We start from the raw sequence: 288,358 nt of genomic DNA on the forward strand, positions 1-288,358 counted from the left end.
GACCTGCTTCCCGCCTCTCCAACGCGCAGCCCCGCGTTTTGGCTGCGCGCTTCCTACAGTCCTCCGAAGGCGAGTAAAACACAACAGTCCCGCACTCACCCTCGACTGTCACCGTCTAGCTTTTTCCCCTGTGGCTAAGGCTTTCGGTCATTTCTGCATAAATAAGAGAGCCCAGAGCCTGAGAAACCAGCCGCCGATCAGTCCCACTTGTGAAGAGCAATCTTATTCCGGCGCGTACGCTCTGTCTTGCAGTCCGATCTCGGCTGACACGCCGCGCCGCTGTCCCCTCTCCGGGGCCCGCGCGTCCTGTCACTTCGGGCCGCTAGCACCTCCCTCTCGGGCCTGGGCCTCTCCCCGCCTCCCGCCAGCAGACCTCGCCGCTCCGCCTCCGGCCCGCGTTGCCTCGGCCTCCACTGGTGCGGGCCCGCCCCAGAAGGGCGCCCATTGGCCGGGTGGGAAGTCACTCACCCGGCGCATTCCGCCGTCCGCAGGCTTGCGGGGAAACTTCCTTATTATTGTGACGCCGAAAACGGAGAAACCCCGAGCCGTACCAGAGGGGTTGTGACACTCGGAATCCCCAGCTGCGGTTCGGAGGCTGCTGAGGTGCGCGGGCTGGGGACCGGGGTTCCAGGGAAGGGGACTCCGCGGAGCTGCGGCTGCCGCGTTCCTTCCCGCTCGGCTGTCAGCGCGCGGCGCCCGGGGGTCGGCTGCAGGGCACCTCCCGCGACGACCTGGGGCCGCGGGGAGGTCGGGGCGCGGCGCCTGAGGGGCGGACGGCAGGGCTGCGCCGGGGCGCCCCTCCGGCCTCGCGTGCGCCTCCCTGGCGTTCGGGGGTTCGCCCTCTTCCCAAAGAGCCCCGCGCCGGGAAAGGCTAAAGAAGCCTTAAAAATGGGAGCGGCCCCCCACCCCGACTTGGCTGGCCGCAGCCTGGGAATAACTGCGACGCAGAAAGTCAAAAGGAGGAGCCTTCTCTTCCTCCTCCCCTGCCCCTTTTTAAATTCCGGGGCTCCGGTGACATTCTTGCGGTGAGCGGCGCAGACGCTTCCACGCGCAATGGGGGCCGGCGAGGCCTGGGCGGTGTGGAGGGGCTCGGCGGGCGCGAGGACTTGGCGCTGAGAACGCGGGGCACGGCGTCCGCGATGACAGCGCCGCCGGGGTCGCGGCGCCCGGCGCCACCCACCTCGCGGAGGCCGTGCCCGGCTCGCCTGGCCGGAGTCCGCCTCCTAGGCGGAGCCGGGGGCGAGGGTGTGTGCGGACACGTGTGTGCGCGCGTGTGTGTGTATGTGCGCGGACACGTAAGTGAGCGGACAGGCGCGGGGGACGTCAGGAGCTGGGACTGTCAGGGGCAGGTGAGACTTGAAAGCCATTTGTCAATGTGCGGGGTGGGCAAACCGGGACAAGTAGGCAGAGAAGAGCTTGTGCAGCCCGAAACAGATGAGCCTGAAGACACAGTACCTAATGCAACTGTGCGTTGATTGTGTGTATGCAGCGTGGACTCCGGGGAACAACTCTTTGAACTTTGCCGTGGGTCTGTCGCTGTTTTCTGATTACATTTCACTTCAGCTTTCAAATCAGCCACATTAGGAAGTACCTGAAATTCATAGCCATGTCTTCTAGGATTTTGCTTGCAGTCGTCATGATTCAAGAGCTCGCTTCCATTTTTGTGGGTCTTCTGGCTCTTTCTACAAATAGGAAGCTATTTTAGAACCTTTTATTTGATGATTTGATAACATCAGGTGAGCTGATTTTTGGCACTAGACTGGGGAGAAAGAAAAAGATAAATAAAACGAGGATTAACAGCCTTTTTAAATACAATGACTAGAGAGTGAAGGTATCAAGTTTTAGTAAACAGATTACTGTGAAGCTCTCTGCTTTTGTACTTTACCCGGGGGAGGAGGGAGTGACATTATAAATCAGAAAAGCAAAGCAGATGAATTACATATTCCGCATCATTGTGTGACCCCCATCGAAGCTGGGATCCTTCTGGAGAAAGTATAATGTAGGAATCCAGAAGACGGGTCAGGAACCTCTTTGGCAAAACTCCTCCTTTGGCATGAAAAAAGATCCTTCTGGAGAAAGTATAATGTAGGAATCCAGAAGACGGGTCAGGAACCTCTTTGGCAAAACTCCTCCTTTGGCATGAAAAAAGGAACACAGTTGACCAGCATCCAGCTCTACTTGTTCAGTGAGTAGTTAGGGTTCCATTTTTGAAAAAAGAAACAGAGAGTCCAAAATGTTCTAAGTGGTGTGGTTGAAGCCATTGGTTATAGCATTTCATTCTGAGGAACAAATTTAAATTTCTTAAGATTTGTATGACCAAAAATTAAAAACACTTTTTAATACATAATGAGGTAGCCCCCTATTTGAGACACTAGATAGCTTTGCTTCAGTTTCAGGAATAAAAGTAACAGTCTGCAAATTGAATGGAATTTTCTACAAATGGAATGGAATTTCTACCTTGTTCTACGTAAGAAGGTAGAAATAAAGTTATGATGAGCTTAAAATCATGCAGGACTTTTTCTTTTGAGAGACTTAAGGTGCCTTTCAGTGTCTCTTCTCGTTTTGCATGACAGAGGATGTGGTAATGAGGAGGAAAGAAAAGAGAAAGTCTTCATAACAGTTGTGGCCAAATAAGCTATAAATGTGTGTGATACATGGAAAAATAAAGGAAATAAATAAAATTGGATTATTTTCCAAAAATTTCTCTTTGTAACCTAAATGGGAGATTTTAAAAGAATTCTATTTTTACTTCTCCCTTTATCCTAATGCCAGGAATTTTATAAGGTGATATCTGTGTCTCTAGTTTAGTCTTACTGGTATTTAACTGAACTCCAGTCTTGAAATACATTGTTTGGGGAGTATTCAAACTTGGATAATTTGAAAGCATTCTCGTTTTCAGAAGTTTCCTCCTGTCTTTTTGTTTTCAGTGACATGAAAGCATTTTTCAGAGTTATGTACTAATGTTAATTATTCTTTCTTTAACTTGCAGATCTCTAAGGTGTGGTGGAACACTTCTGGCTTCTAGTCCAAATGCCAAGTGTGTGATCTGTGGTGAGTTACTTAATTTCTCTGAACCTCAGTTTTCTGATCTGGTAAATGGAGATAATATCACTCACACAACTGGTAAGAGTATTACATAAGATAATGTATGTAAAGGACTCCGTCTAGTATAGCTGCCTAGAGAGGGACCTAAACAAATCATAACGCCTTCCTTCTACCGTGAGGTAGTAAAGAGAACAAGGTGAGCCCGGAAGGTAGAGGACCTGGTTTTTGGTCTCTGCTTCAACCACTTCTTCGAGGACCAAAGTTACTTGGCCTATGAAGGCCTCAGCTGCCATTAAAATAAGGTTAGAAATGTATGTCTCTTACTTAGAGGTTGGATGAAATGGACTTTAAGGCCTCTTTAATAAGGTGATCCCTTTGATGACGTAATTCTGCCCCTTTTAGACATTTACTGCATTTAGAAATAGTACTTGTTGGTGGCAGAGGCATGTGTTTCTAAGTGAACTGGTTTTATTATAAGTCACGGTGGACTTGTAGGAAAGTCTGGTTAACTCTGTTGTGATTGCTTCACTTCCCCTCCGCCTTCTGGCTAACATAGATTCTAGTTGCCTATAAACATTGCCAGTGATTTAGCTAATATGAGCTCACCTATTACGTGCAATGTTTTCTTTAAACTTTTATTTTCAAAATTAGAGGAGTGTGGCTTAGCTTTGTTTTGTTTGAGAGATGGTATAATTTCATGTTTTAGAGCATGGACTTTGGAGTCTAGAAGAAGAGATTTGAATTCTGCCTTTGCTACTTAGTCAGTTTCCATTTCTGCTACTTATTTACATGTTCTTGGGCAAGTAATTTAACCTTGCTCACCCTTGGGGTTATCACAAACGGGAAATTAAATAATCTATGTAAAGTTTTTAGCATGGATTCAAGCAGACAGTAGGCTTGCATTAATAGTAACTATTACTTTTTCTTTGTTCAGCAACTATTTATTGAGGTCCTACTATGTAGGGACAGAGAAATGAACAAAAGAGGCTCAGTTCTTCCTTCATGGAGTTTCTGCTCCTCAATTCTAGCATGCTAGTGATATTGAGATATGCCATTTAATAACAGTTTCAATTGTAAAAGGCATTCTACTTTCAGATCTGCTGAAATGTGAGGGGAGAGTGCATTTTAGAATGGAGAATGTACATTATTATTTTTTCTTACTGCATCTATCTAACATTACCTGGAAAACAAAATTTTTAACAAATGGAGATTGTGGGAATTCTAGTTTTCTCAGATTGGGGTTCAGTTCCACTAGGCGTGTATCAAGCCTCTTCTGTGCTCCTGCACTCTGCTGAGAACCAGAGACATGAAGATGAGTCTGGTTCCTTCACAGAGAAGCTGCCAGTGTGCATGAACAGGGTGTTGGAGGAGACGCAGGAAGCAGTGATACTGCCTCAGTGGTGCTTTTTTTTTCTTTTTTTTTTAGATTGTGAAGTGTTTGTAGGCATAAAATAGTGTATACTGTATATGTTAAGAAACATAATAAAATGGCAGAAGCAGAACATCAGCCATGCTATTGACACTCCTCCCTTCGTGCTCCTTTCAGGTTGCTCCCTCCGTCCCTACTGCTTCCATAATTTTTACCCTATATTTTGTGCTTATGATTATTTTGCATTTTTTCATAGCTTCACCACCACTATGTTTTTATCCCTAAATAATATATTTGTTATACTTGTGTTTCAACTTTGTAAAAATGTATCATACTCTGAATTCTTCTGTTTTTAAGATTTAGCCACACTGGTACTTGTAGATGGAGTTCATTTATTTTTCACTGCTACACAGTATTCTATTTTACGCATGTGCCAGTTTATCCATTTTCTTACTGGTGGACATTGGGGTCGTTTTTTGTTTTTTCTATTTCAAATGATGATGAAATGAACATTCTTGTACATGTATCATAGTATATACGTTCATGAGTTTCTCCCTGTGTTGTATAGTAGGATAGCCACTAGCGATATGTGCTTACTTACATTAAAATTAAAATTAATTAAAATTAATATTAAAATTTCAGCTTTTCAGTTTTAATAGCCACATTTTAAGTGCTTAATAGCCACATATGGCTACTGGCTACCATAATGATCCGTGCAGATATGTAGCATTTCCATCATTGCCAAAAGTTCTGTTTCCAGCCTTCACTCATTTTTGTATCTCCAGTTCTCAGCACAGTGCAGGAGCACTGTAGGTGCTTAATAAGTTGGACAGTGCTGGTCATATGCCCAGGAAAGAAATTACTATGCTGTGAGGTATTCACATCTTCTCCTTCACTAGATAATGCCAACTTGTTTTCCCAAGTGGTTATGCCAGTTTATATTCCCACCAGTTATGACTGTCCTGTACCCTTGATTTGGTATTGTCAGACTTTTCAATTCTTGCCAGTCTGGTTGAGTGTCTTTTGAAGGCAGCCCAGGGCTTACACAGACAGCGGAGAGATTGTTCTAGCTTCACAAAGCCCAACACCAGGTAGTGAAGAAGGCCCGACCTGTAAAGGGATAATCAGGTGAGAGGTAGGAATGTTTTGTGTGTGGGCTGAAAGGCCAAAATCCAGCTAAAGTTGAGGAGAGAAAGAAAACAGCAAGGAGTGGATTCACATCGTGGAAAACTTCCCTTTGCCTACTGTGCCATTTCTGCCTATAGTAGTAAAAATTTTGACAATAAAGCATGTTATTAGAATGAATGTTCTTTGTTACCGGAGTTAATACTATATTTGAGTTTTGGCTCCAAATTTATTTAAAGCTTGGATTTGCGGAGTACCTGCAAACCACTGAAGGCTTGGACATTGCCTTTTTTTGCTGTTGAGAAAGATCCCTCCACACATATACACCATTCAGGTGATTGCTTCTAACTTTATTTTAAAGGAAGCTTATCCCTATTTTAAGTGAGTTTAGAACTCCTGCCTGAGAGTTATTTAGGTTTCAGTGACTTTCAAAGGAGTAAGAGTTGCTGTGTACATAGTCTGATTATAAGACAATTATGAATTGAAGGTTGTCTTTTAGCACTCAACTCACTAGGACTGGTTAAAAGAGATTTATCTACACCCGTGCCCTCTCCAGAATTCAAAAGGCAAGATACACAAAGTTTTTCTCCTAGAAACCTCAAATCTCCTTTATGAAAGTTATGGCACATGGTGGTAATGCTGCTTTGCTGTAGTGTAGATATGGCAGAACATAGTTAATGCTAATCACAGTGAGGAAGAAAGTCACACCCCCAGCCTCTTTGGGGAACTATCCATTCTGCTGAGGTCTCAAAGAAGAACACTAGGAATAGGAATAATAGTGACTACAGCAGCTGACATTTATTGGTCATTTACTACTGCATGACAGGCACCATGCTAAGTACTTTTTACATATAATTTTATCATTAACTCTCACAACGCCCCGTTACTCCCCATTTTAGAGACCAGAAACAGGCTCAGCGTGGTTAAACATCTCCCCCTGGGTTTCACAGATAGCATGTGGTTGTGGTTAATTCAGAGCTTGAACTGTAGTCCTTTTGACCCTTAAGCCCTGCTAAGATTATCCTGAATCTTTTACCAAGAATAGATGAGGAGAAGGACTAAGGAAAGTACCAGGTATGACATCTAGGGAAAGTTGCCCTTTGAAAGTCGTCCTTCCTTTTGTTTTCTGATGGGGTTATAGGAGGCAGGAAATGGAGGAGCTGGAACTGAGGTGGTGTGGGACAGTCAAGGTGGCTGGTATAGGTGCTGAGAGGAGTGTAGTCCTGTATTCTGCAGCAAATTTCATCATTGTGTGTTTTGACGAGAAATAAAAGATTCTACTTCCCTAGCAGCAAGGGAGAGACTGTGAGTGAGGAAAAATGGGTGGGAGGGCCCGGGAGATCAAAATGCCCAGTGCTGCAGACTGTTGCTGAAGCTAGGCCTTAAATTCACGGACACCAACAGCTACCAGATTTGGAGCTTCTACTAAAGTGTACTTTTAAGTGAGAGCTGTATCAATGGCTGGCTTCTCTTCAATGCACTGAACTTCTCTCCTGAAAGCTAGATGATGTTAGTGCCTCCTGCTGTAGATTTGGTTGAGCATTATGATGACCTAGACCATATTTCCAGGTAGCGTTGATAATCCATTCATAGGGGTACATCTCATTTGTAGTTGCTGTTTAATTTTCTTGGTAAGCAGTTTTTATTTGACTGCTCAAAGATGCCATTACTTTAACTCAGGTCGGAAGGATTATTTGAAGTTTTCTTGAACAATAGTCTTTTTTATTATCTTTTTTCATAAATTGTTTCTACTAGTCAATCGGAGATGAGGCCATACTTCAGGCTGTTTACCCAGGATTGTACTTGGCCAAAGCACCCTGAGATCAGCTGACTCTTAAGGACTGACTCATGCTAAACAAACTTCCAAAAAGCTGTTAGACTCAGGATGCCAAATTAATAATGAGAAGTAGAAATACCAAGAAAGCTGGGATGCTTTGGTCAGCTGGTCACAGTGTTCTATCCCTGTAGTAGGATCTTCCCTGGAAACCAAGTTATTTAAGGTTGCTTGCTAATCATGGAATCTAAGCAGAGCAAGTGGCTGGGTGAATTTAATGACTAGTTTTATAGAGTGTGATTCACCCACCTCCACTATTGGGAAATAATTACATAGCAGATCAGATAGGTGGACTGATCAAGGTACGTGTTCTCTCTGGAGAGTGCTGGAAACACATTGGGAAGTCTGACCTGTTGGCTGTTAATTTTCTAGGCTCCTTACTGTATAGCATAGCTGTCAAGAGCACAGAGTCTAGGTTTATTTATTTATTTATTTATTTATATTTTTTATTTTATTATATTATTTATTTATTTATTTTTAATTAATTCATTTATTACAAGTATTCGTGAGATACAAAGCTGATTGTTCCCCCTCCTGTCCATGATGTGGGGGCCAGATTCATACTGGGGGCATATCCTCTACCAGAAATTACTTTTGTACCCTTTGTCCCCTCCCAATTATCCCTCAACCTCCCTCCCCTTCCCCGTCTCCCCTCAGCTCCAATTTGTAGCCCTAGGAATGTTTCCTCCCTCTGTTGGATCATGGCACTACTGTGGTCTTTCTTTCTTGCCTTCCTGGTTTAAATCCTAGCTCTGCCACTACCTGGTTGTGTGATTTAGTCAAGTTGCTTCAACATTCTCTGTCTGCTTTCCTTTTCTTTATCCTTTTTTTGTTTGTTTGTTTCACTTTCTTCATCTGTGAATTAGAGATGATAATAGCAGTAGTACCTATTCATAGAAGACTAAATGGGTTCATATCTGTGAAGCAAATAGAAAAGTGCCAGACCCAGAGTAAGCTCAAATTAAGTCTTACCTGCTATTATGATTAATAATGTAATTATTAATATTATCAGTCAGGAGTTTTTTTATTGCAAGGAAATCCAATTCAAACAAGCTTAAACAAACAAAGAAGGGACTTATTAGACTGTATATATAATTGATTTCTATTATTTGCAGTAGTTATGTTCTATAAAGTCATTGTGAACACCAGATTAGTGAATACAGAGCCACTGCTTCTGGGGAAATACAGGGTTAGTTTCCAGCAAGCCTCTGGTCACATTTTTGTCAACCAATCGAAACAGAACATTATTTTATGTGTGTTTGTGTCTAGACACTTTATTTAGTATATATTTCTTACAAATAATTATATGCAACATTTCTTTGTAATAAAACACTAGTTGAGAAAGGTTTAACATTTTCATGACCCTGGGTAATGTGACAGTAAGTTTTTTTGGCTTTCAGCCTCACACGAATACTGTCTACTGTGCTTTTTGATTTTTATTGGTCGTCATCTCATGAATCCACAGATTTAACTGCTTTTTTTACCTTTTCTATAGCATGTATAGATGTTACTTTAGCACTTCCTGGGATGGCCTCACAGACTGGCAGATTTACTTTTTTTTTTTTTTTTTTTGATATATCCTGTTGTTGGTTCATTAACACTGGACTCACAGCCAACACTATAATTTATGCATGAGGGAAATGTATCTAACACACATATTTTCTCTGTAAGGCACATCACAGCCTTCTTGCACCTAGGAACTCTAGACAGCACTTTAGCTCTCTGCTTGGGGGCTATTTTAAATAGCAAAATCACCAAAAAAAGGGGGGGGCACAAAAAATGCAGCCTTAAGTAGACTGCAAAAAGGACACTTGTGTACAGTCTGAGAGTTGAGAAAAGAAGGCAGGTGTCATCTGTTCTAGGTTCTACAGGTCAAAGTATCAGGATTTCAAGGCAAGACTGCAGACATCAAAGGTGTCTTACTGAATCTTTTGCAGTGTTTTATGTTCCAGTGAAAAAAGGATGGATTCTAATGGAAATGATGAAGTCTTACTTTGAATTATGAGACAGAACACATCAAGGCTGAATATATCAACCAATCTACAAGAGAGAATTTTCATTGATTTCTAAGAATCTAAAGGTATGAAGGAGATAGCTAGTTGGCTATTCTGTGCAAGCTGAGCTTTTAAAATGACAAACTTCTTCCAGTGTAAAACCATGCCCAAATGGCTACCAATTAAAGATTGTAACACAGATGAAGTTAATTCTTTCATCTTTTCTTGACAGCAATTACAGTACTTTGTCCTTAATTCAATGACATTAATTTGTATGTACAACTTAATTTTACTGCCTTATGGTAATCCTGACTTACTCTTTGAACTCTTGAGGCTTTCCGGAAGGACATCAAAAAGCCCAAAATAAAACATAAAACTGAATTTCAATTTGCTGTCTTAACCAAGAAGTTCTGCTTCTTCCCCAAATTTTTATTCCTTGTCTAGACTCTAGGCGAAAAAAGTATTAAGCTTAAATGTTATTCTTTGAGTTGATTGTGAAAATTGGGGGGATGGGAAGAAGATAAAATATAAAACAAGTGGGGCTGGGTGGTGGTGGTAGTGGTGGGGGTGGTGTAAGGATGTGCTGTGCCTTTAAATAGACCAGCAATATCACATAATCTGTTCATAAACTAATTTCCCCAGCTTGCTTGATTGCTGATATCCACTTATTTCTTTCTTCATTTTTTTTTTTTTTTTTTGTCTTTTTCGTGACCAGTACTCAGCCAGTGAGTGCACCGGCCATTCCTATATAGGATCCGAACCCGCGCCGGGAGCGACGCTGCGCTCCCAGCACCACACTCTCCCGAGTGCGCCACGGGCTCGGCCCTCTTTCTTCATTTTTAATGTTTCTTGAGTTTGTCTTATTTCTCCTACCAGTAACTATATAAGCACTGTCATAGTCCTTATACCTTTGAGGTCTGCAATCTTGCCTTGAAATCCTGATACTTTGGCCTGTAGAACCTAGAACAGTAATTCTCAATGGGGGGAGAATAGCAGCTTTAAGAAATATAGTTTAAAAAGATATTCAATATTATAATTAAAACTTATATTTGGAAACCAAAATGTAATCTGAATGTCCTTAAGACCAATCATCTGCACTATTTCCTTTAGCATCCAAATAAAGTGATTCAAGCCCAAGACCATCCTGATTAGAGGTTTAGTGTCCTCCCCAAATTTCTAAGAATTCCTGAGGGGAAGAAGGATATTTACATTCTCCTATCAAGGCTCACCCAGAGTTCTTGCTCTCTGCCCTATCTTTAGTTTTCATGACAGGCTTCTTGAGCTTTTTTCCCAGATTCTTTTGATTTTATCTGTGCTTGGCAAAGTACAATTATTGTAAGGGTGTTGTGTCTTAACTTTGACAGGTTTGGGATTCTGACAAGGAATTACGGAACAGGCAACAACTTCAGACTGAGTGTTAGACATCACTGTTCTCAATTCATCTGCTGTTCTCTGCCACAGAGAATCTGCTACTTACTGGTCATGTTCCAAACTTACAGCTATGTTATAGGCTTCAATTGCTCCCTTTTAATTTGGTATCTTAAATAGAGATTCTACTTTTTAATAAGAAATGCTTGGGATTTTCCCCATCTCCCATTTTTCTCTAAATCCTGGGCATTTCTTTCAGAACCAAAGGGGCCCATTAGATGTTTTCATGAACAGAATGACCACCTACTTAAGATTTCCAACTTTAGCAATAGAAACAGTCAGCAGAACTTTTGAAGTTATAGTATTTTTTGTTTCTGATCAAAGCACTAGACAAGGTTTCCGTTCCTCTTAAGTCTTTATAAGCAGAAAGGGAAAATTGATGCCATTACCTTCTCCTCCCCTTTATCCACAGTAAACTCTAGGGGTCGTTCCCTCCTCCATTCTGTTCTAGGAAAAATGCTTTTATTAAGCATTTTGTCCCTATTATTTTTGTAATGACAATTTCAGTAATTAAACTCAGTAAAGTCTTATTGGCTGATGTGGACTCACAGAGACAGTGGACATATAGCAACAGAAAGGAGATTTAAAAACAATTTAAAAAAATTTCTATTGAGATATAATTCACATACCATAAAGTTCATCCATTTAAAGTATAAAATTTAGGGGCTGGCCTGTTAGCTCAGCTGGTTAGAGCTCAGTCTTATACCCTGAGGTCATGTATTCAGATTCCTATAATGGCCAGCCACCAAAAAAAAAAAAAAAAAAAAATCTCATAAAGCATGATATTCAGGGGTTTTTAATATATTCACCAAGTGGTACAGCCTTCACTACAATCTAAATTTACAGCATTTTCACTACCCCCTGGAAGAAACCAGTACGTATAGTCACTCTCCGTTTCCCCTCTTTCTCTCCAGCCCTAGCCAATGCTAGTCTACTTTCTGTCTCTATAGAATTGCCTATTCTGGACATTTCATTTAACTGGAATCATACAATATGTTGTCTTTTGTGACTGACTTCTTTCACTTAGTGGAAAGTTTTCATGATACATCTATGTCGTGGCCAAATAATATTCTGTTGTATGGATATACCACATTTTGTTTATCCTTTCATCAGCTGATGGACATTTGTTTTATTTTCACATTTTGATATCAATAATGCTGCTATGAACATTCATGTCCAAGTTGTGCGGATGTGTTATTACAATTCTCTTGGGTATATACCTAGGAGTGAAATTGCTGGATCATATGATAACTCTACGTTTAGCCTATTGAGGAACTGCCAGACTGTTTTCCATAGCTGCACCATTTTACATTCCCATCAGCAAAGTATGAGGGCTCCAGTTTTTCCACATTATCACCAACAGTTGTTATTATGTGGCTGTCCTAGTGGATGTGAACTGGTAGAGAGAGATGAGATTTTGTTTTTGTATGAAAGAGAAGCGTGAATTTTTAAAAGGTAGTAAAACTTGAGGCTAGTGTCAGCAGTAATCAATCAGCCAAAAGTCGACTGAGTACCTGTTAAATAGAAGAGGTCTATGTTATACTGTGGTGTCTGTGCTGGAGGAGTTAAAATCCGGCCAGGAAGTTAAGTTATGAAGACATAAAGAGAACGCTGCCAGTTGAGGCAATATAGTAAACACGTCAGAGGGATGCAGGCTGTTGCTGGAATGGTCCCAGAGGCTCTCAGGTAAGAAGTGAAGCTTGATCTGGAAAAATGGGTAAGAGGGAATGGCAGAGAAGATAACATTTTTTTCCTATTTCTCATTTTCAATTCAAGTGGTGAAATACTACTAATCAAGCTAACAACAGGGTACCTAAAGGAGTTAATTGGTTCAAATTTTTTTAAAAAGTAAGCAGAAAAAAAGGAAAGGTGCCTTGAGAAACGATAAGGTGAAGTCATGAGAGTAATTTCAAAACTGTTGCTCTCTTAATGGGTTGCAAAGATTGTTTCAGCCAGTCTTCTTATACTCAGGGTTCCTCATCAGTGACTTGAAAACCACATTGTCTGTGTTCACTCATTCATTTAAACAAAAGAACTTGTTTAAAAATTCTTTTAACGCATACTAAAACACAGAATAGCAACATTATAACTTATACCTACTTTCAACAATATTAATGTTTTATTTTGAGATGCAGGATATCTAAAGAATTTTAATGGGAGGGTTATTTTTAGAATTGGCCACATTAATTACTTAAATTGATTTTCTCTGACCTATTTATTTTATTAATTTTTATTTTTTTAACAAAACTCTCTTTTAGGCATGAGTCCCTGAAGGATAAGGACAATGTTATGTTGGGGATATTGGTCTCTGGGCCAGCCTGGTATCAGCACCAACCTGCAAGGAATTGTGGCTGAACCCCAGGTGTGTGGATTCATATCTGACAGAAGCGTCAAGGAAGTGGCCTGTGGAGGAAACCATTCTGTGTTCCTGCTGGAGGATGGGGAAGTTTACACGTGTGGTTTGAACACCAAGGGGCAGCTGGGCCATGAGAGGGAAGGAAACAAGCCAGGTGAGTGTACCTGGTCTGCCTTGATTATCAATGCAGAGGGTTGGTTGGCGCTTTCCTCTCCAAGTGTTTAACTTTCAGGGAGGCTCTTTTGAATGGTGCAGGATTCCCTACTGTTTGAAACCTTCGTGTCTAATTCAAGCCTTTTGATGGAAAAAGACTTTTTCATCTTATTAGATAATACTTGTAACATCAGTTACCAGGGGAGGGGATGTGACTAGTTAGTTCAGAGTTAGAGAAATAGATTTTCCCCAGTAATTGAATGTTAAGACATTATGACAGTTTTGTGAATCAGTAATCCTCATACAGTCTCAGAAGTTTTTTTCCCTAACTGTCTTGATTCATTTGTTTCTGTGACCTGCTTTTGTTAAGCATTTTGTGCTAAGCACTGGGCTTGGTGTTGTGAGTAGAAAGATGAGTGAGATACAGTGATGATGTGGTTCCAGCAATCTCCCATGGCAAGTGCTGTCATGGAAGTGTGTGTGAGGTAAGCTGAGAACATGCTGGGGGGCAGGGTGCAGAGGGGACGGGATATTTGTTCTGCCTTTGGGGGTTGAGTAGGAGGGAGGAATAGAACTTCAGCAAGTGTGTGTGCGCATGTATGAATGTGGCAGGAACACCAAGCTTACTGCACACCTGAGTGTACCCAGTGGTGTGGATGTGAAGGTACCATACTAGGTCAGGGCCTATGGAATAGTGTGGTGAGGCTGAGAACAGTGGGAGGGGTAAGCGGCAAAGTAGGGGGCTAATTAGTTTCTTCAATTTTAGTGCTTTTCATTTATTTGTAACAGGTGCTGTGCATATTTAAAGTTGTTGGTTTGAGTTATTTTCCTCCTACTTTTAAAGAATATAAGTTTGACTTTCAGCAAATGTGTACATGGATTTATGAGGTACTCTCAGTAGTGAAGTTTGAATGAGTCTCCTTTTGGTGATGGGTAATGTCTTGAATTGTGAACATGTATTTGTCACACTAGCATGGACGTGTGCTATTTTCATTGTATTTGCTGCTCTTTTCATTCAATTCAGATAAAACCTAGACACTGAAGTTCTTTAAAGGACCGCCTTGCTGTTTTTTCTACATGATTTTGCTCTTTTGAGTTCATTTAGGCAAGTAAATAAGTAAATTTGGCATCAGGATGAGATAACTTTCTTGTGACAACGTCTCCCTCTTCTCTCATGTTTATTTCCTCCCATAGTAAGTGGCTGTGCTCCACAGTTCCCTGTCCAAATGTCAGTATAAATTTATAGTCATTAATTTTTATGTTGACCATTGGAAAAAGGGCTGCAGGGCTGGTGTTAAGCAAAATTATGAAGTATGTGAAGTGTGCCTCAGAGGCTCCCACTTCTATATTCTTTGCCCCCACGTCTCTCACTGGAGCCCTCCCTGAGACAGCCTCCCAGGTCTGCTCACCTGGGAGCAGTATTCAGTGTTCTAGCCAGAGGTTTCCTCACCTGTGGGCCCTGAACTTTTGAGATTTCAAAGAAAGGGTTTGTAGAATCTATAGACCAACACTCTGCATCTGGTACAATGCATCTGATATTACAGGTTTTCAATGATCCTGTTGTTTATCAAAATAAAAATTCAGTTAAAAATGCCACTAATTCTATAAATTAGTAAATCCCATTCATTATATGTTTTACCAATTAATATAATATAAAAGTGTAATATACAGCTACCATGCGGTAGGTGGGAGGAAGATTTTTGAATTTTTACAAATGGTCTTCATATTGGAAGAAATTAAAAACCAAGGTCTCTCCTCATGTTAAAACTCACCGTGTCTCACATTAAGCTCATAAATGTGCTCTCAGTTTCCATAGGTTGGAGCCAGTGTCTGACAACTAATGCCTATAGAGGGATTAATGGCAGGTCACAGCCCAGCAGCGTGCTCTTTCCTGCGGGAATGTCTACTACATTTAGCCAAGACTTACAACACTTGAGACCCACTTCACTCCAGAAATCCTTGAAGGACTTGTACCCACCTTGGCCAGCCTTCAAAGAGAGTACTTTAGGAACTGGGGGGAAATCTCCAGTGCTGTTTTAGACACAGCAAGGTTAGGGTGAACTCTGGAGTCAGATAAACCTAATGGAGGCATTTTCCTTTCTGTCTTAAAATGGGGATTGTTATACTCTTTCATAGGTGGAGGTAATCTGTGTAAATATCTAACGTGGTGTCTGGCAGTTCTATACTATGCCTTACAAATCATGCTGCTGTGCAGTTTTCACTATACGGTGGAAAACCTGGCACTGTCTCTGGAGTTACAGGGAAAGATGCCTGGGCTGGGAGTTTGAAAACTGGGATCTAGTTCTTTATCCACCAGGAAATAATAGTATGGCCCCAGGCTAGTTTCTTCCTGTTTCTGAGCTTCATTTCCCTTTCCTGTAAAAGGAGGAGACTTCCTGTTCTAATACTGTAGTTCTTGATGAAGTAAATGCAAATGGGAAAGACGACTCTGCAAAGCTGCCTGCAGCCTGTGAAGGCAGCTCTCCTTCCACCCTCCTTGTCTGTCTTCTTGGTGGCTCAGCCTTCTGTCAGGCATGCCTCACTGCATATGTTTGTCTTAGAACCTCAGGTGAGAGTGTTCACCCTGGGATGGCAGGTGGAAAGGGAAACACAGACCTTGTGGTATAGCAATAGCAGAGATTTGTAGAAGGCACCACAGTGAATAATCTGAGTGCAATCTGATATTTTTGCAGTGGAGCCTCCTGACACAGCTTGGTGGAGCTTGTGGTGGGTGGCTGGTGGGCTTCTCTCTGGATGTCACCGAGCACTCTTGGAGTCGCTGCCCTGTGTCTGCCCACACACTGAGTCAGGCCAGTGCCTCAGCCATCCTGCAGCCGCTCCCAAGCTAGAGGTGTGCCAAGACAGCTTTCGGCTCCAACCACAGGATCCAGCCCATCTTGGTGATCTAAATTTGGAATAAGTCTGACTGTAGTGTAAGTTACAGGAGATTCTAGAAATTTCTGTTGTTGGTTAAGCTTGTCTGTTAATTATAAACTACATGGCAGCTGTGGAATAGTGCCTCTTTGAATGGAAAGTTTATGTGGGTGAGTGCCTCCCTCTCTCCATTGAACTTTTTCATTGGTAGGTATGTTCTAAATCTGGGTGCTGTTTGGGTTTATGTTTAATGAGTGGGAAAAGAGAAGGAGCTTGTTTTCTTTGTGTGCTTATTGAGAACCATGACCCGGAGAGTGGCTAGATGTGGCGGGGGGATGTCAGTGTCAGACAAACTCTGTAACAGGTAGTCTGTGCTGTCACTGGCCCCCAGGAATGCTGCCCCCAACTACCTCTGTGGTATTTGGGGAGGGAGCTTGATGGAAGACCCCTTCCCCAGAGAGGATGTTTCTGGGGACAGTGGGCAGGTCTGCAATTTCACCTCTACATCATTGCCCAGATCAACTGACGTAGAAATAATGAAAGATTAAAAGAAGTGAGTGTATGACTATTTTCTCTGAGGCTTTGAGAGTGTGAGGAAAAGAAGTGAGTTTAAGGAGTAAATCCTATGGTGGTCTACCTCCAAGGGGCTTGGACAAGTGGAAAATGTAAGATTTCTTTTTGTTGCTTCTCAGTACCAGCTGTGAATGGAATAATACCAGTCCATCAACACCTACTCTATTGTCTGGGCCTACAGTATTTCAGTTCCTATCAGGGCTTTCACCAACATGGGTGTGGTTATCTAGCACAAGTCTGGAAGATTCATTTCTTTGCCTTGAAACTTTGTTTCCTCTTAAAACGCAAATGACCCTGGGAGCCCCTTAGTCTGAGTTTGCTGAGTGGAAGGAATGTGGGAAGAAGGTGGTGGTGTAAGAGATGCACCAGGATGAAAGTCTTCTATTTAATCATGTGCCTTGGGTCTGCCCTGCCAATCATCAATATCAGTTTATACACTTTCTTTCTAATGGGTATAGCTGCAAGCCACATGAATTCATTTTTTTGGAAGCATTCTGTAGATGCGACAAAGTGGTGTTATAAAGCACTCCACAATGATTTTAGGGGTCAAGGAGACCCTTTTCTTTTTTCTTCCTTGAAAATATCTGACAGTTTCCTATTGCTGTTGCTGCCCCTGAGGTTACCTACTGTATTTTCTTTGTACTCTCATTTCTCTACTTGTCATATTAATATGACCAACTTCGTGTGTATTTCTATGTGTGGTGGGAAGGGGGTGTTTCAAGGACATGTTAAATACTGAAACTCCTGGTTATGTATGTCCCAAATATTTTCCCAGTGTGTCAGGCAGCATAGAGCTCTAGCCTAGGTGTGTCCATGACTCATTCATTCATGCGTTGGCCAAGGGCAAAGAGACCTGTGATTCCCAGAAGCATTTTTCATAGGCAGAATATTAAAGCCCTATCTAAACTCAATATTCAACTTTTAAAGAAAGTATTGGATTATAATTCTTGCATATTCCTGTCCCATGTGACTTTTCTTTCCTTTATTCTCACCCTCATATTCTGATATCAATCTCATCCTCCACCCCAGAGATAGTTTCAGGGATTAGAGGCATTATAGGATTATTACTGATTTCCTCGTGTTTTTGTTCATGGATTCATCTCATAATTGTATAAGACAGAGTTACAGAGCTGGCATCATAGGAAGACTTGTGTACCTTCCTCCCTGCTTTTTAAAAAAGTAATCAAACAAAATGTGAGTTTTTTCCTGATTTTTTAATAAATGATTAATTTATAAATGAACATTTAGTAAGTCTTGAACTTTTATTAAACTAAAATAAAAACTGGTTGCCCATAGAAAAAAATTCAAAATTTTTACCTCAATTTACTGTACCTGTCCTGTTCTTACCTAGCCACATTACAAATACTGCTCTTCAGTTAAATGGACAGTTTTCATTTCCCCATTCATACTCTGATCTCCAATATTGGGATTTTAGTTTAAGCTGATCCTTGCATTTTTCGGGATGTCTGAATTTATGTAAGTATCCTTTAGCCTTTCTATCTTGAGTAGGAAAGAACTGTGGTACGGTATAATTATTTAGTTTAATCTAATTTGACTGCCAAATTTTTAAAATTCTGCATAAATATCCCAGGAAAACTTTTCATAGCAAACCTCAAAAGTAACAATTTATAAGCAGGCTCTAACATTTCTGTGCAGCACTGTTTGATTCATATTGATTGGTTGCTTTTACTGCCTTATGAGTTATTTTCTCTCTTTCTTGCAGGTAGTTTAATCCAATTCACATTCACATTTTGTATTCAGTGTAAGCATTTCCATAATGCCTATCACCATATGTAACAGCACTCCTGCTGTTTGATAAATGAGGTTCATAAAGCAGAACCCACAGAAGCCTCAATTCCCAAAACTGCGGTTGCTGCTAACCCTGGTAGAAGTAACGCTTTCAAAGCCATTTTTATCGGGTTGCTTTTGTGCATCTTAAGGATGCAGTAACTGTCATGTTAATCAGCTCTTGCTGAACAGCAAACTAGCTGAGCTGAGAGGAAATAGAAAAAATCCTGTAATGACTTCCTGTTATTGAAGTGTATGTTTCAATGGGCATAACTGATATAAAAGGCAGAAGGTGCCATAGGAAATGTTAAGATCTCAACATTGCACTTGTTAGGCCCCCATCCCTTCCTCATTAACAATGGCAGATAGACCAGGAGGCCAGACAACCCTTTCTGATGATGGCGATAACCGGAGTAATCAGACCCAGTGGAATGTCTTGCCTGCCTTGATAGCTGGGTGGACAGCTTTCTAGTTCAGAGGTCTAAGATCAGGAGTAACTGTCATTTAATAATTTTGTTTTCTAGCGTTGTTAATTAAAAACAGTTTTTTTCCTGTTTATGGTACTCAGTCTACTTTTTTAAAAGATACATTATGCAGCCTACTTTCTGTAAAGATTTTTGAGTGTTTCATAAAATATGTACTTACTAATGAGCATACTTGTTAATGTAAGGTGTTATTTGTGACTTTTGAAAATATGCAGTATTACTTTTAAGTAATTAACATAGTAGCTTGCAGTGTGAAACAAGAAGCTCAGTTCATTTGTTAATTGTAAAAGTGGTTATCTATACATATTCTAAGCTCTCTTCACCTGTGCTGTGCTTAGCATCTTTAAGCTGACTCATCCTTATGATAGTCCTATAAAGTAGGTCAGTATTATTATCCAAGGTATAGTAAAGGAGAAAAGAAGAGAGAGTTGAGTTTGAATCTGGCTTGGGTACTGACAGTTTGGTTTTAATAATCCTAGAATTTTACCCACAGACATCTTTTTAATCTCAGATTGATCAGGAAGGCCTGATAGGATTTTATTCTCAGACTGTTTTTCTTGTTTACATTTAGTTTCCACTTAGTCCTTATGGTAGAAACAAAAAAGATATAAGCTTGGCCACTAAGAAGCTTGTATTCCTTAATCTACTGGCTAAATACCATATATGATCAAGGTACTTTGATAAAAAGGTGCTGAGAAACAATTCCTGTTTCATCTTTAAAATCATTGCACTACTGTTTGTCAGCCTGCTCCTTTATGCTCTTTTGAGTACCAGATAATATGGGGAAAAAGTACACATGATAATTCAAATTTCAGGCTGGTATATTTTGCCTCACAATTTAAGTATTTTTCTTTGTTCCTTTATTTCCTTGAATTATTTAGTACTTATTCAGTCATTGATTCAGCATATATCTACTGAGTGAATAGACTATGAGGTTCCTCATTTGTTTTAGATACTGTTAGAACAACAAATTTAGCACAGGTACTTCCCTTTGGGAATTTATAGGCTAAGGTGGGAGTATAACATACACCTGTAAAGTTTGTATAATGCAGTTCACCGTGTGTCAAGCAAGTGATAAAGGTCCTGTGTGTGTCAAAATAAGAGTTTTCCTGCGGTGAAGAGTTAGGTCTAAGACAGGTTTCCAACAGTGCTGAATTCTCATGTCTCACAAACGTCATCTTTTATACCCACACACACATAAAGTTCACATTTATCTTAGGTTTGTGAGCTTGTGGGAGGAGCAAGCACTAGCATTTCAGAAAAGGGGCAGCTTTGGGATGGTTCTGGGGTTCCAGGGATGTTCCATGATTTTAGTTAGTAAGTTTACCCTTTAATTCTGAATTTTTGTGTCGCAATAGGGATTTTTTAGTTTGGTGATTTTGGTTGTCTCTTGTCTAGGATGATGATCTGTGATCCCGATAGATCTAGAGTAGATAGAATGTTTCTTAATTTATCAGTCTGGATGGAGTATGTTTAGTCATCTGATATTTTACAGCTCTTTAAGAGCGATTGGAATTCTTTGTAAGCCTTTCTGAGTAAATGCCCTTTGAAAGCGTGTAATGTTGAAATCTTCGAAAACTCTCCAACAGATATATTGTCTCATATCCTTACAGACTTTAAATCATTTTTTACTCATTATTAAAATATGAATTAAAACTTCTATTGTAATTATTAAATGACTTGTAGCAACTGAAATCACTACTGTAGATAATTTTAATTTAGAGCATTAGCTAATTATGGAGGCAGTATAATGAATAAGAGCTTCAACTCTGGAGCCAGAATTCCAACTCAGTAATTTACTAGCTGTGTGACTCTGGGAAAGTTGCTTAACCTCTCTGTCTCAGTTTTCTTAGTTGTAAAATGTGTGTAATAATAATATCTACCTATTAGACTTGTGAAGATTAAATAAATTGCATGTCAGATATTTGGAATAATGCCTGGCTTGTAGTAACCTCTCAATTAGTGGTAGCTATTATTGTTTGTAATAGTAATTTGTGTTAACAACTTCCATTGCAATTTTTTTGATCCTCTTATTCCAGCATATTAACAAATTAATAAATACAGTACAAAGATATACATATAAATAGTTGTGTTGATTATTTTTATAGGTTCCCTTAATTATTTTTATAGATTCCCTTAACATTATAGGATCTGGTGAGTGGTATTGACATTTAGGGGAGGGAGATGTGTAAGCTAGGGTCCATTAAGAGAGTTCACACATGTTTATTTTTATTTTTAGTTTTAAAGGACAGTCTGTTTTCTCTATATTCAATTTGTTTTTGTTTTTTTACCTTATTATTCCTAAGAAAAGTACCTTGCATATGTTGGGTACTTTGTAAAAATTGATTATGTGCATATGGACACGCATACATAGATCTTATCTCTGTGCTATGGTTAACATCGCCTCCAGCATTCTGGTCCAGGATTGTAAAGACAGGGGAATCAAATTAGGCCACTGTGGACATTATGGCACACCAGGGACTACTTTGTGGTGCTCCTAGAAGTCTTGAAGTGGTTTGGCAACAGTTAGCCAGCTAGTGTGATCTTGCCATAGGTTCAGAAAATGGAGTGCAGCCTACTGACACTGAGCCCAGCTGAACTCTGTGGGCAGTTACTTTAGTCTTCCAGTTAGCTTTGATGTGGGTGAATCTCTGGACAGAGATAGAAATGACCTGAAAAAATGTAAACGGTTTTCCTTTCTGTATCCTTTCATTGCCTAAGAAGAGATCACGCTGGAGTTTGAACCTCTCTGATCTCTGCTTTTTGTTTTTTTTTTTAATGGGCATGTACCAGGATGTTTTCAAAAGCTTCATGTAGCAGAATACTAAGCTAACTGTGTCGTGAACAGTGAGTAAAATTTATCTCACATAAGGAAGGTATTTCCAGGATTGGTTAAAACAGTGGCACAATGACACGATCAAGCACCCAGGTATTGCCCATCTTTCTGTTCTGAGAGTAGAATTTTGTAGTGATATGGAGATTTGTTTTTCCTGTCAATTCTCTAGCCCATTGGTGTGGCTGTAAGATTTTCTGGGCTCCATTTAAAGCCTGCATTTATTCCCCAAGTGCTCTACCAGCAAGGGTCAACCCTGCCACTAGGCCATCTTTTTTTCGAATTCCAGAATTGACCTGTTCTGTTGAAAGTTTTATTATTTTCTCCCTTGTGATATTTTTCACCTTTGATACTCTGTTACCTGTTGAAATGGAAACTTTTGATAGACTCACTGACTCTCAAAAGGAAAGTGATTTACCTTATTAAAATTTGGGAGTGTCTGAGAACTTTCTTTGAGGTCTAGTCACAACAACATCTCAGCCTACTGACTCTTTTTAGGAGTTGTTCATGATGCTCTTTTCAAAATTATCCTAGTGAGAGCTTGAAGAGAGGCCTTAACAATTAAAAAGCTGGGTTTCCACTTTAAATAGATTTGTGGTAAATCAGTGTACTTTACCGTGTGAAAGGAATCTTCCATTTATTGGTTTGGAATTGGCCTAGTGCTGTATGAACTGATTATGGTGAAAGTAAGTAGATTGTACTGAGACAGCAAGTTCTCCTGAATGTCCGTCGATGGATAACTGGTTAAAGAAAATGTGGTATATATACACAATGGATACTGCTCAGCTGTAAAAAAGAATGAAATTCTGCCATTCACAGCAACATGGATGAACTTAGAGAAAATTATGTTAAGTGAAACAAGACAGGCACAGGAAGAGAAATACCACATGTTCTTACTTATAAGAGGGAGCTAAAAAAATAAATAAAAAAGAGATACAGCAGGTTCTTCATTTTGGCTATATACAGGCTGTTTGGGCACAAAATCAAAATAGGGAGCACTGTGGTGGGGACCATTAAGATCTTAGGCAGCAAGTTTCCTGGTTTCCCTCAAAGAGGTAGAGGCAGCAGGCAGGCAGTGAATGCTGCGTCTCTTCCAGGCCCAGCTGGAAGCAAGAATGTTGAGAACAAGTTGGAGAGAAAGGAGAGTTGGGAAAAATGGAGATAGCTGGGCTCACCAGGAGGCACAAGTTAGATTCTCTTTTGCCTTCAAATGATGGAAAGAAGGCTGAACTAAACCACAGACTTAAAAATGTATTAATCCTTTTCTGTTTTTAGTTTGTCTATTCTGTGTGCCTTCTTCTGGGCTGGCCATTGCGGCACAGACAGTGCCACAAATTGAGGAGAAGCCATGACAAGTTTCTTATGTAATGGTGAAATTCCATGTTTCTTAACATCAGAATCCCATGGGCAGCATTTTCAAAATATAGATTCCTGGTCTTCCTCTCTAAATTTTCTGATTCAAGTGTCTGGGATGAAGCCAGGTGTGTTTGTTTAGAAAAAATTTTCCAAGGGATTCTGATGCTCCTTTTTTGCTGTGAGTCTCTGCTTCAAAGCCTCCACTCTGGGCATTGACTACTCTAGGAAGCTGTCCTTACGCCTGCTTAGGCTGGTTTGGCTACTCATCCTCTGGCTACTCAGCTCATAATGGGCAACAATCAGTAGGATTCAACAATTTTAAGTGTACAATTTAATGAGTTTTGACAGTTATTGAGAATCCAGTAACTACTACCACAGTCATGATAGAGAACACCTCCATCACCCCAGAAATTTCTTTTATGCCCTCTTGTAGTCAATTCCATCTCTCCATCAATTGTTTTGTTTCCCCATCTGCTTTTTGTCACTATAGTTTTGACTTTTCTAGAATTTTATATAAATGGAAGTACATATTATGAAGTCTTTTGTATATGGCTTCTTAGAATAATGCTCTTGAGATTGATCCACATTGTTCCATGTGTCAGTAGTTTGTAGTGTTTTGTTGCTAAGTAGTATTCCCATTTTATCGATATATCACATTGTTTATCCATTTACCAGATGATGACATAGGATTTTCTTCCAGATTTGGGCTATTTTGAGTAAAATTGCTATAAACATTCAAGTTCAGGTTTTTGTGTAGATATACATTTTCATTTTTCTTGAATAAATTCCTAGGAGTGGGATTGCTGGTTCATATGGTGTGTCTTTAACTTTATAACTATCAGATTTCTGAAGTGACTGTGCCATTTTACTTTCCTACCAGCAGTTTTGAGTTCTAGTTGTTCCTCATCATCACCATCACTTGGTATTGTCAGTTTTTTAAATTTTAGCCATTCAAATTGGCATGTAGGAGAATCTAGTTTTAATATGTATTTCCCTAATGACTAATGATCTTTAGCAGCTTTTCATGTGCTTATTTTTAGCCATTTGTACATCTTATCTTTGGAAAAGTGTATGTTCAAATATTTTGCCCATTAAAAAAAAATTGCTTGTCTTGTTTCTAAGATGTAATAGTTCTGTATATATTCAGTATACAAATCTTTTATCAGAGATATGTATTGCATACATTTTCTCTAATCAATGATTTACTTTTCATTTTTTTAACAGTATCTTTTGAGAAGCAAAAGTTCAATTTTGATGAAGTTTAATTATCAATTTTTTCTTTCATGCTTTTTGTGTCCTAAGAATTTGACTTAACTCACAACCACACTGATTTTTCCCTTAAGTTTTCTTCTTGGAATTTTATAGTTTAACTTTTACATTTAGGTCTATGATCCATATCAAATTAATATTTTGTATGTGGGTGATATAATGCTCAAGGTTTATTTTTTGCATAGTAATATTCAATTTTCAGCACCATTGTTGAAAAGACTGTATTTTTCCCCCATTAAATTACCCTAGAACCTTTGAAAGTCATTTGCCTATGTGTGTGCCCGTCTGTGGACACACTTTTCTGTTCATCTTCATGCATCTATCCTTAGTCAGTACTACACTATGTTGGTAACTATAACTTTATAATAAATTTTGAAAGTAAGTAGTGCAGATAATGTAAATCTTCCACCTTTGTTTTTCTTCTTAAGAATATTTGGCTGTTCTAGGTCCTTTGCTCGTGCACATAAATTTAAGAATCAGCTTTTTAGGTGAGCTTTCTTAACTAATGTCTTTTGAGGAATTTGTACACTTCATCTTAAGTTGTCAAATTTATTGGCATAAAATTGCTCATAATATTCCCTTATTATCCTTTTAATGTCTGTAACATCTGTTTTTCTGATCCAGGTCATTTGTGTCTTCTCTCTTTGTTTCCTGCTTAGACTGACTAGAGGTTAATAAATTTTATTGATCTTTTTAAAGAACAAGGTTTTGGTTTTAGTTATTTTTCTTATTCTTTTTGTTTGCTCTGTTTTCTATTTCAGTGATTTCTGCTTTTATATTTATTATTTCCTTTTTTCTCTTTACTTTGTGTTTAATTTCTGATATTTTTTTCTGTGAAGAGGATTTAAGTAGTTAAAAAATGTGAATAGGAGAGGGAAGTGGTAAGAAGTCTTTTAAAAAAACGTTAGGGGGCGTTTCAAGATGGCGGTGGCTGCAGTGGCTGGCGCAGAGTAGCTGAGGTGGAAAAGGCGGCCACTGGGCCTCAGGCAGCCGGGAAACTTGTGGACCTTCCTCTTGCCATCTCTTAAGGGAGGTCCGCAGCTGCTGGCCGGTCGTGGGGGCTGAACGCCACTTTGCCCCCGGAAGGAGAGGCTGCCTCATTTATAGGCAACAGCTTTGAAGTGTGGAGCAGGAAAAGAACTGTTTCTTAGCTGCAAAAGCAAGTCTCAAAACAGGGAACACGGCGCCAGGGCTGCTGTGGATGCAGACAGGATCCCGGAGGCCGGGCCGCGCTGAAGGCGGCCAGCTGCCCTATTCAGGATTCGAGGTTTCAGGCCGGCATTAAAGAAGATTCCTGGGAGCGCCTGAGCTGCGCCGCGACTGAACAGCCCGAGGCGGCAGCGGCCGAGAACGGGAAAGGCGACAAACCAGAGGCAGAGAGTGAGCACCCGACCTGGCACAGCACTGTGAGTGACCCCTGGCCAAGCCCTGTTCGGGGGGCTGACGCCCACCCGGCTCCCGCCTGCATCACCGGTTCACTCACCACCCCGGGGCTGCCTCCATTTTGCCAGGTGCGGGCAGCTCCGCCTGGCTCGGCCGTCACTGAGCCTTCCCACTTGCTTGGCCCAGCGCGGGGCTTCCCGGGGCCTGTGGGCCGGCCTCCCCTCCCACTCCCTCCGCAGTTCTCTGGCGGGGCTGGTGCCGTGGGGCGTCTCCGGCCAATGTCGGGAGGGCAAGGAAGTACAGGCGGGCTGACTGTCACTCCACCACACCCTGGACTCTGGCCCCCGGTAAACTTCCTGTTACTGGGAGGCAGATACCATCTCTGCGGCCACCAGTTCAGAAAAAAGCCTAACCAATTTCTGGTTGGGAATAGTGTGGTAGGAGAGTTCCCAGGTCCGCTTGAACCTGCCGGAGAGCTGGCTGCAGGTGGGTGCTAGATTCGGTCTATGCCGGGGGGATACAAAGGTGAACAAGTCCCGAGAAAGATCTACACAGTGCTACAAAGGCACACAGAGCGACCGGTCGTCTGTGCCTACCAGGAACCTGGCAGACTTCCTGGGCGAGGCGGTGCCGAGCACGGTCTTGAAGGCCCAGCTGATAGACGAGGGTTGCAGAAGACACGCCCCAGCCCAGCGCAGTGCGCACAGAGTGGGGAGACGTGCGGCCAGGGAGGCGGAGACTCGACAGAAACTACACACCCAGTCGGGTCGCCACTGCATGATCCAACAGCCTGGGCCAGAGCACACGGAACAGGGAGAAGTCCTGCACAGGAAGTGAAAGCTCAACAGAGATCACACACCCTGTGGTACATGATCCACCAGCCCAGCAGAGTCCAAGCTGACCAGAAAGGTGGCTCCCCGGAGAAGCCCAAGACCCAAGGCTACCACACACACCAGGCACTAGAGGCCAACTGAGCAGTCACGGAGGGAGCCATATGAAATTGGCAACCACAGCAACATCCTAGTTAGTCATTAGTCTCAAACTGGTGGACTGTGAAACCCCCTGCCACAATGAATAAACACCAAAAAAAAGATTACAGAAATACAAAAAATCAAGAAAGTACACCACCAAAAGTTAATGAATCTCAAACTCTAGATCCTATAGAACAAGAAGCCCTTGAAATGACTGACAAGGAATTTCAAGTGATAATTCTAAGGAAACTGAATGAGATACAAGAAAACACAGCTAGACATCATGATGAAATGAGGAAAAGTATACAGGATCTGAAAGAGGAAATGTACAAGGAAATCAATGTCCTGAAAAAAAATGTAGCAGAACTTGCTGAACTGAAGAAGTTATTCAGCGAAATAAAAAACACAACGGAGAGTTTAACCAGCAGGCTTGTTGAAGTTGAAGAGAGAACCTCTGAACTTGAAGATGGGCTGTTTGAAATAACACAAGCAGACAAAAAGAAAGAAAAAAGAATCAAGGACATGGAAGAAAATCTGAGAGAGATATCAGACAACCTTCAGCGCTCAAATATCCGAGTCATGGGTATTCCAGAAGGGGAGGAAAATGGAGATTCCATTGAAAACATATTCAAAAAAACAGTGGCAGAAAACTTCCCAGGTATAGGAAAAGTCACAGATCTTCAGATCCAGGAAGCTCAATGATCTCCAAACATATTCAACCCAAAAAGGCCTTCTCCAAGACATGTCATAGTCAAATTGGCAAAAGTCAGAGACAAAGAGAAAATCTTAAAAGCTGCAAGAGAGAAGCGTCAAATCACCTATACGGGAGCCCCAATCAGGCTAACATCAGACATTTCATCACAAACCCTAAAAGCTAGAAAGGAAAGGGATGATATTTTCAAAATACTAAAAGACAAAGATTGCCAGCCAAGAATACTCTACCCTGCAAGGCTATCCTTCCGAAATGAAGGGCAAATAGTATATTTCTCAGACAAACAAAAACTGTGGGAGTTCACTACCACACGACCACCCTTACAAGAAATCCTCAAGGGAGTACTGGGTTTGGTTCCTGAAAAATAACTACTACTGCCATAAAAACCCAAGAAAAATCTAAACCCACTAGTATAATAAAAAAGGCATTCATGAAGAGAAAACATGCAAACCAAAACGCTATCTACAACCTAAGGAACCAACAAACACAGAAACCAAACAGTAAATCAGAAAGCAAGGAACAAAAGACACCTAAGACAACCAAACAACCAATAAAATGCTAGGAATAAATCAACACCTTTCAATAACAACTCTTAATGTAAAAGGCTTAAATTCCCCAATCAAAAGACACAGACTAGCTGACTGGATCAAAAAGGAGGACCCAACTATATGCTGCCTACAAGAGACCCACCTCACCCATAAAGATTCACATAGACTAAGAGTGAAAGAATGGAAAAAGATTTACCATGCAAACAGAAAAGAAAAACGAGCTGGAGTAGCTATTCTTATATCTGACAAAATAGACTTTAAACTAAAAACCATAAAAAGAGACAATGAGGGACACTACTTAATGATAAAAGGTCTGATCCATCAAGAAGACATAACAATCATAAATATGTATGCACGCAATGTTGGAGCAGCCAGATTTATAAAACAAGCTCTATTAGAGCTAAAGAAGGAAATAGACACTAATAGCATAATAGCAGGGGACCTGAACACCCCACTGTCAATATTAGACAGATCATCTAGGCAAAGAATCAGTAGAGAAACACAAGATCTAATCAAGACTCTAGACCAATTGGAATTGACAGATATCTACAGAACATTCCACCCAACAACCTCAGAATATTCATTCTTCTCATCAGTACATGGAACATTCTCCAGGATAGATCACATATTAGGTCACAAATCAAATCTCAATAAATTCAAAACAATTGGAATTATCCCATGTATCTTCTCAGACCACAATGGATTAAAACTAGAAATTAATAACAAATAAAACTCTGGAAACTTTACAAACACATGGAAATTAAACAGCATTCTACTTAATGACATATGGGTCCAAGAAGAAATCAAGCAGGAAATCAAAAAATTTATTGAAACTAATGAAAACAATGATACATCATACCAAAATCTGTGGGATACTGCAAAAGCAGTATTGAGGGGGAAATTTATCGCATTAAATGCTCACTTCAGAAGAATAGAAAGATGGCAAGTGAACAACCTAACACTTCACCTTAAAGAACTAGAAAAACAAGAACAATCTAAACCTAAAGTTAGCAGACAGAAAGAAATCATTAAGATCAGAGCAGAACTGAATGAAATTGAATACCAAAAAACAATTCAAAAGATCAACGAATCAAAAAGTTGGTTTCTTGAAAAGATAAATAAAATTGACAAACCATTAGCATGGCTAACAAAAAAAAGAAGAGAGAAGATTCAAATAACCAAAATTAGAAATGAAAAAGGCGATATTACAACTGAGTCATCTGAAATACAAGGAATCATTCGAGACTACTATAAACAACTGTACGCCAACAAATTTGAAAATCTGGAGGAAATGGATAAATTTCTGGACACACACAAGCTCCCAAAACTGAACCATGAAGACACAGAAAATTTGAACAGACCAATAACAATAAAGGAGATTGAAGCTGTTATCAGAAGGCTCCCAACAAAGAAAAGCCCAGGACCAGATGGATTCACAGCAGAATTTTACCAAACATTCAAAGAGGAATTGACACCGATTCTTTACAAACTATTCCAAAAGATTGAAACAGACGCAAATCTCCCAAACTCATTCTATGAAGCAAACATCATCCTGATACCAAAACCAGGTAAAGATATAACTAAAAAAGAAAACTACAGGCCGATATCCTTGATGAATATAGATGCAAAAATCCTCACTAAAATACTAGCAAACAGAATATAGCAACACATACGTAAAATTATTCATCACGATCAAGTGGGATTCTTCCAAGGGATTCAAGGTTGGTTCAATATACGCAAATCAATAAATGTGATACAACATATTAATAAACTTAAACACAAGGACCGTATGATCATCTCTATAGATGCTGAAAAAGCATTTGATAAAGTCCAGCACTCATTCATGACAAAGACCCTCTATAAGTTAGGTATGGAGGGAAAGTATCTCAACATAATTAAAGCCATATATGCCAAACCCACTGCCAATATCATCCTGAATGGGGAAAAGCTGAAAGCTTTTCCTTTAAGAACAGGAACTAGACAAGGATGCCCACTCTCACCACTCCTATTCAACATAGTGTTGGAAGTACTAGCCAGAGCAATCAGAGAAGAGAAGGAAAGAAAGGGCATCCAGATTGGAAAAGATGAAGTCAAAGTGTCCCTGTTTGCAGATGACATGATCCTATATATCGAACAGCCTAAAACCTCTACAAAAAAACTGTTGGAATTGATAAATGATTTCAGCACAGTAGCAGGATACAAAATCAACACACAAAAATCAGTAGCATTTCTTTTCTCCAATAGTGAACATGCAGAACGAGAAATCAAGAAAGCCTGCCCATTTACAATAGCCACCAAAAAAATAAAATACTTAGGAATTGAGTTAACCAAGGATGTGAAAAATCTCTGTAATGAGAACTACAAACCACTGCTGGGAGAAATTAGAGAGGATACAAGAAGATGGAAAGATATCCCATGCTTTTGGATTGGAAGAATCAACATAGTGAAAATGTCCATACTACCCAAAGTGATATACAAATTCAATGCAATCCCCACCAAAATTCCAAAGACATTTTTCTCAGAAATGGAAAAAACTATCCAGACATTTATATGGAACAATAAAAGACCATGCATAGCCAAAGCAATGCTGAGCAAAAAAAATAAAGCTGGAGGCATAACACTACCTGACTTTAAGCTATACTACAAAGCTATAATAACCAAAACAGTATGGTACTGGCATAAAAACAGACACACTGACCAATGGAATAGAGTAGAGAATCCAGAAATCAACCCACACACTTACTGCCATCTGATCTTTGACAAAGGCACCAAGCCTATTCACTGGGGAAGGGACTGCCTCTTCAGCAAGTGGTGCTGGTATAACTGGATATCCATATGCAGGAGAATGAAACTAGATCCATACCTCTCACCATATACTAAAATCAACTCAAAATGGATTAAGGATTTAAATATATACCCTGAAACAATAAAACTTCTTAAAGAAAACATAGGAGAAACACTTCAGGAAGTAAGACTGGACACAGACTTCGTGAATACGACCCCAAAAGCATGGGTAACCAAAGGAAAAATAAACAAATGGGATTATATCAAACTAAAAAGCTTCTGCACAGCAAAAGAAACAATTAACAGAGTTAAAAGACAACCAACAGAGTAGGAGAAAATATTTGCAAAATATACATCTGACAAAGGATTAATATCCAGAATATATAAGGAACTCAAACAACTTTACAAGAAGAAAACAAGCAACCCAATTAAAAAATGGGCAAAAGAGCTAAGTAGGCATTTCTCTAAGGAAGATATACAAATGGCCAACAGACATATGAAAAAATGCTCAACATCACTCAGCATCCGGGAAATGCAAATCAAAACCACTTTGAGATACCATCTAACCCCAGTTAGGATGGCTAAAATCCAAAATACTCTGAACGATAAATGCTGGCGAGGTTGCAGAGAAAAAGGAACTCTCATACACTGTTGGTGGGGCTGCAAAATGGTGCAGCCTCTATGGAAAATGGTATGGAGGTTCCTCAAACAATTGCAGATAGATCTCCCATACGACCCAGGTATCCCACTGTTGGGAATATATCCAGAGGAATGGAAATCATCAAGTCGAAGGTATACCTGTTCCCCAATGTTCATCGCAGCACTCTTTACAATAGCCAAGAGTTGGAACCAGCCCAAATGTCCATCATCAGATGAGTGGATACGGAAAATGTGGTACATCTACACAATGGAATACTACTCAGCTATAAAAACGAATGAAATACTGCCATTTGCAACAACATGGATGGACCTTGAGAGAATTATATTAAGTGAAACAAGTCAGGCACAGAAAGAGAAATACCACATGTTCTCACTTATTGGTGGTAGCTAAAAATTATTATATAAATACACACACACACACACACACAAAACCGGGGGGGGGGAGAAGATATAACAACCACAATTACTTGAAGTTGATATGACAAGCAAACAGAAAGGACATTGTTGGGCGGGATGGGGGGAGGGAGAAGGGAGGGAGGTTTTGGTGATGGGGAGCAATAATCAGCCACAATGTATATCGACAAAATAAAATTAAAAAAAAAAAAAAAAAACTTTAAAAATAATTTCACATTACAAAAGCAATACATGTTTATTGCTCACAATTTAAATACTTATAAGCAAAAAGAAACAAATATAAAATACTCTTTAATTCTACCACTCTGAACATAAAACATTGGTATTAGTTTGGTTTATATCCTTCCAGTATTTTTTAAACATCAATGTAATTTCTAAAATGAGGTCATATCAGAAATACCACTTGGTAACCTACTTTTCCACTTAATATTCCACAAATATTTTTCTATGGTGATCATGTTTATACCAATCTATACAAGTCTTTTTCATCCTGCATATTTCATTTTATAGTATATAATCCCAATATATTTCTAATTTTTTCCCAGTTTATAGCAATGTAATGCACATTATTTCTGTAGGAAACATTTGTAGAAATATAACTGTTAGATCAAAAGACATACAAAATTCTAAGGTTTATGGTATATTTTCAAAATGCCTGCCTTAAGGTTTGTACTGATGGGTAGTATACTAACATTAGGTATCAACTTCTTTACTTTTTTTCTGAGGTATAGATTGGATTTGCATCATAATTTTAATTTGCCAGTTCTTCCTTCATTTTTTTCTAAAAGCTAATTAACTTATCTCCATATCTTTTGATTTAATCAAGGATAATTTTTACATTTATCACACAGTTTGAATGCTAAGTCATAGATAGAGACTTTTTACATCATGTCTTTGAAAATAATTGCAGTGGTGAGTATTTTGTTGTGATTGCAGAGTTAAAATATGTGCTTCTCAGTGTGTATTTTGTGACTTAGTATAGAGGGTTTTTATTCTCTTTTGGGTCAGTCCATGGGTATTGGCTGTCTTCCAGGGAGGCCAAAGTTAAAATATTTGATCTGTAAGGAGACAGAATAGTACTAGGGGCTAAGTGTAGCATGTGGTGAAAATTGGGAAGAGTAGATCTTTATTCTGAATGAGAATAATGTTCTATTTATGTTTATTTATTTTAATTTCTAAGATTAATTTATTTTCCAAACATCTCTTTTGGTTCTGTCACTTTTCTGATTCATGTAACTTTTGAAAGTATTTCAGTTTCCCCATTACACTCTGTTTCCCCCATAAAGAATGAAGATATTTTGTAATGTCTGTGAGCTCCCCATTGATTTTGAAATAACCGGTTTATGTTTTTCCCTCCTTTATTATGAATAATGGCACTGCAGTTTGTCTGTGACTTCTTTAGCAGTCATTCAAGACATCTTAAAGCCTGACCTTTGTATTTTGATTATTAAGGACTTTATATAGTCAACAGGTGTTTCCTAGCATTTCTTTAACATATTGGTACTGCATAAAGATATGTGAGCCAGTCTTTCTGTAGCTTACACTCTAGTTCTTCTAGGTACCCAAGCAGGCCGTAGTTATATAGAAAAGGAAAGATCTGTGAAAGATAAAGCACTCATGGTAGCATGTAAGGTAAACATTGAGCGACTGTTAACATTTTGTACCTGAGGATTAATATTTCAGTCCTCTCATATGGGTCTTAAATTATCAACTGGAGGATTTATGCATTTAACTATACAAATTATATATGCCACTGTATCACAACTGCAGAGTTCTTTTCTGCTGTTAGGATTCTCTCTACCAGAGCTCACAGGTAGTTTTCTAATTCACAGTGTTTCTCTATTAAAATATTTTTAAAGCATTAGATTATGCCATGGTTGGCAGTTCTGAGTTCCTGAAAATAACTGAGTCACTCCAGCTGATCTTATTCTGACTGGTGAAGTGCTAGTGACTCAAAACTACAAGATCTTCTCCCTTTCCATTCCCCGTGATGGGGCTGCATATGTTGTAGTTGACTTAGTCAGTGTATCTAGCTTATTGCATCCAAAAGCATATGTGGTAAATTTAGATTTATGGCTTTAAGAATGAAGTACTCTCAGAAACATTTTTCATACTATATGTTTTGGGGTTTTGTGTGTGTACATTAAGGCCTAAAGTTAAAGTCACCTGTTACTGAACTGAGAAATACTTCTCTGAACTCTATTATAACTAACCTTTCTCTCTGATATTTTAGTTGATAAGATTTGGTTTAATGATTGTTTATAGTTGGGCAGTTATACTTGGGATTAAACAGGAAAGTGTTTGACATGCTCAGATAACTTAAATGAAGCATCAGCTGCTCAAAGATACTACCACCTCCAGGAATCCAGCCCTTCAACATATAGGAAGGTTAAACCCACTTTTAGTTTTGGAAGTGTTTGTGGGAGAGCTGTGCCTTTGATTTTTTCATTTAACCAAGTTGAACGAAGACAATTTGTGGACTTTGATATTTCAAAAGACATGAATCAGGGAGGAAAAATGTTATTTTAAAAATCTGGCTTTGAGTTTCCAGTTCTAGGAAAGATGGGCAAGTATACATTCCCATCTCTCCTACTGAATGCAACTATAAAACCTAGACAGAATACATGGAACAGCTGTTTGAGGACTCTGAAAAGGAAATAGTGGCAGGTGGATTGAGAAAGAAGACCAGAATTTAAAGTACCACTAAACTGGCAGTGAATTTACCATTTTCCCCCTCTCATAGTCCTGCCATTTGGCCACAGAAACAGATGCAGGTGCAGAAGTATGTAGACTAGAGGACTAAAAAGGAGCCGTAGGAAACGTGAAAGTATTGGGGAGATTGCAGCGAGGAGCTTGGGAGTTTGGGAGCTCCTGACATCACCTGTGAGCTGTACATGCGTGGATCTATCCTACTTAGCATATAAACGACTTTGAGAACTGAACTAATAGATAGACCACCACCCAGACTGGCTACTATGTGGTGCACAGAAGGCACACATCCAAATAGTACTTCAGAGGTTTTGAAAATGGAAACAAAATTGTCAACATTCTTTAGAGGATTTAAGTAAGACACAGAGTCTTACAACATATGTTCATGGTATAATCCAAAATTGCTCAGCATATGAAAAACCAGGAAAATCTCCATTCACACAGGAAGAGGCAATCAATGGATACCAATGTGGGATGACAAAAGTGTTGGAATTATCTGACAAAGACTTTAAAGCAGCTGTTGTACAAATCTTCCAGCAAGTTATCTCAAACACTTGTGCAACAAATAGAGAAATGAAGTTCTCAGCAAAGAAATAGATGATGATGTAAAGAAAAACCAAATACAGTAACTAAAATGAAGAACTCACTGAATGGCCTTGATAGCAGAAAGGAGATGACAGAGGAAAGAATCAGTGAAGTTGAAGGTAGATCAATAGAAATTATGCAATCTGAATAACAGAGATAACAAAGATTGGGGAAAAAAGCCTATCAGAGTCTCAGAGACCTGTGGGACAGGAACAAAACGTCTGATATTTATGTCGTTGTAGTCCCAGCAGGAGAAACCAATGGATGTGGTTCTGAAAATAATGACTGTGAAAAGTTTTAAAATCAGCAGAAGACATTAACCTACAAATTCTAAAGCCCAGTAAACCCAAGCAAGATAAACCCAAGAAACCTACACCTGGATACAGCATAGTCAAACTTCAGAAAACTAAAGACAAAGAAAATAAAGCAGCCAGAGAAAAACAATACATTACCTATAGGGAAATAATGATTCAAATGACTGTGGATTTCACAACAGAAACCATGGAGACATAAGAATGCAGCACAGCATTTTTAATGTACTGAAAGCAAAGAACTGTCAATCCGGAATTCTGTATTTAGCAAAGACAGCCTTTATAAGTGAAGGTGAAACAAAAGCATTTTCAGGTAAAGGAAAAGTGAGAGAATTCACAGCCAGCAGACCTGTGCTAAACAATAATTAAAGGAAATTCTTTGGACAGAAGGGAAATGATACCAGAAGGAATATTGGAACATCAGTAATGAAAAACGGCAACAGACATAGCAGATATCTGGGTAAATATCAAAGATGCTTCTCTTGAGTTCTTTGAAATATATTTTATGCTTGAAAGCAAAAGTTCTGACATTGTGATGGAGTTTTCAGTGTATGTAGATGTAATATTTAAGATTACTGTAACTTAAAGGGATAGAAGCTAAAGTGATCTATATGGTGGTAAGGTTTACATATTGTACTTGAACTTGAAAATATTGATTCTAAGTAGACTCAGAAAAGATAGATATTGATATCGTAATCCCTAGAGCAGTCCCTTATGCAAAAATTATGCAAAGAGATACAGTAAAAAAAACACAACAGATAAAATGGGATACTAAAAAATATTTAAATAATGCAAAAGATGGCAGAAAAGAAATAGAGCAATGAAAAACTTTGATCCGAACCTTTGACCTTGGTGTTATAACACTGTGCTGTAAGCAACTCAGCTAACCAGCCAGCTCTTTTTGTAGAAATAGACAAGCTGATTCTAAGGTTTACATGGAAAGGAAAAGGGAATAGAATAGCTAGAGCAATTTTGAAAAATAAGTATAAAGTTGAAGGAATTGCCAGATTTTAAGACTTGCTATAAAGGTACAGTAATCTAGGTAGTGTGTACACAGACTGGGAGACTGTAGATATGCAGGGGAGAGCAGAGTATCGCACCTGGGAAGGTATGAAGGAGGGTGAGAGTTTAGTGTGAACAGGAAATCAGAGTTGGGGATCAATGGGAGGATTTAGAATCTATAGAATACTAGGGCAAAGGGCTTGATTTCCCACAATATGTCTCTGTTGTTTGTCTTCAACTAGTAAAGAAAAGTGTGATTTTAGTGTACACAATTTGGGAAAACTCAGAAAGGAGACATCTAAGAGATGAAAATGTAGCCCCTCTTGTCATACCAACTGCTGATATTTATTTTAGTTTTATTAAAAATTTAGTGCCAAATTTTGATCACTAATTTTGTATGTTCTATATACATTCCACCCAACTGCTCATATTATTAAATGAAAGCCATTGGGTGTGTTTTTCATCTGAACAGACACTGAGGGAAAAGAGTTAATTTTCTGTTATCCACAAGTAGAGTATTCACTTGATACGTTACTTTTAAATTTAAAATCAGTCTGGTTCTTTTCCATGAGAGAAGATGATATAGCTTAGTAGGCTTTGAAGTAGGACAGACCTGGTATCCATCTTAGCTCCACCACTCATTAGCTGTGAACCTTGGCCAAGTTGCATACTCTTTCTGAGCTGAGGCTACTGACAGTGCCCTTGCCTCATGGGGTTTTTGCAAGGATTACGTATCAGCATCATCCATCTACCCACTAGGCTCCTATCATCCTTCTCTATTACCATCTTTTTTGGTTTAATGCCTTGTCTATTACAATCTTTGATGGTTTAATTCCAAATTTACCATTAACTTGAAAAATCATTAAAAATTTGTGATGGGCTCCAAAGCCCAAGTAGAAATCATCTTAATGCCGTTAAGTTGGGCTGAACTGCTGACTTGCTCTAAGCAGCATTCCACATTTGCCGCTGTGCGCTAGTGCCATCATTCGTTCAGAGTTGGTAACATTGCTAACAACTTGTAACGACTTTAAAGTGTTGCTTTGAGAGGATCAGAGAGAAAATATACTTTTATCCTCAAAAAATGCCAAATGTTTCTTCAGTGTGTTTAATTATTTTAATGCGTGGGTTGAGGTTCTGTCATGATCTGTGAAATGCAGCGAGTAGTCTTGACAGAATAAATCAGAAGAGACTGCATGTGAAAATGTGCACCACAGCCTGAACGTTCCCAACTGGGGCAGGGGTGTATTCAGGGAAAAGAGTGAATGAGTCATTTATCAGCATATTGGCCTGACTGAGGGAGTAGATTCTAGAAGAGGGTTATAGTTCCACTGTGACAGATCTCCAGCCTGAGTCAGATGAGTGCAGTTTTCTTGCTAGAAGAAATAGAATAACTTGGACTTGGGTGACCAATGATTTAATTATCCACCAGTCTTTGCATTACTGAACAGTACCTCTGCCTTAGGGTTGCAAGTTTTATTGCTGTGGTGAGGATGGTTTGATGTTTGTTTTAGTGGCTGATGTGTGATGGGACAGGGATTGGTTTGCCTAGAGCCTGGCCAGACTGGGAGTCAATAGTAATTGGAATCTAGATATGCCCTTTTGAAGCTACTCAGCTGTTATAAAAACGAGAACAAGAGGGATACCATTGACAGATTTGGGGGAAAGAAAATAGCTGACAGATCAGAGAGGCAGTGTCTTGTTAGGACAGCGGAGAAAATTAGTGTTATGTTAGGCTGTATGCTAACATCCAGGCAGGAAATACTACTGGTTGGCAGCAGGTAGGTCAGGTATTTAGAGCTGGGCATCAGTCATGGGTGAAGTATCAGGCTAGGTCCCCAGGCCCAGGAGGACAGAAGAGTTGCCCAAGTCCTGGAACTGGTACAAGGTGGAAATTTGGTCAGAGGAGTAGAGTCTGAGTCACCTGAGCTACTTTGGTAGAGGTTTCTTACATTTCTTGCAAAGTAAAGACAGGAGCTGTTCTTCATGCCTGGGGCAAGGCTAAACTGGGAAGTAATTAGCAATTAGAGGTTAAGGAAGATGGACAATGGGAACAACAAGAGTTACAGCGTCTTTCTATTCCAGGCAAAATTTCACTCAATCCCACTACTTTTAGGAATATGCCCCATTCCCATTCATGTTTGGGACTCTAATTCAACATCTCTAAAGAGGAAACCTTCAGGCTTCTCCCCAGATAGAGACGCACCAGGCACATAGCTGTACAGGTCCAGGGAACATCTGGGATGTGTGTGCTACCCGTTGTAGCTGGAATCTAAATTGATAGTGTTTAAAACATATAAAATTTATAATCTCTGTAAATATACAGATTTAGTGGTTCTCTTTAAAAGGCAAAACTGCCTAGGAGGACAATTCTGTTTCTCAGCTGTACATTTTCCTCCTTTGATTTGGTCTCTTTCAGAACAAATTGCAGCTTTGGCAGATCAGCACATCGTTCATGTGGCATGTGGTGAGTCCCACAATCTGGCCCTCAGTGACCGGGGCCAGCTGTTTTCTTGGGGTGCAGGGAGCGATGGTCAACTAGGACTCATGACTACTGAGGATTCTGTGGCAGTGCCCAGGTAAGAATGTCACAGAAGGGAAGCTGGGTTTCAAATGGCAGTTGTTTTAAATATTACTTCCTGCTGTTGCTTTGTTAGAGTCCTCGTTTTTGTTTTCTTCATTTATTGCTATTTCCTTTTTGCCACTGCTGTACCTTAAACTGTTATAGCACTTCTCACAAAAATTGTAATTATTTATAGAAGTGTCTGTCGCCAGTTCAAAAATGTGAGTTGGTCAGGAGCTATACTTTATTTGTGCTAGTAGCCTGATTGCTAGCTGAGTGCCTGGCACTCAATAAATGTTTGAATAAAAAGGGTATCTTTTCACATCTTAGACTTAGTAACCTTCAGCTTAAAATCGCAAGTCTCAATCAGTTACTCAATTAAGCACTTTAAAATAGAATCACAAGGCTGACCTGTTACTGTAAAAATAGGCCAAATTACCTTAAGCATTATAAACAGCTAAAAACCCAGATATATACAGATTTTTTAACGTGAAAATACTAATACAGTGTTTTTGAGACTCTTAAATATTGACTTAATTCTAAATCTTAAGTGATTTAGCTAAATATCTAACAGATGCTTCACCACTAAGAAAACATCCAAAACATTGAAGTTACTTTCAGATGAACTTTTTGGGAGTGGCATCTCAGTTTGTTGAGGATTCTTAATCATAAAGTGACCATCAGTTTGTTTTCTTCATTTAATTCCTGTTCCTTTATGCTGCAAATGTACCACATACTGCTATTGTAGTATTCCTCACATCCTTTGTAATTGTTTATTTAATGTCTATTTTTAGTACAAAACTGTGAGCTTTTGACCACAGCAGAACTGACTTATTCATTTTAGCATCACCATTGCTAAGGGTGCCCAGTACATACTTTGCTTAGTCCAAGTTTGTTAAATAAATGGCCTCTTCCTCTCCTGCCTAATTACAGTCCCCTTTAAAGGACAATATAGTCTTCTTCCTTTTCCTTTTTGCCCGTCTTGGATTTTGTCTCTTTAATCAAAAGCTCTTTTAAGAAAAAGAAGAACGTGGAAGTAAGGGTAATTTGATTCACTTCCTGATTTAGAACAGGTAATGTCTTAGAGTTATTTTTTCCAAAAATTAATTTAGTTTTGGGGGGAGAAGGAGAATGGCAGTAAGAAAAAAGGGGTGCTACATTTTAGTTAAATTGTGTGTATTATTAGGGAAAAGATTTATAACATTAATGACAAAAGTATTTATTTATGACCAAAGGCTCAATTAAGGTTTTTAATGGTGAAATAATCTGTTACAGTAGCAATCTAATTTTCATGAGTCATGTCTAAATTATGGATGACTTTCAAAGCTTTGATTTGTGAATAGTTTTACATTGTAACTTAATTGAAATAAATTTATTAATTCATATCTTGGTATTGTGGGAAATAACATAGCATTGAAGTCAAACAGCCTTGGATTCTAATACTGGCTCTGTTCCTTATAAGGTAAATGACCTTTATCACTAAGCCTCAGTTTCCTGATTTAAAAATGGAATTATATATGTGTACCTTACAGAGTTATGGGGAGGATAGAATGAGATGAGTAGGTAAAAACACAGTATGTATTTGTACTGTGTAGACCTGCTCCTCTTCACCTCAAGGGTACAACTTCTCTATTATTTATCTTTGGTCTTTTGACCTGCTTCCTTCCTATAAATGTGATAGTGAGCATTATAACAAGGGTACTAGTGACCATTAAGGGAGTGTTATGGGGAATTTGTGTGGAAACTGGAAAGGAAAAAGGGCTGTTGCTGCATAGCAGTTTCTGGAACATTGGTCCCTCAGGCAGTAATTCATTTTCCAACTTTAAAAAATAGTGGAGTTCTATAAACTATTGATACATGTAACAGTTTGGGTGAACATCCAGGGAATTATTCTGAGTGAAAAAAGTCAATCTCAAAAGGTAATCTACACTGTGAATCCATTTATGTAACTTTCTTAAAGCAACAGAATTATAGAAAGAGTGGGTAGATTTAGTGTTTGTTTGCCAGTGCCTAGGGATGGGGGAGGGAAGGAGTGGTTATAAAAGTGCAACACGAGGAATCCTTGTGTTGGGATCATTCAGTATCTTGACTATGGTGGTGGACACACGAACCTACACAGGTGATAAAATTAATATACACACAGAAATTAGTACAAGTAAAACTGGGGAAATATGCGTAAGATTGGTAGATTGTAACAATGTCAGTATCCTGGTTATGATATTACACTATTGTTTTGTAAAATGTTACCATTGAGGCTACCTGGACAAAGTGTACAAGGAATCTCTCTGTATTATTTCTTATAACTGCACACGAAACTACAGTTATCTCGATAAAAAAAGTCTGTCTCTATTTGGTAGTAAATGCATATGGGAATTATATTTTAACTTTTCATATCTGAGAAAATAAAACATTAAGAAAAGCAATGTCTACCTGTCACTCTAAGTGATCCCCTGCCCTCTCCCTCCCTGGCATCTGTCTTCTACACCTCTCTCCTGAGGGGTATCCATCTACCCTTTAGTCCCATGGCATCACACACTTACTGAAGATGAATACAGCAGCTGTCAGCTATTAAAATAGAGAGCAGGAGATATCCCCAGGCTGCCCAGCTCTGTTGGGCAGTGTCAAGCATTTTTCATGGAATTTTTCATTTAATTCTCACTACAACCCTGTGAAAAAGGTACTGTTCTTATCTTTCTCTTTCACATGAATAAGCAGGGGAATAAGATTTGAAGATAAAGTATATGATCCTCCTTTTTATCATCCTAGGGAATTAGGGTTTTGGAAGAATTGCCCTTATTTTCAAAATAATTGTGGTAAAACACAAACAACACAAATTTTGCCATCTAACCATTTTTAAGTGTATAGAACAGTAGCGTTAAATATGTTCACATTATTGTACAACCAATCTTCAGAACTTTATATTTTCAAAATCTATTTCTGTGAATTTGACTACTCTAGATACTTCATGTAAATGGAATCATAACAGTTTTTTGGTGACTCGTTTATTTCACTTAGCATAATGTCTTCCAGGTTCATCATGTTGAAGTGTGTGTCAGAATTTCCTTCCTTTTTAAGGCTAATTAATATTTCATTATATGTACATACCACATTTTGTTTAGCCATTCATCTGTCAATGTTCATTTGGGGTGGCTCCACCTTTTGGCTATTGTGAATAATGCTGCTATGAAAGTGGGTGTACAAATACCTCTTCGGGCCTCTGCTTTTAATTCTTTTCAGTATACACCCATAAGTGAAATTGCTAGATCATGGCCTTGCTCTTATTTTGAAAGCCATTTAGATACCAGTCATATTCTTAGAGATCTCTCTTCTGTAGCTTGTTCCATTTGCCCCTGAATTAGAGTTGACAAGGTAGGAAGTGAGAGAGGATTGTGGTAATGGGTCTAAGTGCAGAAGTGTTTTTGTTTTTTGTTTTAAACAGTAACTACATAAGAGGCAGGAGGCTAGTGAAAGACCTAATAGAATTATATCAAATAGGATTATTTATTTGATTTAAAAAGTCTTTTAGGCAAGATGATGTTATTTATTATAGATGTTTCATTTAGTTGGGGATACTTCTGATAATTGTATTTGTGTGAAAGCCCATCTTAAGAAAGCCTTTTCTGTTTTAGGTTAATACAAAAGCTCAACCAACAGACAATATTACAAGTTTCCTGTGGCAACTGGCATTGCTTGGCTCTTGCAGCTGGTAATGTAATACTAAATATATGCTAATTCTATGTTAATTTTGAAAACATTTTTCTTTTCATTTTTGTGTAATATCATCTAACTTGAAACCTTTAATTAGCTGCTTAGGGTCTATTTATTGCTGTTGGACAGTTGTCATTTCTCAGACAGCCTTGTAGCTCATCCTTTTCTCGGGGTGTGGATAATGAAGTAGGTGGTTGTCATTGCTGCTTTAGCTCTTGTGGGGGAAGATGAGCAGGAGGTAGGATCGTGTCTATGTGTTCTTGTGCATATAGAAGATTGTTTTTTCTTAGTGACAACCTACTATCAAGCTATAGTCCACTATCAAGTTCCCAAGCAAATGAAAGAGAAGAAGTTAGAACACCAAGGTGAATGGTTTGGATCCCCATACCAGGCAGCCACCAAAATAAAATAAAAGAAAAGAAACAAAAGGAACTAGAGAAACCTAAGCCAGCAAATAGGCCTGTACACTATGTTAGAATAAATGTGCACTTATGTGGCCTGCACGATCATCTGCAGAGTAAGTAGTCCAGGTAGTCATAGCTGGACCTCCTGAAGTCCTAGTTCAAGGGTTCGGATCCCCATACCAGCTAGCCACCAGAGAGAAAAAAGAAAACCAAGTCCGGGGTCTCATGGTCTTGGTGTGGTCAGAGCTAGTTTAGGTTGCTTACTGGATCTAAGCATGGCACTTGGCCTGTTCAAAACTGAATGTACTTAAATATTTAATTTTTTTTTTGCATAAATGTTAATTGCCATTGAAGGGTGGGCAGTAAGACTAAGCTTGTCTCTCTGTTGTCATGCCAAGTGCGAGTTTTGGTTTTGGCAATCCTACAGCATGAAGTATCTTTGGGCCTTTGCTCTGGGGTGGGTTTGAGGTGTGTGTGAAAGCTACTAACAAATGACTCTAATAACTAGATTATTTTTGTCTATGGAACTTGTATCATTTTATGTAATACCAATTATCCTGTTTTTATTTCAGATGGCCAGTTCTTCACATGGGGAAAGAACAGCCATGGGCAGCTGGGCCTGGGGAGGGAGTTCCCCTCCCAAGCCAGCCCGCAGAGAATGAGGTCCCTGGAGGGGATCCCACTGGCTCAGGTGGCTGCAGGAGGGGCTCACAGTTTTGCTCTGTCTCTGTCAGGAGCTGTTTTTGGCTGGGGGATGAATAATGCAGGGCAGCTAGGGCTCAGTGATGAAAAAGGTAGGTAAACTCTTCACACACACCTCCTTAGTTGAAAAGTTCATTAATCTGTTTAACACATGCTTCTTGAGGATCTACTCTGTGCTGGCCCCTTTTGAGCTACTAAGGGATCATCAGTGAACAAAACAGAAAAGAGCCTTACTTAGTGGAGACTGTTTTCTAGTGGGTGGAAGCAAACCACAAACCAGTAAATATATAGTATGTCAGAGGATTTGAGAGTAAGCGTCCCATTTTATGTTAGGTGGTCAGGAATGGCCTTTCTGATAAGAAAATGTTTGAACAGAGCCCTGTAAGAAATCAGGCGGCAAACGAGACATGTAGATATCTAGGTGAAGAATGTTCCAGTCAGAGGGAACAGGATGTGCAAAGGCTCTAGTGTGGAAAGAGCAAGGGGAAGGGTAGCAGAGCTGGAGATCAGAGAGGTAGTGTAGGCCCAGTTATGGAGGGCCTGTAGGGCAGGGGGAGGATTGTGGTTTCTTCTTTCCGTGTGAGGAGACAACACTGAAGGTTTTGAGGAGAGGTGTGATTCAATTTGACTTTGGCTGTAGTGGGTCAAGGGGAAGACCAATTTGGAGGCAGTGGGAGTAAAGTTGGATTTTGAAAGTATTTTGAAGATGAAGCCAGTTGGTTTTGCTCATTGTTGGATATGTGGTTTGAAATAAAGGCAAAACTTGAAGGATAAAATTACCATTTATGAAATAGGGAAAACCATACGTGTATGGTGGGGTGAGTTGTGGGGTGGGCAGAGTTGGAGCGTATGAGGAAACCGTGAGTTAGGTTTTAGATATGTTAAAATCGAGATGTCTGTTGGACACCCAAGTGCAGATGCAGGCAGAAAGCTGAATATGTGTCAGGAATCCAGGTGGACCCAAAATTCATGCTAAGATAGTTGTGTGTATTTCATTTCAAAGGCAAATGGTAGTGACATTCTGATATTTAATTTATCTTATTCTAGATCGAGAGTCTCCGTGCCATGTGAAACTCTTACGAACACAAAAAGTCGTCTATATTAGTTGTGGAGAAGAACACACAGCGGTCCTCACTAAGGTAAGGGGCTTGGAGTACTCTGATTTGGTGCTGGGTATGAGATGGCAGTTATAATTGCTTGATTATTTTGGAGTAGTGATGGTGTATAATTATAGTATTGCGACTTGAAGCTGAATGTTCTTTTTAGCTTTGGTTTGCTTGTTTTCCAAAGGAATAGAAAAAGACAGCTTTTTTATATGTCTTTGTTTTCATCTGTGGTAATGTGGAGATTCTCTTAGTAATATTTAAAAATAGTTCAATATAAAAAACTTAAAAATGTAGTATATATAAAACAATGTCCTAATGTCCTATGTTCCTTTAAACAAGCTATTTAAATATATTTAAAAAATAGCAATTTAATGTTTTAAAATTATCAGTCTGTTTCTTTTGCTTCTAAATACAGTTATATTCCAGAGAGAATGAAAACATATTTTCTTTTTTTTAATCAGTAATTTTTTTTTATTGAATCATGATTGATTATACATATTTTGAGGGTTCAATGTTGACATGTTGATCAAATCAATATTATTAGCATATATACTATTACACATCTTACTTATTCTTTATACCCCTTGTCCAATCTCTCCCCATCCTCCCCTCCCTCCCTCCCTCTTCCCACCTCTGATAACCCTAGATTTCTTCTCTCCTTCTGAAAGAGTAATGGTTACTCTGTTGATTTGTTGCCTAGATGATCTGTCCAATGCTGAGAGAGGTGTGTTCAGGTCCCTCACTATTATTGTGGAGTAGATGTTTCTTCTGTCACTCTGGAATGGGCTTTGTGGAGAGAGATATCCTCTTCTTTTCTTTGGTCTCCACTGATGACTCACCTTGTGTCAGTGCACTCGAGTAGCTGGTGAGCCATCTGCCCAGTGGTTGTGGCATCTAGCCGCTTTTGCAGCAGCTGTGGCTATTGTGGTGGCTGTGGTGGGCTACCCACATGGAAGTGTTTTTGATGTGCTCCTTGCCTGGTTGCAGGAGAAAGGGTTGGTCCCCGATCCATGCTTCAGGACCCTGGGTGGGCCCCGTGGAAGTGGTGGCATGCCTGGTTGCAGGAGGAAGGGTTGGTCCCCAGCTCCACCTGTTTTTACATTCTAAGATGCTGTTGTGGAGCAGCTGGGTGGGATGGAGAGAGGGGAAGGAGGAAGGAAATAGGGTGGGAGAAGGAGGAAGGAGAGGGGGCATGGTTGAGGCCTGTGGCACCTCCCTCATTCCTGCAGGGGAGACCAGGGGGCTTCCAGTGGTGGCTTGGTCATTGCTGGGCTGAATGCAGATGTCAGGGGGGTGTGGCTGAAGCCCTCGGCCCCCCAGTGTCCCAGCTTGGGAGCCTGGGGTGTTTCCTGTGGCAGCCCGGTGGTGGTTGTAGGGCTGGGTGTGGGTGTTAGTGGGGCATGGCCGAGGCCCTTGGGCCCCCACTGCATTAGTTCAGGAGCCCAGGGCGCTTCCTGCGGCAGCTTGGTGGTCATCGCTGGGCTTGTTGTGGGTGTTGGGCGGCATGGCTGAGGCCTCCGGCCCTCCCTCTTCCCTGGCTTAGTAGCCCAGGGGGCTTCCAGTCCTTCTAGGTTTTATAGGTGTTTTTGGTGAAGTGAGACCTTTACTAGTTAATATCAAACTTTGTCTCTGGTCTGTGGGTATTTTGTTTTTTCTTTCAGTTCTGTGTGGGATTATTCACTGTTCCCACCACTTAAACTCTGCACTGGAACTAATTTGTTGTCCTTTGCTTACTTCTAAAATGGGGGAACTTCCTGTGGGGACCAGCACTTGAGCCCTGTGGTTGAGCTAAATTACTGCTTTGCTGCTGATTCCCTGGGGAAGGTTTTTTGTGCAGCTCAGGTTTTAATTGTTGACTCTGTAGGTACTTCTGGGTCTCGTGAGATCTGGTTCACCTGGGTTGTGTAGAAACTCTGGTCTAGGCCTGAGTCTTTTCAGCAAACTGCTCCCTCTATAGTTTTATATTCCTGACCAGTCTACACAGAGTTGTCCTATGCTGATTGGGGGGCAGATCAGTTGTCCTTGCTGTGGCTCAACATTCCCCCAGTGGGCCCATTTCTCCCACTGCTTGCACTCCAAACACTTTGCATGGGATGGCCCATGCACTGGTCCCTTGCAATGACTCACTGGCCTCTGAGTGGCTCCTTTTTTCAGTTGTTGTGGCTCCTCGCTCCTATGTGGGTCCATGGGAGCCCTATTAGTGGTCTTGCTGGCCTGGGGGCTACCAAGTCCCTCTTCTCCCCTGCTGCCTCCAAACAACTTCATAGAAAGGACACAGCTGTGGCTTTTGCCAGCTCCTGCTCCATGTACTCACCAGCTCTAGCCTTGAAGTGGCCAGGGCTCGAAATGGTGGGAGTGGTTCTTTCTTTCTCTCATTGTGGCTTCTCCTGCCTTCATAAACACCACTGGTCTCTCCTCTTCCCCTAAGCTCTAGCGGCCCCAGCTTGGCTGTCATTGTTATTTAATTGTTGTAAATTGGTTGATTTGTGGGAGAGAGTGACGCTGGGGACCATCTATTCCTCCATCTTGACCAGAAGCCAAAAACATGTTTTCATACTGAGTGAATACTAGTCTAGATTCACTTTAATAAAATGCCTTGTGGACTGTGAGTTCTGTAAGGGGTGACATTTTTAAAAAATGCCTTAGCATTTGTTCAAATAAAGCTGTTAAAAAAAGCTTACTTATCAAGGAGTTTGTGGAATACTTAATTTCTTGTATGTGAATGATCATGCAAAATCATCTCCTTTCACCTCCTTGTTTCTCCTTTTTTTTTTTGCAGCTGGCTGGTAAGGGGATCCAAACCCTTGTCCTTGGTGTTATAACACTATACTCTAACCGAGCTAAGCGGCCAGCCTTTCTCTTGTTTTTTTTTTTTTTTTTATTTTGCCTCCTGACACATCATTGTATTTTTAAACAATTCTTAGAATTTATAGATGACACATATTCCCTTGAGCAATGCTGTCTTTTTTCCATAAAGATGTAGTCTTAATTTCCCTTTTTATTATTTTTATATTTAATGAATGTTCTCAAGAAATGATTTTGGCCAAGTATCAAGTGAGTATAATATTCTTGTACAGACCATTGTAATAGAAATTCTTTATACAGAGATACAGTTAACACACGTGGTGTTTGTTCTTTGTTAGAGTGGAGGTGTATTTACTTTTGGCGCTGGTTCTTGCGGGCAACTTGGACATGACTCCATGAATGATGAGGTTAATCCAAGAAGAGTTCTGGAGTTGATGGGCAGTGAAGTAACTCAGATTGCTTGTGGCAGGTGAGTGCTCCTGAGAGCTTTTTGATATATACTAAGACCCAGAAATGGATCTTGTCTTTGTAGTGATGAAGAATGTGATTCCTCCTAGCCACCATCATAATAAGAAATCTTAACTGTATGTACAACTATGGTGAAATTCGGAGAAAGTCAGATCTTAGTAAGGTGTGGCAAAGGAGTGTTGTAAATAGAGCAACCTGGGGACAGTAGGCTTCTTTTGGGATAAAGAGTAGCAGGATGTGGGCAAGAGATGAAGAAGTGAGTCCCAAAGAACTTCTTGGAACTTTGCCTGGGTCAACCTGCTTCTTCTCCTTTATCCCAAAGGCCAAATGCAGGTCATTCAGTTCTTTGCATGACCTGCCATCCTCCCTGTGATCTAGAGTGTCAGAGAAGGATGGTATTATGAAGAACTAGCCACTGCAAAGAGAGTCACATGCTCACATGGGGGAGGCTCTACAGGGACAACGTAGGAATTGCCGTGCTTGCGTGTGGAAATTAAAAGTCAGAGTTTGAGTGTAGATCCATATCAGTGGAAACCATGCTGATGAGTTCATTTAATTTATTTTCCGCAGACAACATACTCTAGCCTTCGTGCCTTCTTCTGGACTCATCTATGCATTTGGTTGTGGAGCAAGAGGTCAATTAGGAACTGGGCACACTTGTAATGTTAAGTGCCCATCCCCTGTGAAGGGTTACTGGGCCGCCCACCATGGCCAGCTTTCAGCTCGAGCTGGTAAGAGTGATTTTCACTGGAATTTAATGGCATTATAAATGATAAAAACAACTGTTTACAGAATACGTATGTTATTAACCTTGAGGTCTTTTGGAGGGAATGAATATGAGGGATTTTTTTTTTTAACATCAATCAACAAGTGTTTGAGTGCTTACTGTGCATGAAGCTCTGTAGTTGAGATTCTACAGAATAAATAAAGCAGAGAATATTATTTTGGACAAGTTATTCAAACTCCTTAAGACTCACTTCCTTCATCTCTAACATGGGGATAACAACCACTTAGAGAAGAGGGAACTGAGTCTTAAGGAGTTGAGATAACTTGCCCAAGATCACATAGGTTCTGGAGGCAGGTCTGCCTCTTTTTAAAGACTGTACTCTTAATGCTTGTACTATGTTATCTCCACTTTGCTATTGATGTTTTGGTCATAACATGATGTGATTTCTTTTCATGCCTCTTTTTTTTTCTTAAAAAATTTTTTAATAGCAGAGTGTTCATTTCATTGGAAATCAAAGTAACGCAGGCATTCATATGGATTGACTGCCTCATCTTGAAATAGTAAATCCAGAGGCTGAAAATGGAACTGGAGAGTCATTAAGAAGTGTAATTTAATAATTAATTTTGATTTTGAATTCTATAAAGTGATACACTTATGGCTTGAACAGGAATTTTGTGTTTGTTTGGCAGCTGGCTGGTATGGAGATAGGAACCCTTAACCTTGGTGTTATAACACTGCACTCTAACCAACTGAGCTAAGCAGCTAGCCCCTTGATCAGGAATTTTTTCACACAATAATAACCATAAGTTCCCTAGATTATAAGAAACTTAAGGATGAGGACTCTTTTCCTCTTTGTAGCTCTAGCATACAGCACAGGGCCTGGCATAAACTTGTCACTCAATACATTTATGGAATGAATATGTTAGCACATGAAAATGCAGTGGAAATTAAAATATGAAATAAATAAGATTATGTTTTCATGATGTTCCCAAAAGCAGAATAGCTTGGTGTCCTCTTGTCTGTCATTTGTAAATTTCCTTTTCTCCAAGGGATTGTACTCATATGTGAAATACATGTTTTTAAGACATATACCAATTTTAGAAGCTCAAGTATTTTTGTAGGTTAATCTGAAGGCATGAATTTTTGAAATTGAATTACAACTCAACTACATGGCCATAAATTTGTGCTTCAGTGTTTGCCAGAATGATTATATAACATAAGAAGATAAATTTCAATTTATTATGTAAATTCTGTGGTTTTAGGAACCTTCGTGGTAATGTGGGAGTATGGAGGAAGGCATCAAGGAGTATTCTGGTTAGACAAAGTTTGAGCTGTGTTTTACCAGGATGATTTGGAGTTAGCCAGGTAGAAGACTGTGTGGGATCGGGCAGTTGCTGAGTACCACAGAGCTGCATAGTTCTAGGAGCACCATTCAAATTAGGCTTTAGGAGGTGCCATTCATGGAGAATACAGTGTGTGCTGGGGGGTGGTAGAGGGAAAGGACATGGAGATATGGAATAGCATGATGTATTTGAAATAAAAGCAATTTGATGGTATTAGAGTGTCAGCATGGACACAGTGTGATAGGAGATAATGCAGGGAGCAGGAAATGGAGGTCTTCATATTACAAACTTCATCCTGAAGGGGCTAGGGACCATCACACTCAGGTACTGAATTATTTGTTAGGCATATGTTACTGTTTATAGTGGTGCCCACTTTAGAATTGAGGTTAGTGGCATGACAGAGTTAGAATAAAAAATAGAAACGAGGTCAGGATTAGCTGGCAGTTGGGGAGGGGGGCAGAGGTAGAGTTAGAGTGGAGGATACTATTTTATATGTTTATTTTTAATTGAAGCAAAAACAGTTCTGGGCAGAGAGCCACAGAGAAGCTTTCTTCTCTGGCATAATTAAAGTGGCTAGGAAACCACTCTAAAGCATATTCTGGAATATTAGAAAAGGGGATCAAGGAGAAACCTCAATTATTGAAAAATATGCTGTTGGAAATTTTTTTGACAGATCGCTTTAAATATCATATTGTTAAGCAGATCTTCTCTGGAGGAGACCAAACTTTTGTACTTTGCTCCAAGTATGAGGTAAAATTTTTTGACTATTACTTTGGGGGTGGAATAATGGTGAACCAATATTTATTTTAATAAACAATTGCATGAGATCAGTGTTACTCTTTGTTTTTACCAATTTTATCTTATTAAAATAAGCAAACTAAACCTTGAAGAAGTTATCTCCATTTGCTCCCTTGAAGTTCCAATAATTTTCCTGGTATTACAATCATGGAGTTCTAATTTGTAATTTAAAATTATTCATTTATATTCATATTTGTTCCAAGAGAAATTTAAGGAGGTTTAGAGAGTTTGTGCTTACTTTGGCATTAATTTGTCTTTCTGTTTCTTTCCTTGTGGAGTAGCAACAAATGCTTGGTATTTGAGAACTTAGTGATTTTCTTTGATGTGATTGAGTATAGACTATATATAAAAGAGATATCACAATTTTCAGATATCTTTTTTTATTTATAATCTACTCATGACCACACACTATAATTTCCCATCTGCTGTCTCCTGCATCACTGTAGTGGATAAACCAGGAAGAACAATCTTACAGTGTCTTTCCAGGTTTAAGGTAGAATGCGAATCCTGTTATCTGTGACAGCGTTTTAATTCATTCCACTCTTTCTCATCAGGGAACTCAGTCTGAAAAAGTTCTGCAGATAACTTCAGCCTCCACTCCTTCTCCTGTTTCTGTGCTTTCTCTTGTTTCTTCTTCCTCTTCCCCACCCTTCTTGCTTTCAGTCAACAAGCATTTCAAGAGCACCAACTATGTGTGGTGGGTGCATTGATCTTTACCTTCCCCTGAAGGAGCAGTGAAGGGGCTGTTAGTGATGATAATGGAATCAGAATTGGTTGGAAAGAAAAGGAGCAACTGTGGAAACAAGGGTCCTTTTCAGTCCTGGAAAATTATTCTGATGCTTTGCCATCTTTAGAATTTTTTTTTTTGGCAGCTGGCTGGCACAGGGATCTGAACCCTTGACCTTGGTGTTATCAGCACCACGTTCTAACCAAGTGAGCTAAGCAGCCATCCCCTACTTTGCCATCTTTAAATACATGAAGTTCTTGTCTTCTAGTCAGTATAATTCTATATTCTACTAGAAAAGGTACTGATGAAGCCTGAGGCTACAGGTTGGATAGCTAAAACTGATCCATAGCTGTTTTCCAGGTCAGGAGACTGAAGAAGGCTGTTTAGTGCTGCCATCTGGGTGATTTAGAACTGCTCTTTTAAACCTATTTTAAACCCAGCTTCAGAGCTTCACAGAGAAATCCTGAGGAAAGCTGAGGTTATTCTTTGTTTCAAGATGTCAGTAAAGCAAAATATGAAAAGCACTGGATCTCTGCAGGTTAATAACTTTTTGTTCACAAGTAGTAGAGTGTTAAGTATTAATTTCCCTAAGAAACTGACTTGAATAATATTGTCCAAATTTAATTTTTTGGTGAAATTCAACATAAAACTTAGTTTTATTACTTTTATATATAATGGTATCTGATATATGTAGCTGAATTTTAAATTTATTGTAATTAATACTGTTGGGCCTGGATAACAGCACATTGATGAGAAGCAAGTGAAGTGGCATAGTGTAAGAGAGACAGGGCAGGTTAAAGTTTAAATAACTGGTAAGAGAAGTATGTGTCAAAAATGTGAGATAGGGCCGAGCCCGTGGCGCACTTGGTAGAGTGCTGCGCTGGGAGCGCGGCGACCCTCCCGCCGCGGGTTCGGATCCTATATAGGACTGACCGGTGCACTCACTGGCTGAGTGCCAGTCACGAAAAAAACGACAAAAAAAAAAAAAAAAAGTGAGATAAAGAAAAGCTAAAAATAGAATATTACTTGGGAAGGTGTTGCTTTTTCTTTTTAACACCGAAACCTATATACTTTTACTTAACTATTAACCATAGATTGTATTTAGGTACAGAGTGATCAAATCATGTGCTTACCCTGTTACCATGTCACCTAAAAGAACGGAGAAAAAGCATCTGCATAGAGATAGTCTCCATGTTTACAAAATGTTGACTCATTCATTAATGCCAGGCCTTGAGGTGGAAGAAGAGAAGGGAGGAGTTATATTTAGGTACTCCATTGCTACCTTTGATTCTAGGTTTTGGAAATTTAGTGAATGTAAACCACAGCCTCTCCTTTTTCTTTCATTTTGTTCCTTGGATTGAAGAGGGAACGTGTTTGGGATTGTTAGGGGAGAGAGAGAGAGAGAGAGAGAGAGAGAGAGAGTGTGTGTGTGTGTGTGTGTGTGTGTGTCTGTCTGTCTGTCTGTCTGTCTGTCTGTCTGTCTGTGTCTTGTCTGTCTCAAAGACTACTAGGTGACATAATTCTCTTTTTCCTAGAACAATGATTCTTAACCTTGGCTGCCCATTAGAGTCATGTGGGAGTTTTAAAAAATACTGACGCCTCTAGAGAGTCTGATTTAACTGGTCTGGACTGTGACTTGGCCATCAGAATTTTTAAAAGCTTCCCTGGCAAGCCAAAGTCCAGCCAAAGTTGGGAAACACTGACCTAGAGCAAGTTTTCCTTTTTGGCCTATATGTTATTAGAAGGCATAGAAAAATGATGCTTTTTCTTGGTTCATTAAGTGATTCTGAGATTGTACTTCACCCAAGGCGTCTGTGGTTTATTGGACATGCAGTGAAGAATGAGAAAATAGTTCCAAGTCTATATTTTATTGTAAGTTTGTGTTAGAGTTGATGTTCAGCTGCCACTTTGAATGGGGGAAATAATTAAAATCTATATAACAACAATAGTTTTAAAACCAGGATGAAAAGAGAGGCAATCTTTGTGTGTGCCCAAGTGTCCACTTTTTCTTATGAGTTTCCTCTATGTATTTCAAGATAATTTTTATTCTCTCATTAGATGACTGTGGCCATTTTGGTAGATTAGTTATCAAGAACCATATGATCAAAAACTTTGTCATATATCTCTGATTTATTATATGCCTTCCTCCTTCCCCCTATAATGAATGGTATCTTAACTATGGAAAAGTAACCAAGAAAATATACTTTGAAAGTTGTGTTTTTATGTGAAGGTGCAAAGGAGAAAAAAATGATGATCTTATGAATTGATGGATGAATGCTTTAATGTTACTTTTTTCTTCTACACTAATAATAAGTGTAGGAGGTATAAAGCACTGTCAATTTTTTTCTTAGGTCTCAATCAAGAACAGGATTTGGGGAAAATAAGTTGAAAACAAGGAATTTAGAAAATGAAAGTGCTTATGTTGTTCTTTTAATCTCACCTAATAAAGGATGTATAGTGTTAGGCAGCATTTGGAATTTTCAAGGCTGTTATTGATGTATTTTTTGTCACTTTTCTTTTAAGTTTATAGATATATACTTGGAGCAAGAAATTCAGAGGCATTAAGTTTTAGTAAGTTATTTGCAATATAGATTATAACTAAAATCTTTTTTATAACACATTTTGTTGGAGTTTGGTGAACAATTAGGGCAAATGACTAATACCTTAAAAATTTTGATAGTGTGGTGACTCAAAGCAAAGCGGAAAGAAGTCTGGAAAAGTGGTGTTGAGTTGGTTTCTTTGGGAAACAAGACTCTGAGACTCAAAGATTTTGGGGGCGAGTGGTCTCCAGCAGAACATCTATTCAGGGATAAAGGAGGCAGAATTGGGCAGAGGGAGAAGCTGAAATGCAATTCACTTGTAATGGAGGCCTCAGCAATCCCATGGGGAGCTCTGAAGTTGGAGGGCCCTTCAGCCAGTCCTGAGTCGAGGCAAGGGTCTGGGCCTTTATACCATACCTTGACCTGCCATTGGTGTGATAGGGTGAAGCAATAGCTATGGCCAGTCCTTGAGAGCAGTCCAGCTGTGAGCTGTCAGGAGCCTGCACTCCCAGCAGCTCAGGGAATGAATGAGCTGTGTGGGAGAGGATCTGGGCAAGGCACTGCAGCATTCCCCTCATAAGTAGAACACAAAATGGAGAATATGTGGGGGGAAGGAGAGAGGAAAAGATCTATACTACGTAATTTCTCTTCTTTACTATTATATTTAATTCTCCAGAATTCTTCTCCTGCTGTTGACTTCAGGACTGTGAATCAAGCACATTATACCAGTTTAATAAATGATGAAACCATAGCAGTTTGGAGGCAAAAACTCTCAGAACACAACAATGCAAATACAATCAAGTATGTGGATGCATGTCTATATTTTATTTTTTTCCAAAGTATGTTGGAATTTTCTAGTTTAGTGATTTTCCCCTGCTTCCATATTGATGTTGTGAATGTAAATGAAGTTTAACATTTTAGGGAATCTTTTTTTTTTTTTTTTTTTTTGCAAGTTTTCAGTGTTTGGTCCTCTTAGCACCAAATAACAATGGATTGCTCCCAGATTCTCACACAGAGTATATTCCTCAACCTGCCTTGTTCAGTGTAAGATTTTAAAAATCCTGATGGATGAGGCCTGAGTTGGTCTTTCTGCTACAAGATCTCAGTGTTATTATATAACCCAAATGGGTTTCTTTTTTTAGCATTTTTCATTCAAAATGATTGAAATGTTAAAGAAAAAAATACAATAAATAGGATTGAGGCCTTTTATCAAGTTTATTTTAGTCTTAAAGGAGAATTTTTTTTCTGCACATTTTTACCCATTTCCATTGTCTTTCCTCAGCATTTCAATTTTTTTTCTTCAGAGAATCTAATTCTTGGGAATGAATAAATCAAATTCTGTGCACTAAGGGATGGTCATTCCCAGAAATGTGCGTAATAGATATTGCTTTATGACATAGATTGCGGGGGGATGGGGGGACCCTAAACCGAGGCACTGTAGGAAGTATCTTTGAGTGAGGGATCATTAGGAATGCCCTAGAGCAGTTCCACACAGCCTCAGAATTCCTCTGACCCTAGAGTGGCTCTGCCAAGGAGTTCAGGCTGGAAGGGTGATGGGAAAGGGGAAGAAGCTAGTTTGGGGGTGAGTGGGGGAGCTGTAGACACTTCACCATTAGTTCTTGGTTTTCTTATTTATAAAATGAAAGGATTGAAGAAATGATCTCTAAAGATCTCTCCTGAACCCAGTCCTGTGATTAACAGAAGTTACTGCAATCCCTTATGTAGCCATAGCCTGTATTTGTTTCAGTCCTTCCTTTTTCCTTATGCTAAATAAGATGATCCAGTGTTCCTGACATGCAATTTCACTCTGGGTCCTTGGAAACTAACTGTTTTCCCAGATCCTGTTTAATAGGTAATAGAAATAAGCACTCACTTCACTCATTTTTAGTTTCTTTCTCAGATGGGCAACAAAATAGAAGGTTGTTCATTTATTAATTTGCAAAGATAATTTCTGTGTTGGGAAATAACAAAAGCTCGGCTTCTCTTTTTTGAGTTTATTCTGTGTTTGTGTTTGGAGGTGAGGTAGGGAGTATCTTAGATGGTTGGTGTTAGAAGAATGTTCAAGATCATTATCAGGGATAAGAGTTTTTCTTGCAGGAGCTTTGATACTCTTTTTTTTTTTTTATCATGACTTAATGAAAAACTTAAGTTTTTGTTCATTTTGGGATGTGACACACTGTTTCTCTAAAGCAAATGTACATTTTTCAAGGCTTCATCTGGGTAAGAAAGAGCTGCTATTAATGAGAACCTAGAATAGATGACTAATCTATTGCTGATGCCTAAACAACCATTTATTTGTAATCATTAAAGCCTTCCCTTCCTCCTTCCTCCTGTTTTTTTTTTTTTTTTTCTTTCTTTCTGGACCAGTGGTGTTGTTCAGATATTATCTTCTGCAGCGTGTTGGAATGGAAGTTTTCTTGAAAAAAAGTAAGTGACTTAGAGTCTTAAAAAACCCACATATGATACAAATATTCAGCAAAGGCTGTGAAAGACTTCTGTTCTCTTTGATGGCAGTTTGCCTTAATTTAGTGGAAGCTGATGCTTTGCGTAAAAATTGGAATGCCTGATAATGATGAATGAGGGGACATCAGGAAGGGCAGTGCTGATTCACGCCTGGTTGGCAGAGAATCGGTTACCAAAGAAAGAGTCTATATCTCAGAAAAAATTGGTGTAATCAAATGTAAGATTTTCAGGGTATTCTAAAATGTTAACCCCGTCATGTGCACAGTATTTGTTCTTAAATTCTTAATTCTTTAAATAATCTCCTTGGTTTCTTTGGTTTGTTTTCCCATAGCTTTTTCTTTTCTCAAAAAGAGTGATCTTCGGGGTAAGTTCCAGGTCCAGGCCAGCTTACCAGGAAATTATGTTTGAGGCTAAACTTCCAGATAGTAAATAGAATCTTCTTTGCTTAGCCTCATCCCTTCTGCAAATATCCCCCTTAGGAACTCGATGCAGCAGAATGTCTTGTGATGGATTTGGATCTTTGGTGATCCTAAGTCCTGATCATCGTTCAGTCCTTTTCTGCTGGTAACCAGGCTAATGAGATCTCAAGATGAGTTAGACTTCAGTTCTGTGTGTGAGTCCCACCCCTCCCCATCTATCACTGTATGAGTCAGAGTTCTTCAGAGAAATGGGACAATTGTGTGTGTGTATGAGAGTAATACAAAAAGTTCATGGAAATGTTCATATAATATTTTAATTCTTCTGTGAAATTTTTGAAGTATCCTTGTGTGTGTGTGAGAGTGTGTGTGTGTGTGTGTGTGTGTAGGGGGAGAAATGAGAGGGGATTTACTATGGGAATTGGCTCATATGATCATGGAGGCTGAGAGGTCCCACAATAGGCTATCTGCAAGCTGTAGAACCAGGGAAGCCAGTAACATGGATCAGTCCTTATCTAAAGGCCTCATTACCAGGGAAGCCACGGTATAACTCTCAGTCTGAGGCCAAAGGCCTGAGAACCTGGGGGTGCCACTGTGCAAGTCTCAGAGTGCAAAGGCCAGAAAACATGGAGTTCTGATGTTCAGGGGCAGGAGAAGAAGGGTGTTCCAGCTCCAGGAAAGAGAGAGAGACAATTCACCTTTCCTTTGTCTTTTTTGTTCTATCTGGGCCCTCAGCTGATTGGATGATGCCCACCTGTATTGGATGAGGGTGGATCTTCCTTAGTCAGTCTACTGATGCAACTGCCAATCTCTTCCACAGACACCCTCACAGACATATCCAGAAACAATGCTTTACTAGCTATGTGGATATCCCTTAATTCAGTGAAGTTGACACCTAAAATTAAATGTCATCCTGCCCCCACCTCCCAAATATGTCCCTAACTGAGTTGCAAGAGCTCATTTTAGAAACTCTTTAGTTACAGTTAGAGATTACAAAGTTATTTACTTGTATCATTAGGGCAGCTGGAATGAGCTCATTTGGTTCTTTCATGTTTACTAATTAGCGTTTTATGCTGATGTTGGTCTTCTAGAGCAGTGGAGCTCAACCAGGGTGACTTTGCTCCCAGTGGACATTTGGCAATGTCTGATGAAATGTTTGGTTGTTACAATGAGGGAGGGCTGTACTATTGGCATCTAGTAATAGGGGTCAAGGATACTGCCAAACTCTACAGTCCCACCTGCCCAACAAATAATTATCTATTCCCAAAAGTTAGTACCAAGTTTGAGACACTCTGTAGTAGAAGAATAGCTTTTATGAAGGTTGGGAATGGCTCTTGGTCAGACTTGTTGGGTTATTCATTCTTAAAAGCATGGATTCAATAGAGCTGTGGGTGAAGCGTTTCCTTTTTTTTTTTTTTTAAATCGACATCTGTGCTATTTCAAGAAGCCTCCTCCTCCACCTTATACAAGATACATCACAGGAAACTAATCAAAATGAAGACCAGTATTACCAAGCAATAAATACATATAGACATTAGACATTTTAGGAAGCAGAAAACATAATTTCTATGGCCCACTTTTCCCCTGTGTGATAAGCAGCACATACATAGGTCACTAAATGCTTAGAGAAAAGGAGCTTTATTTGAGAGATGCTACCTTAGAGTAGCCCAAATCAGCTCGTGTCCTACATAGCTTGTTTCTACCCAGGTATGAAGTCAGTACCTCAGAAAATCTTTTTTCTTAACAACATCGCAGAAAGGACATCTAAGCATATGGAAGGTTACATATGGAAGACCAGAATTCATTTGTATGTCTTGGGTAGATTTATTTTTAGAACAGCAGCAACAACAGCAGCAAAAGATCCCACAAAGTCCAAGCAACTCCTCTTATTTTGACCACTTGGGTCCCAGTACATATAATTATGAATTGTTTTTTAATGTTAGAAACTCTACTTATGTTTTCATAAATTTTAACATTGCTGTCAGAGGGTGTTGTCTAAACATGTCCATTACTCATAAACAGAAGCCTGTTTTGCAAATAGATAGCTCTTTTGTAAATTAATAGATGTGGTAGGTTCAAGAATAAGAATTTAAAAGAGATGTTCTCTAAGTCTCTAAGAGGCTAAAACTTTAAGGTTAGAAAAATGATTTAGTTGCTAGGAAGTTAAAAACAGTAGCAGTGAAATTAGGCCTTGGGTGAATATAATTCTATCCCTTTTGTTAACTAAGAGAGACATTAACTTTGCATTTGTTGTAGATTTGATTTTTATTTTAAATACTTTGTTAAGAAAAGCATTTAACAAGGAGCTTTTACTGACCATTTGTTTATGAGTGGGCCAGTTTGCACAGGGGATGTTTTTTGCATCTACATCTAGTTCAATGTACTGCAATTGCAGAAAAAGGCAAAAAACATGAGTAAATCATAGAAATAATACTCTGCTTATAAACTTCAAGAGAGCCTCAACTTGAAATGATGATCTTTGAACTTTGACTTGAAGGGGAAAAGATTTGAAAATTTAAAATCATCTTGAGAAAGGGAGTCTGGTGAGGTTTTATTTTGTTGGGCTTCCCCAAAGGGGATTGTTTTTTGTGGATCTTGTCTGCCAGATCACATTTAAATATGATCCGTAAGGACAAACTATTTTGCTTACCTGTTTATAATTCCTATCAGAGTGTTTGCTTTGTTTTTCTTTATTATATACTCTTTTGATTTCATTTGTTTAGAATTGATGAACATTTTAAAACAAGTCCCAAAATCCCTGGGATTGACTTGAACTCAACTAGAGTGTTATTTGAGAAGTTAATGAACTCTCAGCACTCCATGATTCTCGAACAGGTATGTTTCTTGCATTTACAAAGTACATTCTTAAAAATGCATTTTTAAATTAAATAATTCAACTTTCAAGAGAAAAAGAGTAAGATGAAAAAATGAGAGACTTGTACAAATCTTAACTTTGTACAGTATTCACTTTCGGAATTTGACCTACCTTTTGCTTTCTTTTTGGCTTAAATCTTTTTGAAGAAATGTCCCTCTAGAATATAAGATCTGTATGGGCAGAGATCTTTGGCTTTTCTTATCACTGATGTGTCCTGAGAGCCTAGACCAGTGCCTGGCTCATATAGGTCCTGAGTACATAATGAATGAGAATTGAGAGTCTATCAGATAGCTAATGAATTTAGATATACATTAACTAGGTCTCATTTATGTTTGAATTTCTCATTACTTTTTTCTCTCGTACAGATTTTAAATAGCTTTGAAAGTTGCCTGATACCCCAGTTGTCGAGTTCACCACCAGATGTTGAAGCAATGAGAATCTATCTAATACTACCTGAGTTTCCCCTGCTCCAGGATTCCAAGTATTATGTAACGTTAACTATTCCCTTGGCTATGGCCATTCTGCGACTGGATACAAACCCCAGCAAAGTATTAGGTAAATTTGCCAAACTTAATACCACTGGTTTTGTGCTTATTTTTTTATTGGTGTGATCACTGGTTCTTAGTAGATTGAGAGCCAAGAATATGTTTATTACCTTAGCATTTAAATAGTTCTTTCCTTTCCATTAATTTCTAACTAACCCTTTTTGCAACTTGAGCAAATTAAACCATTATTTAGGTTATTTGAAGTAATTCATGCCAGATTAATGTTGATTTTGAAGTATTTACGACATTAGATTATTCAACATTAAACTGTTTTTTTCCTCCTACATTGTAATTAGTAGTGCCTGAAAAATTAGTGTCTATCTGTTTCTCTCCTATACCTAATTTAGGGGGTGGGAATTAAATGAATAGTTTTGGTGATACAGAGGTCTCCAAAAAAGGAGAGGAAGAAAATGACCTCGTAGGGACTTACCAAATGTTTGTTTTGTTTTTCTTTTTTAGGACAGTTGAGTCCACACTGATTTTTGCAGGCTCCGGACACTTTGCTGAGATAAGAACCTTCCGTTCCTCAGTGAATTGGAGAGTGTCTCTCATGGGAGTAGCGCCTAAGATGTTTTTATTAATCAAGTGCAGAAAGTCTGCCACCTGGCTTTTTCCTTTTTGTTCCCCCCCCCCCGGTAAATTTTTTTTTAGGTTTTTTTTTTTTTTTTTTTTTGGTCTTTTTGTGACCGGTAAGGGGATCACAACCCTTGGCTTGGTGTCGCCCGCACCGCGCTCAGCCAGTGAACGCACCCGCCGTTCCTATATAGGATCCGAACCCGTGGTGGGAACGCCGCTGCGCTCCCAAGTGCTGCACTCTCCTGAGTGCGCCATGGGGCCGGCCCTTTTTTAGGTGTTTGTTGCAACTCAGTAACTTCTGTTCCAGGTGGACTGGGATGTTGAGTATGGTCTCCCTATGAGTAAAGACCTGTGTTCCTGAGGGTGAAATACTGCCTTTTCCATATTGCTTTCACCTTTGTGGAAAAAAAAAAACCCCAACAGAAATAGTAATAAAAGCACTAGTAATGTGTTAGTACTCAAGTTTTTTTTTTTTAAAGATCAAAAGCTTTTTGGAGCACATTTTCTCAGGTGTTGTAATAGATGTGAGATAGATACATGGCAATCTCTGGAGAAATATTTCCTGATTTCTAAGTTTTGGGTTTTCTTAAAATTTTTATTTTTCTAGTTTGGATAACACAAAGAGATCAGAATTGTTTAATATTACACTTAATTTATTTTTAACTTCTAATTATCAAAATTTGAAAGTACACAAAGAAGAGAGAATACTACAGATACCCATCACACAAATTCAATAGCTGTCGATATTTTGCCCTTTTTATCTGATCTATCACAATCCCCCATCAACCTTTTTATTTTTTGCTGGAATATTTTAAAGGAAATCTCAGACATCATGTTATCTTGTTCTTTAAATATTTTAGTATGGCTGAGTTTATTTCTGACAAAGTAGAAGCCAATGGTATAATCTTCTTGTCTGGATATGAGAAAGCATTGTTTAATGAGAAACAAAAACAGTAGTTTTCAACTAATTATGCTTCTTGAAGGGAAGGGATTGGTTGCCATATTGGTGCTCCTTCTAGGGCATGTCATCGTTTGCATCCCTGGTGCAGGATTTAAGTGGTGGCTGATAACAGGGATGAAAGGACTAGGACACATGAATGCCTTTTGGACTAACACAGTAGACCTTCACTCCTGCCCAAAATGTGTGTATCTTGCCTTAGAATTGAATTTTTAGAGTAGTTTTCAGAATGAGTCTTTGAAAAAAATCCGATCAAGCTTTAAAAAAAAAAAAAAAAAAAAGCACCAGGGATTCTTGTACAGCTGCTACTCTTCAGAAATGTTTTAATGGATTCTTATTAAAGTCAATTTTCGGAAACTGTATTTTAGACTAATGTTTATCTTCTAGTCAGAAGACATTAATACTTGCTCAAGATTACATGTTGAAATATGTCTTTTCTTTTTTTCTAAAGATAACTGGTGGTCTCAGGTATGCCCGAAATATTTTATGAAGCTGGTAAACCTCTATAAAGGTGCAGTCCTTTATCTACTAAGGGGAAGAAAGACATTCTTAATTCCTGTACTGTTTAACAATTATATTACAGCAGCTCTCAAGCTCTTGGAGAAGTTATATAAGGTGAGCACAGGAGAAGCCAATGGGGTGAGGGGTGAATAGATGGTAGGATGAAATGCCCTACGGAGATGTTCTCTGGAAAGCTGTTTAGTTGTCCTTATTTTGCTCTTCATCAGGTAAATCTTAAAGTGAAGCATGTGGAATATGATACATTTTACATTCCTGAGATTTCCAGTCTCGTGGACATTCAGGAAGACTACCTCATGTGGTTCTTGCATCAAGCCGGGATGGTAAGAATTCATGTAAAGCATATCTTAAAGCTTTAATCTTTTTTCAGAGTCCAGATCAGGACAAGAAAAGTATATCTGAGGACATCTAATTTGTCTTTGACTTTGATGTTAGTGTCATATCTGTTTTTCATCCAGCTGGCTTTCGTATTCTGGAAACTTTGAAGCACTTTAAGTAATCACCAATGTCATAAGGAGTCATAAATGGGTAGTCATTAAGAATGTTATAAATTTTATTAGTTGCCAACATTAAAAAAATCAAGGTATTTAAAGTAGTCAAATTCATAGAAACAGAAAGCAGAATGGTGGTTGCCAGGGGTTGGAGGCAGGAAATGGGAAGTTGTTATTTAATGAGTATAGAATTTCAGTTTTGCAAGGTGAAAAAGTTCTGGAGATCTGTTGTACAACCATGTGAATATATTTATCACTACTGAACTGTATACTTAGAAATGGTGAAGATGGAAAATTTTATGTTATTTTTAAAATCACAAAAGAAATAAAGATACACAAAAATATGAATTTTTAGGTTTTCTTGAATTTTGGAAGATCTGGCAACATGACCTGTCTTCCCAGATGTCACCAGTTGGCTGGAGTTCAGTAGTGGCTCTTGAGATGAGGCTTATGTGTACCATGGTTCCCATTGCAGATTGATTTATCCTTGGCATTGAGGAAAGGATCATTTGCTAGTTCTTGTTTTCTGACAGCTGCTTCAGTCATATTATGTTAGCTGCCTGGACCCTGTAGGCCACCTATGACTTAGGAATATGTGTGTAGAAATGTCACACATCCCTGACCCAGCTCCCACCGTATGTTAGACATGCCATTCAAGGGACTGTGGATTCCTTCCTACCCACTCTGGCATGACAGGAAGTGCTCAGTTTGAGTGCAGACTGGCCTGGGATGTATACAAGGCTCTTTAGGATCCCCAGTCTGTGGAGTATGTGTAAATTTGAGTTATGTCAGAACACAGAATGAGAATTTGGTTATCGTGTTTAGTAAAGCCATGTACATCTGAGGTGATTCCTTGCCAGTTTAAGCAGATTCATAACCAGCATTAGGGTGATATTTTCCCTGTAGGGTTTTTGGAGGTCAGCAGTGGTCTCCAAAAACAAGGCATTTAAATAGGTTTATTTAACTAAACAAGATTATTTTCTTTGTCAAATAATAGATGATCAGTGCTAGACGCAATGTTGTATTTTTTCTCTAGAAATTTTAAAAAATTGATACAATGTTGTAATTTTTAATAATATTTTAACCTGAAAAAACAAAATAATTTTCAATAAAAATTAATTAGAGTGTTCTAAATGTGTTGACATGGGAAATTTAACATGGGGGCTAGCAATGAACTCTGCTTTCACCTTTGAATTTAGAAATTGTAAAAAGATAAGATTTTCTGTTTTATCAATTTGTGATAATTATTCATTGAATAATAAAATGTTAAGAGCTGAAATAAGCCTAATGAATAATTTAGGCTAAATGCTTTGTTTCCAGATGAGGAAATGGAGGCCCAGAGAAATTAATCAATTGTTTCATCAACTCAGTTAGCTATAAAAGCCAGCTCGTCTGACTTCTAATCTACCCATTCTGTGACTTGATGCTGAGTAAAATAATTCTCACAAACTCTAATTCTTTTTTGACCTTGAACAAGAAATTGCTCATGTTAAAATCTAGATTCAGAGACTGCAGTCTCTGCATGGAAGCAACTTTCACAATTTTTTATAGTTTTTCTCTTAACATTTGAGAATCAGGTCTTGAGTAATAGATGCTCATTTTCTCTTCAATAATTAAGGAAGTTATTACAGAAATTTAAAAAAATAGATGAAATGAGTGTGACCTTTTGTGATTTCTGTGGAATTTTTCTGTTGTATGAGAATAAGGTACAAAGCTATTAGAAATTGAAGTTTAAGTTTCTTGATATCTTGGATTTTAACTTAAAGTGCTTAAGCCAGTTCACATATGATTTTTTTCTTTATTTTAACCACTTTTAAATAATAATAATGAAAAATAAATGGACTTTTTTGTGTTGGTTTTTAGTTTGGCTAAGGCAGTACAGCATATAGTGAGAGCACAGTCTCCAGTCAAGAAGAACTGTGCTCAAGTCTCACTTCTGGAAGTTTAATTTCTGTAAGCTAGCATTCTCATTTGCAAATGAGAGTTACAACAGTATTATGAGATGTAAATGGGAGAAAGCATAGAAAGGCCTTACTTAGCTGAGTGCTTAACATATAATGAATCCTTAATAAAAATTTTCACTAAGCAGTTCTAGAGCACCGGATGTATGTCATCTACTGGCTAGTCACTAAAAATGGAGACATATATGGGATGTGCTGTCTACCTTTGCAAAGTGTTGAGTTCAGTGCACAGGCAGCAGGGAAAAAGAAATTACAAAGGGCTTATAACACCTTTGTGCAGAAGGAACATTCGTAAGTGGCTGATTTTGCTCATTTTAAAGAAGAGGCGGTAGTGGTTTGTTTATTTTAATTAATAACCTGCCATCATCTACACTTGAAAACCAGATGGCACATAGAGTGAGTTACTTTGTAGGCACCCGTAGAGGGCAGCACAAGTGAGGAAGTCAGTGACACAACATAAATCTTTGGAAAAAAAAAAAAAAAAAAGTCTGACATGTTGCTGCATGACAGACAAGGTGCAGGACACAGGGACAGTGTTTTGGCTCTGAGTACCAGTGTTATACTCGTGTGAGACAAGGCAGACCCTAAGGCAAGGGAGGCAGTATTTCCTCCCCAGCACTGCAGGGGGTTGTGCAATGCCTCCGACCCCAGTCCTAGCTGTGTGTAGGAAAGGTTGACTTGGTGTTTTAAAAAAAGGATGTTCCCACTTCTTCAGTTCTGTACCATTTGTTTATTCATTGCTTCTATTCCATATACTTCAAAAAAGGAACTTAGGCCACAGTGTAATCCCATTTCAGCCAGGGGCACTTGAAATATGGTCCACCGGTACTTTGCTAGTTTGAGGTTTGTGGGACTCATTTTTGGCGAATGGATAGCCCAGGACAAGCAGCCTCTCAGGAGGTGATCAGTTCATATGCATCCTTCTAGGTTAGGGATGGTTAAGGATAACATTAGAAGCCCCAAATCATTCAGATTTATTTCACATGATACTGAAATGCCAGTATGAATACAATTTCTAAATATTCAGCATTCAAAAGATAAAAAACAGTGAAATTAAATTATTATATTTCAAATACAAAAACTCAGACATTAAAAATTATGGACATATAAACAGAGCTTCATATAGATCTGCAGCATCTTTGATTGAATATTCATCCCTCCTTTGCCTACTTTAGAGCTGGCACCTTGATTCTATCAGGCTTCTTTATCTTCCTGCCTGCCTTGGTGGCTCCCCTGGGACCATTTCTAGATTACCCACTCTGGGCACCATCTCTTTGGCCTTGGATAACTAAGGCAATTTTGGATTTCTTTCCAGCCAGCCCACTGAACTGAGAGAATGGTGATCCTTCAATCAATTTAACTTCTTCCCTTCTCTAGTAGAAAGATCAGCTTGCTTGCAAAATAGGATTCTTTCACCTCTGGGGTGGGGGAGGGGTCAGCTGAGGGGGGATGACCAAGCTGTAAAGACCTAATTGAGTTTGGTTGCTCATTGCACCAAGAGCCTATCAGTAAGACAGAAGTAGTGCTGGAAAGAAGGATTTTATCATGGCTGGGAAAAAAGGAGAACAGTTATCAGCCTGCCTCCTCAGCTGACTAAAGTTTAGTGTTTTTAAAGGGAGGGAAGGAATGCAGGTGCATGCAAAGAGGTAGTGAGGGGTGGAGTCATGGGATTAGCATGTGAGTAGAGTCAGATGTTAGGGTTCCATGATGGGCAGGGTTTCTGGTGTCATGGAGTCTGTGGTCGATGGTCTGGTGAGCTCCAAACTCTTGATGTTATCAAGAGGATAGTGTTATTATTTTCTGGGGAAAAACTCAACAATAATCTCAACCAAGCATCACTGGAACATTAAAATACCTGACTTGGACCCCTGACTAATGTACATGTATAATGCAATCTTCTTTAAGCAAGAGCATAGGTTAATGATCAGCTTGGCCTCTCTTTGGAATGCCTTTGTTTTCAAAGGTTCACTAGGAAAGTAGGAGGAACAGGAGGAGACTAAGATCTTATTCTTTTATTTTTGTGGCTGGTTGGTATGGGGATCTGAACCCTTGACCTTGGTGTTATCAGCACCATGCTCTAACTAATGGAGCTAACAGGCCAGCCCTCAGCTCTGATTCTTAATCTATAAGTATACAGAAGATGTGTAAATGAGCACCAGAAAGAAAGAAAGCTTTTAAAAGAAATCTTTAATGGGAGGGAGAATGGGAGTTGGACTGGAGAGAAGTGAGAAATACAGACAAAACTGCTGTTTGATTAATGTCTTGTTACACTTCTCACTGTGTAACGGAGATGCAAAAACGGATTACTCAAAGCAACATGAATGCAATGAGAAGCCCAAAGGGACTGCACCTCAGCACCTCCTCTGTTAGAAGGAGAAAACTGGGTACAGCCCCAATTCAAAGTTAGCTTCTGTTTTTTATTGTCAAGACTAGGAAGTTTCACAAGAAAAATCAGTTGATTCAATCATTTCAAAAGGACACAAAGACCTGGGCAGTGTGACAAAAGTTATCTCTGGCTAAGTGTAGCTTAAACAATGGAAATTAGTAACATCAGTAAAATTGACATGACATTCCAAAGTACAATTTATGAAAAGCTAAGTTGGTCAGATTATGATCATTATCTAAAATATAACCTCTCCTCAAATGATATAAGCAAAGTTACATTCTTATGATTAAATCTAAGCATAATTATCGCTAAAGTTTCCACCAACAGACAGCTTGCCCCTAGCAAACATTTTTTCAAATCTTTCCCTTCAGCAATTCTTAAAAATCTCTTAACAGGATTGGTATGACAACCACCTGTTAGCTCTAAAATCATTAAAGTATACAATCCCATACCTAAGCAGTGATTAGAATTGATTAGATGGGCTGTTGCCACACTATCTGTAGACTGTTGTCTCCTAATCAAGGACTTTTGTCCTTTACATGAATTTACCTAAAAATCAAATGAGAATCAACATTATTTAGAATTGATTAAATGGGCTGTTGCCACGCTATCTGTAGACTTGTCTCCAAACCGAGAACTTTTGTCCCATACATGCATTTACCTAAAAACCCTATTCTAAAAATCAAATGAGAATCAAGATTTCTAACCCTCTTCAATGTCTGGAATAACCATAAGGCAAAAGTACCAGTACAGTACTTTAAAATACTAGGTATATATACTGGGACTCTGTAATACCACAACTGTTTTTGTAGTCACTGCTGTCTTCTTCCACAGTCACTTTTACATTTGAAGCATTACTTTATCTTGCTTTATATATCAACACATTCAAGATTTTTCTTTTCCATTGAGAATAAGCAAATAGTGCTTAGAGTAAACTGATCTAGAAATCCGAGAAGAAGATTAGGAAATTCTGAATATTGGCACCAGTTGTAAGCCCACTTCCCACAACGCTTGTATCTTTTGTGGTTTCCTAGACTAAGAGATAACTTTGCATAGTGCTGTTTTATTGTGGGTTTTGTTTGTTTGTTTCTTTTGTTTGCACTTCCACCTCTATCTGTCTGGGATGACTCAGCTTTCTTTTCTCCTTTCAACTGCTGTTAAACCATTTTTATGCAATTAGCCAGGTCTGCACTGGCCTCTTCCCTGTTGCAAGTGCAGCATTTATATGCAAAGACTGATTTGTTCTTTTCTTATGACCCTTGGACCATTAAGTAATTGTCCAATTAGTTAATTGGCATCAATGCAGTCATTAAAATAAATGTAAATTGTGTGGGAACACACTATTATAAGGGGTCATTCAGAATGTGTTTTCATTAATTTTGTTTAGGATATCATTTTTAAAAATTCAGGCTGGCCAGTTAGCTCAGTTGGTTAGAGGGTGGTGTTAATAATACCAAGGTCAAGGGTTCAGATCCCCTAACCGGCCAGCCAAAAAAAAAAAAAAAAAAAATTCATATAGCACTCTCAGGATCTCAGAGAATAAATTCTTGGTTTTCTGGTTGAGAAATATTGCTACAGACCAACATGATCTATATTGTTGGTTTTGGGGGGAGGGGCGTGGGTTTCTATTAAGTTAATTAATAATGTTATACAACCAAATAAAAACTTTTAGAGCAGATTTCCTTTTTTTCTTCTGCTAAATGAAACTCTAACATACCTCCTAGATATGCTTCATTGTGGTTGTATTTATTTCCCTTTACTACCTTCCTCCAAAAGTTTATCCACAGATTCATTCATATATTGATGGGGTGCCATCTATAGGCCAATCACTGGTCTGAGTGCTGAGCCAGGGACAGCTTACTAGATAAAGTACTTTATAGAAGCGCTTGAAATTATTTTTAAATGTTAGGTTTCTTCTGAGTAACAGTGTGTGTGTGTGTGTGTGTGTGTGTGTGTGTGTGTGTGTGTGTGTGTGTGTGTGTGTGTGTGTGTGTGTGTGTGTGTGTGTGTGTGTAGCATGCTAACAAATAAAATGTAATTTGTGTTACCCACTTTACCCAACAAAATTAACCTCTAAAGTCAAGGTTGTAAAGCTGTTTTGGAATTAGATTTCTCATAAAACAGAATTCTATTAATGTTGTAAACTATGAGAGTTAGTGAAATGGCCTTTAATGGTCCTTTAAAATTTTTTTTAAAAATTGTTTTTGCTCTTTTTCTCAGTCTATGCCCATCAAAACATCTATTTCATCGAAATCTAGTCAGCCATTCAAATGGTGTTAGTTCCATGGCCAAATAGTCAGATGGGCTTTATGTTTTGTTATTTATATAACATTACATTTTGGCGGGGTTAAAAACTCAGGTTTTGCAATCCAAGTAAGAGGATTTTTATTTTTCTTTACACAGAAGACTAGACCATCTATAATACAGGTAAATGATTTTTAAAAAATTTACTTATTATCTTTCCAGCAGTATTGTCTGTGGAATACTACAAGACTGCCAATAATACATTTTATTTTAGGATGCTGTAACACTTTGTTCCTACCCTTTCATCTTTGATGCCCAAGCCAAGACCAAAATGTTACAGACTGATGCTGAACTACAGATGCAGGTATCATATTTTAAAATATTATTTCCTTTTCTTTCTATGTTTCTCTCATCATTCAGTTGTAATTTTTCCTAATAGGAGAAAGTGTATTTGGGTGAAATTCCTTATAACTTTTAGAACTGCTCTAAATTTTTTTAGTAATTTTATGTTGAATAGGGGTATAACACACATGTGAATGCACATTTATATAGATCAGGGGTTGGCAAACATTTTCTGTAAAGGGCCGTATAGTAAATACTCTAGGCTTTGTGGGCCATATGTTTTCTGTTACACAACTATTCAATTCTTAGCACAAAAAAGTAACAATAGACAAAATGTAAATGAATGAGCATTGTGGTATTCCGATAAAACTTTATTTATGTTGAAATTTGAATTTATATAATTTTCACGTGGTGAAATGTTATTCATCCTTTGATTTTTTTTTTTCCAACCATTTGAAAATGTAAAAACCATTGTTAGCTCGAGCTGTGCAAAAACAGGCAGTAGGCTGGATTTTGTCTATGGGGGCCATAATTTGCTGACCCCGACATAGAGAAAGAGAATTAAATGGAGGTTGGTAATTCTTCACTGAATAAAAACTTAAGTTATAGAGATTTGTTTACTAATTTATTTAAATACACATTTTTATTATGACAAGTCTACAAAGACCTTTGTGAATTATTAATCCAAATCTACCAATTTCTACTTTTGGTGGGATATATAACTTCATTCCACTCTCTCTCTCCCCGCCATTTATCTAGACATATCCAAGTGTACTTCAAAAAGCTCATGAAAAGATTTGTATTATCTTTTAATTCTGATTTTTTCAGTCTTTATGAAGTATCCTCATATATCTGTTTTCATAGTGATAATATCCATGATGTTTCTTTCTTAAGGTTTCCCAGAGAAATGAACATCTGTCAAGGAACAAAAATCCTTAGTTATTAGGTTATTAGATTTCTTCTTCTGCCATTTTGAAAGTCATGGATTTTACCCACTCTCTATCATGTTTCTTCAAGTATGGTATTATTTTAGTCTTAATCAGCTAGGCTCAGTCACTTTTCTGGACCTGGTTATAGGTCATATGATTCATAAACTGTTTCAGTTAATCTCTTTGGGTCCAGATTAGAAAGACTTGTATGCTGTATAAACAGAAGTAACTTAGAAAATCTATGAAAGCTAAGAGGGAAGAAAAGGATCAAATGGAGATGCAGCCCAGCACCCCACCCCCAGGTGCCAGGGCACAGCTTGTTTCTCTCCCCACTCACAGGTGTTCTCTGAGTAATTGTGTTCTTGGGTGTGCTGATCCAGGTGGCGGTCAACGGAGCCAACCTGCAGAATGTCTTCATGCTTCTCACCCTGGAGCCTCTGCTGGCCAGAAGCCCCTTCCTGGTCCTTCACGTTCGCAGGAACAACCTCGTTGGTGATGCCCTAAGAGAGCTGAGCATTCATTCTGATATTGATTTGAAAAAGCCTCTCAAAGTGAGCTTCTTCAGTATATTCCTCAAAATACCTTCATAGGTTTTCTTTGAACAGTATTGATGAAGCAGCAAAGATCTTACTAAAATTGTGGAGTGGAGCCATTCATTATTTGTTTCATCATTTTATAAGAATTTAATCACCTTCTTCTGTCAAATCACCAAACAGAACATAACATTAACATCAGATAAAAATGCCAGTGGATTGTTTGGGGGATTATAGGGCTTTCTTTGTCTGCTTCTGCTGTCTTTGGTGTACCTGCTCCAGCCCTACCCAAAACAAGCAAACAGCAACAAAACTAAAGCTTGAACTAGGTAGAACTATTAAGCTTTCATATAGGAAGATTTTGGATGTCAAAATTGAAAAGAAATAAAGTAAAACAGGAAGATGGGAAGGTAGTGAAATCGCCTGGGAGGCTGTTGTATCATAATGCATAATTGTCAGTCCCCACAGACTATGAGTGTTTGTATTACTACTTACTGTATCACCAGGGCTTGACACAATGCTTGGTACACAGTAAGTGTTTTAGAAATATTTAGTGAATTATTTGAAATTGTCTAAAGTAATTCATCTTTTCCTTCATTTGACTTCTATATCTCTATTTCAATCATGTTATAAGGTCCAGTTTTAGAAATGTAATAGAAAGGAACTGAGCTAATTATCTCCATAATATTGTTACCTTTTCCAAAATTTCTACTAAGTAGCATCAGATCTGTTAATCTGCCAGGTTGTTCTCCCTAGAACTTCTATGTTATATTTTTGATATTTCATTTATTTTTGCCTCTTGTTTTCGATCAGTAATTCAGATGATGCAGTTCTTGCTTTGTAGCACGTCTGAGTTAAGTTTTCTGCTGGCATCTGTGTAATCAAAGTCCTAGTATCTGTTCCCACCTTTACTCTTGCCCTGCTCAGGGCAGCCTTGAACACAGCCACAAGTATACGCTTTATTAAATGCTGTTTTTAGCTCTGTGCCTGATCCATTCTCAGTAAAATGGGGATAATAATAGTAATCCCTATGCATAAGGCTGTTCTGAGGTTTAGGTTTATGGTGTTTAAGTGCTGGCATGTAATAACCTTGATGTCATTTGTTGGTTTGCTGTAGTTGTTACTCTTAATAACCATTATGGGTCCAACATGCCTATTTACAGCCCTTAGGGAGCCCATGTCTGTGTCTGCTTCGAATGTCCTCTTCCCTTACACATGCATCAGTAACTTCAAGAACCCTACTGAGAAGGATTTCTTCCAGAAAGTGTTTCTTTACTCAAGTTAATCATTGCTTATATCTGTGTCCCATAATGTTTACCTCTCATTATAAATTTGGCTCTGAAAATAAAATGTATTCTCTAATTGCTTCTTTTATGTTTGCCTTACTGCCCTGCAGTAGATGGTAGACTTTCTGTGAATATGTCATAAATTTCTGACTTCCTTTTGTATCCCTTGAAGCACCTACTAAAAATTGTGTGTATCTATGAGCACCTTGTTAAAAATGTATACTACCAGGAATAATCAGCAGATACACCTTGCAGCTTCGACTGCATTGGTTATATTCTCTGTTATGTCTTCCTGTCTTTGTCCTGACTTTAGAAAAGAATCTGCGGATAAAAGATGAAACTTGCCATAGGTTTCCCTGAAGTTTAAATTCTATTTCATTATTTTAAGGTAATCTTTGATGGTGAAGAAGCAGTGGATGCTGGTGGTGTTACAAAGGAGTTCTTTCTTTTGCTATTAAAAGAACTTTTGAATCCCATCTATGGAATGTTTACCTACTATCAGGATTCAAGCCTCTTGTGGTTTTCAGATACGGTGAGTTAATGATGTCACAAACAGATGGATTGAATTAAACTTTCTTTTTGTTGTCAGACCAATCTCCCGACTTCTAACTTTGCAAAGGGGAACATAACAAAGATAATAAATTTAAATGTCTCAGTCATGAATCTGGTCTTCATTTTTCACCTGTTGCTAAGATTTCATAGTGCATTTTGTCAGCCATCAGCCCTATTTCCATTTCTAGAAGGTCGGATCCAGGTATTGTTATCCATGATGGGTAAGAGAGGAGCACAGTGTTATACAGACATAGGTTTTATGACATGTGGGAAGTCAGTAGTCAAATATGTCTTAATTTAATAACAGTGATAATATATGTATGAATACAAACACATGCACATACACATACTATGTTTTTGAAAATTTAGTAGAAGAGCTATGCTTTAAAAGACATTCTGATTTCAACCAGGCTGTAATTTAGTTTTTTTCCTACCAGAATTTTCTCCCTAGATTTGCACTATCTCTAAAGATTCACACTAGCCACGTGTGGCTATTTATATTTAAATTTATTTGATTAAAGTTAGATGATATTTAAGATTTATTTACTTGGTTGTACTAGGCATCCAAGTGGTCAGTAGACAATTTAGCTAGTGGCTGCATATGGGACAGCATAGAATAGAATGTTTCCATCATGGTAGAAAGTTCTATTGGACAGCACGGCTCTGTATGACTAAGCTGTTCTCTGTATCACCAGATGAACAGCTGTAAATGCTTAATGTTGTCTACAGTGCATCCTTTGGGGATAATTGAGCTTTTGTCAGGGATGTTTCTCTGCTTCAGAAGATAACTAAATATTAATGAGATCTTTATTCTTTTATAATGAAGGTATTTTAAGGTAAATGGTAGAATGTTTTGACACTTGCAAAAACTGCATTTCTTTTTAACACATTTGTATATGTCCTAAAAAGTGTTTTGTAGAGCACAATTGGTTTCACTTGATTGGCATAACCTGTGGACTAGCTATCTACAACTCCACTGTGGTTGATCTCCACTTCCCGTTGGCTCTCTACAAGAAGTTACTGAACGTAAAGCCGGGCTTGGAAGACTTAAAGGAGCTGTCACCTACTGAAGGAAGGTACAAAGCTAAAAAGATAGGCAGATTGGTTTGGGAACAGTTCTGGCTACCTCTGGAACAGGGATTAAAAGTTGACAATACCATACATACAAATTTGGGCTTATTAAACCCAATGATTATACTCTGTTGTGTATGCTTTGTCTTAACGTAGCTACACAGCTACTTGCTTGAAACATTGCCTATGTCACTAAGGGCAGAGGAAAAAAAAAAGGAAAAGAGAGGTCATAGCTGTCCAGGAATACAAAATAATCTTTGCTTTCCTATCCTAAACAAAAAGTAGGACATTGAGACTTGTGTTGGTCCAGAGATAACAGAGGGAGAGAGTATCGATTGAAAAGGGAGACTTTTTAAAAACTGTATTGATATTAATACCATACAATTCACCCATTTAAAGCGTACAATTCAGTGACCTGTATGTAGTGTATTCACAGAGTTGTGTAACCATTACCACAATGAATTTTATTTTATTTTTTTTTATTTATTTATTTTTTTTTTCCTTTTTTTTTTTTTTTTTCCTTTCCCCCCCCTACCACAATGAATTTTATAATATTTTCTTCACCCCAAAAAACAACCTGGTGCTCCTTTGATTTTATCCCCATCTCTTCATCCAGCAGCCCTAGGCAACCACTAATCTACTTTCTGCCTCTATAGACTTGCATATTCTGGATATTCCATATAAATGGAATCATACAATATGTGATCCTTTGTGTCTGGCTTCTTTCACTCAGCATGTTTTCAAGGTTCATCTATCTTATAGCATGTATCAATATTTTATTTTTTTAATTGCCAAATAATATTCCATTGTATGAATATACCATTTTTTAAAATCCATTCATCAGTTGATGGACATTTGGGTTGTTTCCACTTTTTGGCTATTATGAATGTGCTGCTATGAACATTTGTGCACAAACTAGACATAGTTTTCATTTCTCTTGGGTATATACCTAGGAGTGGAATTGCTGGGTCATATGGTAACTCTATATTTAGCCTTTTGAGGAACTGCCAGACTGTTTTCCAAAGTAGTGGAGCCATGTTTTTATGTTATTCTCTTTATGGCTCTTAAAACCCCTTTTATTCTTGAATTTCTCTGATCAAGTATATAAAAAGCTTCAACAGGAGGAAACATCCCCCTTTTATGGAAAAAGGATACCAATTTTAAGGTGGAGCTAGAGGAAGTGTCTCTAAGGTACCCTCTGGAAATGAGACTATCACACGTCTGGTATAGGACACCAGTGCTATGGTGTCGATACTGTACTGATGGAACTGTTTGGGGCACAGAGAGTGGAAGAGAAAACTTAGAAGGAAAATTTTTAAATGGCAGAGGAGACCCGGGCCATGTTAATTTTTTGGCAACTGAAAGAGAAGGCTAGAGAATGACAGAAGTATGTGCTATTTACTTTGCCAGCTGGGCTGAGAATGATATATTTAAGGTAATGATTTTAGCTGGTTTACTAATAGCAGATTTAAATTGCACACTAGGAATTTTTTTTTCTGGGCAACTCTTGATGGAATTGCAAGTATGAAGCTCACTGAAGAAGAAATTGTTAATGAGGTCTCGTTAGGTCTCTCAAGAGACTGTATTCTCTTGTATGATATGATCATTGATATGATTGCTGTTGATGTAAACATATTCTTCTTTTAAAAGTACATTTTTTCAGTGTTTTTTAGTGTGACAAATAATAAAGTGTTTTTACCATACAGAGACCTTTGCATTAATAAGTGAGCCATTAAGATTCCTAAGTGGATGAGGTGATTTGTGCCTTTTTTAAAAAAATTATGGAAAGATTATTTTATTAATGCATATTGCTAAACCCAATCTGAAGGGCCTCTATAGTACCATCTCCTTGTATATATACTTGCAAGCAATACTAGAGTTAAGAGAACACAAGTATGTTAGATATCAATCTGTCTGAATTTCTTTGTAAATCCAGTAAGATTTGTCAGTTAGAAAAGGGAACAATTAGTGAATATCTTACAGGTTCACTGCCATAATTCCCTTCAAGGTGTAGGTACGTGGTTTTCTGTCAGTCTGGATTTAAGTTCATTCTATAATCATCTTTTATAGTTTTTCCTTGCAAATGATCTGGACATGTAACTGAAACACAGTTGAAATGTCTGATTTGCCTTTGTTTCTTTTCTGTCATTCTATGATTAGGAGTCTTCAACAGCTTTTAGATTACCCTGGGGAAGATGTTGAGGAGACTTTCTGCCTCAACTTCACGGTAAGAATTTTCACAGTATAGTTATGGTTGTGGCTGTCTCTCATGCTTACAAATCATGATTAACATTAGTTCTTCTCCAGATCAAAGAACAAAGTCAGGGACCTCTCTTAAAAATCAAATCATTTTAGTCAAAGTGTCTTGAGTATTATAGGAGTTTGTAAATGTGTTGAATAAATGAATGAATGATTAATCTATGCACTTAGGAAAATTACTGAAGCATTAATCCTCATTACTCCTGACATGTACTAGGTATTTTTTTTCCAGAGTTCATGTCATTTTCTCTTTGATCACATTTATTGGCAACTTCATGTCTTAAAACTTCTTAAGGTGCTGATGTTTTCTGATTCAGGTTCTCATCTTCTCCCAAGAATTTTCTGTAGTAATAAATAGTCATTAAGCTACATTTGTTCCTAAGCCTCCGTCAGTCATTTGGGTTCTAGAAAGATTAAGTGGTAAACAAATTTGAAACATTTATTTTTTTCACCTTAAATATAGATCTGCCGAGAAAGTTATGGGGTGATTGAACAGAAGAAGCTGATACCTGGGGGAGACAAAGTGACTGTATGCAAGGATAACAGGTTAGTCCTGACCTTGGGCTGTTCCAGACTTTGCTACTTTATTTCTCTGCAGTTCGACTTTTAATACCAAGATTGAAATTCCATTTTAATCCCTTGGATGATAGAGCAAGAATTTGCAGATTCTAAGGAGTTTTTAATAGTAGAGCAAGTACCAGACCTGGATTCAGAAGATAACTGTTTTAGTTCTAGATCTACATCTTATTGGCTTTGACCCTGAGCAAGTCATGTAAACTGTTTGATCTCTGTTTTCTCATCTGTAAAATGGCCATTATAATAACTGTCCTATCTACCTCATGGGATGGTTGAGAGAATAAAATGAGATAACTTATAGGAAAATATTTTGGAATGAATGAACTCCTATAATCCAGCACAGAGTTTCTAGTATCTAGCAGAGTACCTGGCACAAAAAGTGCTCAGAAGATATGTGTTGAATAAATGAATATTATGAAGGTGCTTACTATTACTGTTATTTTACTGCTGAGGAATTTTTAATATAGGTTTTGAATTAAGTTATTCTCTCTGCTTAATGAAAATTAATTCAAATACATCTGATTTTCCAGGACAACTTATAATCTCTGAGTTATCTTTTTAGAGAAGTGATATTCAATTTTGTTTACCTTTGTATTAAATTATGGTACTTTGTCTATAAATTAGTTCACTTTACAAACACTGAGTGCCTACTGTGTGCCAGGCATGTTGCTGGGTATAGGAGATGAATAACTTCTATTCTCAAGAAGCTCAAGGTTAGTTGAGAAGGGTCAGTATACAAGAATGATTGCAATGGATTATGGTATGTGTGACAGGAGTTATAGGCCAAGTGCCACAGAACTACAGTGAGAGGCTACAACACTTTCAGTGGACATTGAAGAATGCAGGTGGGGGGAAAGCATTTTAGGCACAGGTATGTGAGTGAGGACTCTCAAGTTTCATATGTGATAGAGAATGTTGAGTACTTGTGGGGTGAGAACTAGTATGTAGATGGAAGGTGGGTGCAGTAGCATGAGAGGAGGTTATCAAGGCCTTGAATAGATTGGGATGGGGTTGATCTCTGTGTTAGAAAGATAACTTTGGTAGCCATGTGGAAATAGACCCATTAGGAGGCTGTTGAGATCAAGGACGGTAAGGGCCAGAATGAAGGTAGTGGGAGTACCTGGTTGGTTATGTGTTGGTTATATAATCAACAGGAGCTAGCATCTGATTATATATGAATGGTATGAGAGAGGCATGTATTGATAACAATGCTGAGGTCTCTAATTTGGACAACTGCCAGTAGGAAATAGAGTCTATAAATTAGGTTTGAGGGAAGAAAGCTCTATTTTGGATATGTTGATTTTGACAAGTCTGTGTGATACTCGGGTGATTACGTTTAGAGTAGAAAATTTATGTGATCTCAAGAAAGAAGTCGTATAAATATTTTATTTTTTACTTATGCCACCCTCAATCACCAGTGAATTTGAGGTTATTTACAACAAGAACCACAAAGAAAGAAGTGGTAAAATAAAACAAAAAACAAGGGCAAGGAAAATGCACATTCTTAGAGGAGCTATGTAAGTTAGGATAAAATGCAGACTCTAGAGATAAGGACTTGAGCATTATTAGCACATAGGCTAGAGTTAAAGCTTCTTGGCTTCAAGAAAGAGTAGGTAGGGAGTGAGGAAATGAGAGAGTGGCAGTCTCCAAGTGGGAGGACTGTGAGTAAGGGAAACCTTTATAGAGGAAAGCCAGGTTTCGTTTAAGCTTCAGAAAATTACAGAGGTAGAGATATTAGGTGCTGTTTGTAAACATGCTGAAAAATTAAATAAAACTAACTCATCTGTGCTTTATTTTTGTCTTTTTACTCTAGTTGTAAAGATGCAATCAGAGATCCTATGAAATTCATTCTATCCAAATGATCTTCCATAACTCTTCCCTTTTGAAAATGGGAACAACAGAAAAATTGATAGACATTTTTTTCTATCCTTTGACATTTTTAAAAACAGCTAGAAGCTAGTATGAGCTAATGCAGCATTCAGTAACCATTTTTGTCGTGTAAACTTTCCAGACTATTCAGGAAGCCTCAGCTTTGGGGAAAGTGTGAGCTACAATACCATAGTTAAGTGAATGACACAGAAGCCACCAAACACCCAACAAAAGTAGCTTCAGATAATTATCTTGGCTCTAGAAATCCAATATGTAGGCTAATCTTGTTTCAAGTAGATGGTGCAATCAAAACCCTTTCTTGATAAGAATCTCTTGGTGTTAAAAGCAGTTCTTTATCTGTAAAACATTGATACTTTTGTTTACAGCAGATAATTTATTTTCAGGACTTTTTTGTTAATAAGAACAGGCTTATTATTCCATACAGTCTGATAATGTTTTTAGAACTGGGAAGTTTATGGCAGATCCTAAAGTGGATTTGTCGACCCAGATTATTTCTCTTCTCTCCTAGTTTTGGTGATCACTTCAGAACATGTATGTGTGTATGTACACATGTAGATACGTATGCAGTCTTTAGTCCTTCAAAGGACATGTTAGCTTTTGCATCAGATTTCAGACAAGATACTGCATGCGTCATTTGTTAGTTGCTAACAGTGGGATAGGTGAGCAGCCTGAGGAAGGGAACATTCATTGTCTTCATCCTCTGGTGAGTCATCGTAATGCTTTGTGTGTTTGGTACACTGCATGAGGAAATGAGCTGTCTAGTGCAGGCATAGGCAATTTATGATGCAGTCTGCAGTCAAGGCTTTTGTTGGGATTTATAACTCCTTTTCATATCCTTATCAAATTATTTCTCTTAGTATACATTTGGTCTGTCTTTTTTTGCTGTTTGTCTTTTTCTGAGTCTGAGTTTTTCTCTTTCTGCCTCTCTGCTTCTCTCTCCCTTTCACTCTCACTGTCTTTCTCCTTATTCAACAGACATTTCTTTCAACGAACAATTGAACTGACTCAGTAGTTGCTAGACAAACTGCAGGAATACTGAAATATAACACTGTTTAGGGTGTTAAGCTGTCCTCATATGCAACCATGAATGGGATCTGAAGACTAAATTGAGTGGTTGAATCTGAAGGCAATCAGAGAAATCAACTTGGACAGTTGCATTTGGGAGGACAGATGTGGAATAGAGCTAGGTTTGGAAGCCTACTAAGATTTGGACACTAGAAAGTAGGGAAAAGAATATAAAAATGAAAGGTGCTCTGTAAAGTGATGGATACATCTGGGTTGTTATTTTAGACAGAGAAGGGTGAGTGAGTGGGGGTTGAGTGTTGTATGGAATATTGCTGTGGAAACTTCATTTGGATGACCCACAGCTTAGATGGGGAATTAGATTATAGAAGACTGAAAATCAGAGTTTAGGCATCATTCAGCAGGTAGTAAGAAGCCATTGTTGGTTTGTAAACAAAGGAGTCGTGATAGAATTGGGTCTATGGCACACTTTTTTTCTTCATCTTTTTTTTCTTTCTCCACTATTTATATCTATTGCTAGCACATACGTACTCATGGACATTGCTTAACCCCACAAGTGGTTCTCAGAACCTGTGATCACTGGAACAGTGAGGAGAGCATGTGTTTGTTTAGAAGGCATACAGTTTCCTTTCCTCCTACTTTTGCTTTATTTGCCTTTCTATGACTTCAGTGCTGCTCTTACAAAACATTTACCATAAGTATGTTCTGAAGACACAAAGGTTCTTTGAAAGAAAGATAACATATAAATCCAAGAAAGTAATGAGAAGCGAACCCACATTATTATTTTACTTATTATAAAACTCCATTTTTTCTGTTACTGTGGATTTCTAAACAATAGCTTTAAAAGTTTTTCAACTCTTTTGTACAACGAAGAGTGCTGTCATTTTACATACTGCCAGGCAGAGGGAGGATTCCTATTTTGATTTTTAATATGCTATGTTCGAGATTAAAGTATGAAACACCTTCTGTTAGGTGGAAATTTAGGTTTTGGCTTTTCAGGGTCTCTAGCACTCACTGAGCACACAGTGAACTCATCCACGTTGCTTTAGGCACTGCTGTGCTTGTCTCTGTGACACTGGGTGGCAGGCGGGAGATACTGTTGCTGTCACAGTTACCTGTTTGTCTTCGTTCGGGTTATTATATAACCAAGTACAATAGACTGGGTAGCTTATAAACCACAGTAATGTATTTCTCACAGTTCTGGAGCCTGGAAGTCCAAGACCAGGGTGCCAGCATGGCTGGGTTCTGGTGAGGGCCCTCTCCCAGGTTGCAGACTGACTTCTTGTTGTATCTGTGAATGGTGGGGAGCAGTGAGGGGAAGAAAACTCTCTCATGACTCTTATAAAGGCCCTAATCCCATTCATGAGGTGACTTCATCTAATCCTAATTACCTACCCCAAATCCCACCTCTTAATACCATCACATTGGAGTATAGGGTTTCAACCCAGGAATTTGGGGGGGGGACACAAAAATTCACTACCTAACACTGTTGGACAGCTTCCAAGAAGCTAGTATGGTTACTGCAACACTGCTTCATATAGCTGTATGGTTAGGGACAACCGGAAAAAGACATGGGTGATTTTTTTTTTCCTTTTTATGCTGCACAAAATAGAAATCTCATCAACAAAGTATGTTGAGATCCTTGTAAGAAAGGTTAATCATTACAGTTGTTATTTCCTTTGTCTATTCCCTGCCGTAAGCTCATCACTGGGGGTCCTATATTATATGACTAAGAAAATGAAAGAACTACAGAGATAATGCCTGCTGGATTTATAACTTATGCAGTTGTGTACGTAGATACTGCTTGAATTGAACCTGTTTTTTGTTAACAGTAAGATATTTGTAGTCATTACTGTCCTGGAGGAAAATGCCAGAACAATACCAATTCTATATCCATAATTTATTCCATCCCATTTTGTCTTAAAATTGCTTTCTATGCTTAGACAAGAGCTGCATAGCCAAATGAGTAATAGGCATCCAGGTAAAAGAACATCTGGGGCTGAGTGCTGGTGGCCATAACACAGCCGAATCTTGCCACAGCTGGTAGTCACATCTGGATGATACTTTTTTATATAACTACTCATGTTTAAGTATTTCTCACATTCTATAACATGGTTATAACATTAATGAAAAGCCCACATATCACAGATTCTCCAAAATTAACCTCAATTTGATGCAATCAAATTAAATGCAATTGCTGTCTTCCTGTTTTCCCCATATGAAAAAAATAGAAAGAAAGAGAGAGGTTAGTAAAAGGACCGCAGAATGAGAAATGCCAGACTTTTAGGTAAGTGCTCCAAGGGGCACCTGGATTCCTTAAAGAGAACCTAAGAATAAAACTCATGCATGACAAAAGACTTCTAGCTCCTTAAGATCCTCTGAAGTTAGGACTGCTGACAATGTCGGCTGGTCTCTTAGGATAGTCTTTGAGAGTTATGGTCTTTAAGAACTGCATTGTATTGACACTGGATGTTATAGGAATGGCAGACAATTAAAATGCTAGTAGCACTTCTTGAGTGCTTACCATGTGTCAAGCACTGCCTTAAGTACTTTACATGTAAGCCTCCCCACTTTACAGATGAGGAAACTGAGGTATAGAGTGGCATAAGTCACTTGTTCAAGGTTGCACAGCTTAAAGAATTCAAAACCAGAGCCAGGATTTGAAGCCAAGTGGTTTGAGTATGAGCCTGTCCTCCACGAGCATCAACATTCTGCCCCTCAGAGGCTAAGACTGGGCTCCGGGATTCCTGGTCCCCTGCCCTGCAGGAAGAAGAATTACTTTGAAGAGTTTGTTGTTTTTCCTTTTAGGAAGACTATGCAATTTTTTAAAAATGAAAATTGGCATAGTTGAAAACGTACTACATATGAATGAAATTGAATGTTTGAATTTTTAAACTTAGGTGAAGACAGTGCTTATATTTACAGTGTTGTTACAAAGCCCTCATGTTGGACACCCTTCATAATGGCTGTATGTTCTTCTGTGTGTATGTGTGTTTTCTTTTCCTTCACTTTGGATATTTGGCTTGTCTGTATGTTCTTTTTTATTCCACTTTCTTTTTTATTTCTTTTCTTTTTGGGGAATCCCCAGCCATTTTAGTAAGACCATATCAAACATCTTCTGCACGTAAAGGTTTTTTTGCCTTTAAAATTGCTTTTTAATGATAGGGTCCCAAGGATGAAATTGAATTAAAGTGTAAAATGTTTTGAATCTGTTGATAGTTACTTTTGCTAAATTGATTTTTCTAATGAGTTGTACCAGTTTATTAGAATACTTCAAAAAATTTATGGAAAAATAGAATTAGAGGATAGTACAAGGGGCTGGCCAGTTAGCTCAGTTGGTAAGAGTACAATGTTGATAACACCAAGGTCAAGGGTTCGGATCTCTGGACTGGCTAGTGCCAAAGGAAAAAAAGAAAGAGAGAGAGAAAGAAAAAGATAATTTGAATCTTCTCATGAACTTTTTGAAGTACCCTCATACATCATTGTCAGTATAGGAGAAAACCCATTTCACTCAATCCTTACAAACTTTGCGTATTCTCTTTTAAAAAAATAAACGATAAGAAATTAAATCTCACTTAAAAAAAGTTTTTGCATTTCATTCACACATAGGCTACTTTACATATTCTACCTACACAGCATTAACCCATTTAACTGCTATTTACCTCTAAAATATTTTGTTTAAAAAAGGGGAATTAAATAGAGGCAGTGGTTGCACAGCATTGTGAATGTGCAAAATGCCACTGAATTGATCCCATTAAAATGGTTAATTTTGTTATGTGAATTTCACCTCAATAAAAAGTGTTTGTGTATGTGTGTGTACATGTACATGTGTGTCTTGTGTATGCAGTGAGTGTAAACTGTCAGGCAGGCAGAGCTGCAGTGCCATGTTTGCACAGTGAACATCAGCATGCTAGTTTTCTGCATAATATTCTTAGAGAGTTAGTTGAGTGTGTAATGCTTGCTGCCTTTCTTTTGCCAGTTATTTTGTGCCTTGTTGACCAGTCTTGGCTATAATGGGTTAAAAATGGTTTATAAACGACAGTGTTTCACCTGATTTGAAGTGAAGGTGTCCTGCTAGATGTTAACATGTAGGTTTTATAACTTCTTGAGGAACTATCCCATAAGCAGTCTAGGAAACCAGGGTAAAGATCAGCCCAGGTAGGAAGTGGTGGAAATTGCCTGATATTATGAAGGGTATAGTAAACATCTCTGTATTCTCAGAGGAGTGACCAACAGTGCTATGACCGGTAGCTAGAAAAACCCTCTAGCCAAAGTCTTATCATAAACAAGAGAAAGAATGCTGGCCAGAGCACATAGCTGGGAACACGTGTCTTCAGACCTTGCTTGAGCCCTGCTTCACCCAGTGCTGCAGTTTCAGGAATGTGTCCGTTTGCCTCAAACAGGATTTGCAGTATTTCCTCTTTTTAAAGTAGTTTGCTCATGTCCTTTGAGTATTTCTCTATGGATTAAGTGATTTTCATATGATTTATATGAATTGTTTATGAAATTGACTATTAACCCTTTGCCATCCATATTTATTGTAGGTTTTATTTCTACTTTGTTTGCTTTTGAAAATTGGGGTGTATATGTTTAAATCTTTATAATTTCTTAATTTTTGTGTTGTCATGTCTGTTGATTATTTCTTTTGGTCTTATATCACTCTAATCATGCCTTTTCCTGTTCAATAACTGATAAATATTTATATAGTTTCTTCAGTGAAAAAATTTTTTGAGTCTTAGTCTGAGGTAAAAGTAAATTGTTTCCGGATTGCTAAGTTTTCTTAACTATTCTTTACAGTTGAACATTAGGGTAATTATATTAGGTTCCAGATCCAGTTTGGGTTTTGATTTGAATTGTGATAAATTAAAAGTTAATTTGAGACAATTTACACTTTTGTGATATTCAGTCTTTCCATCCAATGGCTTATGTTACACTTCTTTGTGAAGTCTTTTTTTTTCTTCGCATGTATTATACTTTACTAGAGGTTTTAATAAATATTTTTATTTTATTTATACCATGAAAGAGAGACTTTCCCATATGTTTTGATCATTATTAGTGCCTGGAAATAGTTACTGGTTTTGTGTATTTATCTGATAACTAATCAATTCATCAAACTTATTAAATCTAACAGTTTTTCAGTTGATTCTCTTGGGTTTTCTAAATGTAAATAATATGCCTGCAAAAAAAAATTTCCAATAATTATATCCCTCATTTGTGTTTCAATTATTATTTTTTTTTACTGTACATGCAAAAATGTTAAATGATAGTCTCTCTCATTCCTGGAGATAAGGAATAAATATTGAATTTGTTAGATTTTTTTGCTTTGATTAAAATAATCATCTGATTAAGATAATCAGGACTTCTTATGTAATTTATTATTTTGAATTTCTCTTTTGGTTGGCCTGGCCATAGAGAAGATTAACCTTAAAGTTGCTTGTATTCAACTGGTGTCATTAGCAACAGGTCAGAGTTGCCTTCCATTCCCTCCATTAAAGCAGTGTGATTTTGCTTGTGTAATTTTAACCCTTAAGGGATATGGAAGAAAATGGCATCTGATTTTTACATTTATTTTTGGAGTCTAGTTTTTAAAATTACTTTTGTTTCACTCAAAATGCCCAAATGTAGAGTTGAAATGGTCTTTTTTGTATATTCATATCACATTAAAGTCTTTTATCCTTTCTAGGAGGAAATCCAAACCTGACTTTATAATTGAGGAAACGAAAACAAGCGTTCATTGAATTTCCTGCATTTTTGAATTAAAGGCCACATTCTTCTCTGATAATAAGGAATCATATCATAGGGATATAATGACATCCATTTTCTCACCTTTTGTATTCAGAGAGAAGGAGGATTGAATTTCCAATCAGTGTCTTTATCCTTCATGTAATAATAATAATAGCTGAAATTATTCAGCTCCTACTGTGTGTCAGACACTGTTCTATGAATTTTATGTGTATTAATTTATTTGTTCTTCATAATAACCTGTGAGAAAGAGACTGTTACTATCCCCTTTTATAGATGAGGAGAAACTGAGCACAGATAGTTTACCCAATTGCCCAAGGTGCTTTACAAATAGGAGGCAGAGCTGAGATTTGAATACAAGCAGGCAGAGTACCGAGTCTTTTTTTTTTGAAAATACTGATTTATTAACACCACAGTGGTAAACAACGTATGCTTATGTTTCTTTGTAGATCACTGACTCACACATAATCAAAACCCACAAGAAGCTGAGTTTTTACATTAAATGTGTTCTCCCTAAAAATCCTTACTGTATGCCAGTCTATCCTCAAGCAGTACAATTTGATTATGCACCATTTTATATTTAATATGTCACATTTAAATAGCAAAATAATGAAGGCACAGATAATACAAGCAAACAAACCCTTTCTACTTCTGAGCTGGGGGTGGGGGCACACACTTGGATTGGTTCTTCAAGTATATATTTTTTCCAAACATAGTAGCTTCAGTGAAGAGTTCTGATGATTTTCACAGCTACACCCTAAAAAGCTACATGACAAAAAGACTTCACAAGAATCAAACTACATAACACTGGATACACATGCTTTACAGAATTTGCTACATTCTACATCTCTTCAAGTAAATTAATACTTTTAAAATACTAGGAAAAGTGACTTAATACTTAAATGTCTTGGGTATTTTTTACTCTTTGCAAGTAGTACCAAGAAAACACATAAACATGAGACTGAAACTAATGAAGACATATATTGACAATATTATACAGGTTATACATCCTCTTTCTTGGAACCATGTTCTCTAAATTCACATATTCAGAACATTTTTCAGAACTTGAAATGGCAGTTTTCCTGGCCTCATTAACAGTAGTGTCACAGTCTCCACCTCGGGTTTCCTTGGTGCCATCACTCTTCTCTGAAGTGTTAATGCTGATGTCAGGGTTACAAAAGCAAAGTCTTAAAGATGACGTTTTTCTTGGGTTCTGCTTTCTCTGCACTGGGAAATGTCAAAACTAAAGAAACTGAAGAATCAAGCATTAAGAATGTGTTCAGTCTTGGCTCTTGTGTTCCATGTGTAGTGTTATGATCGTGTGATTGAATGGGTTTCGAAGTGACGTTCTTTCCTTCACATCTGTTGACACCCTTTATAAGCCTCAACTCCCATCCTCACAGAAGAGATCATGGAAAAATAATTCTCTTAAGTTTAATTCGGTTTTCTTCAGTACCTTTTGGTATATTTATTGTGTTCAAATGAAAGTCAAATTTGAAACAGGCTGGCCAGGATCTAATTGCTTTAATTTAATCTATTTTAGGAATGTCAGAAATGATTCATACTGTATTTTGGTCAAAAACCTGAGCCTTTTAAGTCCACCAATATTTGAAAGAAAAAAAAATAGGTTGTTGTCGTCGGCTTTCACCTCATCAATCCCTGCCCCCTCTTATTTCTTGGCGTCATCAGGCACCTCGTTGTGGGGATCGGCGTCTTGGGGACCCGCGGCTGCCCCTGCGGCAGCCTCCTCCTCGTCCTCCTCCTCCTCCCCCTCGTCGTCATCCTCCTCGTACTCCTCCTCGTCCTCCTCCTCCCCCTCCAAGGTCCATGCACATCCCTCCATTTCGCCGGTGAGCTCTTGGATCTTGGCGAGCAGGGGCTTATAGATATCGTTATACTTTTTCTCCAGAGCCTGAAATTCTTTATCAAATTTGGCTTCTATCTTATCACATCGCTTCTGCAGCTTTTTGAGGGCCAGGACTCGGCATTTCACCGAATTGGGCAGGCTCTCGATAAAGTCGTTTTTCGGCTTTGGTGCATTCTCTGCGGGGGTCTGGGGCTCCTCGGCCATCTGAGCAGCGGTGCTGTCAGACTCAGCAGCCGCGCTGTCAGTCTCTCCACCCTGCGCTCCGCCTTCCGCCATTACCTCCTCCGCCGCCTCCGCCTCCGCCGCCGCCTGGCTCGGCTCCGTGGGCCCCTGGTTCTCCGAGTCGGCCATGTCAGAGGAGAAGCCGCAGAGGTGTGGGTGGCTCCCGCAGAGGCCCTGCACCCGAGCTGCTCCGGAGAGATGTGGCAGATGCGGCAAGTGGCCGTGACGTCGGCCGCGACCCCGCCCTTTCCCTTCGCGGCACTTGACTGGCTCCCTGCGGTCAGCTGATGCTCATGCGTCTGTACTGCACCAGAGTCCTTCCGTTGCTACCCCCCCCCCCCCAGTCTCCGGGCCCCCCAGACACGCCTCCTAGACACCTGTTCCCGTTCCCCCGCGTATCCCCCATCCCACCCCATAAAGCTGGGCTGGGAATGCCTTTGGGTGCCTGAGGCTTTTTCAGGAACTGCTTGTATGGCCTCAGCCTGTTTTCGGTGTGTTCCTCACTCCCATCCAGGCTCCTCATACATCTGCCAACGCATTTGTCGTCTTAGTCTCTCCGTAGCTGACGTTGGTCTCCCTTAGTAGTGCGTCTCTGCCTTACTCTTGCGGAGTCTGCTTTGATCATTCTTAGATTCCTCCTAATTCCTCTCCAGGAAGTGGAAGCATGGAGAGCTGCCTCCATTCCATTTCTTTGGGGAACTGCGGTGCACGTGTTGGACAGGGCAGCTTGCATATCCAAGTTCTGTACCCATTTGTTCACCCTGTAGCCCCTGTTGGCGATCCCTCATGCCTAGTGGAATGTATCCTGGTGGCAAGGTCGCCTTTCAGCAAGACGGACCCTGGAAGCAGTTTTAGAGCCATTTGGGTGGAAATCTCAGAGCTCCAGATATCCTGGTATGTGTTCTAGAAGGTCCTACAGAATCCTTGAGCTGTGGGAAGGAATAAAGCTAGAGAAAGGCCAAAGAAGAGAAAGACCCTCTAAAGCATGGGACCCAGAGCAAAGGCCCCTCTTATCCCTGTTGATGCATGGTTTTTAGTACTTTTCTTCACTGGTGGCACACAGACACACGTGTATATGCAGCCTTTGTCCCCAAGGCACTCCACAGTTCAGTGTTTGCTCTGTGGGTCTTGCTTGTGACTCCTATCTGAAAACATTAAAGGTGTTAAACAGCAAACTCTGTTCTCTAATAGCAAATTTTATTTCCTTACGTTGCTTATTAAACCAAAAATGAGAGCTTCTTAAATGAAGATTAGGGCACAAATTTTAGGTATGGAAGACAAATGATCTGTCTAGGGAGGGATTCCTCAGGAATGCTTTCCAATTCAGGATTAGTGATTTAAATACCGTTCTTTCACTATGTTGGGACTTGGTGAAGCTTTAAGCATATGAATCTTAGAAAATAACTTCCTAAAGTACAGTTGATGCCGTCTTTTGGTTCTTGTGAATATTAAATTAGTTAATAATATGTAAAGCACTTAATGGTGACACAGCAAGGACAGGATAAGTGTTTTAATTTTTTTTTACAAAATGATTATATTTATTAATATGCAAAATAACCTACTGTAATATTTTCTTTTCTTAGAAAAGGGAATCTTTGTGCCCTTCCTCAAAGACATTAATGTTTTACAAAAGGACTAATATATTCCTATTAGGAAACATCCTAGTTTTTTAAGTACTTGTGATTCCTGTTGTCTGTTTTGCTTTTTTTTTTTTTTTTTTTTTGTGACCGGTAAGGGGATCGTAACCCTTGGCTTGGTGTTGCCCGCACCATGCTCAGCCAGTGAACTCACCAGCCATCCCTATATAGGATCCGAACCCGCGGCCTCGGGGCTCCCAGCGCTGCACTCTCCCGAGTGAGCCACGGGGCTGGCCCATTGTTTTGCTTTTTAATTCTGCTCCAGAGACTTTACTGTGCCCCTTCCCTGTTACCATTTGTAATAACCGAATTTTTTTAAGGCTGAAATTTCAGTCTTAGCCCTGACTGAGTTTGATGTAATAATATCTACATTTGGTTAGCTAACATTATATATTTTCCATCTTTCACCCATTGCTGTGGTTTGAATGTTTGTCCCCTCCAAAGCTCACGTCGAAACTTAATCCCCAGTCTGACAGTATTGAGAGGTGAGGCGTTTAAGAGGTAATTGGATCATGAGGGCCATGCTCTCAGGAACAGATACATCCGTTCATGGATTAACGGGTTAATGGATTATTATGAGAGTGGAACTGATGGCTTTGTTAGAGGAGGAAAAAAGACCAGAGCTAGCACACTCTTGCCATGTGAGGCCCTGCACCACCTCAGGACTCTACAGAGAGTTCTAGTCAGAAGGCCCTCACCAAATGCACCCCTTTGACCATGGATTTTCCAGCTTCAGAACTGTTAGAAATTATTGTTTTTTTTTTTTTTTAATTACCCAGTTTCAGATATTGTTATAAGAGACAGAAAACAGACTAAGACGCCCATATATTTCATGTTTCATCTTTTTTGATGGCTACAACCGCCTTGGGATTAGGAATAGTTTTTCTCGTTTTACAGATAATAAACTTAGAAGCAGAAAAATAAAGCAAAATATTCTGTTATTGCAGGTATCACTCAATTGGCAGAATTGAGGACAGAAACTAGGCCTCTGACTCCTTTAGTATAGATAGAAGTTGTGACAGACTTAAAAACAAGAAAAAATATCCAAATTTTAGTTAAATCCATTTGACTGATTTAACTTGCTTGAGAAAACCAGCATATGCACATCTTTTAAGATTGTATATTCTCATTTCAACAGATCTTAAAACTTAGTGTTAAACTAGAGTATTTTTTTAAAAAGTCTGTTTTATTAAGGTATATAACGTCACTGCAAAAAGTTCATGGAGAAATGGAATTAAAAGATAAGTATGAATCTTTCCAGAAATTTTTTGAAGTACCCTTGTGTTTTACATATAATAAAATTCACCCTTTCTTGGGTGCTTTCACAAACAAATATAATCATGTAAGCACTATAGTAATCAACGTGTAGAACAGTGCTATCACCCCCCAAAAATTCCCTTGTGGCCCTTCCCCCACTCCCACCCTTGGTGACCACCGATCTGTTTTCTGTCTCAATAATTCTGGTTTTTTTGTTTTTTTTCAGAATGTCATATAAATAGAATCATTTATTTATTTAATGTCATATAAATAGAATCATATGTATGTAGCCTTTTAAGTCTAGCTTTTTTCACTAGCATAGAGCATTTGAGATTCATCTGTGTTGTTGTATATATTAGTAACTTCTTCCTTTTTATTACTGAGTATGTTTGTGTTGTTTCTAGTTTTTCATGATTATGTGTAATGCTGCTATGAACATTCTACAGGTTTCTGTATAAACACATGTTTTTATTTCTCTTGGGTCATTACCTAGCAGTGTGGTTGCTAGGTCATATTGTAAATGTATGTTTAACTTTATAAGAAGCTGCCACACTGTTTTCCCAAGTGTAGCTATACCATTTTGCTTTCACACCAACAGTGTGTGAGAGTTTCTCCACATCTCCACTGGTATTTGGTATTTTCAGGTTTTTTTTTTTTTTCTTCTAATAGCTGTGTAGTGGTATCCTTAATAATTAATGATATTGAGTATTCCCCAGTGTGCTTAGTTGCCATTCTTATGTATTCTTTGATAAAATGTCTGTTCAGATCTTTTGCCAATTTTCTAAATTGGGATTAATGCTTTCTTACTGAGTTTTAAATATTCTTTATATATTGTTGATACAAGTCGTTTATGAGATATGTATTTTGCAAATATTTTCTACCAGTCTGTGGCTTGTCTTTTCATTTTTGTAATAGTTTCTTCAAAAAGCAGAATTTTAAAATTTTGATCAAGTAAATTTTATTAATTTTTTTTGTATAGATTGTGCTTTTGGTGTCATATCTCTGTCAAACTCAAGGCTATAAAGATTTTTTTCCCTATGTTCTCTTCTAGAAGTTTTATAATTTTAGGTTTCACATTCAGGGTATGATCCATATCGAATTTAATTTTGTATATTTTGTATAAGTATGAGGATTTGGGGTTTTTTTTTCCACGTTTGATGTCCCGTTGATCCAGCACCATTTACTGAAAACACTATCCTTTCTCTACTGAATTGCCTTTGCAAATTTGTAAAAGTAAATTGGCCTTATATGTGTGGGTCTATTTCTGGACTTTTTTTTCTGTTGCATTTATTTGTGTAGCTGTTCTTTTTCCAATACTGCGCTCAGTAACTGTAACTTTATAATTAATCTTGAAATCAGGTAATGTGAATCCTCTAGTTTTGTTCTTTTTCAAAATTGTTCTGGCTCTTCTAGTTCCATTGCCTTTGTGTAAATTTCAGAACCAGCTTGACAAGCTTTTTGAAAGACTTGCTATAGTTTGGATTCAGACTTTTAAAATCTATAGGCAATACATTTAGTACCCGTTTCTTTAAATTTATGTTTCGAATTTATGTCAGCTTGCTGAGAGTTGTCTCATGTTGTGGGCTTTATAGATTCTAGTGCATAATTGGGGCTGCAGTTACACATAGTTATGAATAGTATAGATGAGCTATTATGTTATGAAGTCTTTATCTTGGCATATTGTAACTTCTCATGCAGCTGTCAAATTGGAAATGAAAAGAAGCAGGGCAGGGGAAGGGAGAGCACTTTGATGAGGAGGTTGGGAGCACAGGTCTGCACTCAGACACCTGGCTTTGTGCTAATTGTCCTGGACTCAGTTCTGAAATTGGAATAATGATTATATCGACCTCAAAGGCTTATTTTTTCTCAATGGATTTTTAAAATATATTTATTTTTATTGAGACATAATTCTCATATTATAAAATTCACTCAAATGGTACTTTTGACTGTTCACTGGAATAATGCATATCCAAGAACTTACTGCAGTGACTAGCACCTAGTGAACACTTTGTAACTGTTAATGATCACTATTAGAGAAAAGAATATGTTGAGAGCAATGCTAATTGACATGTAGTGACTATACTCTGTGTGTTCATTTGCTGAGGGCTATCACAACCAAAGTAGCACAGACTAGGTGGCTTAAATGGCAGAAACTTATTGTTTCATACTTCTGGAGGTTAGAAGTCCAAAATCAGGGTTTTGGTAAGGTTAGTTTCTTCTGAGGGCTGTGAGGGAAGGATCTATTCCAGGCCTCTCTTCCCCGTTTGTCTCTTCGCATCATCTTTCTTCTATGCATGTCTCTATCTTCAAATTTCCCCTTTTTATAAGGACACCAGTCATATCAGATTAGGGCTCACCCTAATGACCTCATTTTAACTTGGTTATCTCTGTAAAGACCTTGTCTCTAAATAAGCTCACACATTCTGAAGTAGTGGGGGTTAGAACTTCAATGTATGAATTTGGTGGGGGCACAATTTAGCCTATAACACTACATATTCGGTCCTCCCAAAATTCATGTCCTTCTTACATGCAGAATACATTCACCACATTTCAGCATCCCCCAAAGTCTTAACCCTTTCCAACATCAACTGTAAGTACAAAATCTCATCTGTGATGATTAATTTTATATGTCAGCTTGACTAGTCCATTGTATGCCTAGATATTTGGCCAAAGTTTATTCTGGGTGTGTCTGTGAGGGTGCTTCTGGCTGATATTAACATTTGAATCGGGAAACTGTGTAAACTGGATTTCCCTCCCTACTGTGGGTGAGCTTCATCTACTCAGTTGAAGGTCAGAACAGAACCAAAAGGCTGAGTATGAGGGAACTCCTCCTGCCTAACTACCTTTGAGCTGTAACATTGGTTTTTTTCCTGCCTTCGGATTGGAACTACACTACCAGCTTAGCTCTCTTGGGTCTCCAGCTTGCCGACTGCAGATCTTGGGACTTGTCAGCTTCCATAACTGTGTAAGCCAATTCCTTATAATAAATTTCTTATGCACACACACACGTCCTTTTGGTTTTGTTTCTGTAGAGAACTCCAAATAATATGTCATCTAAATAACATTTAAATCAAGTATGGGTGAGACTCAGGTATGATTCATCCTGAAACAAAATTCAAAAGTTTCCAAAATACAGTGGTGGGACAGGTGAGATAGACATTCTTATTCTAAAAGGGAGAGCAGAAGTAGTAAAGGAGAAAAGGATCATGGGTCCTGAGCAAGGCTGAAACCTACTAGGGCTAATTCCATTAGAATTTAAGGCTTGAGAAGACTTAAGAAGCTGCTTTGGCTCTGTGTAATATTCTGTAACCAGCTGGCATGATGGCTCAGCTCACTGAGGTGGTACCCACTACCTGGACCTGTGCCTTTTGGGTCCATGGTGGCAGTGGCAGCCCCACCAGCCTCTGAATTGTCCTCAGGGTCATTCTTCCCTTTTTTTGAAAGATAATGCCTGTTTTCAGCCAGGTAGCTCTATCAGCTCATTTCCTTCCTATAGAATCCCAGAAGTCAGACAGCCTTCCTTCCTTTTGTCCCATCTCTGTTCCCTTTGATCCAAACTGGAAGTATTTTCACTAGTACGAAATTCTCAAAACCTTGTTGGCTTCTCAGGCAATTCGTGCGTGTTTAAGCCATCAGACAAGAGGGTCCTACACAGATCTTTCCTGCAAAACTGCATGTATATTCCTGACTTTTGCTGAGATGGTGATTGGATCTATGAGTCACCTGACTAATCTCTTTAGCAAACTATTTTTCTGCCACACCCTTGGCCGTGTTTTCAGAGCATGGTATGTGGATAGGCTGAGAATTTTCTAAACCTTCGAATTCGAGTTCCTTTTTGCTTAACAATTCCCTCTTCAATTTATTGAATTTATTGAAAATGCAATTCCTCTTGCATTTTGCTATAAGCAGCAAGGAGAAACCAAGCTGCACCTTTAACGCTTTGTTCAGAAATCTTCTCAGCTAAATATCCAACTTTTTTACTTTCCACCAAACACCAGAACACAATTTGACAAGGTTCTCTACCATGTTATGACAAGGATTACCTTTCCTCCAGTTTTCAATAACATGTTTTTCATTTCCATCTGAGACCTCACCAGAAGCACCTTTATATTCATATTTCTAGTAATATTCTGTTTATGAAAATATATGTTTTCTAAGACAATAGAAGCTTTCTCTGTAACTCTCCTTTTTTATTTTTTTTTATTTTTTTTATTTATTTATTTTTTTGTGATTTTATTTTATTTTTTTATTTATTTTTTTTTTTAATTTTATTTTGTTGATATACATTGTAGCTGATTAATGCTCCCCATCACCAAAACCTCCCTCCCTTCTCCCTCCCCCCCCTCCCCCCCAACAATGTCCTTTCTGTTTGCTTGTTGTATCAACTTCAAGTAATTGTGGTTGTTATATCTTCTTCCCTCCCCCCCCCGATTTGTGTGTGTGTGTGTGTATGTGTGTGTGTGAATTTATATCCTTTTTTATTTTTGAGCCCTCACAAGAATCTCCTTTGATGTTCATATTTCTACCAACAGTCTCTTCGAGATAATCTTGGCTTTTTCTATAAAACTCCTTAAAACTCTTCCAGGTTCTCCCTATTACTCAATTCCAAAGCCATTTCTACATTTTTAGGTATTTGCTATTGTAGCAGCCCACTTCCCGGTACCAAAATCTGTATGTCAGGGTTCTCCAGAGAAACAGAACTAATAAGATGTACATACACATACATGCATGTGTGTGTGTGTACAGTCATGTGGCACAGAACAACATTTCTGTCGATGACAGACTGCATATCCAACAGTGGTCCCACAGACTATAATGGAGCTGAAAAATCCTGTCACCTTGTGACACATTGCAGCTCCTGTAACATCTAGTGCAAAGCATTACTCACATATTTGTGGTGATGCTGGTGTAAACAAACCTACTGTGCTGCTAATCATATAAAAGTATAGCATATACAAATATGAATAGTTCTTGATAATGACAACAAACAGCTATTATCAGTTTATAGATTTACTATAGCATACTTTTTATTATTATCTTAGAGTGTACTCCTTCTACTTACATATTTTAAAAAGCTTGCTATAAAACACTATGCCATATTACACTGGTAGCAGCCTCATAATCTCGTGTTTACTGTGTCTCTTGATTGTGTCATTTTTTCTTATGCTTGATTTAATCTCAGGTTGTTTTGTTCATCATGGCCCCTAAGGGTACAAAATCCACTGATGATGTTGCTAGTAAGAGATCACAGTGAGTGATTGACCTGAAAACAATATTAAAAGTGCTGAAGGACTAGAAAGGTGGAAAATCAGCAATGGTTATTGCTTGCCAGGCAGACATGTCCCATTCCACTGTAGCTACCATCTTGAAGAAAAAAACAAAGTAATGGAAGCTGTTAAAGGATCTGCTTTTTTGAAGGTAACGAGACTAACAAAAATTTGAGAAGGGCCTACATCAGATTTGGAGAAACTTCTAATGACCTGGACTGAAGACCAGACGCAGATGCTTATCCCTCTCAGCACCATGATGATCACGACCAAAGAAGAGAGTTTGCAATATTGAAAGAAAAGGTTGGACCCGATAATTGAATTTACTGCTGGCTCTGGGTAATTCAAACAATTCAAGAATCGTTACTCATTACATAATGTGAAACTGAGTGGTGAGTCTGTGAGTGCTGATGTGAAGGCAGGTGAAGAATTTTTGTAAACTCTAGATAAGCTGATTGTGGAGGCAAATTACTTGCCAGAGCAAATCTTCAATGTGGATGAAACCTCCCTGTTCTGAAAACAGACGCCTGATAGGACCTTGTCCATAAGGAGGCTACGTCAATGCCAGGTTTCAAGGCTTTTAAGGATGGGATAACAGTCCTGTATGGAGGCAATGTTGCAGGCTACAAATTGAAACCCTTTGTGATCTGGCACAATGAGAACTCCAGGGCCTTCAACCGTTTTTAATAAGTGCATGCTGCCAGTGTACTATAGGAGCAGTAAGAAGCCATGGATCACCCAGCTCCTCCAAGATGCCGTTCTGAATTGCTATGCCAGTGACATGGAGAAGTGCTGTTTGGAGAATAACATACCTTTCAAGATTTCACTTATTGTTGATAACACTCCCAGACATCCTCCTTTTATTGATGATCTTCATCCCAATATCAAAGTGGTGTTTCTCCCTCCAAATGCCACTCTTTGATCCAACCAATGAATTAAGGAATTAGAGCAGCTTTTAAGGCCTACTGCCTTAGGAGGTCCTTTGCCAAGGCTATTACTGCAACTGAGGAGGACACTGAAAAGAACTGACATATTTCTGTGAGGATCAAAACATCTATGACTGCATCAAGAATCTTGCTTGGGCCTGTAGTGATGGCACAAAGTAGTGGACTGTATGAATGGCATCTGGAAGGAGACACTCAAGGGGTTCATCCATGACTTCAGAGAATTTGCCGACAGTAAGGAGGTTGCAAAAATCAACAAGGCTGTGGTTGAGATAGCAAACAGCTTTCACCTGGGTGTGGATAAGAATAATATTGAGGAGCTCCTAGATGTGGTTGCTGAGGAACTGACTAATGAGGAGTTGTTGTAATTGGAACAGGAAAGCGTAGCTAGAGAAGAGGCAAGAGAAAAGGAAACTGCAGGAGTAGAAAGAGAATCCCCAAGAAAGTTAACAGTGAATGGTTTAGCAAAAGCTTTTGTAGACCTCAACAAGCTTCTTAAAAAGTTTGAAAACATGGACCCCAACACCTAAAGGTTTTCTTTAACAAAGAGGAATGTTCTGGTGCATTATCTTCTTACAAGCAAATCTATGATGAAGAAAAGAAACAAACCAGGGAAACCACCATGGACATATTTCTGAAGAGTGACACCTCCTCAAGTAGAGCTTCAGGCAGGTCCTTCAGGAGGTATTCCAGAAGAAGGCATTGTTATTATAGGAGATGACAGCTCCATGCGTGCTCTTGTCCCTGCAGACCTTCCATCACTATCACTGTCGTCCACCTCCACATATTGTTTTCAGCTAAATGTTATTACAAGAAAGTCAAAAGTTTTAAAAAATAAAGAAGGTTATAAAATTAAAAACTTACAGTAAGCTAAGATTAATTTATTATTGAGGAAAGAAAAATATTTTTTTTTATAAATTTAGTGTAACCTAAGTGTACAGTGTTAATAAAGTTTACAGTAGTGTACAGTAATGTCCTAGGCCTTCATGTTCATTCACAACTCACTCACTGACTCAGCCAGAGCTACTTCCAGTCTTGCAAGCTCCATTTATGGTATGAGCCCTATACAGGGGTACCATTATTTATCTTTTATACCATATTTTTCCTGTACTTTTTCTATGTTTAGATATGTGTTGTTTTTTTTTTTAATTTTATTTTGTCGATATACATTGTGGCTGATTATTGCTCCCCATCACCAAAACCTCCCTCCCTTCTCCCTCCCCCCTCCCCCCCAACAGTGTCCTTTCTGTTTGCTTGTTGTATCAACTTCAAGTAATTGTGGTTGTTATATCTTCCTCCCCCCCCCAGTTTTGTGTGTGTGTGTGTGTGTGTGAATTAATATATTAATTTTTAGCTCCCACCAATAAGTGAGAACATGTGGTATTTCTCTTTCTGTGCCTGACTTGTTTCACTTAATATAATTCTCTCGAGGTCCATCCATGTTGTTGCAAATGGCAGTATTTCATTCATTTTTATAGCTGAGTAGTATTCCATTGTGTAGATGTACCACATTTTCCGTATCCACTCATCTGATGATGGACATTTGGGCTGGTTCCAACTCTTGGCTATTGTAAAGAGTGCTGCGATGAACATTGGGGAACAGGTATACCTTCGACTTGATGATTTCCATTCCTCTGGGTATATTCCCAACAGTGGGATAGCTGGGTCGTATGGTGGATCTATCTGCAATTGTTTGAGGAACCTCCATACCATTTTCCATAGAGGCCGCACCATTTTGCAGTCCCACCAACAGTGTATGAGAGTTCCTTTTTCTCCGCAACCTCGCCAGCATTTATCGTTCATAGTCTTGGATTTTAGCCATCCTAACTGGGGTTAGGTGGTATCTCAGTGTGGTTTTGATTTGCATTTCCCGGATGCTGAGTGATGTTGAGCATTTTTTCATATGTCTGTTGGCCATTTGTATATCTTCCTTAGAGAAATGCCTGCTTAGCTCTTTTGCCCATTTTTTAATTGGGTTGCTTGTTTTCTTCTTGTAAAGTTGTTTGAGTTCCTTGTATATTCTGGATTTTTTTTTTTTTACTTTTTTTTTTTTTTTTAATGTTTCCTAGTGGCAACTTTTATTTATTTATTTATTTATTTATTTATTTATTTATTTTTAATTTTATTTTGTCGATATACATTATGGCTGATTATTGCTCCCCATCACCAAAACCTCCCTCCCTTCTCCCTCCCCCCTCCCCCCCAACAATGTCCTTTCTGTTTGCTTGTCGTATCAACTTCAAATAATTGTGGTTGTTATATCTTCTTCCCCCCCCCCCCAGTTTTTGTGTGTGTGTGTGAATTTATATATTAATTTTTAGCTCCCACCAATAAGTGAGAACATGTGGTATTTCTCTTTCTGTGCCTGACTTGTTTCACTTAATATAATTCTCTCAAGGTCCATCCATGTTGTTGCAAATGGCAGTATTTCATTCGTTTTTATAGCTGAGTAGTATTCCATTGTGTAGATGTACCACATTTTCCGTATCCACTCATCTGATGATGGGCATTTGGGCTGGTTCCAACTCTTGGCTATTGTAAAAAGTGCTGCGATAAACATTGGGCAACAGGTATCCATTCGACTTGATGATTTCCATTCCTCTGGGTATATTCCCAACAGGGAGATAGCTGGGTCGTATGGTAGATTTATCTGCAATTGTTTGAGGAACCTCCATATCATTTTCCATAGAGGCTGCACCATTTTGCAGTCCCACCAACAATGTATGAGAGTTCCTTTTTCTCCGCAGCCTCGCCAGCATTTATCGTTCATAGTCTTTTGGATTTTAGCCATCCTAACTGGAGTTAGATGGTATCTCAATGTGGTTTTGATTTGCATTTCCCGGATGCTGAGTGATGTTGAGCATTTTTTCATATGTCTGTTGGCCATTTGGATATCTTCCTTAGAGAAATGCCTATTTAGCTCTTTTGCCCATTTTTTAATTGGGTTGCTTGTTTTCTTCTTGTACAGTTGTTTGAGTTCCTTATATATTCTGGATATTAATCCTTTGTCAGATGTATATTTTGCAAATATTTTCTCCCACTCTGTTGGTTGTCTTTTAACTCTTTTAATTGTTTCTTTTGCTGTGCAGAAGCTTTTAGTTTGATATAATCCCATTTGTTTTTATTTTTCCTTTGGTTGCCCGTGCTTTTGGGGTCGTGTTCATGAAGTCTGTGTCCAGTCCTATTTCCTGAAGTGTTTCTCCTATGTTTTCTTTAAGAAGTTTTATTGTTTCAGGGTGTATATTTAAATCCTTAATCCATTTGGAGTTGATTTTAGTATACGGTGAGAGGTATGGATCTAGTTTCATTCTCCTGCATATGGATATCCAGTTATCCCAGCACCATTTGCTGAAGAGGCAGTCCCTTCCCCAGTGAATAGGCTTGGTGCCTTTGTCAAAGATCAGATGGCAGTAAGTGTGTGGGTTGATTTCTGGATTCTCTATTCTATTCCATTGGTCAGTGTGTCTGTTTTTATGCCAGTACCATTACTGTTTTGGTTATTATAGCTTTGTAGTATAGCTTAAAGTCAGGTAGTGTTATGCCTCCAGCTTTATTGTTTTTGCTCAGCATTGCTTTGGCTATGCGTGGTCTTTTATTGTTCCATATAAATGACTGGATAGTTTTTTCCATTTCTGAGAAAAATGTCTTTGGAATTTTGATGGGGATTGCATTGAATTTGTATATCACTTTGGGTAGTATGGACATTTTCACTATGTTGATTCTTCCAATCCAAGAGCATGGGATATCTTTCCATCTTCTTGTATCCTCTCTAATTTCTCTCAGCAGTGGTTTGTAGTTCTCATTATAGAGATTTTTCACCTCCTTGGTTAACTCAATTCCTAAGTATTTTATTTTTTTGGTGGCTATTGTAAATGGGCAGGCTTTCTTGATTTCTCGTTCTGCATGTTCACTATTGGAGAAAAGAAATGCTACTGATTTTTGTGTGTTGATTTTGTATCCTGCTACTGTGCTGAAATCATTTATCAATTCCAGCAGTTTTTTTGAAGAGGTTTTAGGCTGTTCGATATATAGGATCATGTCATCTGCAAACAGGGACAGTTTGACTTCATCTTTTCCAATCTGGATGCCCTTTATTTCCTTCTCTTCTCTGATTGCTCTGGCTAGTACTTCCAACACTATGTTGAATAGGAGTGGTGAGAGTGGGCATCCTTGTCTAGTTCCTGTTCTTAAAGGAAAAGCTTTCAGCTTTTCCCCATTCAGGATGATATTGGCAGTGGGTTTGGCATATATGGCTTTAATTATGTTGAGATACTTTCCCTCTATACCTAACTTATAGAGGGTCTTTGTCATGAATGAGTGCTGTACTTTATCAAATGCTTTCTCAGCATCTATAGAGATGATCATATGGTCCTTGTGTTTGAGTTCATTAATATGGTGTATCACATTTATTGATTTGTGTATGTTGAACCAACCTTGCATCCCTGGGATGAATCCCACTTGATCGTGATGAATAATTTTTCGTATGTGTTGCTGTATTCTGTTTGCTAGTATTTTAGTGAGGATTTTTGCATCTATATTCATCAAGGATATCGGCCTGTAGTTTTCTTTTTTGGTTATATCTTTACCTGGTTTTGGTATCAGAATGATGTTTGCTTCATAGAATGAGTTTGGGAGATTTGCGTCCGTTTCAATCTTTTGGAATAGTCTGTAAAGAATCGGTGTCAATTCCTCTTTGAATGTTTGGTAAAATTCTGCTGTGAAGCCATCTGGTCCTGGGCTTTTCTTTGTTGGGAGCCTTCTGATAACAGCTTCAATCTCCTTTATTGTTATTGGTCTGTTCAAATTTTCTACGTCTTCATGGTTTAGTTTTGGGAGCTTGTGTGTGTCCAGAAATTTATCCATTTCCTCCAGATTTTCAAATTTGTTGGCGTATAGTTGTTTATAGTAGTCTCAAATGATTCCTTGTATTTCAGATGAATCAGTTGTAATATCGCCTTTTTCATTTCTAATTTTTGTTATTTGAGTCTTTTCTTTTTTTTGTTAGCCATGCTAATGGTTTGTCAATTTTATTTATCTTTTCAAAAAACCAACTTTTTGATTCGTTGATCTTTTGAATTGTTTTTTGGTTTTCAATTTCATTCAGTTCTGCTCTGATCTTAATGATTTTTTTCCGTCTGCTAACTTTAGGTTTGGATTGTTCTTGTTTTTCTAGTTCTTTAAGGTGAAGTGTTAGGTTGTTCACTTGCCATCTTTCCATTCTTCTGAAGTGAGCGTTTAATGCAATAAATTTCCCCCTCAATACTGCTTTTGCAGTATCCCACAGGTTTTGGTATGATGTATCATTGTTTTCATTGGTTTCAATAAATTTTTTGATTTCCTGCTTGATTTCTTCTTGGACCCATATGTCATTAAGTAGAATGCTGTTTAATTTCTATGTGTTTGTATAGTTTCCAGAGTTTCGTTTGTTATTAATTTCCAGTTTTAATCCATTGTGGTCTGAGGAGATACATGGGATAATTCCAATTTTTTTGAATTTATTGAGACTTGATTTGTGACCTAATATGTGATCTATCCTGGAGAATGATCCATGTGCTGATGAGAAGAATGAATATTCTGAGGTTGTTGGGTGGAATGTTCTGTAGATATCTGCCAATTCCAATTGGTCTAGAGTCTTGTTTAGATCTTGTGTTTCTCTACTGATTCTTTGCCTAGATGATCTGTCTAATATTGACAGTGGGGTGTTCAGGTCCCCTGCTATTATGGTATTAGTGTCTATTTCCTTCTTTAGGTCTAATAGAGTTTGTTTTATAAATCTGGCTGCTCCAACATTGGGTGCGTACATATTTATGATTGTTATGTCTTCTTGATGGATCAGTCCTTTTATCATTAAGTAGTGTCCCTCATTGTCTCTTTTTATGGTTTTTAGTTTAAAGTCTATTTTGTCAGATATAAGAATAGCTACTCCAGCTCGTTTTTCTTTTCTGTTTGCATGGTAAATCTTTTTCCATCCTTTCACTCTTAGTCTGTGTGAATCTTTATGGGTGAGGTGGGTCTCTTGTAGGCAGCATATAGTTGGGTCCTCCTTTTTGATCCAGTCAGCCAGTCTGTGTCTTTTTTTTTTTTTTTTTTTTTTAATTTTATTTTGTCGATATACATTGTAGCTGATTAATGCTCCCCATCACCAAAACCTCCCTCCCTTCTCCCTCCCCCCCTCCCCCCCAACCATGTCCTTTCTGTTTGTTTGTTGTATCAACTTCAAATAATTGTGGTTGTTATATCTTCTTCCCCCCCCCCCCCCGGTTTGTGAGTGTATGTGTGTATGTGTGTGTGTGAATTTATATATTAATTTTTAGCTCCCACCAATAAGTGAGAACATGTGGTATTTCTCTTTCTGTGCCTGACTTGTTTCACTTAATATAATTCTCTCGAGGTCCATCCATGTTGTTGCAAATGGCAGTATTTCATTCGTTTTTATAGCTGAGTAGTATTCCATTGTGTAGATGTACCACATTTTCCGTATCCACTCATCTGATGATGGGCATTTGGGCTGGTTCCAACTCTTGGCTATTGTAAAGAGTGCTGCGATGAACATTGGGGAACAGGTATACCTTCAACTTGATGATTTCCATTCCTCTGGGTATATTCCCAACAGTGGGATGGCTGGGTCGTATGGTAGATCTATCTGCAATTGTTTAAGGAACCTCCATACCATTTTCCATAGAGGCTGCACCATTTTGCAGTCCCACCAACAATGTATGAGAGTTCCTTTTTCTCCGCAGCCTCGCCAGCATTTATCGTTCATAGTCTTTTGGATTTTAGCCATCCTAACTGGGGTTAGATGGTATCTCAATGTGGTTTTGATTTGCATTTCCCGGATGCTGAGTGATGTTGAGCATTTTTTCATATGTCTGTTGGCCATTTGGATATCTTCCTTAGAGAAATGCCTACTTAGCTCTTTTGCCCATTTTTTAATTGGGTTGCTTGTTTTCTTCTTGTAAAGTTGTTTGAGTTCCTTATATATTCTGGATATTAATCCTTTGTCAGATGTATATTTTGCAAATATTTTCTCCCACTCTGTTGGTTGTCTTTTAACTCTTTTAATTGTTTCTTTTGCTGTGCAGAAGCTTTTTAGTTTGATATAATCCCATTTGTTTATTTTTCCTTTGGTTGCCCGTGCTTTTGGGGTCGTATTCATGAAGTCTGTGCCCAGTCCTATTTCCTGAAGTGTTTCCCCTATGTTTTCTTTAAGAAGTTTTATTGTCTCAGGGTGTATATTTAAATCCTTAATCCATTTTGAGTTGATTTTAGTATACGGTGAGAGGTATGGATCTAGTTTCATTCTCCTGTATATCGATATCCAGTTATCCCAGCACCACTTGCTGAAGAGGCAGTCCCTTCCCCAGTGAATAGGCTTGGTGCCTTTGTCAAAGATCAGATGGCAGTAAGTGTGTGGGTTGATTTCTGGATTCTCTATTCTATTCCATTGGTCAGTGTGTCTGTTTTTATGCCAGTACCATACTGTTTTGGTTATTATAGCTTTGTAGTATAGTTTAAAGTCAGGTAGTGTTATGCCTCCAGCTTTATTGTTTTTGCTCAGCATTGCTTTGGCTATGCATGGTCTTTTATTATTCCATATAAATGTCTGGATAGTTCATTCCATTTCTGAGAAAAATATCATTGGAATTTTGATGGGGGTTGCATTGAATTTGTATATCACTTTGGGTAGTATGGACATTTTCACTATGTTGATTCTTCCAATCCAAGAGCATGGAATATCTTTCCATCTTCTTGTATCCTCTCTAATTTCTCTCAGCAGTGGTTTGTAGTTCTCATTATAGAGATTTTTCACCTCCTTGGTTAACTCAATTCCTAAGTATTTTATTTTTTTGGTGGCTATTGTAAATGGGCAGGCTTTCTTGATTTCTCCTTCTGCATGTTCACTATTGGAGAAAAGAAATGCTACTGATTTTTGTGTGTTGATTTTGTATCCTGCTACTGTGCTGAAATCATTTATCAATTCCAAGAGTTTTTTTGTAGAGGTTTTAGGCTGTTCGATATATAGGATCATGTCATCTGCAAACAGGGACAGTTTGACTTCATCTTTTCCAATCTGGATGCCCTTTATTTCCTTCTCTTCTCTGATTGCTCTGGCTAGTACTTCCAACACTATGTTGAATAGGAGTGGTGAGAGTGGGCATCCTTGTCTAGTTCCTGTTCTTAAAGGAAAAGCTTTCAGCTTTTCCCCATTCAGGATGATATTGGCAGTGGGTTTGGCATATATGGCTTTAATTATGTTGAGATACTTTCCCTCTATACTTAACTTATAGAGGGTCTTTGTCGTGAATGAGTGCTGAACTTTATCAAATGCTTTTTCAGCATCTATAGAGATGATCATATGGTCCTTGTGTTTGAGTTTATTAATATGGTGTATCACATTTATTGATTTGCGTATGTTGAACCAACCTTGCATCCCTGGGATGAATCCCACTTGATCGTGATGAATAATTTTTCGTATGTGTTGCTGTATTCTGTTTGCTAGTATTTTAGTGAGGATTTTTGCATCTATATTCATCAAGGATATCGGCCTGTAGTTTTCTTTTTTGGTTATATCTTTACCTGGTTTTGGTATCAGGATGATGTTTGCTTCATAGAATGAGTTTGGGAGATTTGCGTCCGTTTCAATCTTTTGGAATAGTTTGTAAAGAATCGGTGTCAATTCCTCTTTGAATGTTTGGTAAAATTCTGCTGTGAATCCATCTGGTCCTGGGCTTTTCTTTGTTGGGAGCCTTCTGATAACAGCTTCAATCTCCTTTATTGTTATTGGTCTGCTCAAATTTTCTACGTCTTCACGGTTCAGTTTTGGGAGCTTGTGTGTGTCCAGAAATTTATCCATTTCCTCCAGATTTTCAAATTTGTTGGCGTATAGTTGTTTATAGTAGTCTCGAATGATTCCTTGTATTTCAGATGAATCAGTTGTAATATCGCCTTTTTCATTTCTAATTTTTGTTATTTGAGTCTTCTCTCTTCTTTTTTTTGTTAGCCATGCTAATGGTTTGTCAATTTTATTTATCTTTTCAAAAAACCAACTTTTTGATTCGTTGATCTTTTGAATTGTTTTTTGGTTTTCAATTTCATTCAGTTCTGCTCTGATCTTAATGATTTCTTTCCGTCTGCTAACTTTAGGATTGGATTGTTCTTGTTTTTCTAGTTCTTTAAGGTGAAGTGTTAGGTTGTTCACTTGCCATCTTTCCATTCTTCTGAAGTGAGCATTTAATGCAATAAATTTTCCCCTCAATACTGCTTTTGCAGTATCCCACAGGTTTTGGTATGATGTATCATTGTTTTCATTAGTTTCAATAAACTTTTTGATTTCCTGCTTGATTTCTTCTTGGACCCATATGTCATTAAGTAGAATGCTGTTTAATTTCCATGTGTTTGTATAGTTTCCAGAGTTTTGTTTGTTATTAATTTCTAGTTTTAATCCATTGTGGTCTGAGAAGATACATGGGATAATTCCAATTTTTTTGAATTTATTGAGACTTGATTTGTGACCTAATATGTGATCTATCTTGGAGAATGATCCATGTGCTGATGAGAAGAATGAATATTCTGAGGTTGTTGGGTGGAATGTTCTGTAGATATCTGCCAATTCCAATTGGTCTAGAGTCTTGTTTAGATCTTGTGTTTCTCTACTGATTCTTTGCCTAGATGATCTGTCTAATATTGACAGTGGAGTGTTCAGGTCCCCTGCTATTATGGTATTAGTGTCTATTTCCTTCTTTAGTTCTAATAGAGTTTGTTTTATAAATCTGGCTGCTCCAACATTGGGTGCGTACATATTTATGATTGTTATGTCTTCTTGATGGATCAGTCCTTTTATCATTAAGTAGTGTCCCTCATTGTCTCTTTTTATGGTTTTTAGTTTAAAGTCTATTTTGTCAGATATAAGAATAGCCACTCCAGCTCGTTTTTCTTTTCTGTTTGCATGGTAAATCTTTTTCCATCCTTTCACTCTTAGTCTGTGTGAATCTTTATGGGTGAGGTGGGTCTCTTGTAGGCAGCATATAGTTGGGTCCTGCTTTTTGATCCAGTCAGCCAGTCTGTGTCTTTTAATTGGGGAATTTAAGCCTTTAACATTAAGAGTTGTTATTGAAAGGTGTTGATTTATTCTTAGCATTTTATTGGTTGTTTGGTTGTCTTAGGTGTCTTTTGTTCCTTGCTTTCTGATTTACTGTTTGGTTTCTTTGTTTGTTGGTTCCTTAGGTTGTAGATAGTGTTTTTGTTAGCTTGTTTTCTCTTCATGAATGCCATTTTTATTGTACTAGCGGGTTTAGATTTTTCTTAGGTTTTTATGGCAGTGGTAGTTATTTTTCAGAAACCAAACCCAGTACTCCCTTGAGGATTTCTTGTAAGGGTGGTCGTGTGGTAGTGAACTCCCGCAGTTTTTGTTTGTCTGAGAAATATACTATTTGCCCTTCATTTCGGAAGGATAGCCTTGCAGGGTAGAGTATTCTTGGCTGGCAATCTTTGTCTTTTAGTATTTTGAAAATATCATCCCATTCCTTTCTAGCTTTTAGGGTTTGTGATGAAAAGTCTGATGTTAGCCTGACTGGGGCTCCCTTATAGGTGATTTGACGCTTCTCTCTTGCAGCTTTTAAGATTCTCTCTTTGTCTCTGAGTTTTGCCAATTTGACTATGACATGTCTTGGAGAAGGCCTTTTTGGGTTGAATACGTTTGGATATCGTTGAGCTTCCTGGATCTGAAGATCTGTGACTTTTCCTATACCTGGGAAGTTTTCTCCCACTATTTTTTTGAATATGTTTTCAATGGACTCTCCATTTTCCTCCCCTTCTGGAATACCCATGACTCGGATATTTGAGCGCTTAAGGTTGTCGGATATCTCTCTCAGATTTTCTTCCATGTCCTTGATTCTTTTTTCTTTTTTTTTGTCTGCTTGTGTTATTTCAAACAGCCCATCTTCAAGTTCAGAGGTTCTCTCTTCAACATCGACAAGCCTGCTGGTTAAACTCTCCGGTGTGTTTTTTATTTCGCTGAATAACTTCTTCAGTTCAGCAAGTTCTGCTACATTTTTTTTCAGGACATTGATTTCTTTGTACATTTCCTCTTTCAGATCCTGTATACTTTCCCTCATTTCATCATGATGTCTAGCTGTGTTTTCTTGTATCTCATTCAGTTTCCTTAGAATTATCACTCGAAATTCCTTGTCAGTCATTTCAAGGGCCTCTTGTTCTATAGGATCTAGAGTTTGAGATTTATTAACTTTTGGTGGTGTACTTTCTTGATTTTTTGTATTTCTGGTATCTCTTTTTTGGTGTTTATTCATTGTGGCAGGGGGTTTCACAGTCCACCGGTTTGAGACTAATGAGTAACTAGGATGTTGCTGTGGTTGCCAATTTTGTATGGCTACCTCCGTGGCTGCTCAGTTGGCCTCTAGTGTCTTGTGTGTGTGGTTGCCTCGGGTCTTGGGCTTCTCTGGGGAGCCACCTTTCTGGTCAGCTTGGACTCTGCTGGGCTGGTGGATCACGTACCACAGGGTGTGTGATCGCTGTTGAGCTTTCACTTCCTGTGCAGGACTTCTCCCTGTTCCGTGTGCTCTGGCCCAGGCTGTTGGATCGTGCAGTGGCGACCCCACAGGGTGTGTGGTTTCTGTCGAGTCTCCGCCTCCCTGGCCACACATCTCCCCACTCTGTGCGCACTGTGCTGGGCTGGGGCGTGTCTTCTGCAACCCTCGTCTATCAGCTGGGCCTTCAAGACCCTGCTCGGCACCGCCTCGCCCAGGAAGTCTACCAGGTTTCTGCTAGGCACAGACGACCGGTCGCTCTGGGTGCCTTTGTAGCACTGTGTAGATCTTTCTCGGGACTTGTTCACCTTTGTATCCCCCCGGTATAAACCGAGTCTAGCGCCCGCGTGCAGCCAGCTCTCCAGCAGGTTCAAGCGGACCTGGGAACTCTCCTACCACACTATTCCCAACCAGAAATTGGTTAGGCTTTTTTTCCGAACTGGTGGCCGCAGAGATGGTATCTGCCTCCCAGTAACAGGAAGTTTACTGGGGGCCGGAGTCCAGGGTGTGGTGTAGTGACAGTCGGGCCGCCCGTACTTCCTTGCCCTCCCAAGACTGGCCGGGGATGCCCCACGCCACCAACCCGCCAGAGAACCGCGGAGGGAGTAGGAGGGGAGGCCGGCCCGCAGGCTCTGAAAAGCCCTGTGCCGGGCCGAGCAAGTGGGAAGGCTCAGTGACGGACGAGCCGGGCGGAGCTGCCCGGACCTGGGAAAATGGAGGCAGCCCCGGGGCGGTGAGTGGCCTGGTGATGCAGGCAGGAGCCGGGTGGGCGTCTGCCGCCCACAGGACTGGTCCAGGGGTCACTCACAGGGTTGTGCCAGGTCGGGTGCTCACTCTCTGTCTCTGGTTTGTCGCCTTTCCCGTTCTCAGCCACTGCCGCCTTGGGCTGTTCAGTCGCGGCGTGGCTCGGTCGCTCCCAGGAATCTTCTTTAATGCCGGCTCGAATCCTGAATAGGGCAGCTGGCTGCCTTCAGCGCGGCCCTGGCCTCCGAGATCCTGGCTGCATCCACAGCAGCCCTGGCGCCGTGTTCCCTTTTTCGAGACTCGCTTTTGCAGCTAAGAAACAGTACTTTTCCTGCTCCACACTTCAAAGCTGTTGCCTGTAATTGAGGCAGCCTCTCCTGCCGAGGGCAAAGTGGCGGTCACCCCTCACGACCGGCCACCAGCAGCGGTCCTCCCTTAAGAGATGGCAAGAGGAAGGTCCACAAGTTTCCCGGCTGCCTGAGGCCCAGTGGCCGCCTTTTCCACCTCAGGTACTCCACGCCAACCGCCGCAGCCACCGCCATCTTGAAAGTCTGTTTAGATATGTTTAGATACACAAATACTTGCATTGTGTTATAATTGCTTACAGTGTTCAGTACAGTAACATGCTGTGCATGTTTGTAGCCTAGGATCAATAGACTATACAATATAGCCAAGGTGTGTAGTAGGCTATACTGCCTAGGTTTGTATAAGTTCATGCTATGATGTTTGCACAATGACAAAATAACCTAATGACACATTTCTAAGAACATATCCGCATTGTTAAGCAATGCATGACTCTGTGTGTATATGTATGTGTGTGTGTGTGTGTGTGTGTGTGTGTGTGTGTGTGTGTGTGTGTGTGTGTGTGTGTGTGTGTATAGACAGAGAGAGAGAGAGAGAGAAAGAGATTGATTTTAAGGAATTGGCTTACATAATTGTAGGGGCTGGTAAGTATGAAATCTGCAGGGCGGGCTGTCAGGTTGAAAATTTTGGCAGGAATTGGTATTGCAGTCTTGAATTCAAAGGCAGTCTGGAGGCAGAATTCCTTCCTCTCTGGAGGACCTCAGTCTTTTTCTCTTAAGGCCTTCAACTGATTGGATGAAGCCCACCCACACTCTAGAGGCTTTACTCAAAGTCTACTGATTTAAATATTAATTTCATTTAAAAAAATACCTTCATAGCAGTATCTAGACTGATGTTTCACCAAACAACTGGGTACCATAGCCTAGCCAAGTTGATACATAAAATTAACTGTCACAATTTGTAATAAAAAAATCATGTTGATGATGTTTCTCTTGGGCAGTTGTATCAGAAAAATATTATTAGCTTAATGTTATGGGTTTCAGGGAGCGGTGCATTGAATGCAGTGTGAGAAACCTTCAGCATCTGTGATTAAGATGTGCAATAATCTTTTTACATCAGTGGCTTTATTTTAAAAATTGAACACTTACCCCATTTTAAAAATGAGGAAAAAGAGGTATAGTAGTTAGATACAGAACATGGCAGAGACTGGATTTAAACCCCTGTCTGCCCCACTTATCTACTGTATTATTACACCATTTGTTGCTTAGTTTTTGGTGTAGGTGGTGATTGTGTAAAGTGTCTGCTTGGAGGAAAATCCAAGAGTTCAAGTATAGTTTTATGGAGTATTACAGTGATTGATACTCATCTTCATGATGTCAGAGTTTTAAAATTTTTTTAAAAAAATTAAAAATACAGAAAAGTACAGATAATATGTACTTATCATGTTTGTATCTGTGATCGAGAGTAAACAAATATTTGCTTCAGATTTTTTAATAAAAGAAAAAATTACTTATACCATTGATGTTCCTTAATCCCATCCTCCTCTTCCCACCCCTTTTCCTAACATAGACAAAATTTTATTATGGATTTGAAGTGTGTGGTTTTTTTTTTTTTAATGTTTTTATACTTTTATAATAAACATGTATGTTAAAACAAAGATCTTTTTACATTAGTGGTTCTTCTGTAGAAAATGAACATTTACACATCTCATTATACATCATAAATATAAATTCATACTCATAAAAACAAAATCTCATATCCATAAACAATATGGTAATAATAGCTAACATTTACAAAGCAACTGTCTGTCATATACCAGGCTCAGTTCTAAGCCCTTTCATATGTATTAACTCTTTTTATACTTAGAATGGTCCCATGAGTTATGTACTCTTATTTTCCCCATTTTACAGATGAGAAGACTGAGGCATAGATTAAATAACTTGCCCAAAGGTCACAAGTTGTAAGTGGCAAAGCTACCATCTTTTATAGGGTAGCATTGTTTTAAGTGTTAAAAAACAACATATATAAATGCTGCTATATTTTACAGCATTATGTTATATGTTAACATTCAAAAACTTGATTTTCAGCATTGTTCTTGAGATTCTATTCATTTTGCTAAATGCACATCTACTTAAGTCCATTAAAGTGCTCTGCTTTATGGTTTCCATCATATGACTATACCATCTTTTCTCTGTCCATTCTCGTATTAATGGATATTTAGTTTTGTTTCTTTAAATTCTCTATTACAAGAAAATGCTTCAGTGAACATCCCTTACTTGTTGTCTTGTGCACTCATGTGAAAGTCTCTCTGGGTTACCTGTCTGCTAGTAGAATAGCTGGGTGGAAGGGTATTTACATTTTCAGCTTTTCCAAATATTGACAAAATTTACCCTCAAATGTTTATGTCTCAGTTCACAGCTTATATTCCCACTAGTGAGAGACTAAATATACATACAGACAATGGCCAGGGCCATATATAAAAATAGAGCTCTGACCCAAAATATGCAGCAACCAGCCCAGGAAACCAACCTCTTATCTACAATAAGTAGCCCAGGAAGCCAGCCTGCTATAAGTCAGACTTGCAGGAAGCCTGATCGCTCTCTCTCTCAATATCTTCTGTAACAAACAGTTGGCCCCAAATAGCCAGGATTTGATTAGTGACTGACAGTTTTTAATCCTAGTTTTTGTCCCCATTTCTAACTTAGGACCAATCGGAGAAAGCCAAATATGCATCCCTAACCAATCACTTAGAATGCCCCACTTCTAGTTAGCCCACCTACAGCTTCCCTTTGCCGACAGTCTTCAATCAGGGCATACCTGAAGCCTTCCCTTTTTCCGCTATAAAGCTTTCCTATTCTTCTGCCTGCCTTTGAGTCTGCCAAAACACAAGTGACAGTGGCTGACTCCCTTGCCATAGAAAGCTCTGAATAAATAGCCTTTGCTTTTCTCATTTGGTTGATATTTATTTCCATGGTAGCTGTACTCGTATGTGGTTCCCATCATTTCACAGATCATCTTCCCACTAGCTGTGTCTGCGGTTCCCGTTTCCCACACCTTCACCATCATTGATAATATCTGATTTTTAACTTATGACAGTCCAATATGTACAAATGGAAATTAACTGCTGTCTTCATTTTCATTTGCTGATTATTAGTGAGATGGAGCCATTGTTTGAGACAGTTCTTTCCAGAAGTAGTTAAAGGATTTATAAGAAAGGAGTTATGAAATTACCTTTAAAAATAGATGAGGATACAAATATCAGGTGGGTTAGCTTTATTTCTGAAATGAGAAGTAGCCTAGAACCATTATCTTAGGCCTTTTCTTTTAACAAGGAAAAGTCTTATTTTTTGGCTAAATTAAATTTTAAGCAGGACCTTAAAAGAGATGAAAAGTGGAGTCCCTCAGATCAAATCAGTAGTGTGGTTCTACCTACCTGGCCTGTGCTGCCCCAGATCACCTGAGACACTTGGTGGAATCCTGGGGCTAGGGACAGAGGAGGAGTGGGGGGCCTTAGGATGCCTCTTGCTGTTTGAATTTGATGAAATTCCATTTTTCATCACTCTCAACCTCTGTGTAGAAGGGTAACTTCATAAACTTTACAAGACTTTGAGCTAAATGTATTCTGTTTCTTTGGTCTTCTGGCAGGCAGGAATTTGTGGAGGCTTATGTGAATTATATCTTCCAAATCTCAGTTCATGAATGGTACACAGCCTTCTCCAGTGGCTTCCTAAAGGTGTGTGGAGGCAAAGTGCTTGAGCTCTTCCAGCCTTCAGAACTGAGGGCCATGATGGTGGGGAACAGCAACTACAACTGGGAAGAACTAGAAGAGGTAAGCACAAGAGATGCTGTCTGCTAACTCTGGCAAAGCAGCAGCAACCTGGGTTGGTATGTCCAGAGTCTGGTCTCGTGTACTGTGTTCGAGTAGGATTTGGAGGTCTCCTGCATCTCAGTAGTTATTTCTTAGTCTCAAATGCAAATGTTGTCCACTATGATATTCTTCTTTTTCTATAAGATATGTATATTTTTTTCTTTTTGTCTTTTTTGGACAGACTGCCGTCTACAAGGGTGATTACTCAGCCACACATCCCACTGTGAAACTATTTTGGGAAACATTTCATGAGTTTCCATTGGAAAAGAAAAAGAAGTTTCTTTGTAAGTATCAGTAATCTCAATATGGCATTTGTCCACCTTTTAGTCTTACGTATAGTATAGGATGATATACTCCACAGGTAAGGTTTAACTCTTTTAAATGGTAGAGTATGTAATTAAATATATTTATGCTTTTTGTCTTAATGAGATCTCAGGCAAAACATAAGGTGTTAATCCATATCTGTTGCCTAACAGGAGGTATTGCATGAAAGGAAGAAAAGAAGCATTTCACTGATTTTTAATTGTTCTAAAAATACTAATTATTTTATATGTAAGTGACTCCTGTAAGTATTGTACTTATGAAATCAAATTATTTGGATTAACCTCTCTCATCTCTCCATCCTTTTAAAAACATTACAAGCTGTCTACTGCACGTGGAACTGGGGAGATGTAATTTATAGTAGCTTTATTGAGATATAACTCACATACCATACAATTTACCCATTTAAAGAGTACAATTCAGTGGCTTTTAGTATATACACAGAGTTATGAAACTATCACACAATTTTAGAACATGTTCATTACCTCAAAAAGAAACCCCGCACCCATTAGCAAACACTTTCTTTTTTTCTTCCCTGCCCCCATCAGCACACCAGTCTTTCTTCTGTATGGATTTACCTATTTTGGACACTTCACATAAATGGAATCATATAATATGTAGTCCTTTGTGACTGGCTGGATTACATTTGAGAAGGGTGATACCTTTGGAAAGGAGAATGAAGTCTAGTTTACATGAAAAAAATTCAGCCTTTAAAAAATAGTTAATTTTTCTCTGTTTGTGTGTGTAATCAGCTTCAGAAATTAGCTGTTGCATAGCATAGAAATTTTATCCATATAAAACCAAAAAGCAGGGTTTTAAAGACAGTCTCTTTTACTTTATAAGAATAAGCATACATTGGTATTAATGGAGGACTTAGCTGTAGAGTCTGCTGCTCACATGGAGCAAAGATGAGAGGAAGTAGATCTTACAACAAGAATCTTAAAAAGGGCCCCAGTTCTCCTATGCCCTGTACATTGGCTATTGAGAAATGGTGGCACATAAGTAGAATGGCAGGGGAAAGCTTGCCAAGTGAGCCTGTAGGGCTGTGACATTCAATAGAAGCCTGCTAATAGTCCTGGGGATTTCCTTAGAAAAATGCATTTTCTGTTCAGAGACCATTAGACTTGAGGAAATTTTTATTAACTCTGGAGATTTTGGCAAGAATGTTTATATACACAGACTCAAGTAATGGCAGGTTATTTGAAAGTGTTCCTAAACTAATGATTTAATTATAGTAATTTCCAGCAATTCAACTATAAGAAAGTTATTCAGCACTAGAAAACAGGGAAAGACAGTTTGGGTTGGTATCTCTCTCTTTTTTTTTATTTTGCCAAGTCACAGTGCATGTCACAAGAGTGAAATGTCTAATATAGTATCTGTGCCAACTCTTCTGATTTAAGAAAAATGGAGAGACAGGGAAGGGAGAGCAAGTAGATCCTAAATGGATATTGAATTGCCGAGGTGGTACAAGCATCAGGCACTCGAGGTGAGAGCTCCCGAGGTCATGGAGACTTTGGTCTTCTTCCTGGTTTCTCCCTTAGATCAGGTCCTTTTTTTCTGTGTCAGTAATTCTTTTCCTCTTTGATTTTGTGAAAGCTCATAAAATTTATGAGGGCATGCATTTGATTGAGGCCATTTTTTATTGGAGGGCATTTCTGAGTGTCATTCCATTTGGTACACACTGGCATGTAAACATAATTGTACTTCTCGCTCCAGCCACAGGGTGTCGTGCCTTCCTCTCTGTTGGGAGGAGGACCTCTGAGATCAGCTTTGCATTTGCTTGGCTGTTAATGCTGCATTTTTCCCTTTCTCCCCAGTGTTCCTGACAGGCAGCGATCGGATTCCCATCTATGGCATGGCCAGCCTGCAGATTGTCATCCAGTCCACAGCCAGTGGGGAGGAGTACTTGCCTGTGGCCCACACTTGCTACAACCTTCTTGACCTCCCCAAGTACAGCAGCAAAGAGATTCTGAATGCACGGCTGACCCAGGCCCTTGACAACTATGAGGGGTTTAGTTTGGCCTGAGCCTTCCCAACTTGTTCTGGATTTCCCTTCCTTCCTCAGTGTCTACATTGAGGCCTATACAGAAAATCATGGGGAGTGATTTCTATTTTTTTATTGTCTAAGTGGGTTGGGACTTTTGAATCCTAAACCTGGTCGATGTGTTTTCTGTGGTTGTAAGGAGTAAACAACCTGTTTGAAAAATCAGGAGTAGGGGTTGGGGATGGGTTGAAAAATTGGCTGTTGTGTGGGAAGTGTTTTAGTTTTAAACCAAACTATCCAGTGTTCCTTGCACTGTGAATATATTGCATTCTGCTGAATGAAATGACAGTGGATTTTTAAACTTTCATTTCCCAGATGTCTCTCTCAGCCCTGATCTTTCCTCACAGTGCTTCCTTGTCCTTGTCTCAACTTCTCATTCCTCTACAAGAATGATTTTGACTGCCCTGCCCTTTCTTACCTGTGCATGCAGAACATCTTCTTCTGCAGCCTTGGAAATGCCCTGGCTTGCTGCAGCCTTCCTCTAACCCACAGGAGGAAAGGACTACTTCAGAAACTCCCAATTCCAAAAAGCTCAGTCTGGGTCCATTACTTTGGTGGAACTCTTGAGAATTTATGGGAGCCTCCATGGACACATCTTGCTTTAAAAAAAAAAAAAAAAAAGTTCCTGAGGCAATAGCAACCTTCCCTGGCTGTGCCTGTTTCCTAGACCTCTTTAAAGATGTGCAGGGCAGCCTAGAATTACAGCTGAGCCTAATCTTGTTTTGTTGCTCAGCCATGTCCCTTTGGCAGTTAGGGGAATGATAGGCCCTCACCCCTTCTATCTTGCTTTTGGAGCATTAATTTTTTTAAGAGTCTCTATGTTGTCCAAGAAAAGTAGAAATAATAAATTTCTCACCCTTTTCTGTCACTTTATGTACGCTACCACTTTCTCTTTCTTCTCTTCCCTCCTTTTTCTACCATCCTTTCTTTCTTACGTTCCTTTCCTCTCTTCTTCCCTTCATCCCATTCTGTTACTTTTTTTTTTTTTTTGTCTTTTTCGTGACCGGCACTCAGCCAGTGAGTGCACTGGCCATTCCCAGATAGGATCCGAACCCGCGGCGGGAGCGTCGCCGCGCTCCCAGTGCTGCACTCTCTCGAGTGCGCCACGGGCTCGGCCCCCATTCTGTTACTTAATGTTCCCTTGCTCCCCTCTCTTTCTAGTGAATGCATGGAGTCTTTTTTTTTTTTTTTTTTTTTTAATTTAAATTGCAAAATTTCTACTCAGATTTTTTTTTTTTTTTTCTCTTGCCTAATTGCTAAGACTTAAGGTCATTCTTTATTATGGAACTTTTGTTTATCACATATGAAATATTTGTTTACAGTGGGATTTTGGGGGGATTGTGTTTAAATCAAATGTATGTATCTCAAAAATAATGACATGCTCAACCTTCCTCATCATGGGATAAGAAAATTCTATGTGATCAAAAAATCCATGTAAGCCTAATTTTAAATTCCTAGTAACTAGAGAAGAGTCTTATTTATATAAAATGAAGTATTTATGAACCGTGATACAGCATCAAATCTCAATGAAGGATTGTAGATTTTTGCTTTTTCTTTTTGTTTTTAAAACTTATTCCAATTGCTAAATTGGTAGTTTTTCAGCCTTTATAAATACAAGATTAAAAAATATACAGTTATATGAAATGTTTATTTTCTATGTGTGTGCATATAGTTCAGTATTATGCAATAAATTTGGTGTTTTAACTTAAAGATCTTTCTTGTTGTACTTGCAGAATGGATAGCTTGTTTTCAGTAGAAGCATTAGGTCATATGCCCAAATAATCTAATGGAAGGTTGAATTTGGTTTCTGCCTTAAGAAAGTAGAACAAGGTGCTGCAGAAAGAGAGAAGGAAGCAGGGGCGGGATAGATGGCACTGAGGAGGGAAGGGAAAGTTGTGATGGGCAAAGGCATTTCTCATAGAAGGGGAGGCCTTGGCAAAGGCTTGAACATGGGGGCATATTTAGGAAAGGGCCAGGAACAGTTTGAAGGGAGCATCAAAGGAAATAGGATAATAATGGTAAATGAGACTGGGGAGAAAGAGGGTAGATTTGGGGCCGAGGAGCCAGGCTATGCATTGGAACTTCGGTGGATAGCCAAGTAGGACTCATTCAAATGTTCAGAATTGGAATGATAACTGAGCCTGGGTTTAAAAAGGAAAACACGGATGGAGTAAATTTAGAGGAACTGGAGTGGGAAGGGCTGGAGTCTGCTCAGACAGCAGCACAGAGCAGTGAGGGCAGCAGCAGCAGGACTAGAAAAGCGTTAAGGAACAGGAGCGATGGGGAGAAGGAAGCAGAGGCGATAGGAGCCTGCAGGGAAAAGGAGAAATTAAAGGTGAATCAGAGACTTGTTAATCTAACGAGGAGGATCATTAGCCCACGTACACACACCAGAAGTGTGTGAAATGCAGCAAATAAGTATTTTTTAATAAATGTGTAAAACAAGCACAGTGTACTATTTTGCCATATTTAATAGATGGCTTAGTGGTGAAGTCAACAGTAGCTTTTTAATAAGCTGCATTCAACAGACATTTAATAACTGACACAAGTGCTACCGGGGGAAAAAAATCTGTTTTTTTTCCCAATAATTGTTTCTTTTATCATTACACAATGTAAACTTTTTTTGAGGCTCTTTACCAATTCATATTTAATTTTGAAGAGGAAATAGCCAAGTTATTTTAAATAACTTTGAGGTCTCAGAATTCTCATTCATGAAATAAAGGAGATTGGAGTAGATAATTTCTAAGTTTCCTTTGAGCTCTACAATTCTATAATTCCATCACAGAGACACCCAATAAATATTCTAAATATTTGTTGCTGCTTCTAAAACACTGTTTTTCCTGGGATATTTTCCTTTTTTCCCTTCATCACTTACTGCTTTAGAAGACTCCATTCTTCCGGACAGGCATTTCTGGATTTGCCTACCTACCTACCGACCCTCTCTCCCCTGTAAATCTTTGGACATTTCTTGCTGTTTCAGTCATTAATCAGTTTAATGAAATTCTTTGGCAACTTCCTCTTGGTGGGTGGGGTTCAATGAAAGTGTAACTAGGCAATTTAGCACTTTCTGGTAGTACCATCTACACGTGGAAGCCTTTTGATGATTTATTTGAAACTATTAAAAATACTGAAGAGCAGGGGGTGGCAAACTATGGCCCATGAGCTAAAATGGTTTTTACATTTTAAAAGGGTTGAAAATTTTAAAAGAAATGATATTTGACAGAAACTGTATGGCCCACAATGCCTAACATTAACATCTAGCCCTTTACAGAAAAAAAATTTGTCACACCCTGTGAGACCAGACTTGTAGGAATCACAGAGTGGATATCTTCCTGCAGCCTTAAGAGGAACTTCAGTCATAATTTCATGTTGAACCTGAGAAAATGTGTTTGGGCTTTTCTGCCAACAGAGGTTAGAAAATCAAGTTCTGTCTAAGATTAACCCATGGAAATGGATAGTAAGGTTTTGACCGTAATAACTAACCCCTATTGATTGTGTGCTTTATACCAAGACCCTGCACCAATATGAAGAAATTAGTTTAAAGAACTTGCTCATTATCACGAAGTGGTGGGATCTGGACTTGACCATTAACCTGTATTATGCCCAGCTGCTAGAGATGGGCCGCACATTCGACTAAGATTGCTCAGTGGCCAAATAAAAAGGAACATCATGATGTGGCAGAAAACTTCCTTGACCGCACATCTGCAAAGACATCCTACTGAGTTTTGTTTTGCTGCCAATGTGCAATTCCAATAGTGATCAGGTGTGTAGTTCTCACGTCATCTGTAGCTGGTATCAAGTGGAGCCAGGTGTCACTGACTGGGGTTCTCTGTTGGCATTTAGTGGTCGGGGGCCAGGTACACTTAATGCCTTGCATTGTATAGGACAGTCCCTCTTTATCCTGCCCAAGATGTCAGTGGGCCCTGCTATGTTTTGAATGTTCGTGTCCCTCTAAAATTCACATGCTGAAACCTAACTCCCAACGTGATGGTATTAGGAGGTGGGGCCTTTGAGAGGTGACTATATCATGAGGGTAGAGCCCTCATGAGTAGGATTAGCCCTTATGGAAGACATCCCAGAGAGGTCCGTTGCTGCTGCTGTTATGTGAGGACAAAGCAAGAAGGAGTATTGGCAGAAGCCATTAGTGGGCTCCACCTGAAGCCTGATGCTGGGCAGCAGGATATCACAGAGCACAACAGGAGCTGGTGATAAGGAAGGAGGTCCTTGTGTCTTCAGAAAAGGCGACAATTTTCTTGTTGATTGGATTATGTGAGTTCTCCACTTGGAAGTGACAACCTACCACCATGCCTTTCCAGTCCAGGTTTTTGGTAAAGAGGGATTAACCAACCTGAGAGCAAAAGCCCTGTGGAGGGTGTGGCAAATGGTGTCTGACTACAGTTGTTTGCTTTGGGATGCTAACCCAGACAGGCTCAGATGCAGGTAGGAGCCGCCTGCCCCTCCCTGAATTGGGTGTGGATTTAGGTTAACATTTGTAATTCTCTTTGCTTGTGCAGTGAGATACCAGGCTAACAGAATAGGTGCCAGAAGAGGTGTCCACCCCAGTGTGGGTAGACTCTTTGGATCTGTATTAAGAACAGCCTTTCCCACAGATTAGCCAGTCCAGGCTTGGGAGCTCTATTTCCTTCCCAAATAATCGAATAACTCCTTGGTTATGTGTAGCACCAAGAAAATCAGTTCAGATGTCAGTTTTTCTTTTTTTTTTTTCTTTCCCCAAGAGTGGCTGGATGCTTGGCAGGGTGCACAATCACATGGTATTTAGATCTTTTAAAAGCTCATTTTCCTGGGTCTAATCCCATGGGAGTTGGATACATTCTATGATAATTATTGATTCAGCTCCCACTGGTTTTGAACTTCCGAGAAAGTTTAATAAGAATTAAAATACACACACACCCCTCAGAGCCAAACGCTAAACCACTAGATTAGTCTTTCATGGTCACCTTTTCTTTAGGATTAGGAGGAAAAGAAAGCAAAAGCGCAGATTCAGAAATAACCCCATTCCCCACTGGGTCATAAGAGGCTGGAGCTCTTGAGGGCGAAGGTCAAGAGCAAGTGCCAACTAGGTGCTGGTGTGATCCTAGCAGGGCTGGCCTGCCACAGCCAGAGCTTGTTGTTGTTGTTCAAAATGGGTCTGGATCTTTACACTCCTGGGCATTCCCAGGAGCTCAAATGTCCTTGGACCAAGTTCAAGGCCTCTCAAGTTCAAGTGGCTGACAGATTGGAGAGGAGACCTGGAGTGTCTACATTTCAAAGACAGCATAAAATCATCTGCATCTGGAGGCTTGCCCTAGCGCTGGCCTGGGCAGTGGCACCTTCAGTCCATCCCGTCCCCGCGGGTTGATGAGGGAGTGGAGGAACCCAGATACTTCCCAGTCTCATCCTTGGCCACAGGTTTTGATGACATTGTATATGCTGATTAAGATCTTGCCAAAATTGGAGCAACTCCCCTCCTGAGGGTACATTTAGTTTTCAGTTGTTAAAAATACACCCTGAGACAGAAATTTTAGGAGACTTAAGTGACCTAGAAATCAGTGCAAAGGTTATTGTTTATTCACTCCATAAAATTCAGGCATTGGTCTCAGCTGCCATCTCAGACAGTTCATTACTTTTACATGTCCATGCAGATTTGGACCTCCCAAAATGCTTTGGGGAGAAGTAAACTTGGAGGGATTTGCCCTGTTCTGTGCAGGAAGTAATTTAGCAAGCCTTAATCTTTCTGAGAAAGTGGCACACAGGTTTTGATGTGATTTGCTTGAGAATAGTGATAGTCACGATTTATCTTATCTTTTCCCCATGAGAATGGTTGGTTAATGTTCTGATGACATCTTGTTTATCCTGTGTATTAATCCGTTATTATTGCTTACAATAAAATACTTGGAACTGGGTACTTTGCAAGAAAATGAAATTTCTTACAGTTTTGGTGGCTGGGAAGTCTAAAGTCCGGGGAACACATTTGGTGAGGGTCTTCTTTGGTGGTGGCTTCAGTGACACAAGGTGTCACACTGTGAGAAGGCAGAAGCAGAGAGAGGAGAACATCAGGCCCTCCCGGAGCTGCTGTACTGCAAGATCCCCAGATACCCGCATGCGTACTCAAGCCTGAGAGGCACTGCGCTGTGCTGCTATGGAGAACATATCCTTCACTGTCTGCCTTCCCTCCCCTTTGTCTTATCTTGTCCAGTAATTTTAAATTTTTTAAAAGTAACAGTTATAGAAAAATCAGTGTCTCAAAATATCTTACCAGGAAGTACTCAAAGCTGCAGAACCAGAAGCACGGCATAAGGATTTCTGTGCACCTCTGAATTGCTTTTGAGAAATTAAAGAAAAATTCAAAGATCTGAATGGTTATGAACTTCAGAATTCGTAGTAACATAACTTGTACACACATACGCCCAACTGAGACCTGGGGATTGGAGCAGTCAGCGACTTGCTTCTTGCTATGTTCTGCATTGGGCCATGTTCCCTGGGTGGCTGCAGCACAACACGGAGCCACCCTTGTGGTTGGTATAAGCCTTTGTCGCTGGAGAGGAAAAGTGAGAACCAAGCTGTCAACAACCCAGTTCCTGCCAAACCCCATTTGTCTGCCTGCCAGCCAGGATTCTAAAAACGCATTTAGGAATTTTGACTTTTGGCTCTTAGTGAATCTGAAATTCTGTGTATATATAGACTTGGTGAGCTGACCTAGCTTAGGGATAACATATGCTCTATGTTGTTTTACAAGCTTCGAAATCGATTTCTAGAAGAGGCCGTTGAGAGGAACCGCCTTTCCTCCTCAACCAGTGCCCCATCCCCTGGTGTGTAGGTCCCATTCTGAAGTTCCCACTCAGGTAGCCCGCAGTTCTGCAAACTATGATAGGACTGGAAGCACAAACATCAGGGGCAGGGGGCTGGAGGACAATCAGGCTTTGTAACAGGAGGTGGGACCTGGATGTGCCTGGGCTTGTGTAACTTTCTCATCCCTGAAAAGGGGCAACATCAAAATATTGAAGAAAATGGATCACTAAACGCTGCCTGCCACTTCTGTCCAAATTTTATTAGTTTGGACCCGGTGTTGCAAAATTCAACTATTCAGTGTGAACTTCAACGTTGGCAAGATGGCACTGCATCGCATCCGTTAGCCGTACTGCGTCACTGTACTCTGACGTCAGAGCTCAGTTTGAATGGTGTGTGTGTGTGTGTGTGTGTGTGTGTGTGTGTTGGTGGTTGGCCAGTACAGGGAAAGGTATAGTATATTTTTAACATTTACTTTTGTCACTTAGGGCACACGATAACACATACAGTTTAAAGGACACCTGCTTTGTGTACCTGCCCCCACAGGTGTTGTGTTCCTGTCAGGTGCGGGGAGGTCCACAAAGCTCCTGTGGCTGTTGATGGCATGAGGGAGGGAGCACCCGGCCTGTGACAGGAATGTAGAGAGGTAGGTGCTCACTTCACACAAGTGAAACATGCCTTTTCTCCAAAGTCTCAGTTTTTGGTGGCCTTATTAGTTTCAGAATAGTAAATGGCTAATGTATTTGTCTGTGATGGCTTCATAGATTTTGGAAATGTACTTAATAAAATTTTGCTTTAATGCCTTCATTTATGCACCTCTCCGGCCCCTCCTGTGAGTTATTTTAAAGGCAGCTGGGCAGAGAGAACCAGTCCCCTTTCCCAGCTACAACACAGACATGCCTGACACATGTGCACAGTTTGCTTCACCTTCCGGTGCCCTTCCTGGAGGCAGAACAACACAGCTTAATCCTCATGAAGCTTCTGAGGGGCTCCAGGGAACTGCTGGATTCCTTAAAGAAGGGAAAGGTCAGACCCGATCAGTTACGATCCTGACACTGTAAAAAATTTCAGAACTTCCACAGTTAAAAATATTTTATATTCTTTAGGTTTATACAAAATAGTCCTGTACAAAAATGTACATAATGCTTTTCACTCAATTTACATTTTATAAAGGGACAATGTTAATTTCAAATGCTTTCTGCTTACATGTCTTGTAAACATGGTTCTGGACCCATATTAACTAAAATTTTATCCATTCCCGGAGATTTTCATGACTGTATGGGTGCTTTCAGATGGAGAAGTAGATCTGCCCAGCTGCCTTCTCAAGCCACACACATGACCATGACTAGTCATATTCCAGGCAAAATGAGATTCTCTACAGAGATAACTGCAACTTGGTAGCAATATGAAGTTATAAATGTGCATAGACTGATTTATCTGTATAAGTCTGTGATCTCAACCTATAGACATACATCTATTATGAAGGATCGTGGTGGAATGCAGATGCTCGCAAGGACACAGTCTCTACCTGGGAAGTGGCCAGTGCCGTAGGGCAGTGCCCAGGGTGAATATATTACTATTGCTTGGAGCTGCCACGTCGGCTACCATTTGTTCAGTGTGCGACTTGATTATATAAAAATTTGAAAATATGTTTAGCCAGTCTTGACAAAATGTACTCTTTAATACATTCTGAGGGTCAAACGGGAAAAACAATAAAAGTGAATTAATGAGAGAAAGCACATTCTGGGTCCTGCCAAATGCAAAGGCTTCAGAGGAAACACTGTTCCAACATTTTAGTGCAGTTTGTCCCTCCCCACTGATTTAACCAAGTAGGTACTGAAAAAGATTATCACAGAGGCGCTGATCTTGGTGCAAAAACCACCTTTCCCACCTGGGGCAAGAATCCAGGAAGCAGTGAGTCAGGAAGAACCCCTGTTGAAAGCAAAACAAGTTAGACTACAACCAACTTTTCACAAAGCAGTTAAGAGTTTATGGTGTTCAACTATAAATACACCATTAAAAGGAGTAAGGTATTACCCTTAAGAAAAATGGCATCTTCATTATCAAAATCTCTAAAAAACTTTAAAATAATTGGGTTTTTCTTGTAAATCTATGATCAGTTCTGGATACTGGGGCCCAATGCTGTCTGCTGAGAACTAGGCAACCCCCAGACAGAACCAACTGAATTGGCATCGGGGCCATCTCTTTATTCTGATAATAATCCTAAATGTTCACCTTATAAAGAATTCCAAGCTCAGCCACATTCACAAACGCTCAGCCCTCCTGGGTTCCAAGACTGCTGGCTTCAAGACATCTTAATGCAGTATTTATGACACAAGCACAGCCCTGAGGCATTTGTCCTGAGAGAGAAATGTCACACCTGGGAGCAGGCACACCTGGCAAGAGGCTCTCCCCGACCATGCCAGTGCAAGTGTTGCATCAGAATGAGACAAAACAAAAATTACACCGATGCCACAAATAGAAACATCACTGATCCCTGCCCTGGCAATGAAGAATAATCTTCTGACTTCAAACTAGCAACCACAGGGAAGAAATCTAATAGCTCACAGTGCATTCAGCTAGCAACTAAAAAAATTAGTTCTCTAGTTTGAAATTTGATTTGGTATTTCTGGAAATTTTCCCTGAGTTGGGAAATCATCAATATTGTGCTGGCTTTTTTCTACTAATGCAGGACGAACTTCTTCTGTCTTGAAAAACTTCTAAGTAGGTCCTTATCCTAAACCTTGCACCTACATGTCTTAGAAAGTGATATTTGTACTAAATTCAAAGATGAAATGCAATAATGATATTATACTTAGTATAAACATCTATTTCAATGTTTACTCCAAACTAAACACAATAAAAGCAAGTGCTTATGAAAATTACATGCCTTTGCCATCTCTAATTCTTATGATCATATAATCATATTATTCATGCTTTACCTATCAGTTATTAAATAACCCTTGACATTTATTTTGTTGGCATGTGCTAGTAAACACACACACATTCCCAAGAGAGCAAAGGAAAAACCCCAGACTAGAGTATTCTGTGGGAAGCCAATTAAGAAACTGCCTCTAGTGCCTTGAGATCCTAGGGCTGCAGAAACGGTTGCTGTGGAAACAAATTTGCCATAGCATTTCTGGCAGAGCCAGAAACCACTGACATGTTTTCAAATAGGATCTACTGTAAACACCCCCCCAACTACCCCCCAACGTGGCCTCCATTCTATGAAGAATATAGATTATTAGAAATTACAAAGAAAAACAAGACAGTCCATACACAATTTTTTTTACTATAACTTGCTGTTTTTTTCTTTTTATTGAATCACAGAAATTTGAAAGGGGATTCCTGAATAAATCTTTTAATTTACCTTAGGCAGAAACAACAGATTTCAAAACATTTAGTTGCTTCTCATTTATATGTAGCTTTAAAAAAAAATTCTATAATTTTTTTTTTTCAAAACAATACTCTTAAAATGTGCTTTAAAAGTTAACTGGTAATGATTTGATTTATATCATAGCTTATTTAAGAGACCAATTACTTAAAAAGGACAGACTAGACATGTATTTCTTTTAAAAAATACAATTTTTGGTCATGTAAATGATTCATGTTCAGATTTCAAAAATAGAAAACGTCCTAAAGTGCATCACTTTATTAATAACTCCTTGAAATTATAGCAGTCTGCAATGTAAACAGTAGAGCAAAGAATACCAAACTATATTTTCATGTACATTTAAATCTTAGGATTATGTACCATCTTTAAGTGTGTGGATTAAAACCAGGGCACTTCCAACACATAGCTCATGCTTCTACATGATTGTTTTTAAGAGCAAACCTAAAAGCATTCTTTTCCCCCCAGCCCTGACTTAAACGAATTTCCTCTGACAGAAGAGAAAGAAAATGTTGCTGTAAATCCAATCTGACCAGACAGTTTCTCAATACCCATTTTTAAAACTTACTGGTCAGTACAGTTTAGGTTCTCTTTTTATTAAAACAAAAGACAAAATTGTACCCTTTAGGAAGGCAACTCTCAAAACATAAAGGAGGGCATGCCTGCTGTTCTGTTCATCCTGCAACATTATCTTAAAAAGGCAGATGCTGCTGAAACACCTTCTCTTGTCAGCCATGGCCGACTGAGCAGACACCAGTGCTGGATCTCACAAAGCTCAAAGGCGGACCCAGAGCCCAGTCTGCAGCGCAGACATAGGAGGTTAAAAAGTAACAACAAATCACAAAGCAAAATCGAGCACACTGAAGAGATGAATAATTTGGTGTCTTAAATTCCCTGGTCCCTCTAAAATGTCTAATATAGACAGCTTTGTGACACAGTCCTTGAAAAAATTATAATCATAATTGGCCACACACCATTACTTTATTTTTTCTTTTTATACACAATCTTGAAAATAGTGTGATTTAGATTCTGCCTTGGGTTGAGCTCTGAGGCTACATTTACCCGTCAGTTTGGAGATTTTAGTGCAGGTTTACTTTTTTTTCTTTTTATTAAAAATTAAATTCTGGTTAGTACTCAGGAGGTTTAGAACACAGGCTCCCTCTCTCCCATGATCCTCTATATTTAGGCTAAGAATTAAGCAAGACCCTTTATGTTTGGCTAGTGCCACAAAGAACTCAAGTCAAACAGGTTGCCATAAGCATGCTGGCCTCGCTTAGTGTTTGAGGTTAAACCAGAGACTGGCAAGTGCAGTCAGTGTTCAGGAAAGAATCTCCAGGCTCTTCACCCTGCTACCTGGTTTTAAAATCAGCATTCATATAGCTGCTGCTACCACCTCTGTCCTCTGCAGATGATCTAGTCCTAGTCAGGGAGCAAAATTCTTTGTCAGCTGAGGAAGTTCTGAGGAAATGTCCCCTTCAAACAGATTGCACCGCCATGTGGGCAGATGCAGTTTCCCTCTACCTGAGAGCTGCAGGGGAAAACAATTCACAAGAGTGGGAAAGGCGCAGCTGTGTGGAACAGTCGCTACCAAGGCAGCAAAGAGGGCTCCAATGCATGATCACACTCAGCTGGGTCCAGGGAGAACACGGACCTCCACAGCAAGTTTGCTTTACAGAGTCAAATCCTGAGCTCGTTTTTTATCACAGTTAGACAGAGAACGGTCTCACGTTTCTCAGTTATCCAGGGAAGAACAGTGTATATTGTCTGTATATGAGTGTGTCTAATGTAGTGATTCATCACTGCTAGTGTCAACAAAGCTCCCACTATGGTGCATGTGTGTGTGTGCGCACGCGAGCCCGTGCACGCACAGGAATCTTGACTTTCCCATTACAAAATTCCTAAGTCAGGTCACATTGTCTTCTCCCATCCAGGCAGTTTCTAAGGCAGGCACTAGAAACCGGAACCGATCCCAATGGCCTAGGGGCAGAAGGGCTGCATGCTTTGCAGGGCCAGCTCCAAGACTGCCTTCCAGAGCTTCTTTACCAGGGGAGAAGTAAATTCTCTCTGCGTCTGCCCAGCCCTTTACATGGACTTGGAGTCAGTGTCTCTCTTGCTGATGAGCACCTCCAAGAGCCTTAGTTTTGCCTTTATGTGCTTGTATTCACTGTATTCTTCAGCCATAGGAGTGCGGTCTTCCTTCTGAACATTTCTAATGGAAACAAAGGAAAAGGGGCTGATGACCATTTTCTCTCTCCTAGATGATACTGTTCATCAAGCAAATTATCGTCATGTGGGAACTTTGCAGTTTATCAACCTACAGAATCAGTGCTGCCAAGTGGCACCTGCTATCAAGACTGGAGGTGGATGTAAGCAGCGGAAAAGTTTCCCCCAGAAGGCGCCCTGTGACTGAGTTTTTATGTAATTAATCTTGCATCTTGTGGAATGGTATGAAGGACGAAGCAATGCAGAAAGTTTCTTTCTGCTGTTATGAGTTCACATTAAGAGTTCCCAGACACTGAAGACCTTTATTCATACTTAACGCTTTCTCATTTTCATGCATTTCATCTAAAGAACCATTATACTTCTAATTAGCAATTGGTACACCCACAATTTACAGGTTTTCAAAAACAGATAGTTAATATTCCTACTTATAGAATTAGTCCAATGAGCTATAACTAATAACTATAGTTTACTGAGTAATTTTAAATGCATAATTTTATATACAGATGTACTAATTAGGAGATTATTATGGGTCAAGCTCTGTGCTAAGTACTTTGTATCCATGATCTAATATAACCCTTGTGACAACTTGATGAAATAGTGCTGTTACCCACATTCTACACACGATGAAACCAGGACAGAAAACCAGGTCCCCTGCAAAGTGACTACTCTCCAGCGCCCTGCAGTGCGGTGCTGCTGCTCATTTCACAGGGGGATGCACAAGGCAAACATTCAAACCCAGGCTTCCTTTCCTTATTATTAAAGAGCCGATGTGGGCAAGGGGGATAGCATGGGGCTTAATTTGCTGAATGAACTAAAAATAAACCGATTCTGTACTTGCCCTGCCTTGTTCTAGGAAAGGATCCTAGATGGTTTCTCAGCAGAGGCAGGGCAGGAACGGGGGCCAAGGAATCAGAACGTCTGCCCCGGTCCCCACCGCACCCTCTGAGGGGCTTCACAGATACGAAATAACGGAACCAAAGCTCATGATATCTTAAGTCCCTCACTGTCCTAAACTTTATGGTGATTAAGTTAATTTACATCATTTACACTTTTTAAAAAATTGTGCAGGTTACATAATTACAGTAATTCCTCATGTACAAGAGGAAACCAAATACAGAGAGAAGACTGGAAGGAAACACATCAACACATGAATCCCGAATTGTCTTTGGGTATTATTATTTTGGGAATTCTTTTATCTGCCTATCCATATTTTCTAAATATCCTGCAATGTGTGGGGAATGAAAAGTAAATATTTAGATGTAAAAATGTTTAAATCATGAGAAAGTCAGTGTAGGACAGATCCAAATCAGGGATCTTAAAAATAAAATAATTGAGCCAGACTGGAACACAGCACATTTTAAAGGCCAAAGTTAATTTGTAATGTTAACGGTGCTTTTGTTTCCCCAGACCTTAGAGAATCATAAGAGGGGACTCATACACAGTGTAAGTAACTGTGCTTCTCTCCTCGGGCTCATGCTGTAACTCCGAGTAAGGCATTCTGTGTACAGTCACCTGGAAAGACCATTTCTCAGCATCCTGTTACACGAGGACACTTAAATTATGCCACCGAGAAGGGCGACCCATCAACCAGGCGGATCTCCCGCTTCTTGTATATTTTTCATTCAAACTTGGCGTCTACCATCATTAGTCTTCAAATGAGCTTAAAAATTGGTAAGATTTAGAACTCCCTGTCCTTGTTTCTCCTCCTCGTTTCTTAAGGAAAAAAACCCAGTGCTGTCAACTGGAAACTCAGCTTCAGGCTGCTCGTCCTAGATGAGGATCCGATGTGACAGGTTAGTTTTGTAAATGTCAGAGGAGCCTGCATCAGTCGTGGGCATGACCCAAGGGGCACTGCTGGGAGAGCCGCACAAGCCTCGTCACCTCATAGGCCCCCTCTAAGGGCCTCTGCGCACAAACCTAAGGACCAAGCTATGGGGAGGAGGCAGAAGGGACAGGGGGAGGGGTCTGTGGCAAGACGGTGGGGACGGGGCAGAAACAAATGCACTACCTTCCATTTTGTCTGAAGAAATTGTCTTCAAAATCACGAAGTTTCTTTCGAATCCTTTTCTTTTCTTCTCTCATTTCCTGAAGGTGTTCCAAGAGTTCAGGTCTAAGAGGGAGGGAAATTTCAAGAAAATTAAGTTAAATCTGAATTGTTATACATGAAATGAATGTGCAACTCGATAGAGGCTGTGGAGAAAGAGGGAGGTAAGTAAATGCAAAAACTGCTGCCGGCACTGAGGGTCAGCAGGAATGGATGTTTTCTCTCTTGAGATTCCAACTATGCTGACAAGAGATAAGCTTCTGAGGGCTCCTGCTACTTATGAATTCTTAGGCCTTGTGAAATCCCATGGCACTTTTCATATTTTTCTTTGAAAGAAAGAGATGACATCTGTGCTCAGTGTGTGTTAAATGGTGAGCTGTGGCGTGCAGACCCACACAATGCCATTTATAGAGACCTGCTGGTTGTTTAAGCAAGATCTTAAAAGCTCCCTTAAATAATATGGGATGAAGCATATAAAAAAACTGAGCTAGAACTTTTTTAAAATCACTGTTTTATCTACACAGATGCACCTCAGGTAAGTCACTTGTGTTTTGTCAGCCAATTTATTTACACAAGAAAGTTATTTTTACTGAAGTATTTCACCACCACTACCAAAACGACAACATACATTGAAGCAGCATGGAGATTGGAAAGTCCTGTGTCCTGGCTGCATTTTGATGGTATTTTTTCATCCATTGGAGAAATAAATCCATCGGCCTCATCTTCAAATTGGTCCAGAAGGCAACGTGCACTGAAATCCGTTTTCAGAGTGACCGTGAAGTCTGGCTTCATGTTGCTGTCGTCTTCTGACCCCTCCTCTTCTTCCTAGAGACACACAGCAACCCCAGTAAAAAGCCGGTCACTTTTTGAGGCACTCTTTCATTGCAAGTTATCATTTAATTATCCAGACACCACACAGTTTCTTCTGCATCTACATTTAGCAACACATGAGGGTGCTTCAAAAAAGTTCACGGAAAAATGAAATTAAAAGATAATACAAATCTTTCTATAAACTTTTTGAATGTACATTATAGATATATTACTGAACTTATGTACATAGTAAATAACACAAACACTAAACACAGCCTCTCAATAGGGAAACAGACTATGAAACTACTTTAAATAATGAGTGTACAGCACAATTAACAGTTGTCAAGGATGAGGGTAGGAACATCCATCATAGTTTACACCCTAAGTCAAACGAACCAAAACATTTCCAGCTTTGTGACAGTAGAAAACAAAACCCATCACCATTAATCAGTGCTTTAAAGGATTCTATTCTGTCTATCTCAGAAGATAATTGTTTAGTAGGCTCTGAACATTTTCTGAAATCAAACAATACAGCCTTTCTATGAGGGTACTTCAAAAAGTTCCCAGAAAGATTCATATTTTTTTAAAAAATTTTTTAACACAACTCTTTATTCTCAATTCATATTATCTTTTAATTCTATTTTTCCCTGAACTTTCTGAAGTACCTTCATATTTAAGGGTTGAGATTAGAAAATACTTTGTGGTTGCTTGATGCACAAAATTTTAGGAAACTTTTCAGAGGATTGAAACATTTCTATTTCTATGATTGAAACCATAAAACTCATAAGCTTTTTCAAGGAACTTCTAAGAGCCAAAACTGTATTTTTCAGCATCCGAGATTCTGAGAAAAGTATGATACCGTCTTGATGATAACGCAAATAGAAAAACAATGACATCAGATCTGCGTCAGCACGATGTGAAGCTATGCAAGCCTAAGGAAGAAATCATATCAGAGTCTGAAAGATTCAGAATGAACTTTACAGCAAAATGTAATCAGACCACAGAGAATATGTTAATATCTTAAAAACTTTAAAAATTGATTAGGAGTACAGCGACGTGAACAGTGGTAATTCTAACATCAATTACTACAGTTACACCAGTAGCTCCAGCCACTGCGGCAAATACGTCCGAGAGCCCAGCACACTGCACCGGGTTTCCTTACACACAGTTTGTATGTTTGTGATGATGCCTCTGAAAAGAAATAATGTGAATAAACAAACAAAGCTAAACAAACAAAATAGGACTATTACATAACTAAAATAAAAGTACTGTTAGGAGGCATGAAGGTACAACTGGCAAAAACTAGGTGGCTTTTCCAGATGGTCCCAGCGGTGACTTCAGACCTTCAATCTCTTTGCTTTGTCAATAGAAGTAAATGCCTCAGTGATAAATTTTTCAATTTAAATGACTGAAAACATTTTTAAATGTACAGAGTACAACTGATTTTTTAGAGGAGATTTCCAGCTTACAAAGAGTTTCTCTTTGTAAGAGGAAGTAACAATTCCCATCTATGTAGTTTCTTAAAGAATTAATTGAGATAATGTATGTCAAGAACTTACTAAGGCAACCCTGACATGTGCGGTGCCACTCAGGTTTTTCCTCCTCCTCCCACTTCCCTGGATGAGGGCAATGAAACCGAACCTCCCAACCACAAACTCAGTGGAGGCAGGGATTATACACCAAAGTCATACACCAATCATATACCAAGTATATACATAATGGGTATGTAATTATATACCAAAGTCCTGAGAGAACTTAAATACGTGAAAATGTGCCTTGCACCTCATGAGAACTCAATTACTCTCAATAACCTTTGAAAATCTTGGGAAAAAGGGAAATTGCAAAAAAAACAGATCTTCAAATAAGACCATATGTGTTGTGGATACTGGGTAGATTCTAGATGAAATTAATACACGGATAATGTATGAAAAATTGGGAAAGAATCACTGACCAGCTGACTAGTGCTGGCTCTTTAAAAGCAAATCATGAAAACTAACCATTTTCCTTTTTTGATAAGATTGGCATAATACCTGGATTTCAATAACGAATGATTGAGGTGAGCAGACCCTACGAAAGGAAAGCTGGCAGCCCAGATTTCTGCAGAGTGATGACATAATGGGGACGTGAGCCTGGAGGGAAGCCCATAGCAGGCTCTCAACCTGACCCTGCCATACTCAACATTTATCAATCACTTTGACAGAGACATAAAAGGCATCTTTATAAAATGTGTAGATAACACAACGTAGGTAGGCATATCCGGTATGCTGGAATACAAAATCTAGACGTTATTTCATAAGGCTGAAATAGAAGTATAAAAAGTAAATTGGAATAATTCAAGTAAATTGGAATAGCTATGTTAGGAAAAAGAAAGCTGGACACACAGTTGGTAAGTGATTCATGGCAAAGGAAGCTGGAGACTGCACCAGTACACAGCATAGTATGTGTCAACAAGCAGACAGGACTTGAGCTCAACTGCTTCCTCAGCTTGGGTGATTCTGTCCCCTAGGGGACACTTGGCAATCTCTGGAGATATTTTTGGTTGTCACAACTGGGAAGGGGTGATGGCACACACTATTGGCATCTAGTGAATGGAGGCCAGAGACATTGGTAAGCATCCTACAAAGCAAAGGACAGTGTCCCACAATAGAGTCATCTGGCCCCAAATGTCAACAGTGCTGAGGTTGGGATACCCTGCCCTGGGAAAGACTAAAATGAACTCAATACATTGGCTGTCGCATAGGCAAGGACTTAGAGAACTGAAAGGGCCTCAGCCGTCCACATCAAAGTAAGAACTAGTCCTTGGTCCACTGTCCTGATTAAACCTTTTCTAGAATAATGTCCCGTTCTGGGTATCAGTTTTAAGAGGGACAGAGATAAACCAGTGTATGTGTATACAGTAGAGTCAGTAGACTGCTGAAAGGTCTGAACCCATAGCACGTAAGGAACAGCAAGAAGAGCCTTTCTCAGGGAAGAAGCAGTGTGTTTGTCTATGTTGTTCCAGAGGGCAAAAGTAAGCCTATTAGATAGAATGTGATAAATTAATAATAACTATGAATATTATCATTTTCAATTATTCTCATTAATTGTAATATTTTATATTTTTCCAACATATACATTCTAAAATTACATATAATATTGTATTTTATAATTTAAAAAGATAATTATCAAACTAATAATGTAAGTTTTTAGCTATAATTGATACTCAGCGCATGTAATGAGCAACCTTATTCTCCCAATCGCTGTGAACTTTTCAAGCTCGAGGATGGAATCGCTTTGTAGGCACAGTGTCTCTAGTCTGTCAGAGAAGTTTCAGAGGGGATTCTTACGTTGGATAGGAGAACTGACTAGATGATTTTTAGGATTCTCTGCGTGGGAAGATCTAGGGCTTCAGAACTTGAGCTGGCTCTATGTCATACACAGCTGGTTCCCTCTCACAAGCATTTAAAACCAGTGGTAGGTTTTAAAGAAACTGCTTAGATACAATCTTCTTATCTGCAAACACACCAAATTCTAAATTGTATCAGAATTGCCAAGAACTAGTACAGTCCAAATACATGCTAACGAGCCTGGCCAACTGGAACGGAATGAACCAAAAGACAGTACTATTTACAAAAGCAATGTAATCACTGCAAAATTATCTGAAATTTTGACCATTATGTGGGCTAGCAGATGAGCCATGGCCAAAATATACTTGTGAAAAAATTAAGCTGAAGGATAGGAATGGGAAGAATGTCCTCTTTTGAAAAGAGCATCGTTAGGATATCTTCAATTCATTTAATGAGGCAATTATTAAGTGTCATATTTTGGATGTGTTCAAAAACATTTTATCTAGTAACAGTTTTATTGCATGCTGCTAAGGGAAACATGCTAATTTTCATGCACACAATTGCCCACATTTCTTCAATTATGGCAGTTTAATTCTTGTATAAAATTACCAGCCAGACAAAATTTGTCTTCTTTCATCAACATCAAGGCTTATTGTAGTAAAACAGGTCTAATTTTTAAGACACATTGTAGCATACTGGCCCAAATTTCCCAGTACCACATTTAAGAGCATTTTCATAAAACAAAGTTCTACTTAAAATAATATGAATAGTGAGCACAGTCTTGCTTAATATCTCAAAATTAGGCATATAGAGTATTTAAGATTCTTAATAGGTAAGAAAAGGAATGGAGTACATAAAAGAAGACTTTGTTGCTTGTGGTACCTTACCTCAGGCAAGAAAATGGAGAAGTTCTTAATGGGTGTCCCTCAGTAGGAAAGAGGCCCCTGTACTCTTAAAGAATCATTCCTAACTGCAGTAAATAAATGACCACCTCAGACTTGGAACTGTCACAGAAATATGACAGATGAAACGCTTAAAACTCATTTCTGCTTTGGACCTAAACGACTACTAAAAAACAACCAATGATTTTTAAAAATGATTGCCTTTGATTTTTCATCTCTAGAGTCCTGTATAAGGCAGTCCAGTTTGTTCAGTTGTCTAGAAACAAAAACACAAAAGAGGCTAATCCTAGTACAGGCCAGTTAGTCCCTGTCCCCCCACAGGGACACACCATTCTACGGGTGCAGATTACACCTCCCATTCCTGCAAAAGTAGCCACTGATGCAAGGATTATCTATATAAAATCCATCTTTACTACTGAAAAAGAAAATCAGGGCACATGTTCTAGTGACTGCTGGCCATAGCACCATATTCACAGATAAAGAAAAGACTATAAAATTAGTCCCGAAGACTAAATGTGCCGGAGGAAAGGCAAGAGGATGGAAGAGTAGGTGAAACTGCACCAGCAAATCTGTCAAAGACAAGTAAGATATCTGTTTAAAAAATTATAATTTTTCATTGTGTGTTAATATAAATTGCTTTTGTTAATTTTTAGTTTTCTATAAACTCACTGTATGAAATTTTTTTTTAAAAAGTTTGTTCAATAAACTAATTTAAAATTTTGGAGTATAGAAAATCCATTCCCCAAATAGGCAAAACAAAACAGCAAAAAACATTTTGAAAACTAAACAGTAATCCCAAAAGCAAAGTGAAAACAAAACAAATGACAACAAAGAAAACAAACACTAAACAGTAATCCCTGAAAGCAAAGTGAAAACAAAACAAATGACAACAAAACAAAAAAGGGGGGTAAATGAAATTAAACTAAGGAATTCAGCTAGTCTATAATATACATAGGAGATTGTTCAGGGCTAGGCTGTGGGCTTAGTTGATTAGAACGGGATGCTGGTAACACCAAGGTCCAGGGTTTGACCCCTGCACTGGACAGACGCCAAAAAAAAAAAAAGGGGGGTGGTGGTGGAGGGGAATTGTTCAGTGTTGGTTATATGCAGCTACTGATTTCTTAGGGAATGCTACAAGAAGCCGTCACCAAAGGGCCCAGTCACAACCTCTTTCCATTCACAGGGGCCTGGGGGAGGAAAGCAAGGCAGATCTAGCCATCGGCTAGCAGCTGGAGGTCTTCACCTTGATCTCCTTGAAGAAGGAAGCAGTTTCACCCTCGATAATGGGCTGCAGCAAAGGGCTTCTCCGCTTGCTGGAGGGGGATCCCTGTGACAGGTGGTAACAAGTCGGTTACATTACGAACCCATTTCCTTTTCCCTCCAGCTCTTGGCCTCCTCTGACTTCACCAGTTTTCATTACTGTCTTTTAACTGTAGAGTCGAACCCCTCCCCGCCAAACACTCTCAGGAAAACCCGCAGCTACTAAAGTGCTCTTCCAAGTTGCTGCTTCGCCTCAGAGCCCATGCGCACGGGCCGAGGAGCACGTGGTAGGGCGACAGCAGCAGGTCACCCAGGTGGAAAAAACCCGAGGGGCCACACCTGCTGCCCTGCGCGCTTTCCTCCCCAAACACAGCAACTCCAAGAACACTTCACTATAACAAGCTGAGAACAACGGCAGGTCAGAAGGCCATGCAAAGGTCATCTGACTTCTGCTCCATATTTGCCCTATTTAGGCAGATTAAGGGTTCTTAACTGGAGAATGAGAAACACTCCTTACTATAATCCTTCTGTTTGTTTAATTTATCCTGCAGGGGATTTCCAGAAGAGTAGCTTTCTTCAAATACACCTGGATGCTGCTCATTCAGGAAAACAAGTACGTTGTTAAACTAAGCAAGGATGTTTAAGGAAGCGCTAGATAAGAGCAGCAGCTAAAATGAATAAGCATGTCAAGGGCAACATCAAGGAGAGGGGTGTCTGCAGACTGAGAAGCCTGAAAGCCCGCAGAGGGGACGAGAGCCCCGAAACAGGGGCCGGCGTTAACACCCCCACTTGCTGCTGGAAGGGAGGCCCGGGAGGCCGGGCTGTCCCGGAGCCGAAGGCACATTGCTGCTCCCCTCTTGACAAGATCAAAATCCAGGGGCCAAAGCAGCTAGGTCCAAGGACTGTGGCCACGGAGAGCAATTTCACAGTGATTTTCCTCCCTCCCTTTCTTTTCAGTGCTTAGATGTCCCCATATCCTCCAAGAAGAGGGGCCTCTCTCCCTGAGTTCCTTAGAGGATTTCTCCCTGGAAATGACTCCCAAGGGCATTATCCCTGTCTTGAACCTCGAGAGGAGACTTAACAGAGGGCGCGTGGGAGCAGAGAGGTGCTCTTCAGAGTGAAGGGGCCTGAGAAAGCACAGCTCTGCCCCCTTGGTGCTCTGTCTCTGAGGAAAGGGCCGGGAGTCAGCCCAGCACATGTCAGATGGATGTACATGGCCAAACTATGTTCCCCAAAGGGAAAAATAATTCTATCAGCTCCAGGTTGGTTCATTTTTGCCAAATGTAGCCTCAGAGGGCTTTGATAAAGTCTTTTTTCCTCCAGCTTGTGGGCCATGAATATTATTAGTGGCTGGTTCAACTATTAAAGGCTCTTCTTTAATGAGAAAGCAGGTTAGGGCCCTATTAATATATCCAGGGCCCATTCAACCAGAAAGGTTTGTGCCAACAACAGAAAGGTATTGTACTTACAATGATGGGTATGGTGTTGACTCGGGACAGGATCTGTTTGACCAGCCGGTACCTGTCATACAGTGGCTTCATAACCTGACGTTCATTCTTTGTTACCTGCAAAGAAAGATCAAGAGACCTGAGAAGCTGGCTTCTGGTGGTCATGCTACGAGCTGTCCAAGCTTGCTCTGGGCCCTTGTCCTAGAGAAAAATACAGTAACCTAAGCCTTACCATTCTTACAAAATGTATTTAAGCTCACAATATTATTTATTCAATAAATATTTAAAATACCTACTCAGCTGCAGATAAATGGAAATTAACTCCATCGGTAGTATTGCTTTTTTGAAATCAAAACTATGCTCATTCTTAGGTCCCTGCTTACAACTCCTCAAGGTTCAGCGTTTCCAGACGACTTAATATTTTTTGGCCCAGGGAAAAAGGAAGCATGTATTTCTAATATAATACTTATCCTGCAGTCCTGTAATCAATTTATTTACATGTCTTTTTCCCCCATGAAATTGTTATGTTTTTAAAAATAAGATTCTGGTAAACAGTAGGTACTCAAGGAACATTTGCTGACAGAATACATGGATTGACACATCTTTGCATCCCTAATATCTGGCACAGGCCTCAAAAACATTTAAAAGACTGATTCTCTAGGCAGTGGTGAGGAACCCAGCCCAGCTCCCTGGTACAGTATCTCTAGGTGCTTGCTGCCCCTCTCCTCTCCATCACACCTCAAGCTCCAGAAATAAACCAGGTCGTCTCAGACCTCCTTGTCAAGTTCCCTCTGCCCTGACATGGCTTCCTCTCTGCCCCTGTTTGACCAATTCCAGTTCAAGAGCCACCTCCAGGTGCAGCCTTCTTACAACATCTTCCATTCTGGGAGACTTACTCGTTCTCTCCTTTGCGTCACCACCCCACCTGCGTATACTTTATAATTTCACAAACACTTTTACACGCTATCATAACTGTTCGTTGACACACCTGTCTCCTCCTTTAGACTATAGCCCCTTGAGAGTGGAGTTTCTGTTTTTGTATCCCTAGTAACTATTTCAGTGCCTGACATATTGGAATTATTCCTTAAATATTTGCAACATGAGCGAATATTTCAAACATAAATAGGTATGCCCAATTTACAGGTATGCGTGCATTTCCTTTAGGTACTTACATGGGGAATGAGATGAAGTATCTTTGCTTCAGGTTAGCTATTTGACTTCTGCATTCTATCACCCTTCCACACAGAGTAAGGCAGGGGTTTTAGAGGTAAGGAAGGGCAAGTAGTATTAGCTTTGACCACTTATGTTTTTTGAACGCTCGACTTCAAAGACAACTCTGGGTTATGCATAAATGGATTATCCCTTGTTGCCTTTTGTATTTGCCTTTCTCAAAGTAACCAACAGTGAGTGCACTTTGGATAAACTTCACAAGCTAGGATGGACACTGCCATCATGCAAAACACTTTATGAATGTTTTTATCATTAGCAATAATAATAACCTTTTATTTTTATCTCTTCTGTTATAATATTAAAGGGTGATTGGCATATTTGTGTTTCTACTATCTACTGTATGAAAAGGAGTTTTAAAATTGGTACTTCATAAAAAAAATTACTATCCAAACTGGAAGGGAATGCAGGAATTATTTTATATGCAGAAGACTGAGACCAAACCACAGGTGTTACTACTGCACACCCGCCACAATGGCTAAAATGAAAAGACAGTGTGCAGTGTCAGTGAGAACACTGAACAACTAGAACTATCCTTCACTGCTGGTAAGGGCGGAACACTTTGGAAAACTATTTGGCATTATCAACTAAAGCTCAACACATGACATATCAATTCCACTCTTAAGTATATACCAAACAAATGTGTCTTACGTTCATCAAAGACATATATAAAAATGTTCACAGCAGCACTAATTATAATAGCCCTAAACTGGAAACCACCCATATACCCATGAACAGAAGAACAGATACAATATATTCCCCAAATTGAATATTAAAGAGCAATAGAAATGAATAAACCACAGCTATATGCAACCTCACGGATCAATTTCACAATAATAGAGCCGAGTAAGATAAGCCAGACACAAAAAATACATACTGTAAGATTCCACTTATATAAAGATCAAAAATAATACAAATCTGTAGTGTTAGAATACATGTCAAGATCGTGGTTTTCCTTGGTGGGACTGGGAGTCATGCTGTTGACTGGAATGGGACACCAGGAGATCTTCCGAAGGTTGGCAACGTTTTGTTTCTTGAACTGGGTGCTGGTTATCTGGGTTTGTTTACTTTGTGAAAATTCATCGACATATTTATAACTTGGGCTCTTTTCTGTATTTACTTTATACTTCAACAAAAGTTCAATAGACACAAATAAGTCTGAGGAACAGAAATGAAGTGACTCGTACAATGTCACATGTAAAATAACAAAATTTAGGACTACAACACATGAAATAGTGTTTTCAATACAAGTTGTATCCATTAAATATGTTGCAGGTGAGTTTAAGGCAGATGATGCTGTTGACACATGACATGTGGTGAGATATAATGTGCAAGATAAACCATAGATGAGTGATCAAAAGCATACTGAAGACAGAAATGATAATAACTAGCTAGCATTTCTCAGTTGTGGACTAGCATCTAGCATCCTATTACAAGTTACTGGGCAGAAACATCTTTGGTTTGTAGAAGGAGACTTGGCTGGTAAAATCAACCAGATATGACAAATTTGAGAGAAACCAGTTTCTTTTCTAATTCAGAAACCAGAGTTTCCTAGTTGGAGGAGATGAAGAAGATCGCTGGTTTAATTATTTGGCTTATGACACTGATATTTAGATTTTCTATGAATTGCTAATGTTTGTAATTAGTGACCCTCAGGAACTAATCACCTGTGGGTGATCTGATAAAATCCAGTTGACTATGGAGAGTTAAAACTCATCATCATTCCACCAAACCTAACATTGGCATTTGATAGAAGTACCTAAACACTAATAATAGCAAAGATTTTTAAGTCTGAGGTGATGGAAAGGTAAAAATTACTACTACTTGGTTGATTTACACAATTACTTTCATGATACATATTTGAAACAAAAGGCTTGATGATACTGTCTATAAGTTAATACAACTTTTGCCTATCATAAAGCCCTATCACATGCAATTATCAGTGCTGGGTTTGTGAGTAGAACCAAAATCTACCCAAGAGTTATATGAACAAAGCAGGTCCTTGGCTGTCAAAAAAGGGCCAGGTGATATTAAATGCATCACAGGAAAACTGTGTGGAAGTTGACATCACTTATTCTTGAGTCATCAGCTACTTGGGGATTCTGCCGCTAACCAAAGGACTTTGAATGAGCCAATGAAGTTCTCTGAGCTTCAGAGAACTGTTGGGTAAATTTTCCTGTTTGGTAAATTGCAAAATTCTATTAGAAAACCTTTACGATCCATAATTGCTTGAAAATGACTTTAGGCCAAGCATGTAGTATACTGTCTCTTCAAAATACTCTCCTCTTGCTTCAAAACATTACTTTTCATTTAAGTGGTTGTGCCGAATGGTTTTCCAATGTGTGGAAACAGGGTTATTATTCAGATGTATTTTTGCACACAAATTAAAACAGCGTAAATCTATAGATATGAAGATCTAATGGGAGAAGGCAGCACTTCCGCTCTTTGTTTATGATTCAAAGAGAGCTTCATCTGCAGGTCTCTTACTATGCTATCTGGTTGCTCAACAAGTCTCAGATAATATTTCAAAACACAGTGGGAACACTAGCCAATAATTTTCTACATGTAATTAGTGGCAAGTCTTGAACAGAAATCATAAAGGCCTGATTACACAGCTGCATTTGCCTGCCTTTATCTTTTGTGACGGTTTTTGTCTTAGCCTCAAATAAAACTTCCCTACAGAAACATCATTTTGGTTACTGTTACCTGGACAGAATCACAAGGTGAAAGGTAAAAAATGATTGACATATTTGCTTTGAAAATAAGGATAAAATTAGAACCATGGAATGTTACAGCCAGAAAAGTTTGCCATGGAGAGGGTAATGATTTGCCTAAGGTGATAGAGCTAGGTCAAGAACCCAGGTTTACTGACACTCAGTTCAGTTTTCTTCCCACTCACAAATAAGTACAGGCATGAAGTGAAGTAGGATCTTAACATAGTGTGGTAGTGTAGCTCTATCCTCTAATAGGGTTTGACCAAGTTGTATTATAAACAATTCTGCCTTCCAAACTGAAATTCTGCCTGTATTGAGTTTACAAAGATCTCTGCTTATGAACAAGGGCACAAAAGCACAACCTTGTGAGGTATTGTGCCATAGGTCAACAAGAAACCACACTGCCTCAAAATCATCTTAGTAAAACAAAAAGTGATTTGAGTTTGTGTGTGGAGTCATAAAACTGCTAGAAGAAGAAGACAAAATGAGATGGAGTCTTATATCTTGCATTCTCGGACCATGAATTTGGAAAATCTCAACTATTTATTCTTCATTATCAGGTAATAATAGCAGGCTGTCTGTGCAAAGATCCGAAAATTCCAAAAAAGCAGATAACCAAAGGGTAGTATTTATATGTAGCTATATGGTTTGCATTTAAATTTGAACATGGCTATGTTCAATGGCGTGTTAGTCCCCAAGGTTTTAATATACAAGATTAAAATATACCAGTGAGGAAGAGATTCAGGAAGAATCCAGAACCTCTATCGAGCAACCCCTTCTCTCCTCTCCACACTGGCTGCAGAAGAGTAGGATGTACAGAAGGGAACACGGTGAGCTGTAGCTATTTGTGGCACTTCTCTCTGTGACAGGGTCTTTTGATAAGATCCTTAAATGTTGAAAAGAACACATTTTAATGATAATTAATAGGGAATTATGTGCTGGGAAATGAAAACTAAAGTTTTGAAGCAAGAGGAGTATTTTGAAGAGACAGGACGCTACACAGTTGGCCTAAAGTCATTTCAAGCAATGAAAACGAGTGTAAACTTGTTTTTCATGCATGTGTCAGTCCCTAGAGTGTGCAGTTAAAGCAAATAGCATTGCTAAAAAAATGTACAGAAGCAGCAGATAACTGTTTTGACCTGAGATTTTGATGGTGTCCCTTTAAATCAGAATTTGAGACTTAGCAAAAACCCATGAATTCTGAGCATGTACTTTTCTAAGAAACTGGGGCTTGGAATGATAGCTCAGCTTTGGAAATACACGTATTTTTCTTCTAAGAAGAGTGTTGTCCCAGTGGTATTTACAGTCCAGGGTCCATGGTAACAACACAGATCTAAGAATTAAAAGTTCACTCTTTGATTTTTAGATTGGACAGTTATCAAATGAACTCTGCTTTTCCTGTGGAGGTTGGAGCATCATGTTCCAGAGAGAGGTAGAGAGTCTGGCTTGGGAACAGAAATAAATGACACTTAAATTTCCTAAAGCATTTGTTCCCCGCCTGTGAGATACTAGAATCCAGACCCCTTTGAAAGAATGAGGAAAGAAAAGGGAATAATAAAGCAGGACCAAGAGCTAATATTTCATATTCCTAATGATAAGAGGACTAAAAAATGTGCTTTCTTTCTCTTGATTTAGTCATTTAATCAGAACTAGGCTGCAGAGAGTAAACATATGATTGTAACAGAAGTGAAAACTATCATTTACTGTGCTACTTTGCCCCACTTCCTCAGCGCCTGACATCCTTCAGGTAAATATATACATACATATCTCTCTCTATATATATCTGTGTAATGTCATTTAATCCTCATGACAACCTATAACATGATAACCTGAACAGATTATGTAGACTGAGAGGTTACCTGAGTAGCCCAAGGTCACAGAACTAGTCTCAGCAGGGCTGGACTCTGAATCTAGGTCTGCCCAGTGGAAGGCTCACAGTGTCTGCACATTGCCCCAATCCAGGCGGAATGAGAGAATCTGTGCCCAACAAATACTGCGGAACACAAACCGCTGAACTGGCAGCAAGGTTAAATCTGCGTAGAAGGCAGCTGTGAGCTCTTGGGGTCTCGGGCAAGGAAGTCCTTAAAGGAGTCTATCAATGTCATAACCGAAATCCATACAATGAAAAGAAGAAATTTAAAGAAAGAAAACACACAGCTCCCCCCTCCTTCACTGAGGCCCGTCCAGTAGCCACAAGGAGATCCACTCTTATAGGTTCTAATCCTATGGTGGAGAAGAGCTTTCTCTCTGTTAACAGACGTTCAGTTCTACCTCTACAAGTTCTGAATACTCCAGTAGAGAAGGACGAAGTTTCATAATATATTTGAGCTCTAGAACATTTACTATTTGGTTCAATGCCTTTAAAAAATCCAAAACAAAACTTGGCTGAAACATGGACATTATCCCAGAGTGTTGGTATTTTTCCACTGCAAGGACAGGCCAGCGAAATCAATCATCATCAGTGCCAGAATTTTTTTTTTTTTTTTTTTAACTTAAACCTGATAAATTCAGAACCAAAATGCCATGGAGGAAGCATCCTACAGATAGTTACTGGGCACATGCAATGTGTCAGGTCTTGTGCTAGATGCTCAGGGTTAGGTTCAAAGGTGTACACAGCCCAGAATTCTTATCCTCACAGACCGTAGAGTCTAATGAATTACTCTGCAACCTTCTTTATTTAAAAGAGCATATTTTAGATGAAAAGACTATGTCTATTATATAGTTGTGGCTGAGACTGGAAAAGAGATCTGTTTTTTGGCAATATAAAAATCCAGCTGTAAACCTAAACTTCATGCTTCCTTATACTTGCTTTTAAGAATTTGTTTTGTTAGAGTCTTAATAACTTTATGTTGTCAGGAGTAACTGCCAAGAAGGATGTCTGATTACAAGTTCCTGAAGGAAGAGAGAAGCCTATCTATCATGCTACCGCCTCCCCCACAGCTAACAACAAACATTCCATAAGCATCTTTTGAATAACAAATCACCTCCAATGCCTCCTGTTGTTATGAAAAGGCAAAGCCATATTTTGGATTCCTCACACTTTCTGAAGGCAGCTGGAACTTTTAGACAAACAATGATTGCAACTGCATTCCAGAGAGATTAATTTTAGGGCATATCATTCTAGTTTAACAACTTCATTTTATGGATGACAAAGCCTAGAGCCTATGGGGGCGGACGTAGGGACAGGGAAGTCTCCTCACTTCAGCACTCTGTGCACCCTATACTCTGCCCCCCACGTTTTCCCCCTGAAAGCAGGACACCAGTGAGTAAATTTTAGTTGCAAACTAATTTTTTGTTTGAATTCAATTAAGTTCAATGTCTTCTAGACAGTGGAACTTTCTCATCAGCTAAGCCTTCAGAAAGCTTAATTATGGTGTAAATATATGGTAACTTCCTTTATTCTAAAAGCAAAGAAAGCAAACATTAGTGAACCCCATTTGCAAGATACCAGACACAGAAAATCTATTTCTAAATCTAGATAATTAACCCCAATCAGAAAATTCAGTTCCTCACATACCGGCCGTCCATGAATGCTTTCATAATATAACAGAGCTTTCTGCAGAGCCACTTTCTCATTAGCAATTTGGTCTTTGGTCATATCCTGTATAAACAGGGATAGAGAAATGACAAAGAAGGAAAACATTTATGAACATTCTAACTTCTTCAGTAAAACAAATCTACTAAAGTAAGGTTAAAAAGAATCCTCATACAATAGCTCTCCCTAGCTCTATCCAAAGTTCCCTTAGGAACAAGCCATTCCTAACCCCTTGCTAGAAATACGGACAGTAGAGCAGAGTCATCATGAACTACTTGGATCTCTAGTGTGGCAGTAAAGGCATGTTCAATACTTAAGTAAGCAGGACTGAGAGGCATATGGGGCTTAGCTTAATGTTCCAAGCAATGACTACAGTTACAGGTTCCACAGTCCCGAAGGTCTGTCTCTAATCCTTCTACCTCGGAGAGTCACTAACCTGTCTATCAACCTGAACAAGTTCATTTTGTAATATATACAATAGAGTAGTCTGCCTTCAATCTGTAGTCAAAAACCAAAGTACCCACGGATGAAACACTCTCGAGTTGTTTCATCTGTTTCTTTGGACATGGAAGAGCGTGGAGGGTTTAAAGAGGCATTGCTCTTCCCATTGGGTTCGTGCAGCATGCCCTACGTTTCTACCATGTGGACCGCAGTGGCTCAGGATGAGCGGTTAGCTTGGGGCTTTCACAGAAGCATCGCACCTTAACGTCCTCGGGACGGCTGGTTTCTGCACGCTTCTCCTGGAGCCTCCTCTGGATAGACTCCAGCGTGGCTTCCACGCCAGGCTTTAGGGCTTTATCTCCCAGCTCTTGCTTCTTATCGTCTTCTTTCTCAAGTTGGGAACCAAAACTCTTGGGCAGTGTGTTGCTTCGCTGCCGCATCTGGGGGACTAGGTCTTCTTCCGATATCTTTAGTTTTGACTCTAGTTGAAAAGATTTGGGAGTAAAGATATAAGAGAATTCATGTCTGTTTTTCTCTGGTGTCAATAACTGCTTAGTCCTGTCTTTTTTCAGAGGGTATCTAATTATAGTATCAGTGGAAATCCCTGAGTTATGTAAAATCTGAGAAAATGATAATGTCTTCCTGGATGGTGTGAACTGTCTCCTGACAACCAATTCCTGAGAAAGCTTTAGCTATTTGACATCATCCATGCTGTAGTCACACCTGCCCGTGTGCTGCTGTTAGAATGCGGCAGATCTTCCCATCCTTGTTCCCTTAGGGTCGAAACGTATTTACTGATCTAATGCCCAGCCCCCGGGCAACATTTTGTTGTATGACTTATATAGCTTATACTGAAATCATTTTCACTCTGTATTCTATATAGCTGCTTATACAACTATCTCGTAAAAGATAGCAAGCTCTTTGAGGGACAGGTGACAAACCCTTTTCAGGTTCATCTCTGTGTCCATATGTCTTCTAATACCACGGCAAACAGAGCCTTGGATTAAACAGGTGCTTAAGAAGTGTTGACTTGAAGCACCATCCTTTTATTAGTGACTTAAGGAAATAAAGAAATGCTGCAGAATTTGCATCTTGGCTGATCTGGCTGGCCTGTGATTGAGACCATGGGAAGCCATGGGGAAGCTGTCACCCTGAATAAAAGAGCACTGAGGAGAAGGAACCTGGAATACCTGAGCAGTGGCACTCGGCATGAGGCGAGATGATGGATTTGGCACCTGGCCTATTGTACACAAGACAAGTTGCAGGTCCAGAGCTTCACCTACCTTTAAGTTGCTTCCGGAACTTGGCAAGGTCATTTGTCCATTTCAGAACCTCTGGATTGGCTGCTTTGTCGCTGTGAGATGGCTGAGGAAAAAAGTCAAGGGTAAATGTTTTACTGGGGCAGGAAAAAGAAGTGCTTAATGATCAATTTTGTTTTAAATAGGAAGGAAAAGTTGAGTCCCATCAGAATAAGAAACTAATCATGATCAATCAGAGCAAAATTCGTAAGAGTAATTCCATTATCCTTCTTAACATCTTGTTATTTTTAATGTTTTCAAAGAATTCCTCAGAGGCAAAATGCTTTCCATTATTTGTAGGGTAACCTCTAAGGCTAGCAGAGTAGAAAACAGAGGAGCATAGGAGGTTCTGCACCGCAACCACCACAGAAAACACCTTTTTGCAACTCTTGCGGGAAATACTAAGGACAGAGCTAAGGGTAGAATGAGCTCAGTATTAATCAAACTGTAGAAGAAGATAATCTTGAGTTAAGTTTTAGCCAAACAAAAGATTTCATTCAACAATTTTTCCCATTCCTGCTCATTAATACATTTATAAAATGTAGAGGTAAGCTTTCAATTTATTTGTAAGAATACACTTGTGTAAGAAAAATGCTGATACCTGATGACTGGGGTTTATCAGGGTTTACTACCCAGTTTTTACTACCTTTTTGTTTTGAGAGTCCCTAAAAATCTCCCTTACCTTTGATCACTTCTTTGAGTTGTTGACATGCTGGCACGTTGCGGGACAGGAAGGGACAGAGGGAACCCTGTGAGGGGGCACTTACTCTGTACTTTCTCTCTTCTTCAAATCTGTCCTCAAATCTTCGGATCTTCTTTTTGAGGTTCTGAATCCTCCGTGTGAGTTGGGCAGGTGTCAGGTCCTCTTGCTCATCATTGCAGGACCCCAGAGAGGAACTTCGCCTCCTGTGAGGAGCACAATTTGGGTCAGCTTCCCCACGAGCTGTCGTGGCCTGCTGAGGGGGCTCTGGAGATGTGGGATGCCATATGGCACAGAGGAGGAGACTCAAGACAGCCTCCACCCTCTGGAATAAAAAGAAAGTTGACAGATTCATCTTGTGACTTTGAGCTGTGTCTGTCCCACCCAGTAAGCACGTCTAAAGTTCTCCAGCTCACATTTTCTATTGGCAAAGGCAGGACTGAATGTGTACCTTTGCTGTAGGCCTAAAAGTTAAATTGCAGAGAGCTTTGGAAAGGAGACATAAGGAAATGCAGTATGTCATGTCGCAGCTGGGCCACAGATCAACTAACAACTACAATGCAGCCTGTGTCCTAGGACGGAGAATTTCAAATACCTTCCACCACAGACTCACAACTTGATTTTTGAAAAATTACCAGCCATCAGCACCATCCCTATCTTTTCTAATGCTGCAAAGATGCTGCATTTGCTTATCAGCAACAGAGAAACATACCTCATGAAAGAATGGGAATTTGGGGGCGAGGGAGGGACTTCTGTGTCATCCAGGTACTGCCGACCTTGCCCGTAAGTGTAGAACCGAGGAGAGAGCATGGGGTCACTGTCCTCATCCAGAAGCTGACGAATCAGGCGCCCGGCCTGCGGGGAGAGGCGGGCTTCGTCAGAGTCCACGTTCTCCCGCTGCCAGGAGGAGAAAGTAGGGACGGGCTCTGGAAAACAACGGCGGTGAGAGGTCAAAATTGTTCTTTAAAGCTCAGTGGCTTCCCAAGTTTCCTGAATGCTTTAGAGGAAGCTGCCCACCGAATGTTTTCTCATTTTAGATCTAAGGTTCAGAATAGGGACGCTATGCCCCAACCAAAATCACCAATACACCTGATGGCCATCATCTACCTTTTATCTCTATTCTCACTTGCTTTCAGAAGAGAACCTGCTAGGGCTTCCCTGAGAAACAGCTTGAAAGAGAACCAATAGCGTATGCTTACAACTTCCCTAAAAGGTCAGTGATGAAAACTTTTCCACCTGAGGTCATTGTTAAAAAGCAAGTGTGTCAGGGAGGGAGGTATCTGGCATCATGGCTTTCCATCCTGCACTGAAACAACTAAGGATTCATGCTAAGGAACCACATTACTCTTGTGAGAGCCTATTTATGTAGAAGTTTACAGCTTCCTTTCAGTTATCTAGGAAGCAGATTTGTGTGCTTCTGTCAAGTGCGTTGGGATCAGCACATGTATGGTGCATGCTTTGCACTTGAAACTTCAGAAGTTGCTCAAGACTACAGAGTGAGAGATACATACGTAAGATAGTCAAATGAGAAAAAACAGAATGCCTTACAAAGGACACATCTGTACAAACTATTTTGACAATCTGTAAGAAAAAAGACATACTCAGCACAAAATCCTGACCTGTCATTTTGGGAGGGAATAGGGTCATGTTTATTTCTATTTACTGTAAAACTCACCTCAATATATTCCTTTCCTTATTAAAAAAAATACTTTTAGAAGATTTTAAAGATAGAGCTCAGGCAATATAGGGTATCTCATTTGTAATACTCCACATTAAAAAAAAAAGTTGTGCTTTAAATCTATTTGTGGGTTACTGTGATTTACACAAGGCTGGAATTTGGCCATGATCTTAAATTCTGGAATTCCTAGAGTTTGAACCATGAAAGAGCTCCTTCAGCTATCAAACTATAAAATGTACAAAATGATCTTAAATAAGTGCTTATTCAACACTTTATCTAAAAAGACCATATAACAGCTGTAAAATAATAACTACCAACACACAGTTCTTCACACTCAATTAAACAGAATATTTAGATGAGGGTCCAAATATGCATGCCCCCCCTCACCCCGCTTTAAAAAACTCTCGAAGTGATTCCAATGTATAGCCAGGTTTGAGAACCACTGATCCAACCCAGCAGGTTACAGATAAGGATACTGAAACCCAAAGAACAAATACTTATCAAAGACAAGAGTTGGGACTAGAAACTAAGTCTCCTGACTTCCAGATCAGTGCTTCAATTTAGAATGTGCCAAGTGCTTCAGTAACAATGATGGCTGTCAGAAATTTTTGAAGACCCTACAGTGTAACAGGGAAGATAAGCACATTAGTTAAAAAAAACTTAACCTCATATTGATCAAGGTCTAAAAGTTCTCAAAATGTAAAGAGAACCAAGATGAAAATATAGCTATTTTGAAAAATGAAAGCAGTGTTAAAGACAGGTTCTGGTCTATTGAGGCTGAACAAGTGGCAGAGAATATGTTGGTAGATATACTTGGCGGAAGCTGGAGATGAACAGGAGGTGCTTCACCCTTTGTACCAACACTATCAGTCTGGTCCTCCTAAGCAGGAGGGCTCAGATATGAGCAGCTTGGAACTGCCAACTGAAAGAGTAACAAATGGACTAAGAGGAGAAGTAACAAGAGAGTGAGTGGAAAGTAATCCCTAGGAAAAATGAAAAATTTAGTGTTAAGTTGCAGAAAATGGAACTATTAAATTGACCAGATTGCATCTTCTATTTCATGGTATTTCATAAGAGCAGTTATTTTGTGCAAGGACTAAATCAATAGAGCCAGGCCAGGGAGAGGGTTATGATGGCTTGAACAGTAGTGCAGCAGGCAATAACTTCCTCGCAGAGCAGCAAAGGAGCAAAACAACTGGGGGAAAGGCAAGAAGCTTCACCAGGGACAGAGGGCTTTGGCAAAACAGATCTGATGTTGATACTGGCAATATAGATGTGTGGTTAGATTGATATTTCTACTCATCAAAACTTAGTTTGAAAAGGTGTTACTTTAGATCCTGAAGCTCTTTGTCTGATTCTAGCAGAATATCTCTTTTAAAAGGTTACAACTAATCTTTGGTTTAAGTTTTCAACCAGGTGACCTCTGTGTACAAAATATTGCAGAAAGAGTGTGTGTCTGTGTGCACTAACCAAACATGTCTCCAATAAAAGATAAACTGTGATCTTGAATTCACTATGAAATACTAATCAGGGGACGAAATTATCAATACTGTGTGGCTAACATGGGCCATCCATTAGTTTTCTTGTTTGTTAGCACAGCTTCATTTTGTGGCTCCATTCCTGACCAACTACTTCACTAATAGAAGACTAAATGTGTCTTCTCCTATTGTCACCAGTGTTACATAGGAAATGCACAGCTGAAGAAATCCTAGTTTGTAGGTGGCATTTTTTCTTAAAGCATGTGGTAAGGGCAAACAAATTCACTTATTTAAAAATGAGAACTGTAGAACCATTGAGAATTTCAGCATTAACAAAATAAAAGGGAATGTTTCATTCAAGATTCAATAAAACCAACTATTTCCCTGTTTTACTTTGAAATGATTTAAAAACTCAAGGCTATCTCATGTTTTAATAGTTGGCACTCAACTAGAAAAACAAGCAAAAACTAAATAGAACAGTTTGGCACATAATATGACTAATTGCATTACCTTTTTAGAGAGCCAGTTTTGAGGATGTATTCACTGACAAGTACCAATTGTAGTTAGGGAATTATTTTATATTTTAACTAGTAATTCTAAAGCAATGAAACAAACAGGATATCGCAAGAAAATTATTCAAAGGGAAAACAGAAAAGATTTGAGGCTTCAAATTGGATTTTCATCCTAAAGCACTCCATAAAATAAATGCATTTTCATACTTAGACCAAAATTCCTTGGGTACAGTGATTTCACTTTTAGTCATGTGTCTTGCCACAATGAACTCAGGATATAAATATGACATGTCTCTCTATCAGGTCAGCTGACATCACAGCAAGCAGGTAAGAAATAACAGAGTTAAAGCTGTAAGCTTGCTATTTAAGTAATAAAAAAGAGTAGGTCCTGGGGAAGTTCCAATTCAGACACTACAGTACACATGGAAATAAAAGAAATTCACTGTAGGAAGAGGGAACATCTCTCTGAGTAATGCTAATATGGTCACTGGGATATACCTACTCTCTGATTAGCTGGCCGTGGAGATGATTTATTTCTAAGAAATCTGCACAGAATTAAGGAAGCTTATTTTCCACATTTCATTTCCAACTATGTTATTTACAGCCATTACTACTTGGCATGATGTCATAATCATCTTTCTTCTCATTTGTGCTAGTAGGTATTTACACTTCTAAGACACAGAAAGTTGTAAGCACCATTGGGAGGTTCTTTACTGGGTAACCTTCTATAACAATTTCCTTAGTGTTCCAAAATTAAACCTTAGAACAATGGTAGTCCTATTAAAATACACAAATAGCCTTGCTAGTCAGAGTTAGAAGGAACCTTGGCAGTCAGCTTTACCAATCACATATTTAATCCTTAAATTTCATATATATCTGTTTTGCCCCTAGCAAAGTTGATGAGCAGGCTGTCAACAGCCCCATTTAAATCATTACTAAATGTGTGGAACAGGATAGGACTGAGGACTTTACCTAATGAGAATATCCCCATTTGAGCTGACTTTGATACATGCACCTGCATATTTAAGTGCAGTTGCTTAATCAGTTACTAACTCACTATGCTACCTGCCTTCTATCCCTGCCACATCTCTGACAAGGCTATCATCATGGCCCTGAGAAAGGCCCCACAGAGGTCCTTTCGAATGCAACATTTCTCTAATCCAGAGTCTAGTAACATAATAAAAGAAAGAAAGAAGGTTGGAGTGATATAGTTAGTCCTTAGTAAATCTGTGGAGGACCTTGTAATTACTGATTCCTCTTCTGTGTTCAGAGCCATCCATGGTCATAAGGTAAAATTGGGCTCTGATTTCAAAGAAGGCAAACTGTGGCTGATTTTTCCTGAAACTGTACTCGGAAATATTTACAGAAGATAATAACTAACATTCACATAGTGTCTATCTACTATGTGCCCACACTGTGTTGAGCACTTTGCAGATTTTAGCCCATTTAATCCTTGCAACAAACTTACTAAGTAGATACTACTATATTTATTATTCATTATTATCTATTATTATATTTATTTAAAGATGGGGAAATTAAAGCAAAACTAAGACAGGTTTAACTTGCCCGCAAAGCTGGATAAGCAGCAGCACCAAGATTTGATCCCAGGGGGTCTGGATCTTAACCACTCTGGTCTACCTCCTGCCATGACACATAACTAGCATTGTGCAGAAAGAGGCATCCAGTAGAAGTCAGGAGACTTTGTTACTCTGAATCATCATTTTGCCTCTTTGGCTTCAGCTTTCTTATCTGTATGATGGGAGTGTTCAATTGGAAGAGCTCTTAAGTTCCCATGCTTCTCTCTGATTCTTGTACTAGATTTCCTTTCCAAAGTTATTTTCGATAAGCAGTAAGTGATGAATGAGATATGTCAATTATGAGCGTACTTCAAAAAGTTCATGGGAAGATGAGTACTATCTTTTAATTCTATTTTCTATGAACTTTCTGAAGTACCCTCATATTTTACGCTCTTTTCAAAACGTTAAAATTAGTTTTACAATGGCAAATCAAATAGAGTAGCTAGTGTTTAAACCCCAGTACTTCCAGAAATGGTACACCCAAATGAACATGAACTGGCTGCTTGGGAACATTCTAATTATGCAACTCTGAAGGGCTTTAAATAACACAGAATATTATGTTTAATTTGTGTATTCATTTAACCTTGGAGAGAGGAAACCCTAATAATAATAATAATAATACAGGGTCACCAGGATAGAGCCATATCAAATAACATGCCCTAAAACACAGCTACATACAAGCATGACTAGACTCGGATCCTACATTAACTGTGAGAGGGTTCCACTCTGTGCAGCCTACGGAATCTACTTATTAGTTTCATTTCCCTTTTTGTTTCCTTGATGCTAAGCCCCAGAAGCCAGAGAACATCATTTGCATATGGCAGCACACACTGCAGAGGCCAGCACCAGCAGGCTGTTCACTGAGTACTGCCTCCCCTGCTATTCTACGATTCCACGTCAGTGCGAGAGTATGAACTATGTGGGAACAGGGAAAGAGCAAGCGAACGAGAAAGGGGGGTTATGCCACATGGCGGCTTAAAGACTGGTGATGCGGGCCTACAGACAGATACCGGTTCCTACAGTTTTTAGTCATTATTACTTCCATTTCTGTATTTTGTTCCATTGTTTCCACATTTGCAATGTAAATTAATGCAAAGTTTATTCCATATTGAATAGCCACCATTTTGTTTCTTACTGAAGCTATAAAAAGTGATATTTTAGTGATCATATTTATTGCTCTCATTTTATTTACCCTTTCTGCAGAAATTCCCTTATTTTGACTACACTTACAGCCATATGACTGCTATGATGTAACTTGGAATGTTAAAATAAATATATAATAAAAAAAGTCACTGAAAAGCAGTAACCAAATGATTGAAATGATCCTGAAATGAATCCGTGTAGATTTTTAAGACATGCAAGGTCAATGACAAATGCAATAATTGGCAAAAAAAAAAAAAAAAAAACAAATTATTTCATAAATTACATGGATAAAACAATTCACATTCCCAAGCTTATTGAAATGAAATGTATTTTCTTCCCAAATAACCTTTTAAAAAATCCATCTAGATTTACAAAATAAAATAATGATGATTTTTTATCTGGAAAAAAGTTCTTTAAATAATGAAATAAGTTTTAAGGAAATTATAAATTGGCTTTCACCTACTCGGGAGAGAATTTTCAGCTATATATTAGCCTCTTTAAGTGTGCTGGGAAAGATTATAAATTTATGATTAGCCAAGATAAAAATAATCAAACTGAGTCTATTTCAGGAGGAGGAGGAGGAGGAAGAAGATAATGTGGCTAGTGTGAACTCTGACCAAAAATCATAGTTCTTATTGAGAGGTTTAGGGGCAGACCATACCACTAAAACCCAAATATAGTATTTATTTTGATTACTGCTTTTTTCTTTTATTTGGGTAAGAGTGACTATGGGACTTTTTTTTTGGCATGTGGGGAGGGGTTGTTCTTCATGTATCATTTAAAAGCTAACACATGATTATATCAAAGTACACAAGAATGAAAGGAACAAAACAATCTCCAGGAATACCTCACTTAAATTAAAAACAAAACAAAACTCAGCATTTTGTGCTTAGTGAGTATGTTATGAGCTGGAAACATCTGACAAAATCTCAGATCCACTGCTCTAATTATATAAAAAGAATTAAAACAGTTTTCTTAGATTACAAGGAGGGAGAACTAGAATAAAAAACAAAACAAAACAGTTTATCTGCTTGTTTTCACTGAAGTCCTGGATGCCAGAAGCACAGTGGGGTTACTCTTTTTCACCTTGTGGTCTTTTCAGATCACCTTTGGATCCTTCATCTAACATTACTAACTTAACAAGTATTTCTTGGTTAAAAAAAAGCATTCAAGGGTAGAGACAGTTAAAGTGCTAGAGATAATTCATTTTTCATAGTTGTGATTCTCTGCTAAGTCATTGTGTTAAGTCATGCTACTCTACTGAAATCAGGAGCATAATTTCTCCCTCACTGTAGCCTTCAAACACATACATTTATTTTGGATACATATTGATACATGTTTGGAGGCAAGCACATGGATAACGAAAGAATGAGCGGCTTGATAAAACTGCTGCAATATCCTCCCTGAAATACAGTTTTGACAAGGCTGCCTTCTTTACAAGTACATTTCTAACATTTTCACGAAAAAAGTCTCTAGAAAAACCAATCTAAAACACTGTGTTACAGGCTCAGTAGTTGATAAGCAAAGCCATTAAGTTTGCTCACCTGGATTAAAAAAAAAAAAAAACCTATCCATAAAAACAAACATAGAAGCAAGGCAAAGCAAAACATCTTTCCTGAACAATGGGAAGGAGATTTAATGAAGGAGGTAGGTGCTGGCATGTAGTAGTGGGAAGATCGAATACACTGAAAGAGGAGATCCTAAATGCACACCGGTTTCTTACTACTCTGCTTGGTACTACTAGGGGTAAAAGACATACATGTCAGCACTCCAGCTGAGTTTTAAAAAAAAAAAAAAAAAAAAAAAAAAAAAACCCCGAAAAAACAACAATAAAAATCAGGAGTGCAAGGTGACACTACGATAAAGGGAAAGCACATTTTCTTTCTTAAATTGCAACTACCCTTGGCAACATTTAACGTGAGATATTTCTGTGCCAGGTAAAGGATTTCCAGTCACTTAGAAATGCAGTTACCTGTGCAAACATAGCCCTCATTCTCACCCACCCCCACACGGTTACATGCCTCTGCACCGATACATGCTTTTCCCTTATACATGCTTTTCTGATATTAAATCAGCCAGGTATCAGACAACCCTACCTTCCCAGCTCTTCTCATCACACAATGCAGTCAGATCCAACTGGGGCACTTCGGAGACAAAGCTCTCCTGCTGGTCACTGGCATCTTGATTCCTCTGCTGTTTGGTGTCAGATATGCTGGGATGCTCCTGAATCTTCATCGTGGGGCTCTGTAATAACAGCACAATGTCCCCAAATATCTGCTGCTCACCAAAACCCAAAAATGCCTGCAGCAATTCCACTTACAGATGAAACCTCCCAAGCCATGGCTGCTAATGCACTTAGCACAGAAATCAAAATCATGGCTCGATGCCCCTGGGATACTAGCTGGTTACTTGCATGCAAAAAGCTACTTTCCATCTGTGCTCTTTTAACTTTTCTTCTGCGAGAGAGACAAGATGATTTCCCAGGGCTGTTCTTCCTGATAACAGCAGGCAGATGACAGTCTGGATGATTACTGATTGGGGCCAGGAATGAGAGAAAGGAGTTTGTGTTTCCTTAAAGGAGTACGGCTCTCCAGACTGTCGACAAAAGCAACAAAAAGCTGGCTACTGCTGTTGCTAAGGCTGTAGTAGCAACATGGTGTCTCGCACGCAGACTTCTTTGCCCCTTAGGTAAACAGTCGTGCAAGGCCAGGAGCAGAGGCTGTGTACGCGGACGCTCCCTGCCGGTCCTGCAGGCTTAGCTCAATTAAACGGGGCTTGCTGCACATTCCCAGATTTCCTGTGGTTGTTTTCTCACTAAGTGTGGGGAGAACAGACTATTTATGGAGGAGCTCTGGGTATTAAAGCATTGTTGCGCAAATTCAAACAGCACAAGGGTTTGGCATCTCATCTCAGCTAGCAATAAGAAATACAGACTCTGGAAATGAGCCAAAATTACACGGGGAGCATGACTTCCTCCCTCCCCCAAGTAAAAAGCCAAGATCGCAAGTCAGTGATGCATAATTTATATCTCAACACATGCAACTGTCACTTGTTTTCCTACTATCCATTTACTCTGAGTATTAAATACTTGGCTACATTTGGTTTTGCTCATTGGTGGCACCCACACCAGGCTAGGTCACCTGCGGGACTGAGGGATGGCAAAATCCTCCCCAAAGGGCTGATATTTAAGCTAAGTGATTTTATGTTCTTATAAAACTGCATTGAAATTAATTCTATTACATTGAAATTATTTTTTTACCTTGCTCTTTTGGCATCCTGTATATCCAACCACTGTCACTCTTCCCTCGCTCATAAAATTATAAACAAAAGTGTTTATGAAAGAGTTTACCGACAAATATATCCTTGTAGCACAGCTCTGTACAAATGATTTTCTTTGGGAGTAACTGGAAGTTTATTCTAGCAAGCATACTATTTGAAAAAACTAAAAACATCTGGAAATCATAAGTGATTTCATTAATGCATGAGAAATGTTCTTATGCTTAAAATAAAGCACTGCTTGAGACTTCCAGCTACTTTTAATAGCTATCCAACACCGTTTTAAATCACCAGGGGAAAAGATAGGGCTTTTACTATTATATTATTTCCATGAAATGATGCTTCAGTACTTTTTTCACATTTGAGATACAACAAAATACCATCCATTAGGTTATGATGAGCCACTGAAGTCAGGTGGAAATGCCAAGTACATCTAAAGCTTTAAGACACTTTAAAAATGCCATTTGTCTATTGGAGAAAAAAAAAACAGATTATGCATTTATATCACAAAAATTATTTGCTCTTTGACCTGAATCCTAAGTGGACCAGAGTTGAATGCCCAAATCTGGTGCTCAGCTTTTTAAAAATTACAGGATTAATCAGTCACCAATCGTGTGTGTGTGTGTGTGTGTGTGTGTGTGTGTGTGTGTCTGTGTGTGTGTGTGTGTGTGTGTGAGAGAGAGAGAGAGAGAGAGAGAGAGAGAGAGAGAGAGAAAGAATATCCATACAGCAAATAAAAATTTTCTCAACAAAGATTTCTAATGCTTGTTACATTTAGAGACATCAAAAAAAAGGGAAGAATACAAGAAATATGATTTCATTTTTAAAGTATGGTATTTTCTTCCTGAGGAACATATATCAAGTCATTTAAAGTGTAATGCCATGGAAAGGACAAAGACTTTGCTGACAGGAAGATCTGAGTGTGGAGTGTGGCTCTGACATTTACTAGCTTGGTGCTCTGGCTGATTCCTTCCCTTCTCCAAGCCTCCATTTCCAAGTCTTTAAAACGGCATTAATGATATCAGTCCTGCAAGGTTCTCTTGAAGATCTGAGAGAAGATCTGGAAGGCCTCTAGCATGGCGCTGCAAGCATGAGACACACACAAATGGAAGCCATCATGCTTTCTATTATTATTTGACACCACACGAAGATGAACGAGTAAAACATTGCTAAGCCTTAAAATTGCTAGAGAGAAGAATTGGAGATAAGGAACATACAACTTCAATTTGAGGTGAAACGTGATCCGACAAAGGATGGAACAATGTTTTAAATGTTATGAAAAAATATTAGCGAAAAGAACCACTAGTGTACTGTCTTGAATCAGCAGCAGCAATTCTGACTTGGGGACAGACTGGTACGGGGGAGGGGGTGGGGGAGGGTAGGGTCCTTCGAACAGAAGGAAGGGGAAAGAACAAGAGAAAGGCAGGTACAAGAGCGTGGCATGCTGGCTCACAGCAGGGAGGTTTGGGGTGGCCGGCCCTTAGCATGGGAAGGGGGGTGGCAGCTAGGTATTATCTATTTACATATCACATAAACATATATTACATAATGAGGCTGCCTACTATATGTGAGGTGCTAGACATGCAAAGATAAAATTCATTAATTCGTTCAAGAAATGATTTTTGAACACCTACTATGTGCTAGACAGATTTTTAGACATGAAGGAAACTGCAGTGGACAAAATAAAGTCTCGGTCCTAACAAATCTTACAGGAAGAAGTTAATACAGAAAAAGATACCAGGACTATAGAGAAAAACAGAGCAGGTAAGAGGGATGTTGGTGGTGGGGGTCAAGGCTCCCTGTTTTAGACTGAGAGGTCAGAGAAGGCCTGCCTGATAAAGTGACATATGAGCAGAGATGTGAAGGACGTGGGAGAGCAGACCATCCGAGGGAAGAGCAGTCCGGGAAGAACGAGAGCAAGTGCAAAGGCCCAGGGGCGTGGTTGTTTTTTATACATTTCAGGAAGAGCAAAGAGGTCACTGTATCTGGAATCCAGCAAAGGACAGTCAGAACCACCATAAACGGGTGTTTAGCATATGCACTGAGCCATATATGATGAGGCATCACTTAATCCTCTATGTTAACTTACAAGAAGCTTCTGGAATTCCTGGCTGATTTCTGGCACAGCAGTGGAGAGATTCCTCCTACATAAACATACACCAGCTCACACAGCATGGACACACTTGGCACAGCAAACGCTCACAGCAAACACTCCCTTGACACTGCAAACACTCACAGTAAACACCTACCGCATGTGGAAATACACGTGCAGCTTGGCCCTGTCCTGCTGTGCTCTGATCAGTCCCTGACGTTGCTCTCTCATTTGCCTGCTGCTGCTAGAGTCTCGATTTCTGGCCCTGCTAGTATCTGAAGTTGAAATGGTTGCCTTGTGTGGGGTTGCAAAGTGGGCTGCTGATGGTTTTATGTGCACATGGGAGCCAGGGATGCTGCTCAGTGGCTGTGGTGAAGGTGTTCAGGCTCTGTAGCAATATAGCAATATGCTAGCATAAAAACTGCTCTTCTGTCACGTGTCAGTCAGCTGAGTCTAAGTGAGGCACCTTGGCAGTGTGTTCCACACACTCTAATAATGCTTACCATATAGTATCACAAATACTTGTCTGTTTTTCCTACTAAATCATTAAGGTTAAAATGTCAGAGGCATTCTCAAATACCAAAATATTTTTGGTTCCAACTTTTATTGTTTACATGTCTAATATCTTCAGTTAAATCACAGAGTAAATAAATTAATCTCACAATTTTCAACTCAGAGATCCTTATGCTATGATGTCAGACACAAAACTCTTATCAACAATGCTGCACCACATAAAAACATTAAATATTTGTGTATGAAATAAACTGAGTGTTTGGCTCTTAGGGGAGACACTATGTACAGCAGATAAGAATGAGTTTTGGAGGCAGACACTCAATTTTCAATTCCAGTTTTACTAGTTGTAAGATCTTCAGTGAGTAAACCTCTTTGAACTTTAGTTTTTTTCTATTATGGGAACAAGACCTGATAATGCTGTTGTGAGGGTTAAATGAAAAACATGTATAAAACAGATAGCCCATAGTAACTGTAAAAGAAATGTTATTTCTATTTACATCCTACCTCCCTTTCCCATTCATCCACTCATTTGACAAGTGTGTACTGAATACAAACTATGTCCTAGGCACTGGAATTCAGGAGTGAACAAGATATAGGATTTAGTGTGGAGGACAGATGTTGCACATATGTGCCAAGTGTCATTTATGTTATAAAAGAAAAACACAGGGTGCTAGGGAGCAAATAGTGGAGAGAGTTCACCTTGCCTGGGGCTTCTGGTGACATTCCGCATTCAGGTCAAGGAGCCATTAACTTTGCCAAGACTTGTCCCTGTTTGGCTGGGCCTGGATTTTTCTATCCCCTGACTTGATTCTGCCCCTTCCTTGCCTTCAAATAGTTTGTAAATTTTTGTTCTAACCCTTCTCCTTCCTGCACGGCTACCTATTAGCTTACCAGAGCTAGGAATGACAATATCAGAGTGTGCTGTATAATGCAGCTTGCACAGGAAGAAACTACAGTGTTAAGAGAAGAACCATATAGAACCATGAATAGTTATTGTTTGGCCTGACAATAAAGAAAAATGGACATAAATTTCCAAAATCCATGTGAACTGCAAAGCTTCAATAGCCTTTTGTGACTGGATTAAATTGGAAGTGACTCTAAATACAGCTTTTTTAATTTTTTAGCTCTGATATTAAAACCAATAATAAAATTCTGAAGCTTCCAGGAAAAAGAATGAAGTTGAAATAAGTCATCCATTTCATAAATACTTGTTGATGGGGATATTTCAGAAATCCACTTTTTCAGGGCGGATAAAAGCCTGCACTTGAGATCTTGTGATAGCTAATATTAACTCCCAGCCTTGACTGGAAAGCCTTGTCGTCTCTCCTTTCTCTCTTACCTCTTTTTCTTCTATTTTTAAAGCAGGATAAGAAAAAGGGAAGTTGTCTTTTGTTTATTGTGAATGTCTTGTTTGTTATCAAAGGTATGCTTCTAAGCTCTCTTAAGCAGTAGGCTTAAGAATATAAAAATATCTTGAAAGAATTTTACATTTCATTGACCTCATAATTCTGATGTAAAATGATCTCTCCCAGATAATATAATACTCTCCCATGTAGTTAATAATTTTTACTTGTTTTGCTTTCTTGACAAAGAGATTCATTATAAAGTTATAGTTTTAATATTCTAGATTTTATATGGAAGCATAAAATACTTTCACAATAGAAAATAACTTAGAAGGAATTGAATTGAAGCGTAAAGCATAAACTCCATTGTAAACAGAACTCGGAAAATCTGTACTTTCAGTGATATCTTTTAGAATCTAGAAATTGCTAGTTTTAAGAGATGTCTTCTCTTCTGGATACTTGCAGTTGTTAAAAGAATTTTAAAACAAAAGAACAAACATTCTAGACTCTGCATGCCCAGGGAACAGTGTGCTAGGCTCTTCCTCATGTTATCTCATTTCATATAACCCAGAAAGGCTATTTTTTTTTTTTTTTAATGTCAGCCTTTCCAAAACCTACCTGAAGAAACTGTCCTTTAATTTTTGGCATTTTGAAGTGACTCAACTTTTTCTTCCCATTGCCAGTGTGTCACTAATTAAATTTTAATCCAAACCACATAAGAAACTCATATGAATAGAAATGGGTAACTTTCATTGACCAATGCCCATCTGAGACGTCTTTTTGGATAAGATTGGTTGCATAATTAAAGGAAATTTAAAAGACATGCAACAAAGTGGTAAGCCCATGTTCACTTTCAAGACATCTTCAAAGAAAACATATTTAAAACTGTGAATAGATTATTTTAAAAATAAAGTCACCATTGTGCCTTCATTTGCCTTTGAGAAGCAGACCTAAGATAAGCCTTTCTATGCCTATCTGTCCCTCTAAGGAGAATCTCTGAGGCTGAAGGCTAGTATTTCTTCTTCTAATGGAAACAGTAGTCAAAAAAGAAAAAAAAATCACTTTTCCTCAACAATAGTCATTTGCTGTGTTATCTTATATGAATCTGAGAGTTTACAAGGAGAATTTTACAGGACAGTATTAATGAAGACAAAATCTGTCTTAATAGAAAATGAAATTGGAAAAATTATCATATCCATTTATAGTGGGCATGTAAATTCTGGCACCTTAATCTGATGCTACAGGAAACTGAAACAAAATAAATACTGGTTAAACAGAATCCTAGAAGGGCTAACCAAAGCCTAGACTTATTTTTTATCTCTGAAATTTAGGGATTATTACTACTTTACCAGAAAACCAGAGTAACTATCTGGGTGGTATAATAAGTTTTAGGAAGTGCTACATGTATTAAAAAGTAAGAAATTACAACATACTGAAACAAGGAAAAGAGCTTTAAAAATGGGAAATGGATCTTTTCAGTCTTTCATGAATAATAATAAAACATATTTCTTTCAGTGAAACAAATGCACACCTTCACTCATACTGTGGGGTGATGTCTTATTTTCCTTCTTTGGTGCAGCTGTGATAGAAAGGTGACATGGAAAGCTTAGTCTAGATTTTAACTCACCACCTAATTTTATCTCCTAACTGAAACTGCCATGATGACAATGATTATTAATAGTGAATGCTCAAGCAGTGCCAAAGATGCGCTGGGTGCTGATTGGTAGCTGCACTTGTAAGAATAGGACCTGGCACATGAAAGGAGGATTTAAGATTGTTTCCCCATGATTCACCCACTGCCATGGGAGCCATCCACAAAGACACCAAGGCAAACTGAGATCAGCATGAATTTAGCTTGGGTGCCACTTGGAATTTACGAGTTAATGTTATAAAGTCCATCCACACAGGTTACTCTATTCTCTTTCATCTCATAAAAGAGAACAGGCATAAAAGGGAAGAACTGAGAAAACCTCTCCAGGAGGCTAGCAAAGTGATTTTCTTTAAAATAATGTTTGAAATCATGATGAGTAGGTACTTGCTGTGAGTAGAGGAAGAGAGAAGAGAAAGGATGAAACATGGAAAAAAAAAATATCATGGGGAAATGAACTCTAAACATAGGGGCATAGAGACAAAGGAAGATTGCCTGGATCCCAAGGACTCATAGATGAGTTGAAAATAAGAGATGAAAAAAGTGGCTCAGAAGCCGTGAAATCAGGATGCAGAAGCACTCCCCTCTAGGGGATAACTATTATCCAGTTAGGTAATGAAGTAGTACACTTGACAAGGACACGTGACAAGAATGGAGTAGAAGGAACATGAGGGGGTCTAAAGCATTAGTGTATGGAGGGGGAGTGGTCATTAATTTCTAGCAATTTTATGTAAAATTTTATGTGCGTGTGCAGTTTTCTAAGAAGGGGGTCCACAGCTTTCTCATTCTTACTCTGCTAGACTGTGAAACTCCATGGGGGCAGGAACTGTGGTTGTCACAAAATCCCAGCTCATAGCACAGTACTGTGCATGGTAGGATTTAATATATGCTGTTGAATAAGTCCATCAGTGAATTAGGTCAGGGCCCCACAATGATTAAGAATCATTGGGTTAGAGGGAGAGTTCTCTGTATGATTAATATATCAAGAGTGAGAATTTAAAAATAGGTTGAGAAAAGCTTTAATACTTGCCAAAAACAGAGCTGATAAGATTGAAGGTGGAGTTGGAAGCATCTGGAAGTAGTAGGTTAAATACACATACATGAATTAAAGATGAGGCTCAGCACAATGAGTGGAGCTGGAGTTGGGAGCAAGAGAAACCAAATACCTGGGAAAGCCCGGTGATGCCTTGAGAAGACAAGCCGGAAGCCAGGAGGAAATGAAACTCAAAGATGTAGATGACATACTGAGTTAGAGATTTTTTTCTCCATTACTTACTCAAAATGAGACACAAAACTCAGAAAACAAATTGTATTAAGTAACTCAAAATGGATTTATGTTAATGAAAATTAATGAGATAATCCCTGCGACAGATCCATTAAAATTCACTCCTATATATTTCAATCACTTAAAAAAATGCATCAAATCATGGAAAGTCAAACCAGTAGTTTTGGCTTTTTGCTTTATTTTACTATATGAAAAATTTGAAGAGAAATCTCCATGTTATTAAAGTTTATCCTCCCAAGCAAAATAAAATAATTTAAAAGCAAAATAATGAAATTCTTATGATTTCTCCAGAAATCTGTAAGTCTTGGAATTTGCCTTTCTAACCACTCACAATCCTCTCACTTACCTCATTACCCTTTATGCACAATGTAATAATATTTCACATGCACACTCGGGAGCGTATGAACACATCACAGTCACACTATTGCTTGTTAGCACTCACCGCCAAATGCTGGGTGTGTCCACCATCTTTTTCATTTTCTTTGCTATAAACAACAGCAAAAACAACAAATAATATCACAAAATGTCCATTTGTTTTATAACAATGCTTTTCATGCATTGATATTATCATTTCATTTATTTTAAGTTGAGTAGCTCTAAACCAAATTGAGTAACTTTAAACCAAATTCTTAGAAAATTCAAAAACAAAACAAAGCAAAAAATTAATCAAAATAAAACAAAACTAGAAATACAAGCAAATATGAATATGGTTATTTGCCTTTAATAGCATCATGATAGAGTTTCTATTCTAAGCATTTTCCTTGCTATAAAATATTGCCAGTAAACATATAATTCTTTAATTCCATTCTTTTTAGTTCTTATAACACACATTGCATTAAATGAAAAAAAAAATCTTTTCACACCTTTGGAAAAAATGTGAGGAGAAAATTCTAAAATTACCTTTCACTGGACATCAGTTCAACATCATCAGGTCCAGTCCTCTCATGAGATTGTGTGGAACTGAGACTTTCCATATTCTGTAACAGAACAATTATTGATTGCCCAATAGGAATAGTAAGAAATATGCAACAGCAGACTCTCCTTTCTTTAAAACAGAAAAACCCGATAATATGTAGGTATAAACTAATCCTAGTCCTCATATTTCTAAGTTTGTTAAAACTAGTAAAACTATGATAGTTTATTATATAATGATGGCATAAAATTACATATTGAGCTTTATCATCCCTTTAACAAAGATACCTGACAGCATCAAAGAAATGGTCATTGTGCCTTGTAATATCTTAGGTATCATCCACATTTTATGGCTAAACATAGCAAAACCCAGATTGTCAAAGAATCAGGGTGGCTTTAGAATTGAGCTAGAATTAGAATTGAGGACTCTGACTTCAAATGTGATCAAAAAACTGATGTAACTGTCACTGCTTATTTATTTATATCTTTTCAATATATATTGCCAATAGATCTTGTGGATATGTAGCTTAAAACTAAGCTGTAAAACACCCATAAAAAGAAATGGAGTTAATTTAAGAACCTTTCCTTCTGCAATATTTAATGTTAATTGTTATATGAGCTAAGATGGAAAAAATATAAACAGGAAACATACTTTGTCTAGTCTGTATTTCAGGCTGCCAAGTAGGCTTAATGCTTCTCAGGAGTCATATTTTTAAGGTTTTTTGACTGCCTCTGTAAATATGGCCAAAGCTTTCTAAACATAATTCAGGTGACTGAGCACAGAATAAGTTCGTCATGCTCATGAAGGAAGATTACAAATAAGCAAACAAGAGCACATTTAAATTCAGTAGACTCAACAACACAGCTGCCTTGGAAATTTAGACCTGAATTTCACTGAACTTAGATTGATATCTTCATTCAAAGGACATTATGCATGACTTGCTCATCCTGTGTCAACGGAGTAAAGAAAGAACACGTATTGAAGCAACGTGTATTTGTCTACATATTAATAACCTCCCATTGTCAAAAACACTTTACCAAGTAAATCTGATTATAATCCCATGAAATTGGCATGTCTAAAAATCTCCACAAAATAAACATATAATGAGAATAGAAAACTAATCTTTGGCTTTTAGATGGATGAATTATTTTCCATTTATACTGGCTTGGTCGACTTGTCTGGAATTCTTAGTTGGCACTCTGTGCTCCATCAAAGAATAGAAACAAAGGGAGACAGCATAACATAATAGTTATGATGGTGGCTCTGGAGTCAGAATGCTAGGGTTAGAATTCTAGCTCTCTCGTTTGCCAACTATTCGACTCTAGTTGAGCCTCAATTTCCTCATCTGGAAAATGGAGATGGCAACAATACTTAACATAGAATCGTTACTGAGGATTACACAAAATACATGTAAAGCACTAGAATAATGCCTGGTACATTTAATGAATATTAGCTGTTGTTGTTGATATTATTATTTCGAAAGTTATAAAATCTCCAAGGAAAATATTTTACAGCTATTTGTCCACAGTTAACACAGTGTCCCAGGAACTAGAAAGACAGTGTTTGTATCTGCCATTAGAATACTGAGTATGAATTAGATAATTCACTTAGATAATTTTCGAGTGAATCTTAGTAATAAAAAGAAATTATGACAACATTGAATTATATCTCTAAAGTTTGAGATGGAAGAGGCCTCTATAATACAGCTCCTGTTACACCAAAGCATAATTGCTCTTATGACCTGAATGTGACCTTCCTGATAAAGAGCAATATATTTATAATAAAGAATCTTTGTTCCCATTGGTAATCTTCAACAGATTGTCAAAATCTTTAGTGTAAGATCTAGTGTAATAGTATTAGGTTTTCCTAAAGCTCTGAAATATGAATTCCCAGGGAAAGCACAATCCTCTGTCTTTGGATCATTTGAAAATAGTGTCAATGAAATGATATGTTTATAATTATATGCAAATGACTATTTCAGAAGAAATAAAGATTTTCAGATTAAAGCTAAGAAATATTCAGAAAGAATAGGAGAGGACAGAAAATAAGAATGGAAAATACATAAATTTAGAGTTATTTAGAAAATATTAGAAAACTGATTTTTTTTTCCCTCAACAGAAGGAACCAAAATGTAATCGATAGGTTTTGAGAATTATAAAAAAAAGTTAGTTTTGTTACACAATAGAAAGGTTTGCTAAAAGCAGTTGTGAGATGTGAGAAAGTTTAGCTGACCTCTGGGGTTAAAACAAGTATTAACTTCTTAACTCCTTTCCCCGCCTTTTAAATGTTTGATCCTTATGTTTAAGAACTCTCCAAGGATCTGAGTTTTTACAGATGTAATTTAGAAGGGTGACTTTCAATGTTGTTTAATATTCCTCTCTAAAGCTTTTCAATAATTTCAATTGTCAGGTTGTTTCTCCACACATTTGAAACTGTTGAATATTCATAGACTGATTTCACTAAAACAGCGTGCAAGTACTCAGTGTTCCTTTGCTAAGGTAGTTGGGTTGCACCTATAACTTTTAGAAACAGAGAAGATTTGAAAAATGTGTTACAACTAGCAAAGTACTCCAATTTTTTTCACAATGCAACTAACAAGGGTAGTAACGATCTAGGAGTCCCCTAACCAAACTACCTATTTCCATGGGCACCAAATGTTTTACAATAAATTCTAATTTTCATCCTTTGTCTAGGGTTTAGGGCAGAAAGATTAAGATAAAGAAATAGATCCGTAATTCACTGAGATGGGGGAAGAGGAAAATGTAACGCACAGGCCAATACAACGCTGAAACATAGAATGCTTCTATTGTATGAGGCGTGCTACTGGACTTTAAAACGTGTTGCAGTTGCTAATAGTCCTTTCCTATGAGAAAATATTGACTCAATGTCTTTTGAAGATTTTTGAACTGTGTTATGCTTCAAACACTTCTCTAGGTGTGGTAAAAGAGTAGTCCATTAATGTTTTTATTTATTAAAGGCCAAATAGAATTCTTATAGAAATGTTATATTGCATTAACTTTTATTTTAATTAGTCTTCTAAATTCAGAATTTTTAAAAGCTATAAGTAATTTTTTAAAAATAGCAAAGAATAGATTATGATTTCAAATATAATTTAATGAAATTGCTTCTTGCACTGTCATTTTTTTTAAAACCCGATAAAGCCTAGTTTATAATCCATAAAATTTTGACTCACAAATCCTACCAGTGACTTGCAACACAGATTCACTATGACTTCCCTCTGACATAATTTATTTTGATAATTTTTGGGTGTCAGAAGGAACTGAATTTTAAAAACCACCCTCCTCAATTATAAAAATAACCTCAAATCTAAAAGAGCAAAAGCCTTGATAAGGTTAGCTTTACACTATGGAATTTATTTTAAATTTTTCTTTCCCCCCTCTGTGTGTTGGCTTTGAAAGCTAGGCCCAAAACCTGTTCGACCACTGCCTGAAGCACTTGAAAACACTTGGAGCAAAAACAAATTTGTCTTCTAAAACTGTAAAATGCTGACAAAACCTTTATAGAAGACACTGAAAAAATGCCTTCTCTCAGTATACAAACAGCTCAGTCTGAAGGCTGCAGGAATGCTGCTAGTCAAAACAGGTTCATTATTCTAACCTTGAGCTCTATGAGAAGGAGAATATTTGACATAGTTTCATTAATGAAATTAATGGTAAGTCTGAATTCCTTTGTGTACCCTTTTGTACATTTTATGTTTTATTGCTTAAAACTGTACAGGCTCATCCACACTCAAAAAGAACTACAGGTATCATAAAGGACGCCTATGGAAGAGCTTGCTAGCTGTCTACCGGGACCCATTCTACTTTTCTTTCATAGTAATAAAGTAGCCACACATGCCCAGCGACAACACATTTGCGTTATGATCAGATATGGCCATGTAACTAATTTCTCTCCAGTGGGATGTGAGAAGTGACATATGTGGCTTACAGACCTGGCCAATAAAATGCCCCACCAGGTACATTCCTTCATGTTTATTCCCTTTCTGTGAGCTGAAAGCTACTTGCTGAAGACAGCAGAGATGCAGTTGGCCTGGGTCCCTGAAGAAATATGAGAAGCAAGCCTTCTACTCCCTTCTCTGGATCTGAACTTTTGCTTTAGATTGTCCCATGAGAAAGAACTTTTACTGTGTTTGAGACTTGAATTTTGGATCTTTTTGTTATGCAAGTTTCCCTAAACAGTTTGGCAACCATTCATGCACTCACTTCTTCCCAACACATAGTTCCAACTGAACTATGCAGAGCACTGGGGGTACAATGATGAAGGTGAACGAGACTGTCCTTGCCGTCATGACTTCTGTCGTTTGGCTACTGCCCCAACTATAGTTTGTTACACTGTTTTTATTACTTCATTTTTATGACAGGTTCCATCTGAATAGTAACATTAAACATTAACTGACAAAACATAGAATCCAGAGAGGCCAGTGCATTTTTCCTTACTCAATAGTATGCAAAGGAAAGGAATCCTAGATGTGTGTACTGTAGTCCCCCCTTATCCAGTTTTGCTTTCCGCAGTTTGTTTCCAGTGGTCAACTGTAGTCTGAAAATATTAAAGATATTTTAAGAGAGACCACATTTACATAACTTTTATTATAGTATGCTGTTATAATCATTCTATTTTATTATTAGTTATTGTTGTTAATCTCTTATTGTGCCCAATTTTTAAATTCTATCAGAGGTAGGTACAGTATGTATAGGAAAAACCAGTGTATATAGAATTTGGTACCATCTGTGGTTTCAGGCATCCACTTGGGGTCTTGAATGTACCCCCAAGGATAAGGGGGGCTACTGTATAAACATGGTGAGACTGATTTAAAAAGTTAGAAGAGCATTCACTTTTCTTAGATGAAAGATAGGTTGTGGTTAGAGTATAAGGACAGACCCTTGTTGTAACATGAAGGGGGCAGTAGGGGGAAACTGTTCTGATGAGACAGTCTTTAGATCAAAGTGATATGATCAGACCACTCCACTTGCCCACCAGGTCCCATCCCCTGTCGCTTACTCAAGAACACAGCTCCTGTGGTGGAGCCCTCTCCCCGCATCAACACTTTGCTCTCTATTGGCTTATCTTACACAAATATTTTGTAACTTCACTGCTTTTTAAAAACCCTCCCCTAATCTTACATTCTCTCCCCAGCTGCTACCTCATGTTTCTTCACTCCTGTGGAGCAAAACTTGTCCCAAAACGTTCCATACTTGTAGTATCCATTTCCTCCTATTCTTTCTTGAATCTATCTAACCAGATTTTTTCCTCCCACTTCCCTGCAAAATAGCTCCCATCAAGGAAGTTGTGGATTAGCTTGATATATGTGAAATTATCACTCACTCATTTATTATAATTTCTGTCTTCTCATTTTCTCTTGACTCAAATCTAATAAGGATCTCGACTCTATGTTCTACCAGAAATTGCTAGTGGCTTCCTCTTGGTCTCTTTTTGCAGGTACCCACCCTCTCAATGCTGCTATGTCTCAGGGCTCAATCCTTAAACCCCTTCTTTTTGCCCTCAGAACTCAAACCCTAGGTGTCAGCTTGTCCAGTCTCAAGGCTTTACATACCAACTGTGTGCCAAAGATTTCCAAACGTATTTATTTCATCTCTCCCCTAAACTCCAGATTACTATATCTAACCGCCTACTTGACTTCTTTATTCATAAACATTTCAAGCTTAACGTATCTAAATGGACCTTCTGGTTCTCCCCCCTAACTCTTCCTGCAGTTTTCTCCATTGTAGTAACTGCAACACCATCCTTCTGGCTACCCCCAAAATCTTGACGTCCTCCTGCACCCCCTTCTTTCTTCATGCCCCACATCTCGTCCATCAGAAAATCCTCTTGGTTACACTCAAAAATGTACCCACAGTCTGACCCCTTCTTTCCACCTCCACTGCTATCACTCTTATCCAGACTGATATCACCTCTTGCCTAGATTATATCAATTGTTTTACTTCAACCTCCGTCCATCTCTCACAGCCCCTGTGCTATTCTTAACCCAGTCGGCAGTGATCCTTTCATAAGCCATGTCAGAAAGTGACTTCTTTCCCCTCTCAGTCCTCTAGTGGCTTCTCATCTTATCCAAAGTAAATGCTGAAGTCCTAAAAATGGCTACAAAGCCTTAGGTGGTCAGGACTCCTGCTTCGTCTCTGACCTCATATACTACGTTCCTCTCTCAGCTCTGTTCTAACCACAGCCGCCACTTCCCTGTCCTCAAAAGGCTAAGCATGTTGCTCCTGCCTGGATATCCTCTCCCCCAGTATCCTGACGGCTCACTTCCTCACCTCCTTCAGATTCCCGCACACCTGTTGTTCTCAGTGAGGCCTGACCTGAGTATCTTCTGTACAATATCTATCCTTAACTTCCCACCACTCGCTGTCCTCTTTATCCTGATTTATTTCTCTTCATCTGACTATACAGTATATTTACTTGCTTCTTATCCATCTCATCCTATGAGAATGTAAACTTTAGGAAGGCAGAGTGTGTGTCTGTTTTGATATCCAGTGTGTCCGTAGCACCTAAAATAGTGCTTGTCACATAGTTAATTGTGTGATTGAAGAAACGATTAATTTTAAGACAGTGATTCACACTGTTGGGCTTTTTTATATTATATTTGATGCCATCCAGAAAATCACTGTCATGTAGTTTTTGACAGGAGTTCTTGCTGAGCTGTGTTGAACTGAAAACAAAGGTTTGAAATTGCTGCTTTAGGTAGATGGCCGTTTTGTGCAGCACAGAAGGTGGTCTGAAGAGGGGAGAGGGTGGACATGTGGAATATGTTGGGTGGCTGTTTCAATATTCCAGACTAGTTATAGTAAGGGTTCAGCTATGTGTTGAGATGGCAATACAAAAGGAAGAGGGAGAACACAATTGCTCCTCATCTCACACAGAATCTGCCTTCCCCTTCCCATTACCTCTTTCACTCTGCTCACTGTCTTCCAACCACAGTGGTGTTTCTGCGGTTCCTTGAACATTCCAGATAAATGATTGCCTGAGGGCCTTTGCACCTGCTACGCCATCTGTGTGGCTTGCTTCCTTACTTCTATTAGGTCTTTACACTTAAATGTCAAATTCTAGGGGAGGTCTTCTCTGACCATTTTATTAAAATTGCAAACCCTGCCCCTTCACAATTCCCCATTCTATGCTTTATTTTTCTTCCTAGTAGTTATCACAATCTAATATACTTTATATTTTTTATTTATCTTGATTACTGTCTGTTTCCCCCACTAGAATGTAAGGTCCATGAAGGCAGGAAGTTTTACCTGTTTTTCTCACTACCGTATCACCAGGATCTAAAATATTTCCTGGCACACAGAAGGCACATAATTATGTATAATTCTTTTTTTTTTTTTTTTTTTTTTGACTATAAAAGCAAATGTTTGGTCAGAGTGTAAAGAACTTGAAATGGGGTGGGGAAAGGTTTTGAAAGAGAGTTGGGGAAAGTAAAATTAGAAGGTTAAAAATAAGTGGGAAGTGAAGATGCACAACCTAACTTTCAGGATGTAGTCTATAGACTAGTCATTGTTATGTTTCCTGACTCTTTGCTTTGTGGTTACTTGTGAAGATCAGATTTTAAAATTCATGGAATGTGAGAGTTAGAAAAATCTTTGAAAACACCCTCACTTTACAGATTAGGAAGTTTTTCTTCTAAGTTGTGTTGGCAGAGTTTGAAATAATTCATTGCAAAAAAGACAAGGTCCACTGGGCTCACTTATGTTAACATGTGACAGGCATGATCGTGGAATGCGGAAACTGGCAACTAAGGTGGGGGCGAATCCTTTCAAATAAAATAGACTAAAATGGTATGAGGATCTCCCATCTAAATGTTTCTAAACAAAGACTATGTTCATAGTTTTATTGATAAAATACATATTCTAAGGAATAAATGTTCTTTTCCACTTCTATTAAGTATTTTCACCCAGCTAACATAAGACACTATTCCTGGTGAAAAAAAAAATATTGATGGGTTAAGTGCATGTAAAAAGGGATTCAAAGTACATTCTTTTTAAAGCTATAAAGCCAAGTCTCAGACTTTTAGTCACCATAAATCTCTTTGGCAAGATAAGCAAATCATGGGCCAAATAAAGAGCTAATGAAGTTAGTATTACTTATTTTACTTAAAAACTTGCTTTCCCCCCCAAAAAAAGAATTTAATCATCAATGTTAAAAAATAGTTAACACGCAATGATTCTAAAGTTAAATTCTTTAGAGAACTCAGCTGGCCAGCAGCTCAGCTGGTTAGAGTGCGGTGTTACCACACCAAGGTCAAGGGTTCAGATTCCTTGTACTGGCCAGCCACCAAAAACCAAACAAACAAAATTCTTTGGAGAACTGTATCAGACATAAGTCTGAGGTGGATGATTATTTCTGTCCATTCTAGCTGATCAATTTACTTCTAGAAACAAAGCTTCATGACATTTGGGGGGAAAAAATCACATAAATACGTTTTCTCCTAGATTCGCACCTATGTATATTTTACTTAGGGCAAAATTGGAAATCTTCTCGAGCACACACAGAAATTGACAATGAGAAAACAGGTGGCCTACAAGTTTTGCTAAATGTATGGAACACCCAGCATGAGCTAAAAACTTATCAGAGATAAAGGAGATCAAGATGATTTGCACACTGAACAGTAAGAACGAATATTGCCTTTTTTATTAGAGTCAAGTTCATGTTATAAAATTTATCTTCAGTTTCTTTTTAAATTTTTTTGAAACTAAAGAGAGAGAGAATTAGATGACAGACTTTGTTTTTCACTTTGTAGAGAAACTGAAGCATAAATGAAAAAGGATGATGAATGTAATAGTTATGCGGAATACATATTTAGTTATTTACTGAACCACTTATAAAAACTTATATCTCTAATTAATGATCCAGGGTTCAGGTCTGAGGGAACTGTGTAGGGGATTAATTTCTTTTCATTTGGGGAAAAATTTTTATATTTCTGAACGTGAAGAGATTTCTGAACATAAAGATAATTGATTCTCTTTATGTATTTTTCTTTTACTTTGCTTTAAGTTCATTTATTAATTTTTTTACATAGTCGTATAGACAAGAACAAATAGAATGAAGAGAAAATGCTCTATGAACAATTTTATTCTGAAAATAAAATTTTTAAATGTTTGAAAAAATGAGATAAAATCAGACCAATTTAAATAACATGAAATCAAAGTAGGCTGTCTTGTTCCTTTGGCAGAATGTAATATATTTCTCAGCCTTAATTTTTGTATTTTTTAAAAAGAAATACAAATGTGTATACTTGGTCTAAGGTCTCTCTCAGAACCATATTCTATAAGTCTGTGAATCTCAAGACTGAAATTATTTTTTATTTTTTTACAATGCAAGGAAAAGAGACGAAACATTTCCTAACTGCCTACAAATAAAAATTTTACAGAAATATTCACTTACCACAAGACCATCTTGATTTCCAGTGAGCTCAGAAAGTTTAGTACTGGATTTTTGACGTTTAAGTTTGCTCCTTTCTCCAGTATAATCAGAAGTATTTTCGTGTAATTTTTCCATTTCCTGAGTATTCAAAATACAATCATCGAGGTTGTTGAACCCAGAAGGAATATTTTCTTTGTTGATAAGTCCCCTTGAAAAAAAAAAAAAAAAAGAAAAAAACAACTTTATTTTAAAAGGTAAAAGGGACACAATGATACTGTCACTGTATCATATCATACATAGGAAGTCCAAAGAATGCTCAGAAGTTCCAGTTTGCGTCTTTGATCAAAATCTGAGTAGAGTGCCACTCCTGAGACTGCTTGGTGCCAAATAAATCACACTAAAAGAGAAATTATTCCCAGAGGCAAATTGGCAAGGACTATGTTTCTACCAATGAATGGCTTTTGTATTTTACCAAAAGCAATTTGTATTCAAATAGGGAGAATAGTGCAAGTTTACAATAAAATTTTCCATTATTCACAGTAGATGTTTATATATATATTTTATCTTATAAATGAATAAAATGTATGAAAAAAATCTGAAAAGGAAATATGATATGTCTTCTCTAAAAGACTATTGATTTTCCCAAATGATAAAGACATTTTAGTAGAGTAGAAACATATTAATATTTAAATCTCACTGAATTAGATAATCTTGGTAGAAATCATATAAGCTAATAAAAGCTATAGAATACAAAGCATTTAAACAAAATTATGGATTGTTACTTCCAGTACAAGAAGTTCTAGGATGTAAGCTTATAATGTGGAGGAGATCTTTTAGAAGTAGATGTAAATGTCACAATTATAGAATTTAATTCATTTATTTTCTTAGTTTTAATTATTTTAAACATTCCTTTAAGAGGTTTTCACAAAATTAAATTACTTAGCAAACTGTTTTTTTTTTTATTAAAACTATATTATGGAAAAAATTAAACCATCAGCACAGCACCATTGCTTGGTAAGCTACAAATGAATGAGATTTTACTTTTCCTCATGGGATAATGGACTTGACATAGCTTCCAAAACATCTAAAGCTGTATCTGGAAATAAATGAGTTCTAAAGAGTAAAAATAGGTACCATTATTTTACTATCAGCTCAACCATACCCGAAAATGAAAGAAAACATTACATATTTATTCTACAATCTAAATTCATAGTCTTAAAAAGGCTATAATGAAGGCAAAATTATGGATTAAATATTATTATAATATTTTCAAAGTGATGCTATCTTTCATAATTTTTAACGTTCTATATTTAATCTCATCTTATTTTCTACAACTTTTAATATGAAAAAATACGTATTTTGTAAAATCATATAAGGTTTATGCACATTTATAAGAAATACCTTAAGTATAAAATAATTGAAGACAGGAGGAAAAGCTGATAGGGACTAACATGCAAGCATGTATACTCACACCAATACTCTTAAATCTCCCTCTTCATGCACTGAGAATGTATGTACCTTCTGTAAATAGCTGGATGAGTTAGGTCTTAAATTCAAAATTATTTGTTTTACTATTTAATTCTGTCTTCTTACTACTCCTCATATTTTTTTAACTCCCTATGTGTCCAACTGTAATTTCTTAATGGAAGGCCTTTCATACTTGAAAGCTCGTATGGACTGAATGCTGTTCCTCCCTCAAAATTCCAATGTTGAAGCCCTAATCCCCAGTGTGAGTGTATTTGGAGACAGAGCCTTGAAAGAGGTAATTAAGATTAAATGAGGTCATAAGGGGGGGTTTTAATCTGATAGGATGGGCTCCTTATAAGAAGAAGAAGAGACATCAGGAAAACATGCACACAGTGTGAGAAGACAGCCATCTGCAAACCAAGGAGAGAGGCCTCACCAGAAACCAGCCCTCCCGGCATCTTGACCTTGGACTTCCAGCCTCCAGAACCGTGAGAAAATAACTTTCTCTGGCTTAAGCCACCTAGTCTGTGGTAATTTGTTATGGCAGTCCAAGCAGATTAATACAAAAGCTAAAAGTTACTTAAAAAAAAAAAAATCAAAAGACAAAGTTTATTTTATAATCTTTTGAATAATAAATAAATGACTGGAATAAATCCTGTCAAAATAAATACAAAAAATCTGATTGTGCAGATCACTTATGTGGAAATCCTGTTCTCCCCAAAGGAAAGTGTTTGCTTTGTGTGCATCAATGTGTCTCAGCCGCAGCACCTATGAGACTGGGTGAGCACGTATACACTATTGCTTCCTGTAACATGCTGTCATGTTTCAACAACAATTGACATAACTTAGAGTTGACTTGAACTTAGATCTCTGGACACCTAACTTTAATTGTCTGGATCTTATTTCCATTATTTTTTTCAGAGTTTCTGCCTCACCCCTACACATATACTTAATGTTGTGGCAATACTGAACTATATATTATTCGCCTAATAGAGCATGCTTTTCTTTCTTCTTCGCAGTAGGATTTTAATATAATATTTATATAACAAAGAAACATTTGGATCATTTTTTCCGGTTCATTGTGTTTTGAAAGATTGAAACCATTTTTACTTAAATGATGCTTTGCTTTTTTTTAAAAAAAAATATTTATTATAAATTTTTTCAAACATATACAGAAGAAGGGAGACTATCACAACAAATTTCCATATACTTATCACCAGGATTTCACAACATTTTGATAGATCTGGCAGATGTAAATGTTGTAATAAATGAATTAAATTGAACCTTTTTATATAATAAACATATTCCTTAAGATTTTATGTTTTTATAGTAGCAAATAATGAGCCTGCCATACGAATTTAGACAAATAACAAATCATTTGCACTAAAATGAATGAAGTATTTATAGTCTTAGTCTATCTTCTGTATCGCTTATTTCAACAATCTTCCATGATGATTTTTGTAAGACTATATTGACTCTTTTATCTCATCTTGAAATATGGTCATCATTGGCTTCCAGGCTATTTTTTAATTGGCTGCAGTTCTAAGTTGTCAGAGGAAAAATAATAGATAATACAAATGGATTTCTAGCCTTCAAAACATTTTTAAACCATTCCATAAGGTTAATAGTTTTGAATAGAGTATTACAAAGTCTAGCTTAATCTTTCTTTATTTTTAAGCAAAGCCAGATGAAAATCTTAGGTACATGAATCAATTATGTAAAAGCATACACTATGAAAAACTCATTTATTATAGGTTATAATAATGATTCTGGACTTTCTCATGATTTATGATATGTTAATGATTCTCCTGGGGATATTGGAGAGGACCTCCATGGTGGCATGCCAAAGTCATTGAAAGGAGGAAGGTTAAAAGAGGGATGTGAGACCAAAGTGGAGACACTGGAAGAAACAACCTGCTGGAAAAGTATTAAAAGCAAGGAGGTGAGCAAAAGGAAAGGAATAGAGCTGGAGGGAAACAAGATTGGAACAAGAGCCCTGGATCAAAAAAAAAAAAGAGTGAAAGCACAAGAGTACCCAGCATCACAGTGGGGGCGGGGAGTAGCTGGAGGAGAGAACTACTGACCTGTGGTCAAAGCTAGGTAGGCAAAGTCAGTAGATCTGAGGCTTTGTGAGATAATGACCTCAGTTCTCTAAAGACCTGGAAAGCTGAGAGAAAGTGTTCAGTGTGGGCTGGGAGTTGGAGGACTATCAAGACACGATTGTGACCCAGTGTTCCAGGTTAGAAGAAGGGGCGTCCCATGACTAGGAGTGTGAGGCAAACCAGGAGCACATGCAAGGGACTTCTGAATGCCTAGACCATGTACCAAGGAGATAGTATGGAGAGACTGCTTGTAAGTTACCTTGGATATACACAGGACCCCAACAGTATACATATATTTGTACCCCCAAATTCTCTTACTCAGTGCCCAGCTGTGATTTATCCAGGATGAGTGACCAGAATGAGCAGTGAAGGAATACCAGAGAAGAGCAATTAAGGGAAAGGCTTGAGTTCCATGGTATAGTCTTTAGATGATCAGTCAGCCTCTACCATTCTGAATCTCCTTTTGTTCCCCTGGTGTTGCTTTTCAAAGAAAATCACGATAACTTAAGCCAGCAACATCCCTGGACTTGGGAAATCCTAGATTGAAATTCTGCAGGAGAGGTTAGCCTATGTTTCCTATTTCTCTGCCGTGTCTGGCCCCCATCCTTTCTGTCCTCCCTCTGCCACCAAGCACCCACCGTCACCGCTGCCCCTGTCGTTCTTGGTTCTCTCTATCATGCTCACTGCCACTTCCAACCTTCACTTGCTATCCCTCTGTCCAAACAATGAGGGTGGGAAGCAGGGTGTCGTGACACACTGAGGATATTTTTAAAATGTGAAGTGTTGCTACACACTCTTTGGCAGAAAATGAGGCAAAGGATGGGAACAGTGTTAAATGAGTAATCTGTACTTGCCGTATAACATACTACAGGCAGTACACAAACCAGTTATACTCCTGAACACTTTCTGTCAACCTCAGTCAGTAGCTAATTTTAATTGTAAATATTTCCTGTATAATTTTTCTGTTTTCTAAATGGAATATAACAAATACTCCTCCTATCCTCCAGCTCCAAGATAAATGTTTTTAAAAATGTACTACATATGCCACTTGTAAAGTCAATGGGTTATATCTTTGACCCTGTTTTATTCTAAAACGACATTTGTTAAAAAGCATTTCAGTGATTGCAGCATGGAATTTATTTATAGTATTTGTGTTCTGTATTTTTCTTTAAGCAAAAAAAACTTTCTTTTTTTTTTCCATAAAGATTTTTTTTTTTGTCTTTGTCGTGACCGGCACTCAGCCAGTGAGTGCACCAGCCATTTCTATATAGGATCGGAACCCGCGGCGGGAGCGTCGCCGTGCTCCCAGCGCTGCACTCTCCCGAGTGCGCCATGGGCTCGGCCCTTTCCATAAAGATTTTAACGTAGATTATGAGTCCAGGTGAAAAAGAATGAGGGGGACTAGGGTCTGATTTCGTCTTTGACATTTAATAAGGAGTTTAAAACAATGACTATGTACAGGCTAAATGCTACAGTGAATAAAATAAACTTGGGACTTTCAGAGAAAATACATGAATATACCTATTGTCTATCTAAATTTATTTTCCTTGACAATTTAAATCATGATTACTAAATAATATGAATGGCAATTATTCATCTGAATTTTATCAAATCTTTCAATGAAGAATAAAACTCTTTGTAACACTATTCTTGAAATTCATGCTTTGGGAATGTCTTAAAATTAATCATTATAATAATAAAGAACTTAAGTTTTTCCTCTTTTGATTAGACTTTCACTCAACCTTTCTTATACTAAAGTGTAATCAAATGACAGTATTATAGTGACATTCTAGTATTTAATCAATTCAATATAATGGGGAAATCTGCTGGTTCATAAACTAGTCTAATAGCCAACTTAATGTCGTATATAAAAAAAAAAGCCCACCTCCAGACAGGCATACAACAACTTTCTCCTCCCATGGTTTAGGATCTCTTTAAATAAGATATTCGTGAGGAAGCCAAGAAATATATTAAATCAGAGATGGCTTCCTCCAACATACCAAACATCTAGATGAAACAAAAATATTTATTTGATCACCTATGAGTTTCCAAATATTAGTTAAGAATTATCAAAATGAAAATTTTTAAAGTTTTAACCTAACTACTAAAATGGGAGAGGACTAGGGGGTGTGACTATAACACAGTGACTACCTTAGGAGAATATCTGAAAAAGAAGAGAAAACTCAAGCAAGAAGAACCAGTGTCAACTCACTTGTCTCGACCACGTCGAACTTCATGCTGCTCCTTGGACAGGCATCGTTGCTGTCTGGTGGATGTGGCAGAAGATGCCGATGATGTTCCAGATTCAGAGTCTTCTGAACTCTGACCTCCAGAGCTATTAACATCAAAAAGATGCTGTTCTACAGCTGACCGGATGGTTCTTTCTAAGAGTCTGGTAAGAAAGAATACAGATGGATTAAGCAATCAACTTTACTCATGACTGTCTTTAAAAATATATGCCAATAAATATCTGCATTTCTAATGAAAGATTTTTAAAGAACTTCATGAACAAACATACAGTATGAGGCATTAATCAAAAAATATTTGCATCATGCATTAAAAACAAAACTACACTGAACAAATTCCACCAATTTGGTAACTGTGTTTCTCATCTTTGTAAGTCCAGGATTGCTGAAATGCTCAGGGCAAGTCTAGCAACAATTATGAGGCATTCAGGAAATAAGGGTCATTTAATATAAGGCAGAACAAGGAGAGACTTTTTTTCCCTCTCATTAAATAATAAAAGACCTATTCTTACAAAGGTGAGTTTCCTCCAGATTTCACACCAGTTCTGGAGAAGAAGACAGCATGATTTGCAAAGCAAACTGGCACAAATTTGATAATGCCTATTTATCTGCTTAGAATCCCTTTAAGATAAAATTATACAGGGAATAAAGCTATTTGGAAAAAAAACTTCACCAGAACAATTACAAATCAAACAGCATGGCATAATCTTTTCTAACCTCTATTCAATTAATTGAATTATGATGTATATAGTTGAAGCTGTATTCATGCAAATCCCTCAAAATATATTATTGAAGAGGAAAACAGGTAAGCACAAAGGGCTAAAAAGAATGCATGATAAGATGTAAATGGTATCATTTCTAAAGCTGCAGGATCTTTCAATGTGTCTAAACCTTCTTTCATCACAATGCTATTTAATTCTGAATAAGCTGGCATGGAAAATCTTAACTTATACTCCTCAAAGCATGTTTTTCTTCACTTGAAATAGAACTACACACATATTTCCTAAATGCTCAGACTGAGAAGTAGCATTCACTTAAAAGGGATTTTGAGAACATAAAGAACTTTAGACTTTCCAAATTCAGTTTTATAACAGACTCAGTTATTTCATTTAAATTTTACTTAAAATATTTTAAGACAATGAGCAAATTTTATCTAATTAACTTGGACATTAGGACTTTTATATCTAGAATCCCACATCTCAAATGATTCAATATTACCTAATAGTGGTACAGAGGAATGTGAGTAAATTAGCAAAGCCCAAGTCCACAGCTTTTCCAAACCATTCAAGACATGTAAGAAGGTTATTTGGAAACAAACAAGGCAAGAACATGTCAGTCTTGGTATAGTTCTGGAATCTCCTTAAAACTGACAAAGCTAAGGGAGGGTCAGTCCTGTCCTCTGATTGCTTCTTCACTCAACAGGGAAGAAAACAAATCTAAATCCATCTTGTCTGATCCAAATTCAATCCAATTAGTGCTTCCTATAATTCTTTTCTCTTCCTCTCTATCACACCCTATCCTCTTTACCTCCTACACCTGTTCTTTGCCAAAGGAAGATACTCCAAAAAGGCTATAACACATATCCCAGCAAGAAAAGAAGACAGGTAGGCGTGATGAAAAGGTCTTTGGGTGACGAGCTATTTAGTCATTTGACAAACATTTATTTAGTGCCTAATATATGCCAGGCACTTTTCCAGGCTCTAGAGAAACAGCAATGAACGTGACAGACAAGGTCCCTGTGTTCATGGAGCTTACGTCCCTATAAGGCAAGACAGATAATACACAAATAATGTAACTTCAGATAGTGAGAAATTCTCTAAGATGACATTTGAACAAAGAGTGAATGATAAAGAAAGTGCTGGCCAAGTTGAGGAACAGCCTGGGCAAAGGCTTTGAGGCAGGGATAAGCTTCCAGGAACAGGAGGTAACGTGGCCAAAGTGTAATGAGTAACGTGGTCAGAGGTAGGCAGCAGCAGATTACTGGAGTTTAGATTTAGCCTAAGTGGAAGCCTTTGGAGGACAAAGACATGTGATGCATGTAATTAATAGAGCACTGCCACTGTCCTGTGGAGAAAGCACGTGCTGCCATTACTAATGTGCTTTCTTTTCTGCATCCCTATTAGATTGTAAAATCCCTGAAGGCAGAGCTCAAGGCTTGTTTGACATTACACATCTAACACTGTGCTTGGCCTGTTGCAGGCACTTGATAAATATAGTCTCCACAGAATGAGTAAAATGAAGTAGGAAGTAAAGACATGGTTAGTATGTTAACCTTTAATTACATTCTCCATTGGAAGATGGCTCCCAGAGCACACAGACTGCTTTGTAAATGTTCATTGACCCTGACATTATTTCTAATGAAGTAAACGAAAAGCTCATATTTTCAAATCGTGGAGTTGCCTATAGTCACACATATAAGGGCATTTCAAAAAGATTGTGAAAAAATAGAACTAAAAGGTAATTGGAATCACTCCATGAACTTTCTGAAACATCTTCATACACAGACACTCAAACAGGAACACTTCTTATTTAGTCCTCTCCTTGGTGTAGAATTAGTTTAAAAACCATTGGTTGCTTAATTTTTTAATCATCTAATACTGTACACCATTGGAATTGACTTTTTCTGTTTAATAAATGGGAAAGGGCAAAAAAAAACCCACCCAAAAACAAAACCAAAAAAACCCCACAAAAACTAAAAACCCAACCTAAACAACTTACTCTCCAGTTGTTGTTGAAACATTGCTGACTCGGGATACGTGAGCACTGTGGAACAGAAGCAAAGAGAAAGGGAGTCAGGTTAGATGAAGGATCAAAGAACAGTCAACCAAACATCTGAAGGGATCACAGGCTCGAAGAACTGGCCAGGCCCTGAGTGACCCTTGCACAATGTTTAACCACCCATTGACACATGCTCATTTTCACTTGTTCGTAATAATAGAGATGACGACCCTGGTTGCTTCTTCCTGAACAGTGGCTTTTTCTCCTTTTTAAAGATGTCCATGGCAGACAATTCCACAACTGACCTTGGAAAACCATCTCTTAGTTCTTACCCTACTGTCATAGCCCTAGTTCAGACTTTAATTTTCCTAAAATGTTAATGCAATTGCTGCTGACTGCCTTCCTACCACCTACTCTACCTATTTTCCACTCTCCCCAGCCAAATCCATCTCCTCCCTTCCTTCTAAAACTGCTCTGAAAATGTAGACGGCAGCGGGGACCACAGGGGATGGAGAACAAGGAACCAATATTGTTTTTTACAGGACTATTTCTAACCCCCCTTTCTAAGCCATGTTTTCTTCCTAAGTTCCATAAGATGGAAAATATCTCATGCTCTGTGATGTTTCATCGTATCACCTAATTCCCAACCCTTTTCTTAAGCATCTTAAACTTCCTCATTTTCCCATTTTCTCCAAAGCCTGAATTCTTTTGAAAGTATTAAAAAGTGGTCAGCATAAAGTAGAGTAATAAAACTATAAAACACAACCTGCTTAGCACCCTTTGGAACTTTCCCCCTTATGCCTGTGTTCTATGTTCACATAACCAGAATGAGGGTGGAGGGTGGCAGCTGTACTAATTGTATTAATACCATTACTTTCTCATATTCTGCCCTATGGTGCTTAATTGGCTTCTAAATCAAGATTTGAAAGTGTCTACTCTTTAAAAAGATGTTAAACATTGAGCAGATTTAAGAAAGTCTTTTAGCCTTGTCAAACTATAGTTTTGCCTAATAATTCTAATAGTTCTGTTCTTTTTTCTTTCTTCTTTGTAGAAGACACTTGAAGAAAATCAAAGCTGTTAATGACCAATCTTTATGGTAACCTTTCAATCACTCCAAACATGCTAATTTATACTACAAGTATATAATTTTCAACATGTAAGTATGTTGTTTTGGAATTATCTGTCGGGTTTTTCTCCCATGTAAGTGTATAATTCATCTCTTTCAATTCATGATCTAAGCGCCTCAAGGGGATTATATGATATTTCTCATTTTCTTTCATCATACTCTCTACCACTACCACCACCATCATACCCAGCATAGTACTCATTATCTCAGAGGTGATCAACAAACATTTATTCTCTAGCACCAGGTAATTTTCTTTAGTTAAGGCTGCAGCTGTTTTTCACGGCCACAGACCACATCCAAATTCAAGGGAAAAAAAAAACAAAAGACATACACACATAAAATTATGTTATTGTGCAAAAGGGAAACCAATTCAAAGAATTATTAAATACGTACATCCATAAATAATACACCCTAACACTTACTGAGTACTTATTACATTTCAGACACTGTGCTAATTACTTTTTACATATATTTTCTCGTTTACTGTTGAAAATAACCTTATGAGGTAGGTACTATTGTTTTCTCTATTTTCAGATGAAGGGGTTAGATTAAGTAACTTGCCCACAGTGGTGGAGCCAAGAAACGGATGAGCTGGGATTTGAACCACAAAAGTTTTAGCTCAGAGTCTAATCTCTTAATCATTACACTTTCAATCCATTACTCACTAGAAGAAAAACTCACTGGCGTCATCTTTGTATATGGAAGCCTGGACTTAGGTATTTTCCTTTGCTTTTAATCACAGCCATTTCTCCTCTGCCTCACAATGCCTGGTTTACATAGTGGTTCCCAGGCTACATAATCAACAATAAATCCTTTGCTGCTCTCTGTCCTTAACTGGAACAGGCAGTCCCTGCTTTTGATGCTTTCTGGCTCACTCTTTGTAAATTCAACACTGTATAATTAACTCCTATACTCCACTTCTCAATACAGTTATACAACCTTGGTCTTGGGAGCAGGACCAATGTGAATAATGACTCAGGGGGAAACCTAGAAGAGGGAAAAGAATGTATATCTGCTCAATGCTAAAACACATTTCAAAGACGTATCATTAACCAATTAGTCCCTTAAGCCATCTCAGAATGGAAATGTATTTCCTCTTCTTCCTTCTAAACATTTTTGACCTGTCCTTCTTTTTGCCTATTAAAGCAGACTCTTGTACTGTTATGTTCCTTTTTTGAGGGGTAAGAGGAGGCAAAGAAAGAAAGATGAGCAAAAAAGACAAGGAAATAAGCAGGAGCAGGTTTTGAGATTTCTAACTCTCTAAATAAGTCCTCCTCCAAACTTTATGTGTATAGGAATCCAGAATCTTGTAAATACACAGACTGTGATTCAGTAGGTCTAGGTCTAGGGAAGCTGAGATTCCACATTTGTAATAAATTCCCCACTGATTTGATGCTGTTGGTTTGTGTAAGGCAGTTTCAGTAGCAAGGCTCTAAATCCTCACAACTGAAATTCTTTAAAACTTCAATTACTTAGTTATCACAGTAGCTATTTTAAAGCATTTTAATCTAAGTAACAAAGATATGATATGGAAAACTCATGCTACCCTCAGTGAATAAAAGTCAATACATAAAAACTTCCCTCACAGCTTAAAGAAAGATGAACTGAGCTATCTAAATCAGACTTAAAAGGCTTTCCCAGAATGCAAAAGTAAATGAGTAAATCAGTAATAAAACCAAGTAATTGAGACATATTAATTTTTACTAGTATATTTATTTTAGGTCAGATCAATGATAAATTTATATTTTTATGTTTTTTAATAGTTCTTTAGAATTTCTAGTATATATACCTTGTCCATAACTTCATGTTATTTTAATCGCATTTCTATAAAGAAAGCATTATGAAAAGATAATATTTTCCAATGGGAATCTGAAAAGAGAAGTTCTGGTCTTGGCACTGCAATTAATTAGCTGAAATCACAGGAAGTTGTCGGTTAGCTTGGCTGCTTTGGTTTTCCTTCATACAGTAAATGAAAGGTTTGGCTAGTGATCTCTGGTTTTCTTTCAGCCCTAACTAAAACTAAATTATCTCAGATTCAAGTTCACTGCCCTAAAATTTAAATAGTTACAAAAGTTATAACTACATATCATATTTAGTTTTATGATGTAGTATCAGTTGAATCTGCGGTTTATTAGATACCAAAACAGCTTTGGTTAGGTATTCAATCACCTCCACAGTTCCTGTGGGATGTGCTTAACAGCTCACCAATAACAAGATTTCTAAGAACATTTAATGACAGAAATAGAGATTGCATCCATAGCTATAATTGACTCATGGAAGTAATTCTAGGACACTAACAAAAAGGCAAGAAGCATTTAAACAATAAGCACATAAACTAAAGTGAAAGTTATAGATTTCCATCAACTATATGTAGCTTGGTTTTTATCCTCCGCAAACAGCTAAAAATATAAATTTTTTTCAGAGCCCTTGACTGATTTACTAAGAAAATTTCTTACTTAGGCACCGTAAAAAATGCATATGGAAGAGTTCATTTCCTAATGTTGACAAAGCAAGTATTTAATATGGAAAGAAAGAAGCTCATGTACAGACCCTAGCATTATAGTCAATTTCATTACCCAAGCCTACTGTTAGCGATGATGCAACTGAACGCTCCATTGGTACGGTCATTTAAAATAGACTCTAAGCCTACTCTGAATATATTCTATGACATATTTAAATATCTTTAGTTGTTATTTCTATTAGCAAAACCTGAACTACATTTTCTTATGCTAATTATGCTCAGCAATATTAGTTTCTAAAATTTGCATGTGATAAGATGCACAGATGCTTGTTGACAAGTGCTTCTTTAATTAGATCTCCTGATTTGAAATAAAGAAGCACACATATAAAAAGAAAGAAGTTTCAAATCTACAAAAAACAGACATGTTGAAAAAGCATTTGTTCTCTTTTTTGGTATATTCTATTATTTCAGCATATTCTTTCCGTGGCATATAAAATCCTGCCTGTAAAATACTATTGTTTTAAAAGGAACCATGAGGTCTAACAGAATTATCAGTTTTCTCTAGAAAATAATAATTACATTTACACAATTTTTTTTAGTGAGTAAGAATTAAAAAGACAATTATGTAATGTTTGTTTAAATAAGCCTAAGGATGAAGATCAAGTAATTAATCATCAAACTAGCATGAAACTCTTAATGTGTCTATTTAAAAAAATACTGTCTTCAATAGCATCTTAAAATATTAAAAGTGGATATGCAGCATGAACATTATAAGATGACTATAATGTTATTTCTTTGTAATTGTATAATGGCTTAAATTAAATTTTTTTCATGATTTAAGTTCATTCTTCACAGTGTCATGTATTAAAATATACTCCATCTGCCATACTTATTTCCTTTGCTTTAACCTTTAGCTGTAATTATCATATGCAGAAATTTAATGGAGCACTTACATGTATTTAAACTTTGATAAAAGTTGCATCATCCTTTTGTGGTGGTGATACATTCTGTGAACAAAAAGCCTCACATTTTGATTTTAAATTACATACTATGCATAATATACTAAAACATAAATTGAAAACATACTACATGGATATAACTCAGTAGGAGGAAAATATTTATCTTTATACTTTCTCTAACTTCACAATTACTATTCCTTTAAATATTAAACCTGATTTGGAAAAAAAAGTGGTCTTCACAGTGGTCTTTACTTTTCTTTTGAGAAGATTAGCAATATTACTTCTCAAGTTTTCCTTTGAATCATATAAATAACAATTCTCTAGAATCTGTTTTTATGCTGCATCCTCAGAGCAAGTCACACTTTCCTGTAGTTTGTAATTTCTCATCATAGGTCCCACATAGTTTCTTTGTGTTTAGTGATTCTTAGGAGGGAATAATCAATCCGGTTAGAACCATTACCAGCAACCTGGGTGGGTACTTTGTTCTTAGTTTATATCACTGTCCACTTGGCTGTAGGCAGATGTCCCCTCTTGGATTTAAACTTGAAAGGCCAGGTAATGAGTCTGCCCTAGAAAAATCTACAATGCCTACTCAGGTGGACTTGCTGGTTTGGTCCAATTTTATGACTAAGCTGGAGAATCAGAAACAAATTTGTAGTTTGTTTTTGTCCATTGTACAGTTGAAAGAATTTATTACATCCAATAACCTTCCTGCCTCTATCCCCTTCTCAAATGCTTTTGTTGGCTGACTAAGCATACCAGGTGATCTCCTTTCCTCTCCACTGTCTTATATACTGAACATTCTAATCTTTGAATGGATATTGAAATAAAGAAGCTGATATGGTCAGAGAGGTGAAAAAGAATACACATCTCAGGTCTGGATGGCTCAGAAAATAAGTTTCTGCTCAATTAGGGGAAAGTCACTTGCTTTTCTGGTCAGTGCAATAGACAAGTGGAAGGAATCCAAGTCAGTTTTTCCCCCCTTCCTTCTTTCTTTATGGCCATTTGTACTGTCTAGATGGTGGAACATTAAGTCTGCAGGGTACAAATAGGCTTCTCAGTCCATCCCCATTGATGATGTGAGCTTTGACAGAGGGTTTTCTTTATCATTATGATAGAGCTGTCTCTAGTTTCTCTTATATCATCATTGGAATTTAAATGGGAAGCTGTGAGTAGTTATTTTAAGCAAAGGTAGTCTGCAACCTGCCTAAACTAGAAGTTTACATTTTATTAAAACCTACAGTTACCACAAAGAGAAGCTCATATGGACGCAGGGAAACTGGACTGAAGCAGAATGGATATAAAGGTGTCATTTTCTACATGTAAATTTTTCCTTTGCTTTATCATGCTGAGGGAAAACATATGAAAAGAAGCATTAAATTTTTATATAATTTATCTTTCTCAGTAAAGCCTAAAAATACAAGGGTACTTCAAAAAGTTCATGGAAAGATTCATATTACCTCTCAATTCTATTTTTCCACAAACTTTTTGAAGTATCCTTGTATATTTAATATTTTTATTACGATTGATAGAATTAAACCCAGAACCTATACTTAACTTTTGCTACACAGAAAAATACGACTAGTGCTTCTCAGATATGAAGAACTCAATACTGAGTTCCTAAAACATTATATGATAAATAGTAAAGTTTATAACCATTCTTCGGTTATTCTGCTGGTCTGGTTCAGTAGTTTTCAACTACAGGTATAGTATGCACGAAAATCTCCTGTAACAGTTTTTGAAAATATAGACACTCAGCCCCACCTGAGACTTGGAATCTTGGCCAGTGAGACCCAGGCATCTTTAAAGAGCTTGACACACTTCATACCTATTAACAAAATTGGATGGCTATTAACAAAAAAACAAAAATAAAAACAGAAAATAAAAATTGTTGGTGAGGATGCAGACAAATTGGAACTCTCGTGCATTACTGGTGAAAATGTAAAATGGTACAGCTGCTAGGGCAAACAGTCTGGCCAGTTTCACAAGAAACTAAACATAGAATTACCACATGATACGGCAGTTTCAGTTCTTGGTATAACCCAATAGAATTGAAAGCAGGAACTCAAACAGGTATTTGTACACCCATGTTCACAGCAGCATTATTTGCAAGAGCCAAAACATGGATGTAACCCAAGTGTCCACTGACAGGTGAATGGATAAACAAAAGGCAGTCATGTGCCATATACAGTCATGTGCCGTACAGTAACATTTCAGTCAATGATGGACCACATATAGGACAGTGCTCCCATAAGACTATAATAGAGCTGAAGATTCCTATTGCCGAGTGACATCATAGCTGCCAAGATGTCATAGAGCAATTACTTAATTTTTAAAATAAATTTAGTGTAGCCTAAGTGTACAGTGTTTATCAAGTCTGCAGTAGTGTACAGTAATGTCCTAGGCCTTCACATTCACTCACCACTCACTCACTGACTCACCCAGAGCTACTTCCAGTCCTGCAAGCTCCATTATGGTAAGTGCCCTGCACAGGTGTACCATTTTTAATCTCTTATACCGTATTTTTACTATACCTTTTCTATGTTTAGATATTTTACACAAATACGTATCATTGAATTCCCTACAGTATTCAGTACAGTAAAATGCTGTACGGGTTTGTAGCCTAGGAGCAATAGGATATCTTATACAGTCTAGGTGTGTAGTAGGCTATACCATCTAGGCTTGTGTAAGTACACTCTACGATGTTTGCACAAAGACAAAAATTGCCTCACAATGTATTTCTTAGAATATATCCTTGTTGTTAAGCGACGCATGACTGTACACAGAATTAATACTATCCTGCCTTGAAAGGAAGGAACTTCTAGCACATGCTACAACATGGATGAACTATGAGACCACATGCTAAGCTGAAATTAAGTCAGTAACAAAAAGACAAACAGAAAATGATTCCACTTACATGAGGTACATAGAGTGGTCAAATTCGTACAGACAGAAAGTTGAATGTGGTTGCCAAGGACTGGAAGTGGGGTGGGTGGGAGCGTTGGGGGAAGAAATGAGGGCTTAGTATTTAATATGTATAGAGTTTCAGTTTTGTAGATAAAAAGAGTTCTGAAGATGGATGGTAGTGATGATTGCACGATAATGAGAAGGTACACTTAAAAATGATTAGGATGGTAAATTTTACGTTATGCATATTTTACCACAATTAAAAATAATTAAAAATGGTTAAAATGGTAAATTTCATGTTATTTATATTTTGCCAAAAATAAAAAAACCCATAAAGACAACAGAGCTCCACACAGGTGATATAACTTCCTTAGTTTAAACAATATTCAAGTCAAAATAAACAAGGAAAACAAATATTTTTAACAAACGGTTATTTGCATCTAAAGACATTGAAATACCTATCTGATTTTATCATCTTGGTAACAAAAAAATCAAATAGATACTTAAATAAATAGTCTGCTTGTTTATTCTATGTATTAGTAAGTGGCCTGAAACAGGCTTATAAACAAATATGATGTCTGGTGTGCTACACTAATCTAAACTCTTCCATCTGATAATGAGGAATTTTTACTTCAAAATGAAAATTTAGAAAACACACAGTATGCTTCTTAAGGAGAAAAACTAATAAAACTTAAAACTAATAAAGTATAAAAAAAAATCACAAACATACAAATTCTAGCACTAGTTGTTTGGAAAGATATTCTTCCAAAAAGCTATCTAGAAATGCTTTAGAATGAAGTTTTCTACATATCAGGATAGGAGGAGTATGACATCATTTCCAGATCCCTTCTAATATCAGGTAATATTTTAATTTGAATTTATCCAAAGCTAAATTTTTTTCAACATAAATTCTGCAGTTAAGAGACTTCCATAATATTGATGGTTCCTAGGTTCTAGCAATCAAAAATCAAAAAAGTACTAAAGAATGAGTTTGTATGCCAAATAGTTAATTTAGAAATAAATCTATCTGATGTTCCTTCAGGAAAATTAAAAATTCAGAAATACTGAAACTGACCCTAAACAATCACAAATCTGCTAAAATAGTAATTTGGTTTTTGTTTTCACCATATTAAAACTTGGGCTGAAATTTTAAAAGATGGTCAATTCCAGGGTTTTGACAGAGCAGGAGAACAGGAAAAGAGGAAGACCAGTGCCCTTGCTAAAAGACAGGTGTTAGGTTTGCAAGGAGTAAGCTTTCAGAAGCCGGGTCAGCTGGTTAGAGCCCAATGAATAAGACCGGGGACAGGTATGTAGTCCCTGAAGCACATATTTAGGATTTTGCTAAAGCACAGGTAAACACAGGTTATAGGTATACAGGCTATATGTACAATCCAGGAATTTGTGAAGAAGGAATTCAAGGATGGGATGGGATGAGGATGGGATCTGAACCTAGCCATAAGAACATGAAAGTAGGGTAGGTGAGGTGGGAGCAGGTAGAGATGAGGAGAAATAAAGAGTGGAGATAAAGGATCTTTGGTTTCCACGGAAATCAAAACCCAGGCTTGCAGACACCGAAGACAGACGAATAGAAGTAGAACTAGCAACAGATCTTAGCCAGATCTGACCGGATGCCAGGCAAAAGAATGCAGACAACAGGCTGAACATGGCACAGAAGAACACCAATGGCAAGTTGCTTTGATGCCAAGCTGAGCTAGAACATAAAAGAGGCCAAGGTATGGACATCCTTGCCAAGAATGTCCTTTAAGTTTGCAGGTTCATGTTTACTTTGCTGCAATCTCACCAAGGGTTTGGCATAACCTGTCCTTCCCTTTCATTTCCCTAATCATTTCAACAGGGCTGGTGATCCCTAATGAGCATCTTGGGAACAATGACACCCACTGTTTGAGCTACAGTAACCGCAATAAACTGCCACACGGGATGGTTGTGGTGTATATTTGTAGCTACTATATCTTTCCTTTGCAAAAAAGGACAAATAGCTCTGTGGTGAGTTAGGTTAGGTTGCAAAAGTACTGAAAGTAGAGAAAACAGAGCTGTTATCATAGAAGATATTTGATTTGGAATAAAAATATATGAGTGCATGTCTATTTATAATAGCTGTACCTTATTATAGAAAGGATAGAAGGCAATTGAAAGGTACAATAGACTAATGTGGTTCAGCCATGACTGTTAAAAGAAAATATCAAATCACAGAAACTGAAATTCTATTAGATGATAAGTGGAGCAAGGTAAAGACTGAAATGGCCTTTTGGTTCCCTGTTCCTGCATCCTACCCTCTTCCGCTAGCCCCAGCGAGATCCTGGGCCCTCCACTGGTACACTGTGGCCTTTTCACATGCTCTTCATCTCTATCCTCTCCTCTAGACACAGACTCTGTCTTGTTGTTATACACAATCCACCTTGTCTCCACTCCAATAGCTGGATTCTTGTGTATTCTTCTGTACCTGAGTGTCTTTATGCATCATCCACTCTTTTTCCTCTGAGACTGGAGACCTGCTTTGCTCTTATCTTGTGTCTGCTCTGATCTGCTCTCCCTGAAGACTGCCCACTCCTAGACTTGTAGCCACTGAGTTTTGCTGTACCACCTCATGCTGGACCTTTCAGAATTAACCACCAAACTGAATATGCCACCACTGACTGCTGTCCATGCCCATTCCCTCTGCCCGGCTGCTCATGGCTGCATCTGCTTCTGATGAGTACCCATCTCAGAAAATGTGTCTCATATCTTGATTGGGCCTTTCTTCCTCCTGAGAAAAAGCTGACCAATCAATAGTAACAAATCACAATATATAATAATCAATGGCCAGTATTCCTAATCGGGGCTGATAGCATTTTGCAGGTACCAATCATTTTTTGCTTTGCAAAGACACAGTTAATATTATTTTGAATTTAAAAGAGTAGTTTTTCATCATGTTAATAAATCATCATAAAATTCATGAGTTTTGCAATAGCTCCCTTTCTCAGCATTGTATCAAAGAAATCCTAAGTAATAATGTGGGAGAGGAAGGAATGAAAGACAAGGAAGTTACAGAAATGTATTTAAATATATTTAAACCATTTAAGCATGCATTTGCTCTAAGCAGAAGTAGTGAAAAAAAATGTGCACCAATTTATAAGTTATCAGTGGACAGGTCATGTTCCTAGTCCAAAAAATCTAGAACTTAATCATAATTAATAATCATGCTTTCTTTCTTCTACTTAAATACTGTATGTTAGAATAGCCCCTTAAAAAGTCTACCTTAAACCAGCCATATAAATAATTTAAAAAATAAAAAAGGTTCATGTTTTACCAGTAGATTCTCTCTGATTCATGTCAATTGGGTAATAAAAAAAGCTAAATTAACTTGTTTGTACCAACATAATTGTTAAGCGATTTCTAAGACTATCACCTAATGTTATTCAGAAGAAGAAACTACTTTTGAAATTTTAATTTCAGGCTAAACAATTACTACTTTTTGCATTTAAGAAATAGCTCTGCTTAGTTTAAATTTCCATCATATGAAAAGAATGCCTGCTAGTAACTTCTCCTTTTTCTACTATAAATGTGGACTAGTATGCACATACTCATTCTTCTTTCTTAATTTTATCATATTTTAGTTTTATGACTCAACACTGAAAAGGTCAAAAAGCTTCGAGTGTTCAGTAATATATTATTAATTTTCTTCTACTTTCATTCTGCAAGTATAGAATTTCTTTTTAAAGACTACATTATTAGTCAAATACAATAATCCGGGAAATTATGAAAATTTCTATACTATAACACTTAACTGTCTTTGATGACTTAAGACTTATAAACCAATTTTCCCCATCTGCCTTTTAAAATCATTATCAAAATAAAGTAAAATTCAATACTATGTAAAACATAGATTAGTATTACCCAGAGTAATAAAAATAAGACATTCAGAGAAATGGTTCTCATTAGTTGGCACGATCCAGTGCTATGGTCTTTTATACTGTGTAAAACTTAATTTCCATTAATATATTATAATCATTTGTTTGATAATATTATTGTGTATTTATATAACGAATACCAGAGTCACTATGTACTCAGCAACACCATCCACATTTGTTCACAGTAATTGCATGGCTGAGATAGCCTAGGAACCAGAATATGCTGATTTGGTTAGCAGGAAACCAGAAAGAAGAAAATGGACCACCATACCGTCTCAAACTGAAACCTCAAATGTTCCCTTTCTTGCCACAAAGTCATTATGTAATATGCTGCAAGTCACTAAAGGGAAAAACACTACTGAAAAGCAGTTACTTGGCTGAGCCTGAAGTACTATGACACATTTCTGAAATACTGGTGGTTGAATTATAGTTTAAATCTGACTCTGGGACTACTGCAGCAAACCAGATTCAAAAATAAATTAATGAACATATTATGTATCACATATCCTGGCATTTCTCTTAAAAAGTAGTAGACTTCAAAATTGAGGAAAGATAAAAAAAAAAAAAAACCACTTCAGCATCTTTAATTTACACGGGTACATGATTTTCAAACACATTTTCTAAGTCTTTGAAGTGGGTAGGTAGTAAGGAAAGAAATGCAATAAGGAAAACTTGGTTCTGGGTTATACCTCGGTCAGATGGTTCACTGAAAATTCGCATCAGTACAGCAAGCATTCATACACTGGAGAGAAGTGATCTTGCCTAACATTTACTTTGAATTCTGTTAACTTACCTGCTTTAATAGTTAGTCTGGCTTTATAAGCTTTAGAAAATAATCCTGGACAGCATGAGCTTGCTGAAGAGTTAGTTTCCTACTCCACTACGACAGAGAAAATTATCTAACATAACCGAAGCCTTCTTCATCAAGTGGGCCGTGTGCTCACCCTGCCCCGCCCCCCACCTGTATGTAGGTATAGAATAGAGATTTTTATTTTACGTTACAGCCTAATCATCAGGCGGTTCTAAAAATTAAAAGAACCACTGTGGCGTTTTTGAATTTAAAACAAAAATTGATTTTTAGTCTTTTCAATGATATTAAACTTTTTTTAAAAAGATGTCTTAAAGAGGAGAAAAATATAGCATGAACAATGTGGTAACGGGCTCCAGCAAGCTTAGTCTGGACTCAGTGTAGAACTTTCTATTGAAAAGAATTAAAATGGGCAAACAAACCCAGAGAAGCCTTCACCCTCCTCCATTCCCTGTAGTAGACCAACAAAAATTAAATAAATACCTCAAATAGAAAGGTGACATAGGTCTTTCATCTTCCTGTGAACTAAAAGGAAAATAAATTTTGAATTAATATCATTTCTGTTAACATAACACTTTACTAAAACTTTGCTGTACCTGTCACAAATTTTGTTTTGACACATTAGAGCTAATCTCATGATGGAGTAAGGTTAGTAATACACACTCTATCTGGGACCTAGCCAAAGTCAATTACATCTTCAAGAGAGACCATTAAGAAAGGTTTCTTAGTCAAGATCAGCCTAAGGCAAAAGTAATTCACATTGCACTTTCAAGTGGAAACTTTTTACTACCTTATTCTACATGCCCAACTCACGTATTCATATATTACACATAAACTCTTAAAATGATTACTCAATTATCTCAACAAAGTTAATTGCAGCTCATTAACATGATGATGAAAGTACAAACAGCCAACAAAATATTCCTGTTAAGTGTGAGCCACTCCAGGAATGATTCTCTAGCAATAAAGAGCACATCAGTAAACACAACACTCATGCTCTTTGTTCTTCTGTAGTTAACCTGCTAAGTATTAACTAGTGTGGATAACATGAAAAGACATAAATAAAATTATAAAAGTAGTTCCTTCAATAATGCAGAAATAACATGAAGTTTAATATACAGGAATGTAATTTAAAAAGCACAATATATATACTATGATATTTTTTCTTCTCTTTAACATGTTTTTTTTTTTTTGTAATAAATGACCTCAAAATGTAGTGAGTCTCTCCTCCTTAGTGTCCACTGGACTGGTCTTTGAACTCTTTGAATCATGCACTCTTATAAAACAGGCTTTTCAGTAGCCACTTCCCTTAAATATACAACTAATTAAATATATATCTATATTAATATGCACAACACTAAACAGATAAAAGTAGAAAGGTAAAGTATTAGATAAAATGAAAAAGAAGCTCTAATATTTTCTTCATGTACCCCTATAGTTACTCTTGTACATCACCACCAGGGATATACACTACCTTACAGCACCTGGGGAAGCAACTAGTTAACTTCAGTGTTCTCTGCCTCTCTCTCTCTCTTTTTTTTTTTTGCTTATTTTTTCTTTTCTTTTCTTATGCATCACTGATGAAAACAGAAAAGTTTGTTTCAATTGGAAATATTAAACTGGCAGTCAACAAAATCTTATTACACAGTTATACTGTAAAAGACACAAGCAACCAAAAACCTGTCCTGGAAGTTGAAAAGGTCATAACATTCTTGCTGGAACATGCCATGTAAAATATGATGCACTATTTTTCAGACGGTCATGATTTGGAGTTCCAGTTTCAAAATTGCTCAGCTGTTCTAATGCCTGTGTTGCCGAAGACTTTAACGTTCATAATTAACTGTGTTAAGTCTTCCCATGTGAGGGGTAAGTGGTGGATCAGCTTTATTGTAAAATCTAATGTGGATGGGCTGAGGGCAAAGTTGGCTGAGTCAGGTTGTAGAGTTGAATAGTTAGAGGCGACAACACCTGGGAAATAGCCAGGTGTCCTATGAAGAAACCAGTGCTATTACAGAAAGTGCTATTACAGAGAGTGATGACTTTAACACAACCTGACACAAGTAGCTTACACATTTGGCTTCAAAATATTCCTAGAAAACAACACTTCACAAAACAAATTATAAAAATATTAGAATTGAGTTTGTTTACTAATCAAAGAATCAGTGTCTAAAAGTACTAATTATGACCAACACTATGCCCAAAAAGCTGCTACTAAAATCCTATAACGATTTTGTTATTATAGGAAAATTGCTTCCATATGTTGTAAAATGAGCAATGAACTAAGTACTTTCTTTGCCCAAACAGATCCTCAACTCTAACATGCAACAAATTAGAACGAAAATTAACATGGTGACTATAAGGTACTTTGATAAATATTCCATTAACAATGCACTTGGTTTTCATAAGAAGTGCTTTTGGGAGATGATTTAGATGGAGCGAAGCTCTGAACACAGCCGTCCCTGTGTTTTGGCTAACGTTTTTGTGTGTATGCATGCTAAATTTCTTTGTAGCAAACAGAGGAAATCAAAACCAACCAATCCTTTCTTCCTTTACACCTTCCATCCCTCACACATTTATTCATCAATTATGACTGAGGACAGATTCTACTACAGGCCCTACATTAATTATCTTATTTAGATCCTCACAAAACCGCTCTCTGGTACCTGTCCCTCGCTCCCTTTTATTCAGAGGAGAAAAGCAGGCTCAGAGTGGGTATGTAACTCATCCAGGTGACATGGCTAGTTATGTGTAAGTTACTTTATTACACGTTAGTCCATTTTTGTTGTTTATTGTCTTCCCTTCAATTTTAGACTATCAAAATATGGTGAGATGACTAGATTAGTGAAGAAAATTCATGCGATGGCCAGTCTGCATTCCAGTAGCCCTCAACAAGATCTCGTGGACTTTATAAGCTCCTTGTCATGCTTCCGATTATAGCAACTCCACATCACCTTAGTCAAAGTCCATTCATAACGCATTATGCCTGACAGCACTTATAAGATGATTAATTTATTAAAATGTACTGGCAGTATGTCAAGAATGTCTCTTGATAGAAACACAAGGTTTTAATCATAAGCAAATATTTTTCAGGCTGCCTTTGCGCAAACTGAATTTGTCAATGAAAGACAAAGTAAGAAATTCTTGATCTGGATATGTCCCTGAATTTTAACCCATTTAAAATGTTCTAAAAATGAATATAGAAGCACTGAAATTTAAATCAAATGAAACAGACTCAGTATTACATTTAGTCAGTAATCAGCAGTCAACGGGGCAATAATCCATGTACAGTATCCAGGAAGAACAATATAATTGGAAAATAAAATGAGGGTAAATAAATAAATTTTGATATTTAATTAGCATATTTCTCCTTTTCCTTTAATAATAAAAGTACTCTTACCTGGGGTTTAGTAATATAATCTTGACATAGGTATAAATTCTGAAACAACTAAAGCATTGATTTCAAATCAATGAATTTTTAAATCAATTTAATGCACTGATTTTAAAGGTTTTAAGAAAAAATGGCCAAGGACAATTCTTTCAAACAATTGAGAAAATAAACATTCCCACAAAATTCACAATTCAGAATGCAACATTCAAAAAGACCACTTTTACATGGCTGTGCAAAAATAGATATTTTACTATCATTAAGCCCCAAAATATTTATTTATAGAGGTCACTTACACCTGTTCCTGGTTTTGTGTCAATCTCAGTCATATCCAATGATATTAAGCGATTTTGCCTAAATTCTAAATTGGGCCTAATTTGTCATAATTTTGTTTTTTGCCTAAACTCTAAATTGTGAATTAATTCTGATACACTTTCATGTTTTAAAAATAAGCACACACACTGTGAATGAGGAAGGGAGTGTGTGTCATGAAATTAAGCCAATGACAAAACTGTTACAACTTGGAATTCATTTGATTTGGTTATCAATATCAACCTCATGTTTTAATTATTTCCTATTTGCTGACTGCGAATAATGGCCAAGCTGAACCAGCCAATTAATTTGCTTTAAAAAAAAATTCAAACATACACTGAGGGGTTTGGGTAATCACCTTAATTAAGTCACACAATCAGGTGCTCACTGTCCTCAGATATGTGGTATTATGTCTCAAAACAACTGCCTGTGGGAAGAACATTTATGAAATAGACCCAAATAACAGTCCAAATCTCAGGAGCTATGACTAAGAATGCCAGTAACTTAGATATTAAGGTTTTAACGGGGTCCTATCTAACTTATTTTTTTTATATGGCTCAACATTGGTAAATGCATATAAATAAATAACACCTAGGCTTACAGTCTCTTCATGAGCTGCACTAATGTCTAAGCTGAAGCCACAGAACGCAATGCCTACCCGTTTAATTATACAGCAAGCTAACTGAAGTCATGAAAAGCATGGCATATGAAAAATCAAATACTGTTGATAGAATTCCCAGAGTGAGTTACTCAGAATGGATCTTCAATTACTGGATCAAACCACCATTCCATTCAATTCCCTTTTTAACTGTCCTGATAACCGTTCCAATTAGTTCAGCTTTCTAATTGGTTAATGTGGCTGGCTACCAAAAAAATTAACATAATTTGCATATTTAGCTACCCATTTTAAATATATTTTCAAGTGATTTGAGATGAAAGAAATAGTTTTTAAGTGCTCCTTGAGTATTGAAAAGTACAGAAAAATTAGCAAATGCTAAGGATTAGGTTCTATTCATTGAAGAAACTAGGAAAACCCTCTATGGGGACTTAAAAAAACAAAGACCAAAAGAGAGAGGAAGTGAGGAACAAGTGAAAGAAAAGTATTAAGCAAACATTTTTCTGGAACTCAGGCTTTTTCCTTGTGTACCACAGAATGCACTGAGGGGAGGAATTTTCTTAGACAAATTTTCATGGAGAACGATGAGGTAAATGAAGTTAGCACATTTTCTTTTGCTTCCTTCCTCTCAAAACATGAACTGTCACACTTACTTGAGCATTTTCAATTTATCCAGTCTCAGGCATTAACTACACCACACGCCATCTGGGGAGTGATGTGGCAGCCAGTGTTCTGCTGCTCAGGTTTTTGGTCTGGCCCCACTGAGGGACACTAAAAAAAACAAAAAAACCAAAAAAAATCCCTATTCTTTTTGGAAAACAAATGTAAGAGTTTTCAAGACAGTTAAGCTGAGTGTTTGCAGCTGTAATTTTGGCGGGATATTTTACAATTCTTTTTTGTAAACCCAAGCAGCTTTCTTTACAGTTTTATTATTTGCACTCTGTGACTAAGAACACAACACCTAGCTGGAAGAAATACAAATTATTGCAGTTCAAGAGCAAAGAGATTTGCCTAACCAAAGGATGAGAGGCAAAGACCTGAAGATGTTAATATTCACAGGACATGAATTTTTAGTCAACACTAACAGGGATTATTTGGGGGCAAAAGAAACAAATTGACAAAACAAAAAGACTACCAAAGATTTAGACGTTTTTTTATTCTAATAAGATAGGAAAATATTTCTACCATTTTCTTGACTATTAGTGGAAATTTGAAATATATTATGGGTTGAATTGTGTTGCCCCCAAAATATACACTAAAGCCCTAATCCCCCACACATCAGAATGTGACCTTTTTTTTTTTCGAAACAGGGTCTTTACAGAGATGATCAAATTAAAATGGCTATGCTGCCCCAAGCCAAGAACCTGAAGCTAGAAGAGGCCTGGAATAGATCACTCCCAGGACCTTCACAAGGAGAATCGCCCTGCCAACGCCTTGACTTCAGACTTGCCTTTCTATTGTTCTAAAACATCGTTTGTGGTAGGTTGTTATTGCAGCTTGAACAAACTAATACATTCACTAAAAAGTATTTTTTTTTCAAATTCAGAAATAAGAATGTGCCTAAAAAAGATGTCTCTACGTTACATAAAAGGTTTTGCTCTGAAAGTTCATCTGCAGGAATTTGCTAAGATTAGAATCAATCTCCATACTGACATAGGGATCTGATTTCCAGGCCTTTATTCAAAAGTCCATCTAACCTCTCATTCAAACGAACTATTCTCATAAGCAGTCCAGATACAACATTATTAGAAGTTTTGCTGATGATTCAGTTAGAAACACATTTTACATCTTAATAGCATACATACACATAAAACAGATACAAATTTCATGAAATTATTCTTACTTTGCTTGGATATTTTCTGTTGTGTTGTATTTTATTTATATAAAATTATATAAAATACTGGTCACAACCCACTAAACTGGCTTTAACAGGTCATGACCCACAGTTGAAAAACACTGTTCTAAAACATTATGTTAAATATACATCTCCTTTGCTTGATATATAATGTACACTGAATGAATGTTGTTGATTTATGATCTATAGAAAGAAAACGCTTTCCTTCTCTGCCCCACTGCCAGATCAGCGCTGAGGCAAAGAAGTGCAGATTTTGTTGAGTCTGGATGTCAAAGAAGAGCAAAGAGAGGAAATGAGTCCAGATACGACCAGCAGTGGGCATGACGACGTAGTTCTGGAAGGCTATGTGGAGCTGACAGAATAATTCCAAGTCTCTTTTAAATATTCTTTCCCTGTTTGCACCATAGGATGTTATCAAGAATAGGACTCAGGGAGACAGCAAAGGAAACCTTTTTGTATAGGCTCCTTGAGCTCCTCTTTACTTTGTCACTGTGGCATTCTTTATCACCTATGCTGTTTTCTAGAATCAAAGAACTATTATACTTGGAAGGAACTAAGGATCATTTCATTCTGTTTCAATTCTACCACCCAGCTAATTCCAGCTCTGAATGCCCTTCTGATTAACAGCTTGTAATGTCTAAGAAATTGGATGGGGGTGAGGATATGTGCATGTGGGGGAAGAGAAGGCGAGTTCTTAAGTTGGGGGAGGGAGTTACTTTATATTCCACTTCTTTTGCATTTCTTCCTATAGTTAGAAGGTGAATTGTGAACCATGACTGCCTGTTGATTGATTGGCACTGCACTTCCCAGGGGACCCTGGGATGAGACATGTTTAGAAGTCATAGAACAGAATCTTCATTCTTGTTATAGTTTACATCACGTTAACAAGCCAACTGCTCTCCTTAAAGTTTATCCATGCTATGATTTGAATGTGTCCCTCAAAGTTCATATTGGAAACCTTAGCCCTAATGCAACAGTGTTGAAAGGTGGGAACTTTCAGAGGTGATTAGATCACAAGACCTCTGTCCTCATGAGTGGATTAATGCCATTATTGCAGGAGAAGGTTCCTGATAAAGGAACGAGTTCAGCCCCTTTCCTGCTCTCTTGCATGTGTTCTCTTGTACTTCTGCCTTCTACCACGGGATGACACAGCAAGAAGGCCCTCGCCAGATGCAGGTCCCTTGACCTTGGACGTCCCAGCTTCCAGAACTGTAAGAAATAAATTTCTCTTCATTACAATTGAACCAGTTTGTGATATTCTGTTATAGCAGCACAAAAGACAGAAAATTGGTACTGAGAAATGAGGCTGTTGCATAACACATACCTGAAATGTGGAAGCAGGTTTGGAATTGGGTAAAAGGGTAGAGGCTAGAAGAATTTGGAGAATCAGGCTAGAAAAAGCCTCAACTGTTGTGGATGAAGCATTAAAGGAAATTCTGGTGAGGACTCAGAAAGCAACAGCTGTAGAGAAAGCCTAAATATTCGTAAGGGTTATTCAAGTGGTCGTGATGATCAGAATGTTGGTAGAAATATGGATGGTAAAGGCAATTCTGATGAGGTCTCAGATGGAAATGAGAAACAAGGTACTGGGAAATAGAATAAAAACCATCCTTGTTACTGGCAAAGAACTTGACTGAATTGTGTCCATGCCCTAGGGTTCTAAGGAAGGTGAATTTAAGAGCGATGAACTAGAATAACTAGCAGAAGAAATCCCTAAGCAGTAAAGAGTTCAAGATGCTGTATGGCTTCTTTTGGCCAACTACAGTAAAATAAAAGCAGAGAGAATTTATTTAAGGATGAAATTTATAATTAAAAGAGAAGGAGATCAAAAAAGATTTGGAAAACTCTCAGCCTGGACATATAAAGAATAAAAAAGTGTGTTTGAGAAAGAATACCAAGGATTATGGCCAAGTGACCATTTGGGAGAATGACCCCAAAGGAATTTCAGAAATCTCTGAGGCAAGCTAGGACTTTGACAGCAAGGTTCCCAGAGATGTGCCCACAAGACCTCAGAATTCATTGGCCAGAACCACCTTGGTGCAGCATTCCTCAGGGTACCCCAGCCACAGATCAAGCAGGCCCACGTGCAACTCATGCCACAGCTCTGGAGAGCATAAGTGGTAAGCTTTGGAGGCATCCACGTGGTGCTGACTCTGCAGATACATAGAGTGCATGAACTGTGGGGCCACAGTGACCTCCATCTAGATTTTAAAAGATGTAATGGACAGCCAGGGTTTCCAGGCAGATATCTGTCACTGGGGTAGAACCACCTCAGAGAGACCTCTATCAGGGCAATGCCTAGTGAAGCCATGGGAGTGGAGCAGCCCTAGAGACCCCAGAACTGAGTGGCCACCAGTGTTCAACTCCAGCCAAGAAAAGCTTCAGGCATGAGACTCCGACCCGTGAGAGCTGCTGAGTGTACTGAGCCCGGCAAAGCCATAAGGGCAAGGCTGCTTGAGGCCTTGGAGGACCAACCCCAATTCCAGTGTGCCCAGGATGTGGGACATGGAGTCAAAGATTTTTCTCTGGCTTTAGGACTTGATGTTGTTTTCCGTAATGGGTTTTGTACTTACTTAGGGCCAGTTACTCTCTTCTTCTTGTCTATTTCTCCTTTTTGGAATGGGAATGTCTATTCTATGTCTGTCCCACGATTGTATTTTGGAATTAGATAACTTGTTTGATTTTACAAGCTCACAGATGGAGGGAAATTTGTCTCAGGATGAAACGTGCCTTGAGTTTCACCCATATCTGATTTAAATAAGACTCTGGACTTTGGATGTTTAAGTTGGTGCTGTAGTGAGTTAAGACTTTGGGGCTATTGGGATGGAAAGAATGTATTTTGCATGTGAGAAGACATAAATTTTGGAGGCCAGAAACAGAATGCTCTGATTTGCATGTATCCCCAAAAGTTCATGTGTTAGAAATGTAATCCCCAATGCAACAGTGTTGAGAAGTGAGAACTTTATGAGGTGATTAGGTCAAGAGGACTCTGTTTTGCCCTGTTGACTTCTGCCATGGGTTAATGCAGTAAGAAGGTCCTCTCCAGATGGGGGCCTCTCAATCTTGGACTTCCCAGACTCCAGAATTGTAAGGAATAAATCTGTTCGTTATAAGTTACCCAGTCTGTGCTATTTTGTTACAGCTGCACAAAACGGACTAAGACAATCCCTTACCCCTGTATTTGGTCAATAATCAAGTTGCCTGGATTCTATCTCAAAAAAACAAAACAAAACAAAACAAAAAACCCCAAAACAACAAAAAACACATCTCTTGAATCTGATGTTTTCATTTTCACTGCATTATTCTTCTACAGGGGCAATACTCTGTTTCCCTGTTGTCCACACCAGTTCATCCTTAGCCTTTCCTGCGTTCCTGCTGCATTTGGGGTAAAATCCAATGCCTAAACCTGGTGCATGAAGTCCCTCCCAATCTCAGCCCAACATTCCTGTGTAGACCTCTTACTGCACTTTTGTAACTCCCACCATTTGTACACGTTGAGCCCTCTATCTTAAATGCTTCCTCCACCTCTCTCTGCCGGTAAATACTTTGTTTCTCAGCTCAAGTGTCATCTAATTTGGAAGCCTTCTCCAGCACCCTGGAGAGAGAGCTGCTTCTTCCTCCAGGCTCCAAGACACTCTGTTCATACCTGTAACTGAGTGCTTAGCACATGACACGGTAATTCACAACTTCAGATGCTTGCCTCACCTCTGAGATTTGTCTTTATCTTTGTACCACCAGCATCTAGCTAGGTACCTAGAAAACTGTGCTTAGTACAGGGCCTGTTGAATAAAATCAGCATCATCAAGATTTTCCTGAGTGCTTACACTACTGTTTGATTAAATATTTTGAAAGCATACACTGTTTATAGTTTGCAAAATTAATTTTGCCAACTAGAAGCATTCTCAGATATCTATATATTATTTTAAATTATCTCATTCTCTTCTATTCAAAAAGGAATGGGCTCACAACTGTGCCATGAGTTTTCTCCCATCCTTACTTAAAGAAAATAATTTTTCTCCAACTGCACAATTAGAGGTGGGAATTCTGCCGTTATGCCCGTAATGTAAGCACTGTACTCTCTGTGGTATGCAGAGAACCCAGAAGAGGGTATGTTCAGGCAAGGCGATGTTTGAATATGGCCTAGCCACACACTGGATCTGTTTGTTCTGGCTTGAGAGCAGGAAAAGAGAAAATTATTTCACCTCACTGAAAACCCAGAGGTTGTTTGGGACTTAAAGGTATTTTTAGTTTAGTCCCAAAACTATGTTCAAGGCAGCTGGAAGCTTTCATTTGTCTGTAAGATCTTGTTCAGAAAAGTGATGTTTATCATTATTATAGACATAAGATTGCCTTAAGGAGGCAGTAACTTAGAACATAAAATACAGTCATACTTTCTTTTGGGGGGTTGAAATTAGTTGATAAGAAAACATTTTTAGAACATTAGTAAATATGTTAAAATATTTTTTAATCTTTAGTTAGTGAAACAAAGTCAGAAGAATATGAGAACAGCTGCAGAAGGGAACAAGGAAATAGTAAATTATTTTTGCCAACTTCCTTCAATAATAACATTTATTACAAGTTGTTTAATGGTATAATACAGTTTTGATCTAACATATATAATTTCCCAAACTGTTCACTCTGAATGTGGAATTCTTGAGGGAGACAAAGGTGTGTAGAAGGAAATGTAAATTATCCTGCCGTCTTCCCCCTAGCACACCTCCCGCCTGCCAGAGGAGGACTTTACACAGATGAATGGGTCCAGGACTTGTGTCTGACATCATCATGACTTTACACTGGTTTTTAGGATGATAAGCAGCAACTGGGGAGTAAATGAAGGCTTGATGCTGACCTATGCTTGGAATTTAGGAGCTTTCACAGCTATGGCAAGTGCTCATTCATTGAACATTTTTTTGAGCATATACTTATTAGAACCCATGAAAGGTGCTGGAGATACACTGGCTAATAAGATATGGTCCCAACCCTCACAGAATTTATAGAAGAAAAACAGAAACTTGAAACTTGATAATTATGATGAGAAAGGAATACACAACTACCACTGATTGAGAGTTCACCATAATAAGCCAGGCTTTGTGCTAAGAATTTATGTAAATTATCTCATTCGATCCTCAAAGATGTCCTTGGAGGAAGGCTTCACTAACCAGATTTTTCAGATAAGAAAGACAAGTTTTAGAGAGTTTTAATGAACTTTTAATTAACTGCTTGAAGGCCATAGAGGCAGGCAGGGCTGAGATTTCAATCCCAGTCTCTTTGAAGCCAGAGCTCCAGCCCCTACACTCTGAAGCACTATGCAGTCGGGCAGGTTAGGTGAGGTCAGGTTAGAAAAGCCACACTTAGAGTGGATTTTTAGGGTCATGTAGGCATTATTGGGAGAAAGATGACAGACAGAAGAACTCTCCAAGCAAAGAGAAGAGAATGTACTTCGATGGCTTAGCAGGTATGGCCGCTGAGGGACGGGACGGAGAGTCAGCAGTGACCTGCCAGACAGCAGCGCTAGATGACACTAGGGAGAGAGGCAGGCTCTTGAGTTTTTGTTAAGTCAAGGAGTTGAAAATGAAGGACAGTCACTTCTAAAAATACAGCACAGTAGATCAATAGTCTACTCTGGCCAACGTTTTGTTTCTAACTTTTGTTTCAGAGGTTACTTTAATCTAGAGCGTGAAGTTACATTTCTTTCCATCATCATTTATTGACTGCAAAATACTGATGTACTTACTCTCTTATGCTTTTTCTTAACTTTTTCCTAGCCTTTTAGTTCCATTCATTTGAGTATGATTTGAGTAAAGCATTTCAGTTCTTCATTTTTTTCTTCCAAGTTCAAGTTTTCTGACTTTTATTCTTCTATTTGATGAGAAGATACCATGTTTTCCTGACCCCAGTCCTTAAAGGTTGTAATGTGGTATACTTTATTTTTGTTTCTGGAGTCCAGTATTTGACTTTTGATAATAATAGTTACAAATCTGTATTTGATTTCATAAATCAAATCGATTTTGGAGCTCATCTAACATAGATAACAAATGCTAGGTACTTTAAAAAGCTTGTGGAAAAATGGTATTAAAAGATAATACAAATCTTTCCATGAACTTTCTGAAGACCCTTCATACAATGTAAACAGAAGTGGTCTTTCAAACTGTTTTTCCTTTGCACTATATGCTTATATAATAATTAAGGGTCAGTAAATTACTTGCAACTTTTTTTTTAGTATAAGAATATTACTAGAAATAATAGAAAGCTTTAGAAATTAAGCAGAGAATACTTGCACTGCTTTTTCACTGGTTCATGCTGAATATTTTAACACTTCTACTTTTTCAGTGGCTTAGACAGGGTGATCTCTTTAAAATTTAAAAATGTCCTCACCTTAGTTCATACTGTCTTCTTTATTTGGAGTAATTAGGAAAGAATTAGGTTCCACATGTAATATCATCATCCAGTGAGAGGAGAGCCTACAGGGATCTTATTTGTTCTCAGTGACTTCTTGTTACTACCAAGTCTAAGTCATATTGGTGACGAAGACTAAATTCAGGTATGTAATCGTGTATGGGCTAACCCAGATTTGAAGTGAGGCAGCTTTTAACTCCTTCTTAGATCATGTTTGTGGAGGAGAAGCAGTGCAGGGAGTGTTACCAGAGTTCTAACAAGTTAGGAATAGATGGTCTTACAGACACACTAACTGAAAGGTGTCATCTCCATAAGCAGTAGAGGGCCCTCTAACACCACACAGAAGACTTACAAGCTGGACCATCATTACCTGGGTTGTTCCCTGGTGAACTTACATATCATCCCCATGTTATCAATGTTAACACGTTTGCAAAAAAGATATTCTAAAGACCAATACTTAGAAAGACCAGGGGAATCCTGCTGGTGAGAAGTTTCAGTGAGATTTTCAAATGTTGGATCACTAATGCATGTTAATTAATCCTGTTGTTCTAAGTCTTTTTTGAGGAGCTGCTGCAATTTGGAATTATGATGTGCTTTAACATCATAAAATAAACATTCAGAAACATACATTGGATATCGTAATTTGCTAGATGAAGTAATGAAAAAGAGAATTACATAAACATTATTAATATTAGCTTCCCATTTTGGTAAATAAACCCAGGAAAGAATGCGATGCTAACACAAGTGAGCAGATGCCAATGCGTTAAAACCAAAGGAATCTACGTTAATCATTAATGCTCATAACTTCACCTCCAACATTACCCTTTGTGGATATAAATTAAGTTAGTGTCCATTGTAAATTAATCTAGCAAATATAAATACTTCTGTGAAAGTTAAGAGTTTTGTCATAAATGTAAGACTCACAGTTAAGACTTTGTATCTTAGCCTGCTGAAGTCTTTCAGTACATAAAATAGAGATCCCTTACCTACAGATCCACAACATCTAAGGGGAACAAATCCAATGGAATATAAGTTGTGCAAAGAGCCTGGGGTAAAAACGAAGTCTGGAATCTGATAAAACATATTATTTCATTAGTCACAGATGGCAAATTTAGTCACTTGAGAAAACTTTAATTTCAATTCTTAATTTAATATTAGTTTCTCTCCTTAGTTCTGACATTTTATTTCTTTTGGGGCACTTTTTCATATGGCTAGAATATCCATAATAAGGCTCCACTGTGTGTCGAGCTTTATCATTAACTATAAGAAATGCTATGTAAATATTCTAGTATTTTAACAAATAACTGGGATAATTTATCTCAATAGATATTTAATAAGAGCCCATGTTTCATTTAAGCCCTTTGAAGTGAACCATAAGAACTGAGTACTTTACAGAGGGTCACATTTTAAACATTCAGCCTCTGCAAAGTTTTTCCTAAAGATCATGAGTTTCTGAACAGTCAACTCCATCCTGGAAACTCTGCAAATTACATTCAGTAATAAACAGCAAAATACATTATAGGGGACACCAAAGGATTTTATTTCACTCTTAGTTTTCAACCTCATCTGTTATTCTCATCTCAGTTAACAAAATATCTTCTACACACTTTCACAATATGCTAAGAAAGGCTAAAAAGCCGTTTATAGAAATTAAAAGTTAAATAGACATTGGGGTACAAACATGCCCTCTAATAAGATTGTTTACTTATATGAGGATAAATAAAATATCGGATAATATTATCCATCTAGGAACATCTCTATTATTATGCTAATCATACCATGTATTACTGAATTCACCATATGGTATTATAATTGTCTGGTAAGGTGTCTGCACCCTCACTAGCATGTGACCTCTTTGAAGCAGAACTTGTGTCTTAATTACCTTAAGATCATCGGTAGTACAGAGCAGTGCTGGTCAAAGAGAAAATATTAAACAATGTTGTAAGTATGTTTTATTTTCATAGGTAAAACTGACAATCTAGGAAATGAAAGCATCAATTATGAAAAAAACCTTACATAAGGCCATGATATTAAATATGCTATTTGGGGACGCTGAGTACTGTGGTGTTAGATTCCTATACGTACCAGCTGTCACTAGCATTATACAAGCTATAATCATTAACTAGAATTTAGATCAGCGTTTCTCTAAGTGTGGACCATCTTTATCAGATTTGCTTTTAGGAGCTTGTTAAAATGCGGACACTCTCCCTGCCACCTCCAGGTTTGGATTCAGTAAGACTAGAGAGGAGGGCAGCAGAAAGGAACTGATTTTAAAAATAAGTTCCCCAAGTAATTCTCATGCATTGACCTCTCTGCTCAATACAAATGGTGAGCATAAATTTCTTTAACTGGTATTTAAAGCTATTCTTTCACTCATCTACTTTCAATTCAGTTTCTAGCCCCTTGGTGTTCTCACACAGGGTGGAACAAAGCATTCATTCCATGAGTCGGCGTACATTCTGCCAAGATCTGCACCCTTCCTGCTTCAGGCAGGATAACTGCAAGGGCAGTAGGCAACAGTCATCATTACCATGAGAGTCAGTGATATAGAAGATACTGAACCTGGATTTGAAGAAACAATTATGTAGAGGAGCAGAAAGGTTTTCTGTATAAACATTCAAACTTACCAGGGACCCTTAAACCTGGTCTTTGCCTTCAGGAAGTTTATAACCAAAGGTATAGGCACAAGCTGGAAGTGAAGATTGCAGGGAAATAAAATTAAATTCTAAGATCTAGGGAAACACTGTGGCAGTGAATGCATACCATAGTGATCTGAAGGGAAGTAATGCAAAGAAACAAAAGTTTTGACTCCATTCTTGAATGTAAATTCAAATTATTCCTAGATTTATTCCTAATAGGTTCATTAATAATGACTAACAATGCAAAATAATTTTCAGGAAATTATACTTATTTTAGCTTTCATCAACTTAACTGCCTGAACAATGTTCTAGCAATATAAAGACTTTTCTTCTTAACAATTATTATATCAAGTAGCTACTACAGAGTTCAGTAATAGCCAATATTCTTATCTAGAACACAACTTGCTTAAGACTCTTAAGAACTGATGTCATTATGAGGAAAAAAAAGGCCCCAACTTTAAAGCTGAAAACCAAATCAAGACTCCAAAAAAGTGTATATTAGTTTTGGTCTCTTGCAAGCGTCAAGCATGTGGACCTTTTCACTGAGTTAATATAGAAAAACTTCAGATCTACCCATAAGCTACTTTCTGCTCTTTCAGATTACTAATTTTTAGAAAAGAATTCTTTAGACATCCCCACCAAGTTCCCATTACAGTGCATTTGTCAATACAGTTAAAGAAAAACAACTATACTGGCTTATCTCACAGTAAATATCTGCAGGAACCATTTTGCAAATAAACCATAATATTTTCCCTTTATTTTCATTGTTATAACATGAACATTCAGTGAAATATTTGTGGCACGGTTTTTAAAAATATGATTAGTTTTTGTCCAGACTTTTTCAATCCACGAATAAACTGTATTTACTGTTTGATTTTTTAAAATCATTTTCACTAATAAAACCCTCTACAGTTTCCTTAAATGAAGCATTTTTATGGAGTCAAATGCCACTGCAAGTAAAGCAGTTGAAGTTAAAATATGACAATATGATTAACAAAAGTAATTTTAAAAATCATAACTTTGACCTTGGGCAACTCTAAGACTTTCTTCATGCCTCAGTTTTTCTGTTGTGAAACTGGAAGACTGGACTCAGTCATCACTGAGGTGACTTCCAGTTTAAACATTCCAAGATATATTAATCACTTATTAGTTCACCAATGGTGTTCTTTTTAACAAGCCCTTTTGTTTAAATTAACTTTCTCTGCTTTGGTATAAATTCCCACCCCCTGCCCCCCACCCATATTATAATCATTAATGAACAAAAACAGAGCCTTGTGCTCATTCTTACATAGCAGTTTTTTAAAAAGTGACATCTGTGTAATAAATCTATTTAGAATTATTCAAAGAGAAATATTATCCTTAACATCTATTCTGGCTTTTACAATATACTTATGGATAGAAAGTCCTTGCCTAGATATGAACTCTGAAAGGAAAGGATGCATTTAAAAAAGGTCTTCAGCCTATCAACATTCTCTATAATAGCCTCAGTGGAAACACTGCTAACAAGCTGATTCCGTTTTATTATAAATCTGCTCAATATATTCCTTAGTCTATGTTTTTCTTCATATTTCAAAGGCATATTCTTATATTCATTTCTATTCAAAGAAGGATATAACTGAATACAAAATACAATAAAGTGAAAAATAAAAATTGGGCAAAAATGTCATGAAAAGAGCAGGGTAAAATTTAAATTTTTCTGGTCTTAAAGAAGAACAACATGTCCAATGGACTCTACAGTTTGCGGGATGTTACTAAAAGATATCAAGTATTGGCAAAGTTATATGGCTTTCCACTATTCAGAAAATAAAGAACAGAATAAAACCAAACAAATAGGAAAGAATACTACCTCTGCAAAGGCATGATTTCACAAGCCATTCTTGTCTGTCAGTTTGCAAGGGAATCTCACAACTGCCCCTTCCACGACAAGTCTGGTGTCCGTACAGTGAACGCCTTCTTACAGTGGCTATGCTGCACCGGGGCGGGAGGCTGCACCTCACGGCTGGAGAAACAACTTGCTCTGCAGTTTGCCACTGTACTGCGACTCTCAGATCCAGCCTTCTCCAGGCAATGCTGTGTTATCGGCTGCCGCTCTACATTTACACTGCAGTCCACTTTGACCTTTTGTTCCAGGGAAGCAGCTGAGCCACCCAGCCAATCAGAAGAGCAGCTGCTGCAGCGCTAGAGGCCCTCCCCCGCCCTCCTCCCGTCCCCTTCTGCTCCTGCTCCTCAGTGGGCTTGCCTAGTTCTGGTAACTCGAAACTTTTCCCTGAGCGGTCCCACAGACAGGCTTGTCACTCTGGGGCAAGCAACCAATAACTGCAGCAAGAGGTACTTCTCAACATTACAAAGACTGCCCGCAAGGAAATCCGTTTGTCAAGGAAAGACACTGCCTCTGAAACTTAAGGTTTCTGTGGCAGAAGGCAAGAGCTACGCCTCCCTCTTCCTTTAAAAACAAAACGAAACAAGACAAAGCAAAAAAACACTAGCCCTGGAAGACGGGAGACTTCTCTAAAAGGAAGGCATGCCTCTAGACCTTTGCCCTACCCACATTTATTTCCTGCTGATGTTTGTTTACACTGTGGTGGCTCCTAGTCACTGGTGACATCACCCAAGGCACGTAGCTCCCACTTCTGGGGAAGACACAGGCCCTAAGACTCTACCCAAGCTCTTAAGGGATCAAAAGTCTGATCTCATAAAAGTTATTTGAACTTATTATTTCTGTGTTTTATCCTTATGAAATTGAACGTGTTATCCCCAGGAAGATTAACAACATTTTGGGTGGATTATTTCTTATTTTATTTTATTTTATTTTATTTTATTTTTTACAGGTAACACAAAATCATTTTTGCCATAAGGTCTTCTAAATGCCTATAAATGATCACCTTCTCCTTACAATTTCTTCTTTGGTAAGGAATACTAGGATGTTATTTTTAGGAACATGATTGCCAATCCATAGATTTTAAACACTGTAAGAACAAAAGCAGAAATACATTTATATAAGACTTCTTTCATATCATGAGAGTTGTAAAAAGTTACAACATAGCTCAGACCACTGCTTCTAGTAGGAGAATGGACAGAAAGTTAGAGAGTCCATGACATCCAAAAACAGTAGGGCTTGTAGGTCCAAAAAGGTATTCTTCTCCCCTGCAGTTTTTCCCAGATTTTTTACAGACTACTCATAACTCTGAATTTAGAACACAAGGTCCCATTATAAGGTGTCTACTTTCCTTTGCTATATCTGCTAATAAAAACATTTTCATTGTCTGACTAGATCATCTATCATATAAGGAGTCTCCAAAAAGATCATGGAAGGATTTATATTATCTTTTAATTAAATTTTTCCATGAATTTTTTGAAGTACCCTCTTATTTATGAAAATAGATTAGTCATCCTGAAACTATGTTCAGACACTGATAGATTATCGATAACTGAAATAAGACTTTCAAAACAATAGAGTTTATGTAGGTCCAAAACTTATTTAAATTGAAACTGTCAATTTATTCTTTTTTTGATTCTAGAATGGCAAATTCTAATTTGATTGCCAGTAATGATAACTTAGTTCTATATATTTGCATAAGTTTTTTACTTTCCAAAATGCCTTTAATTCATGCTTAACACTTCAAATAACTGCTTGTGGTAGAAAAATCACAATTATATATCATAATATCTATTTTGTCGATGAGTAAACTTGGCAGTAGAAAATTAAGTAATTTGTTCAAATTCACATGGAAAGTTAGTGGCAGAACAAAAACTGGATTCAGGACTTTTCTTGTCTGCTCTGGAACTCTTTGCTAGACACCACAGTGGTGACTGTATTCTATGTGAGTTTTTAAAATATACAGATAGTTTTAGAAATAGTTAAGATTCAGATTACAAAAATAATATTTTGTCTTTTCTGAATGTTATAAATACATCAATACCATCTGACTAAAAGAGATATAAAAGTTCAACAATAAAGGACCCAGCACTTAAAACATGTTAAGTTGAACTACGGATTTACCTTTAATATTACACCTTTAATAATAATACCTCTATTATTTCCATTTCTTTTTTTTTCTTTTAATTTTATTTTGTCGATATACATTGTGGCTGATTATTGCTCCCCATCACCAAAACCTCCCTCCCTTCTCCCTCCCCCCTTCCCCCCCAACAATGTCCTTTCTGTTTGCTTGTCGTATCAACTTCAAATAATTGTGGTTGTTATATCTTCTCCCCCCCCCCGGTTTTTTTTTTTTTTTTTTTTTTTTTGTGTGTGTGTGTGTGTGTGTGTGTGTGTATTTATATATTAATTTTTAGCTCCCACCAATAAGTGAGAACATGTGGTATTTCTCTTTCTGTGCCTGACTTGTTTCACTTAATATAATTCTCTCAAGGTCCATCCATGTTGTTGCAAATGGCAGTATTTCATTCGTTTTTATAGCTGAGTAGTATTCCATTGTGTAGATGTACCACATTTTCCGTATCCACTCATCTGATGATGGGCATTTGGGCTGGTTCCAACTCTTGGCTATTGTAAAGAGTGCTGCGATAAACATTGGGAAACAGGTATATATTATTTCCATTTCTAACACTCTGTTGTCAGTCCTTCATAGTCAAGTACTGGGAGTGCCATTCCACAAGCTCTCAGTTCTGACTTCTCGAACACTAATATTCTCAGTAGATTTCCCTGGCTGTGTTTCCTCCTCACTGAGCTCTTTACTGTGCATCCTTCTTAACTGCCAATACTTCTCCGTTCCTGATTCCTCTACCTTTTCACTTAGCTCTCTATTCAGCTCTCACTGTTCTGCAATGACACACAGGATAATCTGCACCCAAACCAACCAACAGGCAGGTTTTAAAAAGGCACATTTCTGGCTCTCCTCAGCAGTTAGTTATTTCTAAAATGGGTTCACTAGCATCCTCTGCTGCTTCACCCTTTATAAATCCTGCCAGCTGGATAGTGTACTGCCAGACTGCTAAATATTGCAAAAGAAAGTCACATAACCTGGCAATTAGTTATACTTAAAATTCTTGCTATTTAACCTCAGTTTGAACCACAATACTGTGTAGCAACCTTTTTCATTATCATGACTGTTCATTGCATTCCCACAGCAACTGCTGCAAACTTTCTGCAGTGTCATAATCCTGAACCTCCCTCAGTCACTAATGGCCTCACCTCCTAATTGCCTGAAAAAGTCAAGATCACAGAACAAGACTGAGTGCCTTTGGTCTTCTTTGCTCCATTTACTCCCCTTTCCCCCGCAAAACCTGCCTTGCCTCATTCTTTCTGACTTCCTCCTACTCTAGAGAAAGGGTCCTCGCTCACAGCTCTCAAGCCTCTTAACTGTGTATTGGATCTCATAATTTTCTCCTCCCTTGGGAAGAACCCTGGTCTTCCCTACATCTTCCTTAGCTACCTGCTTCTTCTCCCTCAGTAAGGGTCCCTCATCCTTAAAAGGCTTTCCTCAGCAGTCCTCACCTCTGGCACTGCAGGGCTACTTCTCTCCCTTATCCACTGACAGACCCTGAAGTCTACCTCTGCTGTTTCTACTTCCTCAGACATCACTTACTCTTCCATCCCATGCCAAAAAACTTTGGATTTCACCACTTTTCTGAAATTGCTTTTAAGGCCACCAATGCTCTTTTGGCCACTAAATCTAAATGCCTTTTCTTAGATCCTCTCCTACTCTTAATTATTCTGAAACACTCACTTTCAGTTTTCAGAAAGTCTTTGGTTCTCTGCGATCTTTCCTGGGAATTCTCCAAACCTCCCTGATAACTGCTCTCCTTTTATTTTGTTGGTCTCTTCTTCTCTTTTACCCTTGCCTCCAAACCAAACTGTGTTCAATACAGCCATTCAATAAACAGGGCTCTGGAATTATGCCCCTGGGGATTGGATCCTGACTGTACCACTGACAGGCAGTGAAACTTAGGCAGGGTGTTGAAAAACTGAGTTTGTGCTGAGGAATAAATAAGATCATACATGTAAAAAACAAAGAATAGTGCCTGGCAAATAATAAGTCCTTGATAATTATTAGTATTATCATTCCAATCAAAACATTGAAGACTTAGTGTTATCTGATCTCCAAATTTCTCCTCCTGGCCCTTCTGGTTAATGATGTTATTATTCTCTTTATGAATCAGACTCAAACCATGAGTCATCTTTACTCCTCCCTCTCCTCTCCTCCCTTTAACCAAATCTGTTGATCATCCTGTCAGGTCTCTTTAATCAGTCCACCTAGGTCATCTGTACAATTATGATCACCTTCAAAAATGTTCTTTCTGCCTCTATTCATTCTGTCTCCACTACTTACATTTCACTATTACAGTGGATTTCCTACTGTGATTGTTATCTGGTCACTCTCTCCTCTGCTCAAAATTTCGATAGCTCCCAACTACCTCTTGCACACATGAACCTCTATTCTTTTAATATGGTGATTAGGATTTTCCAACAATTAACCCCAATTTACCTCTCCAGTTTAGCTGCTTGTACCTCCTAAGGAAACAACTCCAGACATGCCTGGGTCACTATTTTCTTTCTTTTTTTTTTTTTTTCGTGACCGGCACTCAGCCAGGGAGTGCACCGGTCATTCTTATATAGGATCCGAACCCGCGGCGGGAGCGTCGCCGCGCTGCTAGCGCAGCACGCTACCGAGTGCGCCACGGGCTCAGCCCTCTGGGTCACTATTTTCAAATCTATGAACTATTCTATCATAACCATTTGCTCATGCTGTTCCCTCTGTCTGGAATATTCTCCCATTACTTTTCCTTCGGGCAAAATTCTACCCATACTTCAGGCCTAGGTCAGTTGGAAGAAATCTCTTGCCCCTTTTAACTCATACAGTCCTTTGCATCTATCATGTTAATCTTTTTTTTTTTTTTGCACAGTTTTATTCCAGATTTGGATTCAAATAATAATAAAACTGTGTTGTGTGTTGAATGAAGGAATAAATCAATTACTCTTCTAGAGATTATGAAGTATAGCTCCTTTGTTTAGATTTGAATTTATCAAGCTATATTTCTATTCAATTTTTAATATTTTCCATTGTAGGGCTATACTTAAGATAAATTAGATGCCTCACATAGGTTCAAATAAAGGATAATGCTAGCCAATAACTGACTTAAGCAATAAACTACCTGGGTTATACATTGATGTATACTCAAAAAAGTAACATTCTGTCTAAACTTCTGAAATCTTTTTTTTTTTTTTTTAAACTTCTGAAATCTTTTAAGCATTCCATATTACCCAATTTCTCCTAAACCGTCTATTTTCTTTTCCACACTTTACATGGCTTATAGATTTCTAATTTTCTTACATAACTTCTTCAGCAGATTCCAAGTGTTTGGTAATAATATCTGTTTGCCCTTCTGCTATCAAGAGCAATAATTGCTCCAAAAATGATGTGGCTGCATTTGCTTTGATTTCAACATCAATTAAAAACAACCAAAGAATCAAGAACATTTCTTGGCCACATTAATTTGTTTTCAGATGGTTTTAAAATCAAATTGATTTGTTTCCTAAGACACAACAATATATTAAAATAATTTCTTTCTTACAAGTTTTATAAGAATGTGCTCCTCAGGCAAGAGTTCTTCCTCGTATTTTTACCAATCTTTGTAAAATTCGTGAAGGAGTAATGCCCTTTACAAGATACTCACATAATATTGACAAATGGTAATGACTAAATCTGACCTTAGTGTTCTATAACCACGAAGCCAAGATTTTTAGGGCACATATAATTTAGATATTTTGTTATGTTATACAGGATTCTGATTAAACTAGTTCTCCAGCAATCTGTGATAGAACACTAGTGAATTTCTGGGCTTATCACAAAACAATATCATCATCATCATCATCATCATCATCAAAACGTCAAAAAAAAAAAAGGAAGAAAGAACTGGAGAGGTGGTATGGATAAGGCAACTAGCATTGATGGAGAATTTATGCTGTGCACATTTTAATAGACACAGGAATGAAGAAGTTCATTAACATGGGCACACAGCTACCAAGTGGCTGACATGAAGCCAATATCTGAGTACCAATGTCCATAGGTTTTCCACCATCCAATAGCCCTTCAAGATAATAAAGTATTATACTTACTCATTGATACACATATTATCAATTGGTTACAGGAAGTAAAGAAGCCTTCTCATCTGAGCTTTATATTTAGATGAGTGTATATACATTAAGTAAAGGCAGTACAGTTTTAAAATGGCAGTCTAAACACAAAGACGTATGCTGGACCACGACAAACCTCTTCTGCTACTCTGGGTCAACATTGTGTGTGTGTGTGTGTGTGAGTGTGTGTGTGTGCGCGTGTGCACGCGCACGCGCGCTGAGAGCTTAGTGGCAGAAGACAGTTGCAGCTGCAGTGGGGGAAGGAAGTGGTTGGGGTGGAGTGTTGGGAGAAAGAGGAAGGTAGAAAGAAAAAAGATGGAAAATCAAGTTTTAAACTGTATTATTAATTGTATTCCTCTTATTAAAAAAATAATACATGGAAATGGCAGGTGGTCTGTGAATTGTTTTTAGGCAAATAAATTAAAGTATTTCTTAAAGAATAATTATAAAACCTTATAAAAGATTTATTTTAGAAAGCAAAATAGTGATAGTCAGAACAGGCTCACACTAATAGGAATAAATAATTTCTAGTTAAGTAAATGATTTTCTTGAGTAACAGCTAAATACATATGCTTATTTTACTCAAAGCCAAAATAAAAATAATAAAATCAACATAATTTAAATGTGTTTCCTTATTTATTTATTAGATTTACCTAGTCTATATTAGAAGATTACTGGAAAAAAAAATCCCACGGGGATAAAAAGTATATAATTGTTTTTCCAAAGACATACCTCTTTAATTCTAATGATGCAGCTTGCTTTTTTAAAACTGTGTTTGGGGTTATTTCATTAAAATATGTATGACTAGGCTTGCTAGACTCTCAATTGGCTCACAGAGTTCATTTATCTAGTTCCTAAAATACTGTACAGCTGCCAATGAAGGGTGGAGGTGAACGCTGCTAACAGAGAGGCAAGGTTTAAAGGCCTCAACAGCTGGAGGTTCACGATTCAGTGTCCCCTTCTTAACTCAACTAACTGGATCCATTTCCAACACAGAAAATAAGATTCAAAACACTCATCAGAAAAACTAAGTAGTGATTTCAAATCAAAAGACAAGAGTTATAATAGTTATAATTCATGGTACATGAAGTAGTGTAGTTATATAGAAATTCAGGCAGAAGCTTTATCTATTTATGAAAAAAAAGTGAATTTCTTGTAAGAACCGAGGGACTGCAATATCTTCATTAAAAATGGTTAAAAATAAATTCTTTGAGACAACTTACATAATTGTTCCCCAACTTTCTGGGACAGGGAAAAATCCACAGTTTTTGCCAGATGGAATCTTAGCTAGTGATCATTGCCAATAAATAAGTGCTTCGAGCACATTTTCCTGGAATAGGACTCCCTGGGCATGACTTTCCTCAAATCTCCCTTGGGAGTCCAGATAATAGTTTTTCTGTTTTCATAAAATAAGTCATGTCCCACACAACAGCTGCTACCACACCTGAGATCAGCAGCCTTAAATTGTCCCAGTGACCTTTCACCCTATTAAATGATATTTCCCGACAGAGGAGAAGCGGGCTTCAGCAGAGCTTCCTTTGAGAAATGTCAAAATTGTTTAGTGTGATATGGTAACCAATTGGCTGTTTCTGTATCCATAAACATAAAATAAACTCTTCATATTTCTGAGACATGAAATACTGAGCACAAGCATAAAATCTCTCAATGTCAATACACTGGTTGATAGAATTAATTTACTTTAATACCAAGTGAAATGCTTTGCACTGAACCTACCCAATAAATGAATACGTGAAAATATATTTAAAAGGAAAACAAGAGGAGCTAGCAATTATTTGTTTTACTAAGAATAGGTCACATTAAAAAAATCATGCCATTATTCCTTAAAGTATCAAAACCCCTAGTGCATTTGAAATAATCTGACTTTTTCATTTTATTTTGGTGGCTGGCTGGTTCAGGGATCAAACTCTGATCAAACCCTGATCAAATAGTGTGTGGTATTATCAGCACCACACTCTAACCAACTGAGCTAACCAGCCAGCTCTGATTTTTCTAAAAAAATCCTTTTTAATTTAACTTTTCAGAAAATTGAACACAGTGCATTAAATAATTGTGTGTGTATATTTGTATCCTCTCTTCTTGTGCTATTCATGTGTAAGAGCATTATTAAAATTCATAATGAAACAAAAAAATTTTTTTCTCATTGAATTTTAGTGAGGAAATACATATAAATTGGAAAAAGAAATTTCAAATAAACCAGACTTACAAATAAATAAATAAAGCTAATAAAACTGTCTCCCAAATAGGCAGTGAAATTAGTTCATTATTTAAATAAAGAAAATGCACTGTAGTAAACATTTCATTATGTATATGTATATCGAAACCTCATGTTTTACACCTTACATATATACATACAATAAAAAACACTAAATAGAAGAAAATTGCAGTGGAAATGAATTATAATTCCACAATAATTCTCTAAAATACTACTTTGTAAAGACAACTTTAAAATATAAATCAATTCAATTTTAAAAGTCTGGAAACTTTTAAAAATAGTGAAATATTTTTTAACAACTATAAGTACCTCTAGAAATAATATCATCTTTAACTTCAGATCACTCTATATGAAACACACAAATAGTACAGAATTTGGCCGAACCAAGTGATAACTGAATGAATGCTTTAGGTGAGACAGTATCATCTCTCTTCCTTCCCTGTCCATTAGTCTATTACTATTACCACCACCTGTTCTCTCCCATTCCCCTTCACTCCTTCCTGCCTCCCCCCTTAACTTATTACTTAATCTCTGCATTATAGCTTTTTTTTTCTAATAGGCTTTACTGATTTTTTTCCCCACCCTAAATCCAGACTGTATAGAATTGATCTTCCCAAACACTGCTGTAATCATGCCAGAAAAAGCTTTGATTGCTCTTCCCGGCCTACAAAGTAAAATCCAAACTCTATACAGACTCAGCAGGGCCCTCCTGCTCTACCCTACTCGATCCACACACATTATTACCTTCTTCCTCAGATGAACTAGGGCCCAGTCAGCCTAAACCACTCTGAGCCCTGCTTTCTCACCATTCGTTTCTCTTCCAATATCTCCCCTAGCCTGGAATACCCTCCCTAAAACCCATTACTCCCCCACCTCCCCATCCAAGCAAAAGTTAGTCTTTCTCTGATTCTCAGATGTTGCCCATTCTCACGCTGCCATTGCAGTGATTTTACCTTCCTGAATGAGTGGGGTCACAATTGCCAAGGCCCAAAGCAGTTCAGTTGTCATCATACCTGATTTCTCTAAAATCTGACAATTACCACTTCCTCCTTGAAGGATTCATCATCCTTGATTTAAAACCAAAACATTATTTATATTATAAATTATACAGTATACGTTCACTGTAGGAAATACTAAAAATACAAACAAGAAGATAAAAGTCAAACACAATCCTATTGCTTATATAACCAGTGTTTAATATGATTCTATATTCTTAACAATTCATACAGAATTTTACATTTTTAACAATTCATATAGAATTACAAAAGATGCGACAATGTGAATGTACTTAAAGCCACTAAACTGTATACTCAAAAATGGTCAGAATGGTAAATTTCATGTTATGTGTATTTTGTCAAATAAAGATGAGATTAGCAGTATGTACTGTTTTGTAACATTTTTCATTTGATAATCAGTAATACGTTTCCTACAACATTTCTAATCCTCAAAAATATTTTTAGTGGCTACATTGCATAGCAGCAGTTCTTAAATTATGGTGCAAGTACCCTTGGAGGTCCCTGTGACTCTTTTAGGGGAATTCACAAGGTAAAAATTGTTGTCATAGTAACACTAAAATGCTATCTGCTTTTTTCACTTTGATTTGCTTCTGAATGTACGTAATGACTGATACGGCAATAGATTTAATGTGGAAGCAGACATGAGAAACCAGCTGTTATCTATTAAGCCAGCTGTTACAGAGTTTTGCAGAAATGTAAAACAATGGAATCATCTCACCATATTGTTTTTGTTTAGGAAAACATAGTTACATTTCATAAATATATATTATTTATATTAAAATGATTATTATAGTCATTTAAAATAGTAATAAAAATAGATTTAATTTTTTTCAGTTTTAATTTCTTATACAGTAAATATCAATAGACATAACCCACATAAAATGAAAACTCGCTCCATGTTTTCAGTAATGTTTAAGAATATATCAAAGGATCCTGAATCAAAAGGTTTGAAAACTGCTGTTGTTCAGCAAAATATAAATTTATCATAGTTTATTTAATAACTTCATGCTACTAAATATTTAAGATGTGGAAGTGTTGCTAAAATAAAAATGTTATTAACAAAAAACCTTGACGCTCTCTTTCCACACATTGAGGATAAGTTGTTTAGAATAACTTTCTAAGAGAATTAATGAGACAAAAGAAAACACACAGTTAAGCTGTTTGATAACAGTGACGAATTTCACTGCATGACTTATACTTCTACCTGCAGTTAATGAGTATTTATTTCCCTCTAGCTCATAAACATTGGGAGGTGCCGCTCCTTGTAGCTGCAGATTAAATTTCTTTGATCATTAGTGAGATTGAATATCATTTCATGTGTTTATAAACCTTTGCTGTTTTTATTTCTACTCTTGTGAGTTGCTTGTTCATATATTTTCTTATTTTTCTATTGTGTTTTTCTTATTGTTTTATAAGTGCTTTTTTATATGAATAATAATAAATTTTCTTTATATATGATGCAAATACTTTGATCATCTCATGTTGTTTATTTTGTTACTGGGCTTTTTTTTTTTTTTTTTTACATTTAGAATTCTAAAAATGTTACATTGTTTACCCTCTTTTTTTTTTTAAACTCTACACTTAGAAGCCCCTTTCCAGCCAATGTAACATAAATATATATACATACTTTTTTCAATACTTTGCTATTTCATTTTTATGTTCAAATATTTAATTCATCTGGCATGACTTATAGATCTATAATAAATTGTATATCAAATATTTTGTCAGCTATTCCAAACCTTATTTATAAAAATAAAGCATACATCCCATTTATTCATTCAACAGGCACCATGAACCAGGAACTCTTTAATGCACTGGGGATAGAGAAGTACACAAAGACGAAGTTCCTGTCCTTATGGAACTTACAATCTTGTGGAAGAGACAGTCAATAAACAAGAAAATATACGTAAATTAGGAGTATAAGTTAGGAATACTGTTTTATATAGATTGAGTGTGAGATGCTCATTAAATATCCAAGTACACTTATCAGGAAGCCAACTGGCAGGGCTGGCTTCATGGATGTACAAAATGAGCAGTCTCACAGGGCGCATGCTCGATTTAATGCTCTGCTGTCACCATCCTGTAATTCTTAATAATTGTTGAACAAGGGGACCCACATTTTCACTTTGCCCTGGGGGGTGGGTGGGTGGGCACAAATTAAGTAGCTGGTCCTGCCAACTGGATATACCAATTTGAAGGATATTGGAGAGACTGGAGCTAGAAGTATAAATTGGGAGGCCCTATCAGTAATCATGGTATTCAAACCATGGAACTGGATAAAAGCACCCAGGAATGATTATGGGTTGAGAAAAGGTCAGAGGACAGATCCTGGGGTTCTCCAAATTTGAGAGGTCTGGAAAAGAAAAAAGCTTCTGAAAACAAGACTAAGAAAGGGTGTCTAGTGAGACCAGAGGAAAATCATGAGAGTGTGATGTTGCAGAAGCAAAGTGAAGAAAGTATTTCAATCAGTTGGGTCAAATACTACTGAGAAAGAGAGCAAGATGAGAATAGTAGACTGATCTTTGGAGTTCGGTGGTGTGTGGGTTGAAGAAAGAATGGGAGGAAAGTTAAGTAAACAGCAAGTACAAATAATTCTTTACCAGAGATTTCCTCTAAAGGAGAAGGATATGATTTCTAGAAAGGCATTTAAAAAATGTTGAGAGCTATTATAGCATGATTCTCTGCTGATGGGAATAGTCTAGAAAAAAAAAAGGGAAACTGATAGCATAGAGGAAGGAAGTAATTATTGAACATAGTCCTTGAGTTAGTGAGAGATAATGGGATTTGGAGTATAATGGCTGACTCTAGAGAGGAGCAAGTTCAGTTTATCCACCGTAATAGTAGAGAAGGCAGAGAGAGGGTAAAGGTACAGATGTGAAAACGCTAGTAGATCTGAGAGGCAGGAGGATAAGAGCAGTCTTTTCTGATTGCTGCTGTAAAATAAGATAAAATCTTAGATTTGCGCTGTAACATCTTAAAGGTCTGAGCCATACTTATATCTCTATTAAATTGAAATTCATTTTCTCAGAAAAGAAAGGTAGTGAGAGAAGAGAAGAGCTAGGATCCTAAGTTAACTTTTTGTTTTTATAAAATCAGGTTCAGATTTTTGACAAGGGGGCTAAAAAGAAAATTAAATAGGAAAAGAATAGTCTTTTCAGCAAATGATGCTGGGACAACTGGATATCTACATGCAAAAGACTGAAGTTGGACCCATACCTTATACCACATATAAAAATTAACTCAAAATGGATTAAAGACCTAATAAAAGAGCTAAAACTATTAAACTCTGAGAAGAAAACATAGATATAAATCTTCATGATCTTGGATTAGGCAACGGTTTCTTAGATATGACATCAAAATTATAAAAAACAAAAGAAAAAGCAGGTTAATTGGAATTCATCAAAATTAACAACTTCTGTGCTTTTAAGGACGCTATCAAAAAATTGAAAAGAAAACCCACAGAATATGAGAAAATATTTGCAAGTCATGTATCTGATAAGGTCTTGTATCCAGAATAAAGAATGAACAAAAGATTTGAAAAGGCATTTCTCCAAAGAAGATATAAAAATGGTCATTAAACATACGAAAAGTTGCTCAACATCATTAGTCATTAGGACAATGCAAATTAAAACCACAATGAGATATCACTTTACAGTGGTATGACTATAATAAAAAATACAGACAATAACAAGTGTTGACAAGGATGTGGAGAAACTGGAACCATCAGACGCTGCTATTAGAAATGCAAAATGGAGCAGCTGCTTTGTCATTCCTCAAAAAGTTAAACATAGTTACCATATGACTCGCAATTCCCCCCATGCATATATGTAAGAGAACTAAGATCATACGTCCAAAGACTTGTACAGAAATGTTCATACTAGCATTATTCATAATAGCCAAAAAGTAGAAGCAACCCTTATGTCCATCAACTAATGAATGAATAAACAAAATGTGTTATATACACAGAAGGGAATATCATTTGAAAGAAAAAGGAATAAAGTACTGACACATGCTACATATGGATGAACCTTCAAGACATATGCTAACTGAAAGAAGACAGACACAGACTTCCCGTCAAGATGGCAGAATAGACAGTCCCCAGTGTCACGCTTTCCCACAAATCAACCAACTTACAACTACAAGAAAGCAACAACAGCCAAGCTGGGGATGCGAGAGCTCAGGGGAAGAGAAGGAGAGACCTACGGAGTGCATGAAGGCAGGAGAAGCCATGATGAGAGAAAGAGTCGCTCTGACTGTTTGGAATCCCAGCCGCTTCCAGGCTAGAGCTGCTGAGCACACAGAGCAGGAGCTGGCAAAAGCCGCAGCTGTGACCTTTGGATGAAGTAGCTTGGAGGCAGAAGGGGAGAAGAGGTCCTTGGTGGCCCCCAGGCCAGCAACACCACTAATAGGGTTCCTGTGGACCTGCACAGGAACGAGAGCCACAACAACTGAAAAAAAGGAGCCAGTCAGAGGCCGGTGAATCATCACAAGGGATCAGAGCACAGCCCATCCCATGGGAAGTATTTGCGGCACAGGCAGTGGGGGAGACAGGTCCACTGGCAGAACACTGGGGCACAGTAAGGACAACTGATCTGCCCCTGAATCAGCATAGGACTACTCAGAGGAGACTGGTCAGGAATATAGAACTGCATGGGGCGCAGTTTGATGAAAAGACTCAGGTCCAGACCAGAGTTTCTACACAACCCAGGTGTACCAGATCTCATGAGAGCCAGAAGTACCTATAAAGTCAACCATTAAAATCTGAGCTGCACAAAAAGCCTTCCCTAGGGAACCAGCAGCAAAGCAGAAATTTAGGTCAACTACAGGGCTCAAGTACTGGTCCCCACGGAAGTTCCCCCATTTTAGAAGTAAGCAAAGGACAACAAATTAGTTCCAGTGCAGAGTTTAAGTGGTAGGAACAGCAAATAATCCAATACAGAACTGAAAGAAAAAATGAAGTACCCACAACCAGAGACAAAGTTTGATATTAACTAGTAAAAGTCTCATTTCACCAAAGAACACCTATAACACCTAAAAGGACCAGAAGTCCTCTGGGATACGAAGCCAGACAGAGGGGAGGGACATGGGCCTCAGCCATGCCCCCTGACACCTGTAACCAGTCCTGAGAGTGGGAACCCCCCCATCCCCCCACGTGCTACCAGCCCAGCGACGACCACTGAGCTGCAGCAAGAAGAGCCCTGGGTCCCTGAGTTGGGGTGGTGGGGGCGTGAAGGCTTTTGCCCCACCCCCCTAACATCTGCACCCAGCCTGGCAATGACCAAGCCACCACTGGAAGCCCCCTGGTCTCCCCTGTGGGAATAAGGGGGGTGTCACAGGCCTCAATCCCGCCTCTCCTCCTTCCTCTTTCTTCCATCTCATTTCCTTCCCCTTTGCCCTCTCCCCCTCCTTCTCAACTGCTCTACAACATCTTAGAATGTAAAAAAATAATAATATTAATAAGAAGAAAAAAAAAGAAAGAAGACAGACACAAAAGGACACATATTATGTGATTCTGTTTACATGAAATGGCAAGAGTTAGAGGGAGCTTCAAAGAGAAGATAAAATTTAAGCTGACCATTGACGAAGTGGGAGAAGTGCGCTCCAGATAAAGAGAACCATGTTAGCAAGGATACAGAGGTTTGAAACCACTGGGATACATTTGAAATAATGTGGCCTGGATACAGGACAAATAAGTGCAGAAGAGTAAGTCAGGAAGGTAGGCTTAGCTAGATTTTTAAAGGCCTTGAATGCCTTGGACTTTATTAAATAAGAAGTCCTCTTTGCTTTTATAGTACTGCTACTATGCCACTTTTAGACCTCCTATGACATATTATTGCTAACCACATACAAGTTTGTCTCACTTATTAGACTGGTAGATGCCTAGAGACTATGCCTTAGTTCTCTCTGGCTCCTCAGGGTATGAAGTACATAGATTGTGCACAATAAGAGTTGGCTGACTTTGACTTACTAAAATACATCCAGCTAAGGCCACAGCAGTCCAGACATTCTGGTGATCTATATGCCACTAGAAATGATAGGAAGGTCTGACAATAAACTTCCTTACCATTACTTACATACTCTTTCATCAACCTCTCACACTGTAAACAGAATTAGAAAAAAAAAAATTTTGTTTTAAATTGCAGTTTGGGGGCCGATCCCGTGGCACACTTGGGAGAGTGCAGCGCTGGGAGTGCAGCACTGGGAGTGCAGCGACGCTCCTGCCGCAGGTTCGGATCCTATATAGGAATGGCCGGTGCGCTCACTGGCTGAGCGTGGTGCGAGTGACACCAAGCCAAGGGTTGCGATCCCCTTGCCGGTCACGAAAAAGACAATAAATAAATAAATAAATAAATAAATAAATAAATAAATAAATAAAATAAATTGCAGTTTGGATCTCAGTGAAATGTCAAAATTTGAATAGTCATAGCAATTGTATTCAGGGGTAGATTTTGGTGAATGGGTACAGAACTGTTTGTTCTTTAATAATCAAAATATTGAAAGAAATATCAGAGACCTTCATTTTAAGAGGAGATTGAAGTTAAACACTGGGAAATATTTTAAATAGACATTTAGCTTATATGAAATAGTTTACCTAAGAAGACCCTGAGACATTTATCATGCGAGTTAGTGGTGGTCAAGAAAACTATCTGCAGGGATACAGTTAGATATTTTTTCTAATCCAGTCTGAGACCTTGGGCCCTTTCCAAATCTACTTTTCTATAAATCTTTGTTATGAAAGCCAGAGAGTGGGAACAACTCAGAAAATGATAGCTTCGTAGGGGAACTGTGTAGTGTAGCTCACCACTATGCTTTTCACAGGCTGTTTTAAACTTTCTTTCACTCATGTGGGAGCTAATGCAGTAAACCCTCCAGTCAGCAGAAGAACTATAATATTTGGTAATTTTTCAAACTATATTGTACATGATATGGTTATGAGTCTAGTAACTAAAAATCTTAATTTCATTTCAGCTTCACTAGTCAGTTAAAAATCCTGAGACTTGGCTCCAAGCAGCAGAAAATGAAACAACACAGGGAACAAGCACATGTTCAGGAAGTAATTGTAGTGCCCTTTATGAAATACAAACACAGGATAGTTATGACTTCTTTTTGTTGCTGGCTGGACTTCAGAAATGAAGAAAGTCATATTTAACTATAGGAGTGAACAGATTAGATAGCTTTAAGGGCAATGGGTACAGTTAATGTTGTGAATATTGATTCATTATTAGGATCGCTCAAAGCTTAACTCTTATGAAATGTACTACTGTCATATGTTACTAAAATGTACTACTGTAATATGTTACTTTGTCTGGTTAAACATCACAGGGCACAAACTTTCTGCCACAAGTGTAGAGCATTGCACAGAGATATTACAAGCCTTGGAAAACAATGGATTTCTCCTATAATAAATAAGTAGCATGCTACTGATAGAAATGCAACCAGATGACACACAGATTAAGTGGGGACAATGAGAGGGCACAGCTGTCCTGACTTTTGTGGTATCTTTAAGGATGTAAGATACAGAGTTTCCTTGGTTTAGTACTTTCTAAAGACCACAAGAGAGAAAACTGACATGTTGAATTCTACTATTTTAGAGTCATACTTCAATCTCTGAGAGGTCTAAGTCAGACAGATGAAGGGGAGGTCATTGCTCTTGTCTGACAGTGGAATTTAAATCCAAGTTGGGCACATACAACAATAGCACAACACTAACAACTAAGGCAGCAGCAACTGAGTACATGCCTACTAGGTACTGCTGTGGAAGCAAAGGAAACGTAAGACATGGGCCCTCTCCTTCAGGAACTCACAATCAGGTTGGAGAAAAAAACATAAACACACAAAAGAAGAAAGGCATTCAAGGTAGAAGACAGACAGAAAATAATTGTAAAATAATCAGAAGACCTATATTTAATCTCAGCCTGTCAACTAAATATGTATCTTGGATAACTCACCTACTCAATAAATATTTGTGAAATGAATAACCTTCTTAGAATCATGATTTCCTCAACCAAGGTCACTTTTTAGATGTGAAGTTCTTTTTACAGGGCTACCTGACTGAACTTCGATATGGTCAAAAAAATGTCACATATAGGGTTACTATATAATTTTTAAAACAAGTATCAAGACAAAATCTGACACATGATTTGATCTTGAAGAGAATGTCTGGAACCAAGATAGTCCTGGAAAGTGTGGGTTATATGGTGGCTGCGGGTATGAGAGAAAGGCAAGCACAGATTTGGGGGAAAGAGGGCTGGAAAGGGATGTAAAGGACAGAGCAAGGGGTCTGTTGGAGGCTAGGCACAAGCAAGCCATTAGATAGTTCTGATCAAGAGTGTAATCAGTTTAAACTTCTGTCTACCAAGATGGTAAATCAAGTACAAAACTTTCATTAATTGTCAACGTGTCTATAGGACTCACACCTTGAAAGGAGACCATGAACTTCTGTTGAAACTCAGATCTAATGACACTCTAGAAAAAGAGTCATAACACTCACCTTAATCACAGTAGCATACCAGCTACCTCTCCTGCTTAGGAACAATGAACAATGAATCATGGGGCCACATAAAGACAGTGAGATTTTCAAAGAGCATTCTGGAATTGGTTGGCTATGGACAGATGATAGGAGTGGGGGGCAGAAGAAGAATTTCAGTTATCTGAGGCACTGAGAAGACATATCTGCTACTTAGAATGACTTACGAGTATGGTTTGGTAGAGAATTCTGGATGGGAAATACAGATCCAGCAGCAATCATATAGAGTTAGGAGTTGAAGACAGAGGCATGAGAATAATTCGTGTGAAGAAAATAAAGCCAGGTTAGTGGAGAAAATATAGTAATTATGTAACCACAAGGTGAGGCCTAAATTAGGGTTGAGATCATAAGGGGGAAAAATAGAGAAAGGAATGTTGGAGACATTGAAAAGGAAATACTGACAAGATTTGGTGACTGATGATATAAAAGGTTTTTGGTCTGGTGGTTGGGAGAATGAACTACAGAGCAAAGTTGACAGGGAAAGATGGGCAAAAGAGTTCTGCTTGGGCACAGTGAGTTCAAGGAAAATGCAGAAGTGGAGAAGGTCTGGCAGGCACTGGAGACCTAGGACTGAGATCAGATCCGAGATGTTGATTTGAGAATTATAATTCTGTGGCACTGGATTAGCCACGGAAGGGACAGCAGATGGGGGGAAGCAGATAGCCAAAGAAGGAGGCTTGGAAAACATTGAATTCTGGGGCAGAAAGGAAAGGGAGGGAAAAGCAGAAAGCAAAAGGAGGAAGTAATACAAGAAACAGGGGAAATTTTCCAGAATCTGTGAACCTCCGTAATACATTCAGTGTGATGAAGAATGTTTTGTAAAAGGTGAAAGAAATGTGTGAAATACATTCCTGGGTAAATACATAGAAACAAGTATGGGAGAGCACATGACCAAACCCAAAACAGCACTTAGCCTGGGAGATGGAGGACTGATTGGAAGTGTGGGGCATGACAGTCAATGGGGCGTTAGCCTTATTAGTGATGCTTTACATTTTTCTCAGAAGACCGAACTCCCTAAGTAATTAAAAAGTATTGAAAAAAGAAACACATAGATAACAAAGCACTTTTAGAATAGAACAATTCTTTCAGCCAGAGCACACTTTCCCAGGGAAAGATTTGTTTTTAATACACATTGAAAAGTGATTTATTATAGTTTCCCTAGTTTATCTATCAAATTAAGAACAGGTCTGCAACGTAAACAAAGATATATTTTTAACTCTATATCTGTTGTCATATTATTTTAAGCACATAACTGGCATACTGGCAGCTATTCATTTATCCCCATTACAGAAAAGGAAAGCATTTTAATTGCTCTCCATCACTTAATCTCTTATTGTAAGAGTCAAGTACAAAATTTTCATTAATTGTCAACATGTCTACAGGACTCACACCTTGAAAGGAAACCATGAACTTCTGTTGATACTCAAATCTAATGACACTTTTCCTAGAGTCATAACACTCACTTTAATCACTGTAGCATACCAGCTAACTCTCCTGCTTAGGAACGATGAACTTATGATTTTTTTGTGTGAAATTCCCAAGATGTTGTAGCTTTTTCTTTCTGCTTTCACATCTTCTTGAAATACTCATCACTTTAATAACTTTTGATTATACCACCGTAAGCTACAAACTGGAATCCTTCCAGAATGAGAAAACAGAGCTTTTCCCGCTCTTCCTTTCCCTCCTTATGAACACTTTTCACGAGGACCTGACCTTTTATTCCTGCCACTATGCTGTTAGTTCAAAGAAAAGCATGAAGGAACAAATTCTCTTAAAATGTAACAAACACAGCTCTCTCTGCAGATAGCATTTACTTATAACAATAGCTGTATTTTAGCAATTTGCAATCAAGTAACATTCTTGCTAAAGCATATCTACTTCTCCTTGCTCCAACTTTTTTTTATTTGTATATTTTAAATATTATTGAGGTATATTTTACATATTACAAAATCCACCTATTTAAGTGTACAATTCAGTGACTTTTAGTAACTTTACCAAGTGGTATACATGTCATAAATCAGTTTAAGAACATTCTCATTTTCCCTAATAAGATCCCTCAGACAATTTACACTTAATTCCTGTTTCCCCCATCCGAGCCCTGGACAATCACAAATCTACTTTTCTGTTTCTATAAACTTGCATTTTCTGAACACTTCATATAAATGGAATCATATAATATGTGGTCTTTTGAGTTTTTGCTCTGACTTTATAGAATAAAACTAGAGATAGTCCTTGGTTCTTCAAGAAAATCACACTTCAAGGAAATATATCGTGATAAAACACTATAGTAAATACTATTTAACATCTAAAGGACTAAAAATATTAACCCTGTTTTCTAAGTTCTAACATTTAAAAATACTGAAAGTAATATTACAATACAGTGCTAGAAACACACACAAAAAAGATCATTTATCTATGTCACTTGTTGAAACAGATAAGTTAGCTAACTCTAAAACTTCAAATCATTTTAACATCTCAAACTTCTACATATGAGGTTACTTCAAAAAGTTCATAGAAAAATAGAATTAAAAGATAATATAAATCTTTCCACGGACTCTTTGAAAACCCTGAGACAACACAGAGCTTTTTCTTTTACTTTTTTAGGATGGATATGTAACTTTCTCTTACAGAAAAAATTTAAACGGCCTTTTAATATGCTAATTAATACCTGTAATTTAATTTTTTGATAATATTTTCCCCCAGTGTGTTTATTTTTTTATTTTTATTTTTTTTTGGGGGGGGAACGTTCATTGCGTGTGTGTGTTTGTATTTTATTTTACTTTATCAATATACAATTTAGTTGATTTTCATGTCCATTTACCAATTCCTCCTTTTCATCTTTCCTCTCCCCACCATCAACATCATATCTGTTCCCTTATCTTAACAAGTTTATTTGTTTGTATATTTATTTATTTTTAGCTCCCACAAATAAGTGAGAACATGTGGTATTTCTCTTTCTGTGCCTGGCTTATTTCACTTAATATAATTTTCTCTAAGTCCATCCATGTTGCTGTGAATGGTAGTATATCTTTTTTTTTTTTTTTTTAAATAGCAGAGTAGAATTCCGTTGTGTAGATGTACCACATTTTCCTTATCCACTCATCTGATGATGGACATTTGGGCTGTTTCCTACTCTTGGCTATTGTAAATAGTGCTGCAATAAACATGGAAGTACAGGTATCCCTATGACATGCTGATTTCCATTCCTCCGGGCATGTACCCAACAGTGGAATAGCTGGGTCATATGGTAGATCTATCTGTAATTGTTTGAGGAAACTCCATACCATTTTCCATAAAGGCTGCACCATTTTGCAGTCCCACCAACAGTGAAGGAGGATTCCTTTTTCTCCGCAACCTCACCAGCACTGATCATTCTCAGTCTTTTGGGTATTAGCCACCCTAACTGGGGTGAGATGGTATCTCAGTGTGGTTTTTGATTTGTGTTCCTGAATGCTGAGTGATGTTGAGCATTTTTTCATGTCTCTGTTGGCTGTACATATATCTTTCTTTGAGAAATGTGTATTCAGCTCCTCTGCTCATTTTGTAATTGGGTTATTTGCTTTTTTACTGTTAAGTTGTTTGAGTTCCTTGTATATTCTGGATATTAATCCTTTGTCAGATGTATATTTTGCAAATATTTTCTCCCACTATGTTGGTTGTCTTTTTGCTCTGTTAATTGTTTCTTTTGCTGTGCAGAAGCTTTTTAGTTTGATTTAATCCCATGTGTTTATTTTTCTTTTGGTTGCCTGTGTTTTGGGGATCATATTCATGAAGTCTGTACCCAATCCTACTTCCTGGAGTGTTTCCTTTAATGAGTTTTATTGTTTCAGGATGTATATTTAATTCTTTAATACATTTTGAGTTGATATTGGTATATGGTGAGAGGTATGGATCTAGTTTCATTCTCCTATGATTCTTTGTCTTTGAGTTTAGTCAATTTGACTACAACATGTCTTGTAGAGGATCTTTTTGGGTTGAATATGTCTGGGAATCTTCGAGCCTCCTGAATCTGAAGATCTATGTCTTCCCCTTTACCTGGGAAGTTTTCTGCTATTATTTCGTTGAATATGTTTTCAATGCCGTTTCCTTTTCCTCCCCTTCTGGAATACCTATGATTTGGATATTTGAGTGCTTAAGGCTGTCTGTTCTCTCTCTTAGATTTTCTTCAATTCTTTAAATTTTTTTTTTTTTTTTTTTTTGGTCTGCCTGGGTTATTTTGAACAGGCTGACTTCAAGGTCAGAAATTCTCTCTTCTGCTTGTTCTAGCCTTCTGGTTTAACTCTCTGCTGTGTTTTTTATTTTGTTGAATGAATCCTTCAGTTCCACAAGCTCTGCTACATTCTTTTTCAGGGCATTGATTTCATTGTACATTTCTTCTTTCAGGTCCTGTATACTTTTTCTCATTTCATTGTGCTGTCTAAGTCTTCCTGTATTTCATTTAGTTTCCTTAGAACTATTGCTTGAAATTCCTTGTGAGTCATTTCAAGGACTTTCTGTTCTATAGGATCTAGAACTTGAGAGTTATTGTATTCCTTTGGTGGTGTCTTACTTTCTTGGTTTTTCATATTTCTGGTATCTCTCCAGTGGTGTTTAGTCACTGGGGCAGAGGGTTTCATGGAATACTCGTTCCACCCTGGTGTCTGGCCTGGATCCCACAGGGGCTGCTGATCTGATGCCTGCTGCCTCAGGGCCTGGGGGTTGGCAGGTTGGCCTCTTGGGGGCAGAGACTTGCCTGGGCTCAGTCCCGTGGTTCAGTGGCTGTCCTGCTGGTTCAGGGCTGCTGCCTCCCTTGGGATCTGGGGGTTGGTGGGTAGGCTTCTCGGCAGGGGTGGGGACTCACCTGGGCTGGGTCCCGCAGCATGGTGGCTGCCCTGCCGGTTTAGTGCTGCTGCCTCCCTCCCCAGTGTCTTTAAAAGGAATAAGATAAAGATATTTTGGGCAGTGAGAAGGACTGGAATGCTTCTGTCTTGCTTTAGAGGATGCTCCTGTCTAACAATCTCATTTCTGTCAGTGTTTCTGAAATCACCAAACTTGTACATTGTACTTACACTGTGAAGAAGAATAGGCAGTCACTCCTTTTAAACAGTTGTGTCAGGTTAAAGTTATGCTTTTAAGTATATAGTGAATTCTAGTAACATGCACATTGTTATTACAAAAAAATAATTCTTAACAGTATTTAAGAAATTGTTGCTGTTGGTTTTAGGTGATATAGATAGATTAGCTAATGCTTTCCTTGAATGAAATGAACATGTCATGAAGCACTTTTGTCTTTGGCTCTGAATTCAGCACAAAATATTCCATTCCACTGAGCTCTAACATAATCGAGAGATATTTATTCTTAAGCTTTTCTCTTGTAGCTACTCTAATTGTGAGAGAAAGATTCTATGAAGACTAGAGAAATGATTGTTGTTTATATGATTAAATCCTCAATGCCAATTTAAAACATTTATAGAGATACAGAAAAAAAGTTATTTTATCTACATAATGTTCCAAGATAGAAATTAGCCAATGACTAATAAATGATATCCAACTCCAAAGAGGAGTTGGATATCATTTACTATTCCTCTTTGCAGTCGGATATCAAGATGTCACATTTTAAAATGTGTTACTCCTTTAAGCTTTTATTTTTACTGCCACTCTCTGAAGAGTAGACAAATAATGAACACTTGCTGATAACAATTTATATTTCTATTACATCACAAGAAGCAATGGGACTATTTATAAGATTTGAAACTAAGAAGAAAAAAGATCAAAGCAAGTTAATCTAGAAAAATACAACAAAGTCTGAATCCATAAAATTCAAAGTTATCAAAAACAGACTGTTTACAGCCAAAAATCACTTCTAGAAAGTGCTAGAAATCAATCTTTTACCCTGTTGTTGAAAAATCACAGGACATTTTATCATTCAGGAAATCTCAATACCTAAAGGGTCTTTCTTGGTTTTATGTATGTTGTTAACTGATATGGTAACTCTGCTGAAAACCAAATCTTATGCATAAATGTTTTAGACTGATTTTAATAATTGCAAACATAACAATTTTATTTTTTTCCATTTGCAAAATAAATGAGACTTACCAGATCATAGGCCAAACAAGAATAGATTTTGCTGGAACACAAACGAGGCAGTTACATCCACTGCCACCACTGCTGCTGCCACTACAGTCACTAAGGACACCACAGATGCAAGGGAGATGGCTGCACCCACTGGCGCCACTGCCACTCCCATGAGGGATCCCGACTGCCGCTGTAGACACTGCAGATGTGAGGGAGGCAGTTACAACTGCCAGCATCACTGCTGCCCCCACAAGGTGACCCTGCTGCTGCTGTGGACACCACAGATGTGAGGGAGGCAGTTGCAGCCACTGATGCTGCTGCAGCCACAATGAGGTGACCCCACCGCCACTGCAAACACTACACATGCAAGGGAGACAGTTGCAGCCACTGGCACTGCTGTTAGCCCTGAGGCAACCCAGCTGCCACTATGGACAATGCAGAAGCGAGGGAGGCAGGTGCATCTGCCAGTGCCACTGCCGCCCCCATCAGGGATCCCCACTGCCGCTGCAGACACTGCAGTGGTGTGGGACACCACCGTGGACACCACAGTGGGTGGCCTGTCAAAGCTACCACTAGAACCACTGCCACTGAAAAGACAGTTGGCCTGCTACACAGCAACAGCCATAGCAGCTACTAGCACAGTGCAGGCAGACTGCTGAGTACTTGACTGCACTGACACAAGGATGGTCACCAGCAGAGTCCAGGGAAGGTAAGTAATAAAAGAAGCAGTTGCTCTACCAGATCAACAGACACCAAAGTAGATACTAGAAATATGAAAAAACAAGGAAATATAAGTCCACCAATAATTCCACCAGAATTCAATAATTCTCAAGTACCAGACCCCATAGAACAGGAAACCCTTCAAATGACTGAAGAGGAATTCCTAGTAAAAATCTTAAGGAAACTCATAATCAGACAACAAAATGAATTGGACAAAACTATCCAGGATATGAAGGAGGAAATTTATGAAGAAGTTAATACTTTTAAAAAAAGGTAGCAGAACTCATGGAACTGAAGGAGTCATTCAACAACAACAACAACAACAACAAAAATCCAAAACAAAACTGAGAGCTTAATCAGCAGGCTAGATTAAGCAGAAGAAAGAATCTCTGATCTTGAAGACAGTCTCTTTGAAATAACTTAGGCAGACAAAAAGAAAAAAAGTATTTTAAAGAATGAAGAAAATATAAGCGAGATAGCAGACAACCTTAAGCACATAACATCTGAATCACGGGTATTCCTGAAGGGGAGGAGAAAGAAAAGGCATTGAAAACATATTCAATGATATAATAGTGGAAAACTCCCCAGGTAAAGGGAGAGACACAAACCTTCAGATTCAGGAAGCTCAAAAATCCCCAAACAGATTCAATCCAAAAAGGTCTTCTCATGGGCACATTATAGTCATATTGGCAATGCTCAAAGACAAAGAAAGAATTCTAAAAACAGCAAGAGAAAAGCTTCAAGTCACCTATAAGGGAGTCCCCATCAGACTAACAGGAATCATCTTAACAGAAACTCTACAGGCCAGAAGAGAACAGGACAATATATAGAAAATACTAAAAGAAAAAACCTTCCAGCCAAGAGTACTATATCCAGCAAGTCTATTCCTTAGAAATGAAGAAGAAATAGTGTATTTCCCAGACAAACAAAAACTATGAGGCTCACCACCACACAATCAAGCCTACAAGAAATCCTCAAGTGAGTCCTGCATCTGGAATCCAAAGAACAATCATCACTACCATGAATATAGAAGAAAGAACAAAACCCACTAGTAGAAAAATGTAAACAAGAAAGAGAAAGAAACTTTATCTTAACATCTGCCAAAACCAACAAACACCGAAGACAAAAAAATAAAAGGGAAAGAAACAAGAGATATTTAAAACATCCAAATGAAAAATGATAAAATGCCAGAAGTAAGATAATACCATTCAGTAACAACCCTAAAAGTAAACTGATTAAATTCCCCACTCAAAAGATACAGACTGACTAATTGGATTAAAAAGCTAGACCCAACTATATGCTGTCTACAAGAGACGCATATCACCTGTGAAGACATATACAGACTAAGAGTGAAGGCATGGGAAAAGACATACCATGCAAATGGAAATCAAAAGCGAGCAAGAGTAGCTATTCTTATATCAGATAAAATACACTTTAAGCCAAAAACTATAAAAAAAGACAAAGAAGGCCATTATGTGATGATAAAGGGATCTACCCAGCAAGAAGACATAACAATCATAAATATATATGCACTCAACACTGGAGCACCTATATATATAAAGCAAACACTGTTAGACCTAAGGAAAGAGATAGATCCAAATATGATAATAGTTGGGGAGCTGTACACCCCTCTTTCAGCATTGGACAGATCATGTAGACAACAAATCAAAAGACAAACACAGGATTTAAAATACACTTTAGGGCCGACCCTGTGGCTCACTCGGGAGAGTGCGGCGCTGGGAGTGCTGAGGCCGCGGGTTAGGATCCTATATAGGGATGGCCAGTGCGCTCACTGGCTAAGCGCAGCACGGGCAACACCACGCCAAAGGTTGCGATCCCCTTACCAGTCACAGAAAAAAAAAATATATACTTTAGACCAATTGTACTTGGAAGATACCTACAGAACATTTTATCCAATAACCACAGAATATACATTCTTCTCATCAGTACATGGAACATTCTCCAGGACAGATGATATATGAGATCACAATCAAGCCTTGACAAATTTTAAGAAACAGAAATCACTTCAAGTATCTTCTCAGACAACAACAAATTAAAACTAGGAATCGATAACAAGTGAAACTCTGGAAACTACACAAACACATGGAAATTAAACAACATGCTCCTGAACAACCTATGGGCCCAAGAAGAAATTAAACAGAAAATCAAAAAATTTCTTGAAACCAGTGAAAATAAAGACACATCATACCAAATTCTGTGGGATACTGCAAAATCAATACTAGGAGGGAAGTTTATTGCAATAAACACTTATTCAAAAGAATAGAAAGATTTCAAATAAATAATTTAATGCTACACCTCAAAGAACTAAGACACAAGAACAACCCAATCCCAAATTTAGTAGATGGTAAGAAATAATTAAGATCTGAGCAGAATTAAATGAAGTAAAGACCAAAAAAACAATGCAAGTGATCAATGAAACAAAAAGTTGGTTTTTTAAAAAGATAAACTAAATAGATAAACCATTAGCTAGGCTAACCAAAAATCAAAGAGAGAAGACCTAAATAACAAAAATTAGAAATGAAAAAGGAGACATTACAGCCAACACCACAGAAATATAAAAATCATTATAGACTATTACAAACAACTATATGCCAACAAATTTGAAAACCTGGAGGAAATGGATACATTTCTGGACACACATAACTACCAATACTGAATCGAGAAGAAATAGAAAATATTAACCAACTAATAACAAGCAACAAGATTGAAGCAGTAATCAGCAGTCTCCAAAGAAAGAAAAGCCAAGGAACAGATGGCTTTACTTCTGAATTCTACCAAAACATTAAAGAAGAATTAGTACCAATTCTCTTCAAACTATTCCAAAAAATTGAAAGAGGCCATTCTTCCAAACTCATTCTATGAGGCCAGTATCACCATGACACCAAAATGAGACAACCATATACCAAAAAACGAAAACTATAGGCCAATATATTTGATGAACATAAATTCAAAAATATCCTCAATAAAATATAAGCAAATAGAATACAGCCACACATCAGATAAATTATACACCACAATCAAGTGGGAATCATCCCAGTGAGGCAAGGATGGTTCAACATATGCAAGTAAATAAATGTAACATACCACATCAAGAATATCAAGGACAAAAACCATATTATTATCTCAATATATGCAGAAAAAGCATTTGATAAAATTCAACATCCTTTCATGATAAAGATTCTCAACACATAGGTATAGAAGGAAAGTATCTCAATACAATAAAAGCCATATACAAAACAAAACAAAACAAAACAAAAAACCCTCCAGTATCATCCTGAATGAAGAAAAGCTGAAGGTTTCTCCCTTAAAAATGGGAACAAAGATGCCTGCTCTCACCACTCCTACTTAACATAGTATTGGAAGTACTAGCCAGAGCAATCAGGCAAGAGAAAGAAATAAAGGGCAATCATATTAGAAAAGGTGAAGTCAAATTGACCCTCTTTGCAGATGACATAATCCTATATACAGAAAAGACTCAAAAAAAACAAAAAAGACTCTGAAAAGAACTACTCTCTATAAAAAAAAACTCTTAAGAGTTCATAAAAGATTTCAGTAAAGTTGCAGGATACAAAATCAATGAGCAAAAGTCAGTAGTGTTTTTATATTCCAACAAATACTCCAAAGCAATCCTGAGCAAAAAAAATCAAGCCAGAGGCATTACACTACCTGACTTCAAATTATACTACACAACTGTAGTAACCCAAACAGCATAGTATACTGGTATAAAAACAGACACTCAGACCAATGTAACAGAATAGAGAACCCAGAAATCAACCCATAAACTTACAGCCAACTGATCTTTGACAAAAGCACCAAGAACACACATTAGAGAAAAGACTGCCTCTTCAATAAATGGTGCTGGGAAAACTGGACATCCATATGTAGAAGAATGAAACTAGACCCATACCTCTCACCATATGCCAAAATCAACTCAAAATGGATTAAAGACTTAAGTGTAAGAGCTGAAACTATAAAACTCCTAAAAGCAAACATGGGGGAAATACTTCAGGGAATAGGACTGGGCAAAGACTTCATTAACATGACCCCTAAAGCACAGACAACGAAAGGAATAATAAACAAATGGAATTATATCAAACTAAAAAGGTTTTGCATGCAAAAGAAACAAGAGAGCAAAAAGACAACCTTCAGAGCGGGAGAAAATATTTGCAAAAATCCAACAAAGGATTAATATCCAGAATATACAAGGAACTTGAACTTAACAGTAAAAAAAACCAAATAACCTGATTTAAAAATTGGCAATGGAGCTGAATAGGCATTTCTCAAAAGAAGATATACAAATGGTCCAAAGACACATGAAAAAATGCTCAACATCACTCAGCATCAGGGAAATGCAAATCAAAACAATACTGAGGTATCATCTCCCTCTAGTTAGACTGGCTATTATGAAAAAGACAGAGAATAACAAATTCTGGCAAGGATGCAGAGAAAGTAGAACTCTCCTGCACTGTTGGTGGGACTGTAATTGGTGCAGCCATTATGGAAAACAGTATGGAGTTTCCTTAAACAACTACAGATAGAACTGCCATCTGATCCAGCAATCCCACTGCTGGGTATATACCCAAAGGAATGGAAATGATCATATCAAAGGGATACCTATACCCCCATATTTATTGCAGCTCTATTTCTAATAGTCAAGAGTTGGAACCAACCTAAATGTCCATCGTCAGATGACTGGATAAGGAAAATGTGGTATATGTACCCAATGGAATATTATTCTGCCATAAAAAAGAATGTAATACTGTCATTTGTAGCAATATGGATGAAATTAGAGAAAATCATGTTAAGTGAAATAAGTCAGGTACAGAAAGACAGATACCACATGTCCTCACTCATAAGCAGGAGCTAAAAAAATAAATAAATTTAAAAAAAAAGAAAGAAAGAAAGATATAGCAATCACAATAATAAACTGAACTTTCAAAAGGATAGAGGTTACCAGAGGTGGGAAATGGGGGGGTGGGGGGGTATAAAGGAAGAATTGGTAAGGGACCACGAAAAATGATTACATTATATAATATTGAATATACTAATGTTGCTCACATGAAATGATATTCAACTCTGTACCCCAGAGACAGGTACAATCAAGTATGTTACAATAAAATAAAATAAATAAAATAAAATTAGCACCCCAAATTTTTTAAAATCATAAAAAAAATAGATTTTGCAGAATTGTTTTTCTTTTTGAAAGAGCAACTAAAAAAGCTCAATACTAGCAAAAGCCCAGTTTGAATGCTTCTTGACAATTATTTGAAAAAGTTGGTATGTCAAGGCAAATATTATATCCAAGAACAGGGTTATAACAATGTACTCAATATACCTTGCCAACCTTTGTATTTAAGACTGGGGCAACTAATAAACCATAAAAGAGAAAAGTGAAAAAGATTTAGAGAAAGTAGTGGTATGTGTGTACATAAACACATTTATTTATTTTTTAACTTAATATGTATGAACTAGACAATAACATGTTCTGGCAAGTAACTGCAAATGAAAAAAGCTCCATAAGTTCAGTTTTGAAATGAAAATTGACATAATACCTATTCTGTTACTTCAAAGATATATGATGGATTTAAAATTTATTTTTAGTTAAATTTATTTTAATTATCCCCAATTGTCTTTCGATAATTCCTCTCATAATTTACCACACAATGAGGTAAATCAAAAGTAAAAAGTAAAAATCTCTTTGCGATTACAACAGATCTGTGGATAAAGATATGAAGTTGAACAAGTTCCTGTGTGACAGCAGATAGCATGTTTAACATGGACAATGTTGTTCTATCTACACCTTTAAGGTTGACTTGCTGTACTTCAAAAAACTGGAAAGAATATTAGAAATCCATAAATACAAATACATATTTCTTTTATCTGAGGCTGCTCATCTTGACCAAAGGAACAAATTGTCTAGAGCACTGGTTAGCTGTGCCTTCCTTCCATAATCTGACTTCTTGATTTTTATCTCAGAAATATAAACTCATTCTCCAAACAGGAAGCGCTTTTCTTGGTACATTCAGAAGCAGGAAACTTTTTTTTTCCTTTTCTGATTGGATGAATAAGATGATATACACAGTAAACATCTGAATTTTTCTTTTCATTACTAGATAAGTAAACTTTTAAAAGGCCTAGTGTTTTGTATCTGTGCCCCTTATTCTTTCCTTAGCTTTTCCTCACTGGCCAAGGCTGACTCCTCGCCCTCTCACCACCTGCCCCCTCCGCTGTGCACACCGCGCATGCTCAGCACCAGGGAGCACGGCTGCTCACGGAGGCTGTGATGTGAAGAGTGCAAGGCCCAGTCTGCCTCACAGGGGCTGTTGCTGCCTGGTCTCTGGGTTCCCTTCCGGAAGGTCTTGTTCTGTTATTCCTGGCCTGCAACATCAGCTTCTTCCTCTCCACCGTCTCTGCCCATTAAGAATACAGACCTGCCTGTACCCCATTCATTAACATATTTTAATGCCCCAAATGAAACAAATCAAACAAAAAATCCCCCAGCCCTTTCTGGATCACATCTTCTAAGCAATAACCTATTCTCTCCCATCCCTCCAAGGGACAAAGACTTGTCTCCCCCTCCTCATTCTTAAGAACTGACAGTGACTCACTGAAGGCTCTTGCTCTGCACTGTTTGCCCAGCAGCCTCCTTGCCAGTCTCCCAGCATCTCTTACTGTTCTCTTTAATCTTTCCTTCTGCGCTGTTGTCACAGGACCTTTTATAAAATACAAGTCTGTTTATATCACTGTCCTGCTTATATTCTGCAATCATTCCCCATCTTTTCAAGAGAAAATCCAAACTCCTTAATATGGAATATAGTTTTTAATGATCAGACCAACTTAGCTTAGTTTCTTAAACCCACCTTTACCCTTCCTGCTATGGGTCAAATGTATCCCCCAAAACTTCATGTATTGGAAACTTAATCCCCACTGTAACAGCGGTAAGACAGTGGGAAATCCAATTATGGTATTTGAAAGTTGGGGCCTTTAAGAGGTCATTAGATTGTGAGGACTGTGATCCTTGTGAATGGACCGATACATTCATGGAGTAATGGGTGTGGTTCTGATGGCTTAATAAGGAGAGGTCAGCCCATTCTTGCCATGTGACACCCTGTATCACTGTCCAAGAAGGCCCTCAACAGATGTGTTCTGTGGACTGTGGACTTCTTAGCCTCCAAAACTGTAAGAAATAGACTTCATTTCTTCCTAAATTATCCAGTTTCAGGAATTCTGTTATAGGCAACAGAAACAAACTGATACACTCCCCTACACCCTACATGCTAAACTCCTGACGTCCTGGCTTCATCACTGCAATTGCGGTTCTCCCTGAACTGTCCTTGCTGCCCTGCATGTCCTTGCATGTGTTTTTTTTTTCTTTCCAGGAACACTCTTATCTCTATTTCTGTGCTCAATAAACTTCTCCTTATCCTACTAGCCTTAGTTCAAAAGTCTCCCTCTTTCAGAAACCTTCTGTGATCCTCATCTCCCCACATGGTTCTGCCCTTCTTCTGCCCCTGCAGAGCACCCTGTGAGTTGTTCACATTTCTCAAGAGGAGCACCTGAACGTTATTTATGATTTTATCACAAGACCATTTCACAGTGCCTGGTATATAACTGGCACTTAGTAAATGCATCTTTAAAGATAAATGCATCTTTAAAGATAATTATTAGATTTTTATTCACTTTTCTTTTGTCCCCCTGCCAAGTGTAGGACTTATGTCTCTTCAGTAAATGCCACATAAATAGATCGCAAGCAAGATTAATATTTGTTGAAGAAGCCAACACTATAACTACTTCCAAACTCTCCCTCCTCCAGGCTATCCTGCATGCTGATGGAAGACTATGAGTATTTTTCCTAAGGTACCAACCCCCTCCATGGTTCTTATCGCCCGCCCCTACTCAGCTCAAACCTTCACTGGCCTCCTATTATCTTTAAGATGAAGCTGAGCTTCTCCTACCTCAGTTCTTCTGCATTTGCTATAACCTCTGCCTGGAATGCTTTCCTTGATTCTTCACAGACTCTCTCCTCCTCTTCCTTTTCTTCATGTCTCAATCCAGGCCTCCTCTGACTGCTCAAACGATAATGATCTTTGAATCTATTACATTAACCTGTTGCAGCTTCTTAATACCCCTCATTTATTAGAGCTGAAATCCTCTTCCTCACAGGCTTTTTTCTATTGTGTCTCTCCACTGCCTTCCTTGCAATGTATTTACAAACCTTATGAAAGATTCACAAATACAGGGGCTTGACTGGTGTTGTTCACTGCTGCATCTCTTGTCTTAAAGTAGTTCCTGGAGCCAGAAGTTAACTGCCCAAACATTTGTTCAATGAATGAAAGGCTGAATGCAAAAATACTTCAGCCTGGCATTCAAGGTCCTTGATGACCTGGCTCATGCTACCTTTGCAGATATATCTCCAACTAATTCCAGTTTGCTAAAATACCAATTACTTTATAAAATACCAAATATTCCAAAATACCCATTATGTATCCTAGGGGCTATCTATGATACCCCTGTCTTCTTTCTCTTCCTATTTAAATTATCTTCATTTTTTTTAAAGATCTGGCTCAAATTCCATCTTATCTGTAAGGCAATCCAAAGGGGCTAGCTCCTTAACAATATTATCTATTTAATGTTTTAAACATCTTTCAATTCGCTAGATCTCTCTAACACTTGTAATAGAATACTTTTTATTTTAGAAATATATTATAATAAAAGACAAAAAATTATTAAAAGAAAAAATTCTATATGCTAGTTGTAAATAAGATTCAGGCCCTCCTTTACCTACTTTTAGAAAATTGCTTGTCTTTTTCTTAAAGTATAACAGAGAAGTTTGCTTTCCGGTATAATGTGCAACATAATGGTTAAAAAGCAACATTCAAAGACAGTTTGTGAGAGCTCGTTCTGGTGACAACTCTGATCTTCACTTTAAATTGCAGATAACATTTTCCACTGAACATACTTACCATGAAAAGGCACCTGAAAAGTAACTCTCTAACTGTGAGCTCAGCATAGTTCTATTGATTAAATAACTTGTCTCAATCCAGAAAACAAAATAATCAGGAATGCTTCTGTGATAAGAACTATTAATCAGAAAATTATCAAAATGTACAGCAAATTTTAAACATTTTTACTCATCTAGATCCTGCTGATCCCGGTGGTAGATACATACAGACACACCCACATATGTGGGCCTACACATCAGAGAGAATAATGCAATATGTATCATGTAAAAAAACCATGCCAACCTAGATATCAGCTTGGAGCCACTAGTGTCCTCTGCTGAATTCATGTCTTCCAAGCAGGGCTTTCTACGACTTAGCCGCAGGCTGACCTGAGGAATGTCATCCGATAGCTCTGGTTGTGGCACTCTGTGGACCTGAATGGATCCCTCACTCCTGGACTTTGGTATCTAGAAAATAAAATAAAATAAAGAAAAGGGGGAGAGAGAAAAAAAATAAACTTAAAAAGTTGTTCAAATTGAGTTATTAGAGAAAGATAATTTATTCCAATTTATTAATAATCTAATGTATGAGGATACTTCAAAAAGTCTATAGAGAGATTCACATTATCTTTTAATTCTATTTTTCCATGAACTTTTTCAAGTACCCTTGTGTTGATAACACCCCAAAAGAAAGAAAGACAGACCATAATAAAACGTTGAACTTTCAGAAGGAGAGAACAAACCTACAGTTACTAGAAGTGGGAAAGGGGGAGGGGAAGGAGTTTAGGGAGTAACTGGGTAAAGGACACAAAGAATAATTACAATTTGTAATGATGACCATGCTAATTAATAATATTGATTTGATCATCACATACTGTACACAAATACTGAGTCCACTCTGTACCCCACAAATATGTATAATCGTTTCAATTCAAAAAATAAATTTAAAAGAACACCCCAGAAAAATATCAAGCTAGACATGAAATTTAAAATACATGTAAAAATTATTATATAGCAAAGGGCACAGGGAAGAGGAGACACCAACATTTCCAAGGGGAATTTCAAACCATATATGGCCCGTACCCCTCTCTGAGATTCTGACACAACTCTTCCCCAGGCCCACCTCTCCTTAGAGGAATCATTCTATGTAATGAGAGATGATGGGAGCATATAAGACTAGCAACCTGTAGTGAAGGAAAGAAGAAATGGTTGTAAAAAGTCAGGAAAAAAAAAATGCTGGGAACCACTGAAATAAAGGATGTCAATGTTAGAAAGGTGTCCAGAAATATTTTCTATTAACCAGCAAAATACACATGAGTTTACTGATAGTTTCTATCGTAATCCTCTCTTGCAGGGACAAAGTATGGTCTAATAAATCTTTGGTTAAGGTAATAAATTGGAAAAACACAACCTTTTTAGTTTTCTTACATCTCTGGAAGCACAGGCAACACAAGTCCCAAATGAATACTGGGTGTATTGACTTCTCAGACCACATCTGAGGTTATGCACCCTCCAGTCCCAGAAACACCCTCACACTTCCTTATTTTAGATCAGAAAGAATGTAAATACAATCAGTATTCTTTTCCTAAAAAGTGTAAAAAACATAACATCAGAATTGCAGGAAAAATTCAAACCCTTGGATCAAGTGTATTTGTTACACTGGAAGCTTTTTCTTTTCTCTTTCTCATCTTCATCTCAGGCTTGTCCTTACACCGGGAATGTCATCTGTTCATTGCCACTTACCAACTACCTCAGACCAAACCAAATCCTAACTTCCTCTGAGGCTGGGATATCTCCATTGCCCATGGAATTTCTCCAACTAACCTCAGGTTTTAATGATCTTTCTCAACCTGAATCCCTATACACACGCCATCACACAGTCTACTGTTAATTACAGGCTGCTGGATACCTTAATTTTACTTGTCTCATGTTTCTAGGTCATATGGCCTCAACCATATGGTTGAAGATAAGCGATTGAAACCTCCCCCTCTTCTTATTTTTTTCCCTTCTTCTTTCTGACCCTTCTTGTTGTTGTTGCTGTTTTATTATTGTTTTTAAACATTTTTACCATATAGTCTAGCAAAGTTTTGGATACATTCATAAATACTTATTGTCAGACAACATATCATTCAACTACAAGATACTCCCAAGACACTAAGACTTCCAAGAGTCTGGTATAACAGACAATTAAAAAAGGTAATATGTGGACAATTATGAACATAAATATTTAATAAATTCGTGCCTCTTTGAGGAGTACATAAAAATAACATATGAATATAATTTAGCAGAGTTACATTTAGCATAGAACAAAGTGAACATTCAATGAAAGCTAGCTTTTACTATTTGGTTGTCTCATAAAATTTGCATGCATCTGGCGATTGCCAGTTAATTTTTCACCGCATTTCTCTGTAGAGTATTCACAAGCTCATGACAATCAAGGACAGAAAAAAAATTAAAGTTATGAACTTACAAAAACATTTCTATAGTCCATAGAAATATTTGTCAAAATTATTAATATTCAGATAAACAACAAGAGAACCTGAAATAATGCTATTGTATACTTCATAAAAGTGTTCCTTTGGCATGTGATTATTTTTCATAAGAGTAGACATGAAAAATCAATAAGAACACTGAAAAGCATTAAGATTTCTAACTATCTAAAAATCTCACTTTTAGACTTAGTTCTCTCTCGTTATTAAAGCAAACACAAGAGTAGTTGTTTGGCAACATTTCAGGGTGTTAAAATAAGGAGACAGAATTCTAGGTGATTTTGAGGTTCTAAATTCCATTAAGCAATTTATATAAGGGTAAAACATTCTGTGGTAAAAAGGTAATACAGTAGGCAGCTTATTTCATTCTGTCAGTTTACATTAAAATAGCTTTTATAATGCAAATCACTTAGAACTCAGATACTAGCAACCACATCAGCTACATTTTGTCTAAGTGTATTTTTATGATGATCTAATTTCAATAGAAATAAACAGACATGATTGTCATTAACCATAAACTTTAAAATATAAACTCATTATTTATATATCAAAATAGTACAAAGAACTAAGCTTGTGCATAGAATGTGAAAATACTACATGTAGTTTATGAGAGAACAGAATTAATAGGGAAAATAGTAGCTCAGTAACTCTCAGACTACTAAAACTATGAAATATATACACATATTTCAAAAGGAATGAAAGTTTTTAATCACAACTAATGACATCTTCTTGAAGATATACCTTGAAGACTACACGTTTTTACTATAGAAAGGATGACTATAGGAAAAATGAAAATGTGATAAAACTTTATTAATTTTAGTTTATGTGTATTAACTTTGAAGAAAAAGAAAATACCACTTTCTTCACTTCAGCTGGAGTTGAACTTTTTAGGAACACATGATTTTAGCTAAAATAAATTTATTCCCCTTTTTCCATTATAATGTAGGTAGAGGGGATAGTTTTATTTTTATGCTTTGGGTGTCCCTCTCAAATTCTATATAGTTAGTGTTGGGTACACTCTAACTAGGAGGTGGTGCTCAAGGTCCCTTTTCATCACTGAACCCCCTGAGGAGGAGCACGATACTAGTCAGCCAAGGCCAAAGACACAAGCAGTCATGTTACCACACTGTGGCCTTTAAAGCAACAGTTCTCATTGGAGCTCATTTTGTCTGCAGACATTTTTGGTTGTCACCATGGGGATGAGGGTGTGCAATACTGGAATCTAGTGAGCAGAGGCCAGGGACATGACTAAACGTTCTGCAATGCACAGGACAGCCTGCCACAGAAAAGAGAAAGTGTTATCTGGTCCAAAATCTCAGTTGTGCTAAAGTTGAGAATCCCCGTTTCAGAGGGAACAGTAGGAAGGACCATGTATTGAGGTGACATTTCTCTTTGCATACATCTCTTCTGGTTGCATCCTCCCTTTTTGCCATTGGCATGTTAAGACATAATAGGCCAAGACCATCTATGAATTTAACAGAAGTGGGCCAAGGAGGCCATTTAGGCCTTGTTAGGTAAAAGTCACTAATGGCTCCAGGAGGCTTAGCCAAGCACTTCTGGACAGAGACTTCAAATGGAGCCAAAAGCCTTACTAGGAAGACCCACCTGTAGCCTCCCTCTTAACACGTGGCTGCAGCAGGAAAATGGCTAAGGGTTTGGGATACTGATGGGGAGGCCTGCTTTCTCTTTCCACTGGAGATAAAACTGAAATCCTCTAGTTCACACCACATTTTGCTTCTTTATTTTGGTCATTTCTTCATTTATTTAGTCATTTAGTAACTTCAGTATTTGAAGGTGAAAACTATAAAACCCCCAACTATCTATGAAAAATACTCCCTCATAAGAATTCTGCCGTTTTCTGCCGTTGGCTATTTGAGATAAGGATCTAGGTATATGCTGTGTGATTTATGTGTACAATTAAAATACAAACAATTCCAGGAATCTTAAAAAGAGTACATTCCATGCATGTATTTGCAGGTATGGAGCAGTTCTAATTGTAGCAGTTCGAGCTACTTTAGTATTTATGATGCCATGGGAATAGGAACAAAAGAACGTCCTTTCAGAAAGTTGAATTAGAAAATATTCTCTTATATGCTGGAGCTGCAACTGTTATAAATAAACATTGATTGAGCACTTGCTCTGACAGGCAAGTTCCAAGAGATTTATATTAACTAACCCATTAATTCTCACAATAAACCTAAGAGGCAGGAATTATTATTACTACTATTTCAAAGAGCAGGAAACTTTGAAATGGTAGTGATAATAATTTTAAAAAGCACAGAGTTTGAATTATTTGTCCCAATGAGTGAGTGGCAGAGGTACAGTTAGAACCTAGATAGGCCTCAGCACCTGTGTTTAACCACTACTCTCTATATTTGGTTACATGTTAAATGTTAGAATTGCAAGGCGAAATGGAATTTTTATATGAAAGTCATACTACTTCTCATAATGCAACCCATTTTCTTTTTTTTTTTGGCATTAGTAGTTAGAATTCTCCTTTCTTTAAATTAATCTCTCTGGCACTTGCAGAATCATTCCAGGAATACAGCCTTAGGAAAAGATATGTTCATTATGTTTTTATTTATAATAGGATAAAAATGTAAGCATTCTAACTAGCTAAATTACTAGAAGAGGTAAATTATGGCACATTCATACGATGAAGTATATTATTCAGCTATTAAAATAGCTACAAAATTTTTAATGAGACCGTGAAATACTTTTGTTATATAGTATAGTATGAGCTCAGTTAGCAAATAAAAGTGCATAAGGAGTTAGATATGAGTATACACGGATATCAAAAGTTCATGGAAAAATAGAATTATAAGATTATATGCATATTTCCATAAACTTTTTGAAGTACCCTCATATACCTCTAATAAAACTAATATCATTATCATATTTAAAACACACATGAATTAATTTCAAAAGTTAAAAAAAAAATTCTGTCACAGTCAACGCTATAAATATTTTAAGATGGTCTCATCTCTAAAAATTGAACAAAGTGTACCAGCTAGCAGCCAAAAAATAAATAAATAAATAAAAAGAGATTTAAAAAATAAGTAAATAAATAAAAATTGAACAAGGGACCCTGCACCAGAAACACATTTCTGTGATACCAGGCACTGATTTACCCTGATAAATTGAAAATAAGAAAGACATAAAAATTCATGCTTCAAACTTAATTTTTATACACTGCCCTCATATAAATCTGTCATTGTGATGGTAAAACAGTAAGCCATAGGTACAGGCCCTCTGTTCCACTGGAGAGTGTAGAGTAGGAATGATCTACCCTTCAGGACTGAAACAAGGGAATTCAGGACGAATGAGCAGGAGGAATTCAGTTTATTGGACAGAGAAACCGGTCCCTCCGAAATTCATAGCTTCTTTTTCTTTGTAGGGGTGAAGGAGGTTTCTCTACCTATGATAAGTTTCTTCCCAGAAAAGTAATGTTCATGTAATCAGCTAAAGGAAAATTTATAATAATAATTTAGTAAGTTATTATGAGATAGTATTAATAATATATATTTTTTCAAGTTTAAGCATAATAAGACCAATGTTTTGGTGTTAGGTGTCACCCTAAGTACTGTTCACTGGCTGTGCTAGCATTTTAAAATTACAAAAAGTCTGACTGTGTTCTTTTCATGGACTCTATCTTCATCATCAGGTACTTTGAGAGGTTATTAGAACAGAAAGTTAAGGAGAATGAAACTAGATCCATACCTCTCGCCGTATACTAAAATCAACTCAAAATGGATTAAGGATTTAAATATACACCCTGAAACAATAAAACCTCTTAAAGAAAACATAGGAGAAACACTTCAGGAAATAGGACTGGGCACAGACTTCATGAATACGACCCCAAAAGCACGGGCAACCAAAGGAAAAATAAACAAATGGGATTATATCAAACTAAAAAGCTTCTGCACAGCAAAAGAAACAATTAAAAGAGTTAAAAGACAACCAACAGAGTGGGAGAAAATATTTGCAAAATATATATCTGACAAAGGATTAATATCCAGAATATATAAGGAACTCAAACACCTTTACAAGAAGAAAACAAGCAACCCAATTAAAAAATGGGCAAAAGAGCTAAGTAGGCATTTCTCTAAGGAAGATATCCAAATGGCCAACAGACATATGAAAAAATGCTCAACATCACTCAGCATCCGGGAAATGCAAATCAAAACCACATTGAGATACCATCTAACCCCAGTTAGGATGGCTAAAATCCAAAAGACTATGAACAATAAATGCTGGCGAGGCTGCGGAGAAAAAGGAACTCTCATACATTGTTGGTGGGACTGCAAAATGGTGCAGCCTCTATGGAAAATGGTATGGAGGTTCCTTAAACAATTGCACATAGATCTACCATACGACCCAGCCATCCCACTGTTGGGAATATACCCAGAGGAATGGAAATCATCAAGTCGAAGGTATACCTGTTTCCCAATGTTTATCGCAGCACTCTTTACAATAGCCAAGAGTTGGAACCAGCCCAAATGCCCATCATCAGATGAGTGGATACGGAAAATGTGGTACATCTACACAATGGAATACTACTCAGCTATAAAAACGAATGAAATACTGCCATTTGCAACAACATGGATGGACCTTGAGAGAATTATATTAAGCCAAACAAGTCAGGCACAGAAAGAGAAATACCACATGTTCTCACTTATTGGTGGGAGCTAAAAATTAATATATAAATTCACACACACACACACACACACACACACACACACACACACACACACACACACACACACACACACACACACACAAAAACCGGGGGGGTGGGGAAGTAGATATAACAACCACAATTATTTGAAGTTGATACGACAAGCAAACAGAAAGGACATTGTTGGGGGGGAGGGAGAAGGGTGGGAGGTTTTGGTGATGGGGAGCAATAATCAGCCACAATGTATATCGACAAAATAAAATTAAAATAAATAAAAAAAAAAAAAAAAAGAACAGAAAGTTATATTCAAGGCTGAAATGATGAAGGAAGATTGAGACAGAAGGAAGAAAGGGGCAAAGTTAACTTTTAAGATGTAGACTTTATAAATAAGGTTCACTAGACATTGTCATTATCCTAGACCTTTTCTCTTCTCCACCTGCCACTTGTATGGAAGAGGGCAAAGCCTCTTGCCTCTCCTTCATGCTCATTAAACTCATAAACTTCATAAGAAGAAATGTGAAATAACAAAGCACCATAAAAGAGATACTTACCCCTGAACTAAAAAAAAAAAAGACATTTCTAGCTTTAAAAACTAAAAAAAGATTTCTGGTCAAGATGGTGGAGTAGACAGTCCCCAGTGTCACTCTCTCCCTAAAACCCAACAGCCAAGCAGGGGCCGCTAGAGCTCAGGGGAAGAGGAGGAGAGACAAACAGAGTGCATGAAGGCAGGAGAAGCCATGATGAGAGAAAGAAAGGATCACTTCCACCATTTCAAATCCTGGCTGCTTCAACGTTGGCCCTGGTGAGTGCATGGAGCAGGAGCTGGCAAAAGCCACAGCTGTGCCTTTTGTACGAAGTTGCTTGGAGGTGGCAGGGAGAAGAGGGCCTTGGTGGCCCTCAGATCAGAAAGACCACTAACAGGGTTCCCACACAGGAGTGAGGAATCACAACAACTGAAAAAAAGGAGCCACTTAAAGCCGGTGAGTCATCACAAGGGATGCATGCATGGACCATCCCATGGGAATTGTTTGGAGTGCAGGCTGAGGGGGAGACAGGCCACTGGGGTAATACTGGGGCACAGCAAGGACAGCTGATCTGCCCTCCAATCAGCACAGGCCCACTCCCTGGAGACTGGTCAGGAATATAGAACTGCAGGGCGTCCACTTTGCTGAAAAGTCTCAGGTCCAGACCAGAGTTTCTACACAACCCAGGTGTACCAGATCTCACGAGACCTAGAAGTATGTACAAAGTCAACCATTAAAACCTGAGTTGCATAAAAAGCCTTCCCCAGGGAATCAGGAGCAAAGCAGATATTTAGCTCAACCACAGGACTCGAGTGCTGGTCCCCACAGGAAGCACCCCCATTTTAGAAGTAAGCAAAGGACAACAAATTAGTTCCAGTGCAGAGTTTAAGTGGTGGCAACAGCAAATAATACAACACAGAACTGAAAGAAAAAACAAAATACCCACAGACCAGAGACACAGTTTGATATTAACTAGTAAAGGTCTCACTTCACCAAAAAACACCTATAAAACCTAGAAGGACTGGAAACCCTTGGGCTACCAAGCCAGGGAGGGGGGATGGACAGGGGCTTCAGCTATACCTCCCAGCACCCACAACCAGCCCAACGATGATCACCAAGCTGCTGCAAGTAACACCTTGGGCTCCTGAGCCGGGGCAGTGGGGGGCCCAGGGCTTCAGCCACATCCCCCTGACATCTGCATCCAGCCCTGCAATGACCAAGCCATTGCTGGAAGCCCCCTGGTCTCCCCTGCAGGAATGAGGGGGGAGCTACAGGCCTCAACCACGCCCCCCTCCCTTCACCTTCTCCCATCTTATTTCCTTCCCCCTTCCCTTCTCCCCCTCCCACCCAACTGCTCCTCAACAACATCTTAGAATGTAAAAACAGATGGAGCCTGGAACCACCCCCTCCTCCTGTGACCAGGCATGCCACTGCTGCCACAGGGCCTGCCCAGGGTCCTGAAGTATGGAGCTGAGGACTGACCCCTCCTCCCGCAAACAGGCAAAGAGCATGGCAAAAATACCACTTCCATGTGGGTGGCCCACCACAGCCACCACAATAGCCACAGCTGCTGCAAAAGCGGCTAGATGCCACAACCACTGTGCAGATGGCCCACAAGAGCGCACTGACACAAGGAGAATCAACTGTGGAGACCAGAGAAAAGCAGAGGATGTCTCTCTCCACAAAGCCCATTCCAGAGTGACAGAAGCAGCATCTATGCTATGAGAATAGTGTGGAACCTGAACACACCTCTCTTAGCACTGGACAGATCATCTATCTAGGCAACAAATCAACAGAGTAAGCATTACTCTTTCAGAAGGAGAGAAGAAATCTGGGGTTATCAGAGTGGGGAGGAGGAGGGAGAGGGGGATGGGGAGAGGCTGGATAAAGGCCATAAAGAATAAATACGGTTTGTAATAATGTATATGCTAATAATATTGAGTTGATCAACATACGTCAATGTTGAAACCCAAAAATATGTATAATCAACTACGATTCAATAAAAAAAATCACAAAAAATCCCTAAAAAAAAAAATCCCCCAAAACAAAAAAAAAAAAAAACAAAAAATACCACTAAATGAGAAAAAACTCTTTGTTGTTGCTCAAAAATGTCTCATTTAGCTTTTCAAAAATTAGGTTTGTTTACTGAACTGCCGCACCTCTTCTCACAGATAATTCGATGACTCCATTACGTGCCAGGTACAGTGCTAGCTAATTAATGCTCCCAGTTATTTCTGAGAGAATTATTAACATGCTTGAGGTAATTTTTTTTTGGGGGGGGTGGGGATAGTTTCTTGGACATGTCATTTTTTTTTGGTAGTAAAAATGGGTCAATGTTAAAGTTAAAACTAATTAAAATCTCATCTTGATCTAAGTTTTCAGCATACAATCAATTTAACTTAGTTCTTAAAAAAAATTCCTCATATTGGAGATGGCTGAACTTTTACAATTTAAAAAAAGTTCACCTTGAAATATAAGAGATCAGATCAATCACAGGTTCACAGTGTGGCCTAAACAAGTAACAAATCCCTTAGCAGTTTGTTTTCCTCACCTCCTCTCTCCCCTGCAAAATGGAAGTGCTATTACAGCAGAAATGTCTGTTTTGTTAACTGCTGTAGTCCTGCTTCCTAGAACAGCACTTAGCAAACAGTAGGTGACCATTAAATATTTGTACAATGAATGAATGAATCACCAAGAAACTAAATGCTATCATCTACGTTCCTCTTAGAAACACTGAAATGTTAATAATCAGTTGATACCATAAAGCACATTAATTCTATAATGTAAACATTGTTCTTATTTTAGAAGCTTCATTTGTATTCAATTTCAAAATCTGTCAGTTTAAAAAACAGCTATGGTACAGAAATGGGAAGAACCTGAAATTACAGAGTGTGGGAATTATTACTGCAAGACCATGAGTCAGGACACTACATCTACTCTGACTATATGCCCCTTTGGTAGAGTCATCTTTCCTGGGACTTGGGCTCAAGGAAGCCTCACCTTTTCGAAGTTGCTCACAGGCAAATTTGTACATGGCAGTGGTGGGGAGCGGCGGGGAGTCTCTTATTAATACTGACATGGTTCTGTCTGCTATTTTACAAAGTTATTTGTTCAATTTCCTGACTTTAGGTCTTTTATCAGGAAAAAGTTCAGTCAAAAAGTGTGTAAACTGAGCGGTTTAGGAATTCAGATATAAGACTAACAAATTTTCATTCTATTAGTAGTATAAAATTTTGCTTTAAAAAATTTCGTCATTTATCTCTAAATTTGTCATCTAATTTCAAATGAAATCCTTTGGCTTCAACTTCTTGCTAATTTAGGTGGGATTATACCAGTTGATGGGGCCTTAAAACAAGGTGTTCTCTGGAAGCTTGTCTAAAGGGGTGCTCCTGAACCTAGACGGAATCTCGTTTGTTAGTCAGTAATTCTCATCCCAGGGTGCACGTTAGCATATCCTCTGGAGATTTTAAAAAGTATACTTGCCTAAATTCATTCATAACCCTCCTTGCCACTCTCAAGTAATATATCTGAGACAGGGACAACACAGGTGAATTTTTAAAAAATCTCTTAGAATAATGCGTGGTGCTGATGCAAAGTTTTAAAATTTGTCAAGAAGTCAATATCTTCTCTTTGAGGTGCTTGAAAATAAGTGTTAAGATTAAAAGCAAAGTTAACATTAAATAACTGAATTGCTTGATCACAGCTGGTCATACAAGTTTCATATTTATGCAAGAAAATTTAAGTGGAAAATTAAGAAATTAGATGATTATTTAAGAACCATTTAATTTTAGAGTTGAAGAGGGGTCTACTCCTATCCTCATCTCAGAAATAAAGCCCAGAAGTCCAGGGAACTGAAATGACTTGTTCAAGGTTGTGCAATGAGATAGTGGGAAAACTGGTTATTAAAACCCTTTTCTCTTGACCAAAGTGAAGTAGAAAACTGAAGTAATGAACTGTAAAATCCAGGGCAAACTGAGTGATTACTGGTAGTCCACGGAGGTTTTCTTTAGCTCATAGGAAAGCAGATGGATGGCTGGTACAATGGCAACATCTGGGGCCATGAGGACCACATGCGGTTGTGTGGAGTTATAAGGTGAAGGATCTTGGATCTCTAGCAACGTCATGGAGCTTCAGTACCAGCTATGGCCTGATGTACAGGTTTTGTTTATTTGAGGTAAATAAAATTCTATCTTGTTTAAATAAGCCAAGGTTGTTTGGGGTTTTATACCATAAACAGAAAAACCTAATCCTAACTTATGCAAGATTTTGCTCAAATATCATTTTGTCAGTGAGGCTTTCTCTGACACTATATAAGCAGCAGCAAAATCCTGCCTTGTATACCACCCCCATTTACTTGGACTTGCTTTATTTATCTCCACTGCACCTAATACCATCGGATACACTGTGTATTAGTCCATTTTGTGTTTGCTTATAACAGAATACACGTAACTAGGTGATTTATAAAGAAAATGAAATTTATGGCTTACAGTTTCTGAGGCTGTGAAGTCCAAAGTCCATCTGGTGGTGGTGACAGTGACCCAGGGGTCTCACATTGCAAGATGGTGGAAGCACAGAGAGCAGAGAGAGAGAGAGACCTTCCTCTTTTAAGGCCCTCAGAACCATGCCCCTGACCACCATTTTAAATCCATTCACTAGGCATGGTCCTACAATCCAATCACCTCTTCAAGGCTCCACCTTTTGATTACTGTAATAGGATTTCCCACCCTCTTAACAGTCACAGTGGTGGCCAAGTTTCTAATACATAAACTTGGGGGACACAATTCAAGCTTCAATGAGTTTTGGGGGGACATAATTCAACCCACTTCACACTGTATATTTACTTATGTTTATTTATTTGTTGTCTTTTTCCATCAACCAGATAAGTTCCATGAGGGCTGGAACTTTGGCTTACTGTTTCAAATATGGCAGGATGGAGGGAGGGCCAAGGCAGGGAATGCCCCATCCTTAAAGGAAATGACAACTGCTTACTTTCATTGGTTAAAATTTAGTCACATGGTGTCTTAATCCATTTTCTGCTGCTATAACAGAATACCACCAACTGCATAATTTATAAACAATAGACATTTATTTGGATCATGGTTCTGGATGCTGGAAAGTCAAAGATCATGGTGCTGGCATCTGGAGAGGGCCTTTATGCTGCATTGCAACATAGTAGAAGGGCAAGCGAGCATGCAAGAAAGAGAGAAACGGTAGGGGCCAAACTTATTTTTATCAGGAACCCACGCCCATGATAACACTATTAATCCATTCATGAGGGTGAAGCCCTCATGACTTAATCACCTCTTAAAGGTCCTGCCAATCAACACTGTTATGTTGGCAATTAAATTTCAACATGAGTTTTGGAGGAGACATTCAAACCACAGCACATGGTGACATCTAGCTGCCAGGGAAGTCAGGGAAAGTGGCCCTTTAGTTATGTAGCAATGTATCTAGCTAAAAATCTGGTTTCTTATTACCAAGGAAGAAAGGAAGACTAGAGTTTGGGAGGCCACTCGCAGTGCTGACCACAAACTTAAAAAGAAGTAACAGAGTGTCCTAGATGGATGTCTGGGGAGAAGCATTCCAGACAGAGAAAAAAGCAGTACAAATGCCCTGAGGAGGAAGCACAATGAGTGAGTTTGAGGAACATCAAGGAGATCACTGTGGCTGGTGATGGATGACTGAGAACAGTGGCAGGAGATGAGTCAGTGAAGCAGGAGGAGGCCCAGATCACACAGACCTGCAGGCATTTTAAAGACCCTGGCTTTTCCCTGAAGGAAACAGAAAACTTTTGGAGAATGACTCATTCAAAAAGTACCCTGCTATGATCTGAATGTGGTTTGTTCCCATCAAAACTCATGTTGAAATTTGATCCCCAGCGTGGTGGTACTGGGAGGTGGGGCCTAGCAAGAGGTGTTTGGGTCATGGGGACACACCTCTGATGAATAGATTAGTGCCCTCACATGGGGGTGAGTGAATTCTTGCTCTTGAGGGAATGGATTAGTTACCAAGAGAGCAGATTGTTAAAAAGAGTTTGGCTTCCTCAGTTTCTCTCTCTTGCTCCCTGTATTAGTCAGGGTTCTGCAGAGAGAAAGAACCAATAGGATACGTATATAGATATATGAGAGGGAATTTACTAGGGGTATTGGCTCATGTGGTTATGAGGGCTAGGAGTCCCATGATAGGTTGTCTTCAAACAGAATGGTGGTAGTGCGGCTCAGTCCAAATATGAAAGCCACAGAACCAAGAAAAGCCGATGGTGTAATTCTTAGTCTGAGGCCAAAGGCCAGAGAACCCAGGGGTACTGCTGGTGTAAATCCTGGAACCCAAAGGCTGGGGAGCCTGGAGTTCTGATGTACACAGACAGGAGAGAAGGGTGTATCCCAGCTCCAACAGATAGAGAGATATTTTCACGTTTTCTTCTGTTTTTGTTCTTTCTGGCCCCCCAGCATATTCAATGGTGCCCATCCATATTGAGGGTGGATCTTTCCCACCTATTCCACTCAGGCTCACATGCTAATCTCCTCTGGAAACATCCTCATAGACACACCCAATAATAATGTTTTACCAGGTTTCTAGGTATTCCTTAATCAAGTTGACACCTAAAATTAACCATCACACTCCCTCTCTTTGCACATGTGCACTCTTTGCCATGTTATCTCTTTGCACATGTGCACTCCCCTTCCATTTTCCACCATAAATGGAAGTAGCCTGAGGCCCTCACCAGATGCATGTGTTCAGTCTTGGAATTTCCAGCCACTAGAATCATGAACCAAATAAACTTCTTTATAAATTACTCAGTTTCAGGTATTGTTATAGCAACACAAAATGGACTAAGAGTGCTGCATTGAGAAAAGATTGTAGAAAAACCAGAGTGGATGAAAGGAGACCATTTAGGAAGTAACTGAGATGCTGGTGGCTTTGACCAGGGAGACGGTGAAAAGAGGTGAGATTCTGTATTTTAAAGGTACAGTCAACAGAATTTGCTGATGGATTGGATAGGAGGTACGGGGCAGGTACGAGTCAAGGATGACTACACATTTGGCCTGAACATTCAAAGGATGGAACTTGCCATTATGGAGTTGGAAAAGATTGAAGAAAGCATAGATTTTGGTGGAGAAGTTGGGAGGTTAGCTTTTGACATGCTAAGCTTGAGATGCACATAAGATAGCTAAGTGGAAATGGCAGATAGGCGGTTGGATACAGGAGTCAGAGTTGAGAGGACTGAACTACATATATAAATTTGGGAGTCATCCATATGTAGATGGTATTTAAAAATCAAGTCATTGGAAGGGATCACTTAGGGAGTGAAACTAGTTAGAGAAGAAGACTAAGAATGGATCCCCAGGGCACTCCAAGAAGTTAGAGAGAGAAGACCCAGTTAGGGAGACTGGTAAGTGGAAGTTAGGTAGAGGGAAAATCAAGAAAGTATCCTGAATGGCAAGGGGACAGTGTTTCAACAAGGAAGGAGTAATTATAGCTACCATATGACACAGCAATTCTAAAACATATGTCCACATAAAGACTTATACACGAATCCTCACAGCAGAATTATTTATAATACCCAAAATGTAGAAACAACTCAAATGTCCATTAACTGATGTATGGATAAGCAAAATGTGGTATATCCATACAATGGAATATTTTCAGTCATAAAAAGGAATGAAGTATACTGATAAATAATATAGCACAGATGCATCTTCAAAACATTACACTAAGTGAAAGAAGGCAGAAACAAAAGGACACATATTGTATGATTCCATTTATATGAAGTGTTCAGAACACACAAATTTATTTAGACAAAAAGTAGATTAGTGGCTGCCAGTGAATAGGGAATGGGAAGTAACCACAAATGGGTAAGGGGTTTCTCAGCGGAGTAATGAAAGGTTCTGGAGTTAGGGAGTGGTGATGGTCACACAACTTTGTGAATATACGAAAACCACTGAATTGTAACTTTAAAAGGGTAAATTTTATGGTACACAGATTATATCTCAATAAAGTCGTTATAAAAAAAGAAGGAAGGAGTTATCGAGTGTGCCAAATGCTGCTGACAGGTAAATCATTTGAAAACTGAAAACTGACCGCTGAATCGGGCAATGTGCTGTTTCATTTTGTAGTGGGAATTGATTAGAGTGGGTTCTAGAGAGAACAGAGAAGAGGAAGTGAAAACAGTAAGCTTATATAATTCTTTTGAGCAGTTTTGTTGTGAAGAATAGCACAGAAAGCGGGTGATTGCTGAAGGCGGTTATGGAGTCAAGGGAGAGCATTTTCTTTTTAATAAGATGGGAAACATTGAAGGTGGGCACAGGACGTTCTCTCTTGATGTTCTCAGTGAAACAGAAAGTAAGGTCATAGCCTGGGCATGAAGGGGTGAATGAAGGCATGCTGAAGGTTTAAAGGCCCAGGAGAAGGTATGAAAGAGTGAAAGAGGTGTTGGCAAGAGGGGAAGAGTGACAGGCTTAGGGAAAGCAGGAGGACTGCTGGGAGCATGCGGGCTGACAGCCACATATTTAGAGTGAGATGGTGAATTCAGCAGCTAGGATAGGCGAGGAGTGGGGACAGTATTGGTTTTAGAGGGGAGTGGGATTTTAAGGAAGCAGATATAAGCTTCTTTACTCTTGTGTTGTAATTGCTTATTTATATGCTGTTGTCCTTATTAAGTGAGTGATCCCCAAGTGTGTCTTTTTCATCTTTCTCTCTCCTGCCTATGAGTCTTTGACATACAAGAGGTGACTAGTGAGTGTTCAATATAATATTTTCCTTATAAAAACAAATTTATTAATTTCTTTGTTGGTTATTCTTCTCCTCCCTTGCTGCACCAAACATACAACTGACAAATAAGTTGGACCGATCTTCTTATGAATTATATAGTATTAAACTATAATCAGTTTTTCCTTACAGATTTTTTTATATTTAAATGGAACAAAATAATATGTTCAAAAAGTAACCATATTCCTGTTTTTGAACACCAATTAAATGAGTTCATCAAAGCACCAAACTAAATGAAAACATGTTTTGATAATGCCATTCATGTGTTCTCAAAAATATTATCTTTTTTGTCTCAGCATAAATATAGGGCAGTGGAAAAAGCAGCCTAAGTTCCTTCAAAAAAATGGGAGTTTACCCAGAGAAAGGTAAGAATGTTCAGTATTCCATGCTACAAGATTTCTCATAAACTTCAGCAATAGTCGAGCTGCTTCCTCTGGAAAACTTTTAGAAATCATTCTTTCGTCTATGATCGTGAACAGTAACTACCACAATTATCTCGTGATCTGTTTGCCTTTCTACGGTAAATCCGTAAGTGAATGTACATTGTAGGGGGCCCGGGTGGGAGGAGCACCTCCCACCTTCCATCACTAATAGTGAAGGGATACTGCATTTAATGCTCCTTCTGAAGGTGCTGCTTTGGGGAACAGACAGCACATTTGTATCTTCCTGTTTTTGTCAATGGGTACTGTGAGCATAACTGCCAAAAAATAATTAAAGGGATAAAACAAATGCTATTTATTTATAATCCAAGCTTTCTTTTAATGTAGAACTTACTATAAACGAGGAAAGCTGATGGAATGTTTTGCACTCCTTTTGCCAAGCTCTGAAACTACTGAACCCTCGTCCACAACGCTGACTGGAAATTACAAGGCTGAGAGTCAGTGGGGTCTCCTGCCACATGAGGCGCTCTCCTCCATTAGGTTGCTGCTCAGTGTAACAAAGCCTTGAGGCACTACCAGTTATGTGATTTGATAAAATGCACATTCTCAATGAATTAAAAGCCATCTCTGTGTTGTAAATATAAGTGAACACATATATTTACAACATATTCATGTATAGGGAAGAAACTGGCTTTGAACTTTCTCTCTGTTTCTAGATGCATGATATGGGGCAAGGCCCTTAATTTCTCTGAGGATCAATGGCCTCATCTGTACAATTTAAAAACTCTAACCTGTAAGTTGTTATGAAAATTTTAATGAGATAATTCATGTATCATTAGTAACTGGAACAGAGTACATAATAAATGATAGAAATGAAAACTATTAATTTAAATAATTAATAAAAATAAAGGACTGTAGAACTTTGTAGACATGTCATTATTAATAAACTACCATAGTGGTTGGATCTTAAATAGCATTCCCCAAATTTGACAAGAATTCAATTCAATAAGCAATTACCAAATGACTACGACATGCTGAGTCTCGGGTTAGGACCTGGCATCATTAATGATGCTGGCTGTAGTCTTAAATCACAGGGAGAAAAACACCTGGGCTCCTACCTCTAGTAATGAGCATGACTGCAGTAATAGTTAACTGTTGACTGCTTACTAAATAGTAGGCATAATATTTAAACACTGTATATATATATATATATTCTCATTTTCAATTAAAAACAACCCTACGACATAGGTACTATTATTTCCATTTTATAGATAGCAGAACAGATACAAAGAATTTAAGGAGCTTGCCCAAGGTCACCCAGATGGTAAGAGATGAATCTAGGCTTTTAGTTGTGGCAATCTGATTCCAGAGACAGCAATCTTAACTACTATGCCACACTGTCTCTCACATTTTTAAAAATATTCAATAGCAACCGATATATATTGAGCACTTACCACCTGTGAGGCACTAAGGCTATGAGAGAATATAAATCAGACCTAGTTTCTGCATGCTGGAGTGCAATCTAGTGGGGAAGACAAATATTAATCACATAATTGCATGGATATATTCCTATTAGCTATGATAAATGTTAGGAAAAAACTATTGGTTTTAAGTAAGGTATGCATAATGTATACAATATTATTTGAGAATACCCACAAGGCACACAATTGATTCTGCTGTAGGCAGATGGAGCTGAGGAGGGAAGGCCTTCCAGATGATGGGAACAGAAGGAACAAAGGTAAAAAAATAAGAAACTTGAAATGATTGGGAATGGAAAGGAATGAGGTGGTGTCAAGAGTTAAGGCTGGAGGGTTGGGTTGGAGTCAGACTGATAATGGCAATGTATACTGTGCTAAAGGGTTTGACTTTTATTCACTATTCAATGGGGAAAAAAGCATTTTATGGCAGTTATTCTGGCCATGGTGTGGAGGAAAGGCTAAGGTGATATTAATACATTTTTTTGGAATGAAATTCCTCCAAACACTATCTTTATTGATAAAATACAATGCCCCAGGTTACATACATACTTTTTTCATCTTCTAACTTTGATGCTCATTAAATAGAGCTTGTGTAATGGGCAATTACTGGTTGCTTTACAGTGCTCATATCCTTCCGTCTTCTGTCCAGTACCCCCAGTTCCCACTGGGGTCCCTCTCATGGCTCTATGGCTGAATCAAGTGACCTAGACCAAAGCAATTAGTGTACTCATTTCTCCTAGCCACAGTAATTTGTTCAGGAAGGTAAATCTCAGGAATTCCTTCGGAATGCTAGGACAAAATGTTCTCTCTTGTTCTAGTGAACATGGTAGTGCTGGGAGAGAATTCTCCACAGATAGATATCTTACGTTTCTGATTGACTTTGTTCTGGACTATCTTTTCAAGGATGTTTATACAGTGAACAGCCTCAGAAGATAAGATAGTCTTTCGATCTAGAGCAAAGACTGGTTTACCAACAGCTTTGGAAGACAGAGACAGTATCTCTCTTTGGAGCAAAGGCAGTTCATGCTTACTGCCCATTATAAATATTTCAGGTTCCCTAAGTTCAGGATTCCTCTCCTGTAACACAGCCCTGCACAGTATGCGCAGGTGTCACCTAACTCTCTTTGAATCACTGTGGGAACTGGGCAGTGGGTAATCATCATAAGAAAACTCTGGCCATTGCTATCGCCTTGGTTAATGAACTGTCCTTCATATCTGACCCAGGAATCTCATCTTATACCAGCATCCATGAAACCGGGGCAGGCTAACTTGCCAGCTTGCATGTACAGTAAAATCTCAGACTCTTTATAGTTCTCAATGGGCAGTATGTAGCTCTGAATGCCCCCTGACAACCACCTTAGGGCTATAAAAGGGGTCAGCCCTAAGATTGCTGACACTATGGAATTCAAAGCAAAAAGATGGAAAGAAATTAGGTTCTTGGTGGACACTGTTAAACTATGTGATAAAGCTTTGTGATCAGCTCACAGTATTTCTGGAATTTTTGGCATATGAGCTAATTAATTTCCCTTTGTTGATCACATATGTTGGAATTGTGCTTTCAATTAATTAGCAGAGAGAAAATAAGAATTCCATTTAATAGATTTGGATAGATCCAAGAGTTGCTAGGCTACTTAGTAGTCTTTATCATTCTGTGCAAATAAAATGGTCATAAAGAGAGATTTCTGACTGGGACATGATGGGAAAAAGTAACTATGTTTTTCTTTCCTTTTTATTTTTTTCTTCTCTCATTTAGATGGGTGTGACATAACAAGAAACATATTTGGTCTTAGTCCCCCAGTTCCTAATTTAAGAACTTCTAGGACCCTGAAACTCTTCAGAGTGATAAAAGTGTCTATTTGCATATTAATAAGATGACTTGGGGTAGAAAACCCCGAGCTAGCTTCAGAATGGGGGCTAGTTGCTAGGGGAACTAACCATGTGATTACTGGGTTAATCAGCCTCTGGGGGAGAGGGAGGGGCTGGAGATTGAGTTCAATCACCAATGGCCAATGATTTAATCAATCACGCCTACATAATGGAACCTCCATAAAAAGCCTAAACAATGAGGTTCAGAGAGCTTCCAGGATGGCGAACACATGGAGGTGCTGGGAGGGTGGAGCCCCTACCCCATACCTTGCCCTACGCATCTCTTCCATTTGGCTGTTCCTGAGTTGTACCCTTTTACAATACACTGGTAAACATAAATGAAGTGCCCTTCTGCGTTTTATGAGTTGTTCTAACCAATTATCAAACCGGAGGAGGGGGATCATAGAACCTTTGATTTAGAGCCAGTTGGTCAAAAGTACAAGTCAAAACCTGGGACCTGTGATTGGCACCTGAAGTTGGGGGCAGTCATGTGGGACCGAGTCCTTAACCTGTGGTTCTGTGCTAACTCCAGGCCGTTGGTGTTAGAATTGAGTTAAATTGTAGGATACTCAGTTGGTGTCTGCAAAGAAATGGAGAATTTCAAGGTATGGAAAACCCACACATTTGGTGTTAGAAGTATTGAGAAAATATAGAAAGAAAAACAATTTTGTTAAAATAATTTTGGTTTTGCTTTTTCCCTGTTAGTAGGATAAAGGCATGTGAGTTCCCTGGTAACAGGATGAGTAAATAAAGACCTGGTTAGAGTCCTCAGGGTAAGCATCCAACTAAAGGGTTTTAAGGCGAAGCAGAAAACAAGTTCAAATACAAATTTTCATGATGTTCTCAGATCCCAAATTGTAAGTATAAAGAAGAGAATCGATAGGATTGTCTTTTAGATCAAGAAGTAAACAAAACATTGGAATACACTGTGATAACAGAATGAGAGAGAAAGAACAAATCATTCATTCATTCAATAGTGTCTATGCCAGGCAATACTCTAGATATATAAGGATGAACACCTTACAGCCTTATTCTGTAAGCTTATATTCTACTGAAGGCAGACAGAGAAATAGTCATAGGAATGCTATATTGACATGGTACACAATAAGAATGATCACTTCCAATCAGAGAGAAGGATGCCAGGATGCTTTAAAGAGTCATTTGCAAGATTATTGTCTGATGGGCAGACATGGATGCTGGTGGAAATTTAAATAAATTTATTTAATCCTTTCTCTAACTCAAGCTTTCCTTAGGAGTTATTAGATCAAGTTAATTGCTAGTTGTTCTAGTCCATTTCTGTTGCTTATAATAAAATACTCAGAACGGGGTGACTTATAAGAAAACAAACACATCTGTGGAGGGTCTTGGCGATGGTGACAGTGACGCAGGGTATCACGTTGTGAAATGGAGTAGCAAAGAGAGTCTAACCTCCTCATTCATTCTCCTTTTAAAGCCCTCCAAACCACGCCCCTGACCACCATTTTTAATCTATTCACTATGGCATGGTCATATAATCTAATCACTCCTTCAAGGCCCCACCTTTCAATGACCATAATAGGATTTCTCACCTTAACAATCACAGTGGGGGTCAAGTTTCTAATACATAAAATTTGGGGGACACAATTCAAGCTTCAATGAGTTTGGAGGGGACATTCAATCCCCTACACTAGTGTTTCATTGTGTTTTTGATATTATAACAAGGAGTTATCTACATTTATGTGCTAACTCTGATTTCTTTCATAAAGAGTATGTGCAAATTTTTTTTTACAATAGTGTCTTTCTTTAAAAATCACAACATAGAAAATGTTGCTCTCTCTGTCACTTATAACTGTAAGTAATCAAACTGAAAGGTAGTAACTACTAAACTCCAAGCATAAAACCTATGAAGACATAAAGAGTATATTCTCCCAAATATCTCTAGCTATCAAGCAACCACAGGATATCACAGGGTATTTTAAAGGAGTAACCAACAACTTGTGATAAATATCAGAAAAAGTTTTCAGCCACTCAATGAGAAAAACAAAATAATCTGTGAAGAAATATAATTGGGTTCCTTGGGACATATTTACTTGGATTAAGCAAATACAAGTCAAAAATAAAGTAAAAGCAGAAAAAACTGATAAAAATTATAGTAAATTTTTGAAAATGTGTTTTTCCTATTTATATCATCTATTATTATTTTTGTCTTAGCCTGTATCTCAGGAGAAGCCTTACTGAGAAACAATTCACTCTAAATGTGACCCATCAGACAGAACAGTAAAGGAGGAGCCAGTGTGATTTCTTTTGTTTTTTTTTGGTTTTGGTTTTGGTTTGGCAGCCGGCTGGTAAAAGTATCAAACCCTGGACCTTGGTGTTCTCAGTGCCATGCTCTGACCAACTGAGCTAACTAGCCAGCCTGATTTCTTAATTATAGGAATCATAAGAGTAGTACTGGTAAGAAAAGAAAATTATTAAACAATAGGAAATACGTTTTTAGGGTAAAATATTAATTTGCTTGTGGACAGTAAATATAACTTATAGTTATTTTGTAAGTTTTAAAATGACCATATAGCTGTAAATAGGCCCAACAGAATACCAAAAAAAAAAAAAAAAAAAAAAAAAATTCAACCATTTTAATTCTGAGTCTTAGTATCTGCTCATGATGATGGCAAATGATGATACTGAGTAATAATGATAAAAATGCAGGAGTTTACATTAATCTATGGCAATTATGCTTCTACATTAGGAATTGGCAAACTTTTTCTGTAAAGGTCCAGATAGTAAACATTTTGGCTTCATGGGTTATTTTGGTCTCTGTTGCAACTACTTGCCTTTGTAGCATGAAAGCAGCAATAGACAGAATGTAAACAGATGGGCATGGCTATGCTCCAATGAAACTTTATTTACAAAAACACATGGCAGGCTGGATTTGGCCTATGGGCTAGAATTTGCTGACTCATATTCTTCATCACTTATTTCTTTCAGCTTTTTCTTTTGTCTCTATTTTTATGGGTGTTCACTCAATTATCAAAGGACCAACCTTGTACATAAATTTTTATATTGAATTACTTTAAATTATTTAATTTGACCCAATTTTCTTTAACATAATTAACCTTTAAAATATAATTATGAATAGTCCAGAATACACAAAACACTCTCAATCCTACTGGAAATTAGGAAACAACACATTACATCCCAATCAGAAATATGCCATTTCACATCTATCACACTGGTAAATATTTAAGTGTGGTAATGCCCCATGTTCCCCAGTTTGTAGAGCAGTTGGAACTCACATATACTATTGGAGGAAATACCAATTAGTAAGACTTTTAATTTTATTTTTTAATTTAAAAAATTTTTTGGAGGCTGGCCACTACAGGGATTGAACACTGGACCTTGGTGTTATCAGCACCATGCTCTAACCAACTGAGCTAACTGGCCAGCCCCCAGTAGAACTTTTTAGAGAGCAATATAGGATCATCTAGTCTTACTGAAAATGTTTATACACCTTAACATTTCACTTGTAACTACATACCCTGATGAAATATATTAATATAAAAATAGTTTTGCAGCATCTTTTATATTTAAAAAGTTTAACATAACCCATATATGGACAAGGGATAAATAAAATGCGGCAGAGACATACAATAGAATATAACAAACAGTTAAAGATACAGTCAATTCTCATTATTTGTGGTAGCTATATTCTATAAAGTTGCCATGAAAACTGAATTAGTGAATACTGAATCATTGCCCCTAGAGGAGATACAGGGTTAGGTTCCTGTGAGCCTCTGGGCACATTTTTGTCAATCGATCAACATATAACCTTGTTTTGTATGTTTTTCTATTTAAAGACACCTTATTTAATATATTTTGGCTTACTAATATCAAACTGCCAACCAAGAGCACCATAACATGACTGAACAAAGTTTACCAAACACACCTACCTCCATAAGGCACATCACAGCCTTCCTGTACTTAGGAGCATGCCACAGTTCTTCAGTATATACTCAGGGGCCATTTTAAACAGTGAAATAATGGACGAAAACAACAAAATGTAAAAAGTATGACTAAACAGACTACAAAAAGGATGCCTGTTTACAGTATGAGTGCTGACGCAAGAAATGTACAGAAAAATATTTTTATGTTGGTCTTAGAAATTTACGAGTGAACCTTTCTACATTTTCTCAAAATATTGCAAATGCCATGTCTCATACTAAACTCATCCTTGTCCCAGCCCTCAAATAAGCTCCTTTTCTTTTAGTTCTCACCTTGATGACTGCAAGGACCATCCACCCACTTGGATCTGGAAGTCATCCCTCTAAGTTTCTTTGACATTTATCAAGAGGTTTTTATCTTTTACTCTCCTTCCCTACTGGACCATCCCATTTCTCATTTGTACGATAGCTTCCTATCCTTACTGGGTCTCCTTTTTAATCCACTCTACCTGTTGCCAGGGGTGATCTGATCTTATCCCCTAATTAAAATTACTTACTGACATTCCACTTCTTACAGTCTATAATGCAAACTCTTTGGCATCTCACAAATGGCACCAGACTGATCAACACATATTGTATACAAGTACTGATAGTCAACTCTGTACCCTACAAATATGTATAATCAATTATGTTTCAATAAAAATTAAAAAAAATTAAAAATTAAAAAAAATGGCACCAGACTATTCCTGCAGATTCACTGCCTGCCACTTTTCTAGACACACCATACCCTATAAAGCAAGATTTCTGCAAGTCTGTTAACATGCACATTCTCCCTTCTACCTTCCTGCCTTTGTATGTGCTATTCCTCTGCAACACACACTTTTACAACACTTAAGTTCTATCTTGACTACTCAGCACATACATAATTTCTCTATGACTTCAACACGGGCATAGCAGTAATCATCTGCCTTCTTCTTAGATTGCTTATTATAATACAGAGATGATTATGACTCCTCATTTATGCACCAAATTCCATCTACATGCCAATGATTCTTAAATTTATATCTTGGTCCAGACCTCTCTTCTGAGCCCCAAACCTGTATCCAACCATGAGCTTCAATTAACATCTCCATTTGGAAGATGGTGGAACCAAAGCACAAAAGTTATGGAGCACACAGCAGGACCAGGATTCAAACCATTGGACTGTATGATCTCTACAAGGGATTGAATCAGGTCCCCTCAAAACTTAATCCCCTCTGGGACAGTGTTAAGAGGGTAGAAATCCTATTGTGGTAATTGAAAGGTGGGGCCTTGAAGAGGTGATTGGATTGTGAGGACTACCATCATGAATGGATTGATTCATTTCTGGAATAATGGGAGAGGTTCTGAGGGCTTTAAAAAAGAAGCAGTGAAGAATTAGCTTGTTCTCTGCTTCGCCATCTGCTATATGAGACTCCTGCATCACTGTCACACCACCAAGGCCTTCACCAGATGTGTTTCCTGGACTTTGGACTTCCCAGCCTCCAAAACTGTAAGCAATAAATTTTGTTTTCTTTGCAAATTACTCTTATAGGTATTTTGCTTATAAGCAATAGAAATGGACTAATACAGTCTCCAACCAGCTAGTTACCCATACCAGAAACCTAAGGGTCATCTTTATCTCAAATAAGTCTACTTTTCTTCATCTCCACCCATTCTAGGCTTTCATAAATTATTGCCTGAACAACTACAATTGCTTCCTAATTGGTTTTCCCACTTTCATGCTTGCTCTCTTCCTACTATTTTTACCGTATGGAAGCCAGATTTATACCTTCTAAACATAAATTTAATTATGGTTGTTCTTATTTTATCAATAGTTTCTCATTTTATTTTGGAGAAATTCCCAAATTCTTACTAGCCTATAACGCCCTTCTCCAGCCTTATGTGGAGGTGCTCTCTGCTTCTCTTCCTTGTCTCCTTGCAGTGGCCTTCAGTCAGTTATCTGGCCCCAGGGCCTTCTCACATGCTGTTACAATATTTGAAATGCTCTTTTCCCCATTCCTTACCTACTTTCAGTCATCTTTGGTCTTGAAAGGAATATAACTTCCTTCAAGAGGCCTTCCTGATGCATCAGCTTAAATCAGGAACCCTTATTATGTGCTGTCAGTGTACTCTATTTTCCTTCCCAGAAATTTACACAATTTGTAACCAAATATTTGAGTACTGGTCTATATTCCTCGCTAGTCTGCAAACCCCTAGATCAAGTTCCATATCTGAATGCATAGCTTCTAGTTCAATGCCTGGAATATGACAGAGAATTAACTATTTTGAAAAAATAAAGGCAGGCAGGCTAAATGCCTGATAAGACCCAGAGAAGAAATAATCAAAACAAACATGACTCAGCAAGAAATGACCAAAAGGACTAACATCAAAAGGTGAATGATTCACAATACACAGGTAAAATCACGAAGCACCCAGATGAAATAGAACCAATCACAAAAATATGCATAATTTATATAATTTACATTCTCTCTAATTATGTCAACTTTCAAAACCCAAGATTAACTCTTAGCTCAGATTTTGGCAATTTAAGTTTAACTTATGTTTCTATCCTAAGCCTATGATCTAAAGCAAGTTATTTCTTGGTGCTCACTTTTTCCTTAACAACACCTAACGTTTTTGTTGTGTAAATGAACAGCAATACTTAAAATTTTAAATTAAGAGGAAAACAATTCGTGAAAAGTACAGTATTACTACTCCATAGTATCAATAAAATGGGGAATAAAAAACAACTCTGCCCGATGTCAGGCCAACATAATAATAAAAAGTAATATAAAGCAGAATTTTTCTTATTGGTTATTTTGTTCTAAAATCTGTTCAACAGACCACAGCCAGATTAGTTTTCTTAATATACACCTACCCTCTGGTCATGTCACTTCTTTTTTAACAAACCTTCTCTGCCAATACTTTTAATATAAAATTAATTCACACTGTACTTAAGCAAAAACACTAAGATTACAATTGAGAGCTAAGTGGGAAAACTACATTGAATTGGAAGATACTTCACAAAATACTAAGTATAAATAGTAAGTCTATATACAGAAATACATGGAATTTCATCAGCAATAAAGAAAGTAATGAATTCAGAAGAGGGCTTTATTTTTAGTCCTTGTGCTCATAGACAAGGATTAAATTATAATAGCTAATACTGGGGAGGATGTGTGCAACTGACACCCTCATATTTTTCTAGTGGCTATGTAAATTTTCATAACTCTTTAGCAAAAATTTATTTTAACATTAGGCTTTAAGGGCCATAATAGTGTTTATATCTTTTGAACTAGTGAATTCATGCCTAGCAATCTAACCTGAGGGAACAGGATTCTAAGAAATAAGCCTTATGCTGAAAAATGTTTAGCCAAACAGTATTTATAATATTGAATAATATTATAGTACTGAAAATATGTGAAATACAATGAGAATAATCATCATTGTTATTATAAAGCCTGAACTAAATAGAAAATGCTCATAATAATACATCAAGGAGAAAAAAGCAGAAAATAACAATGCTTATAAAATATGAATATAACTTTCTCAAATATATTGACATACACATAGGAAAAGAGGTAAAATATTGTATATTGAAATGCTAATAATGATTATATTAATAGAGGTAGAGAAAGGGGAGCTGGCCTTTTGCTTCTTTCCTCTACTGCCTTTTTTTTTTTTTTGGCAGCGTTTGATTTTTATAATGAAGAAAAGTTAAAAACATCTTCAGTGGCTCTCCATTGTCTTTTAAATAAGATTTAAATTTTTGAGTACCATTTTCTAGTTCAATGTCCTCCTCAGTCTACCCTCACTTTCTCATCGAATCTTATCTTACACTCCTCATCCCTTATACTGTATACAGTCCTTAACAAGGCCCTCACAGTGGGACCAGTGGTAGTGCTCATTCTGAGCTTATGTAGTTGAATGAACAAATCCTTCCTCTTTCTGAACTCCACAGTGGCTGGGTGAAGCAATGTGATTAGTTCTGGCCAAAGAATTCTGAGCAGAAGGAATGGAGTTACTTCTGGGCCAGAGCATTTAACTACCAATGCAAGATCCTGCAGAACTCTTTCTTTTTCATTTGACACAGTGACTAGTCACATTTGCATTGGGTTGCTCTGTCAGTCCAGGTCTCTGAGTGACCAGCATAAGCCTCCTTGTCAATCAAAATTGGACAGGTGGCATTTACAAGAAAAAAAAATGCAGTGCTAAGCCATTAAGATAGTGGGATTGTTTATTACGAAAGTGTAACCAAGACTATACAAACTGATAGAGGTCATCTCTGTCCTATAGTGTTGTGAGTATTTAATGAAGTAACATGAGAAGTGTTTTTTAGTGTCTAGCATACAGTAAGTACTCAACAAGTGACACCCACCTGTATTCTTCTTATATACTATCATTCCTCTTTAATAAATTAGTCTACTGAGATCAGAAAATATTCTGTAATGTGCTCAAGGATACATTACTATGAGATGACACAGTTGCTTCTGTACAACTCTAAAGCCAAATATTTTTCATAAAAGTCCTTCTTCTTTAGTCATCTGACCCAGCAATAAAACCCACAAAAAACAAAAAAAATTCCACTTTAATAACTATTATCCCTTTGTTCATACATATGCTTTTTTTTTTTGTTTTGTTTTAAAACCTTCTGAGACAGGAAAATAAATTTCCTTTTACTAAATTTGTTTAATAAATTTTGTCATACAACAATGCAATCTTTATGTAAGATTTAACAATCAGACCCCTCTACAAATTGGCTGCAGTCTATCTTTCAGAATTTATCTTCTATTACTTCCTTTCATAAACCTTCTATTCATGCTAGTCTGGTCTACAAACTCTGATCAAAATACAAGATGCTCATTTTCTCCTCAGTCTTTCCTTATGCCATTCTAACTGAAATCCTCCCTCTGTCCAGTTCCCAATTCTTCTTTCTAAAAATTCGACTTAAATTCTATCTCCTCCACAAAGTCAGCTCTAACATTCTACTTACTTGAAATGAAATTTCATATGATTTTATAAGATAGCTTTGTGCTACAGGGCATAAATCCTGGAAATTGCATTTCCCAGAATCCCTTGCCAGTAAGGTTCTGGTTAATTTTTTTCCAGTGAAAGGAATTCCCATGAGATTTGGAAGGCAGAGGGAAAGACAACACTACTTTGGATATTATAACTGGCACAAGGAACTGACTGAGAGCAAATAGATCAGAAGTCAATTATGTTTTCACATTTTTGAGGGAATTTACTGTCAACCCCTCTCAAACCACAACCAACCAACCAACCAACCATGATTACCATGAGAAAACAGACTAAACAAGTCTCTGCTGTTCAAGGCTTAATCCCTATGTCACCAAGTTTTCATGATCAGGAAAGACACACTCCCTACACCCACTTCCAGGGGAATAGTGACTAGGACAGGATTCTCAGAGGGTGAAGGAAGAGCAAACAGAACTGAGTTCCTCGCAGAAAGCAGAATCTGGGTCCAATCAAAGATGCTCTATTACTTCCTGTACCTGTGTGTGTGTGTGTGTGTGTGTGTGTGTATGTGTGCGTGTGTATGAGAGTGGGGGGGGAGGTAGGGAAGGGGGGGAAGAGAGAGAGAGAGAACATGATTGTTTAGTGTGGCTACACCATCCCATTTGTAAATGGGAGGGGCCATGTGTGGAAAGAGAAACAATTTGTCTTTTCATTTCTTAGATTCTCAGACCAAGAAGAGCTACACCTAGACCAGATAGAGTACTTAGGTATCACCCAGAAATTCTGGAGTGTGAGATGGTTGTAATGATTTGTTGATTCTTTGGATTTGCAGCTTGTGGAGGGAGTGAGTGTGTTTTGGCATGGTAAGAGAAATGGAAAAATATATTTGGTGAACGGAAGTGCCAATAACAATGCTATGTATTCGCCAACGCCTATTTCATTTCCTCTCCTTGGGCACACTGGAGAAGACAAATTCCAGACGCCCATCAATGTTACTGAGTTCTGGAATGTGAGTAGAAGAAACAATGTCACTTCTGTGCTGAGGCAGTTAAGTGCCTGTGAACTTTGCACATGCTTTCTCTTTTTTTTCAGTGCGCATCTTAGAAGCAAGGCTTTTAGATGTCACAGTTGGAAGATGGATGTAGCTGTGACCTGAATCACTGCCTAGAGTCTTGCTGCCTAGGAATCAGACTGTGAGAGTCCTGAGAAATAAATGTTTTCTGAACATAGCTAGTGATATTATGGGGATGTTTGTTATAGCAGTTAGCATTACAAACCTTGACTAGGCATTGTTCATAATTGCAGGACAGAGCAAATGATGGGAACTGGAACTAAGAGGTCAGTGAGATCTTTAGGCTTTGTGAAAAATCAAGCCAACTGGGCTAATTTGGTTTTTGGACAAATAGGACAGTGAACCCAAAGGTAAATTTTGAGGTCCGAAAATCAGTCTAGTACATGATGTTTTCATTTAGTTGACTGTATATGTCTTGTACTACTCCTACTCAACCTGGTTCCTTGAGGTAAGAGATAATGGTCTTTCAACTTTGTATCACAGGACAGATGTGATGAAATGCCCAAACTGAGCTTTAAGCTTCAGAGTGTTTATCAAAGAAGGACATACATGCAAGAGGAAATGATTTAGGCCCAGGGAGAGTTAGAAGTTGAGTATCTAAATCCAGTCTCTAGGAAGTTGGATACTCAGGACCAGTGAGTTCAGGCTGGATAAGCACTGGATTCCCTAGCAGTAATAATCTAGTGCCTCTCATAGAGTTCCTTCTATTCCTTGGCCTGGGGTTACAACTGCTTACAGCACCTGGAAAGAGGCTAACTGTAAAAACATGGGTTAGATTAGCCAGATTATTACGATTAAGGGATTAGGCAGATACACCCAGATATGCCATCATATTTAGTATTATTATTTTTAAATTACTATTTAACCATGTACTAACTTTTTATTTGATAACATATACATGTTATCAAATGTTACAGAATACAGGAAAATAGTATCAAAATAATTGAATTTACCTATCATTAATTCTAAAGAGATTTCAGGAATTCTTCAAATAGATTAGCAGTGAATTAAGAAACCTAATGCTTATAATAAATAGAAAATTTAGTGATAGACATGACTCTAATGATAAATGAACAAAGTTTTTTTCTTTAATCTTATGCCACTAAGCAATGAAAATATAGCTTTGCAAAGTGATTTCTCAAGATAATGGAAGAGGCAAAAGAGAAAACAGAGAATGTTATTACCCAGCACCTATAGAGAAGATGGCAAATGCATAGATTTTTACTTCTATTAAAACATGGTGCCTTTTCTACCTAGCAAAATAAACATACCTTCTTATACATAAACACATGGGTGCAGAAAAAGCAGATAGGAAATTATAGCAAGAAAAGTTCAAAAAAGACAAATCAGACAAAGATACAAACACCCAAACCAAAAAGTGTTAAATTCCAGATATTGTTATGTATTTAATAATAATATTTTCTAAAGGAAAAATATAATAAATTTGACCAGATACAAGAGTAAAATTCCATTACTACACACACATACACATCAACACTCACCACTTTCACATGGAACAAAGAGAAACAATTGATTGCCTCCCCCACAAAAAAAAAAAAAAAAAAGAAAAGAAAAAGAAAGGAAGGGGATGCCATAATCCTAAAAGAGTGCTTTAATGTCACAAAGGACACTCAACACATCAGAAGAGGCTTTTAGTAAACAGAGCAAATGCACTCAATGAATTGATCATTAAGCTTCAGTATCATATGCAAACCATATTAAAAATATATGTCTATAGAGAAAAAGCTGACAGACATTAGGAAAAAAGGTTTAACATATGAATAATAGATATAGAGAAGAAAGGCAATAATAACAATCAGATACCAATGAAATGAGAAACAAAGATATAATGGAGAGTCAACAAAACTAAAAGCTGCTTCTTCGAAAAGACTAATAAAATAGACAAATTTCTGGCAAGCCTAATCAAGAGCAAAAAAGAGAAGGTCCCAAAAGAAAATATTAGAAATGAAAAAAAGTTTATAACTACAGAAAGAATAATGATTTTAAGAACACCAGGAAACATTGAAATATTTTATGCTTGTAAATTTAATTAGTTAAAATGACAATTTCCAGAAAAATATAACTTATCAAAATGAATTCAGAATAGGAAACATAAATAGACCTATAACCATTAAAAAAATTGAATCATTAGTTAAAAACTAACTTACAAAAACAAAAAATTGAACAAAAAATTAAAAACAAACCAATAAACTCCACGATACCCAGACACTTTTATAGATACATTCTGCCAAATATTGAAGGAACTGATAATCCCAATTTTAAACTGGTTCAGAGATTAGAAAAGAAGAATTCTCAACTCATTTTATTAGGTTACCATGCACTTTATACCAAAAGTAGACAGAACAAAACATATTTATAAACAAAACAAAACAAAAACTAAAATGTTAGCTATCCAAAATTAGCAAGGCATTTAAAAATATCTATCAAGGCCAAGTTCAGAACTGGTTTGTTCCAGTGATACAGTGTTGGTTTAAGGTTGGAAATATGTCAATAAAACTCCCCACAATAAAAGAGTAAAGGAGAAAAATCATACAATTATCTTAATAGATGCAGAAGCAAACATTTTCTAAAATTTAACTCAAGATAAAAACTCTTAGCAAACTATAAACACAAGGCAATCTACTTAAGCTTATAAAGACTATCTACCAAAAAGGTACAGCAAATGTCATGAACCTAATAATAAACAGATGTGTGAAGAAGAACATACAAAAACATAAGAAGCAATTGAATCATTTATTTATGCATTTTTGAAGTCTTTAATAATGGTCCACTGTATGCCTGGCATTATGAATGAATTACCAAAAAAAAAAAAAAAAAAAAAGGAAGAAAAAGAAATTAAATTAAATGATAAAAGGCTTGAAAAGAATAAACAATGCTCATTATTCCCAGATGATATGATTATCTACATAAAAAGTCAAAGAGAACTGATCAGCAAATTTTACAACTAATAAGAACTTGGTGAGACTTCTAGTTATAAGATCAACAATAAAAGTCAGTTTCAGCAACGAAGTTTGAAAATATAACTATTCCATTTATAATATCTACAAAATGTGAGTCACTTAGGACATTTAAGAAGAAGGGAACTTGAGCAAATGGAGAGTTATACAATGGTCATGGATAGGATACCAATTCTCATGAAATTAACCCACCAATTCTATACAAATTCTAAGAAAAACTTCTTGTGAAATTTCACAATATTCAACAGTGAAAGCAAAGAACCAAGTAGGGCCAAGATAATTTTTTCTCTGTCTCTTTTTTTTGGCTTGTATGGGGATCCAAATTCTTTGACCTTGGTATTATAACACCATGCTCTAAACGACTGAGCCAACTGGCCAGCCCAAGATAATTTTCAAGAAGAAAAACAAAGGTTGAGGGGTCTAGTCCTACCAGATACCACTAAGACACTGTGGTAATAACACAAGATAAACATCAAAGAATACAGACCAGAAGCAGACATAAAAAAATTTGATGTATAATAGAAATTAACATTTCAAAAAGTGGGGCAAAGATAAACTATTGAACGAATGTGCTGAGATGACTGATTTTCATATATAAAATTATATTCTGTATGCTTTATGCAGATTCAATTTCAAATGGATTAACACAAACATATATGAAAAGCAAAATTAAAACTTTTGGAAAACAACAACAACAAAAGACTTATTGACATCATGAGAGGTGAGGATTTTTTAAACAAGATATAAAAAAAGCACAAAAACTAAAGAATGACTAATTTGACTACATTAAAATATAAAAGCTTTTACATTAAAAGTCACTATGAGAGGGTACTTCAAAAAATTTGTAGAAAAATAGAATGAAAAGATAATATAAATATTTCCAAGAACTTTTTGAAGTGTTGTCATATTCAATATAAAGAGAAAACCAAAAAATTGGGAGAAGGTATTTGGAAGTCACACAACTGATAATAGATAACAAACTCCTACAAATCATAAAAAAAAGGCAAACAACACAATAGCAAAATTGTCAATGACAGGAGAAAGCAGTACACAGAGTAATGATCAGACATATGATCAAAGGTTAACAAGCGTAGGAAAACATAAACACTTGGGGACTAGACGGTTAGCTCAGTTGATTAGAATGTGGTACTGATAACACCAAGGTCCGGGGTTTGACCTCTGTACTAGCCAGCTGCAAAAAACAAAACAAAAACACATAAACACATGAAAAGCTGCACACATGAATTAATTGGGATAGACTACATTATGATGAAGTTATTAATTAACCCAGAAATCTTAGGGGTTTAACAAAACAGAGGTTTATTTCTTGGTTATAACACAGATACAATGCAGGACGACAGAGGGCTTTGTTCCGCAAAGTCACTGATGGACCCATGTCTAATTGCTGTACAGTAAGAAAGGGCTAGAGAGTTGTACACAGACTTTTGAATTTTCTGCTTCTGCAGTGACATTTGTCACTTCTGCTCATAGCCTATTCGCCAGAAGTAGCTGGCTAGCCCCACCTGACTGCAAAGGGGCTGGGAAATACATGGATATTCAGTGACTAATAAATGTGTCTGCCACAACTAGAAATTAGAGCAATCTAAAGTAAGGCAATAGCAAGATGCGCCTCATACTCATTATATAGGTGAAAAGACAATAACAACAAAAACTCTGATATTATCAAGGATTGGTGAGGATGTGAAAAATGCAAACAATCCCACACAGCTGTTGAGCACGTAAATAGGTGCAACATCCTACGAGAGCATTTGTAATGTTTGGACAAGTTAAAGATGTAGAAGCACATGTGCGTAAAAGGAATCATGTGAAAATTATTCACTTACAAATGGTTTGTAATAGCAAAATATTGGAAATGACCTAAACACTGCAGAAAAAACTAGAATAATGGCCATATTCTTACGGAAAGTGAATACTGATAGAGCACAGTGAACAGAAAAAAAAGAAGAAATAGAAGCTGATGTACCACATACTAATTTTTACATAAAGTTTTAAAATCTCCAAAACTTTTAATATATGTTGTATACAGAAATATAGATATTCAGTTAGCCAATGATAACATGCATGAAATGATAAACATTAATTTCAAAATGTGTTACTTTGAGGGAAGAGAGATGGTACATTAGGGTAATTAGTCATAAAACTATTCATATCCTTTAATTCCACTATAGTAATTTAATCTAAGAAAATCAAAAGTTATTCTTTATTAGCACTTACATAGTAGTGATTTTTATAGTAATTATAAATTATAAATAATCCCAAATACATGAAATATGTCCCAACACATGAAATATGATTATTAGATGAGATAATATATACCAAGTAGTACAGTGCTTGGCGCTGGATCGTTTTTAGTTACCATCATCACCATCACTATTATTTCTATTACTACTACTATTACTTGTACTAAAAGAATAAATATGATAACTAGGCTGATGTATGGAAATACACAGTGAGAATAATGTTAACTGGAAAATGCAGAATACTAATCAGACGTACATATTAATGGAAACAACGTAAAATATATACATGTTCATTTACAATGATTTTAAAATACATTAGAAATTTGGTAAATTTTAATGCTTATTAATTACTCTATTAATTTGTATATTGAAAATTAAATTATATTGCCAATAAGTTTTCTCAAAAACTTGTATAATTTTAAGTTTCTGGTTTACTTTGCTAATAAGCATAGGCATTTTTTAAAACATTTAATAAAATACAACTGTGACAGCTAATCTCATTATTGAAGAAAATCTCCTTAAATGATTCATGGTCTCTGAAATCATTAACCTTTGAAAAGAAAAATCATTTAACAGTTGCTTCTACTTCATAACTGTTTGCTTGAAAAACAGTATTATCTTTATCACACATTTCGTAGTTAATACGACTCTACTTTCTAAAGGAAACATCTATAAAAGCTTAGGAAAGTCTAGTGACTAACCAAAACTATTAAGTGCTTGTAATTTTAATTCTTATCAATATTACTGATAAAAGTCAGGAAGGAAATAGATCATCATTTATTTTATACCTAATCCCAGCACTGAATGAATCTGATATTCATCCTCATACAGTGACCTGACTTGAGTTTATTGCTGAGGTCAAGAACACAGCAACTACACTAGGAAGTCTAGAATGTACCCCAAGGGAAGAGAGAAGCAAGATTGTTTTCTTCCCTCAGTTCACTGGATCCTCTTCAGCATTTATACCGTGAGCAGTGAAAACAGGTTGTGAAGTTTATTTAGAGACAGCACCTGTGCTTGGTAGAAAAGCCTTTCCTCTCCTAGTCACGACTGTACTAGGTTACAAGGGGCTATGTCTTTCTATACTCTTTACCTCTTTATCTAAAAATCTACTTGATGTTCTACTTGGTGTCATCTAATCCAATTATTTGTTTGCATATATGGTCTAAACAATATTGAGCATGAAATAGTTATACGGGTATGTCCTTGAGCTAGCAGGGCTGGGGATCATTACTCAGTCAGGAAGTATCATGGCACTGTGTAATGGAGGTGTTATTTATTCCACCTTGGACTCAAATCAAGAAGTGGCTTTCCTATCTAAGGAAGAGAAATATAATCTTTCTCAGTGCACAAGAGCGGAGACAGCAGCTGGCAGAGGGAACACATGGGGACAGACAGCTTAGACTAGAGAGACATCTCAAGAGCTAATGGACACAGGCCACTTCTGGATTACCATTTTACATCATAGCCCATACAGGGATCAGAAATATTTAGCTGTCTAAGGCAAATGCAGCTGTAACTAGAGATGTCTGTGAAAGACAGCAATGGAGACAAAAAAGAATAACTTTAATAACAAGGATACATGTGGTTCTCACAGCTCACTAAGTCACTCTAGAAAAGACATACCAACCATATCTTAAAGGTGTTCTCAGCCTCAGCTGTCAAAGATCAGCTAGAGGAAAAAATATCCTAAAATAAAATCTTGGTGAGAGAATTATTAGTGCCTTAGTAATCTCTTGTAGCTCACATGCTCTGCCTCATTTCTGGGATTTGAAAGAACAAAGATTATAATCACTCCTATTCTCGGCAGAGCTTAGTTAGCTCATGTAGACTTAAACTTGTTCATGTAAGGCTGCAAAGAAGCTAAAGTCACAAACCAAGGCTTACCAATGAAGTAATTTCTCTACTGAATTAGTTGGGTCACAAACCATACAGCAAGATAGATAGGAAGGAGGACCATAAATACAAATTAATTACTGATTCTATATATGCCTAAAATATTCCAAATGGAAGTCTGAAAGTAATAGAATCCCTTTAAACAATTTTTTTGACTGGTTTCAAAAGTGTCTTTTTTTCCCCTTTCTTTTGGTAGCTGGCTCGTATGGGGATATGAACCTGTGACCTAGTTGTTACCGCCAGCACGCTCTACCAAGTGAGCTAACCGGCCAGCCCCTCAAGAGTATCTTTGATTTAGGAAGTAATTCATCTAGGGTCTCATAACCTCAAAGTAGTTATATCAATATGAATGGAATTAATAAGAAAATATTACCTAAAAACATTCCTCAAATCCTACAACATTTTTTCAATGTATTTGTTTGATGAGTATATTTTTGACACTGCATTTTTACTAACTGCACAGTAAACAAAATTTCTACTATACACTTGATTAAATTATATGTAAGTTTGCTCACACAAATATCTCAGTGAAAAAGATACAAAAAATAGTTTGAATATGGAGAGGAGAGCATGGTAGATAGTTGAAATTATTTTACAGTAAAAGATCATGGTAGAATACGTTTTATAAGAAAAGATATTTTTGCCCTCCACCTGGAAGCAGGCAACAGAGCATGTCCAGAGTCCTAGTCAAGGAGCCTGGGGCTGCAGCCCCCTCTGCCCAGAAGCACGCAAGGCAGCGCACCTGGGGTCCTAGGCAAGGAGCTGTGGGCTAAAGTCCCCTCTGCCCATAAGCAGGCAAGAGAGCTTACCCAGGATCCTAGGCAGGAGCCGAAGGCAGTACCACCTGCCAAAAAGCAGCAAGAGAGCATGTCAAAAGCACCACTTCCATGTAGGTGGCCCACCACAGCTACCCCCACAGCACAGCTGCCAAAAAAGTTCACTTGACCATACTGACATGGGAAGAGTCACCAGTGGAGACTGGAAAAAGAAGAGGATGTCTCTCTCCTCAAATCTTACTTCAGAGTAACAGAAGAAGCAATTGCTCTACCAGATGACCAGACATCAATGTAGAGATACTAGAAATAAGAAAACCCACAAAATACAACACCACCAAAAGAATACAGTAATTCTCAAATACCAGACCCTATGGAGAAAGAAACCACTGACATGACTGAAAAGGAATTCTGAGCAACAATCTTAAGGAAACTCACTGACATAAGACTCAGACAACATAATAAAACACACACACACACACAAATCCAGGATATAAAGGAGGAAATTTACAAGGAGATTAATACCTCAGAAAAGAATATAGCAGAATTCATGGAACTGAATAAAAATACAAACAATAGCTTAAGCAGCAGGCCAGAACAGTTAGACAAAAGAATTTCTGGTCCTGAAGATAGTCTTTTCAAAATAACCCAGGTGGACAAAAAAAAAAAAAAAAAAAGAAAAAAATAATTTTTAAAAATGAAGAAAATCTAAGAGAGCTAGCTGACAACTTTAAGCACACAAACATTAAATTCATGAGTGTTCCTGAAGAAGGAGAAAGGAAAAGGCATGGAAAATCTATTCAACAAAATAATAATGGAAAACTTCCCAGGTTAAAAATTTTGCCTACAGTGGACTCAAAATTTGGAGAACATTTGTCTTTGAACTGAAAAAAAATTAGCTCTATAAGTGTCATAAATGGACAGTTAGGAATATTATATATGCCTAGTAAGTAGAAGTTCTACTGAAAAGATAGGATTAAAGATTAGGAAAGTAAGAAGCTATAATAATACAATCAGTTTTCTGGGTGGACAACCAAATCATCAAATTCTCTTGTCATATTTTGGGTTGAAGGAGTTTTTCTTTTCACTGGCAAAATGGCTTTGTATATTTGAATTTTTCTTAATAAGGGAAACAAAATTTTACACATTAGATCCTATCTATGATCATCATATCTATGATAGTAATGTATAATTTTTATAATTATAAAAAAAATCAATAAAGTGATTTTTGTTTTGAAAAAGAAAAATTACATTTGGACATCTTACTTTACCCCTAGGAGGGAAAATGCATCTCATACATTTCTATCATGCTTAGAAGTATCCTAGGAAAGATCTACTACGCTTAACTATTCCCTATGTTGGAGGCTGGAGATAATTCCGATAGAGCAGAAGTAAAGTCAACTACTGAAAAATATCACTGTCTGTTAAATAATAGGAATGTCCTGAGAATTTCTGGATGAATATAAACTTGCATTAAATGCACTAAATAAAAAGTACTTTTTACACCAGAAGCCCCTCCCCACAAAAAGCCCCAAAAGGCTAACGGAAATACAAGCAGCAGCACATGTAAACATGAGAGCCCGAGGAGCCATGGAAGGTTTCACAGGGGGGATGAAAAGCACACATCATTTACCTTGGCTTTTGGAGATGGTTTCAGCATGTCTCTTTCTAAGCCTTTTGTTAAAAGGATGGGTAGGGAGTTTTTACAACTGGCCTCCTGTAAAAGAAGTATAAAAAAAAATATTAAAGATTGAAGAGCATTTACCCTAACCACAAATTACAAGGTTGTGAAAAGCAGTTTTTAAGGGAGACAAGGCATTTCTGGATTGAGTTATTCACATCAGAAGCCTGTGAGACTGTAGCAGGGAGTCGAAACTTTTCCTTTCTTATTTGTCACACAGAGCAATGGAGTGGAAAAAGATGGTGGTGGAGTAGGTAGGTGTGGGACATACAGGATACAGTATATTCAGAGATGATCATTAAAAATCTTATCAACACTGTCATGTCACTTTATCACATACATAGTCACTACAGACAGCTTGCCTCTTCTTCTGAGAACTGAATAGTTAATTTTCTGAGATATCAATGAACTAAGTTAGAGTTGTCAGCTTTCACCACAATATTTTACACATGGGTTCTGACTCTTTACATACTTTATCTTAAATAAATCCCTTCAGATAATTTAGCTGACCACTGTTGACTAGTGACCATTGTTGAATAGGTTCATACTAATACGCTGAGGAAACATACCTGAGTATGTTTCCAAAATTAAGCTTCTAAGTCCTTGGTTCACACCAAAACAATATTTAATGGCAGAAATCACAAGGAGGCAGCTTACATGGAGTTGGACAGATTTACTACTTATTTCCACATGACAAACAGTAATGACAATAATCTTGTTTGTTTGTTATGTGTTTTCAATAATGTAGGGCCTCACTTCTGAATAGCCATTAACATGGATAAAAATTTTTTTTAACTTAATTTGGAGATAGAATCATCATCAAAATACATGAAAGGAAGATTACAGACAACAGTAAAGCCAAGGAGAAAGTCAGTCGGATTTCTTTGACTCGCTCCACACCTTCACTCTGGCATCCCATTTCTTCTCCCACTGAGCCTACTGTTCAGTCATCTAAATCAGAAGGTTTTTTCCTTTCACTTTACTTTAGGGCTAATGAATTACAATCTTTTAAACAAAATGTTAGTCTACATATTTTACAATATTACGAAAATTTGCTCAAGTTATATTCATTTAGTTCTAAAGGGAATAAGACATCATCAGGATAAAATGTCCCTAAGGAAAATAACAATACTACTTACTACTAACAAATATTGAATCTTGTGATGTACAGGCACTGTGGCTGCTTTCATAATGCCTCTTTTTCCTTCAACAGCCCTGTGAGGAAGGTACCATTGTCATCATCCCCCTTTTAAGGATAACACAAGGAAGGCTTAGAGAGGTTAAGTGAACTTGCCCAATGTCACACAGGACCCAAAGATGATTCTCTATAACTTTAAGGCCTGAGCTCTTATTACCTTTATATACTACTTCTTATCCCCAATATACTTGATATCTTAAACCACAAAGTTGTAGAACCATGGCATTTTAAAGCCAAAAGTATTTTTTAAAGGTCAACTAGTCTACCTCCTAATTTTACAGATGAGAGATTTGGATCCTGAGGTGATATGCCCAAGATCATATAGAAAATGGCAGAGCTGAGACCCATGCCTGGACAAGAGGGCTGTACACGGCACCTGTTTTTGGATTTGTGCTAGGGAACAACATTCCCGGACTCATAGGGGACTGGGAGTCTCTTCTAAGCTGATGGGTAGCTGTGGCTGCTACCAATACTCTCAGCTGCCTGTGGCCTCACGTACAGTCCTATGCAGGGACCCAAGGGTACATTTCTGAGATCCCAAATAAGTGTACATTCCGGTCCTACCCTTTCCCACCAGTTACAACACCTGCTGGTGGTAAGCTACTTTCTGGAAATAGTGAATGAACCCATTCCTGTTTCTGACTCACTGTAAGAGGGATAAACTATATCCAGCATGACATTTAGAAGAGCCAAATGATTAACTGCATAATACATTGCGTAATTTGACTACACTTGGATAATATAATTATGCTTAATCTTTGTACCTCTTTTTAAAAACTACTGGTATGTAAATGCTAGAATGTGATGAGAAGAAACAAGGCTGACT

General features: G+C 37.9%; 3 protein-coding genes across 12 annotated transcripts; 1 reads left to right on the forward strand and 2 right to left on the reverse strand.

Annotated features, from left to right (window-relative positions):
• The first annotated feature begins 444 nt into the window (after positions 1–444).
• HERC3 (HECT and RLD domain containing E3 ubiquitin protein ligase 3) lies at positions 445–117,715 on the forward strand. 6 transcript variants are annotated; one of them, XM_063107391.1, is made up of 26 exons: positions 446–603; positions 2,990–3,051; positions 13,054–13,305; positions 38,978–39,137; positions 42,751–42,827; positions 43,806–44,027; positions 44,983–45,074; positions 48,185–48,315; positions 48,885–49,045; positions 51,058–51,134; positions 55,126–55,250; positions 56,817–56,876; positions 60,052–60,163; positions 60,569–60,758; positions 62,734–62,897; positions 63,011–63,124; positions 70,043–70,066; positions 70,158–70,247; positions 71,535–71,705; positions 73,362–73,505; positions 74,435–74,601; positions 76,757–76,823; positions 77,319–77,401; positions 113,516–113,699; positions 113,920–114,022; positions 115,877–117,715. In XM_063107391.1, exons 3-26 carry the CDS (start codon positions 13,080–13,082, stop codon positions 116,083–116,085), a joined length of 3,153 nt encoding a protein of 1,050 aa, XP_062963461.1. In that variant the 5' UTR covers positions 446–603; positions 2,990–3,051; positions 13,054–13,079; the 3' UTR covers positions 116,086–117,715. The 6 variants fall into 6 exon arrangements, 5 of the variants coding, with proteins under 5 accessions (XP_062963464.1, XP_062963465.1, XP_062963461.1 ...); XM_063107392.1 differs by lacking the exon at positions 446–603 and adding an exon at positions 1,289–1,349; XM_063107393.1 differs by lacking the exon at positions 70,043–70,066.
• On the reverse strand, positions 86,490–88,346 carry NAP1L5 (nucleosome assembly protein 1 like 5). The gene has a single exon (XM_063107396.1). It carries the CDS (start codon positions 88,302–88,304, stop codon positions 87,756–87,758), a length of 549 nt encoding a protein of 182 aa, XP_062963466.1. The 5' UTR covers positions 88,305–88,346; the 3' UTR covers positions 86,490–87,755.
• An 8,481-nt stretch (positions 117,716–126,196) lies between the features above and the next one.
• FAM13A (family with sequence similarity 13 member A) lies at positions 126,197–213,046 on the reverse strand. 5 transcript variants are annotated; one of them, XM_063107556.1, is made up of 18 exons: positions 212,811–213,046; positions 196,245–196,286; positions 183,593–183,637; positions 180,841–181,020; positions 175,081–175,267; positions 165,654–165,730; positions 165,196–165,238; positions 156,693–156,840; positions 148,921–149,134; positions 148,276–148,414; positions 147,494–147,575; positions 146,471–146,691; positions 145,752–145,835; positions 138,315–138,410; positions 136,829–136,912; positions 131,176–131,372; positions 130,512–130,613; positions 126,197–128,489 (listed from the first exon to the last, which is right to left on the reverse strand). In XM_063107556.1, the coding sequence occupies exons 1-18, from the start codon at positions 212,837–212,839 to the stop codon at positions 128,363–128,365; spliced, it is 2,097 nt and encodes a 698-aa protein (XP_062963626.1). In that variant the 5' UTR covers positions 212,840–213,046; the 3' UTR covers positions 126,197–128,362. The 5 variants fall into 5 exon arrangements, with proteins under 5 accessions (XP_062963626.1, XP_062963631.1, XP_062963628.1 ...); XM_063107561.1 differs by lacking the exon at positions 212,811–213,046 and adding an exon at positions 210,953–211,010; XM_063107558.1 differs by lacking the exon at positions 212,811–213,046 and adding an exon at positions 210,208–210,233.
• Positions 213,047–288,358: the final 75,312 nt, after the last annotated feature.

Source organism: Cynocephalus volans, chromosome 9, assembly GCF_027409185.1.
Source record: "Cynocephalus volans isolate mCynVol1 chromosome 9, mCynVol1.pri, whole genome shotgun sequence".
Taxonomy (NCBI): domain Eukaryota; kingdom Metazoa; phylum Chordata; class Mammalia; order Dermoptera; family Cynocephalidae; genus Cynocephalus; species Cynocephalus volans.

What these genes read in the sequence shown, in the direction of transcription:
- NAP1L5 (XM_063107396.1), bottom strand. Translation starts at nt 88,304, where the DNA reads ATGGCCGACTCGGAGAACCAGGGGCCCACGGAGCCGAGCCAGGCGGCG.
- HERC3 (XM_063107391.1), top strand. Translation starts at nt 13,080, where the DNA reads ATGTTATGTTGGGGATATTGGTCTCTGGGCCAGCCTGGTATCAGCACC. An exon ending in AACAATGCAAATACAATCAA is followed by an intron (nt 55,251 to 56,816) that starts GTATGTGGATGC and finishes TTTCTGGACCAG; the next exon opens with TGGTGTTGTTCAGATATTAT. An exon ending in ATTTGAAAAAGCCTCTCAAA is followed by an intron (nt 71,706 to 73,361) that starts GTGAGCTTCTTC and finishes CATTATTTTAAG; the next exon opens with GTAATCTTTGATGGTGAAGA.
- FAM13A (XM_063107556.1), bottom strand. Translation starts at nt 212,839, where the DNA reads ATGGCTTGTGAAATCATGCCTTTGCAGAG. An exon ending in GTTCCGGAAGCAACTTAAAG is followed by an intron (nt 146,692 to 147,493) that starts GTAGGTGAAGCT and finishes CTTTTCAACTAG; the next exon opens with AGTCAAAACTAAAGATATCG. An exon ending in TTCTTCAGACAAAATGGAAG is followed by an intron (nt 128,490 to 130,511) that starts GTAGTGCATTTG and finishes TGTTTCCATTAG; the next exon opens with AAATGTTCAGAAGGAAGACC.